Raw genomic sequence first — 288358 nt, 5'->3', positions numbered from 1 at the left:
TCCTTGGCCTGGTGCTTATGGTTTGCGACAGCTGCTGGTGTGCACTCACAGTAGTGCCTCCAGCATCTCATGCAGGCAACTAGTCTGGGTGAGATCGGAAAATGGAAGATTCCAAGAAATTTCCAGGGCCCCTCCTTTCACTCCTGGGCCCCTTTTTTGACCCTGGACCCAGGTCCAAATTACCCCCATACCCCTCCCATGGGCCCTGCCATAGATGCTTCAGCAACGGATGCTAAAGGTGGAGATGTTGATTCTGAAGTTATCTGGTCCTGAACTGTATCTTATGTCAGTTGAAATATGCTTATGTAAGTACTGTCATTGTAATTCCCTTCCCTATAAACAGAGAGCATAAACTTATTCTTGAATATTTTTTAATGAGTCACAAACACTTTCTTTGACTATGGAGAATATCTTAAAAAAAATAAGCACAAAAAGTGATGGCAGCACTCAAAACAAGAGCAGTAGAAATGAATTTCAAGAAGGCAAAGAAAGAAATGGAATTTGTTAAGAATTGTCCCTGGAGACCGAATGTGTTTCAGTGAGCGCCTTCTTTTGAGGCACTGCAATAAACACTCGTTATAAATAACCATTAAGCAAACTAGCTTTGGTGCAGAGATGAATTAAATTGTTATAAAATGCATGCTGGGTTGTACCTTAAGTTTAGAGACAACTCTCTGCTTATTATGATGCTAAGGACATGGTGTATTTGTAGAAGCTGTCAATGGGGAATAAGGTAATGACTAAGAGACACCTGCCCACATTATACACAATAGTTCTGTATGAAACAGTGACGAAGAAACTAGGCTATCACAAGTTTTGTGCAAGATGGGTGCCCAAAAACATTCACAAAGAGCAGCAAATGGGGTCTGCAGTGACCTTCTTTGGCAAGGGTGTTTGAAAGCTTGTACCATGCTATGACAAGCGTCTTTGTTTGAGTGGTGATTACATTGAGAAGAAGTGTTGTATAGTATATAACTTCTGTGCACAATAGAATTGTTTTCCTTCATTCTTGTTTTTTTGGTTTAACAGCCTCCCAGAGGCTACTTTCTGAATAACCCTGGTAGTGTCAAGGGAACAATAGCAGAGTGAAGTGGTTCAGGAGATGTTTGAAGAGACAGTGTGATTAGCAAGGTCATTAGTTTCACTCGCTTCTATTCCATCTTATTGATTGTTGGCAAAATGAATAAGTTCATATTTTCATAGTTGCTGATATGGAACTTGAGATGGACATGGAAGAAATTCTCTCAGCTTTGAGTTGCAACATTGGTATAGTCATGCAAATTAGTTCAGAGCTGACCACCCTTTTTACTGAGAAAAGGAATTCACAAAGTTACTGTACAAATCCCAAACCCACAAGAAGGTTCAGCAGTGCTCGGAAGAAATGGCAGGATTGTTACTTTAGGAGTTATGGGTTGTGAGGGTTTTTTCTTCCCAATTGACTGTGGGTATAGCATAAGCAACACCTCCCTTATGCCTTTAAGACTGAAGACAAAATTCACAGTCATTCGTAGTTCTGCAGTATAAAAATAGTGTAGACTTGTCTACCATCAGGAAAAAAACAGTGCAATTCTCGTTCACAGCACTTTGCCATTGAATCGCTACTGACAGTGTCCTCCAATCATGGGGACATGACAATGTTGCTGGTTGTGCTGGCAGCCTGCCAATGTTCTTGTTGCCAATTCCTCTCAGGTAGTGACCTGCCTAGGTTATGGAAGCATGTTGTACTGACTTTATTACAGTGTGCCCTTTTATTGAGGGTATGTTTAGTGCATGTTTTGGGTCTAATTAAAATGCTAAAATATGGTTCCAGGAGATTATTGTCCTTCCTTCAAAGAAGACACGAAGCACAAGAGGACTTATGTGACAAAAGTAGCTGTATAAATCACACATGTTCCTTCAAAGGAGACACGAAGCACAAGAGGACTTCTGTGACAAAAGTAGCTGTATAAATCACACATGTGGGGTTCATATTCAGAACATTATCCAAAATCATTTATGTACACTGCCTGCTGCTCTATAGCAGCGTTATGCTGGGGTCCTGTTGGAAGGACTAGTCTGGCTATATATACAAATTGTTTGACTAATCCTTCTGTTTAACCAGTTTGTGTTATTCCATCATTCATAAAACATGCGCTTGCCTACAGGTTTCCAAAACAGGGAGAAAAAAGAAGCTCCGTAGGGTCTTTTCACAGTCTTGTGAAAGAAGAATAATGGCAGGTGGAGCTGTTTTTATATTACAAAGCTTGAATAAGTACACTTAGATCAACTGTATAATAGGATTTAAAATCACTGGTATGTCTTTAAGACAGAACAGACAATTTTCATGAAATTTGGTATAGAGGTGGTTCTCCAAACATTTGAATTAAAAAAAAAAAAACACAACTGTATAAAGTGACTAAGGGCACAACCCAGGAATGGACTTTGGCCAGCACAAGTTCCTTGTACCAGCCAAACAGTGTTATGAAAGTGCCGTAAAGCACTTTTGCGCCACCATCTGAGGAGGAAGATTGGCCCAAGCCCTGTTGGGTCGGTGGAAAGGTAAACCTGCACTGGTTGAGCCAGGCCAGTGCCGATGTGTGGAGGGCAGGACAGAGGTGTTTAAGGGTGGGGGGAGGATGGGCGGTGGGCAAGCCCATTGGCAGGCAACGGGTGAGCAGGGATTGGGGCCAGGATCTGGCACTTGTGCTGGATCCTAACCTTGGTCCCAGGCAGTCTGGAGCAGCTCTAGGCTGCTCGGATCTGCTGCACTTCTTTGGTGGCATAGATCCAAGTAGCCCCATTGGAGCTGCTGCAGCTTTACCCAGGGTAAGGGAAAGGACTTCTCTTTATTCTTGGCTGAGACACAACAGGTCCCACTCCTGCTCTGGATATAGGGCAGGCCAGCGGGTTTCCCTATTCCAGCGCATGTTAAGATTAGGCTGCCCAGGAAGGGGATAAGAGTTAGAAATGCTGGAAACACTTGTTTTTCAGAAGTTCCTTGGAGTTAACCAAACAAAACATGAATGATGTGTCCCTCCAATATATAATGTCGCATATCTAATTAGCAGAATAGTATTTGTGGTGGGAAGTGCAGCTGGTAAAATGTCAAAAATTTAAACTTGAATGATCAATTCCATTTAATGCGGAAGCTATTTTTCTCTTGAAAATAATGGGAAAACTTTAGTAAAACACTCATGTGACTGTCGGTTCTATTGCTCCCCATTTCCCCCATACATATTCTCTGTGGTGCCACCTAAAAGAGAGCAAAATCAAAATCTCAGTCTTGTCCTTATGCTGATGAATAATTAGACAGTGCATAAAGGAGAAATAATGTGGGACAATGACTACCAGCACAACCCTAACAATCTTTATCAGAGGTTACTCTATCATTCCTGATAATCAGAATCCTGTAAATGTATCCTTATGGAGCCCATGGATGTTTAAAGCCTAATTAAATGGCCGGCTACTGCAGCCTAATACTCACCTTGTAGAGCGGAATGAATTTAGCACCTGTTCCATACATTGCTCAGGTAATATGGTTGCAAGGTTGTCAATGAAATCACTTCTGTGTAACAGAGCTTCCCTACTTCTGCTATAATGCATGTAAGCAGACCACTTTGTTGATTGCCCCCATCATTTGAAAAGTCATCAAGCCTCCTTCCTGCAAGTCACTGATGTGATATGGAGACTTTCAATGAGACTGAGACGATCTACAAGGTGAACCCTAAACGCCATATGCTATGACAGCCACATGGAGCCCCTATATCTGGAAACAACTTCCAGAAATGTATACTTCCTACGTAACATATGAAGCAGACATTACATGACAGTTATGGGGAGGTGCTTTCCTTTACCCCACAATATGCCCAACCTACTGCTGTTACTGGTGATCCAGGGAATCACAAAATAAAAATAAAGGCTTGTTACTTCCCTTTCTCTTATTTATTTTGTGGAGTATCCTTGTTTCACTTTTTTTGCTTACTAAAGATTCAACAGAGAACAGAAAAAAGTATACTTCCATTTTATGGTCATGTGGGGGTTTGTGACAATCTTGGATGAAATTATGCATGGATTCCAAAGTCAGATCAGCCTGTTATGTCAAGGACAAGCTGTTGTTTTTACCTCATTTTTAATCACATGAAATAGTAAGAACTTCTCATGCTGTTCATACTGAATAGGGTGAGATTACATCTTGCACACCCACACTCAAACAGATGGGTTGCACAGTGTTTGATGTCGTCAGTTTTTGATTTGTCAATATTAATAATATCTCTGAGGAGGGGAGTGATTGTATTATGCATCATCTTTTCCCACCTCCCACATTCTTTTATAAAAAGAACTCATGCAACTGTTCCTTTATCAAACCAATAACCACATGAATGCACAAAACAAATGGGTTTCAGAACACTTCTGCATTTTTCAGGTTAAATAAAACCCCAACTGATACATTCTCTTGTGATACTAATTCCGTACTTCAGTCTGGAGATCTGTAGAAAACATGAAATCATTCTCAATGTGGCTCCAATAAGTGAAACTTCATGCGTTACAGAGTTCATGATTACAGAACATTTAAATATCTCACATTTCCAATTTTCAAGTACTTACAGTTATTTTCTTTTGGAAAAGGATACCTAACTCATTGATGTGAAACAAAGTTAGGGAATGCAGTTGTAGAACAAGTTCCTAATTTTTTAAAAAACTGAAACATAACCCATGCTTTTTCTGGAAAATTTATTGTAATTTTTAACTATCTTTGAATTTTTTGATTACTTTGTATTCACATTGCCTATCCCTCACACACATTAATTTATCTTTGGTCAGTTTTTTTTAAAAAAGATTTTGAAACATTACCAAAACTGACAAACATGTTGTCCAGATTCAGCAGTGTAATAGTAAACGAAAACCATCATTGCTATCTATTGTGATTCTATCATATTACCTGCAAGCCACTGAAAAAGCTATTACCCTTGCACCTTCGAAATAAGTACACCAGACAAAGGCTTGGGATAAAGGATCACTTTTATTAATCAAAACCATAAAATCTGCAGCAGGGGGAACGAACTAAACCACCCCCACGTGTGGGCAACTAAGTTGGGGGAAGCAATGCTAACCATCTGCCTCCCCCGGGCTACACAGGCATCACATCGTGGCTCCAAGTCATCCTCGGTCCTGGCCCGAGAGACCACCAACCCCAAAGGGTTGAGGCAGTAGAAGAGCAGAGACCCCACAGGCCATGCCCACTGGTGATCTCTGCTTGCTCCAGCCAGCCTCAGCAACCCGGACAACTATCGTCCGAGTGGTCCTGGCTCACCCCCTGACCTTGCTGACCTCCTGATTCCCTACATCCCTATCTACGCTGCCTGCACAAACCTGCCAAAGTGACCAAAGGCAAGTAGTACAGACAATAAACCCAACACCCACACCATGGCAGTCTGGGGTAGGTGAAAAAATCACCAGCCACAGCCAATTAGGCTGGCGACAAAAAATTCCTACCCGGCCCCTCAAAGAGCAACCAGCTACTCTCAGACTATCCTTGGGCAGGTGGGCGGGCAGGGCTCAGGAAAACCAGCAGACTGGAGTCAGAAGGTGAGGAGCCTTCTGGGTGCACAGCCTGCCCTGCCCCCACAGATAATGCAGCCAATAGGCTGCCCCCATTTTCCCGCCTCTGCCTGGAGTGCATGGAGTGCAGGGCAAAGGGGGGGGGGCGACACGTTATGGTGCCTCACCCTCATTCTCTGTCATACCTCATTCAGTGCTGTAGTAGTTGCTGGGAGCCTTGGGAGAAAGCCCTGGACGGAGCTCCCCAACATCCTATGTCCACACCTTGATGGTGCATTGAGCACTATCACTACTGCCAGTACTGAAAGGTCTACTTGGCCAGGTGGGCCCTCGGGTAGGCACAGGCCTTCAGCCAGTGTCCAACCTGGTCAAAATCTGATGCTGCTCCTGGGCTTATCATCACATAGGTTGGAGCAGAAATGATCATAGCTGGCCCAATTACATTATTTTAGTTCAATTTTCATAGCTACATTGTTTAAATCATGCAGCTACTTTGCGTCTTTCAAAATTAATAACAGCCCCTCTTTGTTTTGTGTGTGTGTGTGTGTGTGTGTTTGTTTGTTTGTTTCTGCACCTGTCTCTTTCAAGCAGAAGCAAAACATTCTCAACACACTCCTTTTTAGTTTTCAACAAACTCAAACTCATCCAAGTATCTCTGCCACATGCAGTTTTTGTAGAATCTGCAGTTGGATGTGGCTGTCTTTAAAGTGAAAGTGGTCAAGAGAGGGGGGACCTAATCATTCCCCGAGTGTTTTTATGTCCTTTGTTATGGACTGCTTTAATTAAATGTTTGGAAGACAATCTTGAGACTCTGATCGCATCTTTTAATGAAATAAATAGCAGGGCTGGTAAACTTGCCTTTTAACAATGTGAAGGAAGGAAGGAAGCCAATAGGAGCTATTTCAGGAGGAATCTGTGCACTGGTAATAAGGAAGGACTAGAGAGGTTTTGGAGAGGTTTAGGAAGAGGGAATACTACATAAGAGAAAAGTTGCTGTTTGCACCATCGCAGGCTGATTCATGTCAGGGGGGTACTAATGCTGCAAACATTCAGTTCATTTGAAACTGAAAATGTTCATTACAAAGTGAAACAATTGTTTTTAATGGAACTAGTTTTCAAATAAGTGTACTTGAGATCATAGCCTATTGTGGTTTAAATGCAGTTTAAATGTAAACCAATTAAAATGGCATATGAATTCTGCCCTCCATGACTTCAAATGAAATTAGGATACAAAAATACAAGTAGGAGAGGCAGTATCTCTGCTAAGGTATTGAATACACACTTGGATAATTTTTAGAAAAGTCAAAATGGCCATTGGGGGAAACACATTAGATCAGCCAGAAGATATACAAAGAACCCAAGGAAATAAACCAGAAGGACACTGATCCTTTGCTTGGGGAACAACAGAAGCAGGGAAAAAAGCCCCCAACCAGCTGAAAAGATATCCATGTGGACATCTCTGTAGCTGAGAGGGAGACCAGAAATGGCTTTGGAGGAAGCTGGATGAGATTGATAAAATAGCAAAGAAATGATGAAGGAAACAACCAGGCTGTGTGTTAAAGGAAGCTGTATGCAAGATCATGAAGAAGATTAATGAGATTAGCTTGTAGCAGCAAGGGACTTGATAAGCAAAAGTTGCACAGGAACCTGGAAAAGACAGATACAAGCCTTGAGCGTAAGAAAAATGGCAGTGACCTAAAGTATAACCTGGGGGACAGAAGGAAGATGGGAAATGCATTAGTTGTGAAACAGAACTACTGGTAGAAAAAGAGCATTAATGAGAACATTCAGAGGGCATGAAGAGCTATGAGATTATGGCCGATGCAGGGGTTTGATGAAATGTGTTGAGCAACCGAGGACCAGCATTTTCCAGTGAATGAAAGAAACATGACGGTAGCAAGCTACACTAAGTTCAAATCCTAACTTCATTGGGCTTTGGGAAGGCCCACTCCTATTGTGACCTCAAGGAAGTCACTATGGTACCATTTAGATTTATAGTAGCATTGTGAGGTCCATTTTTCCAGGGCTTCATTCCAAGCAGTGGCATTGCTAGAAGGTGCAGGGTGTGTGGACCACACTGGGTGGCGTATTCAAGGTGAGTGAGACACCCCTACTAGCCAAAATTGTGAAATCTTGGTATTTTCAAATAATACCATCATTTTATATATCATTTGATGCAGAATTCCATGCAGAATGCAATGAAATAAACTGTATTTAAATATATTCTATCAAAAGATTTGGACAAATAACCAGAAAAGGAAAACACAAGTGCCTTATATAACAAGCCTTATGTAACTCAAAACTGACCAATGAGACTGATCTTTCCAGGAGTCAGTGAGGTTTTATTTTGTCACAGCAGGGAACCAATAAGGTGTTAGTAAAAGTCAGCTCTCATTTCCGTGTATCAGAACTAATACTAGTACTCTTATTCAGTTGTGTGAGTGCCATCACATTGACCACTGGTTTTTTGTTGGTTACCAATTTGTTGGGTGACTTGTACTGATATACAGGGTGACCCCCAAAAAACAGAACCCATAAAAATTTTATTAAATCCTACAAAGGTCCAGTAAATTTCAAAATGTCTTTTCCTTGGTTGACCAAGCCATATTGGGGAAGATTATTGTTCCAATATTTCATGCACAAAGTCGACTTGTATACCCTGAAAGAAAAAAGAAGAAAAATTAAAATTAATAGTTTTATTCAAAGATTTGTGGGTTCTGTTTTTTTTTAGTCACCCTGTATATATAAAGTTAATGGGGGTTACACCAACCCTAGTGATACCACTGCATTTAGGTTGTGCACGATATTGTAAGGGAGAGCACCAGGATGAGGTGGGAGGGCACCAGGATGAGGTTTCTTGTTATCTGGTGTGCTCCCTGGGGCATTTGGTGGGCCGCTGTGAGATACAGGAAGCTGGACTAGATGGGCCTATGGCCTGATCCAGTGGGGCTGTCCTTATGTTCTTATGTAATTTCTTCTGTATGGTTTGGTATGGGAGGAAGTCCATCATGGGGGTGACTCAATGAGCTCTTGCACTGGTGACACAAATGCTAGTGATGCCTCTCAATCCAATACACTGCTATAAAGCAGGGGTGCCCAAACTCTGGCCCTGGGGCTCTCAAGGACTCCCATTCCAGCCCTCAGGGAGTCCCCAGTCTCCAATGAGTCTCTGGCCCTCCAGAGACTTCTGGAGCCCGAGCTGGCCTGATGCAACTGCTGTCAGCGTGATGCCCAACTGTTTGACCTATTGCGTGAGCTGTGGTATGAGGGCTTCCTCCACTGTTTGCTGTTTCACATCTGTCATGCAGCAGCAGCAGCAACAGCAGCAAAGGAAAGGCTGGCCTTGCTTTGTGCAAGGTCTTTTATAGGCCTTGAGCTATTGCAAGACGTTCATTCATTCATATAAGTTCCAATCTCTAATATATTCATTTGTGAATTTATCTAATATATTCATTTATGTAAATATATTATTTTACATTTCAAATTTGAAATGTAAATTAATTTTTTTCCCCCTGGCCCACGATACAATGTCAGAGAGATTATGTGGCCCTCCTGCCAAAAAGTTTGGACACCCTGCTATGAAGCAAAATGCCCAGCTCTATAAAGTGGTGTCATCGGTGGGGAGGGAGAGGGCAGGGAGAGTTTTAGGGCAGATTGGGGGAGGGCAAGGCGTGGAGATGGGAAGGGAAGGGATGGCTCTTAGGAGCACCACATCCTATCCCCTCTTTCCCAGGCTGCCCTGACCCTTTGCGTGGTGTAGGTCTGAAGAGATACATAGGCAATCAGAAAGCCTACTTGGGGGGGGGGAGTAAAAATTAATTAAAACTATTAGATTGTAAATTATTTTTACTTTCAATCCCCTGGCTGTTCAATCCACTCCACAATTGGATACTGCACGGATGCTGTCATAGACATCAATGGCCAGGGATAGGATTGGGCATAACTCTAACATTTAGAAAATAGAGGTCATACTGTAGTCCAATTAAAAGTGTCCAAGCTTGAAGACCACGGTCCAACATAATATCTTTCGCCCAATGTTTTGTCCTCATCTGTGGAGATAATTTTCAAAGTTTCCATGATCCAAAGATCACCACCATTCCATTCCCCCTCCCTGGAAGAAAGAAGAATTCTGTCCTACTAATTGCAAGGCATATATTTTCAATCAGTGCCTAAGCATTAGGTTAGTATCATACTCTTGACCATTTACATAGCTATGGTTAATACTATCTCTGAAAATTGCAAAGTTAAGGATGTATTTCACACTTCCATTGAAATCAATAAGAGAAATGCTTGAATTTACCAGATTGTGCCTTGCATAAAAACTGGAATATTGTCAAATAGCCCATCAAACTACAAAGCTCAAGAAAACGAAGCTTGCATGTTTGTGTATGTGCCCATATGCACATGCAAATATCTGGATTGGAGTACTTGTGTTGTGTTGTATAATCTGTGTCTTCTCTGGCAAGTAGTGATGAATACTTAAACTGCAATCCTATGCCTAGTTAGTGGGAAGTAAGATTCACTGAATTCAGTCGTATTTATTTGCAAGTAAACATGCCTAGGTTTGGGCTGCCATGCTATAATCCACAAACTTTTACACAGGAGGTCTTACTTCAATTGATGTGACTTGGAAAAACTGGAAAGTTAGAATGGGAAAATCAGTTTTATCCTGCAGTCAGAAAGAAACTGAAAACCAGAACATTCATTCGAGATTGGGGGAGCTTTAAAGTATATTCCATTTTGCCCTGTTTCAATACACCAAATGAAATGCATCTCAAAAAATTAGTATTTTCATCACTCGGTTTTAATCTCGCAGCTCACAGTATTACTGAGCATGTTGGCAGGCAGTAATCTCAAGTCTTCAAGAAAGAAGGGTCAGGCTGTCAGTTTGATGAAAGGTGCCCTCAAGCCAGAATAAATGTCTGTCAAAGAATATCAGATGCCATGAACCTTTCTACACCCACTCCAGATCCTGCAGGGAAGGGGACAAAATCTGAATGTTCCCCAGAGATGTGCAATATTGCCCTCCTAGCTCCCACAATTATCCCTTGAAACTTTGGCAACCAAGACAGTTAAAGGCAGCTTGGTTGCTCCAATCCATGCTGCGGGTTGGATGTGTTATATACTGGAGCTGATAAAAACACACATGCAAACTGGGACTGACATCAACTTGTACAAGACAGAATAATCTCCAGTTGAGGCTCCAGACCTAGATTTTGTTGTTTGAATTTACTATTATCTGGCCTACAATACAGTGTTACTCAAACTAGGTGGCTCGCGAGCAAATTTTAGGTGGGTCCCCATTCATTTCAATATTTTATTTTTAATACATTAGACTTGATGCCGCCATGGTATGCGACAGCATTTGGGGAAATATTTCAGCTCTTACTTTTAACAAGCTACTATGTATATGGTTTCACCAATATAGTAAAAGAGACTTATGCCTAGCTAAGTGTGGGTAGGATTGCAGCCTAGGATTACTAAAATTTTTCCTGCTTGATGATGCCGCTTCCAGTCATGACATCACTTCCGGTGGGTCCTGACAGATTCTCATTCTAAAAAGTGGGTCCCAGTGCTAATAGTTTGAGAACCAGTATTCCCATTCTATTGCTATCTACATATATCACCTGCTTAAGCAATAACCAGTCCCCTTTTCCTCCAGGACTTTCTACCTCCAGATTAATATGCTAAGTACTTCAGTCTAGGCTTCAATGCTTACTTGAAACTTAAGCACTTAAGATTCTATTCAAAGCAGCAGGGGGAAAAAAAAACAGAAAACCAAAGTTGACTGACAAAGTAAAAGATGAATTGAAGGTGTTGCACCTGCCTGAAAGTCAACAGAAGCTGAATTTGGTGTTTTAACTTGTGTGGAGCCCATTTCACCCCTCAAAATGTAAGTCTTGTCATCCTTCCCAGTTCAAAATTTCTCTGCTGGGTGGCCAACTTCAGCATTCTCCAGAATACAAAATGGTAAATGGTAATGTTGGTTGGCTTGACTTTGAAAGTAAGACTCCTTACAGATTCTCTTACAAAGCCATAGTACTGAAAGCACATAAATAAATGGATTGTTCTTTACTGAAGAGAAAGGTTCATCCTTGATGAGCAGGAGTAAGGTGGACAGAGACCCAAAATCCGGGAATGACTGAATTATCTTCAATTTACTACTGACTGTAGATGGCAGTGTGCTACAGTGTTAACTTTCAGGCTATTGTACATAGCCCAGTATTTCCATATATGGAGGGTCTTATTGTCAAGAAAGACACATGCTAAGCATGGGTGTGATGGGAGAGAGAAGTTTCAATTTAAAAAGTTCATCTCAAGGGAGAAAATACCTAGAGATGCTACGTTTTGGTTAAAGACTGTGAATTTCTTAACATGGAATGTTTTGAACCTTTCCCAAGTATAATGACTTGCATTAATTATTCTCTTTTAATGTGCAACTCATAGAATGGTACTACATGTCAAACTTATAGTTGACCCATCAGACAATACTGGGATACTTCCTTTTTTTAACTTATTCGGAAGTTTATATAAGCTGGGCAACTCACTCCTAACAGGGCTGCCCATGCTGCGGTATAGTGGCATCAAAACAGGTGTCATTGTATCCCACAGGGGCAGGGAGGCAGATAGAGTTCTCCTTGAGGTAAAGAACATAAGAACAGCTCAAAGGAACATTAGTTCCCGGGTCGAGACCCAGCAGCCGCTATGGGTCTACTGCATCTGCACCAACCCAATCGCTGATACAGAACCAAGTAGCCCCTATAGGCCTTCCCTGCCCTCCCTGCCCTGCCCTCCCTAGAATGCCCCCACGCCACTCAGCAGCAGACTTACTGCTGATGTCTCCCAGGTCCCTTCAACCAATGCAGAGGTCCAGTGCCTGCCCGTGCTGGCACCTCCCTCCTTCTGGCTGCTGCAAAGTACCCTACAGTATTTTGGTGATGGCTGTCTCCAGGGCAGCATGAACAAGACTGGCCCTGGCCCTGACTTGTATCAGACTGTTATTTTTCTATTCGATGTAAGGTTAGTCCTTAATTAAAAAAAAAAAAAAGACAATCAGTACATTACTATATTCACTGATCATTGTATACCTTTTTTATAGCTATCTGTTCCATTAACAAAAAAACATTAGCAACAGAAACAAACGAAAAAATAATAGCAGAAAGACTGAATTTGAAAGGTTCCTACAGAAGGTATGAGTGGGAACATATGAATGAGCAACACAACAGTCTGGGCACTCTTTCCATGCAAAGCATGGAAAATAAATAAATGAACTTAAAATAAATTGGCATCTCTGGCACTGTAGCTTTGCCTCCATTTGCAATGTGTAGAGGAACAGGAGACCTGAAAAAAGTTATATAAAATGAGTAATTTATTTGATGAATGCCTCATTATCACTTCATTTCTTCCTTCCCTGTGAGTCATCTAAGTAACACATTGCATGTGCTGTCATTCAGGTGCTCTTGAAAATGTTTGCCCACGGAGATCCTGTCACAGCAGAAGGGGACTCTAATAACGAGATGTGTCTAAAATTGAAGGCCTTGAAGCACTGCATATGTTCATCTGCTTGCATTTTACTTGCATACCAATGTGGAATAGTAATACACCATGAGCAACACAACAAGGTTTCTTTGTTTTTCATAGCTTTGGACAAGCACAATCAAGTTGGTTTTCTCTGGATCAGTTGTGCAATTGTTATACCAAGGCTTGGTCACATAGGTTGTCTGTCTTGCATAATACCACCTTGGTTTTTGTAAGTACAATTTTCTTTTGTTGTAGACAAAAATGAGGTGATGAAAACTGGCAGTCAGCAAGGCTTCAGGTGGAATGGTAAGGGAACTCTTGTGCCCACAGTCAGGGCAGGCCCAAGACCTCCTGAAGCTTGAGACAGCATGTCAAATGCCGCCCAACCTTACCAGATGATATGACAGCCTCTGTCCTCCCCTTCTCTAATGTTCTAGCATGGCACTATTCTCCCCTTCACATTTCCTCTTCCTCTCTGTTCCCCTCTTCTTTCTACAATCCAGGAAGTAAGAGAAGAAGCAGCAGCAGAGGCAGGTATATAGACAAACATGGTTACTTCACACCACCGAGCTGCATGAGGTGACTACTTCACTGGGCCTCATGGATGTGAGTGAGTGTATTTATGAAGCTGTGGCTCCCTGGACCTGGACCTCCATACACATCACTGGTTTGGCTGCCTGACCATGGGAGGGTTGCAAACATGCCATAAAGCAGATCTGTGCTTCCATTCAAGTCGCAGAGGCTGGTGCAAGGACATGCGCTGGCCTCCCCGCACCACCAATGGCACAGGGATGGGTTAGCGCGGGGATTGGAGGGCGTGGGGAGGGCAGGGAGGAGGCACCTCAGGCAATAGGAGGGCAAGCAGGGAGCAGGAGGTGGAGCCATAATCTGGCACCTATTCCACCTCCTAACCCCAGGCAGCCTGGGGCACCTCCGGGCTGCTTGAATTTGTGCCACCTCTATAGGTGGAGCAGATTTGAGTAGCCCCCGTTGGGGCTGCTGCTATATTACCCGGCGTAAGAGAAATGATTTCAGTCAACCCAAGACTTCTGCTGGATACAGTGCAGGCCTGCCAGCCTGCTTGTTCCTGCACAATAGGATTGCGCTGCCCCAAGTACAGAAAGTTTTGACAGCAATCAGAATTATGTAATCTGGAGTACAGAACAGATAGAGTAGGGATATAAGTAAATGGGATATACTGCTTCATACTTGCTATACTTTACCTTTAGGTAGTTTATGTGTATATATTGTCTGTTATTAATTTGGAAATTAAAAAAAAATCACAATATGCATTCAATTTATGGCTACTGCTCCTGATGTGAACAGTGCATATTCCTGATGTGATATGGTGCATGCTGAAGCCTACTTCCATGTGTGGATCTCCTGTTCAAGATTAGGAGTTTGCATAAATGTGATGTATGCATAAGTATGGATTGTGAGTCATATTTCATTGATTCATCCCAGTCCCATAGATGTTAGTGACATTCTATACAAATAAATATTCAGACTATCATGGCCTTAAATAAACAGAATTGGCATGAAGGATGAGAATAATCTTCCCTTTCTTCTCTATGGGTTGCCATAAAAGATTCTAAAGGATGTCAAATCATATTCCTTACATGGGTAGTAGAGATAAGCTCATGAGGGACTTCATTACTGCTGGTGTGGTATTTTTCTAATTACACATCATTAATCAAAATTATGTGATTTGGGTCACTGAAATCAGGTTAACCATATGGCAAGCACAGCGAAGGCTTGGTAGCATACAGGTTTGCTGAGGATTAGAAATCTATTAGTGAACAGATTTGGAATTCCATTGAAGAAAGTAATGAACTGCATTCGAGAGGAGGGAAAGTAATCTAGGATAATCAGAGGAAATAGAGTCTGCTTGACAGTATGTTGAAAAGGTTCAAGAGGTGAAGGAGCAGAAATCATGTATATATAGAAGAGGCAAAGGTTTGTCATTTGCAGGAGGTCTGGAAATCTTCAAGCAATGATTATGCCACAACGTATGGAATATCATATTTGATTGTGAATCCAGGCATCTGTCTCTACCCTCTGTTGAGGGGCTCAGCATTCTGTTAAAATGACATAAATTAAAAAAAATAAGCATCCTTTTCCTAGAACAAAATGGAATTTTTATATCAATATTAAACCCATAAAAATAAGAGCTAGATTCAAATGCTCTAAAATTAGAATAAAGAGAAGGCTGCCATAAATACTCAAATATTGGAGGTGACTTGACAGAGTCATATACTCTGTTCTCCACATATTAATTACTCTGGCCAGTTTTCCTGACTTACTGGAAGGCAGCACCAATATTCTTGATGAAAATGAGGGAAAGTGATTGCTGGAACAAGGAAGAGGTTTTAGTTCCAGTTTACAGATGGTTTCGTTTCTTGTCTCTTTTTTTATTTCCCTGTATTACTTTTGGATTGCCCTGAACTGCACATGGAAGTTGATACGGTCCTTTACTATCGTATCAATTATTGTGTTTTAGGATGGGTTGTACTGGTACAACCCAAGTGGGTTGCACGTGTGCTAACAGAAGGTACTTCTGTCTGCACCAGGGGAGGGGATACAATTTTGTCAGATCCCCTTTTCTCTCAGCAGTTCCCCAATCCATGTGTCATGTTGTTCCAGATGACCTCCTAAAGCTGGAACTAGCTAACCCAATAGCCTATTCCACATGGGTTTGCTTTTCAAACCCTTTTCTCCTCACCTTTGCAACCGGAGATCAATGAGTAGTTCTGCTGAAACCACTAGTAGAGTGGTCCTGTTGGCATCCAAAGCAACAGGTTTTTAGCATATACAACAGTGCTTTTCGTTCACGCATGTGGACCAATGGCTACACCATAGACAATGAGAAATGGCCCTCAGAAAGCCAATATCTGGTTGCTGTTAATATACAGTAACTGCTGTCATCCTGTACTGACGATTTGGCAGTTTTCATAGAACCGCAACAAAGCAAAACAAAGAACTCTTCAGAGCCTGTAGTTGAGCTTTTGGCCTGATTTTCCTGCATTAAAGCAGATTAGCCTGCTGCACACCACTCTAAACAAAATGAATGCAATGAAATCAATTTTATTTATTTACTTTGTAGTGCTGTGACAAAGAATAATATGGGGACTATAGCAAGGAACAAGAGAACAGAAAGGCAAGGCGTAAAAAGGGGAATAATGGATTTTCTGTGGAAGGGATGTGATATAGGAAAAATTACAGTAGCTTTGAGCAACATAAAAAGAATTTTCTTTGAAACAGACACTCCAATAGAGTCAACTTTTGTGGGATCTCTGCTTAGAGATCCTTGGAGAGGCCCTTTATTTGCAAATCCAGGCTTCTTTTTGCATGTGCAGAACTGGTCACTACTATATAAATGATAAAGCCTTTTCAAGATCCCCAAATACATATTACAATGCAACAGAGTTATGGGAAAGCCTAGAGAAACCCATTTTTTCCAGACCTCATTTCAAATACCCTTTCAGGAATGCTGGGCTCAGGTTTGTTTGAACTTTAATTCACATTCAGGATTTGGGCAAAAATAGGTTTAAATAAATTTAAGATACAGGCATGCCCCCATATCCGTGGGGGTTCCATTCCGGAACACCCCACCCCTGCGGATACCTGAAACTGTGGGTGCAAGGGGATGCCTACCCCCACCCTCTGAAAGCAAGGGGACCTCCACTCTCCTCGCCTCTGGAAGGTTCTCTAAGCCCAGCGGAGGCCGTGGACATCTGTCTGCAGCCTCTGCCAGGCTCTGGCTGAGCTTTACAATAGAAAAAAAAAAATCACTGCAGTTTTTTTTGTAAAACTGAAAGATGTTTTTAATGCCTTATAAGGCATTAAAGGAAATATAAGGTCCAGGAAAGCCCTCAGGGAGCAGAGCTCCTCTCACCTCAAGAAGGGGCGTGCACATGGGGTGCGCAGGGGGGCCTCAGACCCAATCCATGGGTCAGTAAATCTGCAGATATGGGATCTGCAGATACAGGGGCTCCCCTGTGCTGTAGATGTACACATTAAAAGATTTATGAAGCACTCTGTACCTGTGTGTTCTATACCAAACTGGAGGAGAACTTTTGCAGCCACATCTGCCTTATATTTGTGGTGAACATTTTGAGCTGTTGATTCATATTTCTGAGTCAGCAAAACACAGTGACACGTTACTGAGAGGCACCCATATAACTAGTTCTTTTGTTTACCTATGTTGATAATATTGCAATCATCATTATGACGCATAACAGGAAACTACAGCAAATGTCCCTAAAATATGCTTCACCAATTAATTTTTTGCAATTTACCGTAGCCTAAAGTATTTCTAAGACCTTTAAGCCTTACCAATTTCCACTTCCTATTTCTTCACCTAAAATCTCTTTATCCCCTATTGCAGCTGTTCCCAAACTCAGGAAGAGTTTGGGGAATTTATAAGTGCTTGCAGGGTAGGGGAAGGGTGGTGACATTGCAATCCTAGGCTTGAATACTCAGAAGTAAGTCCCACTGTGTTCAGTGGAGCTTACTCCCAGGTAAGTATGTCTAGGAATCACAGCTTTAAAGTCTTAAATAACAATACCAATGCCTTATGTATACAAAATACTCTTTCAGTTTTATATGCTATCTTTTAAAGGCTGCTGGTTAACAGAAGCATTTGTCCTGTTTGGGTTCATTCACCAATCCCATTGCCCTTATTGGATTTTATGACTTTGTTCCTGTGAGCCCCATCAAATCTGTATTGATTTTAGGTGGCCTTCTCTTTATACATCCATCTCTCATTCATTTTAGCTAGTTGCTATCTTAAACAGATTGTTGGTGGGAACAATCTGTTCCCATCTCTAGAGTAACTTGCATTTCTCAAGGAGATAGCCTTCTTAATCTCCTTAATTTGAGCTACAAAGGGCAAGACTGATTAACCTTTCTGCAAAACTCTAATTCGCAAAGTCCAGAATCATTTTGGTTACCCTTTATTACATTCATCTAATCTTCTAGGTCTCCTTCACTGTATACATCATGGACAACAGTGTGTGGTGTTGTTCAGAACACAGCAACAAACTCACTAGCGCAGCCCCAAAGAAGAGAAGAAATATACTAAGAACACATGATTAATACAGGCACTTCTAGAAAAATCTATCCTATTGAAATACATTTGATTCCCCCCCCCAACATTTTTTAACTCTGAAGTGATTGGGGGGGTTAATTCCCCTCCCCCCCAGAGGGAAGTCACTTGTCAAAAAATCTGGGTGCAAAGTGGAGATAAGGTCTGAACTCCCAAACTCCAAGCCACATTTGCTGCTGCACAGTGGCATGGCTGGGGGGGGGGGGTGCAAAGCACTAGGTTTTGCAGGGAGCCTCACAGCAGCATGCAAGGGGCCTCTCCCCCTCCTCTTCAAAACCATTCCAGGTGGGGTGGGGAGCAAAATGGAGACATGTGCTGTTGTGAGGCTCCCTGCAAACTTAGTGCTTTGCACCCCCTCTAGCTATGTCCCTGCAGCTGCATCATTTCACTCATTTTACAAAAGTCAAACCAATTACTCACTCACTTGTATCACCCATATTACTCTAGAATCAATTTCATTTCCATTAATTGAGCCAGGCCCTTCCCCCTCCCCTGTACATTTACCCAGAACTCTTCTAAAACTATCGCTTTGAAATTCTCAGAGCACTAAATTACCTTCTGGCTTGCAGAGGGAAAACTGTTGGAGTTTGTCTTGCCTCCTGTCCAGCCAAGGCCCCACTCCCAATTCTTCCTTTTCCTTGCTTTCCACTAAAAACACTCCAAAGATGTACCGTACTGTACATATATGGAAGGTTTTCACACAAAGGAAAGCTGCAGTCTGGTCCAAGCAACCCGCTTGCAGCCCATGAACTACTCCCTCCTCAACCGTGACTCCTACTCCTACCTTGTTGCAGTGCAGGCACCTGTATGAAGCTCTGCTCTTTTCTATAGGAGCAGACACAGGAGAATTATGCAAACCCTTTTTGAATCAGTTATATCCTAGCTCAAGAGCCTACCTTCAAAATAATGTAGTTTTTTAAATTAAAAAATTATAAAGCACTGATCACACACACACACGCAAGTTAAAGTGTTTCTGTCTTTCTAGAAAGGTTAGGTGTCATTGGGCACCATAACCAGAATGGGAAGCTATAACATTAAGCAATTGTGTAGTGCATATTTAGCATGCAAAGCAATTAGAATGTATTCTCTTGGTGGAATCCTTCAACCACACTTTAAAGTAAGCAAATATTATTATCTTCCTATTGCAGCTGAGAGGGAGTGACTTGGCTAGGGCTACAAAGTGAATTTATGGTGGGGGATGAGATTCAAACCAGGGAACTCCTAATTTACACCTCAGTCTTGTAAAGCATCAGCTTATGTATGTCTACTCAGAAGTAAGTTCCATCTTGTTTAATGGGGTTTTTACTCCCAGGAAAGTGCACATAGGATTGCAGCTTTAGAACTAGTTACACTGTCTCTGCCATGCCCTACCACCACACACCTCCTATAAATATCATAACTGAGTCGGGCTTGCACATATATACTTTCGTCACTCCATATACTTCACACACCTGTCCTTGCATCATAAGAATAGGGATTCCTCAGCAAGGTCAGAGTATTAACTGATCCTATACAGATCCACAAATTCATTGTGATGATTTTTTTCCTTTGCTCCCTTTAGCCCAGTTCAGTGAATCGACTGGGATCCTTTGGAATGCTGTAATCCTCCAATTCATGCTTCTGAATTAAACTGTTAGCAGCCTACCCCATGAGCCTCTTGTTTCCATTAGCGACAGAGGACACACAGCCTTTATACTCTGAACAAGAGCAATAAATGTCTATTTATTTAGCCTATAATAAATTTACTCTTTAATAGAGATATCTATTGATCATATATTTACTTTACAGAGTATCACTGCATATTTAAAACTGACATACTAGAGCACTTCACAGTACTGTGTTCATTGAGTCCCTTCCTTTAATAAGTCAAATCATCATTATATATCACTGGGGTGCTGGGTTTTAATTCATTTAACATTTTAATCTTTCATCAGTTTTTCATTTAAGAGGATTTCACTGCATATACTGGATTTGTATAAATCTGTGTGCAGTAAATTTATTCTTTTAACAGTTTTATTCTTTCATCAGAAATTCATTTAAATAGATTCCACTATATATCATATCTGCTTTCAGTGTGGCTTTAGGTCAGGACATAATTGATGCAAAAGTAATGAGGTATTAAGAGAGATGGGAAATATCTGAAATTGGAAAGAGTTCAAAATGTGTGCCATTGTGGGGGCATGACATTCCTCAAATATGCAAGGAGAGGGGAACTAATGAACCATTTTGTTCCAAAACTTTGAACAGTAGATCATTTTCTATTCTTACGGGAAAGCCCAAATTTACTCCGATTATATTTTTTCTCCTCCTCTTTAACGCAAAAATTAAAGAAGCCATCAATATAATATTACAACTCCATCTAAATATTCTCTGTGTGCCACAGTTCAATGAAACAGATATAGAACATTAACATTTAATGTTAGCATTTTACCCTTATATTTCAGTTTACTGCTACCTTCTTTGCAAAAATAATCAGTTTTAGTATCCATGGTTATTTGTTTCAGCCTTGGGTCCTGGTACAAGGCCTGTTCTTCCCCATTGTTGTTGTAGAATGAGCCTGAGGTTACCAATAAAAACAGCAGCAAAACCAAAATGTCAGAGGAGGGGAGAACAGAGGACCTAGGAATCAGTGACATGCAGTGAGCTCCAAGCCAGGGGGAGCAACACAGACTCACTCCCCTCCCCCTTTAAGCTCAGTCTCTGAAACTCCCCCCCCCCCCCAAAAAAAAATAAAGCTCAGTACCTGGAGCGTACACACACACTCTCTCTTCCCCCACCCCCCCATAAATTTTTCTTAAAAACTCACCTTTTCCCACTTGGATCTGGAGAGAGCTCAGCTCAAGGCTCCTGAAGCAACAAAAAAATAGCCACTCCCAGTGCTTTGGAGAGCCAGCCCACTAAAAAGACTCTCTGCTTTTTTATTTTTTTTTAAACAAAAGAGAAGTAACTCTTCCAGCTGCCTCCCCAGAGCTTGCTGATGCAGGTCACCTGCTATATTTTGATTGGCTAGCTAGCCGTCACTTAGACATTCTGCAGTGGAAGTAATTAAGATCAGGAATAAAGGCTAAAGGGTCCCCCACTGCACCCAAAACACCTAACATCATCCCCTTGCAGTAGCATGTACTGCAGGTGATGCAACATGCCTTGTCATTGGCCCCTCCCACTCACCATTAGAGCCATTGCAGGCAGCAACAGCAAGGAGATGCAGTTTGGTTTGGTGAGCACTGTGCATTGCTGTTGTTGATGATGGCTCAGATGGCTAGTGGGAGGGGCCACTTACATGGTGCATTGCAGCATCTGTAGTACTTAACATTTTGCCCCCCTCTAGCTGTGCTACTGATCTCCTGCAGCTGATACTTAGGAAGAAAAACAAGTAAGCTAGTGCCAATGACACGCTAGACATAACATGAAATTTATGTTATACCCGAGAGGGGTATGTGTGGTCCTCACAAATACCACTTTGATATATCTGAGGCTGGGTGAAAAGGAATTGTTCAAAGGCTACCTGGTGAATTTTGTTGCTGGCAATATGTTGTTTTCATGCAGAATCTTCAGGTTACCCCAAGCATCTCCTGCTAAAGGATTTTAAGCAGGGGAACGATGGAAAACCTCTGCCTGAGATCCTTGGCAACTTGGTCAATCACAAAAGACATTTCTGGGCTAGTAAGATCAATGATCAATGGTTGGACAAAGCACTGAAAAAGGATGTTTAATATGTACATATGAAAGCTTTTAGGTAGGTTTATTTGCCTTGCATGGAAAGTTCAAGGTGAACACAGCTTTTAAACTATAGATGGTATTTACAAGAACCTACCAATAACTAAAAGCTGATCTTTACTGCTTACTGTTACATTCTTGGCCAAATAAGCTCTTGTAAAATTTCTACTAGAGACTTAAAACAGAATCTCACCTCCCCCCTCCCCCCCCCACACACACATAGACCAAATAACACCACTATTAAGTAAAGACTTCCACAGAGCAGTACATCTTTCCTTGTCCGAAATGATAGTCCCAAGAAACACAGAGGACAGTCCCAAGCTGCTCTTGCTTGACTATACAAACTTCAATGAAGGATGGAAAAGGAAGTACAATAGTTTCCTAGGTGAGCATGACCAAGTCATATTTCACACCATTCAACTGTGGAATAGAGGAAAGCAAGTCAGTTAAAACTGCTGATCAAAGGTTTATATGGGGGAATGCAAACATTGGTGAGTGATGGAACAGTAATAGTTTTGAGTGGGTGGAAAATATAGCTTCTTTTACAGGGATCTCAGTGAAACAATGAGGGAATTTATTTGAAGAAATATTAGCAAGGACTAACATGGATTAGCTACAGTTATGCCATGTGCTTGGCAGGTTGTTCAATGGAGAGCACTGAACACTAACCACACCCATGAAATTCAAATGGTCTTTAAGATGATGAGCACTGTACAGTATTTTACTTTCAATAGACAGCACTATAGAAAGAAAGGGTGCAGAGGAGGTTGAATTTCTAGCAATGTGAAGACTGTGGAGATGTTAGTCCTGGAAAGGTCTGATGTTATCCATGGTCCGGTCACTAGGCCACTGATCAGTTGTGCCACCCACTGCCATAATACACACACACCCTTTTACCAGTGCTGCCACTGCTGATATTTCTTTAAACGGCCATGTGGGGTGTTGTCAACACCTCTCTCTCTCTCTCTCTCTCTCTCTCTCTCTCTCTCACACACACACACACACACCTACCAATACACTTGCAGTCACAAAAAATCTTGGTTCCAGGTTTGCCCATCCTTAGTTTAAACTAAATTTGGGGGGTGGATTTAGGACATGAGAAACCATAATGCAGTGAATGCCTGTTTGGGAGGCCACTAACTGGCTAGCAAAGTGAGCAACCTCAAAGTGCCTCTGATTAGGATCACAGTAACCATGAGAAAGAGTTTTCAGATGAATATAGGTTTTGTTGTAAGACAAGGAAATGCAGGGAAAATGGGTTGTTGCATAGAGTTCTGTAGTGCTTGTGGGTTAAGTAATACTGGTAAGAAGCTCTGTTTGGACAAGTATGGGTTAAAATGTAGAATGAAGAGAGGAGGGCAGGTGTCAAACTGACTGCTAGGCAGTTTCCTCCATTTGAGACCCAGAAAGGGAGAAAAAGGTTAAATCAGTGGGAGGTTCCAAACAGGCACTGGAGGATTTTAGAAAGTGGGAGTTGTTACAAAGGTTAGAGGGGGAAATCTATTATTCATCTGCTGAGAGGTTCTTGAGGGTCAAAAGGTATGCCAGGCTGCACCCACGCTCAGGTCATTGGTGGGAGAAGGATCCTGACAAGGAGACTAAAAAGACTGTCCAGGTGGCCTGGCCATTTGGCACTTAGGCTTAATTCATTGTTCAGGAAGACTTTAGCTTGCAATTGAGATTATGCCAAAGTGGGGAGTCCAAATTTGCAAGACCTTAGAGCAGTGGTTCTCACACATTTAGCACCAGGACCCACTTTTTAGAATGAAAATCTGTCAGGACTCACCGGAAGTGATATTATGTCCAGAAGTGACATCATCAAGCAGGGACATTTTTAACAATCCTAGGCTGCAGTCCTACCCACACTTACCCAGGAGTATCTCCTATTGAATATGATTGTTAAAAACATATACATAGTAACCTGTTCAAAGTACAGATCTGTAACATTTCCTCAAATGCAGTCACATACCATGGTAGCATCAAGTCTAATGCTTAAAAATAAAATACTGAAATGAATGTAGACCCACCTGAAATTGGCTTGCGATCCACCCAGTGTGTCCCAACCCACAGTTTGAGAAACACTGCCATATGTAATTACAGACCAGGTGTAAATGAGCACAGAAAGAAACAGACTTGAACTAGCTTTCAGACCAGCCAAAATAACAAAAAGGAGCTCTAGAGCTAATAGTTCTATCTGTGAAAGACCACAGGGCATGAAGAAATCATTGACCCATATGAGCCAGCAATATGGCTGGCCACTAAGAGAGAGAGGAGTTTCCCACCTTTGATCTGAGAAAAGCTGCACAAGTACTGGGGGAAGCATTAAAACTGCCCTCACAAATGTATTTTGGACAATCTCCAGTTCTTTATCCTCATTGTAACCCCATAATTCTGCACCATAAAGCATTTGTCCTTGTACTTGAGCTTTAATGAGGAGGACAGAAGTGACATGAAGTTTTCAATCTGGGATCTCATACAACTGTTTATAACAGAGTGAAAGCACTGCATTTGATTTAGTGGGGAGAAGTAAGTTCAAGGTTAGGTCCCACTGAACACCACTTCAAAGTACGTAAGACCTGACTTGAGTCACTGAGCCACAGCAGCAATGCTGTGAAAATTTAAAATTGTGTGTGTGTATTGCTTATATGTATGTATGTGTCTGTGTGTGTATATTATATATTCTAGCATGATACCTATGCTTTGCTATGGTATTTAACTACTTTTAATCCATTTTTAATCCATTGAACTTTCCTTTGATTACAATAAACAAATGAACAATGAAATTTAGCAGAACTACCCCATGTCAGACAACATCTGTAATTATTGAGATTCTATTGAATGACATGACCAACATCACATTCATGTTCAAGCTGAACATTATAATACCTCTGGATATATTTTTTGAGTGCAATCCTGACTGGCAGGCAATGCTTTCTGTGAGGGAAGCAAGACTGTGCCACACAACTTTCGAGCTAGAAAGGCTTGTTCAAAACTTGGGGTAGCAGAACTTTGCATTGAGCCAGAAATATAGTTCATTTTACTGTTCAGAGTAAACACTAAAATGACTGTTATTTTTTTTGTTATTTTACTGTTACTACCCCTTGCCATAGCAAGGGTTAAGTTAAAAGGGCCAGCCTGGCCTCAGTTGCCATGTAGGTCACAGTCCTCTCTCAGGCAGTAGCACAGAGGAAAAAGCCAGCCAGGCCTAAGTAATAGGAGGGGTTCTATAATTCTCCCCCAAATTTAGATTCGCCCTTTTAGGGGTTGATTATGTTATGTTTTGTTTTTAAGTTTTGAGTTATGTTTTTAAGCATTTGTATGGGTAACCTTTGTAAGCAAAAATCAAGTCAATACCTCATCAGGCCTAAGAGATATTGAGGAATCCATGAAACACATTTTACCCCTTTTCACCCCCTGAAGTGTCAAATTTCTAAAAATTACTTCTTAGTGGGCCCTTATGTCATGGAAGGAATATACTTCCCAAATTTTGATGGGTATGGTTAGGGGAACCAGAGCAAGGCATATTCGTATGGAAGTAAAAACTTTAATTAGGTCTGATCTCACCTAGGGGAACAAGCCTAAGAAGAAGGCTTCTGTCTTCATGGCAGAAGACCTCGGGCAGATACGGCTGCCCGAACGGCCCCTCCTAACCGAGGAGTTAAGTCAGATAGAGGTTAAAAGAGAAGATGTTTCAGACCTCATTGATAAATTAAAGATCAATAAGTCACCGGGTCCTGATGGCATCCACCCAAGAGTTATTAAGGAATTGAAGAATGAAGTTGCAGATCTCTTGACTAAGGTATGCAACTTGTCCCTCAAAACGGCCACAGTGCCAGAAGATTGGAGGATAGCAAATGTCACGCCTATCTTTAAAAAGGGAAAGAAGGGGGACCCGGGAAACTATAGGCCAGTCAGCCTAACATCCATACCATCCATCCACCATCCAACATCCACCATAAGATGGTGGAATGCCTCATCAAAGATAGGATCTCAAAACACATAGATGAACAGGCCTTGCTGAGGGAGAGTCAGCATGGCTTCTGTAAGGGTAAGTCTTGCCTCACAAACCTTATAGAATTCTTTGAAAAGGTCAACAGGCATGTGGATGTGGGAGAACCTGTGGACATTATCTATCTGGACTTTCAGAAGGCGTTCGACACAGTCCCTCACCAAAGGCTATTGAAAAAACTCCACAGTCAGGGAATTAGAGGACAGGTCCTCTCATGGATTGAGAACTGGTTGGAGGCCAGGAAGCAGAGAGTGGGTGTCAATGGGCAATTTTCACAATGGAGAAAGGTGAAAAGCAGTGTGCCCCAAGGATCTGTCCTGGGACCAGTGCTTTTCAACCTCTTCATAAATGACCTGGAGACAGGGTTGAGCAGTGAGGTGGCTAAGTTTGCAGATGACACCAAACTTTTCCGAGTGGTAAAGACCAGAAGTGATTGTGAGGAGCTCCAGAAAGATCTCTCCAGACTGGCAGAATGGGCAGCAAAATGGCAGATGCGCTTCAATGTCAGTAAGTGTAAAGTCATGCACATTGGGGCAAAAAATCAAAACTTTAGATATAGGATGATGGGTTCTGAGCTGTCTGTGACAGATCAGGAGAGAGATCTTGGGGTGGTGGTGGACAGGTCGATGAAAGTGTCGACCCAATGTGCGGTGGCAGTGAAGAAGGCCAATTCTATGCTTGGGATCATTAGGAAGGGTATTGAGAACAAAACGGCTAGTATTATAATGCCGTTGTACAAATCTATGGTAAGGCCACACCTGGAGTATTGTGTCCAGTTCTGGTCGCCACATCTCAAAAAAGACATAGTGGAAATGGAAAAGGTGCAAAAGAGAGCGACTAAGATGATTACAGGGCTGGGGCACTTTCCTTATGAGGAAAGGCTACGGCGTTTGGGCCTCTTCAGCCTAGAAAAGAGACGCCTGAGGGGGGACATGATTGAGACATACAAAATTATGCAGGAGATGGACAGAGTGGATTGGGAGATGCTCTTTACACTCTCACATAATACCAGAACCAGGGGACATCCACTAAAATTGAGTGTTGGGCAGGTTAGGACAGACAAAAGAAATATTTCTTTACTCAGCGTGTGGTCGGTCTGTGGAACTCCTTGCAACAGGATGTGGTGCTGGCGTCTAGCCTAGACGCCTTTAAAAGGGAATTGGACAAGTTTCTGGAGGAAAAATCCAGAAAAAGCCAAGCTGGACTAGATGGGCCTATGGCCTGATCCAGTGGGGCTGTTCTTATGTTCTAAGAAATAAAGGTATTTTCTTCAATTCTTCAAAGGTATTTCTACAATCAGCTAACATCACTTATAATAGGAAATTTGGTAGCCCCACAGGCTTATAATACAGTGAACATGAATCAGTTAATTCCAGTCTTTCCCATTTTTTGAAAATAATGATTGAAAAAATAACTAGTACAGAAGGATGCAAACATGTGGAGAACCTTGTGTTCACTTGAGAAGACAGTGCCTGTCAAAGTCACCTTGATTGCTTCTCGGAACAGGATTATTTCCCAATGTATATATAATAGGAATTTGCTTTAGTTTGTTTAGAAGAGGGCTGTGTGTGTCTGTACGCACATGCATGCTGACTGTACATGATTATGTTTTGATAAATGCTGTTTTCTTTTACCCCATGGTTCCCCTTTTGAATAGATGTTTTGTAAAATTTCTGTAATATTAAGGTGTCACTTTCAATAAATGGTTCCCATTGGAACTGTAAAACATAAGCAGCTATAATCTTCCCTATCGATCTATCTCCCCTACCTCTCTTAGAATAGGTCTGTGTACTCTTAAGAACCTCCTTTCCCATTTTGATCACAGAGTTGAACAGCTGAACCTACTGGGCAGGGGTGAAAAAGCAGTAAATGAAATAGCACAGTGTAAAGCACACAAGCCAGGAAACTACTATTTCCTCTTCAGCTGTCCTCTTTGTTAGCGGAGCCGTGATTTGGATTATTTCTTCTTGCTCATCCCACTTCCCCCTAAGTGTGCCATGACAGTCAAGATCCTTCAGTGTGCTTAGGTCCAGAGCAAGTGTAGTGGCAATGTATGTGCCAGCACATCTTAGGATCAGACTGAAAGTGTGATTAAAACAAACTGAAGGGGGAGAGGCAACCATGTTAAAGTTGAGCAAAAGTGCCAGTTCTGCACAGGTGATGGAACATTTAAGGTACAATTAAAAGATTGCCTCCAGCCGTCTTTGTCAGCATCAGTCCTATCACTGAAGTACAACTAATGAATGATTAACACTGAGTTTGCAAGGCAGGTTTTCTGAAAACAAAGTGATTAGTTTGGCTTACCACTGTATTCCAATCAATGTTTATGACACTCCATTTTCTCCAACCCTCCATCTATCTCTTCAATGCAACAGTTTTATTTGCTAGGCTTCCTTCGGCATTTTACCTTTTTGCAATATATTAAAAATATAGCGTGGAGTTAAATTATCTAGACTTTGAAAATATAAAATTATGCCTGCAACAGTGCTCTGGAATGCAGTAATTCACTGTGCTGGCTCTAAAGCACAGATGGGAGAGTGTAGAAAGAAGATTATGCGGCTTTTCATATCCTAAACACTATCAGGGATAACAGAGAAAACTGTGTCATCCATTACTGCCTGGGGAGTTGTCAAGTGTTAACAATTTATTTTGCTTATACATTATAAAAGATAAAAAGCATTTTTTCCCATGTAAATAATAGACTGTAACTAAAATTAGAAATAATTTCTTGTCTTGTAAGAAGTTGGCTCATACAACTCAAGCCAAACATCACCCGTTTATTCCTTTCTGAAACTGTAACTTCTAATGTATCTGCTGGTCTCAAGATTTTTGAATGAAATAGGCATTTTGGGGTCAAGTTCCTTTAAAAGATAATTTATGTTTCAAAACCTTGATTTATCTAAGTGTTTATGCCAGTTTTACAGCATAAAAAATAATGAACACATCATTTCCCGTCAACCTGACTTTCAGCTATAATGTGCTCAGTGAGAGTTAAGGTTGTATCAGGTCACACACTGCTGAACAATTCAAAAATACTTCAAAGCACAGAAATGACCAGCTAAGGTAAAAGTCACCTTCACTCCTTGCACTCTTCATTTTGCCTTTAGTGCTGTCACTTAAACACTTCAACACATCCAGCCTGGGCCGCAACCCAGTCATGTCAACGTATTTGAATTCAAGTTGATATAGACCTACTCAAGTATATTGGCCAGAAAGCTCAATTCTATCCAGATGTTGTAACTATGACTGCGTTAGTGGCACTTCCCATTGCACAACTATGACATGTTATGTATAGCAACTACAGTAAGTTCATTTTGTTCTCTGTTTTGTTACTTGCTGAACAGGTATCATTTTCATAAGAACTTAAACTATCAGAAGGACGCTGCTGGATCAGAGCAAAGGTCCACCTAGTCAGTGCCCTGTTTCTCACAATGGATAATCAAATGCCTCTTGGAACCCACAACTGGAAGATGAAGGCAATAACCCTTGTTGATTTCCTGCAACTGGTATTCAGGGTCACACTGCCTCTGAACCCAGAAGTAGCATATCTCTATCATGAGTAGTAGCCATCAACACGCTTGTTCTCCATGAATTTGTGTAGCCTCCTTTTAAAGCTCTCTGAGCTAGAGACATCATCATCCCTTGTGGCAATAAATTTCATAAATACATTCAGTACTATGTGAAATATTTTCTTTGTCCTGAGTGTGCTGTCAATCTGTTTAACTGGATGACTCCAAGCTCTTGAGCAGGTGTGTCAAATATCAGGCCTCTGAGCTGGATGCAGCCCCCAGAAGCAATTTATCTGCTCCAACTTTATAATTGGGCTCTCCCCTATCTTTAACTTATGAACAAGATTTACACATTTTCTCTTCTCTCATTTGCAGCTAATGAGTTTATGTATGAGAACAAAGCGCTTATTTCTGGCCATCTTCTGCTTAATGATGTAACTTCCTGTTTAATGATGTCACTTCTGGCCTTCAGCAGGCACCATGAATGCTACTCAGTCCACTATATGAAACACATTTGACACCCCTGCTCTAGTGTTATGGGAAAGGGAGAAAAAATTCTCTCTATCCACTTTCTCCACTTATAAAGTCGTGATAGCTTACATCAAGTCAGAAGCTATGGTTCAGTGGTGGATTACATACTTTGCAAGCCAAATGTCTCAGGTTCAATCCCTGACAGCTCCAGGGAACATCTAGAGCAGGAGTGTCAAACATAAGGCCCGGGGGCCGGATGTGGCCCGCAGAAGCTTTTTATCTGGCCCTCGGGCTCTCAGCTGCTGAACAATGCTGAGGTGACACTGCTTGAAAGGGTGGCCCACATGATAATTGGGCTCTCCCATATCTTGCAGTATGATCAAGATTTGTGTATTTTCTCTCCTGTCATTAGCAGCTAATGAGGTCCTACACAAGAACAGAGTGTTTATTTCTGTTTTTGACCTGTTTAATGACATCATTTCCTGTGTAATGACATCACCTCCGGCCCTCAGCAGGCATCATAAATGCTTTTCGGCCCTCTGTATGACGTGAGTTTGACACCCCTGATCTAGGGAGATAGTCGGTGTGGGTATGTGATGATGGTATCAAGCAAGGTAGAGAAAATTGTCTAATGTGGTATAGGGCAACTACCTATGTTCGTTTGATAGAGCCATAAGACCTATAGGAGATCTTTCCTAGACGGGGATGCTAAGGAGACTTGCCTGTAAGCCATCAGTCTATGGCCCTGCTCTCCTTCCTCCAACTGTACTAGTCTGCCTGGCGTTGTTGTGTTGACACTATCCTATTCAGGGCCAGCACCTCCCAAAGAATAACAGTCCAGTTCTAACTAACTTTCAAGCACCGATACAGCTGTGCCAGCAGGGCATGTGCTGTATTCTGGGAGGGGGACAGCAGTCATGGAGGCCTGCTCAAGGCCTCCTCAACATTTGTTCCTTTACCTTGGGGCTACACGGAGGCTGCATTGGTTCTGGAAAGTTGGTTAGGATTGGGCTGTAAGGCTACTACTTCTGGTGCTGCATCAATAAATGAATGACGCAATTGGCAGTACAAGCAATCAGACAAATAAAACTATGCTACTTTGTCACTTCAGCTTTAAGCTGGATTTTGGAATAGGCCACTCAGCCAGGTCAAGTGCTAGCTCAGTCAGCCAGGTCAAGTGCTAGCTGAGTGCAAGGCCACTCAGCCAGGTCAAGAAAATATATAATTTTTCTTATTGTCAGTTGTTCTATTACTACACGTACACACATAGTTCTTTCTATGCCAAAAACTTACATTAATCTTCCAGGTCCTCCAAATTAACATCAAAACTTCTCATTTTAGTGCAACCACTGGACATGCTTGTTTGAGTGAAGTGTAGAAGCCCTCTAAGCACTAAGTAAGTACTTAGCTAATATGGTATAAGGTAATATGTATACATTTCAGTACATAACCTTCCTGATTGAGGTATGAAAGCTATTCGTGGACATCTTTGTCCATCCAAGCCAGTATTTTCTTTGGTGTATTTTAACGACATAGATTTGGGGCCTCATCTTGATTCAATACAGATGGAGAAAATATTGGCAGTTACTTGGTTATCCAGGATAAAAATGTCATATTATCCCAGTGAACCCAGCTTTGAAGGCTTATGGTAAAATAAGAGGAGAGAGAGTTGGTTACCCTTTGATGCAAAAGTCTTTGATCTAAAGTGTCTCAGCTGTCTGCAGCTTTTTTAGATCTCTGTAAGCTGCCCCATTTCTTCCTCAAGAGCTGCTTTCTCCCTGAGTTTAGGTTGGAGCATTGAGGTACAAGATACCATGGGAATGAACAGAGCACATTTTAAATTCACAAATAGACTTAACCGCTCTTAATTCAGTCTGGATGGTGGCCAAGAAATGCATTTTCCTTGACTTCTGGAGTGCACCTGTGCTACCTAGAGTCCAACAAGGCACTGATTTCATAATGCTCCCCTTCCTTTGCTAAAGTTGCTGTAGTGTAAAGGTTCCTAAATGTTTAACTAAGTGAACCCATCCATGAACCTTTGACTTAGAGGCAATTCACACAGCCATTTTTCTCAAAGTCATTTCCCTCCCCCTTCATTGTCATCTGTCAAAAAAAGAGACAAATTCAGTGTTAAGAATGAATGAAAATAAAACAGCAAATAAATTCTTGGTGCAGCTACAATTGGAACACAGCATACAATTCTGGTTGTTCAATCTCAAAATTCAACCAGAAAGAGACAGAAAAAGGCAACTAAAATGTTTCAGTTTGTGGAACCTCTTTCTTACAAAAAGGTGAAACACACAGGACTTTTGACTTTAGGAAAAAAAATTTACTGAAGGGCTTATGATAAAAGTGTACAAAATTATGAACATTTTGGAATTCTAGAATTTGAGACGACCCAGTGGCAGTGACAGTCAGCAGATTCAGAGTATAATGAAATGAATTCATCACAAAAATTTATGGTGGTCTTTTTAAAATATTAGATAAAATAATGGTCTGTAGGTAAACATGCAATCATAGGTATTTTTAAAATTACTGCAGCTAATCACCAAGTAGATCAGGCAGGTCATATTTTAAATTTAAAACAAGTCAGTCTGTTCTTTCAGGAGATCCACTGCTGTAAAATTAAAAAAAACCCACCTCTGGTTACATCTGTTCTTTCTCCCACTGAGGCTATGGCTGTCTAGATTATGGTCAGGAAAGAGAGGTCTATCAATAATCATTAGCCACAGTGAACAGGAAGCTGCATGTCAAGAGAAAGTATATCTTTAAGTACCAGATACTGGGAACAATCACCAATATACCTTGCTTATGAGTGCCCAGGATTATCTCACTGGCTGCTGGTGAGATGAGAATTCTGGGTGAATAAATTCTTACTGTGATATTGAGAGGCAACTCCCAGTATTATATGTACAGTTAATATTTCAGATGAACAGTATGTGTCAACATTACATGCCAGCTTGTGTTTCCAAGTAGGCTTTATAACTTATTGTGACTATAATAACTCAGGACTTGTAAACACAAGATGAACATTTGCAACATCAAGGACGAAGAAGATGCATATTCAGGTGCTCCAATTATGGGGAAAATCTGTCTGTGTTTCACAGGGCCCATCCGTTGATGCCTCCCCCAATTTGAACCAAGTCATTAGGCCTTGGTAGCCTTTTAGAACACTCGTTGGGAGGAATGGGATGGGTGCCTGGATGGGTGACTGCCTGGTACATCGTGTACATTACCTTGAATTCCATGATGGAAGTGCAGTGAAACAGAAATAACAAGATAACTGAGGAGAACCATCAGCAAAGGTAAGGAGACATGCTCCCTCCCCACTCCATGGGAATTCAAGAACTGATCAATTGAACTGAAGAAGAATCCTTTCTCCAACAGCAAATTTTTGCAAACCAACTCAGCAGAAGACAACTTGCTGGATAATTTCCCCACATCTTCATTTTGACTTTATGAGTCATGAGTAAACACATGACTACAGTTTCCATGCAGTTTTTTTTTTTAATACTGATAACTAACTTATAAAAGTAATTTCATAGTAATGTGGGGAGTGACACACCAGGAAAATGTGGATGCTGCAGGTCTTCCAGGCCTATATGCAAGAGCACACCCAGAAAGCCCTAACCTAGTTAGGAAACAAGAGGTCAGCCTTCTTGAAAAGTGGATTGGAAAACCTCCAAACACCTTTCAAATTTCTGTTTTTAAACACTTTTCCAAGACCCGGCTAAGCACTGGATTAAAAAGACAGGTGCTGGTCGTCTAAGCTGTCGGGGGTTGAGCATGTATGCCTGTGTTTTTCCTTTTTAAAAAAAAATTAACCGATCCTTTTGAAGATTGCATTCAAACAGTAAAATGCCATTACAAGTAACAAAGGAGGTTGAGTCCGTGAGGGAGGAGAATCTTCCACCACAAATGTTTGCAAAATGGACTGCCTCTTTGAGGTCTGCCAGTCCATTACAGAGCAGCAATGCATGAACTATGTGATTAAGAGAATACTAAGTAGTAAGTACAGAAATCAATTCTGTTTAGTGAGGATGCAAATCCCCTTGAGGCTTTAAAATGTTTTTTAAGGTCTGACGAGGTGGGGAGTTGACATGTCTTCTATAAATGCACAGAATTACTGAGCACAGGGGATTTATTTAACCAGGAAACTTGCATTATTGAGATTAGACATCTCGTTTTCAAGGTGCTCCTGGAAGATAATGACTGCTATACCCATAATTCACTGTAGACATCAGTTTTGTCAGGTAATATATAAATAGGCCTGAAGATGGAACTTAGCAGTTTCCACTCTATATTGCAAAACAAAAATTATGGGCCAAGTTTCCTAGCTATCAGCAAACCTACACCAGCAGAGAATTTGATCCAGGGACTTTACTAATGAAAAATGCTTTCTGCTGTCCCATAAAATATATTCAATAAGTGTCATTTTTGCTGAAATGATAATAAGTAAGATTGTTTGAAAGAAGAAATGCACACCTCTGAATTTTTATAGCCCTTCCAGTCATAGAACAGAGATTTTTTTTAACTCACTAATTAATTGTAGTCTTTATTTAAGAGTTGGTTGTCAATTGTCCTTGGATTGGAATTTGCTTCATGTGCTATACTTTGTGCATAGCATATGGTCTCAGTCCAGCCTGATCCTCTGCTGGTGTAACGGCTCTCTTCCTGAGCTCCTGCCTGACCCAGTCTGCTGGGTCTGCTTCCCTCAACATCTCCTCCTCCCTTTAGTACTCCCTAAAGAACCCTGATTCTCAGCCCAATAGCTTTAGCGCTAGTGAAACGAGTGTTCCGTCATCGCTAACTGCTACAAAAGTACTGTAAAGTGCTTTCCAGCAGTATGCTCAGTAGTGTGCTGCTAGGATGCAGGTGGGAAGGACTGTGTCTTCCTACCCCTTTGTTAGCTCGCCCATTGCCTTCCAGAGCAGGTAAGTAATCAGGAGAAGCAAGAAAGATGGGAGGGATGGGGAAGAAACTGGGTGTAGGCATAACAGGGGCAAGGAGGTTGTGGGAGGGGGTGGATCCAGTGGCAATGTCAGGCACCAGATCCTTTCTCTTTCCTGCAACCTCCCTACACCCAGTTATGGACCTACCATAAGGTCTGATGGAGCAAAAGCCCTAGGCACGAGGCGCTAAAGCCTCGCGGAACTTTCTGGACTCAGGTCCAGATGAAACATGCAAAAATCCATATGGTGATGGGCAAGCAAGCCTCCACAGCTCCAATAGAACCATAGGTCCAATGGTTTGCTGGCACAAACCTGAGAAGAGTAAGGAAGAAGGAAGGGGATAGGAACAGGGATAGAAACATGGTACACACCAATGCAGCCAGAATCAACCCCTTCCCTCCCCAATTCTGCCTCCCATCTGCCCTGTTCCTTCCCTTCCCCACCCCATTCTTCCCACCACCCATACTGGCTTATCTGCGATGCTGCTCGTAGCCAGCTATGGCAGCAGGCCTTCAACATTATCACCATATGTGGCAGCAGTTCCTGAATTGGCAGGACACCATGCACACCACTATATGGCCTTTTATGACAGTGGAATCTCTGTTCTACCATCATAAAAGCTAGATAGAATTGGGTAGAAAGTTCTGGTTCAGACATCAATTGTAGGCAATACTACAATAACAGGTGAGGAGCTGCATGAGTCCCTCCCACCCATCACATAACTTCCTCTGAGCATCAGGACTTTTATGTAAACATTTGGTCACATGGAGATTGCATTTGTGTGTTCTTTTTTCCCTTTGAACAAAGGGGGTAGAAATACCACAAAAAGACCCTCTTGCAAATATTTGAATATAGGGTCTCCTCCCTTAATTAGTTAGCAGCAGTAGAAATTAGCCACCAGAGCAGCTCTGTCAGTCGAGAAGTAAGTTGTCTGAATGCCATGTGAAATGTTTTAAGAAAAAGTTATTAAAATGTTCCTTTTGCCATGTTCAATTAGTTACTGAGTAGGAGAAGAAGAAATTTTAAAAGCTGTATAAATGGAAATGGATTCTTTTTATTAAACAAAGAAGAAATCAATAGCATTTAAGAGTCAGAGTTTCAGCAAGTGTTTTTATGGGCCCATTCCAAATAGTTTAGCAGCATGTAGCTCAGAACCGATGGTTGTATGCCTGTCTTCCAGAACAGAATGTTCCAAGCCCTCTGAACCCATGTTGTCAGGGCCAACTCAGCTCAAATGGTTTAAAAATAGGGGTATTCAGAAGTGCAAGTTATATTAAGGGCCCAATCCTATCCAACTTTCCAGCACCAATGCAACTACAATGCAAACCAGATGTAAGGGAACAAATGTTCTCTTACCTTAAGGAGGCTTCTGTAACTGCCCCCTACTGCAGGATGCAGCACATGCCCCATTGTCATGGCTGCATCAGTGCTGGGAAGTTGGATAGGATTGGGTTCTAATGTAACATCCAAGACAGACACTTGGATCTCACACTTCATGAAAATTCATGAAACCATGAAATTCACAAAGCCTTCTTGTTGGGTGGGTGAGAAGGAGAAGAAGGCAGAGGTGGAGCTGAGAGATCCCGTTCTGATCAGTCATGAAAGCGAGCAACTGTTTTGCCAGATTCCCAGGCCAAGCTCTGCCTGGAGAATTATGCCCACTTTCAGCTAATTAGTTCCCCTTCTTTCCTCAGAAATGACCCTAGTTCTACCCTGCAACACTGCTGGACCCCACCACCAGGGTAGCTTGCCTGTTCCACCTGCAGAAGTCTTCCTTCCTCCCCTCTCCTGCCAGCAGCTCCTCCCACCACTACAGCAGCACCTTGGTCCTTTGCAGGTCTTGGGCATGGTAGCCAAACACCAATCTCAGTGCCTCCAGCAGTCTGTTTGAGCAGTCTCCAAAGGCCATTCACCCATCATCAGTTCCATTGGCAATTAATCCAGTAGCCTCCTTCTACTGCTCACACCCAACTGTCCCTTCATCAGGTGCTTTTATACCTGAGGGCCCTGTTGCCTTCAAGTAGCTGTAGCTGTGCAGCACACTCTCTGCTGAATGCCCAGGCCTTACCCTTAAAGGGGCCACTGCCGACACCACATCCTACCTCCTTGACAGATCTTCCACGATTCCAATACAGCAACCAGAACAGGATTGCCCTGCATCACCATCTGGCAGCTCTGCTGCTACAATAGTTCACAGAAAGCAGGAAAGGTTGGGCTGATACTGCCCTGAACCTCTTTCTGCTCACTCTCAGCAAGTAAGAAGAGGATCAGAGAGTCAAATGCAGTGGCTGGATGGGCAGCAGGCTAACGGGCAGACAGGGGGTGCACTGAAGTTCAGATCAGTTCACTGCTCCACCAACCTGCCACTCAAAGCAGTAGCTTTGTTAGCATCATGGGTAAGTTGGCCCTTCTATTACCATGTGTGAACTGCCTTTTCCCCAGCCTATAACTTAAGAGACCTCAAATAATTTTTTAATGATACTCAAAAACTAGAAACTCATCATTCCTTTGTATGTTTGTTTTCTTAATCGTTAAGTCCCACTGTGTTGCATTGTTCCATGAACAATGTCCCTTTCAGATTGAATCCTAATATTCAAGTAGCTCCCTTATTGCAAATCTTACCTTGACCTTGCTAGAGAGCTGAGATCTTGCAAGATATTTGGGTTTGATACAGCACCTCATCTCTTGTAGAACTTCTCCCCCTCTCTCTTACCTTACCTCCCAAAAATCTACTGTCTGGAAACTTTGATGGAATAGTATGTAACACTTTAGTTTTACTGATTGACCAGAACAAAAACAAACCACAAAGGTAATAAAACTGGTAGCCTCTTGTCTAACTTGGCACAGCTGGTAGGTCTTCAGAAGTGCAAAAAGTCTGGTAAAATAGTTAGATAATTTCAATATTCTGTTTTGAAGTAGCACAACAAATATGAGTAGCTTTTTCTGTGCATTCAACATTCAACATACCACCAATGCTTTAGTGTCAATTTTGGTTAACTCCTTTTGGGGACATATGTTCTTTTGATGTCCCTGCAAGTTATGATTGCAAATTTTGAAGCAGCCCTCGTCACTCCCATGTATAAAAGTTGACCAACAGCAATGAGCATCTGAGACTGAATGCTTAGCTCCATGCCATGAAGAGCTTTATCATATTATTTCTGCACAGCAAGCTTCTATATTATAGGGACAGGAGCAGGGTAGGTTCCAGTGTTTCTGGTCACTTCTGTAGCCCTACTTTTGCTCTGGTGCCAAAACCACTTCAAGACACTCGCATGTGACTTCTTGTTGAAAGCTGACGATGTGTCTCAGCAATCTGGTTGCTTAACTGAATTTCAAATCTGTGCAGCTCATCATTTACACATGCTCACACTTTCTTTTTCATTGACAAGCTTTCATGGTTGTGACCTGTTTTTGGTACAGAGGTACAGCTTACAAGGCCTCAAAAAAGGGGGGGCTAGATTCGTCCTTTGAAGCTTTGCCAAAGTGAGTGAGCATTACTTCCCATGTTGGCTCTAGGCCATATCAAATGTCGGCAGTTCTTCTTCCCAGTCACCAGGCTTTGCAGCTGGATGCCACTATCTTCCAGTGTTTTGTTGCAGTACATTGCAACCTTACATCTCAACCCTGGGCAGCTGCCACAGGACCCACTGTGGACACCTGAAAGCACTTCTGAGCCCATCCCTTGCATCTGCATAATCTTCATATGGTGGTGGCAGAATAACTCTTTTGGGTCCCTTGTCACTTGGAGAGACAGTTTGCCAAAGGTCTCCTAAAAACTAGAGGTGGTCTTGTTATCATAAACTTCAGAGTCTCTAGAAGAATGTTCCCTCTTTTGGACTGGAAATACTACCTAACACATTTCTTTTACAAATTGTGTTTGTCAACAGATCTGCCATTTTTCCTCACAGTTCCTTTTGCCCTTAAACTGTATGACAGGTAGAAATTCAACAGGAATTGCCACATGAATACACAGCACTATAGCATTGTTGGATGTTTTCTTACCCGAAATGCTGAAATGTCATTCTTACCTTGGAGTAGCAAAAATGCATCCAATAAAAACCTAAGCTGAATCCTATTTTGCCCGCTTTTGGTCTGATTATGGTTTGGTTCTGTTGGTAAACGTTGTTCATTAATTTAAAGAACCGCTTGTGCTAGCCTAGGCAATCCGGTCTCATTTGATAATGGGCTGGGAATCCAGTGGATTATTGCAGGGATTTTATCTTGCCCTAATCTCTAGGGAGAAATGTACAAACAGCTGGGAAGGACAAGAAGGAGCTGCATTCTCTAGCTGGAATTCCTTGAAACAAGATAATTTATCATAAATGTGGTAGAATTCATCTTGGCTGCAAAATGAATCTTTTCTGTTTTTCACTGGTAAGTCTTTCCTTGGTCTACCTGATTGCATTAGTGAGTTTGTAAACTTAAGCTTTAGTCAGGTGACAGAGATTAACAGCGTTAGAGAAAGAAAACTGAGCATACAGTATGAAACTATCTATCTAGGCCAGTAGAGAAGGAGAAAATGTCTTTAAAATGGCAAACAGAGCAGATCATTTTTTAAAAACCTAACGTAAAGCTAAGAAAAATAGGGACTTGTCTTAGTATGGTAAACCTGAAACTGTTATTTTTATTTCGTTGGTGCCATTTTTAATTCATGAAGATAAAACATGTTGCTGGCATTCCAGGCACAATCTGAAATTTGCTTCTTGCAGGTTGTCTCGGAAATGTTGAGACTGATGCCGTTTCATCACACAAACTAATGAACACTTTCTCTAGAAGCTGTTTTCTGTTGTAATTCTGCTTTGTCAGGGTTAAGAGCACCAAGCATGCTCAGATCTCATGCTGGGTTTGCTGGCCATGGAAAGACACTTTCCTTTTCAAAGACTGACAGTGATTGGTATAAAATTGTGACACAAATGGAGAGTTCTGTGTTATTGGATGTCAATTACATGTATTTGTAACTGACTCTGATATTTCCCATACATTTAGTGCCAGTAACACTGTGTATTTAAAGAAAGTATACTTTTTACAATGCTTACGAAATCCATACTGTGTACACTAGTTTAAAATGCATCTCTTGTTTCAAAGATACTCTTTCACCCTTTCTGTGCTGTATTGCTTCAAGTATATGCAATTATTACATAATGGCGAGATCTAACTTTAATAATTTTAAAGGTAATCTTGCTGACCTCTTTATGAACAATGTGATTTTTTGCAAAAAAAGCAGTGAGATGGTTGCTCTAGTTCAATACAAATAGGTATTGTTTGTTTGTTTTAAAATTAACTCATTGTTCAAACCCTCCCCCCCCCCCCCAAGTATCTGGCAGTAGAAAACACTGCAGGGAAAAAAATTACAAGTGTATTAAACAAACGAAGAGCACAGAAAAATTAATAGAAAGAGGTCAGATCTTTCTATTGGCATACTTCAAGGTGTGGTGGAAGAGAACAACCATTAGTATTCACTGACTTCCAAATAACTTCCTAATAACTAGCAATAGACTAGACATAATGTTCTTTCCTTGGCAGGGAATATAATAGAAGCAGTATTTTTGAAAACTTAGCAATGTACCCATCAGTGATAGTAGCAATTTGTGGAATATTTTAGGACTGCAGTTGGAATATTGAAGAAGTTTGACTTTAGATTATTAGTTAGTTTTATATAACTAAAACTTTTGCATTTATTTAGGTAATTGCTGTTGGACTATTGAGCGGTGGGTGTATCAGCTAAGAATAAGAAAGTGGAAAAATAGTGACAAGAAGTCACTATTTCTCTTCTGCATTTCTCTGCAGAAGTGCCATATATATTCATTGGTCAAATTATGGGAGAAGAGAAATGGGGGGGGGGGGGGTTCCTCAATTAAATCAATGAACCCTGCTCCCTGACTCTTCCAATTTGCTTGCTCACATACCCAGTTGCCTTCTAAAACTAGCTAAGAGTCTTACCAAAAGATAAGGCCCCACCACCTGAAATTGGACAACAGTACAATATTAGCATTGGCTCAGGGCATTTTGTCCATTTAGACTGCAGACCATACAATGCAGTCTGAGAGCTGCATGACCCAGGTCCCTGTGTACTCTTCTTTACTTAGCCTTTTTTCAAAACAGAACTGCTTAATTGGTTCAAACCTCTTTGATTAGCAACCAAAACGAAAGTGTTCCTACTAATTATTTTTAAATCAAGTAAAGCAGCACGATGAATTAAATAAGCAAGAATGAGCAAATGAGTTACTTACAAGACTTTCAGATCGGAGTCTGTCTCTTCATTATAATTATAGGCCAGAATTATGATGATTGCTTATAACGTTTCTTAGGGGGAAAGATAGATAAACACAGGGAAGAGGGACTTTCACATTAATGTGGAAAGTCTGGCTTTCCAAGTTCAGATTCAATTTTATTATTAAGACCACAGCCCTATAGGTACTTACCTGAGTACCCATTGGTACTTACCTGTAAGTACCATTGATCTCAATTTCTTTCAAAGGGTGAAATTCAGCCAATTGTTAAAAGTCTCATTAAAAGCTACATTCTCCCGCTAAAATCAATGGAATTCAGAAATATATAGCTTTGGTGGATCTTGCTCAAAATGTTTGGTAACTAAATCCTCCACTGATACAGATACTATTTTTAGGAACTGGATCAGATTTGCACATGATCCAGTTAGAAATAGGGATAGGCATCACCACTGGTGTGGTGGACACTTGGCAAAATTACGGGACACTTCATGCAGTGGGACTGCTTTAGAGGAAACATAAATAGAATTTAGCTGTTAGTAGCACACTGGTGGTTTGGCAATACTTTAGCATCTAACAGCCCAATCTTCCACATGTTTACCCAGAGGCAAATCTCATTTTACTCAATGGAGCTTAATCCTGGGTAAGTGTGTTTTGGATGCCAAGGGCTTCCCTTTCCAGCCTGGAGGACTTGCTGTACATTTGATGAAGATGCTGTAAAATTTACCCTATGCATGCCCGATCTCGTCTGATCTCAGAAGCTAAGCAGAGTCCGGCCTGGTTAGTACTTGGATGGGAGACCGCCTGGGAATACCAGGTGCTGTAGGCTTATACCATAGTCTTTCGAGACTGAAGGTTGCCAACCATGGGAGGACCAAAGAAGGAAGATTCTGAGAAGCCTGAAGGAAGGAGATACTGCGAAGAGGGAGAGAGAGAATTGTTGGAGATTATGAGAGAGGAGAAATCTCTCTCTTCAACGCAGTGATTTTGCCGACATGGTCTGGGTAGACCTGTTGCACTGGCTAGAGTTTTCCCCGGGGCAAGGGAATGAATGTCCCCTTACCTTGAGAAGACCTTCAACATGCAAAATGACCCCCCCCCCGCACTGGCATAGGGGAATTTGTGCTGGATTGGTCTACCCAGTCTCCAGTGATATCCCAGCTTGGGACTGTACAACTGGTCTAAAGTATCCACTTCTGTATTAATCTGCGCATGGCCAATCTGTGGGAATTCATCTTCCCCTTTGTGTACAGTCTTGCCTTGAACTTTGGAAAAACTTTGGAAAACTGTTTTGTATTATTTCCTTTGCTTCCTCTGTTTTGCTTTCCCTCTCTATTAAATTGATCCTAGTTATTGTTTTCCCCTTTAGTTAACCTGCCTACTAGTTGTGGTTTCCCAGTAGCCCTTTTAGGCAGCATGGGACGTGTAGGCTGGAGGCATCACAAATTGATTTGGGCCCAGATATAATTTTCTCCACTTCAGAACATCCACTAGATTCCTTGAGGTTCAGGGATCCGGATGTTCAAGATGACGTGATGGTGTCAACATGGCATCACTTCAACACCAATTGCTTCTGCAATCCCCCAATTTTGAGCCAATCAGATGCAAAGATGGGTGAGAGGTCCCTTCTAGAATGTGGAGCTCTGCTTGCTGCTCCATGCCTCATCACTGACAAAGCTGCAATTGCCAAAACCTTGGGCACTGATGGTACCACACTTGGGCCATGTCATGCCACCCCACCCTCCCAGAGAGCCCCACCTGGGGCTGTCCGCGCTTGCTTTACTGGCCTCATAATGCCTCTGGAGCTGGACATCATCTTTGCACTGGTGGCACTGCAACCGACATTGACAATTACCCACACTTGATACTACAGGTTGAATACCCCTTGTCCAAAATGCTTGGGACCAGAAGTGCTTCAGATTTCAGGTATTTTGGAATATTTGCATATGTAAGTATATACACCGGTGGATTAGAGGTGTTGAAGCCAGAACCAGGACCAGCCTTAGGAGCTGCGGGGCCCAGCTGGAAATACTTTTACGAGCCCCCCTCTAATTTTGCAGGGCCCCCTCTACTAATTTGTTTAGCTCTTAGCTTGAATGGAGCCAGACCATGAAAAAAAAATCTGTTATTTCTGTGCAGATGGATAGGACTCCTGTGCCTTTAGTGGTACAGTGCGCGCCCAGCCTGCAGCGCACCGTGACTTTCATTCATCACTGCCCCATCTGCAGCAGCTCACTTTGGAGTAAGGTGGCAGAGAGGATGATGCTGGGGCGGAGGGCGGAGGGCGGAGAAAGAGCAAGGTGTACATACTATCTCCTGCATGGCACCAATTTCAGGCCAACTGGAAGCAGCGGTGGGTGGGAGCTTCTTCCAAAGTGACCCAATTTCAGGCCAATTGGGAGCAGCAGGGGGCGGCAGAAGGTCAGCATGGGGCCCCCACCATGCGCGGAGCCCAATTGGGTGAAATTGCCCCAATTGTCTAAAAGCCAGCCCTGGCTGGAACAGCCAGCAGGTGGAGTGCTGGGTCTTTTTGTGAAGGTGCAAGTTACAGAGTCTAGTCATGCCACAAGGAGCAGAAGCCCCTACAGGGGTGGCACCTGTTTTCCCAGGCTTTTGCCAGTATCAGGTGAAGTCCAAGCTCAGGATTGTCTGGGTCAGGATGGGAAATGTAGAAACTGTTGCTGTTTGGCACTGGCAGGTTGAGATCCATCAGGAGGCAGGTAGGTGTGGTTTCGTTTCTAGAACTTCCTCCTCTCACTAAGTGAGCTGGAGCCCCTTTAGCTACTTACCAGGGCATCAGACTTTTGGAAAATGCAGCCTTTTATCTTTTTTTCACTGCCTGAGGATGTGGAGAGTTCTGCAAAGGCAGATCCACTTCAGTACTCAGGACCAGGGAAGCATTTCTTGGTGCATTATGTTGGCACTTAAAACGTTTCAGATTTAGAACATCCTGGTCCCACAGTCTCTTCCCCCACAAGCAGAGAGGAATAGGAGGATTCGAAAGCATAATGGAAGCGTTTCATTTTGATAATAGGCACTTGAAATAAGGAGTCTAACAATCTAACTAGGTGTAATTTTTTTGTATTGGCAACCTTCAGTCTCGAAAGACTATGGTATCGCGCTCTGAAAGGTGGTTCTGGCACAGCGTCTAGTGTGGCTGAAAAGGCCAATCCGGGAGTGACAATCCCTTCCACACCGGGAGCAAGTGCAGTCTGTCCCTGGTCTGTCTCCCTGGCTATGGGCCTTCCTTCTTTGCCTCTTAGCCTCAGACTGTTGGCCAAGTGTCTCTTCAAACTGGGAAAGGCCATGCTGCACAGCCTGCCTCCAAGCGGGCCGCTCAGAGGCCAGGGTTTCCCACCTGTTGAGGTCCACTCCTAAGGCCTTCAGATCCCTCTTGCAGATGTCCTTGTATCGCAGCTGTGGTCTACCTGTAGGGCGCTTTCCTTGCACAAGTTCTCCATAGAGGACATCCTTTGGGATCCAGCCATCATCCATTCTCACGACATGACCGAGCCAACGCAGGCATCTCTGTTTCAGCAGTAAATACATGCTAGGGATTCCAGCACGTTCCAGGACTGTGTTGTTTGGAATTTTGTCCTGCCAGGTGATGCCGAGGATGCGTCGGAGGCAGCGCATGTGGAAAGCGCTCAGTTTCCTCTCCTGTTGTGAGCGAAGAGTCCATGACTCGCTGCAGTACAGAAGTGTACTCAGGACGCAAGCTCTGTAGACCTGGATCTTGGTATGTTCCGTCAGCTTCTTGTTGGACCAGACTCTCTTTGTGAGTCTGGAAAACGTGGTAGCTGCTTTACCGATGTGCTTGTTTAGCTCGGTATCGGTACTAGGTGTAATACCGGTACGTTTACCTTCCTAGTTTATGAGTGTTCTTTTGGTAAATGATGTGTGGGAGAAAGTGGAAAGGGATGAAACAGAGTTAAAGGGGCTTGGGGAACTTTAATACTGGCATCCCCCAGTATCCACAGATCCGGTATCTGCAGATCCGCATATCTGCGGTTCCCTGCATCCCCGCATGCCCATTACATTTGTTTATCTTCATTATAGTTGTGTGACCAAACAAACAGGCAGACAGCCTCTTGCAATTACTGTATGTCCCTTACTTTAATGGACAGGCAAGCAGGCAGGTTAGGAGAGTGAATGTTAACTTCCTGCTTCCGATTAATGTTCGCTCTCTGTGCTATCATCCGCCTGCTTGCTTGTCTGTTAAAGCAAGGGACATACCGTAATTGCAAGAGGCTGCCTGCCTGCTTGTTTCTTTAAAGAAAGAGATATTTCACATGACTGTAATGAAGACAAACAGGGAAAGGGGTGCAGGGGGCCACGGAGATAGGGTTCCCCCTTTTCCACAGTTTCCTGTATGCACAGGGGAGCAAGAAGGTATCCTCTGTGGCTACTGGAGGATGCCTGTACTTTGCCACATTGCAGTTTTAGTCCCCATTGTGACTCCCATGTGTGCTACTCTTATTTGGAAAATAGCCCTGCCGTGTTTTGCTCAGTTTTGTGTCTTTTCCATACTGTTTCCTTTACAAAGAAGTCGATTCTCATTATCCGCTAGGTTTAGGATTCAGTAAAAACTACTGGATACTGAATTAGCGGATGCTGAATCATTGAGCCTATGGAGAAAATAGGGTTTGGTTCCAGGGAACTCTTTTCACTATACACTCTATGGACTTTAAGAACCTGAATTTTAATTTGAAGTATTGTAATTTGAAGGATGCGTGAGGGCTTATCTACATCTCCAACATCTAATGCTTCCTCCTCCATGCTGGATATTCCCTGATGCATTGAAGATTGTGGTGATGGCGATTTCTCTGTGCTGGCTATCCCTTGACTTGTTGAAGGTTGCTGCCCAACAGTGAGGCCTCAGAGATCAGGTTGCTTCTCCTATCCTCCTTTTCCACCTATCTCTTGGCTCCTTCTCTGGGCTTGTCCCAGCCCCAAAGCAGCCCTCAGATAGCTTTCCAAAGACTTCTCATCATCAGCCTCTCATCATCACCAAGGTTGTGAAAGTTCAGCTGGAGTCCCCCAAAATGGTGCCCAAGATAGTGGGGCAAGTCTGGAAGTTGACACAGATGTGTCCATCCATTCTCCACGGGCCCATACCAATGCCAGTTTGATGCAGCATCAGCATAGTATTAGTGGATAATGAGAACAGAGTCGCAGATAACGAGAGGTAGGTGGCAATTCTGTCCCTCGCAGATAAGCAAATTTGCAGATAGTGTATTCACAGATAATTCCGATGGCATGTGAATTAACGCACCACCTTGCCCTGCCCCAGCACGAGGAACAGGAGGAGACAGCCCTGCAGCTTATTGGCTGGGGGCTAATTGGGCCACGTGTATGCTGCACAGAGGAGCCTGCCCAGTCGGAACCAGGCAGCAATCCCCACCAGCCCACCCTTTGGCAGTCTGAGGCTACCTGGTCGCCAACTGGGGCAAGGTAGAAGTTTTTTGCCATCAGCCTAATTGGCACACTGGTTGGTGGTTTTTTTGCCTACCCCAGACTGTGGAGTTAGGGGCAGAGTTGGGTTTTGAATAGGACTTGTTGGTCACTTTAGGCAGGTGTCATGTGGGTGTTGGGTAGGTAAGGTCATCTTGGTGTACACCACAGGGTGGCAAGGGCCGGGTGAACTCCACGCTTGCTCATGCTGGCAATCCCAGCTGGGTGAGGCACGCTGGATGAACCTCAGCCTGGTGGCAAAGGCGCATCGCAGGTTCACTCGGATAGCCTGAGCTAGCCTGCCACCCTGGCCGTTCAGGGTGACAATGAAAGGCGTGGCAGGCTTGTACTGACGCAGCCCAGAGTCAGGTGTGGTCGCCCAAATTGCTATAGGGGGAAGTAGGCAGGCAGCTCTGTTTTCCCCATGTAGAACCCGCATGACTTAGTTGTTAGGCCCTGTTGCACCATATACCCTTGCCTGTGTCTTTATTGGGGGGTGCTGGGTAAAGAGAACTGATTTTATGGAAGTGAAATCTGCATGTTTAGGGCCACATCTAGTTTGGCTATAAGAAGAACTGGAAAGTCCCTTTAAGTCATTGGAAATGGAATGTTGGGATGATGCAACATAGAGAGATGACTTGCAAATGTTAGGGAACAAAAACTAGTGAACTGAGACGGACTCTGTGATCAGTGTATCCATGATATGGGCAACAGAGCTCAGGATTGAATCGAGACACCTTTCATCACTCCTCTATTCACTATTTCAGTAGGAAGAGAACAAATGTTGATTCATGGAGTGAGGTCAAAAGTTATTTATATATGCCCTGTCTTCATATGTGGCATCAGAAGGAGATGGAGTGGGCAAGTGCTCCCTTTCACAAATCTCTCCCTCCCCCCCCCCCCAGCACCAATATATATGAAGAGCAGATCCCCATGGGCTCACTTCCTTTTATGTTTGGGATTGTAGCATTAATATCACATATGCTGTCATTTTTCTTCCAAAAAAAGCCGAACGCATGAGACAAAGTTCACACATTCCCAAAATATGCTTTGCCCCATCCCTGTCCCCTCCCAAACAAACAACTTAGTAAACAAACAACTTAGAAAAAACTTCCTAAATATAACTAAGGTTGCATATTCGTGGTTATTTAGGCTGTAAACCTATATATGCTCTCATGGGGGTCAGTCCTACTGAACACAATGAAACTTACTTCTGAGTAAGTAAGGATAGGCTGTAAATAATGTAGGATTGCATTGTTGATTTAGATTATGTACCTTTAATATTCATGTGTACAGTAGTAACACTTTTAATCCGTATCTGTAATTGTGAGCATAGAATTATGGGTCATAGTTTTTCCTGATGAAATAACATAGTTTTAGTAGGTATTACAACCTACTTTTCCTGCTCTTCTTTCCTATATTAGGGACTTAACAGGTAACCATGTTTACTGGTACTGAGCATACTTAGCATTTATATTGCACATTGTGCATATTCAAAGTATCAGTTATCCTTACAACTATTCTGTTAATTAGGTTTTAACCCTTATTGCAGGTGGAATGGGGGAAGAGAGAGTGGCTCGTATAAAGACCAAAATATGCATTGTAACAGAAAAGATAGGGACCGTCATCATCACTTCTCAGTTCTCAATCTGCCTATTCCATCAAGCTGGTGGCTGTATGTTGCTTGCGTAACTGATTTGCATGCTAATGATCTTAAAGAAAGGCCCAACCAACAGCATGAGAAATCAGCTCAGAGACTCCTGGAGAATCTTACAGCTGTACAAGACACAGATCAAATTTAGCAGGTTTTCCATATTTCATGAAAGTGAGGGAAGGGGAAGAAGCAAAAACAAATTTCACTTCTTCACGCCATTCTTTCAGTGTCAGGAAAGAATTCCTGAGATACTTTCGAAATATCTTCTCTGATACACATGGACTCCAGCTGTGGCAAAGAGTGTGACGTGATACCCACATAGCCCTTAGTAACAGGGCAAAAAGGCATATTTTTGGTTGTCTTTCATTAGCAAGGAACAGCAACAGTGGCATTCTGGGGGGGGGGGCAAAATGCTAAGTTTTCCAGGTGCTTGAACACTGGTGTAAAGTGACCCCTTGCCTGCAGAGCCATTTGGAGCAGGGAGAGTGAAGCAGAGGAGATGCCTCCCCACTCCGCTCTGCATTACTCTCGTTCCTCGGTATAGCTCTGCAAGTGAAAGGGAGGGGCCGCTTTACACTGGCACCTGGAAAACTTAGCATTTTGTCCCCCCCCCCCCTTCCAGGAACGCCATTGGTCAGCAACTGTTCCTATTTGTCTTACCACAGTGGCCTTCCCAGTGATTGCCCTGGGATTGCCTTACCACAGTGGCCTTCCCCTGATGCCTCTATTGTGTGCCTTTTTAAAACAGTTAAAGTCCATTTGGGACAGAGAATCATTTTTACTTTCACTTTGCTACATTAGTAACTTTTGAGCACTGCTGTTGCTGCTGAAAGCTTATACAAATATTTAAAATGAGTAAATAAGAATGCTGCACCGGAAGCATGTCCCCTGGGTGTTCCAGCCAGAAGAATAACCAGACTGTCTTTTCCCTTTTGAACCAATGGTCAGAAAAGAAAGTCTTTTCTCCTGCCCTACAATTTTATTTTAAAGTTGTATGTCTTAGAACCCAATCCTGTCCTCTCTCCCTCTCCCTGTGCTGGTACAGTCACGTCACTGGTACAGCCATGGCCACATCCTTACTACCAGATCCTTCTCCTCCTGAAGCTCCCCACTCCTGTTCCTACCCTCTCCTTGTCCAGTTTCATCCCCTTCCCATCCCCTCTGCTCCCAGTTTTACCCACTTCTGCCTCTGCCTTACCTATTCCAGTGGCCACGGTGGGGTCTGGCAATGGACAGGGAGTGCTGCCACCATTTGTGGCAGTGCTCCCAAAATGCCCACTGACAGTGCTCTGTGCTCTGTTGGTGACCATTTTGTAACAGCAGAACTCTCTTCCAGTGTTACAAAGCACTACGGTTGGCAGCGCAGACCTACATAGAATTGGGCTGTTAGATGACTAGGCAGCTTTTGTGGGGGGTTCTGCTCAAGAGCCACCCAAAATCATTAAGCTTCAACCCAGGTTCTATTCAGTTATCAGGATTTTTGAGTTCATTAACTGGCAGGCCCTTGATCTGCAAAGCTACTCTTCAGGGATGTTCTGGAAATATTATAATCAACGTTTCAAGCTTAAAGTTCTGAAAAATATGGAAGTTCAAATATCATATGCTAATAGGCTAGAGGCTGCCCATTAGTTTGCAAATTAGTTACAAAAACAGCATGCAACCATGCTGCAGTATTGTGGAGATGTCAAATTTATTATAGATCTGGGGATATATAATCCTCAAGGGATGCAGGAATGTTAACCTCCCAAACTGTTACAGAACACCTTTCTGGCTTCTTTAAACCCGAGAGAATGAAATCGCCTTTCCACCGACAGATACCCAATCTGTTCGCATTAGCTTGAAGCTGAAAAGAAGATTTAGCCCAAATAAGATCCCATGCATTTCTCCATCTCTCTTCCATATGTTAGTCTGTTAGCTCTTAATTTTGCTTGCAAACCTCAATATTAAATACAGTATGGCTGCTTAATCATCTTAGTTACTTTCAGAGACATTGAGCCACTTTCGCACGTTATTAATATCTGGTTCACTAAATCCAAAGAGGTGAGAGCATGGAATATCCTTCTTTGTATTTGCTAATCGATTTGAATCAAAACATTGCTACTGCAAACGCAATTCTGCTTCCATGAAATGTAACCTATAATGTAGGAAACAAAATAGTATGCAATGTCTGAAGTTCTTGTTGGCAACCTTCAGTCTCGAAAGACTATGGTATCGCGCTCTGAAAGGTGGTTCTGGAACAGCGTCTAGTGTGGCTGAAAAGGCCAATTCGGGAGTGACAATCCCTTCCACACCGGGAGCAAGTGCAGTCTGTCCCTGGTCTGTCTCCCTGGCTATGGGCCTTCCTTCTTTGCCTCTTAGCCTCAGACTGTTGGCCAAGTGTCTCTTCAAACTGGGAAAGGCCATGCTGCACAGCCTGCCTCCAAGCGGGCCGCTCAGAGGCCAGGGTTTCCCACCTGTTGAGATCCACTCCTAAGGCCTTCAGATCCCTCTTGCAGATGTCCTTGTATCGCAGCTGTGGTCTACCTGTAGGGCGCTTTCCTTGCTCAAGTTCTCCATAGAGGACATCCTTTGGGATCCAGCCATCATCCATTCTCACGACATGACCGAGCCAACGCAGGCGTCTCTGTTTCAGCAGTGCATACATGCTAGGGATTCCAGCACGTTCCTGGACTGTGTTGTTTGGAACTTTGTCCTTCCAGGTGATGCCGAGAATGCATTGGAGGCAGCGCATGTGGAAAGCGTTCAGTTTCCTCTCCTGTTGTGAGCGAAGATACATTTAAATTGCATAAAGCTTCAGGGTGGAGGGGAAAAAAGAGTTTAAGAGCCCAATCCTGTGGCTGCCCAAAACTGGTGGGACAGAGTCCAGCTATCATAAAGTGCTTTTCGACTGCCATTTCTGAGCTACTGCAGCAAAGTATCAGCAGGTTGGAGGCCTGCTTCATGGCCAATGGCCTGCACTGGAGCAGATAAACCACTGCAGGGGCAGTTCATTGACAGGTAGAGGGAGTAATGGAGTGTGTTCTGTGAGGAACTGAGACCATGACAGTGGAGCGGAGGGTAGATCTGGTGGTAGTCATGCACACCGGATCTTATCCCCCATTTTTTCTGCCCACACTGCTAGCATATATCTGATGAGTCCCATAGGTAATCGAGCAGCATACCCGGAAGGGGGGGAGGTTAATGGAAAACATTTATTTATTTATTTATTTATTTATTTATTTTTACTTACTTACTTACTTACTTACTTACTTACTTTCTTCACGCTTTCCAATCGCCCTTCCACACCATAATTGGAAGTTCAGCCTCTGTTGGTGTAGCTGCATACTATAATATTGTAGGGGGGGAGTGGGACCTATAAATAAAATGTAACTACCACTAACAATTCTAGAAGTATTTCACAACTAGGCTGGAAATTGGTTTAACCGTTTAAAGCTCCTTAGAAAAAACAAACATATTTTTGGTGGTCGGGTATTGTCATAGTTATTAGACCTGCTTGGACCTTAAGTTGACATTTGCTTTCAGATTATAAAATGAACAATATTTTGTAGAAATCTGTCAAAACTCACTTGCTGGGCCTTGATGTGATTGGCCCCTTATTTATGTTTGTGGAGTCCTATGTCTCCACCTCACAATATCTGGACTCAGTGAGATGTTCCAAGCTGTGTAAAAGAGTCACATTGTGTTAAAGAGTCAACCCATGCCAGCATAACTAATCTCAGAACCTCCCCCCCCCCCCGCCCCACACATTGTTGGACTGGGGAATATGCAGAACTTGAGCTCCTCCCACATGTTCAAGGGCTTCTCACACACACCGTTGCTGAGTGGACAAGTGTCCCTGCTAATGTCAATGGACGACACTCTCCCAAGGTCACCACTCAGCAAATGTGCTTAAACACAGTGTTGATTGACATTTCCTCCACCATCTGTCTATAAGACTGGCGAGTCCACGCTTAGGGAACTTAGCCACTGTAGGGATAAAATATAATGTCAGAAAGAGGTGGATGCCAGGTCCAGGGAGGCAACCAACAGGAGGAACCCCTATAACAGCAGCATTAAAGGGTATTCCCTTTCTCCAGCTGATGGTCCTGACAATTCAACACGTCAGTGTTTCTCAAACCATGGGTCGGGACCCATCAGGTGGGTCACAAGTCAATTTCAGGTGGATTTCCATTCATTTCAATATTTTATTTTTAATATATTAGACTTGATGCTACCATGGTATGTGGCTGCATTTGGGGAAATGTTACAGACCAAGTTACTATGTATGTTCTTTAACAATGACAATAAATGGGATTTACTCCTGGGTAAGTGTGGGTAGGATTGCAGCCTAGAATCGTTAAGTTTTCCTGCTTGATGATGTCACTTCCGGTCATGACATCACTTCCAGTGGGTCCTGACAGATTCTCATTCTAAAAAGTGGGTCCCAGTGCTAAATGTGTGAGAACCACTGCAACATGTGATCTCAACCAAAGCAGAGTTTCATGGTTTGTGGGCTCTCATTAAGATTGGAACATCCGAATTTGCCTTTTGGCAGTAAGATTCTGTTTCATGTGATCACACAAAAAAGAATTCAGAGGCACAATATCACTATGGCTCAGAGCCCAAATGAAATGCAACTCCATATGTATGGTTCACAAATCCCATTATCCTAAGCCAATCTCATGATTTTAAAGGGTTGTCCTATTATTCTGAACACTTGAGATTAACACCATGGCCCATTTTAGAAGGTTCAGAAGCTCGGCTGATGTGATAAGTGCCTTTTCAATTCCTAAAGCTGATAGTAAAGAAATTTCTTCTGCTTCCTATTGGAGCAAGGAGTAATGTAGAGCCAGCCAACTTAGATGGCTCAGTAAAAACAGAATTGGAAAATAGAGAGAAAGGAAGAAAAAGAATGATGGATGAGAGAGAGAGAGTGTGTCAATAGGATGGATGCTAATGAGCTACATTCCACAAACTGGTGGGTCACTCACTTGCCCAAGAAAGCTGGTATTGGTAGAGTGCTGAAGAGGCGAAGGGCAAGCTGTAGAAGGGGCTGAACGGGGCAGCGCAGAGATGGCCAATGACATCAGCAAAGCCCAGATGACCCAGCTGGGTGGAGGCACCTTGTTCAGGAAAATCATCTGCAAAGAGATCCCGGCTAAGGCTAAGATCATCTTTGAATATGAGAAGACGGGCAAGCAGAGGGGGGGCTGGATTGGGCTGTGCAGAAGGGCAATGAATGACACCAGGTGACGCGGGGGGGGGGGTGATGAGCTAAAACTGCGGCATTAGGAGTTACCATGTCACGCCATACACTGTTGGACGCGGAATTCTCAGCAGGATGCAATGCAACAAACGGAATTGAAATTGCTCCTTTCATTCAAAAGTTATAGCCAAAAAACCGGAAGGAAAAAATGCATGGAGCCCTATGGAAAGTGAAAGTGACCCGTATCACGTGTTTACTTGTGAGTAGGCGTACTTGCCATAGTCCGTTGGAAAGGGCAGACTGAGGGGAAACCAATGACACCAGAATGGTCCCAATCCAATGAATGCAGTCTCCAAAAAACACCCGAAAGTTTTCCCCCTCCCAGCTGTGAGTCTATTGAGCACGAAATGAAGCCACATGGCCACGTTTACTCGCGAGTAGGCGAACCTGCCTTAGTCCAACAGAAAGGGCAGACAGAGAGGACTCCAAGGACCTCAGAATGGTCCTGATCCAATGAATGCAGCCCCCAAAAACACCAGAGGAGGAGGTTCCCTCCCCCCCAGCTGCGAGTCTATGCAGCCCTATGGAAAGCAAACTCAGCCACATGGTCACATTTACTCGTGAGTAGGCAGACATGCCTTGGCTGGTGGTCAGGTCAGGCAAAGGGGAATGTGAGGACACCAGAATGGTCCCAATCCGATGGAGCTGGAGCGCAACAAATGCTCCAGAAGGCAGCCTCCCCCCCCCACTAAAAAGGACAAAAAAAGTGGTTTGAACTGGTAAGGGGCATGTTTTCCATTTTGCACTTGTGAAGCCAGGTAGGTCTTTATCTTGATATGCTTGAAATAGAACTTTAAACTGGGCACTGGGGAGGGCTGGAAATCTCACTGATTCTTTTTGGGGGGTTGTTATTGCAGGCAGGCTACAGAGTAAGCTCCATTGACCAGAGTATGTCTATGGGACTTACTTCTGAGTAGACACGCATAGGATTGGGCTCACAGGCTGCAATCCTACCCACACTTTCCTGAGAGTAAGCCCCATTGACCACTATGGAACTTACTTCAGAGTAGATTCACTTGGTGGAACAGAACTGGCTCCCCCTTATTTAATTATTTCTTTTATTTTAATTTAATTATTTATAATTATTTATTTTAATTTGCTTGATGATGTCACTTCTGGCCATGACATCACTTCCAATGGGTCCTGGACAGATTGTCATTCTAAAAAGTGGGTCCCAGTGCTAAAAGTTTGAGAACTGCTGCAAAAAGATGTTAGTAAGTTGACAGGGTGTGTGTGTGTGTGTGAGAGAGAGAGAGAGAGAGAGATAGAGAGAGACTCTACAAGTTTTCAAAATCACTAAAATAGGAATTTGGAGGAATAATCCCATCATGTTATATGTCGGTCAGTGCGTAGTTTCTTGCAGAATGCAATGAAACAAACCACATTGAAATATCTGTGTTCTAACAAAAGGTACAGCCAAAAAGCCAGTGGGAGCGGTCGATGGTGCATCACCACGCCCACCACCTGGGGCATTGCCCCACCCACTGCATAGAGTGACACACAGGCCTCCCGCAGTGGGTGACACGAATCCTAGTGACTCCACTGTTCATCAGCAATCTGCCAGGTTTCTTTGGAAAGCCCCAAATAGGCAATAGCACTCCTGTGTTTCTTGCTCTGTACCTTCTGACACTCCGAGATATACCCTTGAATTTTGAGACTCTATTTAGCTATCATGGTAATCACTAAAAGCAATGCTAAGGTGGAGTGACACGTTCAAGATTCTCAACATAAAAAGTGGCACTTGGAATGCTGTGGATTGGCTACCCATGGGCTGATGTGTTGGGGATTTGATGTAGCTGATCGTATCACCTTTAACTTCATAACCCTCACCTTCTTTCCTCCCCTTCCCAGTCCTGGGGATATGTAAGTGCATACATGAGTTAATAACTATGTAAAATTAAAAACTAGATTAATCTTTCAAGATGTCTGACCTTTCAGTGTAAGATTCCTTACACTAAACATGTAGATAGGAAATTCTGCAATGACTTCAGAAATGCAATGACTTCCAACATGACTTCTAAAGTGCTGTTTTGTGTGATATGCTTTCTGAACCAGGTGACAGTTGTCATTTACCCCTGCACCAACTGAATAAGAGCTATAATGCTTCTGTATTTCAGGAGGGTTCCATGGACAGCTTATATGAACCAGTTAAAGAAAATTCAGACCCACAGGAATCTATTTGCATGACCAGCAGAGCTAACACCCCAGTAAGTGCCTCTGTGAAATATGAACCTCCAGAAAGATCTCAATCCTTGGTAAGCTGCATTAAATCACTAATATCAATCTACCTATTTTTTTAAATGTTTAGAATGTTTTTGAACAGACTTGGTATTCTTGTTCAGGCTTAAAGTTTGAGATGTAGCAGATATGAACTATGAGTCTCAACTCTTTCAAAGCTTTACGCCTCTGAAATAGAAAAAATGAAATGTTAATCCTCCTATACTAGTACCTTCTATACTAGTCAACAGTCTCTGAGTTAAAATGCTGGCCAAGACAGAGAACCTTCATTGCTTCTTTCTCTCTTGTCAAGTGTAAACATTCCAGCCAAACATATTCGAGTTTGTTACTCTTGTTACCCTCGTTACCCTCGTATGTTACCCTTTGGACATACAAATTTCTCTCAAATATATAAGTTTGAGAGATGCTGCGATTTCACGGTTTGAAGCTGAAATTCCACTCTTGCAGTTATTAAGTAGCTCAGCAGTTCCCATATGCCTTACCTTCATGACCCACCTTGTCATTCGTGGTGGGTTGCAGGCCCACCACAAATAAGGAGCTGCAGGGCAAGATCTGTAGGGCAGAAGTTGCTTTCAGGTTGCACCGGTGCATGAGTTGCATAATTGACTGTGTCACATCACTTTTCTCAAACTGTGTGTTGTGACCTGGTTGTGGGTCATGACCCAGTTTTTGGACCAGGAAGCTGCAATGCAGTCTGGGGTGCAACACAGAGATGTGGCCAATTAAGAGGGCTGTACACCATATTACCTTGCAGCTTCCTGGTTGCCACAGGCCTGCAACCCACTAAAAATTGGTTTGTGACCCACCAGTGTGACCCACCATCTGAGAAATGCTGAAGTAGCCTGTATACATTAGGGGCTGCTTAGAGATCTCTGTTTCAAATTGGAGACCTGTTCTCGAATCAGAAGAACAAGACAGAAGTAGTGGCAACACTTAGCACAGCTGAGTGCATTGAAGTAATGTTGTGACCTAGAAAATTAAAGCTGTCATAAGGGACAATTGTACCAGTTTATTTTTAATTAAACATGTGCATCAAATGTTTCCGGCTGCAGATTTCCCTTGCCAAGTTCAGGGTGGGGTAATAGGCTGAAAAAAATATAACTTTTAAGTAGATAAATTGAACAAAAAAGATACACATCAGGAAAAAATGTGTAATGAAAAATTTCAAGTGCCTGTGTTACTTAGGGTCCAATCCTATCCCCCCCCCCCCGGCCCAGACTATATAGTGCTGCTCACAGAGCAAGTTGTATGCTGTGGGGAGAACCAGATGGCCTGGAAGTGGTAAATAAAAATCTTTTTTACTTACCCCTCCATAAGCCACCTGGTCTCCAATGGGTCTCCACAGACCTATGCCACTTCTTAGTGTGGGTCTGGACCAGGAAGGGGGCATAAGATCTCAGCACACATGGCTGCTGCCAAGACTCTTCCCCTCCTGCCCCTGGCCGACTCCCCACCCCTATCCACTCATACTCTTCTCCCAAACTGCCTCTGCTACCAACTGAGGGCCCAATCCTATACAATTTTCCAGCACCTGTGCAGCCACAATGCAGCCCCAAGGTAAGGGAACAAATGTTCCCATACCTCAAGGAGGCCTCTGTGACTGATGCCCCACCACAAGATGCAGTGCATGCCCCATTGGCACAGTTGCACCGGCTTTAGAAAATTGGATAGGATTGGGCCCTTAGGGAGATGGACGATGTTCAGCAGGCCACTGTCATTCGTACTAGCTTCCAGTCATTTTTCTTAGTGGCATTTGCCTGAATGGCTGAGAAGCTTCTCTGTCATTGGTTCACAAGATCCATCAGTGTAAGCCCTGGATAGGATTGGGCCGTTAGTCTAATTCACTTTCCTGTGTTGCTTTGAAAATGGAACTGCTGAAGCCCTCTCAATCTGCTCCCCAAAAAACATAACTACGTACAAGCCATCTGTGCAATATTTAGCAGCAATATTATTTTAAAGAAAATAATATGCGAAATTGTATGAATCAACAGATGTTATTTTCAGAGTATGCTATTACAGTGAGCCTGTTTCCGTTATCTCTTAAAAATCAGGTCACCGTGTTAATGTATGTTACTAAAATTAAAACTGCAGCATAAGGGATAGCCAAATAGTCACAAAGGGCAGCCAGGCAAGATAGACTGCTTACACCAGATTTAGCTCTGCTACTGTTTTCTGAATGACCATTTATTAGCCACTGTTTGCATTACTGCAAGAAGGGATCAGTGCTTCAATTTTCTCTGAAATAAAGCACCAAGGCTACTGGTTCTCAAGCAATTATTTTTCCAGTAGTATCATGTCACATAATCCAGTGACTATGGAAGAAGTAAGAAGTCATCACAAGGTGGGATCAAAGAAAATTGGCTATGGTGTTCTATTATTAACAGTATTTATATACCGCTTTTCAACTAAAAGTTCACAAAGCGGTTTACAGAGAAAAATCAAATAACTAATGGCTCCCTGTCCCAAAAGGGCTCACAATCCAAAAAGATGCAAAAAGAACACCAGCAGACAGCCGTCTTCTTCCTTCTTCCAGTGGCCACCATTCAGTTGCTGCCTTGCCACATCAGTCCCATTGAGTCTGTCTTGGCAATGTGATAGTGCCACAGAAGTTTAATACTACCCTATACATATACATATACATACATATACACCCATATACACCCTATACCAGTGGTTCTCACACATTTTGCACCGGGACCCACTTTTTAAAATGAGAATCTGTCAGGACCCACCGGAAATGAAGTCATGACCAGAAGTGACATCATCAAGCAGGACCATTTTTAACTATCCTACCCACACTTACCCAGGAGTAAGTCCCATTTACTATCATTGTTAAAATAATATACATAGTAGCTTGTTAAAAGTACAGACGTGTAACATTTCCCCAAATGCAGTCACATACCATGGTAGCATTATCTAATATATTAAAAATAAAATATTGAAATGAATGGGGACCCACCTGAAATTGGCTCACAACCCACCTAGTGGGTCCTGACCCACAGTTTAAGAAACACTGCCCTATACGGAGACAAGAACTGTTTGGTTTCAATACTATCACTTGGAGCCTTCTTCTTGCATTCATAGAATAGTCAATATATAATGACCACCAAGTGTCTAATTTATGACAACAGTGATAAATGATTTTTGTCTGGACTCATATGTTTAGAAATATTTATTTATTTCAATATTTATTGAAATATGTATTCAATATTTGTATTGACTCAATAGAATCAAGGCGGTTTGCATAGGCAGGCTGAGCATACATCATTTAATTTTTTTAATTAAAACATTTTTAATTTAAAAGCATACATTTTTACATAAGAGCATACATAAAAGCATACATTTTTAAATGAGATTTTTACAAGTATTATTCCATGAGACAATTTATTAGAACCTCAATTTTTCCAGGTATTTCCCTTCATAGATCAGTCGTAATCCTAGCTTCTAGATCTTGCACTTCCCAAGCACTCACAGGAAGCTGTAACCAACCTTCAGCCTGGTGTATCAAAGTTGTTATCTGGGCATGTTTTTTGAGGGGGGGGGGGTTGGCTGACTCCACCACACTCCGTTCCTCTACACAGGCACGCCAATGGCTCTCCCATTCAAGCACCCATCATGCTTCACTTTTTCATGCCAGGCGACAGCTCAACCTCCAGACCACACTTCCTGCCCTCTGGAGGCATTTTATCATAATACCTAGTGTGTGGGATCTCTGTAGTTACCTGGTGGTGAGGATGATGCAGTCTGCACACCCTGTTGGAGACACTTTCCTCTGTTGCTACTACTTTTGAACTCTGACACTGAATGCCCAATGGGACAAATTAAACCACACAGAGCCCCTGCCATGTTGTTGGAAGTCTTACCGTCATGGCATTCTCTCTCATCTGCTTCCTGATGGCACATTGGGCACACCCACTTTCACCAGTACTGTGAGAGCAGGGGTTGGTTCAACTAGATTGGCCCTTTTGTAAGCATGGGCCTGATTCCATCTTGAATCCACAAATAAAGAAGAACCACTTTTTTTTTACTTTGAGAGGCCCACATGAATAGAAAGAAGTAATCCCACTATAGCCTCATAATTTGGTCTTTTTATTGATCTGTATCTTTTCAACATCTTGCTCCTGAAAGATCAAAAACTCATTTGGTTTGATATTTTTTCTGCAGTAATTGTCTTTGCTTTAATAATGGCTTTACCAGTTCTTTTTAAAAAAAAAATATGTGAGGTAAAATATTTTTATTTTCATTATTTCAACATGAGATTGGGTGACAGCTGCTTGTCGCAGAATAATAATTTTAGTCTGCCAGCCTGCTATTGAATGGTTTAAAACAAAAAAACTAGGGCACATAAGAGAGGCAGGTGGGGATTTCCACTTGATGGACAACAGAAAATTTTAATCTGCAGAAACTCCAATACTGTTTTCTCCCATAGCAAAGATCAAATAGAACGCCCAGAGCAGACAGCAAATGGAATTCACTACAAAGATCCTCTTGCAATAGTAAACAAAATAATTTGTCACTTCACCTCTCACTCACTGATGCTGCATATTTCATATTGGTGAACAAAATGCTGCACTTACTGTTTATGTCCCACTAATTAAAATCCTCCCTCTACAAAAAAGAAAGCTTAGGGTGCAATCCTAACCCCTTACATCTGTGCTTTCCAGCACTGGCATAGCGGTGCCAATGGGACGTGTGCTGCATCCTGCAGTTGGGTGTCACTCACGGAGGCCTCCTCAAAGTAAGGGAATGTTTGTTCCTTTACCTCAGAGCTGCATTGCCCTTATGTCAGTGCTGGAAAGCACTGACATAAGGGGTTAGGATTGTGTCCTAAATCAGTTAAACTGCTTGGCATCAACAGGTTTTAACGAGAGACATAAATAACTCATTGACTCTCTGAATTTTTGTTTTAGGGAATGTTTAGTACAGTAGTTAACTGAAAATAACAGCTCTCTGCTGTGTCACTCTGTTCACTGCAGAATCAATACAGTTATTTATAAAATAGTTTCTAGAAATGGAAAACGAGATTAGTGGTGACGCTTCAGCAATGAGGCCTGTGGAAAAATGCCGCTTTGGCCAAAGCGCAATGTGTAATCTCCTATCTGCTATTTCTAGGGTGAGAATTATTAGACCTATGCAGCTCTAAGCTTATTAACTGGGCCTACTTGAACTCTCATTTTGAATTCTGTCATTTGCCACCTAAACATTATCACCTCATGCTTTCAAGGCAGCCGCACTTCATTCTCCAAAACAACAGGGATGCTGTCATTGGAAGAAATTTTGTTAGAGTTCCATTCACAAACAGGAATAAATTTTAAAATGTATGACCAACTGGGGACAAGATTCCAAGAAATCGATAACCTCAGACATCTGAAAATGTATTTGGAAGCCCGTGATCAGTGGCGTAGCTAATGATTGTGTAACCCGATGCCAAGCTCAAAATGTTGCCCCAGAAGCAATGTCACAACCGGAAGTGACATCACACCCGGGCTTTTTAAAAAGTAAAAATTGGGAGGAACCCACCTCCTCCCCCAAGCAGCTCACCACCCACTTGCTCTGTTGCCTCTTCCCAGTAAGTGGCATAGCTAAGGCATCTATCTACTACCTGGGGTCAAAGAAGATTTTGTAGCCCTCCCTGCATGACAAAATCAAATTTAATAAAGTAAATAAATACAAAGTTATTGGCTCCATGCTGTATCATAACAACATCTCACTTTCACTCAGAACAGTCAGTCTCATAGGTTGGTTTGGAGTTAAGCAAATCCACTTTTTGTTCCATAAGGCAGTTGTGTTTTCATTTTCTGATTAATTGGCCAGATTTTTACAATTTTGGTCACATTTTGGTCACCAGTGTCAAGCTTAGCTTGTTTCCCCCCTAAAGCTTGTTGCCCGGTGCAACTGCTACCCCCTGCACCCTCTTGGCTATGCCACTGCCCGTGATACATTCTCATTGTGTAGCAACTTTTTCTAGACAATTTCTTTAGGTCTATAAAGAGTATTGGCAACCTTCAGTCTCGAAAGACTATGGTATCGCGCTCTGAAAGGTGGTTCTGGCACAGCGTCTAGTGTGGCTGAAAAGGCCAATCCGGGAGTGACAATCCCTTCCACACTGGGAGCAAGTGCAGTCTGTCCCTGGTCTGTCTCCCTGGCTATGGGCCTTCCTTCTTTGCCTCTTAGAGGTATTATGTTATACCTACTGCTTTCCATAATATTTGAATTATTTGAGGTAGAGGTGTGTTTGTGTGTGTGTGTGGGGGGGGGGGGGTTAATAGCATCTGCAAACCCTGTTTTTGATTTCTTGATTTCCACCAATTCTGACCAAATTATCCCCCATCCTATGGGCTACTTTTGGCTGTGGAATTCCTGGTATGCTGCTGTGGCAATGTGGTGTTGTAAAAGGCATGCTGCTGGTGCTTTGAGGCCACTGGTGCAAATGGCTGGAGGCCCACATGTGTGGCAATAACTGCCAGTTGCTTCACCAGGGCAGGTAAGTTAGCAGTGGGGTTGTTTTAGGGGTAGGAAGGGGTGGATCCCAGTGGCAGCAGTGCATGCTGGGATACTACCCTACCTTCCTGATGCAACATCTCTCCTTAGACTTACATCAGCAAAATAGCTGGTGTGGGCCTGAGGAGACCCACTGGCAACCGGGCATGTTATGTTACAAATATCTTTGTATGTTACAAATATCTTTACCTCTCCCAAGCCATTTGGTATCCCTCCCACCATAGCATGCAGCATGCACTCCATTGGTGGTGCTGCATGCTTTGTACTGGCAAGGGATAGGACTGGGCTGTGAAAGACATAACACCAGAGGTAGAAACTAGAGGCTCAGGGCCCCATTCTGAGCTCCAGTGCCGTAAATGTGCTGTAAAACACGTTTATAGCACCAAAAGAGCAAGGAGCACCAGTGCTGGACCTGTGCCAGTTGGCACTGGGCCCAGCACTGGAGGTGATATCTGGGAAGTGCCCACATTAAGGCACACCACTGGGTAACAATACAAGGTTTCTGGGCAAGAGGGAAGGCATTCTGGGCAGGGGAGGGCGGGGCAGGGGGAGGGAAGGGACTGAGGCAGGAGGGGGTGGGACTGGTGAAGCCCTTTTTGGAACTGAAAAGGCTGGCATGGAGCCTAGCAAGATAGCCAGCACAGACTGGAGGAGACCCGCTGCAAGGCCTGCACCTTATCTGGGGAAAGGGGACAAATGTCCCCGTCCCCTGAGAAGACTCTGGCAGCTACCACAGTGCCCATGGGATGCAGCAGTAGCCATTTTGGCACTGCTGCTCTTCTGGGTACTGGGTAGTTTAGGATTGGGCTCCCTGTCCCCTTGTTATTTGAGTAGTACCATAAAGTAATTTGGTGCCACTTCTAGCTAGAATAGACCATGCCTGGCTAGATTGTTTCAGTATAAGACAGTTTAATATGTTCCTTCATATGCAACTTCTGCCAGTAAAATGTTTCGAGGATGTGAAAAACCAAAAGCTGACCTGCTTTAAAAGGCACAGTAGCTCTATATTTTAGCCTACTTAAACCATTTCTGTCCAAGATTGCATATATGCAGTAGGGGCCAAATGTGTACACCTGAGGGCCAGGCAAAATAAAGTAGCACCTATTTGGCAAAACCTGCCTCCTATTTAGCTCAATGTAAGCATATTCTCTACCAGGAGATAACCCACCAAACTTAGGGCACAATCCTAACCCCTTCTGTCAGTGTTTCCAGCACTGACATAAGGGCAATGCAGCTCCGAGGTAAGGGAACAAACACTCCCTTACTTTGAGGAGGCCTCTGTGAGTGACACCCAACTGCAGAATGCAGCACACGTCCCATTGGCACCGCTATGCCAGTGCTGGAAAGCACTAACATAAGGGGTTAGGATTGCTTCCTTAATGTCTTAAACATGTGCTGAATGCCCTTTTTAAAATAACTACAACCTATTGGGGACTGATCCTCACTCTTTTCTATTCATTCCCCCACATTCAACCTATGTGTTCTTGCTTCAGCTGTATGGACTAGAAACTTGCTTTTTAAAATGAAATCTATGCTTCTCTGGTGCCAGAGTACATGTGAGATATCACGTTCTATTATTACATGCTTATACAGAGAAGATGTAGGATCAACAAGCCTTGTTCATAATTTTCTTTTTATGTAGAATATGAGACTCCTGAGACTTTTGATAAGTAAGTTATTCTTTTTCATCTACCCATGTGACTGAAGAGCCTGCTTAAGACATTTTTGCCCAACATTGCATATATGCAACAGGGACCGAATGTATATACCTGTGGGCTGGGCAAAAATGGGTTAAATGTGTTACCAAATATTGCTAGTTACCCACATGTAGTCTGTTAATTTATAGCAAAAAAGAGAAGCCCTTTTTATTCCACTCATTCATTCATTCCATTGAGCCGGATGCTATCTCTTCTGGAGCCAGCTGATGCACCCCCTTGTTTCTTTGGACTTGTGCCAGCTAGCAGAGGTCTGAGACCCACTGGTGTTTGAGAATATAATGGAGAATATATGTTTCTTTCCCCCTTCCAAGCCTCCTGATCACCTGCCCCCCCCCCCCCCAGTATGCAATACAGATTGTTTTGGTGCGGCTGCATGCTATGGTGGGGAAAAGCATAGGATTGAGCTATTATTTTGGGACAGAGAAGATAATGGAACTTATTCACAATGTGCAATTTCACCTTGGGGTACAATTTTTTTTATGCATATGTAATTGTCACAATTTCACCCCAGTTATCATGAACATGAAGGAAGCTCATCAGATGTGACTGTTACTACACAGCAGTAATAGCAGTAATAGACGTGAAACCTTCCAGATGTCTTGCTGCTGTGCAGCTGCTAACATAACTACTCTAGAGCAGTGTTTCTCAACGTTTGCCCTCTGCCAGTGACATAGCTAAGGGGGTGCAGGGGGTAGCAGTTTCACCAGCCATCAGCCTTTAGGGGGGCAACAAGTAGAGCTTGACACTAGTGACCAAAATTGTGAAAATCCTGGTATGTATGAATAATATCATCATGTTATATATCATTGGAAAGGTAATTTTATGCTGAATGCAATGAAATAAACTGCATTGGAATATCTTTATTCTATCAAAAATTATGGCCAATTAACCAGAAAATGAAAAAACAACCTTCGGATGGTGGTGGACAGGTCGATGAAAGTGTCGACCCAATGTGCGGCAGCAGTGAAGAAGGCCAATTCTATGCTTGGGATCATTAGAAAAGGTATCGAGAACAAAACGGCTAATATTATAATGCCATTGTACAAATCGATGGTAAGGCCACACCTGGAATATTGTGTCCAGTTCTGGTCGCCGCATCTCAAAAAAGACATAGTGGAAATGGAAAAGGTGCAAAAGAGAGTGACTAAGATGATTACTGGGCTGGGGCACTTTCCTTATGAGAAAAGGCTACGGCGTTTGGGCCTCTTCAGCTTAGAAAAGAGGTGCCTGAGGGGGGACATGACTGAGACATACAAAATTATGCAGGGGAAGGATAAAGTGGATTGAGAGATGCTCTTTACACTCTCACATAACACCAGAACCAGGGGACATCCACTAAAATTCAGTGTTGGGAGGGTTAGGACAGACAAAAGAAAATATTTCTTTACTCAGCATGTGGTCAGTCTGTGGAACTCCTTGCCGCAGGATGTGGTGACGGCATCTGGCCTGGATGCCTTTAAAAGGGGATTGGATAAGTTTATGGAGGAAAAATCCATTATGGGGTACAAGCCATGATGTGTATGTGCAACCTCCTGATTTTAGAAATGGGTTATGTCAGAAGGCCAGATGCAAGGGAGGGCACCAGGATGAGGTCTCTTGTTATCTGGTGTGCTCTCTGGGGCATTTGGTGGGCCGCTGTGAGATACAGGAAGCTGGACTAGATGGGCCTGTGGCCTGATCCAATGGGGCTGTTCTTATGTTCTTAACTGTCTTATGGAACAAAAAGTGGATTTGCTTAACTCCAAATTGACCAATGAGACTGATTGTTCTGAATGCCAATGAGATGTTATTATGATACAACATGGAATTAATATTTTTTTATTTATTTACTTAATTAAATTTGATTTTATCATGCAGGGACTCTACAAAATCTTCTTCTAAGGCAGATAGATGCCTAGCTACACCATGGACTGGGGGGAGGCAGCGGAGCAAGTGGGTGATGAGCTGCTGGGAGGGGAGGTGGTTTCCTCCAAATTTTCACTTTTTAAAAAGCCCATGCATGATGTCACTTCCAGCTGTGACATCACTTCTGGGGCAACATTTTGAGCTTGACACTGGGCTACACGATCATTAGCTACGCCACTGCCCTCTGCTGTACCACTTTGCATGGTCTGCCTTTTGGAAGTTCCACCAGAAGTAACTGGCGATGGTGTCTTTGCCAGATACTTCCAGATTGGGAGGCCAGATGCAACATGTCAAACACCAGTAAGAGGCTCAGGATGGACAGGAGGGCTTTTTGAGTGTATGAAAAGCTCGTGCTGGAGCTTTGCTCACCTAGCCAAGCCTCCTATTGCTGCTTGTTGCATTGTGTTGCTGGCCTTGCTGCCAGGCAGCAGGGGTCTGGGGGTCACACATGTACTAACAGACACTACACACGTACTACCAGTGGTACGAGTACCACTGGTTGAGAAACACTGTTTTAGAGGTTCCTTTCTAAGCTTGTGATGTTTAATCTTAGGAAGCAGCAGAAAACCAGGATCCATGCCCAAACTGGGCAGCCCAATCCTAAACTGCATAACCAGTCTGCATGGCCTGTGCTGCATGGCCTGTATACGTCTAAAATAAGTTTTAGCATTCCATCCAGGCTGACGATTAATTGTACAAGCATTAATGAGTGGCAGATTGTTATCTATTCCGGAGATTGGAGCCATAGCTCAATGACAGAGCACATGTTTGTCATGCCAGTGCTGAGTCCCTTGCATCTCTAGGCTGGACTGGGAAAGATCCCTGCCTGAAAGCATGGAGAACCGCTACCAGTCATATATTCAGATCTGTAATATGGAGTGACACTGTTTGGATTTCCCACCTCTGGTTCCAATACCTTGGTAAGTTCTTGCCTTGGAATAGAATAATGCATCTTTGAGTATTGTGCTGGTATTCAACAATTATATAAACGAATAACATAAGTAGCTTTTGAATTAATAAATACACTTTCATTATATTAAAAATAATAAAAAAAAATTCAACTTTGTGGTAAAAAACATTTTGAAATAAAAGCATTTTCTTCTTTTTCTCCCATAGGAATTTTCTGATATTGAAGACACATTAGTGAAAAAAAGGAAGTAAGCACATATTGTTTATGTTATGTTCCATGTATTCTTGTCAGTTTAATCTGGCTATTTTAACCTTGGTCATTTTATTGTATGGGTAATTGTTCCTTAACATGGCAATGATCATGCATTCTAACCAAATAATCTTGCAATTCATCACTATAGTTTTGTCACCATTTTTGTTTTGTTTTCTAAAGCCTTCTCTCACAATAATAAAAGCAGCAGCATCAAAATTCAGCAGCAGTTCATTGTCATTAATCTGAGCTGGGGTTTCACCATATGCGTTTTTTTGTTTTTTTTTTCTGAAAGCCTAAACGGTAACCTGCTTCAGAGCATGCTTGTACCATTGACCTGATAATCTTTGGGTTAGGGTTTTTCCCCTTTTATCCCAATAAAAAATTACTTTCCAAAATGATTTGGATTAACTACCAGTCAATACTGTATTTTATCTACTGTCCCTATGACAGCAGCCTGTGGACTCAAAAGTGTGTGAGCCAATGTTATGATTTGTGCTAACGACCAGTAAGTACTAATTTTTGCTGAGAAGAGCTGGAACAGCAGAATGTGCAATGTTATTCAGCATGTGATTAGTGGTATTTTTTAAAATCATCTTTCCCTTGAAATCTCATCTTTAACTCTTACCAAACAGAATGGTCAACCAAAAGCAGCGTCCCTGTGACAGACACGTACATCCCCAAGTCATCTGATCAGTGGCGTAGCTAAGGGGGTGCAGGGAATAGCAGTTTCACCAGGCATCAAGCTTTAGGGGGGCAACAAGCTGAGCTTGACACTAGTGACCAAAATTGTAAAAATCTTGGTATGTATGAATAATACCATCATGTTATATATCATTGGAAAGGTAATTTTATGCTGAATGCAATGAAATAAACTGCATTGGAATATCTGTATTCTATCAAAAGTTATGGTCAGTTAACCATAAAATGAAAACACAACTGCCTTATGGAACAAAAAGTGGATTTTTAAAAACTCAAAACTGACCTATGAAACTGATTCTGAGAGGCAATGACATGTTAGTATGTTATTGAAATGTTGCAATGACATGTTATCATGATACAGCATGAAACCAATAAGGTGTTAATATGAGTCAACTCTCATTTCCATGTATCATAATACTGTTACCCCAGTAACTGGGTAAAAAGGCACTTTTTATGGTGCCCCTCTGATATTTAGCAAGGGGAGAATAGCCATTCCTCTTTACCCTAGCACAGTGTCTCTGACCGATAAGGGGCATACTTTTTATTTTTTGCTTAATTAAATTTGATTTTGTCGGGGGGGGGGGGGGGCTACAAATCTTCTTTGACCCCAAGTAGTAGATAGGTGGTTTAGCTATGCCACTGACTGAGGGGAGGCAGCAAAGCAAGTGCGTGGCGAGCTGCTGGGGGGAGGAGGTGGGTTCCTCCCAATTTTCACTTTTTTAAAAGCCTGAGCATGATGTCACTTCCTGTTGTGACATCACTTCTGGGGCAATATTTTGAGCTTGGCACAGGGCTACACGATCATTAGCTATGCCACTGCATCTGATTTCCTGGGTTGTTGTGCTCTAAATAGTGATTCAATTATTTTAGGATACCACTACTGTCAGTAGATAACATATTCTCAAGCTTCAGATTCCAGGCTGAGGAAGAAATAGAACTAGGGTCCTTTTTTGAATTGCAGTTGGCTCATACAAATACTAATTGAGATACAATTATCCAACTTAAAACATTCTGTTCAATTATATGATGCTTAAACATGATTAGTAAACATCTGAAAAATGCCCAATGTTCATGAAAGTGTGCATATACTATACATATAAGTAGTTCTCATGTTGTGGAATGCCTGCTCCCATACTCATATAGAACAGCAGCACAACATAGGCTTAGGTGCAGGTCTTCTCATGCAAAGATTAGATAGAGTTTCTGGGTTGCATCCCATGTTGTATGATGAGTGACAGAGGATACAATCCTCTGTACCTTCAATAGTTGTACAGATGATGGAATTTTAGTAGATCCAGCTTTTCTCAATGATTTTGAAAGGTGGCTTGAGTCCTTTTCTCTTTTGCACCTGATTACTTTACAAAACCTTGTCATGTCTCTGAACTCTGTAGCCAGAGGACAACTGAACCATCCACACCATTTCATTGCTAGCCTGTGTGACCCAAGGGTATGGCACAAAGTGCTTTAATGGGATGGAGAGAAGGTTGCTCTACCTTTGGTTGCTCTATATCTTTGAAGGACCATTTAAGGGTCATCCATATTTCCACAATTAGGGCTATTTTCAGGAACAAATTATATACAAGGGATGTGTTTACAATGCTACATTTGCCTCACATAGGACAGTGCTGTAGCTTTTGTGCTCCTATCTCTACCACAAGATAATATTTTTACCAGAGCACCTTTGGCTGGGCTTAGTCTGCCCAGCTCTTGGATGTGATTTTTCAATAGTCCACATTCTTGAACTTGTATGCAGAGTAGTTTTCTTAGATGACCATTACATTACATACAATGCATTACATACATTACAATGCATTTGCATTACATACATACATACATACATACATACATACATACATACATTATAAAGCATTACATACCATTGCATTACATACTATGCAAAATATAATTTATGAATGTTGTGCATCCTGAATAAGTTAGATTCTCCCTAACTCTGTGGTAACTGCTTGCTAATGAATAATAGATGGAAGAAAATAAGGATTGGTTTGAGAATAATTTATTTATCCAAAGCAGAGTCATCCTTATGATAAATGACACTGAGTCCTAGGGCCAATTTATTATTGCATAAGCTTTCTGAGGGTGCAACCTATTTTATCACAAAGGTGCATTGTGGGTATACTACACAAACATTGTTTTAGAGACAGCATACTAAAATTCTTTCTCAATCATTGGGAGCATTAGGTTGTGAGCATTAGGAAATAGTTTGAAAACTCTTAATTGATAATTTACTCTTTGACTTTTCCTAGGTCCTTCCAGAAGTCTATGTCAGAGAATGAAGCATTGGGTTAGTAAATCACATTGTGTTCTATGTTGCTGTCATCATATTTCTTACCAGGCAAATAAAAGATCTCTCCATGTCCCGAATACTTTTTAGGGAAACCAACAAATCCTAAAGAATAAGGAACAAAGTTGAATAATACACCAGAGCTCTGTTCCTGTAAAATCTTCATGCATTCTGTAAAGTTTGTTTGCATAGTTGGAAGTTTCGCAATGTTTTGTGGACTGAAATATTAAAAAAAGAAAGAGTTTTGTGTGGATGCATACCTTAAAAAAAAGCCATCAAGGAGAACATCCCTGATGTAATAGAATTAATATCCTATTTCTTTTCAGTTGTTGAGATAGCTATTTTCCACTTTCTAGTCCATGACTACAGCAATTTTCTTTTGTGGATTTCTGGAGTTGCTGATCAAAGATCATTATTTTGTTGTTCAATTGTGATAGTAAAAATGTGTTGTTTTGACAGCCAGTGTTTTAAAACAAATCATTTTCTGTATATTCGGAGTTATATAACTGATTTATTAAGAATTTTAAAAATATACTTTCTTTGCTGAATATGGAAATAAACAAAAACAGAGCCATCTATCACAAAGAGCCTATCGACCTCTCAGTGTGTTTTGCAGTTCAGCAGGATTTGGATCCATTCATATTCTATCTTGCTACATGACAATAAATAGACAGCATTTATGGCAGAAATGCTTTCTGGAGGCAAAATTATGTTTTTCGTTGCAAAAATCTGCATGTTTCATGACACCAAATTGTTTAAAAATCCATGCATATAGAGAAGTCATGTCATATCAAAATTATTGTCCTTTATTTTTTTACAAATTGAGTTTTTTTAAAAAAAGGAATTACACTAGTATCTACAACCGCAATCATAAAAGACATTGCACAAGAAACCAAAATATTTGATACTGTTCAGTGATCCTAACTACAATGTTGAAATCAGTGTAGACCAGTGGTTCTCAAACTTTTAGCACTGGGACCCACTTTTTAGAATGAGAATCTGTCAGGACCCACCAGAAGTGATGTCATGACTGGAAGTGACATCATCAAGCAGAAAAATTTTTAACAATCCTAGGCTGACATCCTACCCACACGTACCCAGGAGTAAGTCCTATTTACTATCATTGTTAAAAGCATATATTTATAGCAGCCTGTTCAAAGTACAGATCAGTAACATTTTCCCCAATGCAGTCACATACCATGGTAGCATCAAGTCTAATATATTAAAAATAAAATATTGAAATAAATAAACCTGAAATTGGCTCGCGACCCACCTAGTGGGTCCTGACTCACAGTTTGAGAAACACTGGTGTAAACAATCAAAGAGATACAACTTTATTTCTGAAATTGTGATTTCAAACACACTCATATACAAACCCTAAAGGTGGTGATGTTTACATTAATGAATTTGTGTTGCATATATATTTCAAACTAATGGAGTGTTAGTCTTACTAGACTTCCCTATATATGTTAGGCCAGTTCAACTGCCCACGTTAACATTTGGAGGATGAAGGTTGTTTGGATCCCAGCATGCAATCCAACCCATGTTTCCCATTTAGTTTTCAATTTCTGGCTTTGCAAAGCTAGCATACATGGAAAGCCTGCCTGTGGCGGTGGCTAAACTTTTGCTCCCTATTTTCTGGTCCTAGCAAATGAGCCATTCGACTAATCAAAAGTAGAACGCACAATTCTGCATGCCGTCATTCAACCTCCATTCCTGAATGTGCCCATTAAAAAAATATTCAACATACGCTGATCTGTTTCTTTTATAAAAGGTTTTTGGATTAAAATACACTTTAAACAAAGTACGAGAACCAAATTGAAAGTCAAATATTATTGATGCCATAAGATGGCCCTGATCAAAACCTGTATTCATGTAATACTGGTGGACAAGCCTGCTCATCCATGAGACCAATTGAAGTGGTTGCCTCAGGTGTCAGATTGGTAGAGGACCACCACCTTTGTCCACCTACTTGCCCCCACTTCTTCTCCATCTTCTTCCACTTCCTGGATTGGAAAAAGAAGAGAGGGACAGAGAGGAAATGTGGAGGGGATATTGTTCTGACCTAGATCATTGGAGAGTGGGAGGAGCAGAGGATGGCACATCATTAGATAAGGAGGTCATTCATTAGGTATCAGGAGGACTTGAGTCGGTCCTGCTGGTGGTGATCCCTGGATGTCTGCACGATGGTTATGAAGATGGTCATATGTGTATCAAATGCACATCTGAGCCAAACAATATACATGCATGTACCAGTGACTTCAACTGGTATGTGTTCCTCCACTGGCCAATCCATCTACATTGTTGAGGGAGATATTATGGTACCAACTTAGGCCATGTTGTCTGTATGGCAGGATTTGTATTTTTCCCAGATTTCTGAGATGGTTATTTTATTGTGTTAAAATGCCAAGTAGATGATATGAATTGCTGTTACCCTGACATAGCCAAAAGCTCATGCAGTGAGGTCTCTTGTATTGAATTAAGGTCTCCCTGTCCCAGTAAAACATGGACCTAAGAATCACAGTGCAAACCTTGCTCAGGGTTACAGGTTTACATATACATTTGCACCTTGCCTTTCTTCTACCATGGAACTTAACATAGTATACATGAAGTCCCCAGACCTACTGAGCTTTAGCAAGGTCACTGTCACTGTCTCATTTGTCTTCAGACCAGGCCCAGGGATCCATGATGGTGAGGTGTCAAAAGTCTTTTCCATTTTGGAAGCTTTTCAAGGAGACTGACCATGGTATTGGCTGATTTGCATCTCCATGTTAATTATAGCGAATTTTCAACTCCTTTACTAATATGATCTGAATTCAGGGAACTGCTTTCTTTGCTTCATTTTTTAGATAGGAAAAATGTGAATGGCACACTCGGGCAGCTTCCCAAGAAGCAAGAGAATGATTTGTACCTCGGAAGGCACTGTCAGTCTGAAGGTAATTGCAAAATGCATTTCAGCTGATTTTGCATTTTCTACAAAATATTTTAAAGGGCACAGAGGAAAACAGTGAAATAATTTGTCAAGGCCTTTGGTAGGGAGGGTTGACTCTTCCCCAAGGGAAAGTTATGCACTTTAAATAAAGAGGAAATCTGAAGTAAGGAACTGCATAGCTTGTATTAAAGGTAGCTGTAGCTGTACAGAGCTATCTGTAGAGCTATCTGCTATAGCTGATAGAGTGGTACAAAGCCCACATAAGTCTGTTTCTTGCTTTTGGGAAGCATGGGAGTAGGTGACTATGGCTACAGTGTGATCACCCCTATGCAGAGAGCTCTGTGGAACACCGAAGTAATAGAGTTCCTTAAAGAAAATTCCTGCATTGAAAAATGAGCCTTGTGAACATTTTTGGTTCAGCACAAGTCCCACTGATACTTCTAGATAACTGCTTTCGATCACAGTCTTGGCTGTAGAGCATAGTGAAGAAATTGCATAGCAACTGAGCATTTATCAGTAACTGAAGTCAGGCCACTTTCTGTTTCCTGGGAGTAATAACTCATACAACATCTGTGCATAGTGGAACTTAGTTTTAGCACTGACTTTCTGCCCATAATGTGCTGGTTGTGTGGTGATTTGGAGGTAGCTGCTATGCACAGCATCATGTTCTTATTGTACCCCTTCTCTGGAGCTGCACTGTTGTTTGTTCTCCAGTTTAGTAAGCTAGAGACAAAAAGAATACCAAGGCAACAGAGAGAAGAGAAGGACTTCATGTGTACAATAGTCTGTGCATTTTAGGTTAGCATGTTGCCCATTTGCCATTAAAGTTAGCCTTAGGCTTTACCCAGACCAAGGAATTGATTCATATTTTATATGGCATTGTGGGTACACTAGTATCTGACCAATCTTTTGTGCAGTAAACACATGATGTATAAAGGGAGACATATAGCAGATAAGCCAGGTAGAAGCAACCCATTGGCTGGAGAGGTATTACATTTTCACTACAGTGGCTGGTGTGCCAGTAGTGCCACTGAAAGTGTGATTTGGCCCTTGAGGTTATCCTATGTTGGGGGCAGGGAGGAGCCTCGCAATTGCCTTTTAAGTCTTACAAAGATATGGACATTGGAAAGAACACATTGCCCATATTCCGCCAGAACTGAGGCAGGACAGCACACAAAAATGGGGAAATGTAAATGTGACTTAGAATACAGTCCCATGCTTGTCTGAAGTAAGTCCCATTTTCTTCAATGGAGCTTACTTAGGAACGGGTGCATAGGTTAGCAGCCTGATACTGTCCATTTCTGAGAGTATCAAAACATGCTGTCTGTTTGGCTCAGAGACTTTGTTAGAGTGATGACCTTTCCCTACCTACAGCCTGGAATGTATTGCTGCTTTTATAACTCTCTCTCTGGCTTTCAGGGATCCTTCATTTCCAGCTTTACTAAAGAGGCTGATAGAAATCATGAGCTATGTGGACAGTGTGGAGTACCATTAGCAGCAACTATTCCTTATGAGCCTCTTTCAGAGTTCTCAGTTTCAGAATTTCCGTTTAGTCCAGCATGTTGACACTGGGTCAAGGCAGTCTTAGCAAAAAACCTATTTGCTTTTCACTTTCTGTAAAACTGAAGTACGGTGTTTCCTTTATTCCTCTTCTTTTTTTTTTTTTACCTCCCCCTTTCTAAAGACCATTGGTGGGAGGATGAAGTGTTTGACCCCACAGAACACTAGAACCTGAAGAATCAAAACACTAAACCACAGCTTAGCTTTAAGCACCTTAAATGCATAGAGTTCAAATAGGCTCTTCATGCGCTTAACTTAGTTTTCAGTATTTGCTTAACTATTTCACTGCCATAGCCATTTGTGAAAGTCTCCTGTTAGTTTTGGCTCCGTTTTTAAAACTGACCTGCATGTTCCTCAGTTGCCAGTTGTGCCAAAAGGTTAGCATTGTGGCTACTTTCGCTTCTGCAAGGTTGTCTTTGATTTTTTTTTTTTTGTCTTGCTAAACTCCTTGCTCTGTCACAGTAGGAAAATCCACCTACAGATACAGGGATAAAGCAGCAGAAGAAACAGGGACAACCTTGCAGCAGCTTTAGTTATCACGGAATGAAAGTACTGTGTACTTGGAGCTAGATCTCATGGAAGAAGCCTTTGCACTGTCTTCTCCTAAGCAGATACTGACCCCTTCCACAGGATTTGTAGAGCCACCTAGAGGTGAAAACAATGTTCTCCAGAATATAAGATCTAAGAAAAATCAACTTAGGTCTTTGAAAATGTTGGCAGCATACTTTCTGTCAGCCAATGTGTTCATGAACTGGAAAATGTTGGTCCAGTACTTAAATTATGAGGTAAAAGTTAGTGGGGCCCTTAATACAGTGGTGGTCCTGGGGACGGTTAGGGGAGCAAAAGTCCCAGGGTGCCAGACCTGTGAGAGTGGCATCGCCTTACCCACCATGACACTGCCAACTCCACCCGCCCTCTGAAGCCTTCCAAGGTCCAGACAGGCTGTGTCCACGGGCACTCCAAAAGCTTTCTGAGGCCTCCAGAGGTCTGTTAAACAGTACCTGTGGTTTCCGGAAAACTGGAAGTACTGTTTAATGGCCCTCCAGAGACCTCAGTATGCTTTTGGAGCATCTGTGAATGTTGCGCATGGCTCCATACCACTGATAAGTCACCTCTGGAGGGGTCAGCATGTTGCAGTCCAGTGCCCCAGGGCAGCACAGGGGCCAGGTCCACAACTGCCTTCATGTATTTCAAAACTTCCACTTCTTAACTCCTCCATCTTTAGTTAAATCTCCATAGGCTGCAGTCTTTCATGGAAGTAAGCGCTGTTTAACTCAGTGGGAGTGGCACAGAAGATTTTAGAAGAGAAAGCCATTACTTTGCTTTGGAAACCTTGATTTCAAACATAAAACCCCCACAGCGTGATTAGAAGTCAAGGCTGGCTGAAGTTACTGGGCTGCCAGAGGCAGCTCATAACTCTGTGGCCCCCTGCCGGCTTTGCTGGCCCCCTTATCTGGCTCCTTCTTCTGCACGGACTTGAATCAAAGCAGGAACTGTGAAGCAAGCTGGGATCCCTCACAGACTGCTCTGCATTTCCTCCTTTGCTTAAACACACACACAGAAAAAAGTCTGATCTTGCTCTCTTTCCCACTGGGCTCTTTTAAAGCATCCAGTGGAAGAAGGTGAGAGGGAGCCATATTGCTGTTCTGTGAGGATCAGAGCTCAGTGACTCATGACCTCACTTCCTTGTCCATGCAAGCTCTTCACACAAAGTTGACAATGCAAGTCATGGTCAGAGCCCACTCTGCATTTCCCTGCAGACCACACAGATGAAGGGACCAGTAAGAAGACTGGCTCCATCTGCATCAACAGAGTGGGGAGGGGATGGTGGGAATTTGTTTGACAACCTCCTCCACTCAGACCCCAGTCCTTTCTGATGGGAATGGACTCATTGGCATAATGGATGGACCTACCAACTTTGAAGTATTTCAGAAAGTGCTTCCCATGTGGAAAACCAAGGAATGTGTGTGTATCTGTGTGGCCAAAGGCAAAAGGCATCAATTTCTGACCCTCTTGGTATCTGATATATTCTAGAGTTGTCGTCATCCCCCTCCCCACAAATGTTTTAAATGTTTGCAGCATACTGAAGGGGGAGTGCATATTTTTAAATTCGACAAGTTTGACAGAAGATGCCCTGAGGGAGCGGGAAATAAGACATCAAGCAAAATTAAAGAAAACAATCTCTTATTCCCCCATGGCAATAACAAGTCATTTCAAAGATTCATGTAGTGGTGAAAATTGATTATAAGAAGGTTTACGGTATATTCCTATTGATAATTTATCACTATTGATCAAATGTTGCATCTAACAGAGATAATCTCTCGTGGATAGAATTATGTGCAGTTAAGTTCTCAGCAGGAAAAGAATATTTGAGTACATATAGTATAGCTCAAATCATTTTGCTTTTAAAAAGCATGAAGATTTCTCCTAATAGCCAAATGTCTCTTTCCCCCAGAATTGAATGAAGATGTTCTCATTGGTGAGAGGTTCCATTTACTAAAAGAAACCAGGATAGAGGAAACAGTGTGCCAGGTAAGTTTGCAACAGTAGTGGAGGGTGGAGCAATTGGGACACTTGGCCGAAGCTGATTCTAGTGGAAAACAGGATTCACAAGTCTCCTGTCTGAATTGGATTTTTATTATTGGCATGCTGGGAGATTTAGTGAGAGCAGGAGGTTACTAACAATCCTATCCGATCCCCACCACCACCACTTACAGCAGCGGGACACTGTCCTGCTGTCATAAACAGGCCTCCAACCATACATGGAGTGCACCACTGCCAGTCATTTTTGAGTCGCCTCTGCTGCAAAGCTGTAGCAGCCTTGGCAGCCCACAACCGCAGTCAGCAACCAGTGCAGGCAAACCAGCATGGGGGCAGTTCATGGACAGGGAGGAGGAGTAATGGGGCATGTTGGGGTAGGAACCATGGGACAGGAAAGAGGGGGAGAGGATCTGGTGACAGACACATACCAGATCTTATCCCCTCTTTTTAAAACTTCCCTGCCCCTTTTCTGTCCCGGACATACACCACCAAAATGGCTGGATAGGATTGGACCTTTAATGGAACAGCAGCCACCAACATGGTGTTTACTCCGTTTTTTAATCTGACATTGTAGTGCATTAACCAGCACACAAAACAGAAAAATCAATTTTATCTGAGCAATAAAAACTTGTATTTTCTACATGATTCTTTCATGGGCATAACCTTGGGCTTTGTTGAACATACAGAGCTCAGCAGTCCTCTGCTGGTTTTAGTACTGTATTGAAATACATTCCTGTTAGAAATTTCTAAAACCGAATTTTAGCATGTGTTTGCGTGAATCAAAATAGGCTGTAATGTTCAGAAATCTACTTCATTAATTTCTTAGTAGCTCTGCATGCCAGAATCATGTCAGAATGCAGGTTTTATTGATGACTCAAACTTATTCCACTCAAATTAGAAATAGAATGCCTCACTCTTGATATTTGTTTGCTATCCAAGTGGTTCAATAAAAGCACACTTTTCCTTTCAAAACTTCTCTGATATTTCCTGGGCATCTGAAGAATCATCCACAGCCATCACTTTTGTGGCTAAGGCCACTTTACATTCAGGGGTGCTATACAGTCACAATTGGTAAAAGATGAGTAGGGATAAGCGCTCTTCACAGGAAAAGTGCAAAGAGCTGGACATTGCCTAGGCCATTTGGGGCAGACCGTTTTTCCAATTTACAGTTTGAGGGAGTGCTTCAAGCTGGAATTCCCAAACTGATTTTTTTTTTTTTCTGTTCCACTTCAGAAGTTCAGACTCTGGACCAGCAATTTTCAGCCTTTTTCATCTCATGACACACTGACAAGGTGCAAAAATTGTCAGTTTTTTGACAATTGACAAGACACACTGTGCTGCTGGCAGGGGACTCACATCCCCCAACGGCCCTACTACTAAATGACCCTCACCAAACTCTCGTGGCACACCTGCAGACAATTCACGGCACACCAGCAACTGTTACCCTGCACATGCCTGATCTTGTCTGATCTCAGAAGCTAAGCAGGGTCAGGCCTGGTTAGTACTTGGATGGGAGACCGCTTGGGAATACTGGGTGCTGTAGGCTTATACCATAGTCTTTCGAGACTGAAGGTTGCCAACCATTAGTGTGCCGTGGCACAGTGGTTGAAAATAGCTGCTCTAGACTTTACATATCCTGCAAGGGAAGGAGAATACCCTCACACATTTTTCAGGCCGTTTTGCTCGTATCCTCTGATTACTACTTCTCCATTCATTTCAGTCAGGCTTTTTAATAGTACAGAAAATCCAGAATATGTCCTCATACTTGTCCCATACTGGCTCAGCAAGTATTCTGAACTCCTCTTGGAAAGAGTCAGGTACCCTGTGCTTTGGGAAGTTCTGCATAAGTGTTATAGGTCTCTTGTGTATGCAAACTCAATTCTCTAATAGAAGAAGGCTCATCAAAGGAACGGAAAACATTGGCCAACATAAACATTGGCACAGCAGTCACCCAAATCACGGTGGCCGTGTATGTAGCCCCCACATGAGATGCCATTTCATGATCCTGGTCAGTTTACAAGCTCACTGATGGTCCCATGCGCATGCTCATGAGAGGGCTGCCAAGCATCAAAACCAGACATAGGTCCCTACTACTTATATTTTACTGCTTGATCAAAGGATAAAAGCGCCTGATAGCAAGGTTATCAGTTTGTTTTTTGATCCTTCACTCTTTTGTGAAAGAATGAACTAGGGTGGGACTAGGGTATGTTCCTAGGAAGGTGGTTCAGGAATTGTACTGAGGTGATTGGCAGAAAACCTGAGTTCTATGAATTTGTCACAATTATATTAGATGTGATTTTGTATCTAAGAGAGCTGAAAATCAAAGTATAATTATTCTACTTCTTATTGTTTTTCCTGCTGTTCCTGCTTTTTATGTAACCCATATGGATTTCATGCCTTGCAGTCTTTCAAATATAAAAATCCAGGCTGCCATTAAATTAGCCTGCTGGAATTTTATCTGACACAGACCTATACTAAGTGCTTCGATCAATCTGGCAAGCTGCAGTTTGGTGTATGTGTCCAGAATGTTTCTCAATTTTTATAAACATATACTGTGTCTCCAGGCACTCTTCTTCTGAAGACTACATTAATTAACCCACTAGTACGAGCAATTAAGGAGGCCTGACCCTTGGGTCTTTGCATAATAATATAAAAGTAATTAATGATTCATCAGTGGCAGGATGCTGAGGAACAAGGAGACATGGTACGAAGAGGTGTGGCTAATGATGCTGAGAAATCAGCGGCTAGATTCAGAGAGGGGTTCCTTTGCCTCATCAGTATAGTTTCTTGACAAATCAGATGTTAAACTATTACTGTTTCGCTGAAGACTATTCACTTAAGAATAAATGTCTTTGTCTTAAGCTGCCAAACACTCTTCATTATTTTTGCTGCAAAAAATCTAACATAGCTTCTCTTCTGGAAGTGGTTACCATGGAAAACACTCACAATTAGGAAATTTAAGTGAAGCACTGGCATTCCTGGAGGGGGGCAATACACTAATTTTTTTCAGGTGCTTGGCCACTGGTGTAAAGTGACACCTCCTTCTCACCTCAGAGCCAGTCACGGCTACAAAATCTTTTGCTTTCGAAGCCTTGACTGGCTCTGATGGTGAGGAAGAGGGCAGCTTTATACCAGCAGCCAGGCACCTGAAGAAACTTAAGTGTTTTGTCCTCTCCTCCAGTAACGCCAGTTAAGATATTCTTGAGGATTAAGCCTTATCCAAACTGCAGTGGTGCTGCAAACATTTAACGTATTTATAACAGCACAAATTTGTAATGGGCTGTGTGTGTTTGTGTGTGTGTGACTTGTTTTTATAATCAAACATTTAAAATATAACATTGAATTTAAAATGTAAGAAAAGAGCAACTTGATTATCAGGAGATAGAACTGAAAAGAATTCTAATGTGGAAAAGGATGCAGAATTTAGACAAATGCATTACAGTTGTGAAAAGGAGAGGGAAAGTGACTTACAAACATCTGCATGGACATGGAATGTTCTGGAAAAGATGTTCTAAAGGGATATTCACTTCCGGTTTCCATGCAGTCACCCAGCACACCATCATCCAATTAAATGGGAGGTAGGTTTGATCAGAACCCATGCATACCCTATGCAATTAAGCACCAGTGCAATGAGACTGTGTGCCCATAGGCACCAATTCATGTGTCTTTTAAACAACTGCAGAACTAAGGATGGCTCAAAATAAATTTTTAAAAATCTGATAACAAATGAACTAATTTGTATTACTGGATGCAATTATTTTAGATGCATTTTCTATACCTCAGTTAATTTTGTGATGTATGACACACTTCCTCTTGTCTGCTTTTCTTCCCATTTTTCAAACTAACATGCCTGTTGTATTTTGCTTTTTCCTTTGTGGTCAAGGTAATGACCTTTGAACAATGGATTCCGCCACAGAATCATGCTCCAAATGCATCGAGTGATACGGTGAGATACTGCCCCTTATGGTATTTTCCTTTCCTTTGAAGTCTTACACAGTTGCAGGGTCAGTGTGTTTGGACAAATTTTTTGGAGCTCAATTTTTGTTCATAACATGATTAGAATAAATCTTTGCAGGTCTACAAATTCAAATCCACGAAGTGCTTTTCTAGTCATTGCTCAGTTTGCTTCAACTGGATTTGGGGCTGCTAAGGCGTTTGACAATCAGGCTGCTCCTCATTTTTCCTTTTCTGGAATACCTTAGTTGAACCTCAATATCTGTGGGGGATCCTTTCCCAGACTCCCTGCAGACACTTATACCTGCAGATAATGAAATCTACAGGTTGGCCCTCCCTGTAACTCCCAGATGTGACCAGAAGAGAGTTCCGGTTGCATCCTGGAGGCCTTCTGAGGCCTGAGGAGGCTGCGCAAGTTCTCTGAAAGGCACTTTTGGTTTTGACCAAAACCGGAAGTGCCTCTCAGAGGCCTTCCAGAGGCCCTCTGCTGTGCAGGAAGGCCTTGCACAGCCTCCCCAAGACTGCTGGTTGTATCTCTCTCTATATATATTTTGTACAGTAGGCCCCAGAACCCCAGGCAAACTGTACAGTATTTTGTACAGTTCCTGGAACACCCATGGATGCCAAAAATCACAGATACCCGAATCCACAGGCCTGGGCACTCACCAGACCGCCAGACATGACCAGAAGCACTTTCTGTTCATTTACAAAGATATTCTGAGGCCCAGAGAGGCTGCAAGTGGCCTCTTTGGGATTCAAAACACCTCTCAGATGTGTCAGAAGGGCACCAAGTTTTTGTAAAAATCAAAAGTGCCCTTCTGACACCTCTGGGGGACTTTCTGAGGCCTGGAGAGGCCACATGCAGCCTCACTGAGCCTCAGTGTTCCTGACACACACACCCCTATCATTTATTCCATCAGGGGTCTTTTGAAATGCATGTTGTTTACTGATCTCCTATTTTATAGATGAAGGTCAACTTCATCTATAAAGATTTGTGTGTGTGTGTGTGTGTGTGTGTGTGTGTGTGTGTGTGTGAAAATTGCATTATAAAGTATCCTAAAGTTTAATACTTAAACATGTAGTCTTATCATACCTGCATTAAACATTTCTGTCCAACACAAAAGGAAAGGAAAGGAAAGGAGTCATGACTCTGACAAAAAGGAACACTATTTATTGCAGTCATCAAAGATACTCCCAGCAGGCTTCTTGAGCGCTAAATTCAATATAGAAGTAACAGAAAAGAAAAAAAATGAGCAAGGCCTCATGTTGTGTGAAGTTTTGGTCTATCATCCTTTTCCAGTGTCTGAGCTGTGTGGGTGCCTTTACTCCAAGTCTGCTGCCACCACCACCTCCTTCCAGCCTGCCACAGATGCAACCCACACTGATCCTTCTTACCTTGCTCCTGGTGCACTTTCTTCAAACATGGAACCGCAGGTCCTCTGGTTTGATTTGCAGGGACCACGTGAATGAAGGAGCTCCTTCCTTTGTGGTGTCCCATTAAATCAGTGGTATTCAACTGGGGCGTCATGACGCCCCAGCCTGAGGGTCCTGGCCTCTGCCCCCTTAAGGGGCGGGGGCAGCCAGGAGACAGGGGGAAGGCAGTGGCGCGATCCGCAGGATTGTGCTGCTCAGGTGGGCTGCAGGGGCTTGGGTGCACTTGCCCAAGCCTCCTGCAGCCTCCTGGGGGTGTGGGGAGCCCTGCGCAACCTTTGGCAGGGCTTCCCAGGTCAGGAAAAGTGAAAGCGGAGCGATCGCGCCCCACTCAGCAAAACCGGAAGTGGAGCACGATCGCTCCGCTTTCCCTTCTGACGGAGCTGCAGGGACTGGGGTGCACCCTCCAGTCCCTGCAGCAACCGTCCCTGTGTGTGGGGAGCCCTGCAGGAGCGCCTGCAGGGTGCCCTAGGTCAGGGAAAGGGAGAGTGGGAGATCGCGCTCCGCTTCCACTTTTGTGAAGGCAGAGCAGATCACTCCACTCTCCCTTTCCCTGACCTGGGGCGCCCTGCAGGTGCTCGCGCAGGGCTCCCCGCACACAGGGATGGTTGCTGCAGGGACTGGAAGGTGCACCCCAGTCCCTGCAGTTCTGTCAGAAGGGAAAGCAGAGCGATCGTGCTCCGCTTCCGGTTTTGCGGAGTGGGGCGCAATCGCTCTGCTTTCACTTTTCCTGACCTGAGGTGCCCTGCAGGCGTTCGTGCAGGGCTCCCTGCACACAGGGACAGCTGCTGCAGGGACTGGTGAGTGCATCACAGTCCCTGCAGCCCCCTGAGCAACGCAATCCTGGGGATCGCGTCGCTGCCTTCCCCCTGCCCCACAAAGACTTACTGCGGGTTTCAAACTCCCGAAGAGTTTGAAAACTGCAGCTTTCAATGAATCTGGAAGTCCTGCAGTCCTACAACTGAAGCAACCACATGTGAAGTGTGGTAAGTGGCTGCTTTTTTTTCAAATTGTGTAGAGGCAGCAGACCCGGGGTGGCATCAGGACATTCTGGGTCATGCCATCCCTGCTTTCATTAATACAATTTGCATGCTGATTTCTCTCTGTAGAAGAAACTACTGTGGTTTATCATTTTGGTCACATTACTTTAGCTAACATAAAACTCTTTCCCTCACCACAGGAGTTGCTTTTAAAAGAAAGAGGATTACCCTCCATCCATTAGTAAAATTGTTTCAGTAGATTAGATACTGTTTTACTTGATATGCCCCTCCCAATTAATATCCACAGTCCGACCTTTGTGCCCATAAATTCATGAGTGTGGTACTCCTGATTAATAATTACAGTTGCACAATTTGGCTGCTAAACATTATCTAACTGGATTACGAGCATTTTACAATCACTTGATGCATATTTTGTAAACAGACCTCACAAGTGTTGAATAAAGAGAAACTCTATGCTCATACATCTGAAGTCATGCACCTGTATGCACTGGATCTTCATGTGGGATATGAAATGGAAAGCTGTGAAGTGCACAAGGGATATGGTTCAGTACTAACAGCCTATTGTGAGTGCAAGGTGGCTTTGTGTACAACACACTGATGCAACACTAGATAACACCTCAAGTACCACTGGTGGTATGTCAGTTGAAAAATGCTGAGTGTGTTAAGATGATAGTGAGTGACAATAGCACAATACTCTGGGCCCTGTACCCCCAGCCCCCTTTAGCTACGCCACTGCAGTAGCTCTTCAAACCTCCACCCCCCATACCATAAGTAAGTATAAGGCTTGGAAGAGGGTGACAATGACTACAGAAATGCAAACTGGATTTGGCTTATTCATGTGTGCAAACACACACTGTCCATCTTTGCCACTGGTTTTGTTGATATGGTTCCCATTTTTCCCAGGCATGGTGATCAATATCTGCAGCAGGGTGGAAAGCAGGCAGACTCTGGAACCCATTTTAGATGGCTCCTTCGGCATAGGGCTTCTCAGCAGCAGCTCTGCTGGTGTCTGCATCTCTTTCAGGGCACACCACAGCTCCTCATGAACGACTGACTCACTTGGAGCAATAGAGCCAGGGAGAACAACATTTAGGCACTCTGTCAAGGCAGCAAGCACCTAGCAGCTGTTTCTTCAGGGCAATGGTGCAAGGGCTTCTGCAAACATGTTTAGCACAGTATATCTCTGCACCGGTTGATGTGCTAGGGTGCACTAGCTAACCTCCAATCAAATTAAATTCCACGAAATCCTATAGACAGTTTTCATCTTCCAGGCAGCATTCCGATGAAAAATTCTTAGATATGTAAAATCATTCTTTTCTTTCAGGAGGTCATGCTTGGTTCAACACAATCTGTAATGTTTTATTACATTTCAGGATCCTATTATTTGGTAATCTCTTCTCCAATTACAGTTTCCCTATTCTACAGCTCTGTCCATTCCTCATGATTTGTGTGCTGTGAAAGCAATGGTTTTGGTTGCAGAACCATTTGTTTTGCAAGTCCCCCATTTGCTTACTCAAACATTTGGAATATTGCAGATTTCCTCTAGTCCTTTCTGCTGGGATGAGACTCCTATGGCTGAGAGGAAAGGCTCCTCTCTTATGGCTGAGAGAAGACACTTTACTGCTGAGATGAGAGTCCTATGTAGACTCTCCTGTTCCCATGCTCCATGCACAAGAGAGTCATTTTGTCCTGTCTGCAAGTCTAAATATGTAGTTTGGCAATACACAGGATTCCCTGTCATTGTGCTCAGCAGATATTAATTTGCAATGAGGATACTTGGCTGCTAGAGGGCTCCCAAATGGTTTCAGGCAACGCAGTTAGCATTGTTGCTTTTCTCTGTAATGGGCACATAAGTTTATGATTCCTGGGCAGGCACTGGCCAATCTGAGAGAGGCTAGTTGGGATCATGCTTGGATAGTATGCAGAAGCTGCCTTAAGACCCCTTTCCATGACACCAGAGCAAGGAAAGACGCAGTATAATACTCTGTCTCCAGTACTTCAGGTCCGGTGAAAGGACAAGACACATGCAAATTCTGAAGCTATTCTGACATGCATTCCAAACAGATATTGTAGTCCCACTTTCTAGATCCTTCTTGTGGCTCTCAGTCCCAGCAGAGGTTTCTGAACAAATTGGAGGGAGACTCACAGAATCTATTTCTTTCATTATGGCTGGTGGGAATGCATCTTTGCCATCCAGATCTCTGATGGCTCCTGGTTCCATCACTCTTGTGGTGTTCTGCTGCAGCCCCACCACCACCCCCATCACATTTTGCTGTTTGACTCTATCCCTGCTGCATCAAACTATAAAGAGTCTGTCTTTCTGATTTTCCTGGCAGTCCACTTACTGCTTTCCCTCAGATCCTGAGATTCCCCATTGGGAGTATCTGTTTTCTCTTGGGGGCAATTCCTTTTGAAGTGCCCTCCCTGAGGCTTGTCAAATTTCCTTTGGGAAATCTTAAACCTGCTATTCTGCTGGGGACATTTAATCTGTCCTCATGTTTTCTGTGCTGGGCTGTGTGATTAATAAGCTCTTTTCCTAAAATGCATCCTGTCTTTAACTAGTAACAGAAATTCTGGTCCTTGCCATTAATTGGACTACTTTTCCCTGGATCTCTCCTCCCTGTAGTCCTTACTGTAGTCTACGCCACAAACTACACTGTGGCATACCAGCATTTCCAGAGAGATCTTGGGGGAATCATGTCTCACTAGCAAAAGTCCAGCAACTGATGGCAGCTGAGGCTCTAGACTCCAGAACCATGCTCCTACCTGGGGGTGGTTGAATTGAGCCCAGGAGGGACCAGTATCGGCAGGAGCAGCAGTGCACTCTGTATCCTGTCCCCTTCTCGGGCAGGAGGTCTGGTCTGGGCAGGAGGTCTGGTCTAGAGCAGGGGTGTCCAAAGTTTTTGGCAGGAGGGCCACATTGTCTCTCTGACACTGTGTCGGGGGCTGGGGGGGAAAAGAATCAATTTACATTTAAAATTTGAATAAGTTTACATAAGTTTACATAAATGAATATATTAAAGATGGACTTATACGAATGAATGAAGGTCTTGCAATAACTCAAGGCCTATAAAAGGCCTTGCACAAAATAAGGCTGGCCTTTCCTTTGCTGCCGCTACTGCATCACAGACATGAAACAGCAAGCAGTGGAGGGAGCTCTCATCCCACAGCTCACGCGAGAGGTCAAACAGTCGCCCTCAAGCTGAGAGCAGTTGCGTCGGGCCAGTGTGGGCTCCAAGAAAGCTCCAGAGGGCCAGAGGCTTATTGGAGACTGGGGGCTCCCTGAGGGCCGCATTGAGAGGCCTCAAGGGCCGCAAGTGGCCCCAGGGCCGGGGTTTGGGCACCCCTGGTCTAGAGGGTAGAGCCTCCGTTTGCCTGAAGATAGCATCCGAAGGTTGCCAGTTCGAGGCCACCAGCACCGTGAATGGCGAGACCTTGAAGCAGCTGACAAGCCAAGCCGAGTTATTCCACCTGTTCTTTGGCCGCCCTCAAGTGAGATATGACAGAGCTGCTTGTCAGCCTGTGTGGGAGGAAACTGGAGGCCAGAATGTGATACCAGATCATAAAAGATCCATCTGAAATGTTATGGTTCTTGAAGACAGAACCTTCTTCAATTGTAAAAATCCCTACAGGGACTTAGAACAGCCTGCCCAGGTAAACCGCCTTGAATAAAGTCTGAGGAGAAATCTGACGACCAAGAAAGGCGGTATATAAATACCTGTATTATTATTATTATTATTATTATTATTATTATTATTATTATTATTATTATTATTATTATTGGCCAGATTCACCAACACAGATCCACTTGGACTTGCACCAGTGATTTAGCAGGCAGAGGTTCAAGCAGACCCATTGCAACGGCTGGAGCTTTGGACAAATGCCCCATAATTCAAGGAGACCTCCACACTGTACAATTCCTATGTGGCATACAGTGTAAGCTGCCCCAGGCTTGCTGCATTGGCACGATGGAATTTCAATAGGATTGGACTGTTTGACACATTTCACTCTCTTATTCTGATGCAAATAGAGATGCTGCTCAGAGCATACTATGCCAAAAATCTTTGCTGATACCATTAATTTTTGTGGGCAAAGCCCAGCCATCCCTTGTCTAATCTTTATTATCTTTCAAAACAAAATGTTCAGGTTTGAAACTGATGTTCCACGCCAGTTGCAACCTGAAAAGTCAGAGTAGCCAATTCATTTCATAGCACTACATCACTCTGGAGATTGGAAGACCAGGAGTACACACATAGGAAGAACAAAGACTCATGGGATTCCAGCATTTTCCACAAGGGTATTTTTCAGGTTACCTACTGAAACTAAGATTTCAGTCCTGCTGCTGTTCGATCAGGGAGCAAATGGATTCTATTATTTTTGTAGTGCTTTTGATAATGTTTCAGAGCTGCAGTGAAATTTACGAAGGAATGAAGCTACACACTTTGCTTCTCAAAGTAAATGACAGAGGAACATGTATTTTAAATGTGTTTTCAGCATTTGTTTCTTTGGTACTCTAGGTTGCAGAATCAGATGAAAATAAACCTGAAACAATGGGAACGCTAAAACGGCTGCAGAAATTAGTTCGAACCAAGAAAGCGAGTGTCCACAGTTTGGATGACATCAAGCATGTTTTGATACCTCTCAGTAAGTAAAGGAGCATAGTTTGAATTGAAGAATGCATGCCATCTTCATCAGTTTTGTCATAGGTACAGATAGTCACAGCACACCCCTATGCATGAGCACTCAGAAGTAAGTCCCATTATGTTCACTGAGCTTACTCTCAGGAAAGTATGTATAGGATTGCAACCAGGCAGCCCAATCCTGAGCTGCCCAGCACATGGGGCTACCACGGCATCAAAATGGCTACTGCAGGATCCTGAGTGCATTGGGCTACCGTCAGCTCCTCGAGGGAAGGGAACTTTTCCCCTTCCCCTGGCTAAGGGAAATAGTGCTGCAGTGGTGCTACTCAATTCTGCAGTGGCTCTCTAGCCTGCACAGAATCAAGGAGTCCCATGTTGGGCCACACAGCCTGACACAGGACTCCAGATCTGGCGGAACTGAACTCTGCTGGTCCCACCCCCCTCCCACTCTCTTCCCACCACGTCTTCCCCTCATCCTCCCCCCACCCCTGAAAGCCTACTGTCCGCCTCTCCCCACCTCTCTTACCTCTCTGCACGCCCGATGCTTCACGTGGAGCACCGGGTGGCAGACTGTGGGCTCAGCACTGGAGCTGGCCTAGTGTGGGCTTGTGCTGGGCTAGCTCCAGCTCTGGGCCCATGGTAAGACTTGCAAACGTGCCTTATGGCATGTTTGCAACAGTGCACACTGGTGGCGAGCCGGCACACCAAGTTCAGGATTGAGCCCCTAATTACTTAGGACAGAGGTAAATTGCACCAGAAAAGGTGAATTTTGGGATGCAGTCCTACACATGCTTTCCTGGAAGTAAGCTGTATTGAATACAGTGGGATTTACTTCTGAGTAGACATGCCTAGGGTTGCACTGTTAATTTATTTAAATGTAAATAAGTTGTGCACAAACTACTAAAGTTTTACAACTCTACCAAAATAAAGACACAGGACTAATGTCTTCCAACAAAGCTTAAAACATATGTAAAATTTTGTTGCATGTTAGAGAACTTGATGGTGGAATAGAACAGAATGTTTGCTGTCTCAGGATCTATCCAAATTTCCCTGTCCTTTATGTCTTGAGTGACAAATACAAACACTGTGAAACATTTTTTAACTTTTTAAAGATCCACCACCACAAGATGCCTGTCTCTCTGAAGAGGAGGATGAAACTCTGACATCGTGCATGAAACTAACCAAATCGCAGGACAAGAAAGTACTGAAAGAGAATACAAGACGAAAAGAGGACACTGAGACTAGAACAGACCTTCTTTCTGCTTCCTTGGGCAGATCTTATACTTCCAGACTGAGCAACCTGGGAAATATTTCGATTCGTTCAGAAACTGAATTTCAGCTCTGGAGTGACTGGAAACCCTTTCCTGACAATCAGCTGTGCCCCTGTGATTTCTTGATCACGAGAATAGAGGAATGGGAAAAGTGTAGCTGTTGTTCTCACCAGCCCCGCCTAACTTGCTCTCTCACAGACGTGGATGTCCCATGTTCATGGGTAAGTTGCTTTTTGTCCAGTTAAACAGCTTATTGGTAGAAATTTGTTGTGGTTATAGTTTGCAACTATTCCAGTTCAGCTATGACATGGCCAAGGCATCCAAAGAATGGTTGGCAACCTTCACTCTCGAAAGACTATGGTATAAGCCTACAGCACCCGGTATTCCCAGGCGATCTCCCATCCAAGTACTAACCAGGCCTGACCCTGCTTAGCTTCCGAAGACTCTGAAAGATAATAAATAGTACAGTGTATCCCAGTTGTCTGCACCAATTCCTAGACATTGTCAGGGTAGATGATATGAGTCAATATTCCTATATAGATGCAGCAAACTGATACTCACCCATAGTAAACACATAATGTGGATGTTCCTTTAGTAGCTTGAGGTTTGGATTCATATGTCTTGCATCTGCCACATAGCACCAGTTGTGGTCAAGAGCTCCTCCCACTTTCCAGTGATCTAGCTCAGTACTCTGCTTTCCTCCTTGGTTTGTTGTCTTCTCTGTCCCCCTCTTCCTTTTCCAGTCCAGGAAGTGGAAGAAGAAAGAAGCGTGGACATAAGCAGGTGATGAGGACCTCCCCACCAACCTGCTGCCTGAAGCGACTTATGAATAGCCCAGCCTTGATCCACAATCTCAAACCAACAAACCTGGGGAACAGGAAAATGTTTTAGATTTGGATTGGGTATCACAACCATATATGTTTACAAGAAATAATCATGAGAATTTATGCTGCAGTCCCAAACTCACTTACTAGGGAGAAAGCACAGTTGAACACAGTCTGAGTAAACTTGCATGAGACTTATGGTGTTAGTGACCCAAATAGAAAAGATGTTCACCAAACAATGGTTGCATGTTTGGGTGCTCTGTTTACATAGTTGATCACAATTAATAAAAATCTCACAGAAAATAAGGGGTTCATATGAAGAAACTTTTGGACATGTATGTCTGAAGCAATACATGGCTTTGGGCACTTAGGAACCGATCCAGACACGTGTGCGCTGGCTCATCACTGGTGCACACTTGCAAATGTGCCATAAGGCACATTTGCGAGCCCTGGGTTGGGCACAGCGAGCCCTGAGCTGGGCTAGCTCCGCCACTGGGCCCGCGTTCTGCCACCAGGCAGTTGCCCGGACTGCCTGGTGGTGGAGAGGTGAGGGAGGGTGTAGGGGGAGGCGGAGAGGTAGCGTTCCAAGTAGAGGGAGGTGGGGGAAGATGGGCAGAGGGCAGGGAGGAGCCATGGCGGGGAGGGAGGGGCAGGAGTGGGAGGACTGGTGGAGGTCGGTTCCACCAGATCCTGAACCCTGTGTGAGACTGCATGGTCCAAGATGGGATTCTCTGATTCTGTGGCATCTCCAGAGGGCAGCCAGCAACAATTCATCAATCGTTCTCTCTCCAGGAACTTAGAACAACTTTGATCCAAGGCAAGCTGCCTTCCCTTCCCCTGAGCATGTGAAAGAATGCTAAATGGCAGTGATTATCACCTTCTCCATTCTCCCCCCCCCACCCCATGCTGCGGTTCCTGGTGAAGGGAGGGATTGCTGCCTCGGAGTGAAACCTTTCAAAGCCTGGAGAGAGACTTATTGCCTGCATAATAAAGGTCAGCAAGGCTGTTTTTAAATCACTGAGCAAAGGGACATTGTTTTTTAATGGATTTGCTTTAATGTGATTTTTACCATCCACATGAGTTCTGGGAATGGAACCCTTGCAAGTACCAAGACTCAACCTGTACTCTTTGAAACTTGGCCATCCATGTTCATGTTCTTACTGTCTCTGTTCAATCAGCCTGCCCGAACTTACTCTTCCATACCCTCTTCATTTATTTGCTGCCAATTCACTTCCCATTTTGGCACTATAACATTTTAGAAATAATTCCCATCTGTCTCTAAATCCAGACCTTATCCAAAGAAGGACATCAGAAATCCTTCTTTTAGGCTTACTCTGCACATTTCATGTCACTGACTGCTGATACAATGACAATGACCAATATGGACGATCCAGACTGGACATAGTAGTTGAGTTGGAAGGAACAGCTGCCATTGTCCATTGGCAATGTACAAATGAAGAACAGGAAAATATATATAAAGGTATTAAAATGTGGGAGTTACATACATCTTGTTCTGCCTCTCTTTCCATGTACAGTGGTCACTAACCAACTTTCCAGCAGTGAGGTGAGGGCAGTGCAGCCCTTAAGTAAGGGAACAAATATCCCCCTTACCTTGAGGAGGCCTCCATGACTGCCACCCAACTGCAGGATGCAGCACATGCCCCATTGGCACAGCTGTGCCAGTACTGGAAAATTGGTTAGGATTTGGGCCTGTGTTGCTTCACTTGTTTAACAAATGTTAAAATATTCAGTTCAGGGCAGGATAATGGAAGTTTTGACGAGGAGAGGTGGCACACTCCCTTTCCTCCACCACATTAATAGAATCCTCTGTCATGTGCGCACTTCATATGGTTGCCCAATGTGTGAATTTTTTTTTAACAGATTGTGCAAATTTGGCATTTGCCAGGCTGGTTTATCTGAAATGGGGACCTGGCACAGAGGGACCATTGTTTCTTTTTCATGTAGTTAATGGAAAGGAACAGAAGTGAATAGCTGGGCAAACTACTCATACACTCAAACCATGATTATGTTTATGATAGGCTGCTTATTATCTCTCAAGCCTCCATATGCTGCCCTAGATACTGCACTGCTTAACACTTAGTTTTTACAATGTTTAATTGCAATAACAACATTTCACTGACAACTTCCAAAATAATGAGTTTCATCTTCTATCAATTGCCAAACAATGATGATTTTACTTCCTATTTATTTTTCTGCTAAGCTACAACCAGAAAAGAAATAAAAAAACCTATTCATCTTTGTATTTGTAGAATTAATTGTGGGATCTGTATATTGTTTTTCTAGATACTTACGCTTCCCCCCCCCTAAATGTTCATATATAAATATATAAATGTTCCCGCTGGTCCTTGGTGTGACCTCCTTGGATTGGGGCCTTTTGCTAATGGGGTCTGGAGGAGGCAGCTGTTGACCTCTGGCCAAAGCGGACCAGATTAGGACCAAGAGTTAGCAAGCCTGGCAGGTCCGGAATGGCATCAGGAGGCCACAGGTAGGGTCGGGGAAAGGGGTTGTGAGAAACTGAAGTCCTCCTCTTGAGCTGGGCTCTTCCCTTCATTGGTTACTCAGTGGGTCTCCCTAGGCCACTATCCCTCAAGAATGAAGCCTCCATCACTGGCCTCCTGCCCCTATATGTGTTGACACTGGTTGGTTGCCCTGCAACCCTCTGCCATCCCCATGGCTCCCAAATGTGCCGCCCACCTCAGGCCCTCTCTTTCCACATCTCAACCCCTCCTGCCACCTGCCCAGGAGAGGTTCCTATCTGGTGCAGCCCACCTGGCAGGCCTTATACTGCCAGGAGAGGCAGGGCCATTGCCAGTGCTGTCAGCAGTGTACTGACCTGCCAAGCCTCAGTGCACCTGCCAACTGCCGTGTTGGTGGGGTAGCACCCCAGCAGGCCTTGTACATGGCCAGTTAGCTGTGCCAAGCCTGTCATAGCTCAGCAGCGGTCTCTGCAGCAGGCTGGGCTGCCCACTTAGACATGAAAGCCCTGTACCATTTGCTGACATGGGGGCAAGGCTCATCACCTGCCCCAGGTAAGTCCCAGCCTGGACAATAAACTTATCCTGTAAGCTGTATATGTATATAAACAGCTAACTGTATGATTGAAAACATTTAATAGCAGTTGCAACTGTTTCAAATAAAAACTAGCTTGAGGTTACAAAAACAGTCCAGCCTAAGAGAACAGAACTAGGAGGGAAAGGACCTAGGAAGGGCCAATTCCCAACCCATTAAGAGCCCCATTAGGCTAATCCAAGCAGTCCATTCAGGAGCCTGCAGAGTAGGTCACGCCCATCAGCAGCCATTTGCCTTCCTGAGCTTTTGTAAACTCACCTGGGAAGGCCAGCCCCCTTTCAATCAGGAAGGAAGGAGGGGGGAGGAGCCAGCCAGGAGTATAAAGCTAGGCGGGCCATCGCGTGAGGCTCTCTGCAGACGCGTGTGGCCTCTGGGAACCAAGTGCCAGGTAAGGCACAAGAGTTTAGCATCTGGGCGAGTTCAGCAGCAGGGCGAGGAGGCCAGGGCCCCATACACTGCCCTTCCTCTTCCCTAGAGAAAAGGGCTGCTATCCAGTGTACGGTTTTTAAAAGGACCCCTAAATAAAACAACAACAACAACAACAAAAAAGCTATGCAGTCAGACAGCCAGCAGCAGGGTGGGGGCTATCCAGTGTTCTGCATCAAGTGCCACATGTATGATTATATGCCTCTGGGGCATAAGTCATGGGTGTGTCCTCGGTGCAAGGAGCTCCAGGCTCTCAGGGAACGCGTCCGCTCCCTTGAAGCCTTGGTGGCCGACCTGGAGAAGCACAGGCAGACAGAGGAGGACCGTGGGGAGACTTCCGGGGACGATCAGGCTTCGTCCCAACCTCAGGCGTGCAGCTCCACGGCTGCCCGGGTGGGAAGTCTCGGGACTAGAGGACGTCATCCTGGAGAGGAGGGAAACAATCCCCTAGGGGGGATCCCTTCTCCAGGAGATGGGCCCGTATCCGAGCGCACTCGGGATACTCCTCGGCGGGAGGGGGGTCGGGGGCTTCTTGTAGTGGGGGATTCGATTATTAGAAACATAGAGAGGGGGGTTTGCGACGGATGTGAGGACCGCATGGTGACTTGCCTGCCTGGTGCGAAGGTTGCGGACATCACTTCTCGTCTAGACAGGCTGGTAGACAGTGCTGGGGGAGAGGTAGCGGCTGTGGTGCATGTCGGCACCAACGACGTGGGCAAGTGTAGCTGGGAGGTCCTGGAGGCCAAATTTAGGCTTTTAGGCAGGAAGCTGAAAGCCAGGACCTCAAAGGTAGCATTCTCTGAAGTGCTACCTGTTCCACGCGCAGGGCCAGCTAGGCAGGCGGAGATCAGGGGTCTCAATGCGTGGATGAGACGGTGGTGTAGGGAGGAGGGGTTTAGATTCGTTAGGCACTGGGGAACGTTTTGGGACAAGCGGGGCCTGTACAAGAGGGACGGGCTCCATTTGAACCAGAATGGAACCAGACTGCTGGCGCATAACATTAAAAAGGTGGCAGAGCAGCTTTTAAACTGATCCCTGGGGGAAGGCCGACAGGAGCCGAGGGGCATCCGGTTCGGGACTCCTCATCCCTATGGGATGAGGATGGGGAGGTTAGAGAACAACAAGACAAAGGCAGGGTAGGAGAAGAAATTGGGAAAGGTAGGGAGATGGGATGTGATAGACAGTTTGGCACAATGAGAGGATGCGGGGACAAAGGAGCGAATAAGCAGCCCGTCCTGGGGCATTCCGTGTATAAATGCTTTTATGCGAATGCCCGAAGTCTACGAGCAAAGGTGGGAGAACTGGAATGTCTGGTGACAAGGGAAAATATTGACATAGTGGGCATAACGGAAACCTGGTGGAATGCGGAGAATCAGTGGGATACCGCAATCCCGGGCTATAAACTCTACAGGAGGGACAGGCAGGGGCGTGTTGGAGGTGGGGTGGCCCTTTATGTTAAGGAAGGGATAGAATCCAGCAAAGTAGAGATTGAAGGTGGGTTCGACTCCACCGTAGAATCTCTGTGGGTTAAATTACCAGGCTTGAGCAGCGATGTAATACTGGGGGTGTGCTATCGTCCTCCAGACCAGAAATCTGATGGGGACCTTGAAATGAGGAAACAGATCAGGGAGGTGACAAGGAAGGACAGGGTTGTAATCATGGGGGACTTCAATTATCCTCATATTGACTGGGTCAATTTGTGTTCTGGTCACGATAAGGAAACCGGATTTCTTGACGTGCTAAATGACTGTGGCTTAGATCAGCTAGTCACGGAGCCCACCAGAGGACAGGTGACTCTGGATTTAATTTTGTGCGGTACGCAGGACCTGGTTAGGGATGTAAACGTTACTGAGCCATTGGGGAACAGTGATCATGCTGCGATCCGTTTTGACGTGCACGTTGGGGGAAGAATACCAGGCAAATCTCTAACAAAAACCCTTGACTTCCGACGGGCGGACTTCCCTCAAATGAGAAGGCTGGTTAGAAGGAGGTTGAAAGGGAGGGTAAAAAGAGTCCAGTCTCTCCAGAGTGCATGGAGGCTGCTTAAAACAACAGTAATAGAGGCCCAGCAGAGGTGTATACCGCAAAGAAAGAAGGGTTCCACTAAATCCAGGAGGGTGCCCGCATGGCTAACCAGCCAAGTTAGAGAGGCTGTGAAGGGCAAGGAAGCTTCCTTCCGTAAATGGAAGTCTTGCCCTAATGAAGAGAATAAAAAGGAACATAAACTGTGGCAAAAGAAATGTAAGAAGGTGATAGGGGAGGCCAAGCGAGACTATGAGGAACGCATGGCCAGCAACATTAAGGGGAATAATAAAAGCTTCTTCAAATATGTTAGAAGCAGGAAACCCGCCAGAGAAGCGGTTGGCCCTCTGGATGGTGAGGGAGGGAAAGGGGAGATAAAAGGAGACTTAGAGATGGCAGAGAAATTAAATGAGTTCTTTGCATCTGTCTTCACGGCAGAAGACCTCGGGCAGATACCGCTGCCCGAACGGCCCCTCCTAACCGAGGAGTTAAGTCAGATAGAGGTTAAAAGAGAAGATGTTTTAGACCTCATTGATAAATTAAAGATCAATAAGTCACCGGGCCCTGATGGCATACACCCAAGGGTTATTAAGGAATTGAAGAATGAAGTTGCAGATCTCTTGACTAAGGTATGCAACTTGTCCCTCAAAACGGCCATGGTGCCAGAAGATTGGAGGATAGCAAATGTCACGCCTATTTTTAAAAAGGGAAAGAGGGGGGACCCGGGAAACTATAGGCCGGTCAGCCTAACATCCATACCGGGTAAGATGGTGGAATGCCTCATCAAAGATAGGATCTCAAAACACATAGACGGACAGGCCTTGCTGAGGGAGAGTCAGCATGGCTTCTGTAAGGGTAAGTCTTGCCTCACAAACCTTATAGAATTCTTTGAAAAGGTCAACAGGCATGTGGATGCGGGAGAACCTGTGGACATTATATATCTGGACTTTCAGAAGGCGTTTGACACGGTCCCTCACCAAAGGCTACTGAAAAAACTCCACAGTCAGGGAATTAGAGGACAGGTCCTCTCCTGGATTGAGAACTGGTTGGAGGCCAGGAAGCAGAGAGTGGGTGTCAATGGGCAATTTTCACAATGGAGAGAGGTGAAAAGCGGTGTGCCCCAAGGATCTGTCCTGGGACCGGTGCTTTTCAACCTCTTCATAAATGACCTGGAGACAGGATTGAGCAGTGAAGTGGCTAAGTTTGCAGATGACACCAAACTTTTCCGAGTGGTAAAGACCAGAAGTGCTTGTGAGGAGCTCCAGAAGGATCTCTCCAGACTGGCAGAATGGGCAGCAAAATGGCAGATGCGCTTCAATGTCAGTAAGTGTAAAGTCATGCACATTGGGGCAAAAAATCAAAACTTTAGATATAGGCTGATGGGTTCTGAGCTGTCTGTGACAGATCAGGAGAGAGATCTTGGGGTGGTGGTGGACAGGTCGATGAAAGTGTCGACCCAATGTGCGGCGGCAGTGAAGAAGGCCAATTCTATGCTTGGGATCATTAGGAAGGGTATTGAGAACAAAACGGTTAGTATTATAATGCCGTTGTACAAATCTATGGTAAGGCCACACCTGGAGTATTGTGTCCAGTTCTGGTCGCCGCATCTCAAAAAAGACATAGTGGAAATGGAAAAGGTGCAAAAGAGAGCAACTAAGATGATTACGGGGCTGGGGCACCTTCCTTATGAGGAAAGGCTACGGCGTTTGGGCCTCTTCAGCCTAGAAAAGAGACGCTTGAGGGGGGACATGATTGAGACATACAAAATTATGCAGGGGATGGACAGAGTGGATAGGGAGATGCTCTTTACACTCTCACATAATACCAGAACCAGGGGACATCCACTAAAATTGAGTGTTGGGCGGGTTAGGACAGACAAAAGAAAATATTTCTTTACTCAGCGCGTGGTCGGTCTGTGGAACTCCTTGCCACAGGATGTGGTGCTGGCGTCTAGCCTAGACACCTTTAAAAGGGGATTGGATGAGTTTCTGGAGGAAAAATCCATTATGGGGTACAAGCCATGATGTGTATGCGCAACCTCCTGATTTTAGGAATGGGTTAAGTCAGAATGCCAGATGTAGGGGAGAGCACCAGGATGAGGTCTCTTGTTATCTGGTGTGCTCCCTGGGGCATTTGGTGGGCCGCTGTGAGATACAGGAAGCTGGACTAGATGGGCCTATGGCCTGATCCAGTGGGGCTGTTCTTATGTTCTTATGTTCTTATCTCAAGTGCAGTTGCTGATTATCCTTGTTTCTGTTTAGTGCTGTTGTGCAGGAGTGTCAATTTACATCCAGAGAACTAGGCAACTTGTAGTGTGGAAAAATATTAGAATACATAAAATTGCTAGAAACAATTAGAAGGGGAAAAAAAATCATTGTGCAAAAACACATACCTGAAAAGGTGTGTGAGGAAAAGAATGAATTATTTCTTTCCCAGGTTTCAAAGTGAAGCTGGGCTTCCACAGCCAACACTTCAATCAGCAGTTTTAATGTTGTGACAGTTCAGCAATTTTACGCTCAGACATGAAGAACCAAATTCAGCTTGAGCTGTTTACTGGTAGAAGATGGCTTTGGTGTAGCAGAGTTTCCTGACAGCGGACAGTGTTTTTCGCATTAAACAGAATATATGTTTCCTGATCTTGATTTTAATCAGAGATAGGGAGACAACTGACATTAGATTTACAGCTTGAAAAGTCATCTGCTGCATATTGCTTCTTCATGGGACAGCTTTTCACAACAAAGAAGTCTACAAAACTGTAATTTGCATGGCTTCAGAATAGATGTTGCCATATATCAGAATATCAGATATCTGATATCAGATATCAGAATAGATCCCATGCTTAAGAGCTACAGTTCTCTCCCTGTCTAATCCCATAAGACTCAGCTTTGTAAAGCAATTTCTCACCATTTGATCTATATCCACGTCTCATAGCTGAACAGCAGAGCACATGCTTTGTTTGGATTCAGTCCCAATATCTCCAAGGTAGAGGCTAGACAAGGCCTCTCCCTCAGGCGTCTGACAGCCACTGACAGTCAGCACAGACAGAACTAGGCTAGGCAGACCAATTGTCTGGTTCAGTATAAGGCAGATTCGTATGATTAAAGCACTGTGTTTTCTATGGTCCACGCTACACAGGGATTGATCTAACCATCTCCAGCTATGGGCTGGTGAATAGAATTGCTTTGCTCATGGCGATCACCCTTCATTTTATAATCTGAGATACATTCTGCTTCCTGCTTTCTGCCTCATTTGCATATGTATATGTATTATGCAATGGTGACTTGTCACTTGATGACTCCCGAGTCCTGACTGGTTTTGTGCACTGAAAGCACAAGTTCTCATATGGATGTAGTGAAAGCTTGTGCTTTTCAAGAATGCAGCCGTGTGCAGCGACAGTAGCGTGAAACAAGAACTTTAACAGAAAAATACATCAAAAAGGAGATATTTCCTTCCTATTGCTAGGCGTAGGGTTGTTTTCATATTCATGATAAATGTGCCACTCATTCCAATACTGCTAGTCCATGACTAGTGGTAAGCAGCACAGGAGCTGCCACTCTTCGTTCATGCAGGTGACGGGCAGCCCAATCCTGCATTGCCTAGAGCATGGGGCTGCCTCAGCATCCAACACACAACAGGGCAGCACGTGGTGGCTCCTTGGGAGAAGGGGACTTTCATCAAGTAAGGGAAGTAGCCCTGCAATAAGGCTACTTGATTCTTCGGTGGCTGTGGAGCCGGTGCAGAATTCGAGAGTCCCATGTTGGACCCCATGGTCCAACATGGGGCTCAGGATCTGGTGGAGCAGAAGTCAGCCAATCCTGCCTCTTCCCGCCCCACTCCCTCCCCACCACACCTCCTCCCCACCCTCTTCCTGCCCTCCACCTGCTTCCCCCCACCCCAGAATGCCTCCCCTCAGCCTCCTCCCACAACCCCACTTACCTCTCAACCACCCAGCAGTCCGGGCGACCGCTGGGCGGTGGAATGTGGGCCCAGCACCAGAGCTGGCCCAGCGCAGGCTCACGCTGGGCTAGGTCTGGCACTGGGCCCATAGTAAGGGCTTGCAAATGTGCCTTATGGCATGTTTGCGAAAGTGCACACTGTTGGTAAGCCAGGTCTCACAGTTCTGGATCAGGCCCTAAGGCACCACTTGCCAGAAAGCGTCATATCTGGAAGCCCTATTAAAAGTCACTTTGGTAATTGGCTGTAGCATAGTAACCTCCAATTCACTAAGACATAGCATATGCAGACCTGTGAGTGCACTGACATCAAAGTCATCATGATGTTAAACACATCACTGAGTTTTTTTCCCTTAGGGCGCAATCCTAACTCCTTATGTCAGTGCTTTCCAGTGCTTTCCAATGGGACGTGTGCTACATCCTGCAGTTGGGTGTCACTCACAGAGGCCTCCTCAAAGTAAGGGAATGTTTGTTCCCTGACCTCAGAGCTGCACTGCCCTTATGTCAGTGCTGGAAAGCACTGACATAAGGGGTTAGGATTGCACCCTTAATTGATAAGCCTTGGTGTGCTATGCAAAATGGAAGCGAAGGCAATGTGGAAGACAACCACATTTAGTTGCAGTTTGGGGTGTATGTGCATGTGCATGCACATATACACACTAAAGCCAGCTGAAGCTATAGGAATGCCTGAGGCATCACATAGCTCTAAGTCCCCATCAGCCCCCCTTACATGGTTTCTTCTTCTTTACAAACTCTTGATTCAAAGCAAGAATTGTGAAGATACCAAGATCGCTCCCAGTGCACTCTCCTCTTTTGTTTAAAGAGCCTGCACAGAGGAAAGAGTGATCTTGCCCAATGGAGGAAGGTAAGGGAGCCAGATTGCTGCACTCTGAGGAACAGAGTGACCGCACTCTTTCCTACACATGCCCAGAATTTCCTGCTTTGATTAAAGAGCTATGCAGAGGAAGGGGCCAATAAGGAGGGCAGTTATGTCCACAGTGGAGGAATGGAGGGATGGGCATCCATTTGTCACCCCTGTACGTGGACCCCAATCTACCACCTGATGCGAATGAACTCATTTGCATCATCGATGGACCGACCTTGGGAACACACCATGATAGGAGTGAAAAATCTGCACATAACATGCAAACTTTGATGTAAACAGTCTGTAACATTTGACAATCAAAGAACTAATCTGAAGTATGCTGGTCATTTACAATTTATTCCTAAAATGTGTTTAAAAGAAAATATTTATTCCGCATGCTTCCTTTGCTCCTACCCCACCTGATGATTATTGTTACAAAATCCATCCTTCACATTAAAGACGATTTGAGAATTAAAAACATAAAAATCACAGACCACGTCTGCTTTCAAGGCATTAAAATTCACTCAAGATTTCTACTTAACTAAATTATGCACTTGTAATGTTACCAGTGGCGTCGCTAGGAGGGTAGGCGTCGCTAGGACCAGTGGCGTTGCGGGGGGGCGAGCCGCACCGGGTGACGCTCCCTGGGGGGTGATGCGCTGCAATCGCGCCGTTAGGAGCTACCGCGTCATGCCATACACCGTTGGATGCGGAATGGCCAGCGGAACACAATGCAAAAACCCCGTTGAGATAGCTCCTTTTGTTCAAAAGTTATGGCCAAAAAACCGGAAGGAAAAAATGCATGGAGCCCTATGGAAAGTGAAAGTGAGCCGTATCATGCATTTACTCGTGAGTAGGTGTACGTGCCATAGTCCGTTGGAAAGGGCAGGTTGAGAGGACTCCAAGGACACCAGAATGGTCCCAATTCAATAAATGCAGCCCCCCAAAAACACCCGAAAAGGAGGTCCCTATTCAGCCCTATGGAAAGCAAGCAAAACCACATGGCTGCATTTACTTGTGAGTAGGCGACCTTGCCTTGCTCCGTCGAAAAGGGCAGGCTGAGAGGACTCCAACTCAGAATGGTCCTAATCCAATGAATGCAGGCCCCAAAAACACCTGAGGAGGAGGTCCCTCCCCCCAGCTGCGAGTGTATGGAGCCCTATGGGAAGTGAAGCAGCCTCACGGTTGCGTTTACTCGCGAGTAGGCAGACATGCCTTGGCTAGTGGTCAGGCCAGGCAAAAGGGAATCTGAGGACACCAGAATGTTCCCAATCCGATGGGACTGGAGCGCAACAAAAGTCCCAGAAGGCAGCCTCTCCCCCCCCCCCCATTAGAAAGGACCAACAAAGAGGCTTGAACTGGTAAGCGGAAAGTTTTCTATTTTGCACTTGCAGTTTCCCTCACAGCCCAATCCTACCCACACTTTCCCGGGAGTAAGCCCAACTGTCTCTAATGGGACTTACTTCTGAGTAGACATGCATAGAATTGGGCTCTGAGGCTGGACTCCTTTTCCCACTTTCCTGGGAGTAAGCCCCATTGACTCTCATGGGACTTACTTCTGAATAGACAGGCTCTCAGACTTGTAAAGCCAGGTGGGTCTTTGTATTGATGTGCTTGAAATAGAAGGACTTTAAACTGGGCACTGGGGAGGGCTGGAAATCTCACTGATTCTTTGGGGGGTGTTATTGCAGGCAGACTACAGAGAAAATTCACTTGGTGGAACAGGGCTGGCTCCCCCTTATTTAATTATTTCTTTCATTTTAATTTAACTATTTATAATTATTTATTTTAATTTGCTTGATTATGTCACTTCTGGCCATGACATAACTTCCAATGGGTCCTAGACAGATTGTTGTTCTAAAAAGTGGGTCCAGGTGCTAAAAGTATGAGAACTGCTGCAATAAGGTGTTAGTAAGTTGACTTGGGTGTGTGTGTGTGTGTGTGTGTGTGTGTGTGTGAGAGAGAGAGAGAGAGAGAGAGAGAGAGAGAGAGACCCTACTTGTTTTCAAAATCACTAAAATCAGAATTTGGAGGAAAAATACCATCATGTTATATATCAATCAATGCATAATTTCATGCAGAATGCAATGAAACAAACCACATTGAAAGATCTGTGTTCTATCAAAAGGTACAGCCAAAAAACCAGTGGGGGCGGGGCGATGGTACATCACCATGCCCACCACCTGGAGTGTTGTGCCACCCACTGCATGGAGTGACGCGCAGGCCTCTCGCACCAAGTGACGCAAATCCTAGTGACGCCACTGAATGTTAACAGTGTCAGTCTTTTGCTCTGTTTGGTATTTTCGACAACTAGTGCAGAGGTCACACTTTCAAGGACAAGAAGATAATCAGGTCAGCCTTCAAGCTGCTATAATTTTTCTGATGCATGAAGAGAGGAAATAGATATGGGTGGGTACTATATCTCTTGAAATTGTCTCTTTCTTCATGTTTAACAATAAATATTCTAGTGAAAAGAAGCTCATATATTACCCTACATATGAATTCTCTTTTTATTAATCATGCAGATTTTAACAGTGGGCAGAAAAGGAATTAGTGTTTGAATTATCAAGGTGGTTTGATTTGTAAAGGTTTATATACTGCCTTAAAGGTAAGAGAAATGGACAAGAGTGTAACAGATACAGTTATAATTGGATGTACTTGAGTCCTTAATGATTATAAAACTCAGGATATGCATTTCCAAATTATATGAACAATGTATTACAGTACTAGACAAATTGTGTTCTTGTTGTATTTATTGTCCAATCACCTCATTATCAGTTTGGTCAGGTCTCTACATTGGCATTTCAGCAACCATTATCAGATGTATGAGGATGAGATATTTTTACCCTTCAGAATATTTCATTCCTGACCTCATTTCAAGAGAACAGGATGGATTATCAGCTCTGATTTAAACACGTCAGACTACTCGCAAACTCATGAAAAAACTTGGTTCAAAAGTGAAGCCTGAACACGTCTTTTCCATAAGTCTGGCTAAGAACTAAATGTGACATAATCGCTTTTATTAGGGTCCAATGCACAGGGAACATCTCCTGCAGATACTCTGTTGAAATTAATAGGATTATATTTTGACACCAGCCTAACTCAAGTTAAGTAGAGCAGGACATGTTCCTGCTGGGCTATACTGTGACCATAGACACCGTTTTTATCATCTACCTTTAGAAGGTCTAGAAGAAAATAGTTACAAGACAACCTTAAACAGTCAACCTTAAACAGAGTCTTTATAATCTGTTAGCTGCTAGTCAACCCACTTTGCTCAACCCATCTTGACATAATATTGCCTCCATGGATTTGCATAAATATATGCAGTGATGAGAATTACAAAATTAAATGGTAACTCATTTGAAGGGCAATCCATAAACCTCAATCTTCCTTCCTCTGGAATATTTATTGCTAACTTCAGAAACACTGAGGCCATTCCAGAAGATCTACTGCTTATCCTTTAATACTCATTCATGAATCATAGAGGAAAAGTAAACAAAAATATGTGTATAATAAAGAAAAGATTATCCTTGAAACAGTAGGAATGTGTTCACTTTCCCCCAAGTTTGAATTAATTTTTACCATATAAATAACATTCCTAAGAATTGCGTGTGTTTGTGTGTAAACTTATAAGTTTCTTATATAACTCTTTAGAGAGTTCAGATCCAAATCATTACCCTGTAAATTTGTTAAATGGCAGACAAAATGACTATCCCATGTGGGGGGGAGGGGTAGTTAGGAGTTCTTCTCTGGGTAAGGGGATTGTTACCTGAGGGTAAGCTTCCATGACATGGAGGGAGGGTCTATTCGGACCAGCCCTAGCTAAATAGCTGGTGCAGGTTTGTGTGGACACATGCAGTGGGATCGGGTCCAGTGTTAGGCTTTTGGCAACTGCCTTGCCTGCCAAACCCACCCCCTTCCCAGACTGAGTCTGCCATCCCTCCCCCATTATGGCCCTACACTTTGACACTCTAGAGTAGTGATTTTCAACCACAAATGTGTGCCGCTAATGGTCCTTAGGGATGCCATTGGAGTTTGGGGGATGGTCATATATTAGTAGGGTTATTGGGGGACATGAACCCCCCATTAGCAGTGTGATGTGCTTTGTCAGTTGTCCAAAAATTGAGGGTGTGCTTTGACAATTTTAGCACATTGCCATTGTACTGTGAGATGAAAAAGGTTGAAAATTGCACTTCTACTGTCATGCTTTAACTCTACATTTCTTAGCTCTATATGCAAGTTATACATAGACTTCAGAAAATCTAGCATCAGTGCAGGAATCTAGATTTGAAAGGTGCACTTTTTGGCTGCAGCAAATCTCAGAGCCTTTGGAGAGCATGAGTTCTTGGCCCAGGTAGGCCCATTCGTGCCTGCCTGCATTGTTGATCAGGATCAGATCCCACCCTACAACTTCTAATTGACAAGGTCTCCCATTGCAGCAATGGGAGCTTTTTTCCTTATCAAATAGCAGCTATAGGAGGGCAAAACCTTGATTGGTACCACAGTCAGGAGAAAGGGTTAAAGCCCACTTCCACAATTACAGTCTGTATCAGGACGCCCCTACAGGTGCTGCTTCAGCTTCTTTCCTTGTTAGAACATTCATAGCTGATATGGGGGGGGGATACATAACCTCATGGAATCCTGTTCTCTTAAGTAATAGATGGGAAGTACTGTGGATGCAATCTATCAGTCAATGCTCTTGTATAGGGCCTCCATTCATAAGGACTCTTTTGCAGGAGAGTCTCTATATTTGTTCTTCAGGGTAGCATAATTTGTTAGGTTACTCTATAACTCAGCTCAGTAGAAGTTCTACAATATAAATTGACATAATCTCATCGAAATCAAATGAGCTAAACTAGCTTAAAACAAATGCTGTGGTTTTGCTGTGTTGCAGATTAGGATCTAATATATCATTCTGTTTCTGGGCAAACTGACAACCCATGGAAATATTTAAGTAAGAGGCGTCATCAAGTCAGTGGTGGCACAATCAGATTTTTTTAAAAATTTGAACTGGTATTAGAGTCATGGAAATCAAAGGACCATGGGCCTGGTCTCTCATATACTTTTGAGAACTTACTTGAAGGAAGTAAGCCCCCCAGCCCTTCCCCCGTAACTGACATGACAAATCTTGTATTACTTGGTTGGCTGATAACATTAGAAGACAGGACAGGAAGTTCCTGTAATGATGCTGCTTGGAGGCTATAAACACATGAGTTATAGAATGGGTTTGAAGAGTGTGAGGATCTCTGATTTGTCACTCTTCCACACAATTTTGAAGCACAGTACACCGTCTTTTAAAGGAAAAAAATGTCCTAAGCTTTCCATGTAAGCTTTCCTGAATTTTTGAGTTCTGTGGCACCTTAAAAGCTACTTAGAGCTCAATCCTAATCCCCCACTGATGAAACCATGCCAAAAACGGGTGCACTGTATATAGTAGAAGGGGGCAGATCAGGAGGATTCAGCAGGGAAAGATAAATCCCCTTACCCTGTGTAAGCTTCCCAACCTGCAATGGGTCTCCTCAGAACTATGTTAACCATTTTGCTAGCTAAAGTCCAAGGAAAGGGGACAGGGAAGCAGCAAAAATGGAGAGTACAATTCAGTGTGCACCATCACTGCTAGATCCACTCCCTCACACCTCTTTCCCGCACCTGTCACCCCTTTCCATGCCCAGTTTATCCCTTTCCTCTCCCTGCTCCACCCTACCGTGCTCTTCCTGCCTCCTGGGATGGCTTACCTGTTCCTCCAGGTGGCTGGAGCTCCGGTGACATGGGCAAGAAGACTTTGGCCTTCACATCAGCATCTGGGTAGTTCGCTACTTAGCGTGCTGCTGGGAAGTGCTTTCTGGCACTTTTTCAGCAGTGGCCACATTTCAGCAGTGGAACATATGTTGTACTGTCAGACAAAGCGCATAGGATTGGGCTGTAATTTCAGCATAAGCTTTTGTGGACCAAGTCCATTTCAGCAGATTCATGAAGTGAAACCCCGAGTGGGCAAGTATACATATCTATGGCTACAGAAATGTACTGTGTGTGCCAAAACAACACAGTTAATTTGCAAGAGGAAACAAAACAAGGCTGTCTTGCAAAAAGCTCCATGGTGTGATACAGAATTAGGTTGGCGATTGGGTGAAAATGGTTGAAGGCAATTTCTCAAATGCCTCCCGTCCATGTATCCAGATGTAAAAGATTCCATATATGTATCTCAAGTAGAGAAGAGGCTTTTGAGGATAAGAACTGAGGAAATGTTTTCTAAACGAGCCACAATCATGTTCATATTCCATGGTCCAAATGGGGCAGCCCAATCCTATTCAGGCTATCACCCTGAAATGGCTGCCAATGTATCCCACAGGGCCAAGAAGAGCTCTCTTCGGGGTAAGGGAACATTGGTGCCCTTACCCCATGTCAGGCCCAGGCAGCCCCTATCGGTCTACATGAGTGTGCACCAGCTCAATAGCTGGCAAAGATTTGAGTTGGCTGTGTAGGGGTTCCAGGCACGGGAGGGGAGTTAGGATGTATTGGCGGTCTCTGCTGCAGCCCCGCCCCCTCCCAGACCTGAACCCCCCCCAGCCTGCCCTTCCCACCCCAAAACACCCCCTCCCTGCCCCCATTCCATCCTCACCCCGGCTCCCTGCTACCTGTTGGTTCACTTACCTCAGGTAGTGGGTGATGCTGCAGTGCTAGCAGAGATCTGCCAGCAGCACCAGCCTCGGCCTTGCTGCAACATGCTTTATGTCAGGTTTGCAATCCCATACATGCCCACCCTTTTGCCTGGCAGTAACAGGCTTTTAATTGTTGTTCCCTATTTGCCTCCTGGAGCTGGAGAGGCAAGATAGCAGTGTCCAGTTAACTCTGCAGGTGCTGGAACAAAGTGCATGCCATTTCAGTTCAGCCCTCCTGTTTCATGGAGTTCAGACGACTGAGAATCTTCTTTTCATATTGGGTCATTCAATGGTGGGAAACATTAACTTAGTATGAATGACTTCCCTTGCTTGAGGGCAGGTAGAGGAACTTTGCAAAGGGACAGAGTGCAGCCCAGCAGGATACCCATGTTTTTCTCCAGGTCCATTGTTCTACCTGGGCCCATTGTTCTACCTGTCAGCCACATTGTCAATGCACATCAGAGGTAAATTTTTTCTTGTGGACATGCTAGTCACAGAGTTCACAATGGCGGATGGTAATATTGTGCTGTAAGGCACACCTGTGACACTTACTGCTGGCCCAGCTTACCACTGGGCCAGTTTCCCGTCAGCCAGCGCTGGGCAGAGGAGCAACAACCGCTGCCCGGAGCTCCAGGTGAGCACCTGGTGGCAGGCTGGTAAGGACAGGAAGGAGAATGTTCTGGGGTGGGAGGAGGTTGACATGTGTGCCACAGCTTGGTCGCCCCTGACATACACCAAACAGGTCCCTCTCTACACAGAATAAATGGACACAAATTTGACATTAGGAATGGCAACACCCAGAAACCAATTGTGGGTCATTCCCAATTGTGGGAGTGTCCTGAAATATCAGGACATTCTGCTGCTGATATTAAAGTAATATTCTTCACATTGACAAACTTCAAAGGGAGATTAGATGCAGAAAAAGCTGAATTAGAATTTATAACGAGACTTGGCATCATCGCAGGAGGGGGTCTGAATCACACAAAGACTTTCTTATCACATTGCAGAGCTAATTGACTATGTCTTGCTCTGGGGTTTTTTTGCTGATTGTGAATTGTCACTCTGCTTAACTTGCATAATTTTTAAGCTTATTACATGATCAGCCTCATTTCATTTCTTCTTGCAAATTCAGACTGTTGCCGTTAAAAAAAATTCTACACCCATGTATATGTATGCCAGCCGATGTCAAATTTCACTTCATAGGGTGTCATCTATGAATGTGCATGCTGAAATTAATTTCTTGGTCTGTGGGGTGCTACAGAACCATTGTTTTTGCTGCTAACATGGCTACCTAAAGTTGTCCTAAAATGAATACATGTGTGTGGACTGGAGGTTGAAGAAACAGCGTTTGTCAGTGTATATCCAAAGCCTCTCTCTTTTTCATCTCTTCACTTTCTTTTTTCTTCTATGTCATCTTCCTTCCTCTGTCTTGAATATTTCAAGTGAAGCTGAGTGAAGTCACATCCTTAGTAGAATAAGGAAGCTTTATTTAGCTGATGTGAGCTCTGTGTGTCACTCAGTGGTGCATTTTATTTAAGAAAAACCTAGGAACACTGCCCTGTAAATATATTTCCAGTACACCTGAATTTTAAAAATGTTGAAGAGAAAGCCTTCCAATGCTTCAGACAAGGAAAAATCTCAAAAACCAAAGGTAAGAGCATTTAACAATAAGATAGACTTGAGATACTTTAACTTAAAAAAGCCAGAACTGTGATGCTTAAAAAAGTCTCTAGGCTGTTAGCACCAAGATTATAGTCTTGGGCCCATTTACTTAAGTTCATTCCGGACTGTAAGTCTGCTTTCAGGTTCATTTCTGAAGTTCTTTTGGGAGGCAATTTCACACCAACAGCCCCCAACATGAAAATCAGGTGGCAAAGTCACTGTGTGCTGCCTGTATTACACACAGTTTCAAATAAGTGGGACTGCCCTTAAAGATTTTTTTGCTGCTGTTTTAGGTGAAGCAAAGATTTTGTTTAAACAAATCCAAATGGAGGATCAAGTAATTGACTAACCCGGCCTCAGTTTAGGAAAGACGGAAGGGCGCAGACCTATCAATCAGATGAACAACTGTGTGTTGTTCCTAGTATAGTCTTGAGAACTCTTTGTGGTGTTCATGGAAAAGGTGCATGAACTGGAAGTTGGCTTTCACTTACTGCTCACTTTTGCTGCAGTGGGCCATCTCACTCACCACCACCCCTTAGCCACAGCTGCACTCAGAACTGCTAGCAAGGAAGATGAGGCAACAGCTAGAGGTTGCTTTGACTTTGTGGCCTAACAGGAGAGAAAAATATTATGTTGTTGTTTGGAATGGTATGTAAATGGCTTTGGGAGGCTCATCCATCCATCCACCCACCCATCAAACATACACTGAAATTTGAAAGTAGTACTCCGAAATATCTTGGTGGGTATTTCTTTTTCCTCTTTACTGTAAAGTCACATTACTGAAAGGAGGAGAGAGCAAGTTATAAATTAATCTCTGGGGACCACTTCTGACAAAAGTGGAGATTATTTTTATCAATGCAGTTCAGGTACATGATGGTGTGAGGAAACATTCTTGAACTAGTGACACTGTCCTGACCCATGAACGCTGCAATAATTCCATAATTGCAGCAGTCCCTGCTTGTTCTGCAAACCAGTCCTCCTGAACTTCCATTTTTGAAGACAATTTCATTGTAACAGTCGAGGAAGTAGCACTTTGATCAAGAATGAGATTGGTCACTTCTCTTTGCTGAAAGTGTTTCTGTTTTAAATTCTGCTGATTGTGAAGATCTTCATCCTGAACTTGGAGAGAGTCTGTCTTGTTGCAAACCTTTGCTGGTAGTCCCTTTGTCTCTGTTTTAGTATAAACTGTCACTGACCCATCAGAAAAGTGTTTGTCCAGTTCAAACAGTTGTTTGATACATAGTTTGAATGTATATAAATTAAACAATAAAACAAGGGTGGAATATGATTTTAGCCAATATTCTAAGTCAATTAATTTCAGTGCTATGCTTTGAAGATGCCTACTATCTAACCTTTTGAAATCAGTGGCTGGCTTGTTTCTTGGTAAAGTCATGATTCAAAGAAGGGACATTATTTCCATTCCAGAGTAGGGAGAAATCTAGTGTACATGACAACATAACAAAATCATTGTCTTTGCTTCCTCATTTTTCCCCCCTTTCATTTGTTTCTGGCAGAAATTCATTTCTGTATCAGTACAAAGCGATTATTTGCAGAAAGGAAAAAAAAAACAGAAGAAATTTCTACAATTTGATGTTAATTTTTTTTTTTTGTCATTTTACCTCCTGTGGTTTTTGTGACAAACTTTGCAGCACTGAGACAACTCTATGCATTTCTATGCATGCATGAGAATGAATACTAATTAGCACATTTTTAAAGGATTCCTTCCCTACCCTCCACCCCAGGTCATAGCTAAGTAAGTTATGTGTTGATAGATGCATGTTTTTTATAGACTGATATTGTCATCACTATAAGCCAAGGTCATTATTACTGCCGTAATCTGCTGTATTGCTGTGAAGTTCTGCACATGGGAAACTTTAAATTTATGCAAAATGTAACCAGTCCAGATCTCTCCAGAATAGTCTCCTAAGGCTGATGTGAAAAAGTAATAAATAGGCAAGAATGCAGCTGGGTAGCAGATAGGCTGTTAAAATTGTGATGATTTTTTCCCCCCAAACCGAACTACAGGTGGTCCTCGGCAGGTTCAGTACCTGTGGATTTGAATGTCCCCGGGTTCTGAACCTTTGGGTTTGGCCACCTGTTAACCTCTGAATGTGACCAGAACTATGCTTCAGTCCAGAGAGCCTTCTGAGGGCCAGGGAGGCCAGGAAGTGTGTGCACTGTGCATACTGCATCTGCAAGGGGAAGCAGTTACTGAGGTTTGTTGTCTTACTCTGCCTTCTAAGGCCTTTGGAGGGCCAAAAAGCACAACTTGATTTTTGGACGAAAACCAGAAGTCATGCTTTTAGTCCTCCAAAGGCCTTCCAAAGATGACCAGAGCACAGCCCCAGTTGCATTTGGAGGGCAATAGGGTGTCTGATTTGAACATCCATGGGTTTCAGTATCCATGGGCAAGGGGAGTCTGGGAATGGACTCCCCATGGATACTAAGGGCCATCCTGTACTCTTTCTACCATACACTCAAATACAATACATGAAAATTTTCTGGGAATGATTAATTAATCCTCTGGTCCTTCATTTAAAAAGCTGGTGGAGAGGGTTAGAGGATGGATGGATGGATGGATGGATGGATGGATGGATGGATGGATGGATGGATGGATGGATGGATAATTGGTATCAATGCTAATATTTGACTGAGGGAAAAATGAGGGATCAACTGAGCTTGAAAGAGATTCTTGGTAACATAATACATAAAGAATCATTTATCATTATTTTTTAAAAAATATATAACTAAGGGCCAGATCCTAATTTGAGGCACTGCCTCTCATGTACATGTTGCCATGGTAACAGCTGTTGCAAAAGTGCACCTGTGCCAACAGGGTGTGTGCTGCATCTTGCAGTGGGGGCAGTCACTGAGGTTTGTTCTCTTACCTTTGAGCTGCATTGTAGCTGCATCAGTGCTGGAAGGTTGGATGGGATTCGGCCCTAAGACTGTAACCCTATAAACACTAACCTGTGAGTGACTCCCATTGAATTCAGTATTTCTGAGAAGACATGGATATAATTGTACCGTCAATCACTTGCACTTTTAGGGTTGGAGGCCTCTCCTTAGGATGGTTATTTAATAAATCCTATATGGTGACTCTGGAAAGACAACTGGCTCTAGACATTTCAGACGCACAGTAAACACACTTCCACCATCATTCACCATCATGCTGGAAGGAGAGGTCATGATAGTAGTCAACAAACTGAGAAGGTTATATGATGGGCAGCCCAATCCTGAGCTCCCTTGGCATGCAGCTTTGGTGGCACCAAAAACAACTACCACTGCATCCTGCATGCCACGGGTTACCACAGGCAGCACCTTTCGTCCCCTTCTCCTGGGTAAGGGAAGTAGTCCTGCAATGGGTAAAAAGCATTTGTGTAGGGCGCTGAGCCCCACACGAATGGACAGGATCCAATGGAGTAGAGCTCCACAGGACCCAACTCCCTCCTCCCCACTCTCTCCCCCCGGCATGCCTCCCACTTGCCCTTTCTCCGCCCTCCACCTGCCTCCCCCCTCCCTGGAATGCCTCCTTCCCGCCTACCCCCTGCCCCCCTTACTGTGCCACGGCTCGGTGGTCCATGTGACCACAAAGCGACGGAGACCAGGTGCCCACCCCGCGCTAGCCCAGCGCCTGCCAGTGCACGTCCCATTGGCACAGCTATGCAAGCGCGGGAAAGTCGGTTAGGATTTGGACCTAAGGCTGCAATCCTATCCATACTTTCCTGGGAGTAAGTCCCATTAAACTCAATGGAACTTACTTCTAAGTAGATATGGATAGGATTGTGCTGTAACTTTCCTTTCCACAAAGCTAGAACCACAATGTGATGCATTATTTGGTCCCCATTTAGCACATTTCCCCTTTCAATGAACCACAAGTGTGGCTATCTAGTGTTTGCATGTACATCTTTTCTTTTTCTTCAAGCAAATTGTACAGATCTCTTCTTATTTAATATCAGAGGGTACAATCCTAAGCAACTTTCCAGCACTGAGGTAAGGGCAATGCAACTCCAAGGTAAGGGAACAAACATTGCCTTAGCTTGAGGAGGCCTCCATGACTACCCCCCAACTGCAGGATGTAGCACATGCCCCACTGGCAGAGCTATGCCAGTGCTAGAAACTTGGTTAGGATTGCACCCCAAATCAATGTAATTTGATGAGAGTGAACCTATGGTATATTTATAATTGATGGTGCTATAGTAAGTACATTGAGAACTTTAACTCAAAAACATGCTGATATTATGCTAATAAGTGTATCACTTTTTTGTTAGTTGAGGCCACTTGGCATTCATATATAAATGTTTCAAAGGAAAAACAAAAAGAAGGAACAATAAGATAATACGGGTCTTTGATGCAAATGGGGGAAAACCAAACTATAACGAATCCTACATTTGTCATGCTGAATGTTGCAATTTGTTTCCTCTGAGTAAGACAGTTGCCAAACTTACCATGTAGTTGGGAAAGCGCATGGCTATAGTTACAAAGATGATAGCACAATTTCACAATTGATTTCCTTGCGTGTCTTTGTGGCTAGCCAGGCTTTTCTGAAGCAAGCTTGTCTTGTATCACACTTCACATGTCACAGTTGGAACGGTTTCAATATTTATCAAACAAACAGCAAGTTACATTCCTTTTGATCTTGGAATATTTACTTATTTTTAATACAGCAAGTTTTCCGGGTTCCTTACCCTGCCCTTCACTACAAGCTGGCTGAGTATTTTAGGTGAGCACTTTTATATATATAGTTTTGGGACAATAAAAAATGAGAAACTGATTTTTTTTTTTTACTTTGAAAAAGATTGGATTGATGAAGAAACTGAATTTAAATAGGACTTTAAAAAAATTCTCATGAATGAGCATTGCTCACAGGTTTCTCAGTGCATGTAGAGGGGTGGTTCAGATGAGCTCCTCCCTCCTGGCACATGATTAAAGGATTAAAGGAAAATGCTTGAAGTCTGCTGGAAGGGAAAGGAGAGGTCAGGGCATTATCCATTATGAGTGTGCACATCCTTTATCATATGGGAGGGTTCCAAGAGAAGAACTACAGTCTGAGCTGGCCCTTTCTCTCTGCCTGTGGGCTTCTCAGAGGAAGCTGGTAGTTGCTGCAAAAAACTGGTTTTTGGACTAGATCAGTGTTTCTCAGGCAGTGGTACAGATACCACCAGTGGTACTTGAGGTGGTGTCTGGTGGTAGTTGTAGGGCCCCTGGGACACCTGCCATCTGGTAGTTAGACCAGGAACGTGATGCAACAAACAGCGGTAGGCAGCTCGGCTCAATGGGCAGAGCTCCAAAGTATGCTTTTCCATGCTCAAAAAAGCCCACCCATCCACCCTGAGCCTCTTACTGGTGTTCACTGCATCACATCTGGCCTCCCAACACAAAAGTCACTGGGGATGATGTAATCAGCAGTTACGTCCTGTAGTACTTTGAATGGGTGGACCTTGTGAAGTGGTATGGCAAAGGACAAACTTTGAGAAACACTGGACTAGATAGTCCTTTGGTCTGATCCAGCAGGGCTGCTCTTATGTTCTTAAGAGTAGAATTCTACAGATTCTGAGCACAGTCAGTGCAGAAATCAGCCTGGTATGTTTCTTCATATGAGAATAGTTAGAATGGATTATGATTTACTAAGTTGAAGTAACTCAGATTGGACTCTGAGTTAACTTGATCATAATCCTACATTCCCAAAGCATTTCCATTGATTTCTTTTGAGTAAGTTGTTGAGCTGTTCTTCACAATTTAGGAATATCAGTCTTGACAGTTCTGCATACATTTCATATATCCTGTACATGTAGAGCAGGGGTGCTCAAACTTTCAACTTTAGGGATGCTGGACCTTTAACAAGTGTATAGAAGAGAGAATTTCAGCAGGTGCAGCTTGTCATCTGTGGGATGACAAGTTGCACCTGCTGCAATTCTCTCTTCGATACACTTGTTAAAGGTCCAGCATCCCTAAAGTTGAAAGTTTGAGCACCCCTGATGTAGAGGGTTGCAACATTGCAATGCATGAGATTACCCAGTCCGGTTTTGCTGCTCACAAAACTGCTTAAAACGTAGAGCAGGGGTGTCAAACATAAGGCCTGTGGGCCAGATGCAGCCCCTGGAACTGGAAGTTCCTTATCTGGCCCTTATGTTTTCCCAGCATCACCATCAGCTTCCCTCACCTGCTGAGCTGTGCTGAGGTACCACTTCTGAAAGGACAGCCCACATGATAATTGGGCTCTCCTATATCTTTAAAATATGATCAAGATTTGTGTATTTTCTCTTCTGCCATTTGAAGCTAATGAGTTTCTACTTAAGAAGAAAGTGCTGATTCCTAGCCATTATCTGCTTAATGACATCACTTCCAGCCCTCAGCAGGCATCATGAATGCTATTTGGCCCAGTGCATGAAATGGGTTTGACACCCCTGACCTAGATGCTGTGTATTTATCTCATGGCTGGCCACCTGAATGTGTGAATTGACTCAGTTAAAGTGCGCAGTTGCTGAAGTTCTGTGCATAGTGTTATATCTGTGATGACTCATTCACACATGCAGACCATCACCTGTTGTTGAATTTTTCAAACCCGCACACATAAACAAGGCCAAGGTGCATTTCAAACTAGTGATTAGTTCTGTGAATGCATTTAATGGAATCAGTTAGGTAGATATTTCTTAACTTTATCAGTACTGTGCCTTATATTCTGGGGAGTAAAGTGGATTCCAAGACAGGATATATAAAAATTAAATAAAAGGTGCGGTCACAGTGAGCATCCGACATTATTCAAATTGTAATTGTAGGTTTTGAAGGCCATGATCTACAATGTGGAGGTGACACAGTATCAATGAATATTAATTAGAGTTTGTACCCTTGGATTGCTGTAATCTGAGCTTTCTAACATTATTTCAAAGGCATTTCAGACATTCAGTACAAAAATAGAAAATTTTAGATTTTTTTTAAATTAAGGCCATAATTAATCAGCCATCTTAATATCAGAGTAGGTAGTTTTTACAGCCTGTTTGGCACTAGCATTTTCTCCCATTTGCATTTTATTTTAACAGTAATGAGAGATGATGAGCTGATGATAAACTATTTTCTCCCAGCTTCCTACTGTGTAAATGTATGCTTAGAGGCAGATGGCACGTAGGTCTGTCATCAAAGGTCTTTCGTACAACGTTCCAAGAAGACTGTCAAGGTATCTGCAAGTTCTGTAAAACAGACCCAAACAGATAACATCTGGTAGGATTATTTCTGCTGGAAATACCTGTAAGCGTTATCAGATGAGGTCCACATGTATAATGCTGTAGGAACAAGTCTGCATATGCACAGTTATAAAAAGAACTGCAGGTGACATTAAAGATAAGGCTTTCCTGTTTCTAGGTCTTGTAAATAAACTGGGTCACAGCTAACACTGGTTATTTTATCACATACTATTTGTATGTGTGTGGTCTGTTAACCACAGTTCCACAGCCAACAGTGCCCTATGGAGGTGGTTTATGCACAAGATCCTGGAAAGTGTTGTGGTGCTTGGCAGCTCCCATTGATTTCAGTGGGGCCTGAACAGGATTATTTCTCAGTGAACTATGCTTATATATATTTTTTTAATTGATGGTACCATTTACGTATTTCATCTTTGAAATGTTAGGATTTAAATAAGTTAAAAAACAGATGATTTAGAATGTTGTTTTCTATGATAGGTTATTTCTGTTGGAACAAGATGCAATTATTACCTGCATAGTGGGGAAAGTAATTCTATTTTCTTCTGCTAAGGCCCAGTTTTCAGGATTTTTTCTGCCTATGTCTGTAAAGGCTCAAAATGAGAGAGAGAGAGAGAGTGTGTGTGTGTGTGTGTGTGTTTTAACAAATCCAAACTATTGTTATTTCCAAAAGGTGATTTTAAAAAGTTTTAAAACACCGTTTTGATCATCATGTTGCTCTTTCAGAGCTCTTTCCAAGCACAGTCTTTTGGCCCACACAGTGCCCACTGAAGCCACTGTCTCCCTGTTTGGCACATGGCGATGCTGTGATATGGCCCAATCCTTTCCCCGCTGACTCTAGTAAGCCCCGCTGACTCTAATGAGATTTACTTCTGAGTAGACATGCATAGGATTTTGCTGTCAGCAAGCCAGGATGCCTTTAGCCACACAGCTGACTGTAATTCCAAAGGGCAAGCACAAATGCAATGGTAGGAGGATTGAAAGAAAGAGAAGGGAGAGGGAGGAGATGGAGAGGTAGGTGGAAAGCAAGGAGGCAGAATGAGGATGAGAGTAGATCAGGTGGAGAGAAGGGATGGGGGACAGTAAGGAAGAATGGGATGGCTGGGAAAGAGATAGGGGAGGGAGAGGAGAAACAGGACAGGAGGAGAACATTCCCTCCCCTCACTCCTGCTCTTCCTCTGTGTTGTTAAGCAGCCTCCTTCAGTATTATGGAATATTATAGAGCTAAGATAACATGGTGTCATTCCCCCATCCATATAATGTAGGTCCTCCCCTTGAGAAGAGGCAGAGGAGGGGTTATCAAAGGTCACAAATGGGTATCAAAGTATGTGGCACCTGTTGGACATTCACCTGTAAAAAGTTTATACAGCAAGAGGAAAATTATTATTAATGCTTATGTATTGTTTTTCAATGAAACCTAATTTCTCAAAATGATTTACATAGCAAAAAAGGAGATTTACATAGCAAAAAGATGGTTTCCTGTCCCAAAGGGACTCACAAACTTAACAAAGAGACACCAACAACAGCCTTGGGGAGGGACACTATTCTTGGTATAATTAGAGATAGCTGATATCCCCTTGCTAAATTAAAGAGAGACCTCAGTTTGAAAGGTGCTCCTTTGTCCAGTTGCTGGGGGATAGATAATGTGGTTAAAGGTTCTTTTAAAAACAGGAAGTGGTTAAAGTTTCTTTTCGTATGGTGAAAAAAAATCTTTTACTAATCTTCCAGGTTGTGCTTTTTTTTTTTTAAAGAAATAATTCTTATTACAGGTAAATTAAGCTTACAAGTAAATATGTATATACACAAGAGAGTCAGTACAGGTTGAGACTAATTACTCATGTGGGTTCTGTTCCAAGTACTCAGGTGGATGGCAAAAAATGCACTATAACAAATCAATTTAAAAAACAAAGTTTCTTTGCTCAGGTGATTTAAAAACAGCCTTGCTGACCTTTTGACTCTAAGATAAGAGTCATTAAGAAGACAATCCATCAACCAGTCCTCCTCCAAGAGCTTAGAAAGCTTCACTCAGCTCCTCCCTTCACCAATGCAAAGCTATCACCTTTCTTTCACATGCTCAGGGGGAAGGGAGGGGTTGCCTGGAGAGAGAAGGACTGATGAATTGTCAGCCAGCTGCCTTCTCTTTCTCATTAAGGAGGCTATTGTTAAAGGACTGTTCAGTTTTTCAAACTGATTTTAAAGGGGTGCATTTTCCCCTTCTCCAGGGATCAGCGCATTCCTTCTCATTTGCAGGGGCCATTCGTGTTGAATCAAATTCGTGTATAAATAGGCTGGACCTGTATGTACAGATGTGGTTATGGGCATCTAAAAGAATCAACCTAGATTATTTTCAGCTGTAGACTTAGATTTTTCTCCTAACTATAGATTTTTCTCCAACTCTCAAGTCACCATAAGATGACTTGTAATTTTAACATCATTTTATAACATGGCTGTAATTTTAACATCTCAGAATTTTGAGCACTTTCCAATGTATTTCTCACTCCCAATAGTGCAAAAGGCAATCACATGTTTAAAAGATAGCTATAGATAGCCTTCATCAGTCATTCTCCCCTCCCCACCCCACTCCTATTTGCATTTAAGCAAATGCATGAGGGGGAATGGAAGCACACTAGCTCACCACATGTCTGGCCATCAAATGTGTTCAGACTTGTCATGAAGAAAGCCTCTACGGATTTAATGCTTCCCTTAAGGGCAAGTGCTGAATTTATTTATTTTATTGCTTTACAGAATTCATACCCTGCCTTTCTCCCCAAAGGGACCCAAAGTGGCTTACAAAAGGGCAGGTACAGGTACAAACATGGGTACCCATGGTTTACAATGCATTGGGATGTGTGGCTTGTGGATGCAGTCTTGTTTGCTTCCTTCCACATGTTGGTGCCTGAAACAGTGAAAATGCCACTGTCTCTTACCTGACCATGCTTCAGCAGTAATCTCTTAAGCTTCTCCTCCTGGATTTGAAGAAGAGGGGAACAAAATGGAAGAGATTGAGGGGAGGAGAGAAGAATGATTATCTCCACACTCACCTTTCCTCCACATATTCTCTTCAGCTCCATTCCCTGAATCTGAGGATTAGGAGGAAGAGAAGTAGCCCTCCTCCTCCAATCTATCACCTAAGGCAACCACCTCAGCTGACCTCATGGGTGGGATCTCCTTGTATAAGGAATGGAGTCCAATATTTCTGCAGCTTGACCCATTTCTGCGGTGAGAGGGAATTATCATTACACCTGCACAAATGAACAAGCTGTCTAGAAAGTTTAAGAATAATTATTAGCAGATGGATTTTTAGAAGAGTTTGGGCAGTTGGGACTGAGTAAGTGCCTTAGGTAAGATGCTGATTTCTTGGACATAAAACTGGCTTGGTGATCTTTGAGAACCCTTCTAGCTCAATCTTGCTATAGATTTAATATACAGATTCCACTTTTCCTTGAAATAGAAACATCCAGACTATTCCAGGCTGCAGCTAGATATAATGGTAGGAAAGCAAAGATTAGATCTTTCATGCTTTAAAAAACTGAAAATACAGCCATGGATGGTTTGGATTGATGGCATGTTGTTGGAGAAGAAGGGGAGTTAATATTTTCTCTCCCTGCAGTTTCCCAGTTGAAATTACCCTCCAAATATACTGTGGGCCAAAATAGACATGTATTTATTGTATGGCATTGTACTGATTCCACAGGCAAATACAAAGACATTAACATTCAAATTCAGAATACATGTATTTTCCTACTTTTTCCATCCTTCAGGAAAAGCTCTGAATTCTGTCCAAGATCAGTGCTCAGTTCAAGTGTTTTCTGAAGGATTGGGGGGGGGGGGAATTGCCTGACCTCCACACTAAAGTAGCACATAAGGAGTACAGTTCTCCTTATTATGAAAATCTGGATGTCAGGCATGGGAGATCTTTACCTGCTTCCAGTGTTTATACAATACCAAAAGGGATTCTGATATGTTTCCATATAATGGATTCATGGTTTAATTGAAGGTGTGCATCTCACAATCATGCAGAGGCAGCTTTCTTTAGGTTTTGCTGAACCTACACATTCTGCAGTAGCACCAAAAAGTTTCCTTGGTTTGTGGTTTTCTCTCAGCATTGTGATTACTACAGAAGGAAGGAGTCATTTTTGGATAGCCCAAAATTGTCAGTTGAAGAAATGATTTACCTTAAAAAAACTATAGGAAGTAAACCAAAAAGATATCTTGTTGGAATGAGCTTCAGGATCTAGATTTCAGCAGGAAAAATGGATATAAACTCCTAGCATTACACAGCCCACGGAGCAGAAAAAAAATTTCACTTTCTCTGAAAGTATGCTACACTGGAAGCTACCCCTTTTGTACTGGACAGGTTATGTGTTCAGAGTGGCTTACAACTCCGAGAGAAAACAAATTGAAGTACAACCATCAAATAAATAGAAATCAAAGTAAAGACAAACACTATAACTATAACCTCAGATAATCAAAACATCCTTCTTATCAAAGGCCAGCTGAAAAAATGATCATTATCAGATATTCTATTTATGTACTTTCTATTTATTTAGAATTAAAAATGTGGTAGTTTGTATACTGTTTGTACACAGTGGGAGAAAGCGTATGAGTTAAACCTTGCTCTCAACACTTTGCCAGATGGATAGCCTCCATAAGTACCTCTTGGTTGCAATCCTAACCACACTTTCCTGAGATTAAGCCCCATTGAACAAAATAGGACTTACTTCCGAGTAGACCTGATTAGGATTGTGCCCCTTGTATATGAACTGGACCTATGTCAATTTGTGATGTTTTTGGTAATCCAGTCAATATATTTCAACCTTTACTTCATTCTAGTCATGCTACGAGGTTCACGCAGACCAGACCATATGGTACCTTTGTCAGTATTTAATCATTCTTGCTTTTACCTTTCATGACCTCAATAAGCAGGTTCCACTCTTGACTATAAGGCAGACAACTACTCAGCAGACTCTTATCTATAAAGTTCCGCACAATAAGAATGAGCAGGGACTTACTCAACCTTGTATTTATTTTACATTAAAAAATTCCTGTACAGATTTATAGATTCTGCTATGTAAGTGAATTGGAGACAGGATGATCCAATAATATTTGAAATAAATTTTCCCACTTTGTACCTTGAAGGTGGTAACCTCTGTGGAACCATCTGCACAAAGTCCTTTGCTCTACATTTTTCTTCTTAAGTGCCAAGCCTGTTATGACCAAGATGCAACATCAGCAATTGTGTTTGTTAGGCATACAAACTTTCTCCTCCAAAGATCCTAAGAAAAGATTTACTCATTTTTACTCATTCTTTACTCATTTAGGATTACTTACGGCATGTTTTAGCCCACATAAAACTGTCACTGGAGCAAAAAAAAAAGTTTTGTTTCCAAAAAACTGGTGGGTTGGGGCCTGTTGGGGCCTGGGATTGTTTATAAGCTCTGCTGTATTCACAGCGGCACTCAACCTCAGGTGATATAAAGCATGCAAAAAAGAAGTTTCTGTCAGTTTTATTATTTCTAAAAAGGTTCCCCTTGAAGGGGAAGAGTGACCTTGCTCTGCTGAGCCGACATATGCCATTGAATTAATGGCTGAGCTTTGCTTTAGGGAAGCTTGCAGAAACATTACAACTCTCGTGGCTGAGTTTGCTGTGCACATTAATCAGGTAAACCAAAATGATGCATCAAACACTCATTTATAAGTAATAAAATTTCTCCCTCCCCCTCCATGGACTAAAAAAAAATCTTCCTAAGAATTAGTGTACTGTTGGTCATCACTATGGTCAAGGACATTCCTGCATGGATACAGTAAAGCAGAGCTGAGGGGACTGAAACTTTGAAGAAGGTTGGTTGCAATAGGGATAGGTTAGGACCTTCATTTGATGCACACCTTATCTCCTTGAGCATATTTGCTCTAATTCCCGTGACCATAAAATTTTTTGACATAATGATTCATAACAATGTGGTGGTGACGTTGATAACAAATGAGTTTGATAACATTCCCAATGAAGACAAAAGGAAGTTTTATCAGATAACCATTTTCTCCTACTAGTGGCAATTTTTATTATAGTTTTCTACTATGATCTATGTCGAATTATAAGGGTCCAGACCCCTTTGGTCCCTGGACCATTTTGCAACCACCAATAACTGAGTTTGCTGTCCTCAGTTGTGCTGGAAGCCAAACTCATGTTGAACTTATTATTATTATTATTATTATTATTATTATTATTATTATTATTATTATTATTATTATTAATAACAGTATTTATATACCGCTTTTCAACTAAAAGTTCACAAAGCGGTTTACAGAGAAAAATCAAATAACTTCTGCACAAAACAGAGTTTAAACTAGATTTGAGGGGGGGGGGAATGGCTTGCCATGAAAAATTATCTGTTTTAGACATTTCTATCCTACCTTTTCATCATTAAAGTAATGTTGATGGCAGCTTACAACAATGAAAAAAATTAACAATATAAAATCAACTTAGCACAAACATATAGGAAGTCACAGTTAAAAACAGAGAGAGTAAAACTAGCAGAAGACAGATAAAAAGCATGCTAGAATAACTGAGTTTTCACAGAAAATATGGGTGGGCATATCCATGGATCCCATATCCATGGTTTAAGTTATCTGTGAATCAGGACCATGGGGGGCCCCCGTATATGCCCTCCGGAGGGTCCTCTGAGGATCCTCTGAGGTCGCAGACATCCATCCACACCTTCTGTCAGGCTCGCCTGAGCCCTCAAGCTGAAAAAAAAACATTAAAAGCATTAAAAACCTCACTTCTGGTTTCACAGAGAAACTGGAAGTTGCATTTTTTTCAGCTCCAGGGCTCAGTCTGAGCCCAGCAGAGGCCACGAATAGACAACCACAGACTCTACTGGGTTCAGAGGACCCTCTGGAGGAGAAGGGAGCAGAGCTCCCCTCAACTCTGGAGGGTGGGGGGAGCAGGCATTCACCCATATTTGCTGTGGTTTCATGTAACCACAGGGGATTCCAGAATGGAACCCCTGCAAATATGGGGACACATCTATGCAGGTCAGTGGTAGAACACATACTTTTCATGCAGACTATCCCAGGTATAATCTTCAGCATCTCCCAGTAGGACAGAGAAAAATTCTGATCTGAAAACCTGAAGAATTGGTGCCAGTCCGTGTCAACAAAACTGAGCTAGATAAGCCAATGGTCTGGCTTGGGATAAGGCAGTTTCCTATGCTTGTATCCAGCAGGAGCAGGTAGGGCACACAAGACAGCCTGCTCTGCTGAGCTTGAGAGGTTCATATGGGAGAAGGCTGAGCCTTTTAAGGCTTTAAGGATTAGAAATAAGAAGCACACTGGCAACCAGTATGGAGTACAGGTCTATTAACTAGCTTGTATTCAGATATATGCATTCCAAACAAAAACAAAAAAGCTGTTGTATAAATCTACCTGGAGTGTGAATCTTAATATAGTATATGCACTAGTACCCAAATCTGAAATGATCTATAAAAAATCCTGCTGTTTGAATCTTGAATCTTGAATCTTGTGTAGTTTATGAATGGGTTAGCTAAGAAAGTGGTTGGGTATGTATAACTACAATCATAAATTATTAGGAGCATCAGCCTCAAAGGTACTTCTAGGGAAGGTTAAAAGTTTCTGTTCTGTGGTTTGCAAGTTCCTGAAAACCTTACCTCAAAAGTCTTTTAAATAAAGTTCATTGCTTCCATGGAACAATATAGGGAATTTGTGCTCGTTTTCCATTACATGGAACAGGAGAACTTCACTTCTCAATACGAGGGTCGGTATTTTCAGATTCTTTTTGCCTTCCAAAAACATAAGGTTTGAAAAGAAACTTGAATTTTTTCAGTCTTCACTGTAGCCTGAAAAATTTTTGCTTTGGCCACCCAACTCATCTGTATGCTACTCCTTGTACAATATAGCTAGGTTGTAATACCAGGAAAGGGGTTCATTTCTCATGGGCCTGTATTATTAATTAACTGAAAACTGGAAATTAAAATTAACCTAGTTTCTAGAGTTGTGTTCGAAAAACGTGCACCTGGCAATATCCAACAACTGGTGAAAAGAAAACTGTTTAGATTCTGTAAAATTTCCTTAAGAAGGTTCACAGTACCATACTTCTTAGCAGTTCTTAGAACAGTTAATACTATTGTACTTTAAACAGGCTACTATGGATGTATGCTTTTAACAATGATAGTCAATTGGACTTACTCCCAGGTGTGGATAAGATTGCAATCTTTGGAATGTTTGGGAACTTTTTAAAAAAAACATATTACCAACTACTTGGGAGGGTTCTTTTTTATTTTAAATAAATTTTTAAACTTATAATTGCTTATGTTTGCTTACTTACTTGATTCATTTTGTCATATGGGGGATGTTAAAATTTTCCTGCTTGATGATTCACTTCCTGCCATGACATCACTTCCAAGTTAATGACATAACTTCCTGTGGGTTCCAACAGATTACCATTCTAAAAAGTGGGTCTCTGTGCTAAAAAGTTTGAGAACCACTGCTTCAGAGGATGCATAAGACTTGACCATAGGGAATAAATAAAGGTGATAGGTAGACTTAATTATGCCAACTTAGAAAAAATTTCCTTTAATTCAACTCCCTAATCCTTATCCTGATTTGCATTAATCCATGCCCCTCAGCTTGCCTACTGAGCCTGATAGAATCAGGCTGATTATCATCATAGTGCCTGATTATCTAGCAAACACAGATTTAAGTATGAGAGATCTTGTCATGGAAGGATTTTGGACTAAGATACAGTCAATAGAAAACAGGTTCAAAAGAAATCCTTTTGAAAAAGCAATTGTTGAAGATGATCTTTTTTCCTCACATACCTGTCTGTTGAGAAAAATATTTCTCAAGTAGCACAGCTTTGACATGTAATAAGCATGTTGTGCAGGTATCCACATTTTGTCTTACTGTAGGGCTGTATACACCCAGATAGGTTAAAACAAACATCATTTGGGAAGTGACCCTTAGAAGTGCTTTACTTCTTTGCAAAGCTGGATGTACTGTATTCTCTTTCTGTCATCAAGCCGATACATTCTGTCTGTTCTGTTGGACATTTTCTCATACAATTAAAAAATGAAACTTTCAGGTTCCAGCATGTGGCAGCCAGAAAATAGTTTTGCAAGCTATAAAATGGGAAAAGATAGCAATGAAAATGTGCAAGGTCAGGGCAAATCCAATGTTGCTGCCTGTAGCAAAGGACAAGATGGCATCCCCCCAAGCCATGTAGCCAAACTAGAAGCAACAGGAGGTGCTCCTTGTTCCTACAAAGACCTAGATCATCAACATTTCTCCTAGGTGCTCAGGGTTCTTCCCTTCTGTATCCTAATAGCAAACCTTTGAAGTAGATTATGCTGGGGGCTGGTGTCTGCGGAGGTTATGAGTTTCATGGCTGAGTGGGGATTCAGACTTGGACCAAGAAGACCTGGGTTCAGCTTTCTAACATTTACATTCACATTGCCACATCCAGTGGAGCTGACTCCTTCAAGAGTCCTTCAAGCGTGTGCAAGATCAGAAGGAGGCATTCTCAGTGCTTAGTTGTACATTTAAATAAAAGTAAAACTAGCAGTAAAAGTAAATTACTATTCAGAACCGCATACTTATTTTCAACCTCTCTAAGGGCGCAATCCTAACCCCTTCTGTCAGTGCTTTCCAGCACTGACATAAGGGCAATGCAGCTCTGAGGTAAGAGAACAAACATCCCCTTACTTTGAGGAGTGTCACTCCGTGAGTGACACCCAACTGCAAGATGCAGCACACATCCCATTGGCACTGCTATGCCAGTGCTGGAAAGCACTGACATAAGGGGTTTGGATTGCGCCCTAAATTTCATACTTATACTTCAAGCCTATAGTTGCCTACTCAGAGTAAGCCTCACTTAGTTCAAGAGGGTTTACTGCCAGGTAGCCCTGGTTGGGTTTAAAAGAGGATTAGACAACTTCACAGATGTGGAAAGATTGATTGTGCCATTGAGTCAATGTGATTACTCTCCCAGTCTGATCTACCTCACAGGATGTTGTGAAGATAAAAATACCCTTATTTACAACACTGAGAAAATTTTAGCATCAAGATAATAGCACACTATATCTAAAAGCCAATGCAAAACATTCCATTAAAAAAACAAGTTTAAATAAAAATCTGGGGACTTTTTGTGGGGGGGGGGGGAGGATCAAGGATTAGCATTAGCTATGGAGTCAGGAGGCAATAGGGTTTTTTTTAATTCCCTTTTTCTCTTTATATGCCACATGCGCGGCATGTTTACTCAGAAGCTAGTCCCACTAAGCTCAATATGCATACTCACAAGTAAGTGTACATAGGATTGTGGCCTGGTTTGTTTTTTAAGAGTAGGTGAAAGAAAGTAATTCAGTTGCCTGTTCTTGTTCGCCAATCATTATTGTTGTTGCCATCTTGCTATGCTGGACTATGTTCTTGGTCTGCTGGGCGTGGGGGGGGGTGCAGAAGCATTCAGGAAAATTTCTTCTGTTTTGGCTTTGAATGAGTAAGGGGTCTGCCACACAAAAGGTGATCATTGCCTCCTACTACAGGAAAACGGGGCTGATAGCACCCACTTTCCTCCTCCACTGGCTCTTCTTATGGCCTAGCCATCAGCCTCTCCTCCCCTGGTGTTCTTGACTGGCCTTTGAATAAGGCATCGGGCCAGTGTGGGCTCCAACAAATCTCCAGAGGGTCAGAGGCTCATTGGAGACTGGGGGCTCCCTGAGGGCTGCATTGAGAGGCCTTGAGGGCCACAGGTGGCCCCAGGGCCAGGGTTTGGGCACCCCTGCTCTAGAGTTTGGTTTTCTTTTTCAGGACTCTGGCTGGGGGTGTTTATTTAAGATGAGGTGCACACTGGGAAGCTTGTTGCAAACACTATTTATGGACTAAGGCATTTTAATTCCACTGGCACTGGAATGATTAGAGAATAGCAGCAAAGCCTAGTGCTCTCACCCCCACCCCAAATCTTCAAATAAAGTTTTGCAACTGTTTGCTCGTGCAAGAGCTGGACAGCCTCTGGAGATCTCCTGATGCAGGGGTGAGGTCAGAGCAGTAGCAGCATAGACATAACTTGGATGGCAGCATCAACATTACTGCCCACCCCAAAGGTGACTTGAGCACAGATGAGCTATTTTGAGCCACCTGGTCTGACAAGGATCAGGCAGGGCAGAGCCTCTTCGCCCCATCCTGCCAGCACCCTGTTCCACCCACTCCCCACCTCTCCCTGCCCCAAAACTACTGCCCCCAAACCACCAGCCAGCACTGCTGGTGTGCTGGCCGGCCCTCCGAACGGCACTGAGGTTCACTGCCAATAGCCCATCCTCTCCACAGATGTGCTTTACGACACATATGTAACACCCCACAACAGCGGTACACTCATACCACTGGTGCTAAAGAGCACAGGATTGGGCTCTAATCTAATTCCAAGGGAGCACTTATGGTGATTAAACAGTTTGTTGCTATATTAGAAAAAAAGATTTTGCATGGAGGACAAATAAAAGCTGTTAATATAAAATTAGATGGATGAATCTCATACCTATTCTGAAGGCCAGCCCAAGTCCCCCAGCCTTTCTTCCTTTGTTCCAGAGATCCAAGAGACCCTGGGCCATTCGTGCACACAGCAGAAAGCCAATCTTTCCTGCAATGAATATTTATCAAAGGTGCAATCTAATAACTACTGATCTCATACAGCCCCCATTAATTTCAACTGAGCTTCTAGAATACGAGCACTTGTCATATTAAGGCAGGCTCCCTTACAAATGTTAATGAACTAGGCAAATAATTCTTTAGTTAGCATAATCTAACTAAGCACAAGATATGGCTTATGGCCATCTTGGGTCTCACTGTATGCATTACTGTTGTTAATTTTTCCCAATATTAAGTGCTGATTATTACTACTTAGGAATGTGGTACAGGAATTATTCTGAACAGCTCAGCTACAGACTATCCAAAAAAAGCAAATGGAGATTTAGTGACTCTTTAGATGGGGATTAAACATACAAAAGTACGAGTTATGTTGACTATTATGTTGACAATTATGTTGACTCGTAATTGTCAGTTTCTAAACCAGTAGTGTATTTATAGCTTCAGTTCTATGTGTTCAAAAAAGTTTGGTGAAAAAGATTGCCTGTGCAAATAACAGTGACAAACATGCTCATGTGTATAGAGAACTTCCAGCCAGCGAAAAGCAGATCGACTGATCCTGAGAAGGGAACCATTGCTGAGAACATAAGAACATAAGAACTGCCCCACTGGATCAGGCCATAGGCCCATCTAGTTCAGCTTCCTGTATCTCACAGTGGCCCACCAAATGCCCCAGGCAGCACACCAGATAACAAGAGACCTCATCCTGGTGCCCTCCCTTGCATCTGGCATTCTGACATAGCCCATTTCTAAAATCAGGAGGTTGCGCATACACACCATGGCTTGTAACCCGTAATGGATTTTTCCTTCAGAAACTTGTCCAATTCCCTTTTAAAGGCTCCAGGCCAGTTGCCATCACCACATCCTGTGGCAAGGAGTTCCACAGACCAACCACACGCTGAGTAAAGAAATATTTTCTTTTGTCTGTTCTAACTCTCCCAACATTCAATTTTGGTGGATGTCCCCTGGTTCTGGTGTTGTGTGAGAGTGTAAAGAGCATTTCCCTATCCACTCTGTCCATCCCCTGCATAATTTTGTATGTCTCAATCATGTCCTCCCTCAGGCACCTCTTTTCTAGGCTGAAGAGGCCCAAACGCCATAGCCTTTCCTCACAAGGAAGGTGCCCCAGCTCCGTAATCATCTTAGTCGCTCTCTTTTGCACCTTTTCCATTTCCACTATGTCTTTTTTGAGATGCAGCAACCAGAACTGGACACAATACTCCAGGTGTGGCCTTACCATATAGGGGCACTGCTTTGCTCTGCTTGAAAGACCACCTCTTCATTAATGTGCTAGCACACAACATTTTTTATCTGAGGCTCTATTCCACATCCCATTGCCCACTGAGATAGTGTTGACTGGGATGCAAACAGGGCCATTTTGATAGTGGCATCCACTCTTGTTTCATTGAGATTTTTGTTCATATTATGTTGACTGCAATTGTTAAGTTTTTGGTCCTGATTTTTCTTTTTATTTCTGTATTCTTGTTTTGCCTTGGCAGTCTCTTTAACAGGACAAAAAGGGACAAATAAATGTTTTCAGCAACAACAACAAACAACAGCAGCAGCATGGATACATGCTGCTGCCAAGCTCAAGCAGTGAGCACTTTCCAGCATGGGCCTAAGTGTAATGCAGTTCCGAGGTAACAAATATTCCCTTACTTTGAGGAGGACTCCGTGAGTGCCACCCAACTGTAGTGCAGGTTAAACCCAACACCAGTGCAGGTTAGTATTGGGCTGCCCAGCTGCAATCCTAACCACATTTAGCTGGGAGTAAGCAGCCTTGATCAAAACAGGACTTGTATCTGAGTAGACATGCATCTGATTGAGGTCTGATTATATTTATTGAACCTTAGGCTGAGAAGAAAGAGAGAGAGACATTAATGTACAAAGAGTTGTTGAAACTCTCCCCTAGCTCTCCCATAATCTAATGGCTGTTCCTCTAGCAGAACCATGCCAAATTCTGAACTGACCAGCTGCATTTACCCATATGCGGTCATGTCAAAGTTATCTTCCTTTCCGTCTGCTCCTTGTTCCAGTGAATCATTCCATCAGAAAGTTTTCAGGGCTCCAAAGAAATGCTTGGCCCTCTTGAGTTTTTGCTCCTTCTCCTTTCTTAATGGGTGCAAGCAACCCCTCCCCTGTCCTGCCTCACATTTTATGTTCAGGGAGGTTAATTTGCTTAATGTAGCCATTCTGCCAAAAGGAATCACTTAATTTTATGGGATTCTGAATACCAGTGTCAAAATCAATGGCCCATTCTCTTCCAAGAGACTTGCATTTACTTTAAAAGCTTTCCTTAAACTGGAAATAAGGCTGGTGCACTACACCAATGGCTTCACCATGCAGATACGCAGCGAAGCTAATGTGGTGGCTGACACACACACAGGCATAAGAGCAAGAGTCACGTTCCCCCCCTGCAATCCCCCACCCCCTCAATGTGTTTTTCTATACTGTTGTCATGGGGTTGAATGCATTTTGAAAGGTGGCAGCTGTATTGATTACTTAATGGAAAAGAAAAAGTGAGGCCTGAGAATTGCTGAAGTAGCCCTGCTTAATGCTGCTCTCCTGTGAAACAACAAGCCCATTATCTTGAATGGTGGAAATCATCCTGCAGCCCTTATTAATGTTTAATAAGTATGGAGCAACACTGAGGTACTGGGGGGGGGGGGGGACAGCCTATGGCCTCTGCTCAGATAGGATGCAAGATAGTTGCGAGGCTCTGAAGGAAAAACTGATTTCCCTGAGCTCCAGCTGTTTATGAGAACAGCAACCATAAGCATTATTTCCCTTCTGCTCCTCAGTGTCTCACTATCATATCGGCACTTCAGTATACGGGGATTAATAGCAGGCATCCTGAATGCTACACAAAGGCCGGATGTTAAATTTGCATCATGGCATGAGCCCTTTTTCCCCCATTAGCCTGAACTGCTGTGAATTCCAGCCTTCCTCAGCCTGTCCCTTCCTCCCATCTTATCTGCAGTGCTCTGGGGCATATTCAGCAAGAGTGAAAAGTCAGCAAAAGGTGTTAATCCTGCCTGATAGACCCATAATCCTTGAGGTTGTGTGTTATATCACGCTATTGAGCCACCCCTTGTCACTTCTCGGGATATTGCTCATTGAATGACTATAGAAAATCTTTAAATAAAATGTTAACTGTACAGGCTAATCAGTTCTTATTAGCTTTTTTCTTTTAATAAAGAAAAAAGGTTAACAGCTATCCAATAAAAATGCTCTGCTGGAATGCAGTCAATTAAGTAAACCTAATAGTAAAGAAATTGCAGAAGAATTGCAATACTTACACAAGCCAATCCTAAAGTTATTCACTGGAAAGAATATTTAGCTAGAATTATACCAACTCCCAGCACAAAAGTTGGAAAGGTCATTTAAAAAAGCCCAGATCAGCGCAATCTTATCTCACCAGCCACTCTCCCACCATCCATTGCAACTCTGCTGGCACATATCAGTCACAGAGCACACTCCTAACCAGGTCTACTCAGAAGTTAGTCCTATTTTGTTCAATGGGGTTTACTCTCAGGAAAGTGTGGTTAGGATTGCAGCCACAGAAAGGTAAGCCACCAATACAACCATGGGGGCTAAAAATGGAAGGACCAATCCACTTGCAGCAAGGAGCTTATGGCCCCCATGGCATACTACCCTACATACAAGACACACAGGTTTCACAGATCAAATTGTTCTGAATAAAAGATATTTCCTTGAAAAATATATTGAAACACTTTGGGGTGTACTCATTAAAGAAACCTATCAGTCTAGCAGCTTCTTTTTCCAAGGGTTCAGGTCCATCTAGGTCAGGGGTGTCCAAAGTATTTGGCAGGAGGGCCACATAATCTCTCTGACACTGTGTCGGGGGCTGGGGAAAGAAAGAATTAATTTATCTTTAAAATTTGAATAAATTTACATAAGTTTACATAAATGAATATATTAAAGATGAACTTCTATGAATGAATGAAGGTCTTGCAATAGCTCAAGGTCTATAAAAGGCCTTGCACAAAGCAAGGCTAGCCTTTCCTTTGCTGCCACTACTGCATCACAGACATGAAGCAGCAAGCAGTGGAGGAAGCCCTAATCCCGCAGCTCACGCAAAAAGGTCAAACAGTTGCCCTCATGTTGAGAGCAGTTGTGTTGGGCCAGTGCAGGCTCCAGCAAGTTTCTGGAGGGCCACAGGTTCATTGGAGGCTGGGGTCTCCGAGGGCTGCATTGGGAGTCTTCGAGGGCTGCAAGTGGCCCCAGGGCCAGGGTTTGCGCACCCCTGATCTAGGTGAACAGAATAGGAGCCTTTTGTCAGGTAGGAACTGGGGCAAGCAACATGTGAGTCTCAACTGCACTGAGACAAGGGTAATGCTGTCAGCTTACTGCTAAGATACCCAGGATGTGAAGCAGGCAAGCCAGGTTTGAGTCCAAGTAGGAGGAAACAGAAAAAATGTGTGCCTGACCAGCAACACCTATGTCAGACTCAATGTTGGGGAGCAGTCAAATCTCAACCCCATACTGCTCATTATTCCACAGAGCATGTGTAGCAACCCAGGCACAGAAGAAACACATATCATGGGGCATTTGTAATCCCACATATCCACCTATATACGTCAAGAATAGAGACCCTGTACATAGAAGCTTAGCTCTAACAGCATAGGTCCTTTATAGCAGACCTTTTAGTCCATCTATCTCCTTCCCTCTGCTGATTGTCTCATTCTTCATGGCAGCTTTGGCCCAGCTGCTTGTGAGCCCTGAGGACCCTATGCTCTTCTCCATCACCACTGGTCCTCATGTTTCAGAGTAGAGAAGCTGCAGATCTTGAGTGCTGGTAGCACAGAAGTCCTTTCCTGTATTCAAAATCCCATCTGAGGCCACCTAGGCTAAGATACAACTAGATTGGGGGAGGTACATTCAGGGATTAAAAAGTTTATTCTGAGCTAGAAAATGAAATAAACATTCAAAATACATTAAAAAAAATTCAAAAAAACTGGAACTATTAGAATTCGTCTGTAAGCAATTGTGAACTAATGATAATTTTATGCCATTCATAAAACTTTATTGCTCTTGCAACAACCATATTTAGTTTCAGAGGAGTGTGAAAGAAATGGGACCTCACACAGGTCATAAATTTGTGATTTATGAGCGGATCATACTAAGATGAGACACCTTCCAGAGTGAGCATTCTCAAGGGAAGGTATTTTGTAAAGTGCACAGTTAGTGTCAATTGCATGAATATCATTCTTCAAATATCTATTGCTGAACTTCAGTGCAGCTTGTCACCTTGCACAACAGTCAGGAATGCAAACATTTTAATGACAAGGCCATTTTTGAACCTAAAAGCAAAATGTGAAACTACAGTGAAGAAACTTTGCTATACAGTAATTGGTAGAAAATGCGCTGTGTTGCATGGCTATCTAACTTTGACCTATGATTGTTAGTTTAAGAAATCTTCATAAATACAAGGCGTGTTCAGTAAAAAGTGTGCATAATAGAGAATTTTTTTAATGTGGTAAAGATCATTTGCTTGAGCCATGTAGAACTCCCAGCTCTGTTCATGACACTTGATGGCTTGCACTGAACAGTTTGATTAGCGCATGGAGGGAGGTTTCTTTGGAACTGTAGTTTGTATGAACCGATGGCTGGTAACTTTGAACTGTAAAGCTCCGACTGGATCATCTCTAACTGTAGCATGACAAATATTAATGAAGGATCCTTCTAGTATCTGTCCAATGGGACACTGAGAACATTCTGATATATTTGAATCAACTAGCTTAAAAAAAAACTTTTAAAAAAGGAATTCTTAGTATATCTAGAAACATTTGTTTTCTTTCCCTTTTTTTTCAGCGAGCAAGTAGTTTTGGGAACTTTGACCATGTCAGACATCTCTCAACCTCCAAGTCAGATGATTCAGCTGAGGTTTGTATATTACACAATCTAGTTTTTACTTGTCCCTGTAACTTTGTCACAAACAGCCCCAAAGCACATTATGCAAAACACGTTCCAGATAAGTGAGCAAGTGCATATTGATCTGAGTACAATTTGCACAATCAAGCCATACTAATTTTATGTTGAAATAGCCAGACTCACAGCTTCTTAAAACAGAAAACTAAACATCTTTTTTCTAGCTAATACTTTAGCTCTGATTTTAAAATTCTGATTTTTCCCCAACTCTGAGACTGCTGATTGCTAAGCTTAGTAAATGAAATATTCCCTCCAGTTGCTCCAGTGTTACATGATGTAAGTCTGACTGTCAGAATCCCATACTAGCTAGTGCCTGTGACACCACTGGTGATCCATGACCCAGGGCCCAGTCCTAGCCAACTTTCCAGCACCAGTACAATTGCAATGCAGCCTTGAGGTAAGGGAACAAATGTTCCCATACCTTGAGAAGACTTCTGTGACTGCCACTCCACCACAGGATGCAGTGCACGTCCCATTGGCATGGCTGCACCGGCACTAGAAAATTGGATAGGATTGGGCCCACAGTCATGCCTTTGAAAGCTTGCAGTGGCAGGTGCAAACACAACCTGGAACCCTAATGGAACATGCATACTCATATGTCATGACCAAACTGCAGTCTGGGCCAGAAAGCAAGGATTGTCCAGGTGAATTAACAATGCAGTTGCTATGAATTCATTGCTCCTCTGTAGATCCTATATAGCCTTTTCATTACATGCTTTCTTTTAACAAGTTTTTTTCTTTTAAAAAAACAGACATGTGAAATAGATACTGTAAGTGATGGTGGAGAACTGGGACAGAACAAAACTGCAAATAATGGAGGAAGCCTTGGGAAGAAAATGCGGGCCATTTCCATGACTATGAAGAAAAAGATGGGCAAAAAGTACATCAAGGCTCTTTCGGAGGAGATGGTAAACACTAGAATCTTTGGATCTTCTGTTTTTGTTTGTGCTGTTACTTCTGGTTTTTTCTGTCAATTGTTTCATGTTCAACTGTGTGCAATCTAACCTTTGGCTTCAAACAATAGTTGTCGTTGTGTCAGAGCAACACCACAAACATTATGGCAATACAAATCAGTAAGAAGATCCTTCTTTACTGACCTTTTTGAACTCAGATGAATTGCCCCTGCCCACATCCCCAATGTGCCAAGCATCAGTTTCATTTATACAATTCCCTTTTAGAGCAGCATCTCATTACTGCTTACGATGACCTGTTGATTGCAGTGAAGGGACATGATCTTTTCTTTTTGCAGGAGCATTCTTTCAACATTAGATAACATAAAAAGCCATAGCATCAATCTCAAGGCTGGAATCCACCTTAAGCCATTTCTGACCAACGTTACATATACACAACCGGGATCAAGTGTGTACACCTATGGGCTGGGCAAAAATGGATTAAATCTAATGCTTGAGGTTCAAAAATTTCCTCTTGTGTAATTCCATATTAGGGGAGAAAAGGCTCAGATGTTTATATGGTTTGTGTTGAGAAACTGATGTCACGTGTAATGTCTGGGTCATGGGCAGAATGGTTAGGAAGTGAATGAAGTTGGTAGTAAGGGAGTGGATAAGGGGAACTGATCATTTAGATTTAGTGAAGTTGTGTGGGTGACTTTATAGAGATGGAGAGAGCAAACAACATTGCCTCAAAAGACCTGGGAATAGGGAAAAAAACAGCTCTCCTCACATATATAGGCAAGGAAAAACGAACTCAGAATTCTGTTCAAAAATGCTTCCTTAAACGTTACACCAATTCCTAGGTATAGTTGGGATGCTGATTCCAAAAAATGGCATCCGTTTTGCCCTATCATGTCTAGTTTTGGAGACACATCCTAGCCTCTTTAGTGAATGGTTCAAGCAGCTTCCTCATGAGGAAGCTTACACCATGGCTTCCTCATGAGGAAGCTGCTTGAACCATTCACTAATGAGGCTATACTATATCTCCCAAACTAGACATGATAGGGCAAAACGGGTGCCATTTTTGAAATCGGCACCCCAAATTCATATCAAACCACCATAAAGTTTGGGAAAATTTTTTCTTACCCTCAATTTTGTAGGCCTGTGTAATCTGTATTATTATTCACAGCCCAATACAACCTAAATCTGATGGTGCAGCAGCACCAGCAGAGACTATATTGCATCCTGTGGGGGATTTTTGGCTGAGGTTTTCTCGGAGTGAGGGGACATTTTTCCACTTGCCCCTGGGGAAGTCCCAACAGCTGCAATGGGTCAAGTCGGATCTATGCCAGCAATATCTGTGGTGCAAGTCCACAATGAACCATGCAGAACACCGCCAATCCCGCCCTCCTTCCCAGGCCTGATCCTCCCACCCCCTACCCTGTCTCCTCCCCATTCTGCTCTCCTCCACCCCATTCAAACCTCCGCCCTCCCCTTGCCCCCTTCCACCCTGCTCTAGGCTTATCTGTTCCAGCTGGCCTCAGCCACTCTACCAACACACCCAGAAAGGCTCCAGGCATTCTATTGGCATGCTGGTTTCCCATGCTACTACAAAGCACTTTACAGTGCTTTTGTGACAGCCAGCACTGGCAGAACACATGTTCTACTACATTCCACTAGGATCAGGCCATTTAAGCAAAATCATTAATGACCTGAAAAGAGGCTGTGAAAGTGAAGTGTTAGAATTTGATGAAAGTGCTAAAGTAGGCTGTGAAGAATTACAAAAGGATTTAAGAACTCTAGGAGAATGGAAAACAAAGTAACAACTGAATTTTCATTAAAGCAAAGAAATGTACCTTGGAAAAATAACATAATCCTCCTTATACATTGTTATGTATTGAATAAGCTATTACTGCCAAAGAAAGAGTCACTGTGCATGTCAGCTCGGGGCACCAAAGTCTTGAAAAAGCAAATAATGTTGGGAATTATTATTCAAGGGACAGAAAATAATATATCATAATTTTCCTCTATAAGCAAATGGTGCATTCAGACCTCAGATCCTATATGGAGTCTGTTCCTTCTGTTTAAAAAAAAACAACAACTTGAAAACATCCAAGAAAAATCAATAGAGGTTTTCAGGGGTAACATAAGTTTTTCATGCTAAGAAAGCCTAAATTGGTATGCTAAAGAGTTCCCTTCTCCACCTGGCCTTTTCTTCTTAGTTAGTTGCTCTTGAGTTTGTAGTTGTGTGCCATATTTTGTTTTTAATTTTTTTTATTGCACTGTTCTTTGTGACTTTTTACCATTAGTGCACTTTACATTCCATTCCTACTTTTGTATTTTATTGTTTTTAGTCCTTATTGTACATTGCCTTGTATAGTCCATCTATTCAGGATATAAATCATCCAGACAGACAGACACAATTTTTCAGTTTTAAGAAAAAAAATATCATAGACACATGCTGCAGAATGGGGTGGTAGAATGGAACCTAACACTTGCAACTGTGGATATGAGATGCTGTTTCTGAATGTGAAAATTTCTTGCAAGTAGAAAACTAGCATATTGGGGGGGGGGGTAGCTTTTGCCCAGCTTTCTTCCAGTTTTCAACTCATAGGGAGTTTTGTTTTTTAACACAAAGGATCATTCAAAAGCATGATCTCCCACTTGAAGTGGTATCGTTTTAGATACCATCTTGCTATTCTACCATGTTATTCTCTTGCATGTGCTAGACTCAGCCAATGCTATTCATACAACCTACAGATTTCCCTTTCTATAATTTATGGGGAAATCCTGTTTTAGTTCAGTAAGTACTCACAGAAACAGGAACTTATGGACCTGCAGGATAGAGTGGATCAAAAACTAATAATGTATTCTTGTGTCTATGCCAATAAAGGTCTTATGTATATGTATGTATTCTTGTGATTTTGTTGTAACCTTCCAAAGTACACATCACCTGTCCATTAGCATGCATCTCATGCTGATTTGGTATGAGGCAACCCGATTAAGAAGTTGTCTCTCCTGGTTTCCCTTTCTTGAGAAGATATTACTTCACTCTTTAATTTACACAGTGACACACCTCAAGCAGAGGGAGGGCTGTCAAGCTGTAACAATCCTTACCTATTTGAATAGTCATTTACAAGTGTAGTTACTCTAGATCAAATGGTGGGGATTTCATCCTGTGGCAGTGTTGAAAAAACGAACCCAGAATTCTGTTCAAAAATGATGTTTTCTTTTCTTTTGTCTAATAGCCTAATACTATCTATGATAAAGCCAACATTTTTGGAATTTGTTTTAGCTGATGTAAGGCCAAAGATTAATCTTTTAAAAAATCTTCTTCTGGCGATTATGGCTTTTGCATACATGTCTTTGTTCCCTCAAATTCTGAAACTGACATTTGTTCCCCAGAGAATAGTAGATATGAGTGAAGACTTGTTCTGTCTGTGCCTGTTCTGCCAAATTGTGCCTATTCTGCCAAAATAGCTTTGATTTCATTTCATTTAAGGCTGCCTTCTCTTCTGGGTTTTACTCACACATACTCACCCACCCCCACACACACAGCACATAATTGGGACACTAATTATATGAAAAAATGGGACACTAATTTCTGCAAATTCCTTACCACAATATGTGCTAATAGCGCATAATATGTATAATGTGCTCTCTCACTATGGAATTTAAACAGAATTTTTCAAATTCAGGGAAAAGAGATCCATCAGTAGATATTAACTCTGACAAGCCAAATTGAGCTTCCATTTACAGAGACAGTATACTGTTTGAAGCTAGGTGTAAATATCACGGCATGGTGGTTAAATGCTGTGCCTGTGAGCCTTCCATAGCACAATTTTAATTACCTTTTGAAACAGATTACTGGACTGGATAGACAAGTGAAATTTCTGTCCCATTATTTTGTTGAACAGAGTACCAATGTGAACAAATAACAAGGCAGACCTGGCTATTGACTTGGATCAAAATGTTGGAGCGAAATGAACCTTGTTGCCTATATAACGTCCCCTCAAATTCTGCTACTCCTACTATTACCACAAAAGATCTCAGCCTGGTAATATTCTCATTTCCTGGACCAGTGGTATTTGACCCAATTGACGATGGACATAGAGATGAACTAAATTGCCTGACATCTTGTAGCCCTGCTATTCTTCCATAAATGTGCCCACGTTCAATGACAACTATTCTCTTTCCCTTTTTTCTCAAGAATGAGGAAGGAAAAGAAGATTCTTCTTCTAACAGGGACAGTGACCCTGGGGGAGGACCAAACACTGAAAAGGCCTCTCTAAAGCCTAGTGATTCCATGGATAGTCTATATAGTCTAAATAGCGGACAGAGCTCTTCAAGTAAGTACAGAATAATTCTTTGCGGGGAATCTGTCTTAAGTGACTAAAAGCAACCGTATCATAGGGATTACGATGCCTTGAAAACCCCTTCTTCAGCCATATGTCATATGTCAGTACTGCATTTTCCTTTGGTAAAAATTATTATAGAGATCACATTTTCTAGAAAAAATATTTTCATAAGTAGTGAAATAAGATACAATCCTCTTCTCATGTTATTAGATAGTCTAATGGGTAATAATATGTCAACAAACTGTGCTATGTGCTGAAACTAGCGCAACACTGAAAATGACAGAAGGCTAAATTTTTCTCCCCCCCCCAAAAAAAAGTGCAAGAAGTTGAGCATTTTTTCAGTGTATATCAATAAAAAGTGTGTCCTAGAACATGTTCAACCTGATTGTCAATATACATAAAAATAATGGATGATACAGTATTTAACAAGAGACTATGTTCAAATGGCAGGCACTGATAGGGATTTTGCTATCTTATAGTTCACTGAGAAATTCTTATGTAAGCTTTTATATTGTCATTTTGCCTAATAGAATTGATTGATGATGCTAAAGCATCCCATTTTAGTCTTTTGAGCTAAAGCTTAAATCCACTGTAAAACAGAATTGTTCCCTGACATATCAATTCCATTTTCATGTCCTAGGTCTAGGTTAACCATATTTCCAGATTGACATAGTTTCTATTCCTTTAAATGCTCAAATATTGGGCCGTATTCTATAGGTGCTGTTCTTCCTCGTCACTGCAATAGCAGGTCCATAAAAGCGGCTTTACTTGCTCAAGATTAGCACGCTCACCTGCAATAGCTTGGTTGGCTATATATATATATATATATATATATATATATATATATATATATATATATATATTAAATTTATGTATGTATTGCAAACAGGGCTGAACAAATCCCTGAATGTGGCTAAAAAACAGTGCCTTGTCAATTAACTGTGGATATGTTACAGTCTTAAGGCCCAATCCTACCCAACTTTCCGGCACTGATGCAGCTGCAATGTAGCCCCCCAAGGCAAGGGATCAAATGTTCCCTTACCTTGAGGAGGCCTCTGTTACTGGCCCCCTACCACAAAATGCAGCACACATCCCATTGGCAGGGCTGCATCAGCACTGGAAAGTTAGATAGGATTGGGCCCTTAAGGCTGGTACTGCTGTGCTTATGGGGTATGCACTGCTTCCTGTGTTGGGGATGCAGTCACAGAGGCCTCCTAAAGGTATGGGAACAATTGCAACCTTACCCCGGTTCTGCATTGCGGTTGCAATGGTGCTGGAAAGTTGGATAGGATTGGTGCAGTGAGTTATCTAAGCAAGAACTAAGGATGTTTTGTTTTCTAAGAGAGACGAGAAAAAGAACACACATGGCCCTAACATTTCCAGCTATTCCCCAGAAAAATCTCTGATCTCTTTTACAGTTGTTCTAAAACAGGATGAAGCCATGTCTACTCCTGCCCAGGTTCATCTTCACTTTTCATCGTCCACCATCATCAGCCTACTGTGGAGATTCTGTAGGGGTGGGGAGTATAGGATAGGGCAAAGGAGTTCCAATGCACAAGAAGTTACAGCTACATTTCCTTTTTTATGTCCAGTACTATAAAGGCACAGAAAGGATTTCAAGTTGTCACAACCATATTTATTTTCCTCCCATATGTAGTTAAGCAACTTTGTCAAGTGAAACCATTTTCTTGTTCCATTATCTGAAATTCAAGATGCTGCTGCTGCTATCTAAAGCTTATTGTAGCAGAGCTTGCTGAAATGTGCTGATACTGGGTTGTTCATCTCTGACAAAATGACAGCTAGAAATCTTGAGACTAAAACTTTTTCCACCGCAATGTGTGAAGCTGTGGGCCTAGTGCACCTTAGGACATCTATAGTCAACTCTTTTTTCCTGTTGGCTGAATAAAGATGAAACATTTCAACAGATTGTCCTTTAAATAGTCATTGGTTGTTAGTGCAATCTTATTTGAATGAGCTCTGAGGAATTTCCAGGGTCCAATCTTTACAGCACTCAGCTTTGATAATTTTGAATGTGTTTCTGCTGTTTGAGGACATTGAGGACCATATTGTCCATCTGTTAGTACATCATTGCAAATAAGGATTATCCTGTAGCATATGTAATTAATTACACAGGGCATACTCCAGCTTCTCAGTCAGCTAAGTGCTTAACTTTTGCTGAATTGTGCCCACTATTATCTAGATAGACAATCTTAGTATATTTGCCATGGTTGTTTTGTTTAACTGCTTCTCCAGGGGTCATTTGGCCTGGAGCCCTAACCCATGCTGCTCTGCTATGGCTTTCACTTATGCCATAGCTCGAAAATAAAAAATAAAAGCTCCTTACCATATTTTTCCACACAGTTCAATCAAACCCGGAAGTGCAAGACCTCTAGTTTGATTTAAAGGGAAAGGAGTTAACAACATTGTCTGCATTGCTCACATTGTCCCTGTAGGTAAAACTGGAAGTCCTGCATTTCCACCTTTAAGGCAACTGTGCGAGGAGCCAGGTAAGGAGGGGGATGAGCCACTATTTGCATAAGTGAGTGGAAAGCATATCATTGCAGCTAACATCAGTGGTGTGCTGGAGGGAGGTGACAGTGGTAAACCTGGGGTAAAGTGCACCCCCCCTTGACATCTCAAATCTGCTACTGATGCAACCTGCTTCAGCTTGCCTCATGTTTGGATCAGTAGATTGTATCTCAAAAAATTTAATGTGGAGTCATTTGCATTCCCCTCCACCCCCACCATCCATCATAGATTGTATCTAAGGCTAAGCATTCTTCTTACTTTCAGGTGGGGTAACTAGTTGCTCAGATGGAACTAGTAACAGAGACAGCCTGAGGCTTGATGATGAAGTCCCTTATACATTCTGTGGCAGAGCCAAAGTACACACAGACTTCATACCAAGTCCATATGACACAGACTCGCTCAAAATCAAGGTGAGAAAACAGCCTGTAGTTTGTCTCCTACTGTAAAGACCCTTTCTAAAGATGTCAGACACCTCCCCCCCAAGCCACACTAGCAATTCTCTGGCAAATTCATTCACTTGATGCTGTCAAACAATCTGTGGCAGTAAGAATTTGAGTTATGGCTGAGAAAAGTGGTGTGGGAAGGAGTGCTCTGCTTTTCTGCATTAGCAAAGACAAGACAATGTGTAGTGTCCATGTTTCAAGCACTGTGGGGTGTGATTAAGTGCTGCTTCACTGCTGACTGAAAACTGAAGTTATAATTTGAGCCCCATGGGAAAGGTGGATCCACCTAGATTGCTCTCTATTAAAGTGATATAAGGAAAAGCCAAAAAGTCCCCCCCCTTCAAGAACTTAATATGTACAAATGTTCTAGAACTTCTGACAGGAGAACTTACAATGATCATTCCTGATTTTAGTGACATGCACTGGGTAAGTTAATAAACTGTCTTTGCACCTGCTTGATGTTTATCCTTCTTTAGGTTTAGTTTGTGCTCTCTCTTGTTTTGCAACTCACTTAATAAATACATTTATCTGGATCAAGATATCTTTAGTTTGAACAAAAAAAATTATTTTGATGTTTTCAGAGCCATTTAAAAATTACTGTAATAATGATTCAGGGCCAAATCCTCTCCAAATCCTCTCCAACTTTCAAGCACTGATGCAGCCCTGCCAACAAGGAGCCTGCTGCATCCTGCAGTGGGGAGACAGACACAGAGACCTCCTCAAGGTAAGGCAATGCTTGTTCCCTTATGTTGGGGCAGCATTGTGGCTGCATGGGTGCTGGAAATTTGGATAGGATTGCAAATATATATTATTATTCTCCAGGTTAGTACATATCCTGGGGGTTTGCGACACTGAAACACATGAGGCTGCCTTATACTGGGTCAGGTCATTGACCCATCTGTCTTGGAATTGCCCAACACTGATTGGCAGCAGCTCTCCAGGGTTTCAGAAGAAATCCTTCTCTGTCCTCCTGAAGATGCCAGGGATTCAACCCGGGATACCTTCATGCAAAGCATGTGCTCTACCACAGAGCTACTGGCTCTCCCCATAGCATGGCATGGGAAGCAACCATGCCCATTGGCCTGCCATTGCAGTCACTTCAAATCTTACTGGAATGGTGTGCAAAGCAGTAGCATCTAGCTGGCAACCTTCAGTCTCGAGAGACTATGGTATTGCGCTCTGAATGGTGGTTCTGGCACAGCGTCTAGTATGGCTGAAAAGGCCAATTCTGGAGCGCCAATCCCTTCCACACTGGGAGCAAGTGCAGTCTGTCCCTGGTCTGTCTCCTTGACTATGGGCCTTCCTTCTTTGCCTCAGTCTGTTGGCCAAGTGTCTCTTCAAACTGGGAAAGGCCATGCTGCACAGCCTGCCTCCAAGCGGGCCACTCAGAGGCCAGGGTTTTCCACCTGTTGAGGTCCACTCCTAAGGCCTTCAGATCCCTCTTGCAGATGTCCTTGTAAAGCAGCAGCAGTTAATGTATGAAATGAACTATTTTTGTATAGCCTTTTCCATTTCAACTATGTCAGTTTGTACATGTATCTTTGTACAATATTTCCTTAATGTTTGTAAGTAATGGAATTGCCTGTGCAGTACCTTTTGATTAAATGAGACAAATTGGTACTGTGTATCCAAAACAGCCTATATTACTTTTTAGAATGCATCCCTTTTTTTTCCATATCTCTAGAAAGGAGACATTATTGACATTATCAGCAAAACACCAATGGGCATGTGGACAGGACTGCTGAACAATAAGGTGGGACACTTCAAGTTCATTTATGTGGATCTTATTACAGAAGAAGAATCTACACCCAGAAAGATAAAGCCCCGTAGGAGAAGTAAAAGAGCCAAGCCCAATTCTCTTCAGGAACTCTTGGAGAGAATCTACCTCCAGGTCAGTAAAACAAAAACTGTGTTTTCTTTGGTATGCTTCTCTTGCACACCGTTAGTTTATTGTTCTCAAAACCCATACTACTGTGTAGCTAGGAGAAATAGTTTGTCTTTTTCTAGAAAGGTTCTAATCAATCCCTGCTATATTTTGAATAGAAAGATAATTTTGAACTTTCATCCAATCCAGTGGTAGTTCAGCTAAAAACATAGCCAGAAAATTGGTCACATCAGATAAGTACACTTGAGGTGCTTGGGATGAGGGAAATCAATACCCTGTTCCCTATCCCAGACAGCTACAGCAGTGGAGTTGCCAGCACGGGCACTACCCAGGGTGGGTGTCAACCCCTGCACCACGTGACACCCCTTATACACCTGAACGGACGTGCGGAACCCAGAAGTGGTTCAGTGATCATGGGATCGTGTTATCACATCATCACGTGTACTGCTGAAGTGCTTCCAGGACCTCCTTTTGTGGCCATTTGGAGACTGGGGGTGGGAGGGCCCATCTGCCTCCAAACACAGCATGGACCACTGCTCGGCAGGGGCTTAGGTGGCGTGCCCATCATCCTCCAGGGTATGTCTTTAGTTCACACACACACACACACACACACACACACACACACACACACATTATCTAACAGCAAAAACCTTTGCATGTCTACTCAGAAGTAATTCCTATTGTGTTACTCACAGGAGAGTGTTATAGGATTGCAGCCTAACTTGTATATGATAACTCAAAACAATTTGCAATTTGGGAGTTCTCTTTTACACAGCAGTAATTCAGCCAGAGCATGCTTTGAATTAATTTGCCAGTGATCTGCTACCAACTTCCCACTGTTGGTTCAAAAAAAACAACCCTAACATTTGAAAGCAACAAATCCATTTGATGAGTCTGCTAGTTGTGTACTTACTGCTTAGTTAATAAAACCTTTCACTCCGTTTTCTTTATGACTGGGAAATGTGTTGCAGATGATTTAAATGTAGTTCCCCTAGTTATATAAGACTCCAGAACCCACTATTACTCTGTTTAAACCATGGGGTGGGGGGATTGTATTGATAGAAAACAACAGAAACAGTATTTCTATGTTGCTGCACAATTGAAATTGCCATTTTCAAATGCTAATTATTCCTCTTAACCTTGTACCATGAGACACATTAATAAAGTTCTCCTGCATGCACAGACCCCAGAAATGTATACCTATAAATATACAGCAAATAGCCAAGTCAAATGCCCGTGCTAATAACTATATGTTTTATGTTGTGTGCAGAAATGCAACACTGCTTGAAATGGCACACTTATAAATTATATTGTTGACATTATTTTTCCTACAGTAGATAGAAATACTTTCTCTGTAGAATGTTTGACAATTATTTGATTGAAAAAATACACCAAGGGGGCCATAAATCAGGGCAAAGTAGGGAAAAGGGTCTTCTAGGGATTGGGTTTGCCGCAGTGGAGATGTTGACATCATTCATTAAAATTGTGTGTGTATAAATAAAAGGAAGCTAAAAATCTGGGTACATGTCTGAATTTTAAAAATATGTACACAATCTCACCAATGTTCTTCCATTGATTTTAGGGGACAAGAGAAGCAAATGCTTCAAAGTCTAATTGAAAATAGTTAAGGATATGCTTAACTTCCCCAGTGAAGCTAATATAATTTCACAGCTTAACTCTGGCAAAATTATGCCCATAATTTTGGCATATTTATTGGAATTTTTATAATTCATAAATTTTATATTTATAAAATTCATTATAATTTTATAATTTTATAAATTATATATTTTATATTTTATAAATTGTAAATTTTAAATTTATTTATAAATTATAAATTATAAATTTTATATTTATAAATTCATTATCATTTTATAATTTTATAAATTATAAATTATAAATTTATTTATTTATAAATTATAAATTATAAATTTTATATTTATAAAATTCATTATAAATTTTATAAATTTATAAAATATAATTTTATATTTATAAAATTCATTATAATTTTATAATTTTGGCATATTTATTGGAATTTTTATAATTCATAAATACTTTTAGTCAGAAAGGCTTTTGTTTTATTTTAAATGCTTAGCTGTGGTTAGATCATGCCCTATATAAAGGTACTTGGTTTATTACAGTACAATTCTATACCTTACTCCAGAAGTACGTCCCATTAAGTTCAATGTGATTTACTTCCAGGTAAGTGTGTATAGGATTGCAGCCTTATGTCCCAATCTTATGGGTGCAATCTGCTGATGGACCTCGTGAACCATCAGCGTATTGCACGGTCCAGCATCGTCCCAGTCTCACCACCATTTTGTGGATCTCTAGTGATGGTGCAGCAACCAGGAAGCCCTGAGCTGCCAGGGACTATTTGGGGATAAATTGGGGCAGGGATTGGGCTAGGCTAGTTTAGAGGACAGGAGGAGGATATTGGTGGTAGCCAGGTTCGTCAAGATCCTTTCTCCCTTTCCCCACCCTTCTGAGGCTCCTCGGACTTACACCAATTGAATAGCTGGTGTAGATCAGAGAAGTCCCATTGGAAGTCAGGCAGCCTACAAGGAGGTAAGTAACAAAGGTTTTACTTACCTTTCCTGGGCCATCTGGTCACTCCTTTGATAGCATGCAGCATGTGCTCTATCAGAAGTGCTGCATAGTCTGGGCTGGCAGGGGATAACATTTGCCTGTTCATATATTCCCCAGAAGGAAGGAAGCATGCTTTCTCCTCTATTAAGTTCCACTTTTTAATTTCAATTTGCCATCAAAAATCTTTGTTACACAGGATACACTAAATATTTTTCCTAAGGAACACTAATTTGCTTACTAATTGTATATTTGCAATTAAAGGTGGGTTCCCTTTATCTGCAGATTTGGGACCCATGGATTTGACCCACCGCAGGTTCTGAACCCATGGCTGAGGATTCACAGAGTCTCCTGGATGTGACTGGAACCTTGTTCCAGTTGTGTCCAGGGGTCTCAGAAAGTAATCCCAGCTGAAAACCAGAAATGCTCTTTAAACACCACTGGGGGCCTTCCTGAGACCCTTAGAGGCTGCACATGACCTCTACAGACCGCAGAACACCCTCCAGACAAGACCGAAGCACAGCTCCAGGTGCTTTTGGAGATCTGGGTCCCCTGACCCACAGGTTTCATTATCCATGGATTTTGGCATCCGTGGGGGTTCTGGGAACAACCTGTGTTTGGTTACATTATGATAAAATATTCACTAATATGGTGAAATAACATGCATACCATTGGCAAATATTTATAAATAAATCAAATGCCATAAATTCCATATATATCCATATGACCGTGACATGAACATAATAGCATATGAAGTACTTATGATTGAGGGATATCAGAGCCCCAGAACCACCCTGGCTTTTCTCTCTGTGCAATGAGAGAGAAAAAGAAAAGAAAAGAAAAAGAAAACGGAGACAAAAGAAAAAGTACCAATGCAAAACATTTTCAAAGTAGGAATATGTATTTGTTTTCTTCAGGACTATACATCAACCCTCCTGCTAAATGGCTATGAGACACTGGAAGACTTGAAAGATCTAAAAGAGAGCCATCTGATTGAACTTAATATAGAAAACCCAGAAGACAGAACAAGGTTACTTTCTGCTATTGAGAGTCTGCAGGACTACGAAAGTAAGTGCTAGGTTTTTACTCAGTATTAAATTAGCATTTTAGTGAACAAGCCTGTGACTTAAACTATATGCATACAGACAACTCCTAATTTACACAGGGATTAGTTCCTGGAAAATGGCATGTATATCAAAAACGTGTAAATGAAAACTGGCTTTCCCATAGGAAATAATGGGATAGGCATGGGTTAGGGAGTCATCTACTGCCAACTTTGATGAATGGCAATAACAAATAGATGCTACTGGGAGGCAGCAAGGCTGCTGACTGGTTAACTAGCCCGGACCACCAAGTTCAGTGCTGGGATAGCATGCTCAGATGGAATATTGGGTCCGTCCTGTACCCAGCACTGAGTTTGTATTTCTAAGTTTCTCGCCATAGACAGCATGATTGTTGTGGCAATGGAGCTGCAGTCCATGTTCCCAACTGTGACAAAATCTGGTATAATAGGAACCTGCCTGCTCCTGAGTTAAAAATGGTGATGCTGTCTGTGCGAAAGGGGAATGGCAGAGGACAGGGTATGGCATATGAGCATCAAACATATCTATGTACAATAAATGCAATTATGTGGCCCATAGTCTAACAAAGTTCTTGAAAAACATTGTGCCCCTAGTTATATGCATATACAAGAAACATTTGAACATGGAAACAAGAACTGGGTCTCAGTGGCAAATTGGTCCTTCCTATAGTGGCATTCAGGGCCAGCCCCCTCTAATTTTGCAGGGCCCCCTCTATTAATTTTTTTAGCTCTTAGCTTAAATGGAGCCAGACAAAGAAAAAGAAAAATCTGTTACTTCTGTGCAGGTGGTTAGAACTCCTAACATTCCCTGACTCTTGCCTGTTGCCACCCCATCTGCAGCAGCCCACTCTGGTGTGGGACAGTGGAGAGGATGGCACTGAAAGCTGAGAGGGCAGGGAAGGAGCGAGGCGCGCATGCTGCCACCTGCATGGCACCAATTTTGGACAAATTGGAAGCAGTGGTGGGTGGGAACTGCTTTCAAAGTGACCCAATTTGGGGCCAATCAGAGCAGCAGTGGGTGGAAGGGCAGTGCAGGGCCCCCACCATCTGTGGGGCCCAGTTGGGAGAAATTGCCTAAAAGCCGGCCCTGGTGGCATTTCTTTTGTTTTGTTTGTGTTTTCTCCTGATGTGGCTTAGCAATATAGGAGATAACAAAAATTTGTAAATGTACATAATGGGAATAATAGGTCCTTCAGTCCAATAATTATAATAAAAGAATAGGAGTCAACATGATCCTGGGGCTAACTCTTAGAAGAGAAACTAATTCTGCATGACCTTGGCTAAACCACTGTGCTTCAGTCAACCCAAGTGGAAAATTGGGTTGAAAAAGCTGGACATCATTGTTGTAACTAAATATTGCATCTGAAATCAACTTTCCAAGGTCAATATTTTTTTCTTAAATAGGCATGACTCTGTCTACTAGAAATGATTTCCTAATTAAAATTGATTATCTGTAGTGCTTCGAAGTGAGGAGCATAATTACCCAATTATACAAAGGAATCTAGTTACTGACTACAGAAATTACATTGAAATGCCCCAAATACAAGCTCAGCCAGCATCTTGATACAGAATTTTTTTTTCCTTAGGCTGTGTTGTAAAGTTCCAACAGTTTATTTTGGATTTAGAATGGACTTAAACTTGTCTTCCTTAAACAGATTTACAGTATTGCAGCTCTTATGCCAAAGTCTGTAGAGATCAACTTGCATATGGGCCAAAATTGAAATATGCATTTCCTGAGAGATGCACCACAGTTTACCCAGGCACTCCCCAAGAAGGACACGAGACAGAGGCTTGGGATGATTGTAATTTATTGAATGATAAAAATAACCTGCAGTAGGGAAAAATTGAGCTAGTAAAAACCCCAAAGCGTGCTGGCCACTGGCACTAGCTGTTTTCTTCCCCCGAGACCCCATGGACATCACATCCTGACTCCAGGCGTCACTTGTCAGAGACAAGGTTAGCCTATCCCAGCCAACCCCAAGGGGTCAAGGCCGCTGGCCAGCACTGACCCGCACAGGCTAAGGCATGAGCTGGCCCTTGCTTAACCAGCCAGAGGGCTCGCCAGCCAGCCTCACCAACCCGGCAAGTGTCGTCAGAGTGGTCCTGGCTCGCCCCCTGACCTTGCTTACCTCAGCATGCACGCCACCCCCATTCCTGGCGACCCAGCCAGCACATCACCTGCCCCACCAAGGGAAACCTTTAAATAACTACATCTGTAACACTACACCCAAATGCCAGTCCAGGGTAGGCAAAAAAACCAACAACCACGGCCAATCAGGTTACCAGCCAAAAATTCCTACCTGGCCCCCACATGGAGTGACCAGCTACTCTCAGACTGGACATAGGGCGGGCAGGCAGGGCTTGCTGAAAAGGCATGGACTGAAGCTGGGGAGACCTTGCCGGCCCCGGCAACAGCCGTGCCACGCCCCAACTGATCCAGCAGTTAATCAGCTGCCTCAATTTTCCAGCCTCTGTCCTGAGCCCATTGGAGGAGGCTGGGCAAATGGCACTGGGCTTTAAGTGCCACAGTGCAATTCTGTGGAAATGAAGCCATCCCTTCCCTGGCTCTTCCATTCAATTTAAACTGAGGGCAAGGCACTAGCTTTGTTTGTCATTAATGATGTTATTGTGCAAGCAAATCTGATTGGCTCCCTGGCACATTAATGTCATGTGGTCCCTGATCGGCTGGGATCATTGGGGAAAATGAAAGCCCAGTCAAACAAATGGGGTGACAACAGAACAGGAAACTACAGATTCAGCTCCTGGGAACAGCAGCAGAAAGGCAGCTTGCAGTTCAGTTGCAGACCTATCATTAGGTCCAATGGGGCAAAAGCCCCAGGCATGAGACACTAGGGCCCCGCAGAAGCCTCTCTGAGGCTCCCAACGGGGGGTGGGGGAGAAACTGTGCTTGCAGTTTCCCGGAAGCACAGTTTATAGCGTTGGGGAACCTGAGAAATGTTTCCCCAATACGGGTGGAGGTTGCACAAGGCTCTGTGAGCCTCAGGTGAGTAGGGAGGGCAGAGTTTTGTGCAGGGGGGCAGCGATAGTTCGCAGGGGGCACCATTGTGGACCTTTGCCCTGGACATGGGATTGGGGAGGTCTGCTGCTGTTGCAATTAACACTCTGCCTCATCAATTTTTGAGTGAGAAAATCTAGGGCAGCTCTAAAATAAACTGATGGCACTGCACCATGGCAATTGTAGTACTTTATCTGCAGCTACATTTTTGAATGGTCCTTCACATAAGAACTCCCTACACATAGAAAAGTAGTACAACAGGCACAACAGGTACAACAATAGTAAGTCCAGGCACTTAAATGTATGTACACAGTGATTACTCTCAAAGACCTGAAAATTTTAAAACTGCAGATTTCTTTCTGATGAGAGACATATTGTCACATCTTCCACTGTCGCAAGTTACATACCTATGAATTTAGAAAGAGCAAGTTCCAAGGGCAAAACAAGGGCAAAAATGCAGATAATGAATATTTATAACACAGCTCTTGTCAAAGTGTATGCATCATCCTTATATTTCTTTGGTATCCATAGTCTAATCCTACAGACTAAAGTAGTATCTGAATATACATGTCAGAATGATGCATATCATAGACTCTACTAAAGCTATCTTAGACAACTCTGACTGAAAGCCATTTATCTTTTATGAAACTGCTATGCTTTAGGAAAATTACATGACTTGTAGTAGTTGATAAGATAGTCTGTTCCATTGATTCTGCACCATTTAATGGTAGTCTTTAAAAGTCTGTTTTTTGTACCCTGTGCCTTTAACTAAAATGTTGCAGATTAAAGGCTGCCTTTAGTAGTAAAATGCTTCAAATCAAAATGTAAATATTGAGTCAGGAGGTAAAGTTGAAATCAGAGGATAAGAGTGCCTGTCCTAAGGCAGCGTTTCTTAGGGCCAAGTATTAGAGGGGCCAACACTGGTATGAGGGCATGAATGTAAACTTATGCAGGCACTGGGAACAGTTCCCTGCCATTGTTGGTCCAGTGCCCCTCAAAATGGGGGCAGCTGTAACATGCACAAATAGTTATTCCACTTATCTTGGATGGGAAAGGGGCAGGTTGTCCTTGCCTCTTTTGAAAGAGGGTTACTTCATACTTTAATATGTATGTATTTTCTGTATATATACTGTATATACTGTATATATACAGTATACATATTTCTGTATACAGAAAATATACTGTATTTTCTGTCTTGGATATAAATACAAAGCAATAAATGTTAACATTTATTTACATGTTACTTAACATGAGATCATAACCTGATCAAATATAACATCCAGTGCTTAATAAACTATAAATATACCTTTCAAAATAAAAATGAAAGGTGCAAATGGAAGTCAAATGGTATTGCTTAGAGCAGTGTTTCCCAAACTGTGGGTCCGGACCCACTGGGTGGGTAGCGAGCACATTCCAGGTGGGTCCCCATTCATTTTAAGATTTTATTTTTAATATATTAGACTTGATGCTGCCATGATATGTGACTATGTTTGGGGAGATGTTACAGACCTTTTAACAAGCTACTATGCATACTCTTTTAACAGTGCTAGTAAATGGGACTTACTCCTGGGTAAGTGTGGGTAGGATTGCAGCCTAGGATTGATAAAAGTTTTCCTACTTGATAAGAACATAAGAACAGCCCCACTGGATCAGGCCATAGGCCCATCTAGTCCAGCTTCCTGTATCTCACAGCGGCCCACCAAATGCCCCAGGGAGCACACCAGATAACAAGAGACCTGCATCCTGGTGCCTTCCCTTGCATTGGCATTCTGACATAGCCCGTTTCTAAAATCAGGAGGTTGCACATACACATCATGGCTTGTGACCCATAATGGATTTTTCCTCCAGAAACTTGTCCAATCCCCTTTTAAAGGCATCCAGGCCAGATGCCGTCACCACATCCTGCGGCAAGGAGTTCCACAGATCGACCACAAGCTGAGTAAAGAAATATTTTCTTTTGTCTGTCCTAACCCTCCCAACACTCAATTTTAGTGGATGTCCCCTGCTTCTGGTGTTATGTGAGAGTGTAATGAGCATCTCTCTATTGACTTTATCCTTCCCATGCATAATTTTGTATGTCTCAATCATGTTCCCCCTCAGGCACCTCTTTTCTAGGCTGAAGAGGCCCAAACGCCATAGCCTTTCCTCATAAGGAAGGTGCCCCAGCCCAGTAATCATCTTAGTTGCCCTCTTTTGCACCTTTTCCATTTCTACTATGTCCTTTTTGAAATGTGGCAACCAGAACTGGACACAATACTCCAGGTGTGGCTTTACCATCAATTCGTACAATGACATTATAATATTAGCCGTCTGATGATGTCACTTCCAGTCATGACATCACTTCCAGTGGGTCCTGACAAGATTCTCATTCTAAAAAGTGGGTCCTGATGCTAAATGTGTGAGAACCACTAGCTTAGAGAAAACAATTGTGTCCTCTCCCAAAAGAAAGTGGGTGTTATGATAGACTCTCTGGAGCACAGAGAGTAATATAGACTCAGAATCTGTTTTTGGACAGTTCTTCCTGTTGATTCAGGATTCTGACTATGGTGTACCACAAGGGTCAGCAACCTTTTTCGGCATAGGGACCAGACAATGGATCTGTCAATAGTAAGAACACGTGCTTGAACTCCTGATTAGGCTACAGAACTAAGAAAAAAGAGATGGGCATGGTGCAGACACAGACACTCAATGACACTCAAACAAAGCTTCTGTCCTTAGTCAGATTACCCTATAAGCAGAGAGAATTGCAAACTTGAATTCTTTTTTAGGACCATTGTAGGCTGAGTGGATATATCTTTTTGGAACTATAGGCTGGAGGAGTTTGGGTAGCAGACCGGATTTGGTCAGTGAACTATAGGTTGGCTACCCCAGTGTAAAAGCAACCAGTAACTTCATATCTTACAATGGGTTTTAATGATACAGTAGATTTGCAAGCTGCCCCATTCAATTCGTTCATATTGTACCAAGGCAGCTACCTAACCATCAGACTCTTACTCAAAGGGATTTTACAGCACATTGTTTCATTTTTACAGATGAACAAGACCAAGAAACGGACCAAGCGCCACAAACCTTAAGCCCTGACTGCAGCTTTAACAAGTCAGAGTTAAATGACTGTCCAAGAGACTCTGGGTGTTACATCTCACCAGAAAATTCAGATAATAGCAAAGAAGACCTAGACGCAGAGAATCTGTCTGACATGGTACAGGCAATCACAATCGCTGAGTCAAACTGAATCTGTTCACATACCTAGTAGAACGATTACCACTGGATTTTGCAGGTTTGGCCACTGTGCTGAACTTATCTATTAGCAAAGGGTTCCAATCATGGACATCAATGAATGATATAAATCAACTGAACATGCCATTGGATTTCCAACTTATACCCAAAAATCATACAAGCAGATATGTTTCTTGAAACATCCTATGCTTTTATTTGTAATTTATCTAAAGACAAAGTAGTTGCATTTTTGTATATGTTATTTGTACAGTAAATGACTTTTTTATGATTAGCTCATGGTTTAAAGTTCTGAGACAGCTACCCCCCCTAACCATTCCAATCTATATAGTGTACATAATTGTTACTTTTCCACTTTCAAAGTCTATTTATCCAATCAATTTTATCTAATTATCATTTCTATAAAGTATTTCTTCTTTCACCAGAAGCTCCTGTAGCCAGCCAAATCTTTTAATATTTCCCTTTCTGGGGCTAATCTCATTTAATGCAGTACAAAGGTTAACCATCACTTAAACAATTTATTTTGCCATGAAGTAAATTAATATTAAGATATATAGAAATTAGGCTATAATCAGATCAAGTAGTGTATTCCAAACACTTTATGAATGACTTTTTATAAAGGATTTCCTTGTTCCTTTCATTTTGTTTTGTAAACAGCGTGAAAGTAAAACCACTAGAAGCAAGTGATTTTTCTTTCTCTTGATTCTCTTTAACAAATCCTTCTTCAATGTGCTTGCTATGAAAATAGGCATTCAGAAATATCTATTTATTGGTTAACAGTTAATTCAAGGTTTAAAAATTAGTATGTAATAGTATTCATGCCCCAGTAAAATTTGCAAGTCCGCATGTATTTTACAAGGTTTTTTATTACTTTCTTTTTAAAATATTCTCCTTGAAAGCAAGCCAGTTCACTTCATTTTTAATATGGACATTTCTAAGATGGCGACTTATACAAAACATTTTGCAGCAATTATGTAGTGAGCATTGTAGCATCTATTATCGTGTCAGTAACTTACACTGGGCCCAATCCTATCCAACCTTCCAGCTCCGGTGTAGCTACAATGCAGCCCTGTGGTAAGGGAACAAATGTTCTCATACCTTAAGAAGGCCCCAATGACTGCCCCTCCACCACAGGATGCAGTACACACCCCAATGGCACAACTGCACCAGCACTGGAAAATTGGATAGGATTGGGTCCACTGTCAACATGATCAAATACTCAAAAAGCAAATAATGTTAAATAAAAATTAAATATATTCCCCATTGCAAGGTACAAAGCAAAATATTTAACTAAAGACAGCTGAAACTGTGTCATTTTGCATGCACCCACCTGTTGTTCAGTGAATCCAAATTCTTTCTCTCTCAATGATTAATCCACTGCGAACACCCCAAAACAGGGCTGTTCCTATACCTGCTGCCACTGGAATATTTTATTTTGGTCACTCTTTGAATACTTTGGAAATTGCTTTGATACCTTTACACTCTTCTTAGTATTCTTGGGAATATACAGCAAAAGATGGGATAGAAATAAATTAACGTAATTCACATAGTGAAGCACAAGTCATGGTCAGGAATCACAGTGACACCACAGGCCATCAGTGCAATCCTGCATATCAGTGTACAGTGCTACTTTTGATTCACAGGGCATTCATGATCCTAGTACAACCACATGGTAGTGGCACAGCAAGTGTAAAATACCCTTTGGTGAATGAATGATAGTGTGTAAGTGATCAGTACACGAGACAAAGAGATGGGCTCACTGCTTCAGACCTTTTACTGAAGAACCATTCTACAAAATAAATGGGAAATTGAGAAAATACCTGTATGGTTACCATCTTATAGATAGCAAGCCATTTTCCAGGTATGAAGACAGATGAGGTAGTACTGAAAATTCAAATTCACTGATCATGATGATTGTGCAAAGGATTGTTCAGCTTACTTTGTTAAAGGTATGATGGATTTTTTTTTTTGGTACCTATAAAAAGTAAATAGAAATTAAGCAGGCCGTTTGCAATATTTGGGGAAAGCCAAACAGAAATTGAGAAATATCCTTTCTCACAAAGTTCTGATACAGATGAAAAAAGCTAATATAACCAGAAAACCTTCGGTTTACCATTGACATGCACATAATTAATGGTTTTCGTTCCAGCTCATATTAACCTGGCTTTGCTAAGGGTACATCTTACAAAATAGTGTCAAGAAACAAGAGCACTTCAATGAAACAGTATTTTTCTAAAACACATGCAATGTTTTGTCCAGATAATAACACCGACACACTTGGAGCCAATGGGATTAAATTGGTTTAAATCACTGTACTGCTAGTTGAAATGTGCTTCAGAAATTGTGGCCGATTCTCATGTCCACTGTCATTATTTGTTAAGCCCTAGATAGGAATCTAATTATGAGTTCCCTACATGCAAATATAGTCACGGGTATAAAAATATATGTGCCCATATGGAAAAAGAGCCAAGCTGGAAGCCAAGCATGAGTAGCCCCCTCCCTCATATTTGAGCCACTTATGGCTGTAGAGCCAAAAGCTATTATCAAGTGGAGAACTGAAACACAAATGGCTTCCCTACAGTAAGAGGAAACCCATTTCCTTATTTGCAAATTCATGGATGTGCAAGAATTTCATAGTGTGAAAAGAAGCCAACATTCCAAGTATCATTATTAATTATGTTGTTGTTTTTTAAGTAAGTGTCCATGTAAGTTGTTTCATTGCCCACTCAGAAGTTGTTCAACGTCACAAAGGTGATCGCTGATGCCTAAAACCTATGCATACTTTATGTGCTGTTAGCATTTGTGGTAATGGATGTGTTAGCACAGAGCTTCTAAGATGTTTGCTAAGAGGGCCATTAATGGAATTTAAACTTGGAAGATCTTAAGGTGGAAATCAACATAGAGCTCCTCTGACACAGCGGGAAACATAATATTCCAAACAAAAATTAGGGAACTAGTCAATAAATCCAACACTAGGGCCTTCTATTTGAAGCCTGAATGATGCACCTATTTCTTAATAGTGCCATGGCAAGAAACTGTCCTGGCTCCCACAGGAGCATGACGCCATGCTGTCATTATGGAATAACCATGCTGGTTGTGATGTGTGAAGGCATACACCTGTTTTGCTCCCACTGCCGGAAGGGGAGGGGCAAGGGCCACTTGCATGCTGAGGTGAGGCTCCCTGCAAAACTTAGTGCTTTGCACCCCATCTAGCTACGCCACTGGGTGGCACAGTTTAGATAGGCCCCCAAATGGCAAACAGATTGTCAGAGCTACAATCCATGAATCTAAAATTCTACCTGAACAGATTACAGTACCTCATAATTTCAAACAAAAGCCCAGGTAATACTCATCTAATTAAAACCTACTCAACTGAAAATCCTATTTATCAGAAACAAATGTTTGTCCTATCCATACCATCAACAAACTATTCACATGAGCAGCTAGCAATAAACAACAGAAAGCTGCACAATGAATGTCAATTAATGCAATTTGCTTTTCAAATAAACTTGCTCTCTATGTGCATAGAGTAAGTACTGTCCTGTGTATCCATTATATAAAGGTCAATTAACCTCAATTCCAGTTAACGTGCTTGTACTAAAATAAACCCAGCAGAGAAGCTGCTATTCCTTTATTCTCTGCCACTTGGGACACAACAATATAGCAAAAAGGAAAGCATGCCTTTGTCCCTAAAGACCTGATATTTTGACATAGTCACTGAAATAATTATATGAACAAACCATACCCACAGAGGTTGATAAAACAGATTGAAGTTAGATGTGGTTTAAAAAAAAAATTCAGCATCACCTAATGGCACTTCTCTATAGCTGTAAAATAAGATTTTGGGCACAATCCTAACCAGGTATACTCAGAAGTAAGTCCTATTTTGTTCCATGTGTGGCTTACTCTCAGGAAAGTGTGGTTAGGATTGCAGCCTTAATTATCCAGCATATCGCATTATGCATATCAGAAAGGCAGGCACTGACATAATATGGGCCTGAAAGGATAAAAATCGCAGGATATATGAAGGCTGCAAGACATCTGCATTAATCCAAGGCCACACTCACACCTCTCTTGCAGCTGAAATGCTTTGCTAAAGATAGCCTGGATCCTTTAAAGATCGTAAAAGGGGTTTTATCTTTGGCCTCAGAATGTCAGCATTTATGGCAAAAGTCAATCAAGTGCTTACTCCCTCTGCTTAATCAGGAAGAATGCTTGCCATGTAATGGGCAGCTTTGGAAGCCCTCCTGTGGAATTATGCAAGCAGCACTAATTGAAAGGCCCATCAGTCGTTGAGAAACAACTGAAGCAAAAGCAATTGGTTGAAGTCAGGAGTATTGGTTTGGGAAAGTACCCACACCTCCCCAAATACTGTACAGTAAAGGCAGGTATCTGGAAAAAGTATTTGGTTTCAGTGCTGTGTCATCACGAACTTTTGTGCTGAATCTTGCATTTCTCATGGGAACAGCAGTTCCTAAACTTTTTTTTCCTGTAGTAGGCCATGGAGCCATCTGGCAATTTTACCTAAATCTCTTTCAGTGTATGTATTACTGGCAGCCTGGCAACCCACAATTCTTCTACTGATGGGTTCCAAAGTCATCAACCGAGCAGCCACATAACCATTTTAAATAGGCTGCAACCCTATACACTTACTTGGGAACAGGTACCATTGAAAAGATGCATTGGATTGTGCTGTAAGTCTTCTTTTACCACATACCAAGCCTTGAAAGTGTTTTAACATATGAACAGAATGCAGAATCTCTATATCTCAGGATGGCTCTAAAAACATAGTTTGCAAATTCATTTCTGTCTTCCCCACATTTCTATAGATTTTCCATTCTGTTGCATGCAGTTCCCCCGACTCATCTTACACCACTGTTCTGGAGTATGTCACTACCCTCAAGAATGGATTGCCATAATTCTAGGGCAGTTGTATTAATGGGAGTTGCACTGAGTAGAAGGGGACAGGAAAGCCCCACTGCATGAGCTGAATTTCAGTCATACTTCTCTGGATCCAACCTCTTGCAGTCAACCCACTAGGGAGCAACAGTTTTGAAAAGTGTATTTGAAACAGTCACAAGGCTAACTTGACACTATAAAAATCACTGTAAAAAATCAACTTGGGTTGGTTTTGCCATGTAAAAAGTCACGAAACCACCTTTAGAGGGAACCTCCTCAGTTCCCCCCTCCCAAAAAAAGGTTTATTTAAGAGACACAAGTAGATTAGGGTCTAAATAAGAAATAGCACATTTTAAAAAGCACTTAGAAAACAGATTGATCTAAAGCAGTGGTTCCCAAATAGGAGCCAGGTGAGTGCTTGCATGGGTGGAGAGGGGACAGAAAACCAGAAGTAGCTTTATATCAGAGAAGCTGCAGAGGATATCAGAGGGGGCTGTGAGCCTCCAGGACCCTGCAGGAGGCCAGCAGTGCCCCTCAGGTAAGTAAAAAAGCCATTCGGCAGAAGCAGTGCTGCAATCTCTGCAGCACCGTCACTGTCATAGAGCAGGGCCACTCCCCTTATGGGGGAGCACTCTGCTTCTGGTTCCCCTGGTGGGTCATGAACCACCAGTTTGGTAACCACTGATCTAAAGATTAGAAAAATCTGTTTGATTTTTTTTTTAAAGTGCTATGTCTTATATAGACCCTAATCTTCTAGTGTTTCAATAATAAGCTTCTTCTTTTTTTAATCGAGAAGGATAGAGAACTGTAGGATAATGGGAAAGAATATTCTAAAAGAATTACTAATAGGTTCTTAACAGGATATATTTATTTTAATCAGTACATTGTTTTGTGTAACAGTTTATTCTGATGCCAGATTCTATGATTTTGACTATAAATACATGCACATAAATTAAGATATGGTGGTCAGATTTATGGATACAAGACAGAAATCTGATAACAGTGACATCAAGTTCATTAGTTATATGTATACAGCTTTTTTTTCTTATGTCTAGAACTTTGATTGGTATGTCACACCTGTTGATATGCAATACAGGTTTAGATTTGCACTGATGCTCCTTTTTATCTTTACACATTATTTTGTACTGTTTGTTCTTTCTTTTTTATTTCTTTAATAAAAACAAGATTCATTTTCACAGAAGTTTATGAAACTGCTTCACTGGCACTTTGTATTTTTTAAAAGGCTTCCTAGTTGATGATCTGGTAATTTTGAGAAGCATTATTGAATTTGGCAGCCTGCAATTCTTCTTACAAATCGCATATTGAGCTGCAAATAAGTAGGAAAAAAACCTCCATCATCTCCAGAACAATTTAACCACAATTCTTAGCACAAGACAAATATGGGGCTCATAAGAACATAAGAATATAAGAAGAGCCCTGCTGGGCCAGGCCCATGGCTCATCTAGCCCAGCTTCCGTATCTCACAGCAGCTGACCAGATGCCTTGTGTGGGAGCACACACAAGACCACAAGACACTTGCATCTCACCAGTGGTGTCACTAGGGGGGTGCAGGGGGGATGGGCCACACTGGGTGATATGCACAGAGGGGGTGCCGCGCACAGGGCGGTGACACGCACGGGGGTGACGCGCACGGGGGGGGTGACGTGCTAAAATTGTGGTGGTTAGGAGTAACCCCATCATATTATATATCGTTGGATGCAGAATTTCGAGTGGAATGCAATACAAAAAACCAGAGTGAAATATCTTCTTTCTATCAAACGTTATGGCCAAAAAACTGGAGAACACAAAATGCATGGATCCCTTCTGGTGGGTCTTGGACAGACTGTCATTCTAAAAAGTGGGTCCCAGTGCTAAAAGTTTGAGAACTGCTGCAATAAGGTGTTAGTAAGTTGACACCCTTGGGGGGGTGACACCACTAGTGACCAAAATCACTAAAATCATAATTTGGAAGAATAATACCATCATGTTATATATCAATCAATGTGTAATTTCATGCAGAATGTGTTCTATTCTATCAAAAGGTACAGCCAAAAAACCAGTGGGCGCGGAGTGATGGTACATCATCACGCCACCACCTGGGGTGTTGCCCTGCCCACGGTGCTGGCATCCTGCACCGAATGATGGAAACCCTAGTGACGCCTCTGCATCTCACTGCCACCTCCCTTCACCTAGCATTCTAGGATTTACACTCACATTTAGCATTTACACTCACACCCCCCAGCAAGGACACCAGATTGCAATTGGGTTTAACTTGTGCTACTTTATTAAACACAGGGACCAATTTTAATGCTTGAAACCTACTGAATATACTTTCCCTCACTCGCCAGTCTGGTGTAGGTGAAAAAACTGCCATCCAAGGCCAATTCCTACCTGGCCTTCATAATGAGCTCAAACCTAATGAATTCCCTTAAAGATCTAATTAGAATTGCAATAGCTACATGCATTTAAAATTTGAACTATTGTCTTGAGGTCATTTCAAGACAGGCAGCAAACTGCACATCCTACTTTGCATTCAGTACTTGGAAGCTCTGGTCTTGCTAGGAAGTCCAGTTGAATCAATGCACTGACTAAGCTGATGTACGTCCCATTCAGACAAATAGATCTTGTGAACCCGTTTGAAGCTCAGAGCAAGAAGAGTTTTCAGAGTTCAACACCTGGCAGCACACATTACTCTCAGTTCTCTTTGACAAGGAGAGCAATGCAGTTATTATTCACTGCTTTTTTTAAAAGGACCATATCCTGTCTTGACATAGTAAACCACGGACTTTTTCAAAAGGAAACATGATGGGTTGATAACATTCTTTTGAAAAAAATATGACCCTTTTTCATTATGCTACTAATATTCAGTGTCATCTGATTTCTCTCATAGAAAACCTGGGTAGGAATTCTATACAAAAAAATTAAAGGTACCTTTGCATATCAATCCTAAAATGTCACTTGAAAAGGCTTTCATTGCCTTTTGATGATCAAGCTACATCCCAACATTGTGCTTGTTTGGCATTCATAAGGTAACTATCTCTTTGCATGTTGCTTTATTATGTCTTGCAAATACAAGGGAAATCAAGTCTAACCTAGAACAACACTTTCTGGAAGGGAAAACAAAATACCATGCTGTGTTTTTGGAAGTACAGAGTATATCCACAGCGACTTCACACATTTGAGTTGGCATGGTAACATACTTGTATGCAGCTGTACCAAACTCAGTGTTTAGATTGTTATGCTGCAGTAGGTTTATTCTGAGGAGAGAGCATCCTGTCACTTTCCCCACAGGTCCCTCATGTGAACCAGTCAGATGGTGTGCAGTAAACTTCAACCCATAGAAACATGATCTGGGTAAGCTTTTGGTAGTCTCAGGCACCACAGATGTACAAGTGATACAAAAGTAAGCTATTTTGATAGGAATTATGGCAAATGAGAAATTCTACCTGCCTGCCTGCCTTTCAAGTGAGATAAGAGGAAGATGCCAGTGTGGTAACAATGATTCAATCGGAGAGTCCCATGTTGAACTGTGTGACAGTGGCATAGCTACTGCAGGGGGTAGCAGTTGCACTGGGCATCAAGCTTTAGGGGGGGCAACAAGTTGAGCTTGACATTACTGATCAAAATTGTGAAAATGTATGTATGAATAATACCATCATGTTATATATCATTGGAAAGGTAATTTAATGCAGCATGCAATGAAACAAACAGCACTGGAATATCTGTATTCTATCAAAAGTTATGGCCTATTAACCAGAAAATGAAAACACAACTGACTTGTGGAACAAAAAGTGGATTTGCTTAACTCCAAACTGACCTGTGAGGCTGATTGTTCTGAGTGCCAGTGAGATGTTATTATGATTCAGCATGGAACCAAGAACTTTTTATTTATTTACTTAATTAAATTTGATTTTGTCATGCGGTGGGGAGGGAGGGCTACAAAATCTTATTTGACCCCAGGTTGCAGATAGATGCCTTAGCTATGCCACTGACTGGGTGGAGGCACCAGAGCAAGTGGGTGGTGAGCTGCTGTGGGGAGGAGGTGGGTTCCTCCCAATTTTCACTTTTAAAAAAGCCTGGGTGTGATGTCACCTCCAGCTGTGAGGTGGAGCCTGGGTGTGACATCACTTCCAGGGCAACATTTTGAGCTTGGTACCAGGCTACACGATTGTTAGCTACACCACTGCCGTGCAGTCTTACACGGGGCTCAGGAGCCTGTGGAACAGAGCTCCACCTGTCCTGCCCTCTCTCTTGCCTCCACCCCACCCTCTCCCCACCCTCCCCCACCCTGGAACGCCTCCTCCCCACCTCCCCACACACCCTCACTCACCTCTCTGTCAACAAGTGGTCCAGGCGACTACCAAGCAGCAGAATGCGGGTCCAGTACCAGAGCTGGCCCAGCACAGCCTCACACTAGCTCCAGTGATGGGCCCACGGTTAGGGCTAGCAAACATGCCTTACAGCATGTTTGCGACAGTGCGCACCAGCAGTGAGCCCGTGTACAGGGTTCTGGATCGGGCTCCAAGGTGGTTAAAATTTTAAGACAGATAAATCTTCTATGACACCCACCATGCTTATTCCAGTTCCAACACACACACACACACACACACACACACACACACACACACAGAGTTTTATAAGTAGTAATAAAATGTATAGCATTTTAGTATAGTAAAAAAGAATAGTGTATTAGTAGTAATGAGAGCTATATGCTGCCTCCAAATTCAGTGGCAGTATGGGTCAAAATACCAGGCATAGAGGAACAAGGGCAGGAGAAAGGTATGCCCAATTCCTGCTTGTGGGCTTCACAAAGGCATCTTACTGCCCCTGTGAGAAACAGAGTGTCGGTCTAAATGGGCCTTGGACCCAATCCAGCAGGGTTCTTTGTATATTAAGTTCTTGCACACCCACAGTAAAGAGTACTCTAACCTGTTTAGGCTCAAGGGATCAGAGAACTGAAATTGCAGAATGGAAAACCCATTAGATCTTCCACTTGATTGTATTAGCCAAAGTACCAAAATTACATTGCTTACCCAAGAACAGCAAGCAGTCATGTGGCCGAATAAGAAGGATAACTATTTTCTAAATTCAGCTTAAGCAAATGTGGTTAGGTTGGTATTTATAATAGCTTTCAAGGAAGTGAAACAGGTTTAAAAAAAAGAAAAAAAGAACACCAATGCAATCGGCAACAACCTAGGACTGAATTGCTTGATGGGTCCTATGAAAATCTTCTGCATTATGCAAGAAGCAAAGAATCAGAAGTGTCACCCAGGCAGTTCAATGGGGCTTAATGTAGATACTGAACCAGCTGTGCATCAGCTTCAATATGTGAATGTGCATTGCTGGATCAGGGAAGTGAGATTTGCTTGGAACGTTTGCTCAATGTTGCAAATATAATTAGCACAAAGAAGTATCAGTATTTACCTTAGATATGTTTACATTTTCCAAAGCATTAGATGGGACTTAACTGGCAAACAGCAAAGCCAGACAGCTCTGCGGACCACCTGATAGACATCCGAGCGAGGATTGTATGATTAATAACTCTTGTCTTCTATTTTGTTAAGGTTGCAAGAAATATGCCATGTGAGGCTGCCAGTTTGAATGGAGGCAATACCTCCTACAAAGCATCTTGAGCATCATCAGGGTCTTGTGGAACAACATTCTGATTAGCTAAGTGAAAATGAATCACAAGTGTTGGCACACAGCTCTGCTACAGTTTTTATTCAAAGAATGATCAATTGGTTGCAGAGTTGATGAAACATTAACACAGAAAGATCAATCGGAGGCATGATATCCTTATGTGACTCTGAGATCCTCTGCTCAAGGCCTCAGAGGTTCCACCATCCTCATCAGACAGGGATCATAATTACCCAGATATGGTAATTGGGGACATTAATTCAAGCACGCAAGCGAGATCTGCTGTCACAGCAGGAACTCCTTCACTACCAGCTGGCTCCTTCTTCCTCCACTGGCACAGCAGGATCATCAGCCTGCCACTGACACAGCGGCAGGCTCCATTTTCAATCTGTTGTAGCTACACCCTGTTGAAGCAATTCGGTTAATTGCAGGCATCAGCCTTTAGATAAATCTTTTGCATTGCTCGTTATATCCTTGGAAGGATAGCAATCAAGCGGCGTTAGCGGAGCAGTGCGGCATGCAAGGCTCTGGAAAGAGAGCCAGAAGTCCACTCTGGGAAGCAAGAATCTCTCATAAGTGTTCAGGCTGTTAAAAGTGCCTTAATTGCTTCAACAGGCAACTGTATATGATTGCCATAACTCTGCATTATTCATAAACACCTTAGATTCCAAACTATGGCTTCATCTTTTCCATAATATTCTTACTCAGCTTTTTATAATTAGACAAAACTTGGAGTCCAGCCTTAAAAATAAAAAAATACATTATGCATGGCTTTACAAAGTTATAATGCCCCCCACCCCACATTAAATAAATAATGAATTTGGAATCTTTTTTTCATGCCTTCTTGTTGCAAACTTCTGTTTAAAAAAAAACCTGAAGCATAACCACATTGGTGTTGCCTTTAGGTTTTCAAGTTTCCATTTTTGAAATCAAAAATCCCAAAACACATAAATAGGGGGAAAGAATGCTGCACATTAATACCCTCACAAGGGGTAGGGGGAGCACAGACTTGCCAAAGCGGGACAGATGCAGAGCTTTAGAGGGGTTCCACTCACTCACCCACTACCCCTTCTGCAAAACTGTCTCTGCTCTTCTTTGTCACATATGGGCTACGGTTTGGGGGCAAGGGCTGCCGTGTGTTAACCCCATCCAGAACAAGCTGAATACCACTTCGGTCACTTGCACCACAGAAGGAGATGTTGTACCTGCATTCTGGTACCCTAGTTATTCAGGGATCCAGAATGCAGGAAGAAAGTTGCCCAGGATTCAGTGCTTACCTCTGCAGACAATATGGGAAGAGCAGGGGGTGAACCATGGAGCATGTGAACATAGAGGGATATGACTCGTTGGTGCACTCCAGTTTCCCCCTCTATCCAGGTAAATTGTACCCACTTTTAGAACACCTGAAGATGACCTCATACAACAGATTTGAACTAGTGTACCTTTGATTAAACTTAGGGTCCAATTCAACTTTACAGTGCGGATGCAGCTGTAATGCAGCTCCAAGGAGGCCTCTGTGACTGCCCCCTCACTGCAAGATGCCCCACTGACACAGCTGCATCAGTGCCAGAAAGTTAGATAGGATTGAGCCCTACGTGCTACAAATAAACTAAGACGTGGACAGCGAATACATTCATGGAACCATTGGTTTTATTTCTATTCTGCTGTAATACTAATTTCAATGACAATGTCCAACATGTCTTTTTTTACTTTTGAATTATTACTTTTGCATAACAAAATTTATTCTTTAAAAAATGAAGGTGGGCAAACAGTTCCATGTCACAATGGATCTTTAATAGTACCATCACATTAAAAAAAAATGAAGTAATTGTTCTGCTCTATTTGGCACTCTGCCTGTACAGCTTGGGATGGACTTTGACTTTTTATATTTGACTTGGCATCAGCAGGCCTCATTTGGAGAGACGTATGCCATGTGGGACACCACATTTTAGAGGGAAGAGAGAGAGGAAATTGGAAAGAGTTCAGATGAGAGCAATAGAAATGATGGCAGAGTTAGTAAATAAGGCCTCAGAAGAAAGAAGGTTAAGAGGATTGAGCAGAAGGAAGACTGAAGGGAGGGCTTATTCTCTTGAAATATATAAAATACTGTTATGCAAAACCTCTTGGACCAATTATTCTCATTAATTCACAAGCACAAAACAAGCTGTAATGACCTTAAGTTGCAGCAAGGGAGAATTTAATATTAAATGAGGAAAAAGATCTCTCAGAGATAGTGATGAAGCAAACTTCTTTTGAGGATATATAACAGAAAGACTGTACATAACTCAGCGGCATCATGGGAACAGTGTAAGGCTGTTTAATCGAAAATGTTAGAAGTTTGCTTTTAACTTCAAATTGGCTTCCATATACAGCAGAGACTCTCAAACTGGGGCATCACAATGCCCTAGCCTAAGGACCTCTGCCTTTACAGAGGACCTACTCCAGCTCACCACAAAAGTAAGCTGTGTGCAAGGGCAAGTCTGGGTTGCTGTATATGTGATGGGAGGTACAGGAGACTTTCCTTGTTATGCTACAGCTAACTCACACAGAACCACCCATTGCAAAGCTGTAGTTCAACATTCAAGCTGTTCTGCAGGCCCCTGAACTCCATCCACATGCCATGAACAGGAACAGGATTATGCCCCTATATTGGAACACATGGCTCTGTGAGAAGAAAAATAATTCACAGATAAAATGCAAATACCCCTGCATAGCACAGATGGCAGTCCATCTATTTACCACAAGACTATAGTCACTTGAAAAACATTCTGTTCCTTGCTAAAGGACCATTGCTCTAAAGATTACTGTCATTGACCCAGCTCTTCAAAGCATTTTTGAGACGACAGCAGGGCTAAGATTGAGGTTTAGGTTGATAAAAGAACTGATTGGAAAGTTCAGCTTGTAGGAAAAGGTGCCAACATTCCTAGTTCTCTAGAGGCAGGAGTTGGGGGGGAGACACAATTTTCTTTGCAAGCACAAGATTATTAAAGCCAGCTTGGCAGAAAAGTCAGCCCCAAGGAAAGGAGTCAAAGTCTGAGAGAACAGTGACATTTGTAACCATAGCAATAATTCTGCAAACGACTAATAATCAAGAGTCAATAATCAGAAAGATGTTCTCTGAAGTGAAGGCTACTAAATTACTTCAGGGAGGAAATCAATTATCTCCAAGGCAGCTACAGTTCCACAACTCAATATCCAAATTTATGATAGCTGCTGGAGGATCTTGACATTCAAAACCTTTCAGCAAGGAAGTTCCCATGTTTCCTTGGGCAAAGTGATTCTCCTGCATTAGGGGGACACACTGTTGACAATATCGTTTAATAAGGTTGTGGGGTCCTGGCTTGCAGAGGGACCCTTGTATTTGCAAGAGGTATTTCTTGTATTTGCAACAGGGCCCTGGAGGTTCTGTCTCCTAGAGCAACAGCCCAGCCCCTGGGGCCTCAGCAGAGAGTGTGGGAGGAAGGAGGATACATCACCCAGGCCCTTTGGCTCCTAGCCACTCTATAGTTCATAGGCAGGTTAGGTTCTGCTCCCTCTAGCTGCCTGCCCCAGACTGACTTCATCCTTTGCCCAGCTGGGCTTTATGCTCATGACCAGCCCCTCCAGGCCCCGCCCCTTCCTCCATGGGAGCGTTAAAAGGCTGATTGGCCTCTCCCAGCCCCTCCTCTCACTACTTGTGAGAGCCAAAAGGCTGTAATCTGGTGTTCCTCCCCTCTCCTGGCTCTCCACATGCTGCTGGCCTTGGGGCCTGTCTCCTCCTTGCCTTGAGCTTCCCTCTCACCATGCAAGCCTGTTCTCTCCAGGTTTCCCCCAGGTAACCCAGGGGGACCCTGACAAAGGTGTTCCTTCGTCAGAGAGGTTAGAGACAGGAATGTTGTTTTTATGGCTTCTAACAGAATCCACACGTCATTCATCTACATCAGGGGTGGGTGAACTTTCAACTTTAGGGATCCTGGACATTTAACAATTGTGTAGGAGAGAGAATTTCAGCAGGTGTAGCCTGCTGAAATGCCCTCTTCTATACAACTGTTAAAGGGCTAGGATCCCTAAAGTTGAGAGTTTGCCCACCCCTGATACACCGTGGCCAAATTTTGATACTGTTACTCCAGTAAATCAGGTTGATTTATTGGTTTGGGAATCGGACTTGGGCTGCAATCCTAATCACACTTTCCTGGAACTAAGCCCCACTGAAAACAATGGGACTTACTTCTGAGTCAATTAGCATAGGATTGTGCTGTTAGACCTGGAAGATCCAGGTTCAAGTACCCACTCAGCCATGAAGCTTCCTGGGTGAGCGTGGGCCAGTCACTACGTCTCAGCCTCACCTACGTCACAGGGTTGTTGTGAGGACAAAAGGAAGGAAGGAACCACATACACCACCCTGAGCTCTTTGGAGGAAGGGCAGTATAAAAATGTGAAAAATAAATAAAATAAATGTGCACTTTGTTAAAGTGTGTTTGGAAAAAAAGGGGGAGTTCAAAAAATGTTATAGGTAATCCTGAAACTTGTCATAAGAGTGGAGAAACTTTCCAATGTTCTCAAATGTAGAGGGGATGGGGCTGAAGGTCAGTGGCAAAGCACATGCTTTGCCTGCAGAAGCTCTCCAGTTTAATCGCTGGCATCTCCATGTAAGGTGAGGGGAAGACTCTTACCTGAAACCCTTGAGAGAGAGTTCAGACAGTACTGAGCTAGTTGGATCAATGCTCTGATGATGTAACACTGCCTCCAATGTACCATGCAGGCTTCTTTGCAAGTTATGCTGAGTGCATGCCAGGGGTGGGCTAGGATCTCCCTCCCATCTGCACAAGTTTTCATTATAACATTCAAAGACAGCAAATAGGAGGACAAAACCAAGTTGTCCTGTACCTTCTCATAGCATATCCAGAAGAGTGCAATTGCCCCTGTAATACACAAAAGGTAAGAGAATGCAGGCTGTGATCCAAAAAGCAGAGTTATTTGGCATTGAAATGAATTAAGAAGTCAGTCCTTCTTCTGGCTCCTAAAGCTTCTATTCCTGTTGAGGATGTGCTGTCTAAAAGTCAGATCGGGCACTGAAGTCTTCAAAATCTGAATTCTCCACATCTGCCATGTTCTAATCCAAAATTTGATTTTTTAGGTAATCTTCAGCAGCATTATGTTAGTAACAAGTTGTGCTTTTCACATTTGCACACTTCGTTCAAATATTATTTCTTTTGACAGATACCAAATTTAAAAATAGATCCTTGAAATGTAGTACTGCAATTCACTTTGAACTTTTATTTCATCAATGTTTGGTTCCCAAACTGTGGGTTCGTGGCCCACCAGTGGGTCACAGCCCAATTATTGGTGAATCATGAAATTGACAAGGCAGATTAGGTTGTGGATCAAGGGTTCAACAACATATTACCAGGGGGGACCACTGCTATCCAATCACCATTATAGCCACAGAGGCTTGAACGCCTGGTAAAGTGAAACTGTTTTTAGGTGGGTCCCAATGTGAAAAAGTTTGAGAACCATTGATCTATGCTATGGTAGCAAGGGTCAAGCACTAGAACAGATTACCACCACCATGGGGACCCAGAGATGAAGACATTGCTTAGCCACATCTGGGCCTCTATGCAAGTGTCCTCAACATCATGTCAAGCCTTTGTCCTTGGAAAAACTCAGAATCTCCTCTGAGATGATCCAACTGGACACTCAGGGAGAAGAGGTTTGGTCCAGTTCTGTTTATAATGTTGATATTATCAACATAGAGGCAAGAATAGCTATTATTCATCCCTGAATCACCACTAAGGAACCAACCCACTCTCAGAAGTTATGACATGCTGAGGTCTTGAACTTCCAGACCTTGCTTGTATCTCACGTTGTATAGTTGCACTATAGAAACTTTGGAAGCTCCTGCTCGACTGGATTGGTTTGTAAAGTACCAGAAGTCTCTTCTGGCATGTTCCCTAGTATCTTTGTGGAAGAGTTTCTATAGATTAATTATGGTCAGGACTATCAGGGCAGAAACCAATTTTTGACAAGTCACATCAATAATACTGGAAGCATAGCAGAATTGTTGGATGCACCTTCCCTTTGATTAAAATGACACTGCTTCTTAAGTTAGTGTTGGAGAATTATCACAGCTGCATTGTCTACAGCAGAGCTCTTCAAACCCCAGCCCATGGGCCTGATCCAGGATTTGGAGAAAGCCTTCCCCCGTCCTCATGAGTGGAGCTTCCTGTTCTGCCATGGCACCATGGGTTTTTCAAACAGAACAGGTCATAGAGATGCTTTGGCAGTCATGTCTGCCTGGACATCCTATGACACAGCCTTCTGGGAGACTGGGCAACAGATGCAACTGCCAAGGGTGTCCCTGTGACCTGTTCTGTTTGAAAAACACATGGCGCCATGGCAGAATGGTAAGCTCTGTTCGGGACGGGGAGAGCTTTTTTGAGACACAGCGATCTCCAGTTTGGAGACCACTGGTCTACAATAACAGGGTGTGTATGCAAGTAGATATAACAATAAATTATTCCCAAATTATCTAAAGAATTGCCCTTTTTAGACTTAAATTTTGCAAAGAATACTTCAAGAAGTGGCTTACCAATATCATCTACTAAGGGCACAACCCTAACCAACTTTCCAGTATTGACCTAGCTGCAGTGTAGCCCCAAGATAAGGGAACAAACATGCCCTTACCTTGAGGAGGTCTCCTTGGCTGCTTCCCCACTGCAGGATACAGTGCATGTCGGGCCGGAGGAAAATGGCCGCCTAGTAGGTTATCTCTGCCAGCCGCTCCTAGTCGTTTCTACATTTTTTCTTCTCTAGATAGGACCTCTGGTTTACTTCTTGTCCTGGAGGTCTTAGAAATTGTCCCTGACCCGAAAGGCACTGGCAGCTCCTGTTTTGTTTACAACTACGTGTGGATTACAGTGGATTGTTATTCCAAATCTTGAAACGGGGAGACCATGGGGAAAAAGAGGAGACAGAGAAACCGTTCAGAACATGGTAACTCTCCTGGCAAGTCCTCAAAACAGAGACGCCTGGATGAACTCTCCTGGATGCAACATGTGAGTGACCCTAATTTTATCTCCTTTAATAAGTTTGCTGTCCTTGATGTCCAAGACACCGCCGTGGAGTCAGAAGAGGGAGACCAGTGCCCCCCCCTCCCTGCTGGGAGATATCTATGACTCACAGTCACTACATTTTCCCTCTCTACAGGACAAGCTCTCGCTACAGGAAGACAGTGCTACTAGTAATCAGTTTTTAACTGTTTTAGGAGATTATTCCATAACAATGGGGAATATGATCGTATACATCTGCCGGCAGTTCAACTCTATTTTATCAAAGCTGGACTTGCTTCATAAGGATATCCAGAGCCCTCTTCTCTCACGCCCCCATCCTGCACAGTATTTGGACACTCACTTCAGACATCCAAGAAACCCACTCCTGTATGTAGAAGGGGTGAGTTCAGAAGCCCATGTGAACTCGGCCTGTCACTTGCTGAGAAACCAACTGATGTTAGTGATCTGGCACACGCCCCTTAACTGGGGAAAATGGACAAATAAACCACGAGCACTCTACTCACTGTCCAGGCTACTCTGTCTTGACATACACAACTTTGATTTAATTGAATTGATTAGGCTCCCTCGGTGGCACCAAATGCCACAATGTTCTCACATCTTGTTGAAATTCAAGACTCACAGGATTCCTCGCTTGCTTCATGAGAGGAAGTACATTCTTGAAAAATACAGTATCTTCCAAAACCGGGTGTCTGGTGAAATGCAAACTAATCTACTATTCCAGAGAAACCATCTGAAGCCTCCATTATCAGTTTCTTCTGCAGTTCCAAGGCCGGCCAATTTTGGCCAGATGCCCAGCCCTCAGTCAGGTGATAAGTGTAATCAGCTTGCTGAAAACACAGCTGATCCTTGGTCCTCATTACACTTGGATGTTATGTCAACAATCTCTGATCTGAAAGCAGCCACTGACAGCTTTGCTAGTCTACTACTGAAGGTAAAAGCCTCACTTCCAGTGCAACAAGGCAAAGCACCCAAGGTTGCATACAGCTTACCTAATGTCCAACACTCAGAAACTGGGAAAGAAAAGCCTAAAAAGGAAGAGCCCAGCATTTAGCAGCAGCTCCCAGGCTCAATCACCGGTTCCCAAGCTTCCACCCAAGGTACCAGTAAATTTGCCGCCACGGAAGAAGAACTTCAGACCCCAAGAGAACCTGCACAGGTCTCTGAATGGACAGAGTACAACTGGAACTGCTGTATCCTTGGAGCCAATTGCATCAATAGACCAAAATGGCCTTCTTTGCAAAGCATGTGCACCTTTGGACACCATCAGTGTACACACAGAAATAGACTGCCCAATGGAGATCATGCCTGCCACTCCTAGGTGCCCTGTGAGGATTACAAACTCATCCACAGAGGTACAGGATGAGCCTCAGACACAGTGTGTGTCAGGAATCATCTTCTGGGGAATTCTGTGTTCAGCTCAGAGGAGATCTCAGACACTGGTGATATCACTCAGTGTTTGCCTAATGCTTCTTCACTGAGGCTACAATGCCTCCTCAGAATACTAGTCCTCACAGCGGTGATACAAGCTCCCAGTCCATGGACCTACTGCTCCAGCTGGATATAGATGAGGACACACTAACCAGAGAGGCTCTGGAGGCATACAGAGTTCTCCCTCTACAAAAGCAATTACAGATGGTCAAAAAAATTGAGGTGGTTTGGCAGGAATTAACGAACATTATATTGACCCAATGTTCTTCTGCATCTTTGAAGAGCTCATCTCTACGAGACCCTCAAACATAATCTCTAGAAGCAGACCCCCTTCGGAAGTTGCCCATTCAGGCTGAGATCCACCAGGAGCCTCCAGGTGGAGGAAATTTGCCTCCCTCCCCTTCTCAAGAAGAAGATGAGATTGTGGAAGGAGCTATAAATGCCTTCAAGAGCCTTCCAAGGATGGAACAAGTAAACATAATAAAATGCCTGGATAAAGTTAGAGCAGTACTTATTAGTCCTAATGAGGAAGCTCTGACTGGCAGAACAGATCCTTTGGTTCTTCCAGAGCAAGCTTTGGGTCATCAATCTGAATCAGAAACTACTTCATCTGGGGAACATGTTATTAATTCAAGAGATTCTGTGCTATCCACGGAGGCAAACTTAGCCTCATCTAGCTATGTGTCTCATGCCCCCCTGGAAATTGAGAACCTGCCCATGAATGAAGATTGACTGATCAACCCTTCTCTTGACTTGGTCTCTCCCTTTTTGAGAATCCTGTCCTGGAATATTGCAGGATGGAGGAGCAAGGCAAATGACACCAATTTTTTAAGTTATCTTAGAACCTTTGATGTAATTATGTTGCAAGAGATGTGGGTCCAGGGCCAATTGCATCTTAACAGATATAAAGCTTTTTTGCTCCCTGCTATTAAACCTAATTCTAGTGGGCGCCCATCAGCAGGCTTAGCCATACTGGTGGCAGAGCATCTTAAACCCTGCTCCCTAGCCACAACTTCAGGGTGTTGTAAGATGCAAGCTTTAATGATATCCTGTGAAGCTATTGATTTATTATGTATTAATGTTTATATCCCCCCTTTACTTAACAGTTCTCAAAGATCCCAGCTCTGGAGTGACCTCTTGACTGGTATAGATGACCTCAAGAGGGACCATCCTCTAGCTCAGGGGTGTCCAAACATTTTGGCAGGAGGGCCACATCATCTCTCTGACACTGTGTCAGGGGCTGAGAAAATAAAGAATTAATTTACATTTACAATTTGAATATATTTACATAAATGAATATATTAGAGATGGAACTTAAATGAATGAATGAAGGTCTTGCAGTAGCTCAAGGCCTATAAAAGGCCTTACACAAAGCAAGGCCAACCTTTCCTTCACTGCCAGTGCTACATCACAAATGTGAAACAGCAAGTAGTGGAGCAAGCCCTTGTCCCACAGCTCACACGAGAGGTCGAACAGTCATCTTCACCCTGAGAGCAGTTGCGTCGGGCAGCACGGGCTCCAGCAAGTCTCCGGAGGGCCAGAGGCTCATTGCAGACTGGGGGCTTCCCGAGGGCCTGATTGGGAGCCTCTGAGGGCCGTAAGTGGCCCCCGGGCCGGGGTTTGGGCACCCCTGCTCTAGCTGAAGTTGTTTTGCTGTGCGACCTGAATTCCAGGGTTGGAAACTCTAATCAAATCTATTCTAGAGCATGGATGATGGATGAAGAAGATTCTTTCCCCTCATTTTGTACATTAGACAGATGGTCAAAGGATTCTCATTACAATGCTAATGGCTTGGCCCTTGCAAGATTTTCCATTATTTCTAATCTGCTCTGGTTTAATGGGTTAAAGGAGTACCCCAATGCTGGTGAATTTACATACATGTCCCCTCGTGGGTCAAGCATTGTAAACTATGCTCTAGTGTCCATGTCTTTGAAACCACATGTGAAAGAGTTTGGCATCGGGGATCTTACCATTAGTGATCACTAACCCTGGTACTTGATCTACACTCGGGGAGAATGGCAGCACACCCAGGGGTTGAAGTAAACACAGAGAGTAGTGGCAAAATTATTGTGAACAACACCCTTTCTTTAAATTTCCATCAGTTAATTAGGGAGTCATTAATTAATAAATAATTAATTTATTATCAGCCATTTTGAAAGAGCCTGACCCCTTTGCCCAAATCCAGTCATTTGAAAGCCTAATTGATCACATCCTTAGGACCCTGGGTTCCAACCCCAAGCGGAGCACTACACATAGTGTGTCTAATAAAAAGGACCGGTTTGATAAAGAATGCAGAGACCACAAGGCATTGATCAGAGCAACTTATTTGGCCTTCAGAAAGTCTAACGCTCCATGTGAGGCAGTTAAATATTTTTTCTACAAAAAACAATTTAATGCCTTACTGTTAGATAAAAAGCAGAAGTATACCCATGCTCAATGGATCAAGTTGTTGCAGGCGATACAGCAAAAAAATAACAAACAATTTTGGGCCGTGGTATCAGGCTCTCTTAGCTCCCAAATGTATGACCCAGTCATAATCTCTTCTTCTATGTGGATTAAACATTTTTCAGAATTATTTTTTGATAAGAGCAAATCCCTAGATACCCGACCTGACTTTACTTTTTCTGATCTACCTATCTGGCCCCCTGTGATGTCCATGGAGATTATACAGATAATAGATCAATTGAAATCAGGGAAAGCTGCCAGACCAGATCAAATACCACCTGAACTCTTAAAATGTGATCCTGAGTGGTGGGCTCACTTGCTTGCACTCTTCTTCACAACGATCGATAGAACTGGCTTAGTTCCCAAAGATTGGGTCTCAGCAACAATCATCCCAGTTTTTAAAAAGGGTGACCCTAACCTCCCTGCAAATTACTGGCCTATCAGCTTGCTCACAAGTAATAGGCAAAATTTATGTGAAATACCTAAGTAATAAGCTTTTTACCTGGATCAGCTCTAAGGATATCCTAGGTCCTGAGCAATCAGGATTTTGTCAGGGCAAATCAACAATGGATAACTGCTTAATTTTATCTCACCTACTCCATAAACAGATTAAGAAAGCCAAGGCAAGACTCTACGTGGCTTTTCTTGATCTAAGAGCTGTGTTTGATTCCACTGATAGAGATCTTCTTTGGTCTAAATTAGCCAGCATGGGGATTGATAAAAGACTATTGATGTTAATTAATACTCCAACACATCATGTAAAGTCAGATATACCAGGAGTGGTAGCCTCGCACACCCCATTGCTACAAACAAAGGGGTTAAGCAGGGATGAATTCTGACTCCCATGTTATTTAACCTGTTCCTGAATGATTTAGCCCCAGCCTTGAAGACAGTGGATGGTCACTGCCTGATACTTGGGTCCTGTCTAGTGCCGCTATTATTGTATGCGGATGATGCGGCTCTTATTTCTCAAACAAGAATTGGCTTAAAATGTCTACTTAATAAATCTATAGAGTATTTTACATCCAACAAGTTACAGATTAACTACTCTAAATCTAAAATTATGGTGTTTGCCAACAACTGGAAACCATTTAAGTGGTCATTTATGGGCAACAAAATGGAACAGGTAAAGACATTCAGATATTTAGGCATTAATTTCCACTACAAGCATTCATGAGTTTCTCATCGTAATGCAGTCCTAAATGCACCAAAAATCTCATCCCTTGCAGTTTCTCTTTTTTTTTTTTTTTTTTTTTAGCCAAGGTAACAGATATGTCCTGGCTGCTTTGGAGGTATTCAAGGCTAAGGTACTTTCGCAAGTTCTTTATGGCTGTCCAATCTGGCATAAGGCCTTGAATCGTTCAACTGAGAGCATACAGGCCTCCTTCCTGCAGAGAATCTTGGGTTTTCCCAGATGTGTTCCATACTCTGCTTTGTGTCTTGAAGTGGGTTTTATCAGACTCAAAATGTTGGTTTGGTTGAGATCAGTAAAATTTTGGCTTGCAATCCTCTTCAATACTGCCCCATATGGGCTAATATACCAGCTTCTTGCTGATCCAGTACTGCCTGTGGAGGTTGCGGATACACTCACCAAGCTTAAATCGATAGGACTAGACACAGCAAGCCTGGGTATGATTGGTTTAAGTCAGGGGTGCTCAAACTTTCAACTTTAGGGATGATGGACCTTTAACAAGTGTATAGAAGAGAGAATTTCAGCAGGTGCAACTTGTCATCCCACAGATGACAAACTGCACCTGCTGAAATTATCTCTCCTACACAATTTTAAAGGTCCAGGATCCCTAAAGTTGAAAGTTTGAGCACCCCTGGTTTAAGTGAAGCCTACAGGACTATCAAGGAAAGATTGCTCGATATTGAGCGTCAAGAGCTATTCTGTGCAGCTAACACCATTTGCTCCCCTCTCCATCTGCACATCCCAGGCAGTTTTGGGAAGCCAGCTTCTTTCTTTTATCATCTGCAGTGCCCGCAGGCTTGCAGAGCATTCTCCCTTGCGAGATGCAATGCATTTCCATCAGCTCTGCTAGCGGGCACGTTTAGTGGCATTCCCTACTCAGAGAGAAGATGTACCTGTGACAGGAACTGTGTGGAAACATTATATCATATATTTTTTTATTGCCCACTGCATGACACCCTTCGTAAGAACTATCTGACTCCACTGCTGAACAAAATGCAGGGTTGGGAGGATTCATTTAAATTACAAACTTTTCTTTGTATAGAGGAAACTGACTGTCTTGACAAGGTCGCCAACTTTGTTTCTGGGATTCTGGCAGGATGGAATTCTAGGTCTTCAGCTATATTATGGTGAATGGGGGAGGGGGTATTGGATGATTATGATTGTTTTATTTTATTGTTGTGTGTGTGTGTGTGTGTGTGTGTGTGTGTGTTCTGGATGTTTATTGTTCTGTATTTCCATTATCTATGCCAATAAAGGTCTTATGTATGTATGTAAGCAGTGTATGTCACATTGGCACAGCTATGTCAGTGCTAGAAATCTGGTTAGGATTGCGCCCTTTGTCTATCCAAATTATGCAAAAATAAAATCCACAAAACAAAATGCAGCCTCTGACTTATGTTGCATTTCCAATGTGAGCCTTGATGCTTAAAAAAAGAATTTAAAACGTCCCATCTCCAATATATTTTATAGACTCTTTCATGTACTAATCTACTAGATATTGCCTCTTGTTCCCAGGATTACTAAGCTATTATTCCAATGAAAAATTCACTCCCGGGCTGTCCCCTTTCTTTATAATTGCAGTTAATGTGAGGTGCTTATGTACTATATCAATTTAATATCTGATATGGCCTCTGTCAAGATATTACATCCTGCACTTACTGGGTGATGGACTCTAGCCTAATAGGGCTTTTCTGTCTCTAAGTACTCTGATCCAGTGTCCATTTTGCTATTCAGATGGAACAGTGTCTGCTGAGATGGAAAACTAGAAAGCAATACTTAGATGGAATAATTTAAATTTAACTGCAGTTTGAAAGCATTTGTTTTAAATTGCAATAATAACACAGAGAAGGCACATATGGAAAAGCTGATTCATTGGTCGTGAATATATCACCCAGAAATATATCTCCTGGTTCATAGAAACAACGTTATGCTTGAGTATGTCTTTGCTTAATTAGGAATGAACCTACTACGGACAGCAGCACTGGAAAGCTGAGATACATGCCGCACTGAGAATGAATAGCATGATGGTCAATGAACTGGAAGAAACAGTGGGCTCCAAAGAGGATTAGCCAGAGAAAGCAAGAGGAAAGGGGCCTAAATGCATGTTACATGCAAATGGGGTAACAAAGGACACAATAGAAGAACGCTGGAGGATCAGACCAACAGTCCCTCTAGTCCAGTTTCCCACAGCAAACAAAATGCCTCCAGGAAGACCATAAGCCGCCCTTCCCTGTCACTGGTCCCCTGCAATTGGTATTCATATATTAATTGGTATTGGCACATCCTGTCTCTGAACCCGAAGGTATCACACAGCCTTCATGACTAGCAGCCCATGAATTTATCTAATCTCCTTTTAAAGACATCTGAGTTAGTGGTCATCACTACATCTTGTGGTGATAAAGCCTTATGCACCAAGTGAAAAAGTGCTTTCTTTCATCTGTCCTAAATTTCCCCAGTGCTATCTTTCAAACTGAAAAGCCACTTCAGGAGGCTAGAATATAGAGTGAAGAGGTGGCAGAAGAGGAAAATGTTCTTAGTCTTTCCCCACTTGCCATTTCTCTGTCTTAAATTGTCGCCTACTTACCCTATCTAACAGGGGTCCAAAACAATGTCTGCCTAGCAAAGGGTTCTTGGAAGAATATCTTTCCATTTCATTAACACTGTTTCTGCCAGCCATAAAGTTGGAACACATATTGCAGTGGCATAGATGAACTTGTTTAGGAAGCGTCCAAAATGTGTGTTCCAGTCACAGTATCTCAATGAGGGCCAACTACACGTTAAACAGGTAAGCCATAATAAGCTCTCTTGCCTTTTTTCAAATAAAAACTAAATGCAGTTACAGAAGAGTCCCAAATTGGATCAAGACTACTGTACTCGGGGAAACAGAGTTTAACTCATTTCACCTCTGCTGTTTTCTTGATTTAGGGCCCAATCCTACCCAACTTTCCAGCTTCGATGCAGCTGCAATGCAGCCCCGAGGTCAGGAAGCAAACATTACCTTATCTCACGGATGCTTCCATGACTGTCTCGCCACCACAGGATGCAGCGCATGCCCCATTGGCGCAGATGCATCCGTGCTGGAAAGTTGGATGGAATTGGGCCCTTAAACTGACTTCCTGGAAGCTGCTATTCATCATGGCAGAGGGATAAAATGCAGGTAGCCATGTTATGGCATCTTCCCATAATAAGTACATACAGTACGTTCTCTATAACGTATGCTGCTAAGGAATGTATGCTTCCGGCTACTTGCCGGAAGGAAGGAAGGAAATTTCAAGGGGAGAAATTGTGCAAGGGAAAAGGTATTGCCCTCTCCAATACTGCAGGCCCTCTCCTATTGGGATCCCTTCCCTGGCCACTTTTAATTTATGTTAAAGAAAGAAAGCTATAGAGGAGATGGGAGTTGGGCATTTGGTAAAAATCCCTGAATTTCCCCTTTTTTGAACACTTCTAAAACCCCAGAGGCTTTGTGATGTGTCAGCACCTTAAAAACTACTGAGACATCCACTTGCAGCAGCTCATGTCCTTTTTTGACTTCAGCACTATTACAGAAGGGATCACATGGCTCCCAGACAAATCTTAGGTGGATTGCGTGCCTTCTCGCCTGGATTTCCCTCAAAGGATTCTGCCTAACCCTTCTGCTGTGATTAAAATGGGTCACCAAGCCCATTTGGTTAGGTGATGGCATGCCCACTGGTTCTAATGCAACCCATGGGATGACCCTATGACATTTGCAAACTTAAGCATTTTTAGTGCATGAATAGGGATGCTCCAAGTTATTGCCTCTGGTTTGTCATTAATGTTCCACATCTGTGCATTAATGAAGGACTTGCCCAGTTCTCACAGAAGTGCAGGAACTGAACTTTTCTGATCAGGGAAAGAAGTTTTCAAAGGTGATTTGTCTTAGTGTAGCTTCCCATTCTTGGTGGTGGCAGCAGAAACCCATAGAACCACCCAATAGCCCAAAACTAACAAGTGGGAGAAGAAAGGGGGATAGCAGGCTGTTGCAACTGCAAGACATTGCACCCATTTTACCCTCTGTTTTCACTTCCCACATGTACTCTCTTCTTCCACAGGATGGGATGCTGAAAATTAAGGGTGACACCCAAAATGGCTAGGATGTGCTCTGCTTAGCTTAATGCAGGAAGATGGCTAGGGGCCCAATCCTATCCAATTTTCCAGTGCCAGTGCAGCCATGCCAGTGGGGCATTTGGTGGACAGGCATTCACAGATGCCTTCTCAAAGTAGGGGAACATTTGTTCCCCTACTTTTGGGTTGCATTGCAGTTGCACAGGTGCTGAAAAGCGGGATAGGATTGGGCCCTTCATTGGCTAGGCTTGAGAGTGGAGAATACAAAGAGACTGCAAATGGGTTCTGGGATTGTGGTAGGAATATGCCTGCTGGGGACGCTGATGGAAGATGTCAAGGAATGAAAAGTAGCATAGAGTGGGAAGAGACCCACTGAGTGAATGCTAAGTATGAGAAAAGGGCTAGATATGAGGACTTTTCCATTGGGTCCTTGTTAGCACTTCCTTCTCCAAGTAGTTTGTTAGGCCACCTCATCACCATTACTAAAATGATGGAATCTTTATTTAGTGGAATTAAGAATAGAAGGCTATGAATCACTTTTAAAATATGTAATTACCTGGAAAGTGCTCTGTTTTACTTAGGTTTTAAAAGTTCCTTAAACACGGGTATTATTATCTATATTGGTGGTTTAAAGTTTTTGATGTTGGATTTTACTGTTCATGTCTCTGTGTTATATCAGTTCATGCTAGCAAGATAGACATCACCCCCCTTAAAATACCCCAAATGGCACCTGAAAGTGACTAACCCAGGACCTTATTGCATGAGCCACAGTGTATGTGTTTATTGCAGCTGATAGAAAAAAGCAAGCAAATTAACGTTTGAGCCAGCAGTGAGGCCAAATGCAAGTCACAGGCTGTACAGATGTGCATTTATGGGACTGTGACTACTTCCTGTGTAAGCTCTTCCCCCTAGCCTTCCCGGTCTCTCTGCTTTCTGACCCTGTCCAACATGCCAGCGGTTTTTGAAATCAAAAGTTGCCAGTCCTTTTTGGAACTATTAACACATAAAATTGGAAGCTGGAAATAGCAGCTGATAAATGCCATTCTCAGAACTGCAGTAAGAGCAAATCTTTTTGCTAAGAGTCATCTCTGCTTCTCAGTAAGTCACTCTCTCTTACCCTCAGACACATGCTACAGATAAAAGGCATATACCTTGAACCAAGAATTGCGACACAGCGCATAGTAATGGTGGGTTACATAAAAAGGTAAGATGCAGCCCAACGGGCCTATAAACACCAGTCAGCCAGAAGAAACGCAGAGAGCTTGGCTGTGTATTTTTACTGTTTTGTGCAGTAAAGAGTCGCTTCTATTTTTGCTGCAAGATCATTTTCAAGAGAGGTGTACAGGCTCTCTGCAAGGACTGTAGGTTTACAGTATCTGCTTTCAACAAACTTTTTCTCCAGGCTAAACAGATACTTGCTACTCACATGACAGCATACGGGGGAGTGATGCTGAGAAAAGGAGACAAGTTGTGGCTAACATTTTTGCTTGTCTTGTAAGAATAATCTGACTAATGTCGGAATGATTCCATCAGTACTGTCAGAAATAACTCTAAGAACCCTCCAGGTACGTTGAAAACCTTAGCATTGGCTGCAGCTTATGCAAACTGGATGCCAAAATGACTAGAGATTTCTGGAAAGTTACTAAGCAATAACACTAAAGACCTTGACTTATGTTGATGAGTTGGAAGTTTTCACTTTGCTAATTAGAACGAGAACTGCTGGACTTTCTGCACCTTTACAAAATGGTCTTATATGGCATCTAATTACTAGTTTGTACGTGACCATACCCAGAGAATGATAAAAATTGATTGTTCTTTTAACAATTCCAATGGGGAATTATCCCTTATTAATCATTATTTCACTATGCATTGATTAACTATATTGTACTGTAAAATGATGGATGTTCACATCCTAATGACATCTCTCACCTCTGCCTGAAAGTCATGGAGGTTGCGATTGTGATCTGTAGACAAATAATTGTTCTGATGCTTAAACTTAGTCCAGTACGGAGAATAATTATTAGGTGCTCCAATAAATATGGAGTTTAAAGAATATGCAGTGCAATTCTATGAATGTTTATTCAGCTGTAAGTCCCACTGTGCTTACTCCAAGGTAAGCTTACTCCAAGGGGCTTACTCCAAGGTAAGTGTGCATTACAGGACCAGTTTAATTGTGTTAATCTTAACTTTGTCAAGGCACCTATGAAGGCATCTAACTTCCCATACATGAGGACAGAAAAATGTCTGTTGCAACGGCTACCACTTTTAGAGGCTGGATATAGTTTGCTGTTCATAATAGTTCTGTCCTAGCATTAAAAAATAGCTGAGTGCTGTTTTCACAGACATGGGGTATAACCTCAACCTCCTGAAAGCTTGCAAGCACACTCCACAGAAAGTTAGACAGGCCTAATTTTGTCCCTTGCAACCAAAGGTCACAGTTGCTTGAACTACACTGAACTTTGCATTATGCTCACACGATCTGACCTTATGTATACTTGATTGTAAACCATCCCATAGAATGTACAAGGATGGATGTGTTCAGGGTTGCAGCTCTTCTCTCTTTGTGCTGCTTCATGTGCTAATTTGGAATACAACTACCACAGTTGTGGTTTATTTCAACCAAGACCCCCAAACTTCCTTTGTCTGAAACTCTATTGGGGGATTTAGGAATAAGGTTTGCCATGTATGGTTACAAGTGCTGCCTGGCACCAAATCAGATCACTGGACTTTTTAACTCAGCATTGTCTACTGTGACCAGCAACAGCTCTCCAGGGTTTCAGATGCAGGTCTCTCCCAACCCCACCTAGAGACACCAGAGAATGAACTTGAAACCTTCGGTTTGCAAAGCAGGTCTATACCACTGAGCTATGGCCCATTCCTTATCAGCTAAGAATCATAGAATCATAAAGTTGGAAGGTGCTTAATAGGACATCTAGTCCAACCCCACATATTTGGGCACACTAATCCTACAGGTTTGTGCAGCTATGTCAGCAAGGACGTTGCGTTGTTCTGATGTAGCTGCAGTAGCATAGTACATAAAGCAGGAATCTTCAAACTATGGCATGGGGGCCACAGCCAGCCATTTTTCTTAGATGTCCTACATTTTGGGGTGCCTTGTCCTCTTTTGCAGTTATGATATCTGGTCACCCTGAATGGTGACAAGAAGAGGATGAAACTGGGTGGGGTGGCTGTAGGATGGGGTGGATTCAGTGGTGATGGCACACTGCCTCCCTTCCCCTTTCTCTCCTTAGACTTGCTATTGAAACCACTAGCGCAGGTCTGAGGAGACTCATTGTGAGTTGGGAGGCTTACATAGGGGTAAGGAGATTAAGGGCTCAATCCTGAGCTGGGCCAGGAACTGGGGCAGGACTTGTGGAGCTCTGCTCCACTGGATCCTGAACTCCATCTTGGGTTGGAGTCTCTCAACTCTGCGTTGGCAAAATAGCTGCCGCAGACTTGAGAAGCCCCACTGCAGGAGAAGCCCCCATTGCAAGAAGACCTTTGTCGGCTGCTGTGGTATCACAGGATGCAGCAGTAGCCACTTTGCTGCCACTGCACCAGTTAGCTTGCCACCTTTAGAACTGGGCTGTCAAATCCCTTTCCCTGCTGAAACCTCCCGATTCGTGTGCATGTGTTTTTGGTGTAGCTGCACCAGTGGCGGGGGCAGGATTGGTTATGCTTTATTCCTACAGCAAGACTGAAACTGTATTCTAGTTTCCCCTGATAATGGGGAATGATAAATGCATAAATCAGTACTGTTCTCTTTTTAAAAAGGGGGGGGGAGAAGAACCACACACACTACTCTCCCCCGCCTGGTGTAAATTGCATGAATTCAAAACTTAGGCACATAATTCATAAAATATAGTTTTGAGTGCTCAAGCACAAGATTCACTGTCTTGACAGACTATTCGCCCTGCGCATATCTAATGGATAACATGACATTAACATCATGACTGCATTTGTAGGAAGGAAAGAATAGGTTTCATTCTGAACTTCCAGAACAGTTTCACGGGAAGGTTCAGTGAATTTGTTAAACCTGGAGAATTAAACATAATCGGCAGAAAATGATGAGGCTTCTTTATGATTTATGCATTTGCAAAAATTTGGATAAAAATTACCAAAGGTTAATATGCTCTCTATGAAGCTGAAACTGTTCAGAACAGTCTCATATCTGCATAGCTAGCAGTCTTCTGACACCTAGTGGAAAAGAAATGTAATAACTCTCTAAACCATCTACCTATAAAATATGTTCCTTATAGTAGAAGCAGAAAGTAGGACTCCACATTAAGACAAAGTCTGTCAGCTTTTTGATACCCTAGAAGAGCAAAGAACACATTTGTTCACCAAATCTGAGGCCATTTTGCTAGATGCAAATGTATTGGCAACCTTCAGTCTCGAAAGACTATGGTATCGCGCTCTGAAAGGTGGTTCTGGCACAGCGTCTAGTGTGGCTGAAAAGGCCAAACCGGGAGTGACAATCCCTTCCACACCGGGAGCAAGTGCAGTCTGTCCCTGGTCTGTCTCCCTGGCTATGGGCCTTCCTTCTTTGCCTCTTTGCCTCAGACTGCTGGCAAAGTGTCTCTTCAAACTGGGAAAGGCCATGCTGCACAGCCTGCCTCCAAGCGGGCCGCTCAGAGGCCAGGGTTTCCCACTTGTTGAGGTCCATCCCTAAGGCCTTCAGATCCCTCTTGCAGATGTCCTTGTATCGCAGCTGTGGTCTACCTGTAGGGCGCTTTCCTTGCACGAGTTCTCCATAGAGGAGATCCTTTGGGATCCGGCCATCATCCATTCTCACGACATGACAGAGCCAACGCAGGCATCTCTGTTTCAGCAGTGCATACATGCTAGGGATTCCAGCACGTTCCAGGACTGTGTTGTTAGGAACTTTGTCCTGCCAGGTGATGCCAAGAACGCGCCGGAGGCAGCGCATGTGGAAAGCGTTCAGTTTCCTCTCCTGTTGTGAGCGGAGAGTCCATGACTCGCTGCAGTACAGAAGTGTATTCAGGACGCAAGCTCTGTAGACCTGGATCTTGGTATGTTCTGTCAGCTTCTTGTTGGACCAGACTCTCTAGATGCTAGATAAAATGCAAGATGATACATAAAAATAAACTAACACATTTTCCCTTGCAAAAGTCCCAAGAAGGCATTTTTCATAAAGAGAGGTATTTGGAATAAAAATAATCCATTTTTTGTCAACATGTTACAGTTTCAAAGTCTCAATGGATCTCTTAATGCTTCATTTCTTTAAATAACATACCTAGTGAATTGCGTCCTAATAAGTAAGGACGCATCCTCTACTTCTTTAACTGTCATTTAGTTGAAGAAAGCAAGTCCTACTGATTTCAGTGATGCTTACAAGGAAATCTACAGAACTTTGCAGCCTGCTAGGAGTCATTCAGGTGATCACTTGTCTTGGTGGAGCAGTCCAGTTGTAAGTAGCTGGGCTTAATGCATCTAGAGACAAGGGCCAGTGATGATACGGCGGTCAGCAGAGGAGGCCTCTGCCAATCCTGCCCCCTCCCAGATCCAATCTATCTAGTTCCACTCTTCCCCCACCCAGAAATGCCCCCTCCCCGCCTCCCCCACTCCCCTGAATTTTCTTGCACAAGCCTAGCTGCTTCATCTGGTGCTGCTCCTGGATGCAGTGCTAGAGGAGCAGTGTGGGCCTTTGAGCTGACACGGCTGGCTCACAAGTGGTCACAAATGTGCTTTATGGCATGTTTGCCACACTTTGAGCCAGCACAGGGATGGCTGCCCCGGCTCAGGCAGATTTTTGGACTGCACTGTCAGTTGTGTTTTAGGATTTTCATAGCACCTTCAGGACAAAGTAACAGTAACTACTTACATACTGAGTACTTCCTTACTGAGAAGTCACCAAAAACACCAACTGAAAAAATATTCTCTAATGCAAAAGGATTATATGTGGAACCACATAGTTATCATTACTTTGATATTCCATGACATTGACCTAAAATTACTGTTTTCAGGAAGGCTTTTGTCTGTTATATCTGTTATTTATTTGTTTTAAAACATTAGAACCCATCTTTCCCACTTGTAGGTATTCAATGCCATGTAACCATACTTTCATACTTTCATTACATATGCATGGAAGTGGCATATCACATATATTCTCTAAAACATGTATATATATATATATATACACACACACACACTTCTCAGAGTTCTCTCTGCTGCCTGCTCCTATAAACATCAGTAAGCAATTTCAGATGGACGTGACCATCTTTATTTTGTCTTGGGCTACCTTTGCATGTGCATGTTTAAATTTGCTTCCTTTACAGCTTGTGGTCCATGAAGTGAAGCATCCAAAACAGGATACCACATCTATTTCTACTGACATGCTAACAAAAAGGAGCTACTTTTGACGATACAGAAGCATAGTAATAAAATCAAAGATAACTCATAACACTTAGTTTCATCTTAGTTTCCTTAGTTTCATCTTAGCAACATTGGAGAAGTTAAGTGTTTGGGTTGATACCACATTTCGAAAGCCATCTTTCTCCATACTCTTATTATTTGGGCTGTTCTTGATTTCTCATCTGTAAAATACAGATAGTAGTAATGTATTTCCCAAAGTCACTGTGAACTGTAATAAGAAACATAAGCTAGTTGGCATTACAACTGCAGTTCAAGGTATGGTTGCTTGAAAAGTAGCCTCATAAATAGGGTTACCAGACAAAAAGAGGGACAAAGTGCCTATATCTTTAACCATTGTATGGAAGAGGGAATTTTGTCAGCTTTTTAAAACATTCCATGTTGAGCTGCACCTGCCAAAATTCCCTCTTCTATACAATGGTTAAAGGTATAGGCACTTCATCCCCCTTTTTATCTAGTAACTGTACTGGTGTGGGATTTATTTCTGATCAGGCATAAGGCACAATCACTAGAAGAAACCGTTCTGATTTGATAGCTTTCTCATAGACTTCTCCATAGCCCGGTTATGCCCACGGAACAGGTTGATCAAGCCCTACAAAACCCATGTTTATGGGTGTTATGGGTTTATTGGTGTTATGGACTTTGAGCCGAATCCTATCCAAATTTCTAGTGCTGGTGCAGTTGTGCCAGTGGGGTGGGTGCTGCATCCTGTGGTGGAGCAGCAATCACTGGAGCCTTCTAAAGGTATGGGAACATGTGTTCCCTTACCATGGGGCTGCATTGTGGCTACACTGGAGCTGGAAAGTTGGATAGGATTGGGCCCTTTGTGTGCTTGTCAAGGAGAATGTGAAAGCTGCAGTTCTAGATGCAATTACTTGATCAGAGGTTACTAAATAAAATCAGAGGTTACTAAATAAAATCAGATTTACTTTTAGATAAGTGTTACTGCAGTGGTTCTCAAACTTATAGGACACTTTTTAGAATGATAATCTGTCAGGACCCACAAGAAGTGATGTCATGATCAGAAGTGACATCATCAGACAGGAAATTTTTGTAAAATTCTAGGCTGCAATCCTACTCACACTTACCCAGGAGTCAGACCCTTTGACTATGATTGTTCAAACCATAAACATAATAGCCTATTCAAAGTACAGGTCTGTCACATTTCCCCAAATGCAGTCACATGCTGTGGGAGCATGAAGTCTAATACATTAAAAATAAAGTACTGAAGTGAATGGGGACCCACCAGAAATTGGCTCGCGACCCACCTAGTGAGTCCCGACCCATGGATTGAGAAACACTGTAGAAATGAACTATTCAGAGCCACACTTCCCTGAGCTGAAATTCTTAACAATAAGAACTAGCAAGTGTGAAATAGTGTGTTTGTCTGTTCACTACTTTACTGAACACACAAACACACTTTGGAGGGTGGAGGAGTGTTTGATCTGGGGGAGGTTATAAGTCCCAGTAGAAAGCCAAGTTTGCAACCAAGTAGTTCATTGTGCCTCATAAAAACTCTCTTTCCCAGCAGGCAACGCGTGGGAACAACGTCACAAGAGCGTCTCCCCGCCCACCTTCCTGTATACGTCACTAGAAAAAATCTCTCCCTCGTCCTATTAGCCCCTTTCGCTCTTGATTGGGTGACGTGTCCCTGGATTACGCTTACGCACAGAGACGCCTCTGCGTCAGCTGCACTGCCTGATGGGTAGTGTAGTCTTTCGTCCTACAGGGGCCTATTAGAGTCTACGTAGAGAAAGACTACATTTCCCACCAGGCGACTGGGGCGCGAAGGTTTTTTTTCCCCCAATGGAAGAAAATGTAAGGTACAGTCAGCAAACCGGTAAACGGTCGAGGAAGCCGGTCGGTGGCAGACGAGGCAGGGGCCGGAGAGAAGCCAGGCCTTGAGGAGATGGCCGGGGAAATGACGGTGCTGGGTGAGTGAGCGAGCGAGCGAGCGTGCTGTGGCAGCCTCTTCCCAGCTGTGTGAGTTCCTTTGGACTGGGACTCACGGCTGACATGCAGGGCTCACCATCGCAGCAGGCGGAAGGGTGCCTCTGGGCGTGTGCCGAGTGCCCCTGTACTTAAATGGAGCCTCCATGGTCAGAGGCAGCGTGCCACTGAATGTCAGGCGAGGTCTTTCCTGGAAGCAGGAGAAGGGCTTTTGCCTTCATGTGGGCACCCTGGAAACAACTGGCTGGTCACTGTGGCACACACAGGAGACCAGCCCACTCAGTGCATCCAATGGTTCTTAAACCTTTTAGCACCAGGACCCATTTTTTGTCAGGACCCACCCAAAGTGATGTCGTTAACCTGAATGTGATGTCATGGCTGGGAGTGACATCATCAAGCAGGAAAATTTTGAACACCACCCCATGATGAATACAAATCAAATTAAGGGCGCAGTCCTAACCAACGCTCTAGCACCGAGGTAAGAGCAATGCAATTCCAAGGTAAGGGTATGATTGTTCCCTTACCCTTGCTTTATCCTGCAGTTGGGGTGCAGTAATGGAGGTCTCTTCAAGGTAAGGGAATGTTTGTTTCCTTACCTTGAAGAGGCCTCTGTGACTGCCCCCCCTAACTGTGCTCTCCCTCCACATACCCCACTGGCACAACTCTGCCAGTGCTGGAAATTTGGTTAGAAATGTGCCCTGAGTAAATTAAAAGTTCACAATAAGTATACGTTTAAAACTTTATTTAAAATAAAGAACTGTCCTTATTCTGTCAAGCAGTTACTGATCTGTTTTTTAAAAAAAAAATTCACCAAACATCCCAAAGGCTGCAATCCTGTCCACACTTACCCAGGAGGAAACCCCATTGACTATCATTGTTTAAAGCATATACACTGTAGCCTGTTAAAAGTGCAGATCGGTAACATTTCCCCAAATGTAGTCACGTACCATGGTAGCATCAAATGTAATATATTAAAAAATAAAATACACATTGAAATGAATGGGAAGCCACCTGACATTAAGAACATAAGAACAGCCCCACTGGATCAGGCCATGGGCCCATCTAGTCCAGCTTCCTGTATCTCACAGCGGCCCACCAAATGCCCCAGGGAGCACACCAGATAACAAGAGACCTCATCCTGGTGCTTTCCCCTACATCTGGCATTCTGACTTAACCCATTCCTAAAATCAGGAGGTTGCGCATACACATCATGGCTTGTACCCCATAATGGATTTTTCCTCCAGAAACTCGTCCAATCCCCTTTTAAAGGCGTCTAGGCTAGACGGCAGCACCACATCCTGTGGCAAGGAGTTCCACAGACCGACCACGCGCTGAGTAAAGAAATATTTTCTTTTGTCTGTCCTAACCCGCCCAACACTCAATTTTAGTGGATGTCCCCTGGTTCTGGTATTATGTGAGAGTGTAAAGAGCATCTCCCTATCCACTCTGTCCATCCCCTGCATAATTTTGTATGTCTCAATCATGTCCCCCCTCAAGCGTCTCTTTTCTAGGCTGAAGAGGCCCAAACGCCGTAGCCTTTCCTCATAAGGAAGGTGCCCCAGCCCCGTAATCATCTTAGTCGCTCTCTTTTGCACCTTTTCCATTTCCACTATGTCTTTTTTGAGATGCGGCGACCAGAACTGGACACAATACTCCAGGTGTGGCCTTACCATAGATTTGTACAACGGCATTATAATAGTGGGTCCCAACCCACAGTTTGAGAGACACAGTGTTAGGCAGTTCTGATCTAGCAGAAGCTCTACTTTATGTGCAGCGCTTTTAACGCATGTGCAGGATTTTAACATATTGTACTTGGTACTGGGGCTGCAGTGTAGCTTGATGTCGTGTAGCATAGCAGCTCAAATTTTGCCTTTGCCGTGAACTCAGTAGGTGAATTTAGGCAAGCCATTTCCTCTTGGCCTCAGATGCCTCATCTGGAACAGGGGAAGAATAATAATATGCAGTGTGCACCCTATTGGCATGGCTGCACTGGCACTAGAAAACTGGATAGGATTGGGCTCTCAGTGTGCTATGAGATTAAAAAGGTTGAAAATCACTGCTTCATAGTGTCAAATTTATTATGCTATAATTCACTCATATACTGTATAATGTACACAGAAGCAGTTGCTTGACCCAGTTTAATTAAAGAGGCCAAGTGCTCAAAACATTCCCCAATGGCGTCTGTACACCACTGACATTGTTGACTAAGGTATCTGCAGACATCCACCAATGTGTGTGCTGGGATGGTTCACATCTCTTCAATTGCTTCCCTTAAATGTTTGAGTTTTGCAGGTTGTTGTTGTTGTTGTTTTTTACAATGAAGTATGTATGAATTAGAGCTCATTAAAATGTGTGTACATTTTTTTTAGATGCCTTTATATTTCTGTGGGGAGGGAGTATCCCCTGGAAAGCTATGCCTTTAACAGATTGTTTTAGGCATTTTTTGTGGAAGGAACAGAACATGGTGTCAAAACACAATTACTGTATAGGCTGAAGTGCAGTTTAATTATAGTAGTAGTTGGCAACCTTCAGTCTCGAAAGACTATGGTATCGCGCCCTGAATGGTGGTTCTGGCACAGCGTCTAGTGTGGCTGAAAAGGCCGATTCAGGAGTGACAATCCCTTCCACACTGGGAGCAAGTGCAGTCTGTCCCTGGTCTATCTCCCTGGCTATGGGCCTTCCTTCTTTGCCTCTTCTGTTGGCCAAGTGTCTCTTCAAACTGGGAAATCTTGCTTTCACAGAAAGACTGTGTTTGCCAGCAAAGTACTTAGGATAGCAGAATGAGGGGGTGATTGGATTATCTCAAGTTGTCCAGTATTTTTCCTCAAGCTTTTTCCATTGTACATTTTTCCATTATTATGCGATATGTTTAAAAGTCTTGATAGAACCAAGTTTATAACATTCTTGTCATATGTGTGTAATTTAACAATTTTTTTAAAAATTTCATGATAAGTATTGTATCCATCTTTGCACTTTCTTTGAATTGTTGGACAAACCTGCTGCTGAATCAAGTAAATGAAACAATTTCGAGCCAGAAGTTTCACCAAGATAGTTTTGTATCTCTTGCATAAACCTGGTTAATATACTTAAATTACTTCTTCTGCTGGTATAGTGACTTTTGCTGGGATTACCTGATTTTTTCTTTTCTTTTCATGTCTTATTTTAGGTTCTGCCATTCTGACACTTTTGTTAGCTGGCTACCTGGCTCAACAGTATTTGCCTATGCCCACACCAAAAGTAATAGGGGTTGATCTTGGCACCACGTACTGTTCAGTCGGTGTGTTCCTTCCTGGCACAGCGCAGGTGAAAGTGATTCCTGATGAAAATGGGCACAACAGCATCCCCAGCATAGTGTCATTCACTGACACAGACATCTTTGTGGGATATGACGGCCTAGAGCTGGCAGATTCAAATCCACAGAACACTGTCTATGATGCCAAGCGATTTATAGGGAAGATCTTCACACCAGAAGAACTCATGAGTGAAAGCAGTAGGTACCCATTTAAGGTGAGCTGAAAGTCTTGAACAGCCATATCGTTCCCTGGCAGGGAACAAATGGGAAGACCTGAAACCTCTCACTTGTTCTTGGAATAGAAGAAGTTGAATGACTTCTTGCAAGTGCTTGGTATGGGTGACAGGCATGTTCTCACTAAACATTAAATGTTCTCATTAAATGTTTTTAATTTGTGCTACTGGGACTGTTAAACGTGATCACAGAATAGAGGAAGCTGCCTTATCTTGAGTTCAGTGCTGTTTACCTTGACTTGCAGCAGCTCTCAGGGGTTTCAGGTAAAGTCTTTCTCAGCCCTGCTTGAAGATATCAGGGATTGAACTGAAGAAGATGCTGAACCACAGGACTTCATCCTCTTTTTTTCACTGAACCGTTTAGCAGCTAGGTTGTATACCATGGGTGGAATCCAGAGTTATCCTTCCACCAGAGGAGGAGTCCCTTCTACTAGACCAGCAGCAGGCCAGTACTGACCGCTTAGCCCCAGGAAAGCGTTCCCCGGCATGGCCAGCACTTTTTATTTCAGAGCACTGCACGAATGGCTGTCCTGAAATTGGGATGGTGTGATGCTGGTGACATCTGGCCACAGTGCCTGCTGGGTCATTGGAACATAGACACGGTGGGCCAGAGCATTGTATCATCCTGATCTTGGGACAGGCATTCACGCAGTGCTCCAGATCAAAGTGTCCCGGTCACCAGAGGAACGGATTCAGCTGAACGCTGGATCCAGCCCTCAGGCCAGGTTTGCCCAAGCCTGCATTAGACAGTGGGAACACTGGATGTTACCTAGGGTTAATCGATGACTTCAGATAATGGAGGGCTAGTTCAGTCACAGTTATTTCTGTCAAAGTTTTCATTACAAACTCTGGCATGATCATGGAGTTCCCTACACAAAAGACCTTTTTCTTTATTAGAAGATGAACTGTGCTTTGTACTGAAGGGCTTTCCTGTTTTTGGATTTTGTTTTTCAGATTCTTAGCAAGAAGGGTGCTGCTGAATTTTCTGTTTCAACTAATGAAACCTACAGTGTAACACCAGAATATGTTGGTTCTCAGCTTCTTCTTAAATTGAAGAGGATGTCTGAGGACTATCTCGGAATGCCAGTTTCCAAGGCAGTTATTTCAGTTCCAGCAGAGTTTGATGAACGACAACGGAACTATACAATTAAGGCAGCTAACCTTGCAGGTGATGCAACTTTCTCTTGGTATTCTTGCTAAACTGTCAGATTAATCCTGTGCATGCCTACTTAGAAATACAGGTGGGGCCTCAGTATCCTCAGGGGATCCATTTTTGGACCCTCCACAGATACCGAAAATCACGAATAATCAAATTTGAGGGGACCAGAGCTGGGCTGGGGGACCCACGTTGAGCCAGATTTGCATATACACAACCTTCGGATATGGAGGCCCAACCTGTAAGTCTTATTAATTTCAATGAGATTCCCAGATAAGTGTAATTTCAGAGGGACTTACTTCCAGGTAAGTTCCATATAATCCAACCCGTCCTCTGAGGTCACTAGAGGGGGCCTTTTTAACCATACTGCCATTGATAGAAGTGAGGGGGATGGCTTCTGATACCCTGATTGAGGAACTCACTCCCCTTAGAACTAAGAACTGCTCCCACTTTGGGGAACTTCTGTCGAAGCCTTAAGACCTTTTTGTTCAGGATGACTTTCAGTGGCTGATATGGACTGGTGTGTTAAGTAAACGTGATTTTTAATTGTTTATGTAATCTACTGGGGTTTTTTTTTAATGTTTTATTATTGTTATTATTATTATTAATCTTGTAAACTGTCTTGAATTTCCTTTCTGGAAGAAAGGTGGGGTAGACAATCAGTGTGTATATAGGATCACAATCCAAGTTTGTACTCATAATGTCATACTTGGAGCATGTATAACAGGATGACAAAGGCTGCAACCCTGTACCCACTTTTATGGGAGTAAGCTCTACTGAACCCAGTGGGACTTAATTCTGAATAGACACATACAGGATCATGCTCAACGATTGTGCTAATAGCTTTTGCTTATGGAACTTTTAGAAACCATGGATAAAAGAGCACTGATGACATGAAATACTATTGACTAATGCAAATAAAGATCTCCATATCTTCCTCTCCATGAAGACAACATGGAAATTGCATCTCTGTGAAAATGATCTTAGGAAAAGCTGGCAACTTGAAATAATACAAATTGAAATCATAACTTTGTTATAAACTAACATACAGCTTTCCCAAGGAAGCACTGCAAAAATAGACAAGTTGACTAGGGGCCCAATCCTATCCAATTTTCCAGGGCCAGTGCAGCTGTGCCAATGGGGCATGTACTGCATCTTGTGGTGGGGCAGCAGTCACAGAGGCCCCCTTAAGGTATGGCAACATTTGTTCCCTTACCTTGGGGCTGCATAGTAGTTACACTGGTGCTGGAAAATTGGATAGGATTGGGCCCTAGACTGTTAAACCATTTTTAATTTAAATTCCGAAAGAGTCATTGTATTTTATCTAGAAAAATCAATTAGATCATTTTAGTATAATTTGTGGTGAATGTCCCAGACAAATCAAGTGAGATAATTTGAGAATACTAACAAATTGTTTTACATTTGAAGGGCTGGAAATTCTGCGGGTAATTAATGAACCCACTGCTGCAGCAATGGCGTATGGGCTCCACAAGGTTGATGTGTCTAATGTTTTGGTAGTGGATTTGGGTGGAGGAACATTAGATGTTTCGCTGTTGAACAAGCAAGGAGGGATGTTTCTGACACGGGCTATGGCAGGTAATGAGAAACCTTTACTTTTTGATAGTCTGCTGTACTAGTCTATGAACACTGATATATTTCTAGTTCTTATTGAGTCTGTCTGTTTCCTGTAGTTTCTGATGTATACCATATACAGGTCCTACCTGCCTATACATGAATTTAGGATCTACAGTTTTAACTAACTTTGGGTTCTGAACCTGCGGTGGAGGTCAGACCTGAGCATGTCCAGAGATGTTCTCTTGTCACATCAAGGAGCCTTTCAGATGCCATACATGGCCTCTGCAGCCCTCACAAAGGCCTCCAGAGGTGCCAGAAGGGCACTTCCAGTTTTTTTTTTAAACTGGAATTGCTTTTCTGGCACCTCTGGAGGCCTCTGTGGGCTTCAGAACATCTTCAGTTGGCAACCAGAGAACATCGCCAGTTGCACCTGGAGGCCTTAGGGACCAGATCCATGGATTTGTTTATCGGTGGGCTTCAGTATTCGTGCGGAGTCAAAGAATGCATCCCTGGTGCACGTCAAGGTTGGACTGTATTTACAGTTACTTTTTCTGTAAGTTAACTGGAGACCTACATTATGAATCAGCGGTATCTTTTGTAAGATACTTTTTCAATAACTACCACTGATTGGCAATGTAGGAAAAGTAAATTCCATTCAGTAGCAGTTTGTCATAAAATTAGTAGAATTGTTCAGCTTAGCATTTTGTCTACAATGCTATTGAAAGTATGTTACTGGGATAGAAGAATATAGAACATGTTTTAGCTTTCAGTTGTAATCCTAATAAGATTAGCTGAAACTAACAGGTTTGGATCTTCCAAGCATCATACATCACTTGGTTTACCTATGCCTATGGTACACTTAAAGCAGCACCAAAAATGAGCGTACCCTATCCAGTGGGGGGGGGGGAATTGGGAGGCTTTGGATGGGAAAGGGGAGTTACTCCACCTTAATCTTCTGTCAGCTTCCCATTCTGCAGTGGGTCTCTTTGGACCTGTGCCAGGTTTGTAGCTGGTACCGGTCCAATGAGACAAAGGGGGTAGGGAAATAGAGAATAGGATCTGATGCATGCTATCACCTCCACATCCACTTCCTCCTGCAGCCTCTCCGCCCTCATTCTTCCCTAATACCTGCCCAGTTTCACCCCCATCTCTGCCTTACCTTCTCCAGCAGGCATGGTGGAGGTGGAGTGCTGCCACCTCTTCCAGTGGCTCTTAGAAAATGGCCAACAATGGAGCACTGTGTGTGCTGTCAGCAGCCATTTTGCAACAGCAAAAGTGCCTTCCACCGTCTCCACATGCTTCAGCCAGAAGCTCAATCTTGGATAGGACTGGGCTGTTAATAACCAAGACCTGAGCGTGTGAACTGGCTCCATTGCAAAGTTGTATTTGGAATGATAGAGAAGTTCTGTATCTCTGTTGCTCCATTTGTGATGGCCCATTCATTCATGCAAGTCATCGCCTGCTGTTGTGATTACCAAATGATAAACATGCACATGTGAACCAGTCCTATAATATTAGAATAAACTGATTCTACTAAATAACTTGGGGCCAATCCTATCCAATGTTTCAGCTCTGATGCTGCCATGCCATTGCACTGCATCCTCTGGTGCTGTGGCAATCTTGGGGGGATTCCTCAAGATAAGGGAACATCTGTTCCCTTGCCTAGGGGCTGCATTGCAGTTCCATTGGTGCTAAAAAGCTGGATAGGACTGGGCCTTTACATATATAACGGCTTCTTCCATTTGTATGAATCCAGATCCCTTGTCCTAAACATATTTATTTGATTTGAGCATAATTGATTTCAGCAGGACTTACTTTTAAAACATATGTGCATAATAATAACTGGTAATTTTTATAGAGTAAGCCCACAACTGGTAACCCAACAGGTCAAATACACCCAACTAGGTATGGCAGCCCACTAGAGCTGCAGTAAACTTCTGTTCTGTACCTTGGTCCACATAACAGTGAGATTGTTGAGCACATGGGAGGCGTAATGCATATTAAACACAAGAAAGAAATATTTCACTGAGATCTCCGTCCAGTGTTATGTACTATTTAGCTATAAATTCCCTTTTTTCTGTCATTCATATGCAGTGTTGTGAGTTTTCTGATACATATGAGCTTTGTGTCTTAGGTAACAACAAACTTGGAGGGCAGGACTTCAATCAGCGATTGCTGCAGTACCTGTATAATGAGATCCATCAGACATATGGGTCTCTGCCCTCCAGAAAGGAAGAAATACATCGACTCAGACAAGCTGTAGAAGCTGTCAAACTGAACTTGACAATTCACAGTTCTTCCATCATCAAAGTATCTCTTACTATGCCACAGAGGAAGGACCAGCATGAGCATTTGCAGAAGGAGAACAAGATGTACAGCAAGCATGAAAATGTCTTTTCAGAAACAGTCACTCAGATGACAGACAATATGAGGGACAGTTCTTCAGAAACAAAGAGTAGCACTTGGAAAAAAGTTCTCTTTGAATTAGAAATTTCCCAGAAACTCTTTGAGACATTAAATGAGGACCTTTTTGAGAAAATACTTGTGCCCATTGAGCAGGTATTGAAGGATGGACACCTACACAAGACGGAAGTCGATGAGATTGTATTAGTTGGTGGTTCTACCCGAATTCCTAGAATACGCAAAGTTATTACAGAATTCTTTGGGAAGAAACCCAACACCTCTGTTGACCCAGACCTAGCAGTGGTAATAGGGGTGGCTATCCAAGCAGGAATTGTTGGTGGATCTTGGCCTCTTCAAGTTAGTGCTGTAGAGATTCCAAACAGGCATTTACGAAAGACCAATTTCAACTGAGCTTCAGTGTTCTCATCCCATCTTCTTTTTTTTAAAATTCCATATCCAAAGTTTTGTTTCTTCTAAGTTAATTCCACTTGCATGTTGCTGGACCATTCAGGATACATCAGTTCTGTCCTCTTCCATTTTAAGGAATTAGAAACCTGAAATTAATGAGAAGATCCTATTTCTACTTGAGCTGTAAGAAAGCACAAGCTCAGAGTTAAAGAACAGCCAGTGATTCTGAAGCATTTCTGAAGCATGTTCTAAGTTTTATTTTTCTAATGTAATAATCAACAGAACCTCAAGATTTCATTACTTGAAAATGGAATGAAATAATTCCGGAGTAATGATGAAGATAGTGTTGACATTGCATCCTGGCATGTCCCAGGAGTTTTGTATTGACTGAGCTGGCCTGGTGTGCAGCAGTATTAATGCAGATCGCACAGCTGAAGTTCTTCTTAAGTGTCATTTAAAAGCCTTTTTCTCAATGTTGCAATCAAGCTTGAATTTAGATAGTAGCACTTTATTGAGAACTGTTGTGTGGATACTACCAAAAAAAAGGGGGTTAGTGCAGTAGAATACTGCTAGCAAAATTTTTCATTGTATGTGACCATGAACAGCAGTTGCTATAGCAGGGAAGACATCTCTACTGGTCACTGATGAGCATGCATCACTTTACAGTAGCAAAAGGCAGTAGTCCCTGGTGGTTCCCCATATAGTGATTGATGCTAGCAGCTATATGCATTCACATTTTCAAGTGGAAATTGAAGTGATTGTGTGATGGGCAGCGCAGTCCTAACTTGCTCTGGAACATGCAGGCTCGTGGGACTGTGCAGTATCCAGCGCAAATTTTGGGTTAGCTGTTGCTCGGCCTGAGGCAAGGGAAAATAATTTTCCTTAGCCCATGTCGCGCTGCAGCGGCCCCAGTGGGTCTACTCAGATCTGCACCACCTGAAGAGGTGGCGCAAATCCGAGCAGCCTGGAGCTGCCCTGGGCTGCCCGGGATCGGGTGCATGATCCGGCATAGTGCTGGATCCTAACTTTGCCCCCTGCTCCCCTGCCGTCCCCCCTGTCCCTCCCTGAAATGCCTTCTCATTCTCCCCCGAGTCCCCCCCGAGTCCCCCACGCTGGCCTGGAAAGGCCATTATAAACTTACCAGGCCCAGGACTTGCATCGGTGCAGAGAGGATAGTGCACATCCTTGTGCCTGCCTCCCCTATTCACACATCAGCGCAAGCATGCCTTATGGCACATTTGCAACAGTCCTGGGCTGCCACAAGGGACTTGCACCGACCCTTTAGGATTTCACCCTTAATATATGAAGTTGCCCTAATGGTTGATTTTCAGTCTTAATGGGTTAATACTACTGAATTTATTCCATAATGCTGATAACCCTACATGTATCTTAGTAGTTACTGTTCTTGGGAAGTTGCAATTCAGAGAGAAGACTTTTTTAACCATTCCAGGAAAAAAAAAAAATACAACCTTGAAATAGCAAGTTGAGTCTATGCTTTTGTAGAAAGTATTGATAATATGTTGCAGAACTCTTGAGAATTAAGCACTCCTCTCTTACTAATAACAATATTTGTATTTTCTGGGTGCTGGTGTTAGTCAGCAATATTGAAGTAAGCATCTCACTGTTTACTGTTCATTTTGGATTTCAGGTTGATTTTAAGTTTGCAATTAAAGACATGGGGATTAACCTCTGTGATTAATCCCACCTTGTCAAAATTTATGCAAAGTGTTGCACTGTAAATGCAAGTGATACGGAGGGTTTCCAGGTATTTACTTACATGGACAAATCTAATCCAGTGTGAACTAGATAATTCACGATACAACCATCAGCCGTTTTCCTGATCTGGAAAGTATACCACTATGATCAGGAGTGTATTCACAAGCATGTATCTCTTATTATCCAGTTTATACATTTTGTTTGTCCACTTAAGTTGATGAAAAATTGTCCGGAAGTAGAGCAAAGCATATTGTATGAAGTGGCCCAAAGAACATTCCTAAAATCTAGATGTTCTGATGATGATTCAAGAATTTTTATTAGAAATCTAAAGGAAAGCTGACAGATGTGTTCTTATTAACAGAAGACACAGGGTAGGCCTTTTTCAAGCATTTCCAGGACTGATGGTATGGAGAGCAAAATGCCTTATGTCAGAGCTTCCCAAATTGGGGCATTGAGACACCTCAGCAAGGGAAGCCCTGTCTCTGCCCCCTTAAGGGGCAGGTGATGGTGAAGGCAGTGATGTGATAGCACTGCTGCCAGGGACAAGAGGATTTCTTTTTTTTACTTGCCTGTGGCAGTGTCAGCCCTCTGTGTCAGCCCAGTGCAGGGAACTGGTGCCTCTCTCTGCAGAGCTCCCCTCACCTTCAAAGCTACTGTAAATAGTGAGAAAAGCCACTTCTAGGTTTTGTAGCAAAACCAGAAGTGACCTTTTTCACTGTTTACAGCCGTCTGGCACTGCTTGCAGTTTGGAGGCACAGGGAGCTCTGTAGAGGGATCCACAGGTTCCCTGCACCCTTGGGAGGGCCGGCACCACCACAGGTAAGTTTTAAAAAAAAACAACTTGTCCCTAGCAGCTGTGTGATTGTGGTGGTCGCGTTGTTGCCTTCGCCCCTCCCCCACAAACTGGTTCCCAAACTCCCACCAAATACTTGGCTGAGATTCAGAGTACTATGAGATTAGCTCCTTGAGGTCATAAAACTATAGTTTCTTTCAGATAGTAGCCTTCCAACACTCCCCCCCCAATCAACATGGCAAACTGCATTTAAAAATAGGGAAGGTTTTGAATCCTGTGCCTTTGAGAACTAAAAAGTAGCCACACCCTTAGTATTAAAGGGACTTGATGTTTTTAAAGTATATAATAACAAGAAGGGAACCAAATTTACTACTTGATTTCCACACTGATGTTTAAAGGGAGAAATTATAATTGATGTAACTTTTAGAATATATTTCAGGGCAAGAATGTCCCCCTTTACAGTATCAGAAGACAGGTAGTAATGACATTTTTGTCACAAGGGGAGCATGCACCTGCTATCTAGCTTTTGTAATCCTTGCCAACACAAGGCCAACTCTCTGGTAGCAGCCCTTCCGTATATTAATAGGGTTATACCTGTTGCTTGTCTTAGCAAAAAGAACGGGTTTGCATCACAACCTATTGTAAATGTTGATTCATCAATCCATTTTAAGTGTGTCAGAACCTCTTGACTATTTTTATGTGGTGAAACGCTAAATCGTATAAAAGCGTCAAACCTTGATAAAGATTAAGCATAGTGGAAGACATTAAGCTGAAACAGAATTTAGCTTTGGGATATCTCATCTTCACATTTGTTGGGAACAAGGGGGATTCTAGAAGTTTCTTGAGTGGAGAAAAAAATAGTCTCTGAGGTCTCTTTTCTAAATAACTTCAGTAGATGTGTAAATAGCAGCTTGCACTCTGTGAGTGGCAAGAAGACCTGCCTTGATTGCCTCTACCCTCATCCAAATGGCTAGATGATACTGGAGCAAGCTCGCCAGCAGCATCCTTTTGCTGATCCTATGAGCCACTGTGCTGGTGCAGTGACTTGTAGAATAAGGTTATTTGGGTAATTTAGATGGTTGAGATTCATGTGATGATTTAAGAACAGGTGGTGTTGTAACAAAAAAAATGAATTTTGGGCATCAGTTATAATAGCGAGCTTTCTTCCAAACTATGGCATGACCATGTTTTTGAACCTAAGAATTATGCTGCTCTTGCTGAAAGCAATGGCTTATAAGAAGAAAATATCCATCTGGACATTCAAATAACTTTCATGGGACTCTATAGAAACAAAATATATTTTTCAAAAAGTACAAGACTTTCACCTGTTTTAGTATGCCTTCATTTGAACATAGTGGCTTCTGGTTGGCTAAATAACACCTATATTAGCATTTTTTACTGAAGCTCTGATTCTGTCTAGACTGTGGTACAGAAATGAGGGTGGGTTAGCTTGGCTGCAGGTTAATGTGAAGCAGCTTTTCTGTATGGAAAATGGTAACATTGGAGACTGCATTTATAAAATGCTCTTTTTGTATTATCATCGGAATAAAAGAGTTTTGATACCATCTCTGGCATTTACTTTCAGACTGCTATACTAAATGTAAAGAGGTCACCCTCAGAGGGTGAAGGGAAATCTCAGCTGTCCTGTTACTTTGTTACTGAAGGAATGATATGTGAACATGAAGCAGACAGTTGGATAGATCACCCAATTTGTGAATTCTGTTTTCTGAAATATTAAGAGAATCTGCTAGATGCAAAATAGTTGGCTAAGGATGAATGACAAGCTATTTCTAAACAGGAATTTGCTTCTTCCTATATGCAAAAGAGATTAAGGGCCTGATCCTATGCTGGTCCAGTGCCGCTGGCCACCACGCTGCCCCAGCAACTGCTGTCGCAAAAAGTGCCGTAAGGCATTTCTGTGCCAGCAGTAAACCCACTGGGCCAGCACTGGGTATGAGAGTAGGCAGCAGTAAGTTACTTCACTGGCTGGTGGAATGGCCTTTGGGGGTGTGGGGAGGCAAGGGGGAAGGTGGGGGAGAGTAGAACAGGGTGGGGGGGTGGGCCAGACAGAGGATCAGGTGTAGAAGGGGGCATGGAGACAGCAGCAGATTCTGCCACTTTATCCTATGCTCCCTTGAGACTGGAGGCCTCATATAGGCCTCCTTGGTTCTACAGCACCTCTCTGTACCAGACCAGCATAAGATTAGGCTGCCTACTTCACTGTTTAGTGGCCATCTCCTTACAGAAAAATAAGGGAGAAATTTCAACTGCATGTATATCTGCCAGAAGGTCAACTAAACTATATACAAATAGTTACAACATACATTTAAGAATCTATATTCAATGCAAGGAGCTTACCTTAGGAAAGATTTTTTTTTTAAAAAGCCTTAACATAAAAAATGGATACGTGAAATATGTTACAAAGTCCTTGAAATAGCTGGAGAACTGTTGGCAGGGGTTGTGGAAGAATATATTTCACTCTGTAAAGACAATTCAACAACCTGAATTGTACTATTAGAAGTTGAGGTCAGCACTCTAGTTTGTATAAACTGTTCCTTCACCTGCGTGCTATAAGGTAAACTCAGTAATGGCCTGACCACCCTGGTGTGCACCTTCCTTATTCCAACCCTTCTCCCTCCCCCCCCCCAATATGTTAAGTTCTGAGTTTTGAGTAGCTTGTTCTGTATAGTAATGAAAGGTTTGAAGCAGATAAGGAAGATGAACAGCAGAGCCAAAGGAGGGGAAACAGTGGCCTTTTATTCAGGGAAACTGGTCTTGTGGTCCAGTTCACTGCTTCAAATATAAGGTCCTGAGTTGTATTTCACCCTTGTGAAGGTATGCTACACTATGGAAGTCCTTGTGCCATGTCATCATAGCATTTCTTCTCTGTCTTTCATTCCAAAAAAGAAATCGTGAGACTCTTAGAAAGTGAACTACTTTCTTACTCCTTTTTTTGTAAAAACTTCTTTGATAATTTTCTGAAAAGCAATATATACATATACATCACAACAGGAAGTTCAGTGCAAACATTCTAGCAAAATTAAGCTCAACGTAGATAGATACATATATTACACTAAAAGTGGTTATGAGTGACAATGCAGTCAATTACTAAATCCCCCTTAAAACCTCAATTCATTATTATATTTCAGTCAATAAAATGAAATAGCGACATTCTTCTCGGGTATTTCTTGCAGCAGAAATGAAAAATATATAATGACCGGCATGTGCATATTAAAGTTAGCTGTCGGTTTCTTGCTGTATGCCAGCATCTACTACCATTTCATGAAACATGCCCTTCTTTTGCAACAATCTGTGTGGAGTATCAAATTCAGCAATCCTTCCCGCATCAAGAACAAGCACTCTGCAATAAGAAGAAAATAGAATTTTATAGCAAAACATGTTTATTTTTAGCCAAACTGGGAGGAATTGCAAGTAATCAGCTCCTAACATTTTTTTTACAGCTCATTAATTCAAGGTTTCCTATACAAAGTTTCTCATAGTCTGCCTCTAATTCATGACATCAAAGTCATGCATTCAATTTACCTTTTCATCAAGCAGATCTGATATTAAATGCACTAAAAAAAACTGAACATCAAGCTTTATATAGATACATACAGTGGACATGTTCCACTGAATTCAGTGGAAAAAGTCAATAGTCAGACAATGGATATTTAAAGTGCCTTAGGGCCCAATCCTAACCAACCTTCTAGTACCAATGCAGCCTCGAGGTAAGGGAACAAACATTACCTTGAGGAAGCCTTCCATGACTGCCCTCCCATCATAGAAGGTAGCACACACTGCATTAGCATGGCTGCATCAATGTTGGAAAGTTGGAAAGGTTTGGGCCCTTAAAGCACAATGTGTTTTTAGGATAAAGCTAGTTTTGGAAGAAAAAAATGTTCATTTGCACTAAGGAACAGGGGGAAATAACTGCTTTTCATAGCTTAATTGCAGGAGCCAGATGCTTTAAAAAAGCCAGTTCTAACAACTTACCTATCAGAGTCCATTATGGAATGTAGCCGATGGGCAATAGTGAGTACTGTGCAGTTGCGAAATTCTTTCCGGATTGTGGATTGCACTAGATTATCCGTTTCCATGTCAACAGAGGCGGTTGCTTCATCTAAGATTAAGACCTTCGTCTTCCGTAACAGAGCACGAGCAAGGCAGATAAGCTGTCTCTGTCCCACGCTGTTAAAATAAAATGCAATTTTAGCCGTGTTTTCACTGCAACAGCCATAGGGTTCTGTTCAAATACTGCTAGTTGTTGAGACTTCTTATACACGTGTGTGCATGGGAAAGAGAGTGAATACCCTGCATACAGCAGGTTGCCTTGCATGGACAATTCCAATCCTAATCTAGAGATGCACAGCTGGGAGACTCCCAGTGAGGTCATGTTAATAGACTTCTGTAAAACAAAGGAATAGCTTAATGCAGTGTTTCTCAAACTGGTGGGTTGCAACCCACAAGCTTGAGAAGCAATGCCTCTAGCACTTTAAGGGGCAGGGAAGGGGGAAGGCAGCGATGTGATCTACAGTTTCAATGTCACTAACAGGCTCGCAGGGCCTTTTAAAAAGTTATCCTGCCCACAGCAGCCCCATGGAGTCTTCCGTAAGGCTCCCTGCATTTCAAAATAATAAAGAATGTGTCCGCAACCCACTTCTGGTTTTGTGATCACACCTGGAATTGAGTTGCGACTGCCTTTTGAGGTTTATTTTGACTATTATTTTGAGGTGCAGGTTGCTCTGCAGATGGCTCCGCAGGGCTCTCTGCACCACCACCACCACCACCACCACCACAGAAGCCAGGGCAGACAGAGCATGAATTTTAAAAAGCCCCTCTGTTCCCTGAGGTGGTGCAATCCTGGGAATTGCCACCATTTCCTGCCCCCACAAAGACTTACAGTGAAGTCTGTAAAGCCATTCAGTATAAATATTCTTAATATTAATTTGGGAACACCAGAAGTTAATGGTTCAGGCAATAAGCAACAACTGGAAGTCTTCTGTTTACTTCACCCACCCCCCTTTCATGGTTTACCTTAAGTTTTCACCACCCTCTGAAATCTGATGAAGAAGCTTTTTTGGCAGTGACTGTACAAAATTTTTTAAGTCACACAATTCCAATGCCTTCCACAGCTCAAGATCACAATATCTTCCAAGTGGATCCAAGTTTGACTGAAGTGTCCCCGAGAATAAGACTGGGTCCTATAGAATACCAGCAAGACAAAATTCCACACAGCGGCATCATTTAAAAAAGAAAAATGCATTTCTGGAAGAGTTTGAGATTCACACTGCTATTGCAGAGAACATATTTGAAAAGGATAAATACGTCTTAATAATTCTTCCCTATGGTTTGTGGAATTAAAGTTTACTTGCATTAAATGGTAAGGTAGCATATGTTCCAGCCTGGAAAAAGGGGACCAAAGATCCAAAAACAGAATGCATATGAGAGAGAGAGAGAGAAACTTGGCTACAGCTTGTTCTTATGCATGTTTCCCAGAAGCAAGTTCAATTGCATTCAGTCTCAAAGCCTTGTACTTACAAAACGTAAGCTAGCAATCTGATGATATATACATACACAGATATAAGTACCTGTGGAATAATATTAAGATTGCCACGTAGATCGTGCAGACCAAGAGTTGTTATGTCAATGCCATCTATGATGATTTTGCCTCCAGCTCTTTCTATTATTCTAAATAAGCCATTTGTGAGAGTCGATTTACCAGCTCCTGTTCTTCCTACAATTCCAATCTGAAACCAGATCTCTTTTTAAAATATGCACATTCTCTTTAATGGACACATACTTTGAAGTGGTAATACAGGACAACAAAACCTAGTTATCATATGTAAAGAAAATTGTACAATTTCCAAATAAGTAACTAAGCACATTACTTGGAACCAAATAGCTTTAAAAAGAGAGAATTCCAGCCCAGGAGCAAGTTAGTGATCAATGCCAGCCACTGCTTTCTCTGTCTGTAAACTTAGGGCATGATCCATTTTAGCATGGATGCTGTGCTCTTGCATGGAGGGGCCGCCTCAACATGGATCATGTCCCTAGTCCTCTGTCTAGCAGAAACAGACTAGGATTTCAAATCCTGAAGAGTACGATCAATCCAGTGAAGGAACGCATTTCACACAAATCAAAGCCCCGAATACATTCTGATAGGGTTGTTGTGCAAGCAAACTAGCCTATACACTTCAATAGAAAAGGATACCCACTTTGCACAACTGTGATACATGTACTTTTATGTATGTGCCCATATTGCAGTCTCCAACGATTTCAACAATTCAGGCTTTTTGAGCAAAGAAATTCCATGTGCTCCTGTATCAATAGGAAGTCACTCAAATCAAGTAACTACTAGTAATTCAGGGACGGGCACCTTAAGGTACCTGTATCCTGTGAAAAATTATATCTGAATAGCTAAAAGGCAGGCAGACAATAGAAAGTTTAATCAGTGCAGATTACCTTCTCTTCTCTGTGGGTTTGGAACGATACATCCTGCAGAGCCAAGCCAAGATCTGCCCTGTACCGAACTTTGTAACCAACAAACTGTATTACACCTTCATTAGGCCATCCTGCAGGTGGTCGGTTGGAAAGTATCCAGGGGGCCTGAAATGGATAAGTGAAATTGGCTCTCTGCTACAAATTCAGAATTTTAAAATCCCTGCAATTATATGAGGATCCACATTTGACCTAAGGCAATGGATATATAAACCAAATTCAGTGAGAATATTTAAAGCATCAGAAGAGTATTTAAAGACACACAGTCCACAAAATCAAAGATTAGTTCTTCCATGCACATTAGAATGATAGTATTTTGGTATATTTCTGAAGCTGCTTACTCAGCGTTCTGAGCATGAATAGAAGTACTACATAAACATGTAAAGAGTAATCATTATATGTTCATGCAAGCACGACTTAAGTCAGAGGTTGTCAAACTTCTTTATATTACAGGACACCCCCCCCCCCAAATTAATACATATATTTACATGACTCTTTCAACACACTGACACTTAGTAGACTGGCCATCCAGAAGAGGGGTGGAATGTTCTCAGAGTGGTCCACGGGGCATGGAAAAGGAAGTCAGCAAAGGCAAGCAGGTGCTGCCACGGTCACTACTAGGGAAGGCAATTCAGTCATGTAACAATATTGTATTTTAGGTCTGGCAGAGATTTGTGACCCAAACTGCTCACAACTCTCCTGAGGGTCAAGACCCACAATTTGAGAAATCTTGACATAAGCAATTTCAGAATTGCAACCATCAGTTGGGGGGGAGGGAACTACTACATTGTGGCATAAAAGTCAGAAAACATCTGGAAGCAGCTCAAAGGAAATACATATCCATTATGTAACCCATATCCAAATCCATTATGGGTTACAAGCCATGATGTGTATGTGCAACCTCCTGATTTAGAAATGGGCTATGTCAGAATGCCAGATGCAAGGGAGGGCACCAGAATGAGGTCTCTTGTTATCTGGTGTGCTCCCTGGGGCATTTGGTGGGCCGCTGTGAGATACAGGAAGCTGGACTAGATGGGCCTATGGCCTGATCCAGTAGGGCTGTTCTTATGTTCTTATATGAAATGACAAGTTAGTAATGGCTTGAATTGCAACTGCAACTGCAATCATAATAACTCCAGTGCTTTGATGACTTAATAGAAATATTATGCAGGGATGTGCTGCCTCACTCAGTTCAGTGAGGTCCAAGACCTTTTCCCCCTCCATTCTCAGCCAAGCATGCAAAGAAACAGCTCAGCTTGCAGCTGACCAGACACTGAACCTGTTTTAAGGCTTCCGGTTCTTAGTCCTTTTCAAAAAGGAAACAGGGAGCCACATAGCTTATTCAAAAGAGCACTAAATGTATTCTATTTTAAAACACTGACATTTAAAACAGTTCATGTCCTTAGAAAAAGCTTACCTCTTTGTCTATTTTTGTGTATTCACAAATCCTTTCAATGGAGACGCTATTGGTTTCAATTTCACAGGCTTTTCGGACCCAAAAATTCAAACTCTGAGTTATCTGAAATCCAATGAATATTTCTTTCTAGAACAATGTTGTAGTGATTTGGTTTTCTTAAAATATATGCCATTTCAGAAAGTCATGAGTAGCCCAATCCTGACTAGTGCTGGTGCATTGAGGTGGCATGGCCTCCACTGTATCTAGTACTTGGCAGGAAGCACCTGGAGGTCTCCTCAGGGTAAGGGGATATGTTTTCTCTTACACCGAGTAACACCCTTGCCCTATGGGCCTATTCAGATCTGCACCTGTGAAATAGCAGGCACAAGTCGAAGTAGCCTCATGTAAAACGGGCGTGCCCGGGTTAGGATATGGCAGAAACCTGTTCTGCTGATCCCACCCCCTTCCCGGGCCTAATCAGCTCCTATCCCCCTATCCCAAAACACCCCTCCCCCCTCCAATCCACCCTCTCGCCACCCCTCCACCGCCCAGTGTATTTCTTATCTCTGCTGGCAACTGTCCTAGTGGATGTAGTGTTGGTGGGGAGGCCTGTGCCACCCCACTAACACGGCTTGCTCTCCAGGTGCCGCAAATGTGCTTTACAGATATTTGTGACACCAGCACATTTTGTGGTTGTTATTTTGGACTGTGCTCTGAGCTAAGTAAAGATACAAGGCCAAGAGCTCAGTTTCTCCAAAAAGAGCATATCATCAGTTGATGAAAAAGGCTATTTCAAGTTTCTAGACTGGATTAAGTAGGATTCCTGCAGAAAATGTGGTTCACTATAACATCACTGTTCTCACTCACTATTTACTATCATTAGCAAAGAGAGTTCCCAAAAGATATTCTGGCAGGTTACTGCCATTAACAGCTGCATGACAAGCAGCACTTCAATCAGCAAAACACTGCAATGAGCAAAGCTTCATCAGTGGGACTTCCACTGATCCTAAGGGTATGAAGGATATAGGGGTCATGTTGCAGTGATGTCTGCAAATACTGCAACAGCATCAAGTTACTTACATTTAAAGCATAAGAGATTGATAACCCCACTGTAGCAGAGTCAACCTTGTTGCCAGCAAATACTGCAAGCAATGCAGCACAGAAGACCATCAAGTTGCCCAGAAATTCAAGTCTGACAGCCAACCACCTGTTGTACATTTATTCAGGAAAAACAAACCAGAATTAAAATTAGTGACTGATATGTATTCAGATATTTCCCATATATCTTACAGCACAATCCTAGGTATGTCTACGCAGACACAAGTTCCATCATAGTCACTCAGGGCCCAATCTTACCCAATTTTCCAGTGCCGGTGCAGCTGTGCCAATGGGGCATGCACTGCATCTTGTGGTGGGGCAGCAGTCACAGAGGCCCCCTTAACATATGGAAACATTTGTTTTCTTACATTGGGGCTACATTGGGGCTGCACCAGTGCTGGAAAATTGGGTAGGATTGGGCCCTTACTCTCTGATAAGTGTACACAGGACTGCAGTCTTACGGCCAAATTCTATCCAACTTTCCAGCCCTGGTGCAGCCATGCCAATGGGGTGTGCACTGCATCCTGTAGTGGGAGGGTTGTTCTGAAGGCCTCCACAAGTTAAGGGAACATTTGTTTCCTTCCCTTGGGGCTGCACTGCAACTGCACAGGTGCTGGAAAGTTGGATAGGATTGGGACCTAAGTCACTACAGTTGAATACTCCTATGTTTAACATCCCTGAGGACAATCTTCCACTTATAATTATGCATTACACTTCCTATGCATTTTAATCACATCAAAGTCTTAACAACTTTGACGGCTCAAACTCTTGAGTGCTGCAGTACCACTCTAACAAATTCCATTGACTGAACACATGAATGCATACAACTCCACAGTGTTGGATTATAATAAACGAACAAAGTTAAATACTGTGCTTTAAAGTTCACTGACAGAGTTTTAAGCAGGTGCTCAACACTCCCACTGAAACCAAAAGAACATAAATGTGGCAAAGTTTGGAATACTTTGTAAAATCATCTAAGGAAAAAACAGATGCTTCACCCCAGTATGTGTTCAAATATGTGCCAGAATAAGAATGGATTAATGTGTCCCTGAGAATGTGCAAAGTGTAGTTCTTTTTTTTTCACTACTGAGTCCCCACACAAAGTCTTTCACACAGAGTTTCCATACATCATGGTTTAAGGCTGCAGTTTTCAAACTCTCCAGGAGTTTGAAACCCGCAGTAAGTCTTTGCGGGGGTGGGGGAGGCAGCAGGGGCAGGGGGATGGCAGCAGGGGCAGGGGGATGGCAGCAATGCGATCCCCAGGAACGCGTCGCTCAGGGGGCTGCAGGGACTGGGATGCACTCACCAGTCCCTGCAGCAGCCGTCCCTGTGTGCAGGGAGCCCTGTGCGAGCGCCTGCAGGTCAGGGAGAGGGAGAGTGGAGCGATCTGCTCTGCCTCTGCAAAAGCGGAAGCAGAGTGCGATCGCCCCACTCTCCCTTTCCCTGACCTGGGGTGCCCTGCAGGCGCTCGTGCAGGGCTCCCCACACACAGGGACGGCTGCAGCAGGAACTGGAGGGTGCACCCCAGTCCCTGCAGCCCAGTCAGAAGGGAAAGCGGAGCGATCGTGCTCCGCTTCCGGTTTTGCGGAGCAGGGCGCGATCGCTCCGCTTTCACTTTTCCTGACCTGGGGAGCCCTGCCAAAGGTTGCGCAGGGCTCCCTGCACCCCTAGGAGGCTGCAGGAGGCTTGGGCAAGTGTACCCAAGCCCCTGCAGTCCCCCTGAGCGGTGCGATCCTGCAGATCGCGCTGCTGCCTCCCCCCTGTCTCCTGGATGCCCCCACCCCTTAAAGGGGCAGAGGCCAGGACCCACAGGCTGGGGCATTGCGACACCCCAGTTTGAATACCACTGGTTTAAGGGAAAACAATTCCAGATCAGGTGGTATATTTTTAAGAAATATTTTCCAGAAATTCAGCTCTTGGATAAAAGCTCCAATGACGTGTTTATCATGTCTCTTGATAAAGCAATTTATATTCAAAATACAAATTCATTACTAAGTATCTCAAATGTTTATGCCTAATAAAGATTTTGTTGACTGTTACTAAGTATCTTTTAACAAAAGCTGATGGCAGATTAACACAGCTTGAAAATATTCTTTAAATGAAGGAAGCTTCACAGACACAGTACAGGATATCACATACATTATAAAACCCCAATCTTTTCAACCTTATGTTTAATAAAATAGGAATTTCACACACGCAAGTTCCTTCACATCACATCCTAGATGATTAAAACAGCACCTGTTTGAGATGACGTTATTGTAGAAGCAGACCAGATTCTCATTTATCACATCTTTGTTTTGATTAATAAATCTTTCCTGGTGTCCAAATGCTCTGACTGTAGATACACCTAAAAGCGTTTCACTGAAATGTGAAATTATAGGTGTGTGTGAAGCTCCATTCAGCCTTCGAATTTGTCGGGAACTAGAGATATAGTATCGCTAATAAAACCACACAAGGTAAAGAACAGGCAATTTGTTATTATGCAGATTTAGAAATCCTAATGTGAAGTTTCCATATTTCTGAATAAAAAACACCTACATATGGCTATTAGAAAAATTGAGAACACATTTTACATAGATAAAATAAATCACAGTAACTTTAGCTAGGCCCCAATGCCATTGGGCATTCTGATGGTGCTAGGCACTTTCTGGTTGTCACAAAAGACTTGCAGTGATGCACCAGATTATGATTGAACTCACGGAAAATGGTTTAGCAAACCAATTTGCTACACTACAAGTGTAGATCCAGCTAGCTTGAGAAATGTGGCCAGTTATGCACATAGTTATGATACTAACTGGTTCTATGCAAACATTAGATCTCTTGGTACAAAAGCTCAAGATGGTTCAAGACAAAGAATCGATATAGGAATCATGACAAAAGGTTGAAGCAATTCATTTAAGCTATTTCTGCACAACATTGCATATACACAACAGGGATCAAATGTGTACACCTGTGGGCTGGGCAGAAATGGATTAACCATATTACTGGCTTAAAATGGCTTGCTCTGAGGAACACTTGCATAGCACGGGCAATCTCCACACCACAACATGATGCAGGGGATTCATCTAGTGCAGTGGTTCCCAACCTTTAGGAGACCACTGAAGCAAAAAGAGGAATCGTGGACCACATGCGGCTGTGGGTTGTGGCCTCTGTCCTCCCTGGTGGTCTGTTCCCCAAGCACTCTCCTACAGACTATCAGGGAGGACAGAGAATGAACTGCCCACAGCTGACAGGTGGTTGTGGCTGTAGGCTATCTAAACCCTCTTTGGTGGTCTTTGGTGGAGACTGCTTGCTCAGCAAGGCACTGGAAGTGATCAAAAGTGATTTTCTTTCCTGAGACCTCACAGACCACTTCTCAGGGTCTCACAGAACACCTGTGGTCCCCGGACCACAGCCTGGGAACCAGTGATCTAGTGAGATACACAACATATTATACACATAGATTGAAGCGGCCACATGGAAGCTTCAATCAACCTGTACCTGGCAGGCTGTAAATAATTTTGTGTTGGATAAAAAAATCATTTTAGTGCTCAGAACTGGAGAAAAATACAGTTTTAGGACTGCAAGATGGCAGTATATTCTCAGCACAATGAAACAGGCCCTCCATTACCTGTCCAAGAGAAACTCATTCTTTCGTTTTCCTTTAACTTATGAAAGAAAAGCAAGGGTAATGTGTTGTATTGCTTCCTAAAGTGTATTTAACTTACTTGTATAATGAAATATAAGTATCCTAGTGGAATCACCACCAGTATGAAGAGGGGTGATGCAAACACAACTATAAGAATAGTTCCAATAACATCTAGCGTACAGTTCAGCCACGTCCGTAGATAATAATGGAAACGTATATCAACTATAAACATGTCCTACGATAACACAGAGACAAAAACAAAATCATTTGACAAGACAATGTTTGCAGCCATTTTTTACTTAAAAAAAAAGTTTTGCCTGTAGATTCTAATCCCAACAGTCTGGACTAGAGATTTTTAAGGGCTGGAAGTAGTAGTGAAACCTAGTTATGCTTAAAGCTTGTTATCAAATCCTAAAAAGACACCAATAAGGAACAGTTAAACACACATGGGAATAATGTTTCTATGTGCAGATCGCTCCCCAAACACTGCCACGTGCTCCTCTCACGACTTCCAGGGATTGGCTTTGAGCAGGAACAATGACAACAGTGGGACATGTATAGCTGACCTTCTGGCTGCTGCTTCCAACCTTTTGGCCACTGCCTGGCATGGACTTTTTCTATGCCAAAACCTTTACCAGCAATGCAGCCATGGCTGAGGAACATTCTGTAAGAGCTGTGGGCTCATTCTGGGGCAATGAATTATGTGGCCAAGTCTCTCAGCAAAGGGAGCAGGTTTAAACTTTCCTAGCATGCTTTTCTTTGACTGACTGAAAACTGGCACTTAAACGGGTATAACTTACTTAGGAGATGCCCTGTTTGCATAGCCATCCCTACTGAAGGAGAAATGGACTAGTGACCTTACAGTGGAGAGCCATTGATGTTGTGAGGCAAGGAAGTGAGGCATGAGTAAGTTTCCCATGGCCTAAAGATGAGAGATAACAGCTTTCTTCCTTCTTCCCAGAGCTTGAAGAACAAATTTTTCCTCTTTACCTTTGTGAAACGGTTGATGATTTGACCTACAGGGTTTGTTTCAAAATACTGGAGGGGGAGACGCAGCACACTATCCAACATCTGCCAATGCAATGCCCGAGAGGCACAGAGAGATCCTCTGGTTAGCACATAAGCACCATAGCAAACCAAAAGACCTGGATGGAAAAATATCAGGGATTTTAAAGGGTTCCCAATTCAGTCTGACTGCTAATTTTCACACCTGTCTTTCCAATCAAGGCATCAAGTCATTATTAACATTCAACTGAATCATACATTCACTTTACAAACTATGTATAACACACAACCATGTATTTTGCATCATTTTCAGTGGCAGAGAGATCCTACTTACAGACACTGTAAACATGACACAAAATACAAGAGGCATGCTATAGCTTTTAGTGGATTTCTAGGCATATGAACTGCAGTAGGCCCACCCAGATCCCCCACTCTGGGAAAGACACCCAATAGGAGTGAATTGCTCACTCCCTTCCACATTAAGGTGCATCCTTAATACAGATAAACAATATTGAACAAAGCACCGATTCCAAAAATCAGACTTCTTCCCCACTGAGGGTGCACCACTTGTGCCATAATGGGTATGTCCTGATTTTAGAAATGGGCTATGTCAGATTGCCAGATGCAAGGGAGGGCACCAGGATGTAGGTCTCTTGTTGTCTTGTGTGCCCCCTGGGGCATTTGGTGGGCCACTGTGGGGTATAGGAAGCTGGACTGGATGGACCTATGGCCTGATCCAGCGGGGCTGTTCTTATGTTCTTATGCCACTATCTGCAATTCATATCCCTGTTGGACTCCTGAATGTTGAGAGAGCAGCGGAGATGGTGGATTAAAGGCTTGCCAAGATCACAGCTTGGCCTATCACACATCTGTTGGTCTCAGATAGCCATGCAGCATTGGTGGCAAGCCTAAAGAACCACACTGCGCAAGATCTAGAAAAACATATTTTTTTTCTCATTTTCAGATTCACTGCTTGCACATGTGGCAAGGCCAGGTTGCATGAACTGTTTGCTTGATACAAACATGAGTCATAACTTTGCATGTCACCACAAATCTTCCTTGTGTGTCTTAGGGCACAATCCTAACCAGGTCTACTCAGAGGTAAGTCCTATTTTGTTCAGTGGGGTTTACTCTCAGGAAAATGTGGTTAGGACTGCAGCCTTAATTAGTTAAACCACAACCCCTGCCTTGCCAGGATCACATGATCCATTTATCATGTGCATTTTGCAGTCCAGGGAGTACAGTAAATGCCAGCCCTGCAGAATGACTTGGGAATTGATTGAGTAATCTGCAGTTATTATAACTTCAACAATTCTGGTACTCATATAATACAAGCATTCCCCTGTATCCATGGGGGATCCATTCCCCCCATATGGAAACTGTGAATAGTGAAAACCCTATCTCCACACACACACCTTGCACCCATTAACACTGTTCACAGGCTTACCAGCAAAGTGTTTCTACCTTTCACAGGTTGCTAAGCATGCAGGCTTATAGCACGTGCAGGCAGCCTGAATGCTTGAAAAGATTAGATTGAATGCTAACAGGAAACAGGATGTTAACTGCTGCCTGTTAAAGTTTGATCCAATCTCTTCCAGCATTCAGGCAGTCTACAGTCTTCCTGCATGTACTATAAGCTTACATTCTTATAGCAGTAAGCCTCTAAACATTGTTAATCGGCATCCCCCAATCTGCAGAAAACGGGCAGTCCAATTCTAAGCTGCCCGGCGCGTGGGGCCACAGCAGTGCTGAAAATGGCACAGTTACATGCACAGTCTTACCTTGTATGAATCCCAAAAGCCCATAGATGCCAAGCTTGTGGTTCCTTAAGTGCTTCCATTCTGTGAAATCTTTAATTTGTTTGGCTTCTGTTGCCCACATGCTGAGCCACACATTCTGTCCTATGGCTATAACATTTTGACCTAAATATGCAGCTATGGTTAGCCACATCCATAACCAGCCAAATGCTTGTAGGTAGTTCCAAACAACTGACATTTTCATCTGAATATAAGAGATGCAAGTGAGAGTTATTAAAACTACAGCAGACAGCTAGCACTAGTAAATGAAACAGATTAACATTTGTCAATGAAACATTTGTCAATGAAACATTTGTCAAACTGTGGCTCAGAACCCAATAGGTGGGTCATGAGCCAATTTCAGATGGGTCACATAACACCTAGCTCAGCTGCCATTGAAAACACAGAGCTGAAAATACAAGGTACAGAGCTGCTGGGCAAGGGGCATCCCAGTGGGAGAGAGACATGATGCCTTGCCCTGAATAGGTGGGAAGATGGGATGCTGGAAAGGTTGTATGACTGGATGAAGATCCAAGTCAGCATTCTGATATGACTTCCAAACTGGAATGTTTGAATTCTCAGCCCATATAAAATGACAGTACGAGTGTGCTGTGTAATGGGACCTATGGCTGTTTGCACTTTAGGTTTGACGCCTAAATTAATGATGTCACTTCTGGCCATGTCTTCATTTCCAGGTTAATGACATCACTTCCAGTGATTCCTGACAGATTGTCATTCTAAAAAGTGGGATCTGGTGCCCAAAAGATTGAGAACCACTGGATTAAGCTATTTTCACATTAAAATCTGATCTACTACCTTGAATTTCAAAAATTAAGTTTGCATTTTCTCCAAATTGTTAATGTTTTATTGCATGTTTATGTATCTCATTTAGGGTGCAATCCAAGCCCTCAGATGGGCCAGTGCAAGTCCCTTGTGCCAGCCCAATGGTGTCACAAAAGTGCCATAAAGCACTTTTATACCACTGATTGAGGAGGAAGGCTGGCCCAAGCCCTGCAGAGCCAGTGCAAACGGTAAGTCCATGACAGCCAAGTCAGGCCAGTGTGGGGGGTGTGGGGAGAGGGTGGGAGGGAAGTATTCCAGGGTGAGGGGAGGGCAGGCAGCAGGTGGGCCTCTGAGTGGGTGGCGGTTGAGTAGGGCCAGGATCCAGCACTTGTGCAGGATTCTAACCACGGTCCCAGGTGGCCCAGGGCAGCTCCAGGTTGCTTGGATTTACACCACCTCTTGAGGTGGTGCAGATCCAAGTAGCCCCATTGGGCCTGCTGTGGCATTACCCAGGGTAAGGGGAATGCATTCCCCTTGCCCCTAGCTGAGCTGCAACCAGCCCCAATCCTATGGGGCAGGCCAGCATGGGATAGGATTGAGCTGTCCATTATCTTAACCATCCAAAGCATTGTGGAAAGCTGTAAGAAACTCTTTTTGAGGTACTTACTGTGCCAGTAGCAACTTTTTCTTTCTTCATTGACAACACGTCCCTTTGATCAAGAGAACTGCAAAAACATGGCTTATTTTACAGAGACTATCAAAAGAAAAACCACAGAACAAATATAAGCTAAGCAAATAGTTTCCATCAAAACGTTCAGGGACTGTCAAGGCACAAACTATCCCTCCTCTGGCAGCAACTGTTACCCTGCACATGCCCGATCTCGTCTGATCTCAGAAGCTAAGCAGGGTCAGGCCTGGTTAGTACTTGGATGGGAGACCGCCTGGGAATACTGTGTGCTGTAGGCTTATACCATAGTCTTTCAAGACTGAAGGTTGCCAACCAACCATCCCTCCTCTGAACAGGGTATCTGGAACTCAAGTCTCATGCTAATGAGAGTCTACAGGTGATTCCCCTGCTGGTATGGGTGTAACAGTGAGTAATTTTATTCAATATCCACATTATGCTTTGGATAAAAAATGTGCTCTTGCACATAGAGAGACAACTTGGATTCAAATCTAACTCTTTACCAGAGGAATGTATTTTCCTTTTTCACTTGCTCCAGAGGAGCTGTTCACACATCATCTTCTGAAACAGCTTTACTGTACTGTACAGGTGCAATACCTGCCTCTATTGGAATCACTCTCTTTGCATTTGGCATAACAAATCCAATGTCTTATAACAATACTTTTCATAAAACATCAGTGACAGAAGACCTATCAGTGTCAGCAGGAGAGTTAATGAGCTCTTTTCCCTTGGAGTCAATGAGCCCATATGCATGTGATTGCCATACACATTGAAAATATGGATGAATGCACGCTCTGAATGCCCATTTGGGAGATTAAGTGGGAAATAAATGAATGAATGAATGAATGAATGAATGAATGAATAAATAAATAAATAAATGAATGAATGAATGAATGAATGAATGAATGAATGAATGACCGAACTAGATGAAACAACGGTCTGACTCAATACAAGGCACCTTTCTATGTTCCTCCCCGACAGGCGGTCATTCTGGTGCATAATTGGGGTAATCTTGTGACAGGAATTCTAGTTGGTGCTAAGGTGTGTTAAGTCTGACCTTGTGAGAAGATATGCACTTTTTCATTTCATTTTCTTTTATTTACCATAACAAGGTATTCTGCTGCAATGGAATTTGGAGGACTGAGCTATGTGATTTGTCCCATGTGTGCTGTCTTGATTTCCCTGCTTAAGAAATGCAAATTCTTAAGCAACATCCCATACAGCATCAGAAACCTCTCTTGTTTGTTACAGCTTCTGAAATTCTCTTTCCTAATTTCATAACAACCACACACAAACTGTTTCAGGTTGGGTGAGGCCAGAGAGCCTGTGGGGATTATGGACTGGATCCAAAGATTCTTTTTCACTGATAGAAGGATTGTCCTCCAGGGAAAGGCATCTTCCTCTAAAGAACACAGCCTTTACTCGTATGTCAAAAGGAAGGGAGCCTTTTAAGCCAATCTCCTCAATTTGGGGAAAGTAGTCATCACTGGATCTGTAAGGCATAACTGAAGTCCAGAGACCTTGCTGCAGGCAGGATCTGCTGGCCCCACATTTATTGTTACCCCAGAAGCAGGACATATTTGCAGTTGTGCATTCCCCTCTTTTGTGCATCACAGGAGCTGTTACTTTTGAGTACTCACATATCTTTTTGGTCTGAATGTTGTCTCTTCTTCAGTACAGTATCATCTTTCTTTTTATCACCTCCTTTTGGATAAGGTTCTACAGGAAAACAAATGCTAAAAATGGTTACCACTAAGCAATAGTGGTACCACCTGTCCTTGCAATTGTTCACTTTCTGTAATGTCTAAAGGCGATAACATGTCCCCACATACATGTTGCAAATAGAGCGTGATCCTTAATAATCAAATTCAGGAGTACAGGGGGGCACTAAGAAGGTATACACTGGCAATGAAATCCTATGCATGTCTCCTCAGAAGTAAGCCCCTTTAAGTACAATAAGACAAAGCCCAATCCTGAGTTCTTCATGCTGAGGAGACTCCAGCAGCTGCCTGGCACCCACAGGATGTAGTTGCAGCCATTTTGGCATCGTGATCCTCTGGGTGTGGGGCAGCTCAGAATTGGGCTGTTAGACCAAGGTAAAATGTGTAAAGACCCCAGGGCCATAACACTGCTTTTCAACAAAAAGTCATTCACAAAGCGGTTTACATAGCAAAACAAATCCGTAAATGGATTCCTGTCCCCAAAGGGCTCACAGTCTAAAGAGAGATGCAGAAGAAACAATGGCAAAAGTCACAAAAAAAAAGGCATCATGCTGGGATGAAGAGACAGTTGTTCTCCCCTCTACTTTATATTTGTAAGAGGGCACAACTTTAAAAGGCACCTCTTTGCCCAGTTAGCAGGTATGTCTGGGCTATCATGCTGCTGCACCATGCATTCAGTTTACTAAATTCGTGCATAGGACAGAAGTCCTATGAAACAGAACCATGCAAGGTGGTATGCACAAGCTACTTTATTTGCTCACCTTGCACTGGGAGCACCTCTTCATTTTCCTGTTGTCCACCGAAAGTTAGAATAAGTTCAGCAAAGTTTGTGCTTTTGGAAAGCAGCTCTTTATAACTTCCCATTTCAGCAATCCTGCCATCTTCCATCACAACTACAATGTCTGCCTGAGGTAGGAGCGTCAGGTTGTGTGTCACTAAAATACGAGTCTTGAAAGAAAGAGCCACCAAGTGTATATTTTTTACATAAAGTATAGTAGCAAAATTCTTCAGAAAAAATACTAATTCTTACAAGTAACAAGAAAGCCTTGTCCCCACCTTGTTTTTCAATAAGCCTGAAGACCCGATCACCTTCTCAAAAAGATGTTTCCCAACATGTATGTCTACAGCAGATAAGGGATCGTCCAATAAGTAAAGATCAGCACTGTTGTACACAGCTCTAGCTAGATTCACTCTCTGCTTCTGGCCACCACTGATATTCACTCCCTGGGGGGAAAAATTGCCAGCACTAATAAAAAAAAATGAACAGTTCCTTTATTTATTCAGCCAATGTCTACTATTTCTTACTTCAAAATGTTATTTTTGATTGAATAATGAGCCATATTAATCATCAAAGGTAAGCTATGAGCAACATTTTCATTTTGACCATTCATAGTGTGCGGTGGAAAATGCTCCTCTATTCCCTAACAGCATGCTTAATATTTACATTCTAGTCAGTAGTTCTCAGAAGTTCACAGCAGAGAACAGGGTTCCTGGGCACATCTGGAACTCTTGCTTGAGCAAGACCTGGCTGTTTAGTTTTACACATGACAGCCACTGTTCCCTCTAAGCCAGGGGTGTCAAATTCGTTTCATACCAAGGGCAGAACAGCACTCATGGTGCCTGCTGAGGGCCAGAAGTGATGTCATTAGGCAGGAAATGATGTCATTAAACAGGTCATAACCAAAAATAAGCACATTTTCTCACTTAGGAACTCATTAGCTTCAAATGACAGAAGAGAAAATACACAAATCTTGATCATAGTTCAAGATATGGGAGACCCAATTTTCATGTGGGCTGCCCTTTCAGCAGTAACACCTCAGCACTGCTTAGCAGCTGAGAGCCTGAGGGTCGGATAAAAAGCTTCCATGGGCCGCATCCAGCCCCCAGGCCTTATGTTTGACACCTCTGCTCTAAGCTGTGTAGCCACATGACTGTGCAGCTCACATCGGAGCCCTGTGCAAATTCCTTGACAGAGCTCTGGAATTTGGGCAATGCCATCATCATTGAGCACTCCAGAGCTGCCACCACACAGTTCCATTAGGGTTCTGTGCACTGCAATCCCTATAGAAATTTCAGGGAACACTGGGGACAGCTCTTCTTATCTGAAGATATGGGCCTGGAGTTTGGATAGGGATGTACATGTGTCAGTGTGTTATCATCTCATACTTCCTGGTTCATGCCAGTTACTTTGCATCAATTTTCTACAATGTTTTATTACCAGTGGAACATTATCCCAAAGAATTTCACCTGCCTTATTTTTAGATTTTCTTAGACGGTTGCAGTGTACTTGGTCTATTATTTTTATGGTTGTGACTCAACAGTTGAGCTTGAAATTAATTTACACCTACCTTAAATACAAAACTGTCTTACACTGAATCAGATCATTGACCTATCAAATCCAGTATTGTCCAGGTTGACTCTCTAGGCCAGGAGTCCCACAACAGAGGCATAACATGCTGCTCCAGTGCCTGGGGCAGTGATGTTACAATGTCAACATGACACTGGGCACAATCCTAACCAGGTCTACTCCAAAGTAAGTCCTATTTATTCAAAGGGGCTTACTCTCAGGAAATTGTGGTTAGGATTGCAGCCTTAGTGACATAACTTCTGGGTTCTCCCTGGAGGAGGGAGCGCTCACTGCTGTGGCTTGTGTCCCGTCCCCCCATTCCTTCTCCTGTGGACGCTGCCCTTTAAAGAAGAAATGGGAGGGCACGAAGATGCCAGAGCCCCATCCATAAGGAGAGCAGAGCCTGAGGGCAGTCATGCGCCCCCTTGGCATAGCACCTGGGGCAGGTGTCCCTCAGGCTCCGCCCTAGTTACACCTCTGGTCCCAACTTCAAGCATCAGCAGACACAGGGGCAGGAGAAGATGAGACAATGGGATACCAGTGTGGGAGTGGTCATACATGCACTGTGTGCAACTGCCATGCTCTCTGAAGTCATCCCCTTTTCTGCATCTGCCCAACCAAAAAAGAGGGAGAAATTCCACCCTCTATGCCTCCTGCACAATGCAGAGTAGAACAGGCAGGGCCAGGGGGCAGAGAAGTGAGACAGAGCTTTCTAGCCATCTGACCCAAGATCCTTACAATTCTTGAAACTAGAGAAGTCAGGGATCAAACCTGGAATAAATGCAAAGTATGTGCCCTTTCACTGAATTACTCCATCTACTGCAAATGGGTTTCATCACAATAAAAGCTTAGCACTGCAAAGCCAAAGGGGATACACTCCCTGTTCAGCAAAGAACAAAGAGTCATCCCAGGGTTCTAAGCACACAAATGTGAAGACTACTAAGATAGGAAAGCCAAATGCAACCCAATAGCCTTGCCAATAATTTTCGAAGTTAATACCCAGTTGAAACACAGATACCTTGCTCAAGACACAAACATGGGGAAATCTGCACACATGTAATTTTTTCACTCACTCTTTCTCCAATTTCTGTTTGATCCCCGAAGGGTAATTGCTCCAAATCTGGCAATAAAGCACAAGCTTCCAACACTCTTTCGTAACACGGCTTGTTCAGGGCTGAACCAAAAAGGATATTTTCTTGCAAAGTGGAATTCTGTATCCAGGCTTGTTGAGACACATAAGCCACTAATCCCTAAACAAAGACAAAACAGAAATACGCTGCAGTGCAAAAACTCTGAGTGGGATGAGATCGCATTTATTCCTATTTGTTTTTCTGGTAACACTTGTATTCATTTTGGGCTCAACCTAGTCCTACAGTAGTGTAGCCCCTGCATTAAAAAAAAAAAATTCCCCTTAGGGCATAACATAGCTCTATTCTCCCTTCTCAGGCAGTGTATTCATGCACTGTCCTGGTCCATTATAAAGAATGGAACTCACATGCATGCCTTAACTGAGTGGAATCTGCAGGGTTAAGCTGAAATATGGGAGGCATGAACAAACCGCTCATTCCCCCCAGAAACAGTTGCACTGAATGTTTGCAGGGTGAAGCAGGATTATGCCCTGCGGTAATGTGGGTATTGTGGCCAGTAGAAATGGATCAAGCCCATCTTGAGAGAATAAAATGGGAATGTGAAAGGTGGAGCATAGAAAGAAATAACTGAATGGTGTAGAAGCAATACAAACATTGGTTCCGGTAGGTGGAGAAATACAGATGGCTTCAGTAACCGTCTCGACAAATAAACATAAGTTTGAAACAAAAGCAAATCCACTTTACTTTTCTCTGAGCTGTTCCTTCTATTCTTTCCATTTCCCCAAGAATAGCAGAAAGGAGAGAGGACTTTCCAGCTCCAACTTGACCCACAATGGCAACCAGTGAACCTTCTGCAATCTCTAGGTTCAACCTAGAAACATTGAAACAAACAGATACCAATTTTATCTCTTGTCTAAAAACACATCAAACAGAACACGTTAGCCTTTCTTATGAAGGAAAAGCTCTCCTTACTCAAGGTGTAAATGGCATGAGATTGCAAAATGCTCCCCTAATCTTCACAAACAATCGCGTTATCCCTGTACCACCTTTCAGGATCACTCTGTGATCAAAGAAGGGCCCTCCTCAGGTTTTTTTTTTGTCTAAAAAAGCCACCATCAGTTTCTCTCAAACATCACTTCCAACCATCAGCACTCTACTTTACATGCATCCTCCCCAGTAGACTAGCTAGAGGGGGTGCAAAGCACTAAGTTTTGCAGGGAGCCTCACTGCAGCATGCAAGGGGCCCCTTCCCTTCAGAGCCATAACTGGTGGAGGGAGCAAAATGGAGGCATGCACTCCAGAGGGGAGGGGCCCCTCGCATGCTGCAGTGAGGCTCCCTGCAAAGCTCCCTGCTTTGCACCCCCTCTAGCTATGCCACTGGTGCTCCCTCATTTTGCCTAGGTCTGCCTCAGATACAGGTATGCAGTCATTTGAATCAAAATGAAACAAGAACAGCTGTTAGAAGCTGTCATGTGAAACTTGGGAACAGGAACTGTGGGTCACACATTCCTCCAAACATATTATTAGCACTCCCACATAGTGTAGTTTCATTTAAGCTCTAAGCCAGCAGTTTTCAAACTCTCTTGGATAGTTTGCACTGTTGTAAGTCCTGCTTACAGCAGAAAACTGTACATGCAGTTTCTCCCATTATTACTGACCATATAAGGTGAAGTAAGGACATGTAAGTCCTTGTGGGGGCGGAGGAGGCAGCAGGGGCGGGGGGAAGGCAGTGACACAATCTCCAGGATCGTGCCTCTCAGGAGGGCTGCAGGGACTGGGATGCACTCACCAGTCCCTGCAGCAGCCTGTCAGGATTGCCGGGAGCCCTGCTCGAGCATCTGCAGGACTCCCCAGCTTGTAAGAAGCGAAAGTGGAACGATCACGCTCCACTTCAGGTTTTGCAGAAGTGGAGCGCAATCACTCCACTTTCACTTTCTGCAGGCTGGGGAGCCCTGCAGATGCTTACACAGGACTCCCCACACCCCAGGACGGCTGCTGCAGGGACTGCATCCCAGTCCCTGCAGCCCTCCTGAGCGGTGCAATCCTGGGGATTGTGATCGTGTCGCTGCCTCCTCCCTGCCTCTCCCCTGCCCCCACCCCTTAAGGGGAAAGAGGCCAGGGCCTTCAGGCTGGGGTGTCGCAACGCCCCAGTTTCAAAACCACTGCTCTAAATTATTGAACTACAGTTAATGTTTTAACCCAGCATCCACACAGAATCTGGCAGTTCCTTATTCGTATCTGTATGTATATAATACACACATTCATCACATAGTGGATACCTATGGAAAACTACTGCTGGAGATGGGGGGAATTCAGATCTTATAGGTCCTTGAGAAGGATAGGTGTTTAGCACCTCGTTTTCTCTTTCCATCCCCACAAAAAAGGCGAGATAAATGGAGGCTCACTTTTACTTTGCTGCTAACTAGCAGATCTAGAAATAAGGACAGTAGTGTTGACTAAATGGAGTATGAATGGTCCCCTTCCTCTGCAACAGATGGTCATCTGTTTAGGTTTGGGGGCAGAAGAGAGTGCTGGGGCTATGCCCTCCAAAATTCACATATGTGGTGTACTAGAAGACCTCAAGAAATATAACACTATCACTACAAGCTCCTGCCTTGGGACCTGCTAAATGATTTACCCTCTTTAGGGACTTCTTTACTTCCCAATCTGGATTTTTCCATCAGATGAGAGGCCATTTGAGCACTCCACCACACATCCATGAAATTGCTTCCGTGCCTGAAAACTATATCTGCACATTGGACAATAAATATAGTTTGTATGTTTCTTACTTATTTAATGTTGAAGCTCCAGTCTTCTCCCAGCGAAAAGAAGCATTAACAAATCTAACTGCATGATCTTGAAGTCCAGAAAGAAAACAATTGAAGTTAACAGCAGCAGTTCCTTCAGCTTGAGTCCTTAATTGTTAGACATATAAGTAAGGAGTAAAATAAGATACAGTATTTGCTATGCTAAGCTTACTTCCACTGTAGTCTCTGTTGATATTTTGAGAATCAAGGTCTTCAGATGACAAAAAATTCTGTAAACGACCCACTGAAACTTTTGTCTGTAAAAACAGATACATGCCTCACTTAATCAGTTTAAGAACCTAAGGCTGAAACCAGACAGGTTTTTTCTGAAGAAAAACATTTACTACATCAAAATGGTTGTTAGTCAGTAACAAAAAGTCCTAAAGTCATATTCTGGCAATACCTTTACTAGGAGTAACTAAGAAGACACAAAATCTGAAGCCAAGATGTTTAAAAAAACAAAAAGGGGGGTGGGTTTAGAGAAATGATTTACATTATATAAAAAAGATGGGGTTAGGAGGGTTTATGCAGCCTTCTATCCATCAGCCCCCCAGATGCTTGACACAATATCAGGATGTAACTAAGGTTTAGGGCAGGGATATCCAAACCCTGGTCCAGGGGTCATATGCGGCCTGCGGAGAGCCTCTATCTGGCCCGCGGCCAGGCTCTGATCCCCTGAGTGGCCCAGTTGACCACCAAGTTGACCAAACACAACCAGAGCTGTGCTTGTGGGCTGGGGGAATGGGGGTCCATTTAAGTGTGTGCTTTATTTCTTGGGCTGTGTTGGTGCTAGGAGAAATCCTGCACATCTGAGCCCATTCATTCATTCATTCAAGTTCCATCTCTAATGTATTTATTTAAATTTTATATTTAATTTTTTTCCCCCAACCCTCAATACTGTGACAGATATTTGATGTGGCCCTTTGGCTGAAAATTTTAGAGACCCCTGGTTTAGGGGATGAACACAATTCAAAAATGGCTGTACCCCCACTTTTAGAAACTATAAAATCTGTCCACAGCAGTAATTGAGGCACACAGGCTCTTCTGTAAGGCAGACAGCAGAAGTCAGAGAGAAAACACAGAATTTTTTTTATATTTAGCAATGCTAGGGATTGGGGGCCCAATCTATCCAACTTTCCCAAGGTAAGGGAACAAATGTTCCCATACCTTGAGGAGGCCTCTGCGACTGCCTCCCCACCACATGATGCAGTGTACACCCCATTGGCATGGCTGCACCAGCACTGGAAAATTGGATAGGATTGGGCTTAATGTTAGGCGTTCTGCAGAGTCAAGAGCCATTCATTCATTCATTCATTCATTCATTGACATCTTGGCAGAGTCAAGAGAAGGCTCCTAAACATTCCTATGTAGTGGGAGGGTACCTCACTCACAAGAACGCATAATTCCATTCACAGATGGAAGTAAATATTTTCCCTCCCATTTCACAATTCCTCTGCCAGGAAGCTACCTTGTCATCTAATTACTTAGTAGATTCTACTACAGATTCTACCATATTGTCAAAGATGTCTCCTATGAACACTGGTTTTTGTAGGCTCCAGTTGCGTAGTGAGCCAAGCCTGCTGTCCCACAGCCTACTTTCATTACAGCCCTCTATTTTCACCCTGACCTCTGAAGTCAGTAGTACACCACCACTGCATTTCAGAAAACTGTATGAGCAGTTTCTCCCATTATTACTGACCGTATAAGGTAAAGCACCTTGAGCAAACTCTGTCATAGCAGACCACTGGAAAATGGTTCTCCTTGTACTCTCATGATGTGTCACACTCCTTATCTTGAAGTGTTTCAAGGATGCCTCCATTCCAGTTCACTACTCCCACTTGGCAGATGAGTGTCAGTAGAACAGTGCTTGTGTAGAATAGTGCAGAAATAGTGGTATATGTTTTTCCCTCTTAACACTCAAGCAGACCCTATATTTACCTGAGCTATGGCAGAAATCACCATAGGCAAATCGAACAAAGGCAGTCGTAAAATATTAAACAAAGTGATAGAGGTGAAAACTTTAGCGGGCGTTAAAATATTTTCATCATCCAACAGAAAATAGACTCCAAATGTAGCCAAAGAGACCTTTAGAAGAAACAAGAGATAGATTTTGATTTTGGTTTTGTTGGTCACCCAATTCATAGACTTTAACTGTACAGTCTACTCAGTAGTAATAATTAGAAATTTGTGTTGGTTTAGTCCTAACAAAAAGCTACTAAGTTACTAGCATTAGCATTAACATTAACATTAACTAGTGCCTCAGAAGCTCCCCAAAATAAAGCAGAGATCTCAAGTGCCATTTCACTTAATTGAGCTTTCTTACAAGTTTCGGATCTTGGCGTTTGTAGAAAATACATGTTTATAGATAATGCATGGCTTTATACTGTCCTCTCTGCCTCTTATGCTTCTTAAAATGCAGCTGAGGGCACAATCCTAATTTGCACTGGAAACAGGCAGACCTGTGGGCCTGTGCTGCATCCAGCGCAAGTTTGGGGCTGGCTGAGGCTCGGCCCGAAGCAAGAGGAAACTTTTCCCCTTCCCTGTGTTGTGCTGCAACAGCCCCAATGGGTCTACCTTGCACCACCTGACAAGGTGGCACAAATCCAAGCAGCCCGGGACTGCCCTGGGCCGCCTGGGAACAGGACTAGGATCCAGCATAACTGCCAAATCCTGCCCCGGCTGTCACTCCCTGCCTGCCTGCCCACAGTCCCGCCCACCACCCGCCCCATCCTGAAATGCCTCCCTCCTGCCTCCTCCCCGCCCTCCCCACACACCCCCAGACCTCCACACCAGCTGAGCTAGACCGACACAACTCACTGTTTCCCTAGGGCCCACATTGGCTTTGGGACGCTGGTACATGGCACTTTTGCAACACTCCTGGGCCAGCGCAAGGAACTTGTGTTGGCCCAAGTGCCAGTTAGGGCCTGAGTCAAATAGGATTAGGCTACCAGGCTGAAAAGAGACATGGGTATTCAAAGCTACAATATTGCAGGCTTGGTAACACACCAGAATCAGATGCATTACAACCAGCTGCATAATCAACACATGATTTTGTCTCCTAAACTATTTTTTCTGAAAACATATCCCCCTCCCATCACATCTCAAGCATGACTTCTCCTGTGTTGGAACCACCTTCAAAAGTTTACTTCCTTACTGTAGCAATTTAAAAATCAGGTATTGTTAAAACAACCTACAAATCCAAAACAATATTGTTATTAGGACATTTGTCAAACAATTCCCATTTTTGAACATACTAACCTAGGATGATTTATTTTGTTCTGCTTTACTACTTTTACCAGTTTGTGCATGGCACGTGCTAGAACTCCGGATACATACAGAAAATTCTTCACAGTTACAAAGCCATTCTTTATAAACTGGGTTACCCTATGTCAAGTGCAGTATATGATATACAGTTGCCCAACTATATGAAAAAATATGAGATCATTAAAACATACCAGGAAAGGAATACAAGTCAGTGCAAGCATCGAGAATGTTGTCAGGTATCCAGAGAGCCTCAACACATCTATTTCACGTTCCCGAATTTCTGAAACCTTCTTCTGATAGGATGGTTCCCAAGCATATAGCTTTAGAATCTAAACAGGAAGACTTGTGTTTGAAGTTATGCTCACATTTTAAAAACAAACATAAAAGAATGCATGCAGGCGCCAACTAGAGCCTTCTTCTCTGCCACCATGTTGCCGCTGCTATGTGTATTTCATTAGGTAAGGCACAATTCATCTCTACCAGATGTTCTTCCATATTTACATACTCAGTAGCCCCCTACCTCTCCAAGCACCAGACACAGAAGTCAGGGTTATGCCAGAAAGCTGGGGAAGAAGGCTAGCAGATTTTCCTATGTGAGCTGCAGAAGGGCTTCTGCCGGAAGTAGATTTTGGGGATGTGATGGAGCATGCTGACACAGTAGCAGCTTGATTAGTATATATGTGAACTATATAGTAGTCCAATTGTAGTAAATGTTACTTAGATTGCAAGTGGACACACTTACCTGGGAGCAAGTTCCATTGTATTTAATGAGACTTACTTCTGAGTAAATAAGCACAGGATTGTGCTGTTAATCTAGTAAGAACCTTAGTTCTTCTAGCTGTTAATCTAGTGAGAATAATGCATCCTTTGTGCCCAAGCATCTGATTAAACACCTTCTTAATCACCTTCTTAAACATTGCCACATATCCATTAGCTATTATTAGTCTTACCTTTATTCCATGCAAGATTTCATTTAGGAGTTTAATCTGCTGATCAGAACACTTCATTTGACTTTTCTGGTTAAGAGAATAAAGGTTACATTTTTCAACAGCATGGCCAAAACATGTTTCTTAGCTTTCAAATGATAAAATGACAAGAACACAACTCTTGTGAGGTTGTGAGGATAACTACTATGGCTATGATTTTTTTTTAAGTACTAACATATTACAAAGACAAAAGTTTAAGGTGATTCATTTAGTTATTATTTCTTTATTCGCTGCATCTAAATTAGGAAGATACCCTCCTTGTTATACAATGAAACTGAATGGAAGGACATTTAGGACAGAGGAAGGCAGGGCTTCTTCAAACAGCACATAATCTATCCATGGAATTTGCTACTGATGATGTCCATGAGTTTAGATGGCTTTAAAAGAAAATTAGGCAAATTCATTAAGGACACATCTACCAATAAGATGGTGACATGCCATCTCCAGGTTCTGATGCAGTATGCCCCTGAATTCAGTTGCATGGAAACAACAGTCGAAGATGATGCCTTCAAATCCATTGTGGGCTTCCTAAAGAGAACTAGTTGGTCAATGTGAGAAACAGGGTCCTGAACTAAATGGTCTTGGACCTGATCTAGCCAGGCTTATCTTAAGCTCTTAACGCAATAACTGGTCACAGTACATCAACTGAGTTTCTTTACCTTGAGTTGCTTCACCTTGGCCGCAACAAAGGCATTTATAGGTACCACCAAAAGCAGCATAGCAACACCTGCTAACACTGAGGGGCCCAGTTCTTGCCAAAGGAAGATGATGGTCAGCAGGATCTGAAAAGGGGCTGACCATAAAAGGTTGAGGTTGATAGCCATTTCCATGAGCTGCTGGGCATCTGCTGACATCAAGTTAACTATTTCACCAGTTGTATACTTTTGACGTGAAGAACTAGATAGATTTAGGGCCTGCACCAAAGAAGAAGAGGGATACATGAATGAATGAATGAATGAATGAATGAATGAATAAACCTTTATTAGGCATAGATAGAGAAATCATAAAAGCAAACATAATTAGTCCTAATCCCGTTTCTCAAAAACGGAGTTAAGATACTAAGTTACTAATAAAACATTTACAGTTCAACATAAAATATCAACATTTTTGATAAATTACATTAAGAAGGCTTGGAAATCACCAAAAGTAAAAATTTAGAAATTCCCTCTAGCACATCTGGTGAGCAGTCATTTAGGAGACACTTCAGTTTTGCCTCATCCGAAACCCATTCATTTTGCCGAGAAGTGGAGTCATGTAAGTGTAGCGGGATCTAGTGTGCCGAGGACAATAAAAAAGAATGTGTATGATTGGTTCAACATTTCCCAAATTACAAGGGCAGAGGCGTTCTTTATATGGTATTTGCCTATATCTGCCTTCTGTGACCTTGGATGGAAACACATTGAATCTTGCCAAAGAGATTGCACGACGTTCAGAGGGGTTGATCAGAATACTCAGATAAGGAGCCATTTGCCCATACTTTACGGGATAGAGAAATTAAGAGGGGAGCAAATTCTAGAAGCAAGTTCAAAGAGGTTTTGTGCCTCAATGTCTAGCATTCTTTGCTTTACCCTTTGATAAACTCCAGGGAATGGATAGAAACTTAAAAAATCCAATGAAAAACCAATTGATTCGATTTTTGATTTAATTTGGCAATAACATTTAGAAGAACCAGACTCAGATAGCATTCTGGATAGGAGACTGCCTGGTTTCACGTTATAATGTAATTGGAGCCAATAGCGTATGGTTAAAAGCCATGCTCTTGATACTAAGAGCGATTGTCCGGTCTCCAAACATAATGCAGAGTATGGTACAGATTTAGGTAAACCCAGGATAGCCCTCAAAAATTTAGCTTGGATACTCTCAAGGGTGTGATTTATAGAGCTAATCCAGATAGGGGACCCATACAGGAGCTGTGCCGATACCTTGGCATTAAATACCTTGAGAGCAGCTGGTATATAACGATTGCCCTGACTAAAAAAGAATCGATTGGTGCTCTGCAAAGTGACACGGGCCAAGTTGGTAACCAATTTTTGGTGAGTACCCCAGCAAAGATTGTAGTGGAAGTGAATTCCAAGGTATTTAAAGCTTTTGACCTGTTCCAGTTTCTCCCCTCCAATAGACCAAGTACCTGGGCTCCATGATTTTAAAAAGACCATAACTTTGGCTTTCTGAGAGTTCAGTTCAAGTTTGTTACATTTCAGATAGTCAGAAATTCTATTTAAAAGTCGCTTAAGTCCAATAGGTGTACAGGATACTAGCACTGCATCATCTGCATAAAGCAATGCTGGAATATGCATTGAACCTAGTTTGGAAAAATGTCCATCTATCTGAAGCAAAAAGGGGGTAAAATCATGTAGAAAAAGATTTAAAAGAGTGGGTGCTAAAATGCACCCCTGTTTCACTCCCCTTTCGACCTGAATTTTGGGGGTCAATTTCCCCGAAGATGTAAATTTAATTTGGCAGGTGGTGCCTGTATAAGAGTTAGAACTGTATAAGAGTTATTCAGGTGGTTTCTGAATAAGAGTTAGAAGTCTAGGGTCTATACTGAGTTTAACTCGTTTGTCCCATAGCAGCGATCTATTAACGGAGTCAAAGGCTCCTTTAAGATCCAGAAAAGGAACATATAATTTTTGATTTTTTAGCCTTGTGTACTTGTCAATCAGATGAGCTAAAACAGCACAGTGATCAATTGGTGAAGATCCTTTTTGAAATCCTATCTGATCCCACCCTGGAAGGCCCAGATCTTCCATCCAGGATAGCAGCTTGTTTAAAAGATGTTTTGCATAAAGTTTTCCCCCCCACTGATAAAAGGCTTATAGGTCTAAAATTGGAGGGATCACGATGGTTGCCTTTTTTGTAAATAGGCACTATAGTAGCCTATTGGCTACTATTTGGTCCACCACTGTGAATAATGAGGATAGAATAGGGGCCCACCATTCGGGGTCCACTTTCAGGATCTCTGGTAATACCAAATTGGCCCAGGAGCTTTCCCTTGTTTACTTTGAGAGACTAGCTCTATCATTTCTTCAGTGGATACAGGAGGCCATGGGGTGGTTGCTGAAGGATTTAAAGTAAAAGATGCTAAGCCACTTTCACCCTCTTGGCAAGATAAGGTGGAGAAAAAGCGGCACCACTCGTGTGGGGAGATGACCATCTGAGAGCGAGGTGCATTAATATTGCATCATATTTAACAATAGTACTGTGACTGTGATGTGTATATATACAGTATAAGGCAGCTATTTCTTTATACAGATTAATGGAATAAGTTTAGAGTGCCTTCCTACTACTTAGCATTTGTAAAGCACTTTCCAAATTGAAAAGTGCTCCACATCTATTATGTGCTTGTAATTGTTGCCAACAACCCTGTAAAATAAGCAAGTATTATTATCCCCATACAGCAGATGAGGGACAGAGACAAAGACTTGCCATGGTCACCTACTGAGTCCATGGTTGTGGCAAGCATCAAACCAAAGAAGTCCAGAGCTACAGTTCAGTCTCTCAGACATTACATTACACCAGCTCTCAAGAGAAATTTCCTGTTTTTGTTGACAATCTACATTCACCTTCCCCTGTTAGATTTCTGCTCATTAGTGGAACAGTTTAAAGCACCTGTCCACTTTTTTTCTTTTGAGAGTTACACGCATGACACACAAAATTCACCTTCAAATCCAGGAGGGATTCTCTTTCCCCTGCTCCAAAAAGCTAAAAATGTCAGTTCAAACAAATCTTAAAAATAGCAAGGACAAGGTGCTTTGCTTGTTAATTCAAACATATGCACTTCAGACCAAAAACTGAACTCTACAGACAGATTTCTTCCTGCATCAAGACACACTTTCCTAGGAATAAGTCCCATGTATTCAATGGGACTTACTTCTGGATAGACAGACAAAGGTGTGTGCTGTAAATGAAATTATTTGGAAGCTAGCCCCACTGATCTCAGTGGCACTTCCATGCAAAGGACACTGAGATTTACTACCCTGCAACCAAGTACAGGATTGGAAAACTGGAACCACCAACTATGAAGAACCTCAATTATGGACAGAGACTACAGTTAGTGGCAATTTATTTAAAATGCAAACAGTATCTCATTTGAAAACGCCTGCCTTCGGACGCTGGGGAAATTGCATATAATGCAAATGGGCAAGTTAGCTTACCTTTTTGTATACAAGACCAACGACTGCAATCTTGATTTTTACAGCGGTGAGCATGTTGTGACGCTGGTAAAGCTGTTGGATAAGAGTTTGCAGAACCACCACAAGAAGGAGAGCCACTGCATACCCATAGCCATTCCAGGATGTCCCAGAATGGTGCTCACACATAAGTATCATTTTTCTGCAAAGAACAAACAAACAAAATGCCCACAGGAGTCCTTAAAAAGGGTTGGACAAAGATCTCTGGGTGCCTGAAGGGGTATGCAGAACATTGCTGCCACCACCACCAGGAGCATCCTATTCAGCAGCATGTCAGCAGCATGTCCCACTCTTTCAAAAGGAAGAGAGAGATAGAGGAAGAAAGAAGTAGACGAGAGTTGTGGGCTACAGTATCTCACAGCAGGAGGAACACAAGGAGCAGCAGAAGCAAATTGTGTTCCTCCTGCTTTGAGATGCTGTAGCCCAACGCTCTCTTCTCCTTCTTTGTAGTGTGCAGAGAATGTGCAGTAAATACAAAGCACAGGTCATTTCTACAGCAGTAATGTTGTCAAGCAGCCAGCAGAGGTCAGAATCTGTGGACAACATACAAAATTTTGAGACACACACAAGCTCAGTCACTGCAGCTGCCCTTAGCTTAGGATAACTGGGCTTTGGTTTTTCCAGGCCATTGGAAGTAGTCTGCTTCCCCCCCCCCACCCCAGGCAAGCCATTAGCTGTTTACAAGATGTCTAATACTGTGCTAAACTTGCATTAATTTATCTCAGAGTACCAACAATCACTTCAGCACACAGGTACAACACACAAGTATGTTTGCGAAATTTAGTAATACCATTTCAGCAAAGCAACATAAGGAGCCCAAAGCAACTGGCTATTTCTTTTTAAAACTGCATCACGTCACATAAACAAAGCATATTAACAGGCTTACTTCATGATCTGAGGACTCATAAAAGCCAAAACATCAGCAGCAACTTTCAGGATAGCAATCTGGATCAAAACAAGTTTAAATGTTTGCCAAAGTGGTGAAATCAGAGAGGGCTTCTGGGAAACTGGTGTCTTTATCCCACTTTTATAAGCAGCACCCTGTGAATTTGAAAAACATAGGGAATTCGGAAAATATAGAAGTTGGTATGCATTTAACTGAAGATCACTGGTTTAAAACACATCTGGCATATAATGTGGCACGAAGATAGGTTTGTATGTGCACCTGCCATATCAGAATTTGTATATTTGTACTCATGGTGCCAAACATCACCCATGTAGACCAACATCAAAGTGCAACTTCCTAATTATTTCTATGCACAAGCTTATACGTAATACAATTTTAAGCATTCCTTTTTGGTTTTGTTTACTTATATTCTGGACAAGGATTTTCCAGTTCATAATAACATTATGGAAACCAGAGATTATGATTAGTGGGGTATTCCTATTCCACCTACCAGGCTCACCTATCCCATTTCTGGGCCAGATACATGTCCATGTGTAGGCTTAACTAGGACAGTGGTTCTCATACATTTAGCCCCGGGACCCACTTTTTAGAAAGAATCTGTCAAGACCCACCGGAAGTGATGTCATGACTGGAAGCAATATCATCAAGCAGGAAAATTTTTAACAATCATAGGCTGCAATCCTACCCACACTTACCCAGGAGTAAGTCCCATTGACTATCATTGTTAAAAGAATATACATAGTAGCCTGTTAAAAGTACTGGTCTGTAACATTTCCCCAGATGTAGTTACATGCCATGGGAGCATCAAGTATAATCTATTAAAAATTATCTAATTTTTAGATTATCTATTAAAAATAATAATCTTTTATTAATCTAATCTATTAAAAATAAAATATTGGAATGAATGGGAACCCACCTAAAATTGGCTTGCAACCCACCTGGTGGGTCCCAACCCACAGTTTGAGAAACACTGATCTAGGACATTCATACATAAAATCCAAATACATAGGCCTCTATAAGGTTGATTTATGGATTGCATGTGGGATATAGGTGTGCAGTTGTGTATACGAATGACAAACTCAGAATACTCCCTCACTCACATTGTGCAGCCTCAAAGTGCCACGAAGGTCTTCTAAATTTCTTTTTATTTCCCAGTGTGACTGGAAAATTACTATACAGGTGGTGTGTATCTGCGGGGATCTGTTCCCAAACCCCTGCAGATATTAAAAACTGTGGATAATGAAATCTGCAGTTTTCCAGCTCACTGGGACTCCAAACGCAACCAGAGCCTGTAACTGGTGAAACCGGAAGTGGCTATCTGACACTTTGGGGACCTTTCTGAGGCACACGGAGGCCACTTGCGGCCTCCACAGGCCTCATAAAGGCTTCTGGTGGTCCTAGAAGGTAACTTCTGGTTTTCAGGCTTCTGACGCTTTTGGGGGCTGTGTGCAGCCTCTACGGGCCTCAGAAAGTCTTCTGGTGGTTCTAGAAGGGCACTTCCAGTTTTCAGCCTAAGAACATGCCCCATTGGATCAGGCCATAGGCCAATGTAGTCCAGCTTCCTGTATCTCACAGCGGCCCACCAAATGCCCCAGGGAGCACACCAGATAACAAGAGACCTGCATCCTGGTGCCCTCCTTGCATCTGACATAGCCCTTTTCTAAAATCAGGAGGCTGCACATACACATCATGACTTGTAACCCGTAATGGATTTTTCCTCCAGAAATCTGTCCAATCCCCTTTTAAAGGCATCTTGGCCAGATGCCGTCACCACATCCTGTGGCAAGAAGTTCCACAGACCAACCACACGCTGAGTAAAGAAATTATGAGTTAGAACATATGATGGAACAAAACTGCTGGAGAGATTGGTTCTTTGATAAGTTACAACTGGGTAAAGAGGCACCTTATAAAAGCAGTGGCTCTTTTATATTCAGCAAGGAAGAACACACTGTCCCCATTCATTTAACAAACTTTGCTTCCAGCAGCTGCTTGCTGGTGTCTCTCTTTTGCTTTCTTCAGATTGTTGAACGCTGTGGGGCAGGAAACTGTCTTTCTATTCCTTTATGTAAATGTTTTTTTAAAAAATTGAAATACATAAATATTCCTTCTGGATGATTTGATGCTCCTGCTGCTAGGGAGTACTTGTTCATATTTTAAGTCTGTTTGTAGACAGAGAAGGCTATTCCTTCAGGCCAGGGGTGCACAAACCCCAGCCCTGGGGCCACTTGCAGCCTTCAAGGACTCCCAGGCCAGCCCACAGGGAGTCTCCAGTGCAGTGATTTTCAACCTTTTTCATCTCAGGCACACTAAGAAGGTGCTAATATGGTCAGGACACACCATTGGTCTTTTGAGAATTGGTAAGGCGCACTATGCTGCCAGTGGGGTCCTCATATCCCTATTAGCCCTATTAATATATGACCTTCCTCCAAACTCCTGTGACACACCTGCAGACCATTTGCAGCACACCATGGCACAGTGGTTGAAAATGGCTACTCCAATGAGTCTCTGGCCCTCTGGAGACTTGCCAGACCCCACACTGGCCTGACACAACTGCTCTCAGTGTGACGGGCAACAGTTCAACCTCTCACATGAGCTGTGGGACGAGGGTTTCTCCACTGCTTGCTGTTTCACATTTGTGATACAGCAGTGGCAGCAAAGGAAATGTTGGCCTTGTTTTGTGCAAGGCCTTTTATAGATCTTGAGCTATTGCAAGACCGTCATTCATTCATATAAGTTCCATCTCTAATATATTCATTTATGTAAATTTATTCCAAATTGAAATGTAAATTAATCCTTTTTTTCCCCAGCCCCCCCCCCCCCGACAGTGTCAGAGAGGTGATGTGGCCCTGCTGTCAAAAAGTTTGGACACCCCCTGCTTTAGGCTATGGGACTCATGATTCTTCAGAAGTGGTCGCAATTGACATTAAGATGCAGCAGAGAAATTTTAACAAACAGCTTTATGTACCTTCTAGGAGGCACTCATCCTCTTTTCTTGAATGGTAAACCATATATGTATACCAAGTACAAATAAAGCACTTGTGCATTTCCTGGGGATTTGGTCCCATTAAATTCAACAGAAAGCATCCAAGAAACACTGCTGACAACTGTGCGGCATGCCTTAAAATATTTCTCTCTTTTCACTACATAAATCTTGATTAAAAAAGCTACTTAAGCAAGAGTAAAAATTTTGTTGCTGCAGGCAGTATTGCAGCAATTTCATAGTAGTATTTATTTTCAGTTGCAATTTTTTTTTGCTCCAAATGAAATACAGGTAGATTATTCCTTATCCAGACATGTGAAATCTAGACTATTCAGAAATTCAGACATTTTTGTCCAAGACGTTTTCTGTAGTGTGAACTCTAGAAGGTACAGTGCAGGTACAGGCTGCAAGTTCTGTTCTCTGCTCTGTGGTGTGAACCAGTACAGACATTGTTGAAAAATCCAAGGTGAGCAGAAACCCATATGGGTAACAGTAAAAGCAGCAAGAGGAAGCGTTTCTCAATATATTTATGCAATTATTCTGAAATCCAGACAAATCCAAAATCCAAACAACTTCCTTTCCCAAGCATTCTAGATATTCAACCTGTACTTGGGGACAGAGCATTTGCAGAAATATCTTGTACTGCCACAAGTATATATGGGTGCCCCTTCTCTATAAGCAGATCCCATGCAATCATAGCTGATTGCTACAACCATGTGGACAGTGGGGTCGATTGCACTGGTATGTTCCACCTAGATTGGCTGCATGTTCCACCTAGATTCAGCTGCATTGTTTGGATACAGCCAATGCATAGAAAAGTGGTTTCCATGAAGTTTCAGCTCCATGTAAAGGGAATCTGTGTTGCATTTCATACAGGCTATTAAAAGATACCATGTGGCCCTAACACAATCCAATGTGACAAACCTGGAGGAGAAAACAGAAGAAATAAGGCAACCACGGCCATACATAGAAATTCTTCAGAGAGGATGGTTCTGGCCTCAAGAAACAAAACATGGCTTGTAACAGGGAGATTTTAAATCAGAGTTACCTTTATATCCTTAGCTGTCTTTAAAATTTCCTTTCTCCACTGCTTTTCAAAATCCGGACATACAACATATGGTGAATCACTCTTTTTCAGGTCCAACAAGTCATCCTTTTCCAGTGGTTTTTTATATCCTAAAGTTATAACTCTATTTTTTAAAAAGAGAGAGCATTACAAACTAACACAAATAAAATACAATGCTCTCCACGAACACATGGTCATAAAATTAAGAACATTTAAAAGTGCCGAAGATGGGTGCCATACTGAAAATGTGAATTTACATTGTATCTATTAACTAGAAAGTAAAAATCTGGTTCTGTGTTCCACCCAACACTTGCTCTGAAACCAGTACTGTGAGATCAGCAAAGAAAATGGACTTGAGGGAAGAAAATCCCAACTTCTTATATTCTCCTTCCACAATCAAACACACGTACAAAAAAAAGAGTTGGAGACTCACTCCCTCCATCTGTTGTTCAAGCAGTTGTGAACTCAGCAGTTAAAGATAAAGGAGCGTACAGTATAATCTGTATACAAGCTATGTTTCCTTCTTCTACCCACTAATTAAAAGGTCATCTTCTTATCTGAAAAAAATGTGGATAAAATGCAGTGCTGGTATGCAAGGTCAGCAACAGGCTTTATGAATATGAGAAGCCAGCTTACACATAATTATACAATTATTACTGGACTGACTGTTCTGTGTCGATAGAATGGTAACAGACTCACTGGGCTGCATGGTGTTTTTCAGGGCATAAATAACATGTTCTGCAAAGATGAAGGGAAATCAGAAGTGCGGCATTGGTCCTACAGTCCAGAAAAAGCCAGAGATTCTACATTCTAAGTAATAACAACTGAATCTTATGTTTTACTTTATGAAAACAAAAAGCATGCGTGCATTCTAAGGTTGCCTACTTTTGGTCAGATATGTGTATTGCAAGGGAAGGTGTTACAGAATGTATTATGACAACAAATGGAAGACTGGAGACAAGATACAATAAGAAGAAAATCCTAAGGAAAGCTTCTAAAAGAAAAGTGGGAATTCTAAAAGCATAGTTAGGATACAACATTACTATGCGCCCAGACCTACGTAAAAAATGATTGCTAGGAACAAGAGGTGAAAATGAACAATAAAAATGAGCACAGGCATGAATAAGTCTGATGACAAGAGGCACATAAGACTCCAGACTCTTAAAAAGACATGAAAGTCTACTGATCACAAAATCAAAATGTGTGCCTTGAAACTCAATATTTTTTATTCATTCTTTATTCAAATGTTGCAAGAGGAATGCACCCAAATGCAAAATCTCCAACTCCAATTAGACATACACACAATCACCGTTTTGCAATAAGCATGTGAATCACAAGAAACAAATGTGAATAATAGTCATGTGCATTTAGCACATGCTTAGTGCCCTTTCAGATCCTGCAGATGTTCTTCTTTCCTCCTGCACAACAACAGTTTAACAGATTAGAATGAATTATGTTGACTCTGAGTGGGAGAGAAAGGCATTATTCACTGAGGTACTGTAAAATGTTGCCAGTTCTATATGCCAAATATTGACAATCTCAATCTAATTTCAGATTCAAAAACCAGGCAGACAGTATGAATGTTTAATGAAAAAATCATTACAATGTCAACCACCCACAGGTTTTAACAGATATGTTCCTTCTTTATATTCACACTCAGCCTAGACAGACTGAACACTGCAGACGCTAAGCTGCATTTACTGTTTCTGACCTAAGAAGAAAAGGTGCTTTCCTGTCCTTGGCTCATTTCTTGGAAAAATTGTGCATTGATATGTTCATGCATCACCATATTTTCCCCTCTCTACAGTCCTCTAAGCCTGTCAACCACATTTTCAAATAAGTAGATGAAGAAGTGATATGTCAATGCGGTTTGGGAAAACTGTAATGTTCTCCTTATTTACCCCAAAATCAAGACCTAGTACAGGAAGGTGCTTTTGGGGGGAGGATTTGAAAATAATCATAATCCAAGGTTTTAAAATGTTTCTGATTTCCTGCACTTTAGTTAAACAAGGTGGTCCATGCACCTGAAAGTCTACTGCGAATTTAAAGCAACATGCATCCATATTTTTTTTTTACCTGGTGTACCAAGAATAGGTGATCTTGCTGAAGAAGGAAGCATTCTCCTCTGGGCTGCCTTTCTGTAGGAAAACAAACAGAAACAAGAATTCAAGACTAAGGGTCACTCTGCTTCTCCAGCATATAAAAATGAAATGTGAAGAAGGCCAAAACATTGCTATCAGATTCATGTGAACTAAAATTACAAATGATTTTCTAATTTCCAGATTATTATTTAAGTGGTGACATCAGTGTGTGTGGCACTTCACAGAGTGCAGATTTCTAGATCCCACACTGACCCAGGCACCTGTAAAAATACAAAATGCATATGTAAATAGCTGTACTATAAGGACTAAAGAACACTGGACTGTATCCTCAGGAAATGAATCCTGACTGAATAACACTGAAATCAGTGAAAGCAAGTTAGTTATAAGTAAATTATAGTCCCATTAATTTTAATGGGACCCAAGAATCCCAATAACCCATTCTCACAATGGAATCTAATGGTTCCAAACTTTGCTCTGCCAGGTTCTGTGGCAAGACAGACAGAGCCAATGATTCCATAAACAAAGATGACAGACCAGAAGAAAACTAAAGAGTGTTCTATTCCACATTCAGCACCTCAGGGCACAATCCTTTCCAGCACTGGCATAGCGATGCCAATGGGACACGTGCTGCATCCTGCAGTTGGGTGTCACTCATGGAGGCCTCCTCAAAGTAAGGGGATGTTTGTTCCCTTACCTCAGAGCTGCATTGCCCTTATGTCAGTGCTGGAACACACTGACATAAGGGGTTAGGATTGCGCCCTCATTTGCAGAGTATTATCTAACAAGCCAGCAAATGGGCTGCTCATCATGTCTTCTTTGCCCCTTCATGTGAGCTATGAGAGAAACTATGGAGTACATGCAAGGCCCTTGCATCATTGGGGGCACAGTATAAACTTGAAACTGAAGACACCCCCCCACACACACACATACCACCACAATCCCATCCCATACAAACAATCTCATGAGTCATGAAAGAGAAGCTTCTATTTTAATTCTGAAATCTCATTTTCTTCATCAAACCTGGTCCCTTTTCTTCAGCATCAATTGCCAGAGACTGTGTCTCTATAGAGTACTACGCGTAAAATGATTTTCATCTTCATGTTGTTCATCTATGTCCCTAGTTAGTGTATTGGTGAAGCCATACTGTAGGAAGACAAGCCTTACATGTTTTAAAAAATTGAAGGATTGACTAGTATAGTTTAGCTTCTGCAACCTCCTTACACCCCCCCCCCCTTGGACTGGATCCTGGATAGGATCCCCTAGACCTCTAGGTCCCAGTAAAATGTACTGGTTCTTTTCCCACCCCACCCCATGCATGATCTCGGAATGCAATCAAGTACATGTACTTGATTGCATTGTACATGTACTTGAGTCATATAGGTGCCTATCCCAGAAAGCAAAGCATTAAGGAAGAATGCCTTCCAGGTGTGAAGCAATGACTTTCTGGCAATTATGAGATCAAACACATGTCTAATATACAGAGCATCCCCCCCAAAAAGTATGCACACTTAAAGTGTCAAATTTATTATCATTAAGAACATTCAAATTCTGCTTTTCAACAAAAAATAGTTCAGAAAGCATTTTATAAAGCAAAATATGCTATAATTCATATGCATGTACTATAATTCACACATATACTGCATATGGTGTACACAGAGGTGGTTGCTTGATCCAGTTAATTAATTAGTCCAAGTGCTCAAAATGTTCCATATCAACATCTATACATTGCTGACTAAGGGCCCAATCCTATCCAATTTTCCAGCACCAGTGCAGTCACAATGCAGCCCCAAAGTAAAGGAACAAATGTTCCCATACCTTCTCTGTGACTGCTGCCCCACCACAAGATGCAATGCATGCCCCAGTGGCACAGCTACACTGGCACTGGAAAATTAGATTGAACCAATTTTCCAGTGCCCGTGCAGCTGTGCCAATGGGGTGTGTGGTGCATCCTGTGGTGGGGAGGCAGTCACAGAGGCCTCCTCGAAGTAAGGGAACATTTGTTCTCTTATTTCAAGGCTGCATTCCGGCTGCAATGGTGCTGGAAAGTTGGATGGGATTGGGCCCTAAGGCTACAATCCTATCCACACTTTCCTACGAGTAAGCTCCATTTATTATAATAGAACTTACTTTTGAGTAGACAGGCATAGGATTGCGCTCCAAGGGATCTGCAGACATTCACTGACATGAGTGCTGGGATGGTTCTACACATCTCTTCACTTGCTTCCCTTAGAGCAGTGTTATTCAAACTGTGAGGCGCCGCTCTTTTATTTAATATTTCTGGCAACTTCCTGTTTAATGATGTCACTTCCAACCCTCAGGAACATGATGGGAAGTCATGGCCAACAGCCACAGGGGTCAAGGGAGCCACTGGCCAGAAAAGTTTGAGTACCACTGCCTTAGAGTGTTGCAGAAGCCCTTCTGAGCGTGCAAGCGGTGGACCTGCACCCTCACCTGAATGATTGCCTATTCAGATTAACTTTTTATTAGAGAATGTTTCAGTTTCATGAGCAGAAAAACAACTGGATAGCAAATATAAGATCCCAGAACACGGCTACATACAGTGAGAGAGTACTGTCAGTCACAAACACAGAGCATTCAAGTCTGGTATGTAGGTCCTACTACATGGGAACCAAGCCAAGAGGGATATGTACGCCTCACCATCCTGCCTGTGCCTGCACTGGCTTTAAAATAGACCACGAGGACAGTGGTGTAGCCAGGGGGGTGCAAAGCACCATGTTTTGCAGGGAACCTCACTGCAGCATGCAAGGGGCCCCTCCTAAGAACATAAGAAGAGCCCTTCTGGATCAGGCCAAAGTCCCATCTAGTCCAGCTTCCTGTATCTCACAGTGACCCACCAAATGCTTCAGGGAGCACACAAGACAGACACAAACTGCGTCCCGGTGCCCTCCCCTGCATCTGGCAATCAGAGGCAGCCTGCCTCTTAAACCAAGAGCTTGCACATACCTACTATGCCTTGTAACCCGTAATGAACTTTTCCTCCAGAAATTTGTCCAATCCCCTCTTAAAGGCATCCAGGCAAGATGCCATCACTATTTCCTGTGGCAAAGAGTTCCACAGACTAATTACACGCTAGGTAAAGAAATATTTTCTTCTGTCTGTCCTAACTCTCCCAACACTCAACTTTAGTGGATGTCCCCTGGTTCTGATATTATGTGACATCCTCCCCTTCAGAGCCATTCCGGGCAGTGGCTATAAAACGGAAGCTCCCTGCAAAACTTGGTGCTTTGCACCCCCTTTGGCTACACCACTGCATGAGGAGGGTTTACCTACCTCACTGGCTCAGAGCTCGGAACACCTGAGAGTTGTGCTGGATATGAACAAATTTTAAGTCTGTGCATTGGGGGGGGGGGGAGTGTCTGCCCTGTGGAAATTAATTGCCAATAACTGTTGTCATCTCGTGTGAGCTCTCAGTCCAAAGAAAAGCAATCTGAGAAAGCAAAGCGTGCAGAACGTCACCAGGAAGTCACTGGAGATCTTGGGCCATGCATGCCTAAGCTTGTCCAGGAGCAGCCCTGCCAAACACTTCGTCCCGCTCCCAAAGCACATGCTCTGCCCAGATCTCCAGTGAAGCTTCACTCACACTTGCACTTGCACTTTTTCAAGCGCAAAAGCGCACGGCTCTCCTGCACGCAACAAGTCCTGCTTTCTGAATCAGGACCTTGGATGCCTCTTGGCTGGGCATCCAGAAACGATGGCAGCTTCAGCTCATCAGGGATCAGCCCTGGAGCGCCCCTGAGCATATGCAGAGCGCACCCAACAACCAGCAGCAGCTCCAACCCAGCGGGTGCCAACCCCGTGCCGTGTACCTTTGGGCTGCTGAAGGGCCGGAGGCGCTCGTAAGAGCCACCCCTGCTGCTCCCCCACGATGCGCCCAGCATGTCCCCTGCGCTTCTGGATGGCGTAGCTTCTCCGTGCCAAGGACAGCCACAGGCAGCGACCGCCTCAGCTCCTCTGATTGAAAGCTGAGCGCCGCCGGTTCAGAGCCAGGCGGGGCGGGGTTCTGAGCTCGCCAGCGCTGGCGTGCAACGAATGGGAAAGGAGGACTCCAGGGAAAGGGCTGAGTTGCCACCCGGAGCGAGCCCGTCTTCCCTGATCCTAGAAGCCCTCCCATCCCACCCGCCTGGACAAGGAACTGCACTTGGTTGGTCTGGTCTCTCCTTTGCCTCACCTGTGCCAGGCAAGTGAAGCCAAGATCTGCTCTGCTCCCCACGTTTACTGATCCAACAACCAGAAGTGTCCTTCCTTGGTGGCTTGCCTAGGGTTTCATTCAGCAATGGTAACAGCTTGCTTCTTCCTACATGAGCTGATTTTTGTATTGAAGGGCTGGTTTTTAAAGGCAGCATATGACTTTTTAAAACAGGATCTGCCCCAGCACAGTAGACCAGTGGTTCTCACACTTTTAGCACCAGGACCCACTTTTTAGAATGAGAATCGGTCAGGGCTCACCACAAGTGATGCCATGACTGGAAGTGACATCATCAAGTAGGAACATTTTTAACAATTCTAGGCTGCAATCCTACCCACACTTACCCAGGAGTAAGTTCCATTGACCATCATTGTTAAAAGCATCTTCATAGTAGCCTGTTCAAAGTACAGATCTGTAACGTTTCCCGAAATTCGGTCACATACCGTGGCAGCATCAAGTCTAATATATTAAAAATAAAATAGTGAAATGAATGGAGACCCAGCTGAAATTGGCACATGACCCACTTAGTAGGTCCCAACCCACCGTTTGAGAAACACTGCAATAGTCTCAGTGACCCGCCAAGGTCTCAGGCAAATGCTAAGGACTGAACATCAGATTTTCTGTATGGAACAAGATATCTAATCTACTGGGCTAGGATTAGGGGTGGGATTTATTTGTTTGTTAAAAACACAAAATACCACCTTTTGGTGTTACAATACACAAATAAAAACACAAAACACCACATTGTGGTTTTTAAGGTATTTTCCATAAGTCAAAATAGATTACTATTCCAGTTAGAATACTGTGGCTGCACTTGCTGACACTATATCATCTACCTAGTATATTTTTAAAGCAATTATAATTTATTAAAATGCACCCTTGGAATAAAAACACCACAATTTGCTATTTTAGTCAAGAAATTTTGGAAAAAAATATGACCAAAAAAAATCACCCCAGCTATGATACTTCCTTGAGCAGTACCAGGGGAATAAAATCTAACTTTCCTGGATGCTTATCTCCACTAGAACTTCCTTTTGCACAATTGCAGGACATGTTAGAACCCATGCCTGGATAAGTAGGCTTCAGAATCCTCCTCTCCCAAATGCTGATCTTGTTTTTCCTACTTTCCCATGTGAAAGGACCAAGTTACCAGCACCCTTTGTTTATGAGTCACCTACTTTGCCCTGTATTGGAGGGGGTAACAGCAAAAGCCCACTATCATCCATCACAAATTGTCAATTTGTGGGCTGTAGAATATGTGGTTCTGCTTCCTCCTTCCAGATATCATCTGTGAATTGCAGTGTATCAATGAGTGATGCTGATGAGTGAGGCAGCAACAGGGTACTAAAGAATCTTCAAGTTGAAATAATATTCCATATGGGAGGGAGGGAAGGGATAAACCATTAAAGGTAAAAGTTCTTTCCCATGGCTGCAATTATTCTGACAATCATTCTGTAATAAAATCCAATGAAATATGTAAGTAACTGAAAAGAAGTCCTCAATTAGTTTGGCAGGAGTAAAGATTCTTTTTGTAGACAGAGGAAGAGAGGAAAAACCAAGTCTAAGTGAAAGCTATTAGCAACCCACTTTCATCAGTGTTCATTAGGACACATGTCAATAGACACACATATTTTAAGAAGATATACATATCAGGTCTTCTGGTTGCCAGACTGAATTTATTATCAGCCACCTGTTTTACAGCAATCACTGACATCTGCTCAAAAATGTGGATGATTAGCAAGGAACTTGACATATAGCAGGGTGGTACTCCGGACTACTATTATAAAAGTGCCTCCATAAACAAATGAACCAAGATATAGCAAACTTAGACCCATGTCATCAACTCATACATTAGGTAACATTGTCATTTTTTCCCCCAAGAGGCTAGATGCACAAACGTAAAACACATGCTTGTTTCATCTCTAAACAGTCATTTTCAGCACTGAAGGTAGTATCAAAACTTATTCAGTAGGAGATACGATGAATATTTCTTCACATATAAGAAGGAGATTTCACCATAGGTAAACTTTATTATTTTATCTGCATCACACTTGAATACTGGGGAGAACTCGAATTCTCTGTATTTGCTGTGGAAAACATACATAAAGGAAACATACATACAGATGAAATATGTAGCAATGAGAACCTCATAAATCAGAATTCTCAGTAGATACTAGTATCTGTATAGCTCTTAAGTGCATAAATACTTCATGAGTAAGATATTTATTTTCAAAATACAACCAAATTACTTGTGAGAACACTTCATTTCTCTTCTGTTTCAAAATATGCAATTAGCTCAGAGCATTCTCATCACTGTCCCTTAGAAGATGGGTACAGATTATAATTGTCATTCTGATCAGAGCATATTTACTCAGAATTGGATTCTACCAGTTACAATAACTTTATTTCCAGCTGAGGCTATAATCCTGTGCACACTAATTAAATTCAGCAGTAGTTGTTCTCAAATAAACATGCATAAGATCAAGAGTGTTACAAGTGTGCTGCAGACGGCATCTTTACACTAATGCAGAAAGGACTGTATCACATGCTCTTTCAGGACCGTACCAGAAGGTTACAGAAGGATTACATGTCTGAATGCTTCTTCACATGGAAAAAAACACCCTTCACCCTGCTGGGATACAATACATGGGAAACTTTTTATGTGGGGGGAGCATACAAACATGTAACCTTTCTACCTCAGAAATGCCATAGTCTAGGAAAGGCTGTACAACATGCTATTTCTGCTTTTCTGTCTGCAAGAGGTATCTTAAGACAAGAAGTAAATGATCACTACTTAACAGTGTTGACTAATTGCAAGCCAAACTAAAGTGACCTGCTGTTTACTGTGAATAAAGTTAATTAGATGAGATGATAGTGCTATGTGCATACTTTTAATAGGATTACACATTTGTGCAGCATAAATAAATTCAATAAAACAAACTCCAAGAAGTTACTTCCTTTAATGAGAAAAGGGCAGGTTTTTGGTTTTTTGTTTTTTTGTTTTTTTAAATAATACTTGTTTTATAATACTTTCAGGATACTTTACTTCAAATCATGGTAATTCTCCTTCAGAGAGTATAGGTTACTGTAATAATGATATCACATTTCTTGTGACCCTATTTGGTAAAGTGCAAGAAGCTTTTACTCATGATATGATGAAGTCAATTCCATTGTTCATATTTCTGATTTTATCCTGTTCATTTTCTCTTTGTTTTCTTCCTGTCATTTTCTATGCTACTGTCACTATCACTAGTTTCTTGATGTCTTTTCCTTTTAGGTCTGCTTTCATTAACCAGATGCAGCGTGTGGCTCTTTGGTTCTGGGTACATGTAGTCAAAAGTGGTTTGTCCAGGATTTGGATAGGATGATAAGGGGAAACGTGGAAAAGGTGGCGGAGGTGGCGTCATCATCTGATAGCAAGGAAACTGTTGTCCCATTGGATATGGAGTATATTGCTGTGCTAAGAAATATGTCATCTGGAAAACAGAAGACATTATCAGTGTCCTGTTTTAAAGTCTGCTATGTATAGTTGTTGTTGCATTGGTTCCAGAGAACAGAAATTACTGGACAAACTTATGCTGGCATGCAAGCTTTTGAGTGACACTGAATCTTTCATCAGGTAGATCAGCGATTTTCAACCTTTTTAGTCTCACTGAGAAGGCACTGAGATTGTCAAGGAACACCATCGGGTTTTTGTTTTTACAATTGACAAGGCATACCATACTGCTAGCAGGGGACTTGCATACCCCAGTAGCCCTGCTAATATATGACCTTCCCCCAAACTCTTGCAGCACACCTTCAGAACATTCACAGCACATCAATGTGTCATGGCAGAGTGGCTGAAAATCGCTGAGGTAGATTATAAGTAACTGTACAAACTGTACAACTGTACTGTCATTTCAAAACAAAACTTGTTTCCACTTCAAACATATCGACCAGGAGGTGAGAAAAGCTTGTATGTGTGTGTGTCATAAAATACACCCAGACCCAATTATACTTTGTGAACATGCCAGTGCAATCAAGCAATAAATCTTCTGTACTTGGTATCTGAAAAATGCCTCCTCCCTTCTACATCACAAAAGTTCACCAACTGGTAGGCTGATTGTAGAATGGCTCAAGAGGGACAATGTTTCACAGCAGAACTGCCAATACAACATTTGTACCAGAGGGAACCAGTATGATAAACACAGGCAAATTTGGTTCCAGCTTAGAATGACCACTGAGCAGATTCATTCTACCAAGTTCTTAATTTATCCACATAAACTTTCCCACCAGCAGTTACAACTGGCTGGTATGCAATTAAAAAAACTATTTTAAATGTCTCACATCAAAATAGTTGGTCTGGAGCCATCTGAGGGCCCAATCCTATCCTACTTTCCAGCACTGGTGCAGCCACAATGCAGCCTTGAGGTAACAGAACAAATTTTTCCATACCTTGAGGAGGCCTCTGTGATTGCCCCACCACCACAGCATTCAGCACACACCCCATTGGCGCGGCTGCACCAACACTTGAAAATTGGATAGGATTGGGCCCTGAGATGGCTAGGAAACTCTCTGGGAGTTTGAGAACTGCCATGACATATTGTTGAGTTTGAGTCTTTGAGGGGGAGGAGCGAAGGCAGCAACACGATCCCTTCCAACTCTATGATTCTATCACTAGGATCATGTCACTGGGAAGGACAAAGGAGGTTTTTCTGCACTTACCAGTGGTAGCACCGGCCTTCTGGAAGGTATGGGGAGCCCGTGGACGTGTCTGCAGGGCTCCCCAAGCCTTGGAGGGAGTATCTAAAAATAGTGAATGTGACCAACTTCTGGTTTCACAATTGCAAACCATCGCCAGGATCACACTGCTAACTTTGCCATCGCCCCATTCCTTATGGGGGCAGAGGCAGGGCTTCCCTGGCTGCATTTGGCAGTTGTGCCTTTGACTATATAACCAGTGTAATTGTGTACACAACATACTGCTGTAATAGATTTGTGATCATTATTACAAACTTACCATGTTTTGAAAGGCAGAGTATCCCTGAGGTGGACTACCGTTCACCTGAAAAGGACTAACAGGTAATGGAGAAGTACCATAAAGTTCTAAATTCCTGGAAAAGTAAACATGGACATACAGTGAATGAAGTCCTTCAACAACAAATACATACAGATATTATTTGAACTCTTAAATCAGTGTACTGAACATTTGATCAATTCAGATAAGAAAAGTGAAGGTTGCAGTTCTATGCAGACTTATCAGATTTATTTTTTACTTTTCAGCTCAGGTTCCTTCCCTCCCTTTGTCTTCACAATAATCCTGTGAAGTAGGTTAGGCTGAGAGCGATAATGATTGGTCCAAGGTCACCTAAAGAAGCTTCATGGCTGAGCAGAATTTGAACTTTCCAAGATCCAGAATTTGGATCTTTCAGGTCTAAGTCCAACACTAGAAGCACTACACATCCTGGGTTCACACACAATGGGTCTTACTCCAAGTAAACATACAAAAGATAGGGCTTCAGTTCCCACATAACATAGAAGTATGTCTGATTGGGGAAGGGATTATTGCTTGAATTATTTTTACAGGGTGACCCAAAAAAAACAGAACCCATAAAAATTTTATTAAATCCTACAAAGGTCCAGTAAATTTCAAGAAATTTACTGGACTCAAACTTCAATCTGTGTACGATTATTCCCCAAAGTTTCAGTTATCTTGGTCACTTTGCATAAAAGTCATGTTCTTTCCAAAGAAAAATTAAAATTAAAATTAACAGTTTTATTCAAAGATTTGTGGGTTCTGTTTTTTTTGGGGGGGGGGTCACCCTGGTAGGACCTAAACTTGATTGTATTTGGGGCTGAAGTTAGGAACCAATTCAATATACAGGTCCAGCCTATTTATACACGGATTATTTATACACGGATTTGACTCAACAGGAATGGCCCCTGCAAATGAGAAGGAATATGCCGATCCCTGGAGAAGGGGAAAATGTATCCATTTAAAATAAGTTTAAAAAACTGAACAGTCCTTTAACAATAGCCTCCTAATAACAATCCTGGCTGACAATCCATCAGTCCTTCTCTTCCCAGTGCACCCCTCCCTTCCCCTTGAGCAGTTAAAGAAAGGTGATCACTTTGCATTGGTGAAGGGAAGGGCTGAGCAAAGCACTTGGAGGAGGACTGATTGATGGATTGTCTTCTTAATGACTCTTATCTTACATCATAAAGGTCAGCAAAGCTGTTTTTAAATCACCAGAGCAACGAAACTTTGTTTTTTAAATTGATCTGCTGTAGTGCGTTTTTTTTTTGCCATCCATGGTCATCCACCTGAGTGTTTGGAATGGAACCCACTGAATAATTAGTCTCAACCTGTATAACAAAAAACTACTGCATACACAAATCATAGGCAGAAGTTCAATTAGAAACCAATCTAGAACTTAAATAGAAAGTTAAATAGAAAACTTAATAGAAAGTTATCATTACACAAGATACCAATAAACTCAAATGCCTGAGTTTTGAACAATTCACTAGTAGAATAAATGCATGCAGTAGAAAACAGTGAAATTGCTATTTTGAGGGTTCTGAAGGAGACAGTTGCTCTCATTTGAGACAACTTAGAAAAATGGGAAAAGCCACCTTTGCCCAGTACTTCACCTCTCATGGTTGCAGGATCTTCAAGGATTATTAGTTTACTCTCAGAGCTAATGATTAACTGGAGTGTATGCGTAAATTTTAATCTGCAGTAAAGCTTTAGCCAGCTTCATCAATCTAATCCATGCATACTCGGGAATAAATTCCACTAAACGCAGTGGGAGTTGCTCTTGAGTTATCATAATATAACCAGCCAAAAAGATTTCTGAACTCAGTAGTTTTTAAAAGACTTTTAAAAATAGCAAAAGAAAGGGGCATCTACTGTTCAGGACACTTTGTAAAACGCTCAGTGAATATGTACAAACATATGCATATTCAACAAGGCACACCAGAGCAGAATTTAAGTTTACATCTCAAAATGTCTTTAGATTGAAAAATACACTAAGTATCTCTGCTACCTGTATGTCAACGACTGTATATCAGCATTGTTTTCCATATTCTGGCAATGACTGCTTAACTCTGGACAGTGGGAACTTCCTGTAAATTGCATCATAAAAAGCAAATTAAAATTGGTCTCTTTTTTAATCTGTTAAAATTTACATCTTTAAAAGACAGTAATTTTGTCTGCAGGCTCAGGACAAATGACAATATAAAATCATACAATAAACTAACAATACTATGATCAGAACTTTAAATAAGAAAACTAAGAGCAAATGAAAGAGCAAATTTAGGGGAGAGCACCAGGACGAGGTCTCTTGTTATCTGGTGTGCTCCCTGGGGCATTTGGTGGGCCGCTGTGAGATACAGGAAGCTGGACTAGATGGGCCTATGGCCTGATCCAGTGGGGCTGTTCTTATGTTCTTATGTTCTTATGAAAACCAAGAGCAGAGCAATCCAAAAACCAATTCTATTATTTCCTTCTTTTAGTGAGGATAATTGTGTATGTTGTAGTCTACTCCTTTAATGAACAGTAAAAGAAGCACCCATCATAACAAGCTTTGAGAGTGTGATACAGATAGTCATCACTTTATTTGCAGCCAGGTCCTATGAAGCCTTAAAAATACAGGTAATTATGCATAACCACTCTTAAGATAAGCGATGATGTGGGAAAACCAAGCAGATCATAGTATAATGGTGTCAAAGATTGGCAGATATTACTGCAACAGTCAGGCAACTCTCCAAGAAAAAAGACTTACAAAGCATTATATATATTTGGAAAATATTTTGATGGCGACAGGCTCTAATGTGTTATGTTCTAAACAGTGTTTCTCAAACCATGGGTTGGGACCCACCAGGTGGGTCACAAGTCAATTTCAGGTGGATCTCCATGCATTTCAATAGTTTATTTTTAATATATTAGACTTGATGCTACCATGGTATGTGACTGCATTTGGGAAAATGTTACACACCTGAACTTTTAACAGGCTGCTATGTATATGCTTTTAGAGTTGGCATCCTTCAGTCTCAGAAGACTATGGTATCACGCTCTGAATGGTGGTTCTGGAACAGAGTGTCCTCTCCAGTGCGTGAAGCCTGGGTAAAGTAGATATGGAGGATAGACTGTTTCCCATGCAGCAAATCCCCCCTCTCCATGTCACTGAAATGATCCAATGGAAAGGCAGAGGCCAATATGGTTGGTTCCAGTGGCGTCGCAGGAGTTGCCAGAAAGTGACTGTGTTCAGCCATGAACTGCCTCAGGGATGCTTTTAACAGCGATAGTAAATGGGACTTACTCCTAGGTAAGTGTGGGTAGGATTGTAGCCTAGGATTGTTAAAAATTTTCCTGCTTAATGTCACTTCCAGTAATGACATCACTTCCAATGGGTCCTGACAGATACTCATTTTAAAAAGTGAGTCCCAGCGCTAAATGTTTGAGAACCACTGTTCTAAAACATAGAGAAAAAAATCAAGCCTGTAATAATTTCAGACAAAGCTACTATCTAACTTTCTAGAGCAAGCTGTTTTTGATCCATGTTGAAGAAAAGTACCCAATAAATCATGAGCTCGACAGATCCCCTAATGCAGCCATTTTCAACCACTGTGGTGTGCTGTGGAAATTTGGGAGAGGGTCATTCATTAGTAGGCCATCGTGTAGTCTTGTGAATGATAACTGTGTTGCATTAACTTTTGGTTCCACTTCCTGGATACGTATCCTTCTCCTCACAATAAAAGCTTTCTACTATTACACTTCTACAACCTTGCCTATGTAGTCATTTCATGCCATTCCATTGAGTTGTGCCATGAGCTACTGTAACTGGCCCATGCACAGATTTCCCCAAGTGCACATGTTAATGTTCTTACAACACTTCCAGTAATAAATTGTCCTTCTGTATGGAAAGAGGAAATGCTATATTCTCTTGCAAGTCAATATATTAGTACTACTGAATTACTATACTAAAAGTGAAAATTTTTGCTATGTATTTCATATCTGGACCTCTTAAAGGTCCAAATAACAGTCTTTTGTGTTTTCTAAATCTAGACTTGCTAGATTTTTTTTTTACAGCAGCACATGCTACACACAGAAAAGCAGGCACTCTCTTATGTTCTGCTTAGGCTTTTCTACACCACCATTTGGTGGAGGATGGTGGAGGATTCTGCACCATCATTTTTATAGAACTGATGTGTGTCAGTATTCCACATTGGATTTAAGCTGTTGTATAAAAAGAGTTACTCTTCAGGTTCAAGGTGGCTAAACCTACCAAACCGATACTGCACTTTAATTGGTCTTCCATATAAACGAATCCCATTCAGCAAAGCTATAGCATAAGGCACTGACTCTGTGTGTTTAAAGCAGGCAAATCCAAAAGTCTTGGGTTTTCCATCTTTGTCCTTGCATATGGTCACTTTGGTTACCGGTCCAGCCTGCAAAAAACTTAAATATTATTTTCTTAGAAACAATGGGCAGGAAAGAGCTTTTCACTTGTAGTTTCTACAACTTGCTGGACCAATACACAGATGCATACAATGTTGGGTACCAAATATTACACATCTCCAACATCATAAATACGGCATGTTCTCTTGACAATGCTATGACTTTACTTCAATATACAAAGGCAATGCACTCCCATTTCCATGACAGATTTACAGCCTGCATAATTATCTCATGTTTTAACATCTCATTTCTGGCTTATGAGATGGAGTTGCTAGAAATATAGGAAACTAAAAATTAATTCTTTTAGAAGCTTTTTTTCCTTTAAAAAAAAAAAGATAGGCAATTGAAACAACATGGTAAGAAAGATAATAGGATTGTTGGGATTAAACTGTAGATATAACAAACAAATGTAAAATTTGTTTTAAATTTGTTTTAAAGGAGCCTGAAGGTTGCCAACAACAAAGGAGCGTTACGTAAAATTTATAAATGTAAATATGGGAGATCTAACCCCGAGAGACATGACAAATAATAGACTGTGTGTATGTCTTGCTCTGACACTTTTCTAATGCTAGCTTAGTAAGAACAATAATGTATAAAAATTGGGCCACTATGCTTTCCAGAACAGGGTGAAATGTTGGCCTTTGGAAGAGGGTGAATCAACAGAGTTGTTTTTCCATTTTTTTTATAGTAGGTCACCTGGATTTTCATGAGTGCTATTATCTACTCTGACTCATGAACAGCCTTTTATTATCATGGTATTTTATTATGTAGCTGTGATCATTATTTCCATAACCATTTCCGAGTTCTCTAGTGGAAAAAAGTGGATAACACTTCAGTAAGGTTTTATTACTTTTAAAACCTTACTATAACCCTGCAGAATAATAAACCAACAGCACCTAAGGGAGAATGAGGGCCCAATCCTATCCACATTTCCAGGTTCAATGCAGCCACGACGCAATCCCAAAAGTAAAGGTTCAATCCCAAAGTAAAGGAACAAATGTTCCCTTACCCAGAAGGGGCCTCTGCTCCCCCCCCCCCCATCACTAGCACAGGGTATGACAAATCCATGGCACAGCAACATCAGCCCTGGAAAGTTGGATAGAGTTGGGCCCTAAATCAACATTGGAGCAATCAAGTCCACATTTACTTATCTGATGCACCTAGTTTAGGTATGATGCAGTAGAAAGAGAAGTGATGACAACAAGACTTAGCACACAGTGTTGGTGCACTAATAAGTATGAATACTTCATTGCCACTGGGCTATCTTGTATTGTTCACAAAACAACATAATTTAAAACCAGACAGTTTGAAAAGACTTTTGTCAGCCAATTCACTGTGCTGCAAAGGGTAAGTTTGTACTGTATGGCCTTTATCAATTACCTGTTTGTGGTCCCTGTACACTTGGGGGAATAAGAATAACTCAGTTAAGAGTTGCAGATCAGCAGTGATAAGAGATAGTGAATGGAAGGAAAGCAGGCAAGTAGCTTTAAGATAGGGATAAGGCAGAGGTGTCCAAACTGGAAACTGCATACATTTCACCATGGAACTCAAAAGCTTTAAGAATATTCTAGTGAAATAGTAGAACTTTCCCCATCAATCATTTGTGCAATACAACTGAAGATCTCAATACTGTAGTTCCACTTTAAGGAAATATAGCATAAGCATATGCTAAAGTGATGCATAAATTAGACATACAGAAGCAAGAACAGAATGAGAGGAATATGAAGTACATAGGACAGGGGAGAAGTGAGGAATTGTTTCAAGCAATACCACCACCAGAAGAAGGTGAGGGAAGAGCACAATGAAATGCAACCACTGGACTAACAGTGCAATTCTATGCATGTCTCCTCAGAAGTAAGTTCCATTCTGTTCAATAGTGCTTACCCCCAGGTAAGCATTATAGGACTGCAACCTTAAAAAGTAGACTAATAAAAGCCATGAGCCATCCCCATTACTTTTGTATTTACTGCTGAGAGGGTCATAAACTCCATTTAACAAGTGTTTAATATGCAACCTCTCAGGGACATTAATATGCTATAAGAACCACACCTCACTGCAGCGCTTAGAATTGGGAACATAAATGCTCATAGTAGATGTAAGTGGAAGTGGGTTATTTGACATATTGGGTTGGTAGGTTGAGAAGGCAGCAGTTTCTTGTAGATGCATACATTTCATGGAGAAGTTCAACAGCTGCAGCCTTCCACCCCACTGTATAGTCAGAACTGGGAAATTTCACCTGTTGAACTTCTGCCTAGTGAGCAGTTGTCAAAAACCACTGAAGTTCTGCCAGAAAAGGGACCAGCCTATTCCAGGAAATCCAGGTTTTCTTTTCTAGTATACTTTATAGCAGGGGTGCCCAGGTTTTCAACTTAAAGGCTCCAGGACCTTTAACAATTGTGTAGAGCAGTGGTTCTCAAACATTTTACCACCAGGACCCACTTTTTAGAATAAAAATCTGTTGGGACCCACTGGAAGTGATGTCATTAACCTGGAAGTGATGTCATGGCTGGAGGTAACATCATCAAGCAGGAAAATTTTTAACAACCCCGTACCACAAAATCAAATTAAGTAAGTAAAAAGTTTACAACATGTTTAAGTTTAAAGATGTGTTCAGAATAAAGAAGAACCCTCCTAACCCTTACAATCAGTTGCTGATCTGTTTAAAACAAATTCCCTCAAATCCCAAAGGCTGCACCCCCATTACCCAGGAGTAAGCCCCATTGATTATCATTGTTAAAAGCATATACTTAGTAGCCTGTTAAAAGTAGCAGATCTGTAGCATTTCTCCAAACGCAGACACATACCATAGGAGCATTAAGTCTAATATATTAAAAAATAAAATACACACTGAAATGAATGGGGACCCACCTGAAATGGGCTCACCACCCACTTAGTGGGTCCCGACCCACAGTTTGAGAAACACTGGTGTAGAGGAGGGCATATTCAGCAGGTTCAGCTTGACATCTGGGAGAAATGGGAAATTCCCTCTTCTGCCCAATTGTTAAAGGTCCAGGAGCCCCAGTGATGCAAGGCTGGCCAGGCCACCCCTGCAGGGGAGCGAACTTTGCTGTGATGACTTCAGATGGGATAAGGAGAGGGTTGAAGAGTCACCTTGCCACCAGGGATGCTGTCAGCTTCTAACTCCCCCCCCCTTCATTGCAATGCTTCCTCCCCCCAGGCTGGGCTTGGGAGCCACGCCCACCCTCTAACTCGCCCCCTCCCACCGAGCCCCCCTCCAGCATCCCCTGCACCTGCAGAAAGAGCTCGTAGAGAATCTCCTCTTGCACGCGGCTGTCCAGGTTGCCCACGAAAAGGGTCCGGTCCGCCTCGTCTCCCCTCCCCGGGGTTGCCATGACAACGGCCGCCGCCTGGCCCCGGTCAAGGCAGCAGCTCCATCTGGGCTGCAAGAGCGACTTGCAGAGGAGGAGGAGGAGGAGGCGGGGCCGTAAAGCACCTCGGGCAGGAATCTGCAGAAGGGGGTGGTGCTTGACGAGCTCCCACTGGAGATCGCGGACGTCAGCACGCCTTCCGGCCAACGCCACCTTTCACCCTGGCTCCCAGGGGCCGATGGATGCTCAGGCTTCAAAGGCGAGGCGGCAAACTCCCCCTTCCCCTCGCTACAGCAGGGGGTGCTGCGGAGACTGTCAGGGGGTCGCTCTGCGGAGCATCGCAGCACTTCCTTCAACAGGGTGGGTTAGTGGAGTGGCAGCCCAATCCTCTGCAGGTCTACTCAGAAGTAAGTCCCGTTAGAGGCAATAGGGCTTACTCCCAGGAAAGTGTGGATAGGAGTGGGCTGTGAATCTGCAAGGCAAGTGCAGAGAGACGTTGCCAGTTCACCATTGCAAAGGGCTGCAGACCGAAGGGTCCTCACTGGCTCCCTCAGAAGGGGGCTGCCCTTGGAGGAATGGCAAAGGTAGGTGGGTGGGGAGCCACTGCTCCCATCTCTGCAGCCCCTGTCCTTTCTTGATTTCCGTCAATGAAAGGTGTGCGAAGACATCTTGCTGGGGCAGTTCCCATGGAAGGCATTTATAATACAATGCAATAAAAAGCCACAAACACGAAAAGCAGCGAACAAAAACAGCAGCATAAAAATATCTCCGGCAGTGGCGTAGCTAGAGGGGGTGCAAAGCCTGACATTGTGCAGGGCTCCTCCCCTTCCCCTTTGGAGCATACTCCTTTGTTTTGCTCCCACAACCTGGTATGGCTCTGAAGGGTGGAAGGGGCCCTTGCACGCTGCAGTGAAGCTCCCAGCAGAACTTAGTGCTTTGCACCCCCTCTAGCTATGCCACTGGTCTCTAGAAAAGCTTAACAAGGGCGGGGGTGGCAGATCTCTTCTGTCACTGTCAGCCCAATCCTAAATGGATCTACTCAAAAGTAAGTCCCATTATGTTAAATGGGGCTTTCTCCCAGGAAAGTGTGCATAGCCTCAGGGCCCAGTCCTACCCAATTTTACATTACTAGTGCAGCCATGCCAGTGGGGCATGCACTGCATCCTGTAGTGGGGAGAGGAGCATTTATTCCCTTACCTTGGGGCTGCATTACAGCTGCACTGGTGCTGAAAAGTTGGATAGGATAGAAAAGTTGGCCCCTCCGTCTGTATTGCGTCTGTCACTGTGTCTATATTGTTACATCTTTATGGAAGTAATACCAACTTTTACAGACTGTTGCAGCCAGGCACATGATGCTAGAATTTCCCAAGTGTAACTTGCTGGGTGAGTGAAAGCTTTGTGTGCTGTTGCCACTGAACTCATCAAGGTGGAGTAGATCTGGTCTAAACATATGAAGATATGAGGTGATGGACAAGGACATGAAGGGCACTGTTGTCTTCGATGGCTCCACATCAGACCCTTTTGACATCCGAAGCGGAGTGAAGCAGGGCTGTGTTCTTGCACCAACCTTGTTTGGGATTTTCTTCGCTGTCCTGCTGAAGCAGGCCTTTGGAACTGCAACAGAAGGCATCTATCTCCGGACCAGATCAGACGGAAAGCTCTTCAACCTCTCCAGACTGAGAGCAAAATCCAAAGTCCAGCTGAAATGTCTGCGTGACTTCCTCTTTGCCGACGATGCAGCTGTCACTACCCACTCTGCCAAAGATCTCCAGCAGCTCATGGATCGTTTTAGCAAGGCCTGCCAAGATTTTGGACTGACAATCAGTTTGAAGAAAACACAGGTCATGGTTCAGGATGTGGACTCACCTCCCTGCATTACAATCTCTGAGCATGAACTGGAGGTTGTCCATGACTTTGTGTACCTTGGCTCAACGATCTCCGACACTCTTTCTCTCGATACCGAGCTAAACAAGCGCATCGGTAAAGCAGCTACCACGTTTTCCAGACTCACAAAGAGAGTCTGGTCCAACAAGAAGCTGACGGAACATACCAAGATCCAGGTCTACAGAGCTTGCGTCCTGAGTACACTTCTGTACTGCAGCGAGTCATGGACTCTTCGCTCACAACAGGAGAGGAAACTGAGCGCTTTCCACATGCGCTGCCTCCGACGCATCCTCGGCATCACCTGGCAGGACAAAGTTCCAAACAACACAGTCCTGGAACGTGCTGGAATCCCTAGCATGTATTCACTGCTGAAACAGAGACGCCTGCGTTGGCTTGGTCATGTCGTGAGAATGGATGATGGCCGGATCCCAAAGGATCTCCTCTATGGAGAACTCGTGCAAGGAAAGCGCCCTACAGGTAGACCACAGCTGCGATACAAGGACATCTGCAAGAGGGATCTGAAGGCCTTAGGGATGGACCTCAACAAGTGGGAAACCCTGGCCTCTGAGCGGCCCGCTTAGAGGCAGGCTGTGCAGCATGGCCTTTCCCAGTTTGAAGAGACACTTTGCCAACAGTCTGAGGCTAAGAGGCAAAGAAGGAAGGCCCATAGCCAGGGAGACAGACCAGGGACAGACTGCACTTGCTCCCGGTGTGGAAGGGATTGTCACTCCCGGATTGGCCTTTTCAGCCACACTAGACGCTGTGCCAGAACCACCTTTCAGAGCGCGATACCATAGTCTTTCGAGACTGAAGGTTGCCAATACACATATGAGGTGATAGAATCCTGAAGAGGTAAAGTGGGTGACATTGTATGATGATAAAGGGCAAAATAAAAAATTTTAATGCTCCCCTGAAAAACAAATTCCCTTGTAAATCAGGGCCTAGGAGAGGGGGGTAAAGGGGGTAATTTGTACCTGGGCCCAGGGTCTAAAGGGGGGCCCAGAAGCCAAAAGAGGGGGCCCAGAAATTTCCTGGGATCTGACATTTTCCTATCTACTCAGACTTGTTGCCCATACGGGATGCTGGGGACACTACCAATGCCACATGGGTGGGTAGACCTGGGCTCCTAAGACTTTTCCAGCTGTCTCTACGCTCCCCTCACCCTGCTTCTGTCCCTCCCTGCTTCTAATCTGCTCCCCCATCACCACCCTCCCCTGCTCTGTTTCACCCCTCCCCCTTTGCAAAGGGGCCCAAAAGAAACTTTGTACCCCCTGATAAAATTCCTCTCAGAAGCCCTGTTGTAAATACATTACTTGAAACGTAACAAAAAGTGCATTCTTAATCCAAAGAAACCAATATTTAATTTGGTTTGCAGATTTGAAAAGTGCAACTTTATTTTGGTTTGTGATTTCTGAGTTAAGGCTCACATTGGAAAAAAAGGATCTGACTTAATGGGGGTTAGACAGAAATTACAATTTGGAAAAATCATTCCGAGCTTTCAGTTGTTCTACTGTGAAACTAGCTTTAGTGATTTGACAGGTGCATATATAACTTTGTGTCAACTTGAAGCATTCATGCACATTGGCTGCCATCGTGTGGTTCATTTTGATATTACTGCCATCATATGGTGCATCTTCACACTGTAGTGGATTTAATTCTGTTTGGTGCAATTTAACAGAGGTGCCATTCGAAAGCTACTTATATACCAGCAAAGCCAGATTTGGTCACAGCCCTATCCCTTTCCCCACCACAGCCTGCAGCCATGGCAAAACAGGTTGTGCTGAATTCTGTGGTGGGGAGGGGGTGATGAGGAGTCTTGGGAAGGTAAAGGGAAAATATTTTCCTTTACATCTCCATAAGCCCCTCAACTGCCAGTGGGACATGCACCAGATCTTTAGCTGGCACAAGTCTAAGGAGACAAAGGGGATGTGTAGGCTCGCTACAGTGGTGATTGCATCCAGCACAAGTTGCTTGCACCGAGTGCCACCGCTTTCTGCCTCTGACATGCCTCTCAACCTCCCCTTGGCCTGCCTTGATCGTCCCACCTTTCTACCCTGTTCCAACCACCTCACCGTATTTTCAGCATCAGCGGAGCTCCTCTTTGCCACCACCGTATGTGGGGTCCTCCATGGTAACGCTAGTTCTGACAGCAGTAGCACCAAATAGGACTGGGCTGTTAGTCATGTCAATTACTTAAACTGAAATGTGCCTTCATTTAGTTCAGTTTAGTACAAATGAAAACAACTCAACTAAACAGAATAATCCTATCAGAAACAAGAACGGAAGTATATAGATGCTTAACTGGAAGTAAGACCCACTATATTCAGCAGGGCTCACTCTTAGGGTGCTGCATGGGATTGTGGCCTTAAGGCATTTTAGGCTGTAATCTGATACAAGATAACTGGGGTGAATCCTCATTGAACAATGTTGGACTTACTTTTGAGTAAACATGTATGGAATTGTGCTGAATCCCATCATCATCATGGCTTCAGAGATGATCTTATGGGAACAGGGTATTTTTTGGACAAAATTATTTTATAACGCAAAAACATTTTTATCTGAAAAAGTTGCACCTTTTAGAGGAAGTGGACAGTCTACTGCACAACTGAAAATAGTATATTGGTGAAATAGCAGCAGGTGAATAGGAAGATGATATGAAGCTGAATAGCTTTTTAAACTAGCATGTTACCTGTATCTCAGAATGGCGAATACGATCATGTTTTGTCACTGATTGAAGACAAAAAGGCCATATTATTTTATTTCCTGTGCATCCTTATTTGAACTTCTTTTCTTCTCTTGGGAAATATGTTCTGGGCAAAGTGGAAACTGGCCATGGCTATGTAAAATGGGTTTTTAATTTCTAGACTCATGTAATTACACAATGACTATTCAAACTTGTCATCCATAGTCATAATGCAGGTTCATGGGGTGGAGCAGCTGTTCACTCACCATGTGTAGGCTCTGTATAGAACCAGAGGTGTCAGTAAATTACATGGTGGGGTCTTGCAGAGCCTTCTTACTTGTGGTTCTCACCCTTACTTAGTGAAAGGGGTGTGGGCTGTGGCTATGTGTTTTAATTCATAGTTGTCTTATAGTAATGATTCCACTGTTTCCATTATTCCACTGAATAATGATGCTAGATGCCTTTGAGCGGGTCAACCTTGTATGGCAGATGTGTAGCAAAGGTGAAGAAGCCCTTGTTACATTCTCCATTCCCATTTTTCTTAGGAACTTGGGCAGCATTTTCTTGACAAAAATCTCCTATAATCCTCTCATTTTCAGTTTTTCAGAAAGTCAGTTTTCTTCAGAAAGGCAAAACATATTTGATTTTTTTTTTCTTATATACCACAAAAGTGACAAAGTTGCCTATTGGATAAGATCAAATCAAAACAGAGTTCAAGAAACTGGTGGAAAGGAGTTATGATTTGGAATAAACAGTAGCAATAAAGGAACAGAAACTGCCTTACCTATTTAAGTATGTGAGGAAGGAGGAGCCACACATTGCAAAAGGCTGAGTTTCAGTTTACTAAGTAACTTCCGTTTGTACACCACACCTGTTTTATCAGTGACTCTTGTTTGAGCACTAAAGCAAAAGCCGGCATGTTACAAGGAAACACCAACATCCACTCAAATGTGGATTTTAAAAGCTGCTTTTCAACGATCTCCAATGTTGGAATTATGGTTCTTCACCTGTTTTGTGGCATGTTGTGTGACAGCAGGTAAGGTAGCAATTTAATAGTTGATTTTTTTTAACCACAAAGTAGTGTATATTTTGAACACATTGAAATGGATTCATCATGCTGTTTTGAGATAAGCTTAGGAGTGCTAATCTAATGAATGTGAATGCAAAGGTCTGTGCTTTAGTGCAAAGTAAACAAAGATATTTTATCTTCTGAGCTCTGCACAAAGCTATGCAGCTAGATGTATTGATTTTACTTATTTTGCATGGTGGAGAAAGGGGAGCTCTTAAAAATGAGATGTAATGGAGTAACTTAAAAGGACTTAAAAATCTAACAACTTGATCTTGAAGTATGTTTACTCAAAGTATTTACTCAAGCACTGAGTTTAATGGGACTTCTTTAATCCTAAGAAAATATCAGGACCCAAGAGAGGGGATAAAGAGTGTAAATTTGTGCCCAGGACCAGGGTCAAAAAGGGGGCCCAGAAATTTCCTGAAATCTTATATTTTCCTATCTCATCTGGACTTGTTGCCCGCTTGGGATACTGGGTGTGTGGTTGCTGCTGCTACCAAAAGCCATATGTGCTGAGTCAAGGAATGCATACATGACAATCCTTAACACAGAGTCAAATCTGGAAGGAAACGAACAAAGTAAATAAATGTTTATAACAAAGTAAATAAATGTTTGTAGGTTGTACACAGAAAATGAAGAAGAAATAAGCAATAAGCAGAAATAAGGGGAAAATCCATGGACCTGTTTTCTAAATGTGTCCAATTATATGAGAGCTGATATTGTAATAGAGGGTGTAGGAAACTTGGACCTGTGACTTTTTAGTTCCGATTTCGGCTTAGCCATGAAGCTCATTAGATTACCAAAGGGCAAGTCACTAATTCTAAACCTAAGCAACTTATAGCATTGTTTTGATAATCCTGGGTGCCTTTATAGGAAAGGTGGCGTAAAATGTGGTTAAAAAATTGTCTAACTGATCAAGTGTTTGTTTTCTCATTTATTTTTATTTTCAGATACAGGACAAGAATGCCCTACATTTACAGATCTTGCCCTATCCCATGCTCTGATTGGTACAGATCTGAAAGTGCAGCTGCTTTTGTACACAAGGCAAAATCAAAACTGTGCTGAGAATCTCCGTGAACATGATCTAGCAAATTCTACACATCTAAATGTAACCAAGAAAACTATTTTTATTATCCATGGATTCAGACCTACAGGCTCTCCTCCTGTCTGGATTAATGAGATTAAAGATCTTCTGCTTGAAAGGGAAGACTTTAACATCATAATAGTGGACTGGAATCGTGGTGCCACAAATCTCTATTATCCTACTGCAGTTGCCAATGTTAAGGATGTAGCAGAAATCTTAACACGATATATTGCCCAAATGATGGTAAGGAATCTGTGTGTGCATGCGTGTTGTATTATACATACATACATACATACACACATTTAGATATATATATTACTGTATATTACTAATATGGTAAGGCCACACCTGGAGTATTGTGTCCAGTTCTGGTCGCCGCATCTCAAAAAAGACATAGTGGAAATGGAAAAGGTGCAAAAGAGAGCGACTAAGATGATTACGGGGCTGGGGCACCTTCCTTATGAGGAAAGGCTACGGCGTTTGGGCCTCTTCAGCCTAGAAAAGAGACGCCTGAGGGGGGACATGATTGAGACACAAAATTATGCAGGGGATGAACAGAGTGGATAGGGAGATGCTCTTTACACTCTCACATAATACCAGAACCAGGGGACATCCACTAAAATTGAGTGTTGGGCGGGTTAGGACAGACAAAAGAAAATATTTCTTTACTCAGCATGTGGTCGGTCTGTGGAACTCCTTGCCACAGGATGTGGTGCTGGCGTCTAGCCTAGATGCCTTTAAAGGGATTGGACAAGTTTCTGGAGGAAAAATCCATTATGGGGTACAAGCCATGATGTGTATGCGCAACCTCCTGATTGTAGAAATGGGTTAAGTCAGAATGCCAGATGCAAGGGAGGGCACCAGGATGAGGTTTCTTGTTATCTGGTGTGCTCCCTGGGGCATTTGGTGGGCCGCTGTGAGATACAGGAAGCTGGACTAGATGGGCCTATGGCCTGATCCAGTGGGGCTGTTCTTATGTTCTTAATATTAGAAACCACATGAACAGCCCTGTACAGACAGAGTGTCTCAAAAATTGATGCAAATTTTAATGAGCTCTGATTCATACATACTTCATTGTAGAAAACCGGAAACACTCAAAATGTTTAAGGGAAGCAATTGAAGAGATTTGTGGAACCATCCCCAAACACAAGTGGATGTCTGCATAACCCTTAGTCAACAATGTCAGTGGCCAATAGATGCCAGTGGGGAACATTTTGAGCACTTGGTCTAATGAATTAATTAACTGGGTCAAGCAACTGCTTGTGTGTACACTATATGCACTATATGTGTGAATACTATATACTAAATACTATATGTGTGAATAATACATTTTACACTATATAATGTGTGTACGGGGGAGGCTATATCCATAGATCCCGTATCTGCAGTTTCATCTATTCATGGATCAGGTCTGCAGGACCATGCACCCACCACCCTGCACACACTCCTTCCAAAGGTGAGGAGAGTATTCTGGAGGGTATTCTGAACCCAGCAGAGGTTTTGTGCATCTGCCTGCAGCTTCTGCTGGGCTCAGAATGACCATTATGGTGTTTTGTTTTGTTTTTTTAAAGGGTGACTTCTGGTTTTTTTGAAAAACCTCCAGGGGAGGGGGCATTCCCTCAAATCTGCAGATTCAGCTGTCCATGCAGGGTTCTGGAATAGAACCCCCCATGGATACGGTGGCACACCTGTACATTTAGTGTGTATATGTTTTCTTGAGATGCTTGTATTTTGCTTTCTGGTTGTCTTTAGAGTTATGTTTTCATTTAGTTTATTTGAAAAAATGTATAATAAAGCGCTCTTTTAAAAAGTCACATACACAGTGGAGCATTTAGCTTAGCATTCTGTCCCATAGAAGTAGCACCTTAGCTGGTTCTTGTAAAGTGAACAAGAGCATAATGTGAAATGTGACTTTTCATTGTTTATTTGCACTCTGCTTTTGTAAATGGAAAGGAATTTTGTATATGAATGAAAATGTGTGTATCCCATGTAAATTGTTGTATACACTGATTGCATACCTCTAGTTTATATATAAAATTTCCTGTGTACAGTTGCTGGAAAACAATGGGCAGGACATGTAAAAGATACATGTGGATGATCTTCACACATGACTCACTTGTGGTGTTTATGCCTTTTCTACTTAAAATTTCATTCCATATGCAAAAAGCATAATGTGTGAAGTGTCCCTAATGCACACAGATCACATATGAAGTGCCCCCCCCATGATATATCTGCTCATTCTTTGTCTGCTGGTGATGGTAGCCTTTAAATGGCTACCATCTAAGCTAGTGATCTGAACTTAACTGTACACTCATTTTATATCGGTTCACAGTGACAACAAAACAGACTGATTTGTGTATTGTGGCCACATCAGAGGAATAGATCACCACAAAATGGAAGCTGTTGTACAATAAAATGTAGCCACATACACTCATACAGCCCAAACCTATCCATCTTTCCAGCACTGATGCAGTTGCAATGCAGCCGTAAGGTAAGGGAACAAATATTGAGGAGCCCTCCATGACTGGCTCCCCACTGCAGAATGCAGCACATGTCCCATTAGCATGGTTGCATCGGCACTGAAAAGTTGAATGGGATGGGGCCCTTAGGCTTAGTGTTACAGTTTGTAATTATCTCATTTGGAATATAAATTTGTCTAACTTATAATATTTGACTATGTTAACTGGACTGAATTTTCACCAAAGTTTTCCCTGGTTTGGGAAAACTTTTGTGCATGTGCAGTTGACATGCAGCTAACCAAGTGTCCAAAACTGAAACATGGGTGCTTAAGGAGGAACAATAAATCCTAGTTTTACCTTGGATTTGTATGTTAAGATACCTTGGAAATAATGATAGGGTTTGCATTTCTATGATATTTTGTTCATTCATGCTTATTGACAGGCACATGGAGCCTCTCTTGACTCTGTTTATATGATTGGAGTAAGCCTTGGAGCTCATATAGCTGGATTTGTTGGAAAGACATACAGTGGCAAAATTGGCAGAATTACAGGTAAGATTAGAAATTGGATGTTTCACTTTTAAACTGTAGTTCTGTTTCCAGTTATATTTGTATGGCTCAAAGAATAGCATAGACCTTACTTTTGAGAAAACATGCTCAAGATTGCAATGTTATAGTAACTATATTGATTCTAGTACATTTATCATTCTTCAGTTACCCATATCCAAGAATAAATTAGCTGAAGCCACAGCAGTAGCGGATGAAGGGGGAGGACTGGAAGGCCCATGGGCCCAGGCCACAGGGGGATGTTGGTGGGACTGGTAGCATGCGGGGGGGGGGGAGACTGGGGCAATGTGCTTCCCCTCTGCAGTGTATCGGAAGTTTCCCGAGCTTGTAGTAAGGAGCAGACAGAGCTCTGCTCCGCTAACCTCTGGAGGTGGGGGGGGCGTGGGTAGCTGCAGACCCAATTTGTGGTTAACTGAAACCGTGGATATGGGATTCATGGATATGGGGGGCTCCCTGTATTTAGTTTCCAGTTAGGAATAGAATAACAAGAGAGGACTGGGGAATAAGTACAAGTTATTTAATTTTTTGCCTGTTTAAACCATAAAAATGAATTTTTTAAAATTATATGCCTTTATGTTTTATCCTGCTTCCACTCAGTACTACATAGATATACAAAATATTTTTCAAATAAGGCTTTGTTTGTTTTACATGCTAGGTCTTGACCCAGCAGGGCCAATGTTTACTGGAAAGCCGCCCAGTGAGAGACTGGCTCATACTGATGCTCAGTTTGTTGACGTTGTTCATACTGATATTGATGGTAACTATCCAGCTCTGGATTTTAAGAATTTTTTTTGTACAATTCAAGTAGGGATGTCACTTGATTAAAACAACTTTAGTTGATCAATCAAATGAATTTATGATCAGATAAATCTGCATGTATTTGCATGTGACTAAAACAATGGTTTTGAAGTAAAAGTGTCTGTTTTTTGATGCTGCATGTATATGTTATGGGATATGTTTCCTCTTAGAAGTCACATTCCTTTCTCTGTGAGTAGGATGAGGAGGGGATTGTCATTTCCAAAATGGGGTTCTTTCTTGTTGATTTTTTAAAAAGGTTTTACATTGACTAACCTGATTAATCATTTAAAGTTTGCTGCCTTAAGTTAAGGCAGCCATAGTTTTGCTTGAGAAAACATGCCATGTCTTGGCCAGTTTATAAGCAATTAATGGCCTCCATACTATGTTCTGATGTAAGGATTGTCCATTCTTGTTTGTTGTCCCCAACAAACACCGTCCCTGGATTTGGTGGCATAGCAGCTCGACTTCCAGTTTCTACAGTTAGTCACACACTTTGGTTTTCCAGTTACTGTACCACAAACAGTAACTCAGATTTTTCAGATCCTGAAGAATAATGTCCCGTTCTTTTACTCAAGCTTGTTTGTGAATTAAGACTTTCCTGTAATAAATGCCACTAGTGAGATCTACAACAAAACGTCCCCAATCCTAATGTTAATTCACCCCCTCCTGCCCCATGTTCTGCTGTGTTTTTCCAGCTACGTTCTTGGCATTCTGTGGATCCTCGGAGACATGACCATGTGTAATCTGGCTCAGGTTGTTTATGGGAATGGGGGTCTTTTCTTTTTCTTTTACAGACTTACCTACTTCTGTATACCTAGGTAACTTCCAAGTTTGCAGAAATCACTACCTCCTTTTTTTGTTGCTCTGTTTAACATGCAAAGACATAAGCACATAACCACCTTAGGTTCATTATTAGTACATATGGTGATGATGATTTCCTTTTTGGCATCAAATGAACGCCTCCCTTTTAAAAATGTCTCCCTTTTGTAAATATTATGACAAATGTGTAAAAGAAGTAAAAAATAGGCTCTGACATTTTCTGAAGTTCAAGATTTTTGTGATTGTTAAGTATGTAATCATTTATTCTGAAATTTCTTCTATTTTTTTCTTCACTATGTTTTTGTTAGCGCTGGGTTACAGGAAACCTTTAGGAAACATTGACTTCTACCCAAATGGAGGAACTGATCAACCTGGATGTCCACAAACAGTTTTTAGCGGTAAATATCATTTGATTAATTATAAATAGAAAGGGCATTAGGAATGGACCTACTTGGAGCCCCTGGAAATTTCTTAAATGTGGTTAATGACCTTCTGGAATCACTGCTGCTGATTTTAATAGCATTGGAAGGCACTGTGTGTTGATTTCTTTAAAAAGTGCTTCTTGGAAAGATGTAGCAGAGGCTGGATCTGATACTGCTTACATATGTCCTGGATGATGTCATTCCCTCATTTGAATTAAAAGAAAGCAATGCCAGTGCAGGAGGCAGAGCTTTAAGAGACCAACTTTATGAACTACGGATGCTTGAAATCTATAGCCACGAGACAGCAGGACTTTCCTCTCTTGTCTATGCTGTTTAGTTACTGGAAAAATGAAAACTGTTGGATTTTAGAAAGTTTTATTTCTGGTACACTTTAAAATATTTTAAACACAGTGTTTGTGGATTACTATTGGAAGTGAGTGCTTTTCTGATGGAACTGCCCTTACATGTTCTCTGTTGTTACAGAAATTACTTTGTAAGCTGTTTTGGACAAATAGGACTATATAAATGCTAAGTGTTATCATTACTAGAGTATTTTACATTGTATTGCATCTTTACAATCTTATGCCATGGTAATATTATATTACCCCCGAAAAAAGTCATTGTGCGCTCATGGTCACATAAAGTTCTGCTTGCAAAGCTCTAAGAGAATGGTGTTTCTGACTGGAAAAAAAAAATCTGCACTTAATTTTGGGAATTGGGATTCTTAGCTGACTGGTGCCAGGATACGATAGCAGGCCCTAAACAGGCAGTCTAGTTTGAATTTTCTGCTGTTAGCATGAGAGTAGGGTTTCCTGTGGCAAAGATCCCTGCTTTTTCCAAGGTCATTGCTCAGTCTTTTAGCAGCAGAAAACCCCTGCATTAGCTATGATGCAAGTCTGTGAAAGAACTGTATGCAGTTAAATATGAAATTATTCGTAGAAAAAATTTTCAAGTCAGGTTTCTCGGTTAGAGATTGCTTTGGCACTTTTAAGCATTTTCAGTAATAACATTTAGTACTTGCGCCCACAGTGTGTGGGCGTTGTTTGTCAGAATCACTTTCTTGTTGATTTACTACCTTAGAAGAAAAGTCAGTCTTAATCCAATAACCAATGCAATTACATAACTCTTCCGAAAAAAAGGAAAAAAGGAAGGTATGTGCCTTGCTTGTAATTTTGTAGTTTCATTGATGTTGGTGTTTCTCTTAATCAAGACATAACAATTTTATTTATTTATTTATTTATTTATCCTTTTAGGTCCTAAGTTTTTCAAATGTGACCATCAGAGATCTGTTTATTTGTACATGTCCTCCCTGAGACAGAACTGCAGTATAACTGCATACCCTTGTGGCTCACATGCAGATTATAGGAATGGAAAATGTGTGAACTGTGAAGCTTTTCATCCACTTCCATGTCCAGAAGTAGGTAAGAATGATGTGTCATCTTGAAAGTGGAAATAGCATTTTATTGATGGATTTGTTGCTATCAACCTACCATGCATTTACTTGGAGAGGGGTGCAATTACATAGTTTTCTAAATAGACTGTGAATTTTGTATTACAAGGTATGTTCTCAAAAGAAACTTTCTATAGAATACATCTCTCTGCATAATGGTTGTTCATCTCTGAAAAATATTGCAATTTAAACTTGTAGCTGATTTTTCAGAGGTCTAAGGTCAAATCAGAGCTACACTTTAATAAAATTTGACACTTAGCAAGGTAAGATTTTTTTTTTATAGCTTTGCAGATCTGCATGATTGGGCCACAGTTTGCTGAGACAGGCCCATGGTTGTCATGGCAGCCATGAAATCCTGAAGTGGACCTACCTTGAGTGCTTCTGTCCACATTTGTTACTACTCACTCCCACTCTGTTTTATTCCCTTCCCTCCTCTCCTCTCCCATTCCCCTTTGGGAAGGGGCCCAAAAGAAATCCCTGCTAACTGGGTAAGTGGCACTTTTTAAATGGGTGCTCTTCTTTTATTTAGCGGGGCGGAGAGTAACTGACCCTTAGCACCCAGTACTGTCTTTTCTAGTGGCTGTCTGCTGGTGTTCTTTTGCAACTTGAGAGATAAAGACTCCTGCCCAGTTTGCCAGGTTCTGGGCAGGGAATGGTGGAGACACTGAACAGAGCAGAGCTGGCAGACATCAAACAGGGAATGGCCACACAGAGCTACCTGCCAGAGCTTGTAGCATGTCTGTGCTGTGCAGCACAGATAAACACAGCTGACAGCCCAGTGGCACAGATCTGAGTAGCCCCATTCGGGCCACTGCCACGCAACAGGAGGTAAGGGGAAGTGATTCCCCTTGCCCCAGGTTGCACCGCAGCCAACCCAACCCTGTGCTGGATACAGCTCAGGCCAGCCTGCCTGCCTGCCTGCCTGTTCTAGCGCAGGATAGGATTGGTCTGTTATTTTCTAATTAGAGACCTGGTTTTATTTGGGACGCAATCCAAACCTGCGCTGGAGCAAGCAAGCCAGGAGGATTGTGCTGCATCTAACGCAGGTTTGTTGGGTGCAGTGGCTCAGCCAGCGGCAAGGGGAAGCTCTTCCCCTTACCCCTGAGTAAGGGCTGCGCGCCCCAATGGGTTTCCTCGGACCTGCACCACCTCTGGAGGTGGCGCAAGTCTGAGGAGAGCAGAGTGGCTGGAAGCTGCTCCGTTCTCTCCGGGGATGGGGGTTGGGATCCGGCATAACCGCTGGGTCCCAGCCCCGCCCTCGGCTCCCTGAGTGCCCACCCCAGGGCTGCCCATCGCCCCCCTCCTCCCTGCCCCCCACACCTACCTTGCAGCTTGCTACCTTTGACACAAATGATGGTGCAGGAGCTGCCGCGGAGGCTTCTGCCTGCCTCCACATGTCGGCGCATCTAAATGCGCCAACGTGGCTCCCAGCCACGGAGGCGCAAACATGCTTTACGGCACATTTGCGACCCTCCTGTGCTGGCCCAAGTGGCTTGGACCGGCATAACGCACCTTTTGAATTGCGCCCTAAGTGTCTGTAATTGAGCTGGATAATATAAAGAGTGACAGAAAGTGTCCCTTTGGAAATAGGGTAAACTGGATGGCAGAGAGAAGCAGAATTCTGGAAAAAAAATTGTTTTTTTAAGAGCATTGAAATCAACAGCATACATTTAACTTAGACAAAATATTTTTTACAATGAATTCTGCAACTCAGCAAGAAAAGTTATGGTAAAATTAGATGTTTATAAATGCTCATCCCCTTGCCACCACCCCTCTAATTTGAGGAAAGGTGGCACTTGATGGAGAGCCCGCTCAGATGACCTAAGAGGACATGCAGCGATGTACAGGAGATCCCTCAGAAAGCCTGGACCCAGACCATGAAGAGCTTTAAAGGTCAATACCAGAATCTTGAATTGGGATGAAAAATAAATAGCCACTGCAGTTGCTGGAGCAGTGATCTAACAGAGTCAAACCACCTAGCTCCAGTAATGACCTGCGCCGTTGTGTCCGATTGAGTCAAGTATAGCCGTAGCTGGTGCACCAGTTTGAATTTGGAAACAGAACTAGGGAGCTAGAAAGCTGAGATTTTGAGCTGGGAGTTGAGCTGAACTGAAAGCAGCTTTGGACTGCAAGGACCTGCATTTTTGCTCTGATCCAAGGTCACAGGCTTGGCACACCAGCTGAAGCTGGGCAAATGCAGTCCTGGCCACCACTGCCACCTGGTTCTCCAAGGAGAGCTTTGAGTCCAGGAGCACTCCCAAACTGATATGTTTGGGAACTTCCCAGACTACATCTCTGCAGAGAATTGTGGGACATCACCTACACTCTCTAACCACTAGAGAAGGAAGCCAAGGGAGAAGCAACCCAGTCAGTTTTTGAAGTGAATTAAGGGCAGTTGACACAGGTCTCTTCTGCTCTCTGCTCCAACCCATATGCTTGAAAGACTTTTGACTTGCTTGTAATAATTCCTGTGATCCTGGTCAATCAGATAAAGAGAAATTACTAAAACTGATTTTAAGACAAGAAAGGAATGTGTGTTTTTCAGGTGGACTAGCAGGTGCTGCAAGCCTTCATCCAGTTTCCCCATTGACTTGAGTGGAATTTAGCATGCATAACCTGATCTGTTTTTTGAGATTGGATGTCAGCTTGATTTCCCAGAACATTATAAAACATAAACTTATCTTTAGAATTTTTATCTTCCTTTGTTTATTAATTTTTCCAATTTGAATTTGAGGTTATTATGCTGATAAATGGAAGGACCGTTTAATTGAAAAAAACCCTCCTGTGACAAAAGCTTTCTTTGATACCACAGGCAGCGAGCCATTCTGCCGTAAGTGATTAACCATTCTTTTTTACACTTTTTATACGTTTCATTGCGTTGTAACATTATGAACAAACTACTTTGTACTGTCCAGATAACATGGAAGCTTCTTGATTAGACTTTGTTCTTTGTTGCTGTATCATGTATGCTATTCTGCTCAAATGATCAATGTGTCAGGAGAAAAAGAAAGCTAAAGCCAGAAAATTATCTGGGCAGCCTGGTAGAAGATAACAAATGAGTGAGAAGGGGGAGGGAGGAAGAGTTAGGCTTGCATTGGACAATAGGAAGATCAGTTTCAAGAAGAAAAGGGCAATGAAAAACAGCAAGCTATCAGCTATCCTACCATGCAGCATTCCAGAACTGTTGACTGATTTTACTTGGTGAGTGGTAATAGTACCAAAAATGCCCTCACCTAGTACTTCTTCCTCCTGCTCTGGAACAAGAGAGGGAAGCATGGGACTCGCGTTCCTGGCATTCTCAGCCAAGACATCCAGAGTACCTTTGCCAAGAATTGCATAGGACAGGGGTGTCCAGACCTTTTGACAGGAGGGCCACATCATTTCTTTGATACTGTGTTGTTGGAGGCTGGGGAAAAAATAACTTGTATTTAAAATTTGAATAAATTTACATAAATGAATATATTAGATATTGAGCTTATATGAATGAATGAAGGTCTTGTGATAGCTCAAGGCCTATAAAAGACTGTTAGAGATGCATCTGTCTTTTGCAAAGACTCAGACACCAAAGTGAAGCAGCAAAAATTTATTTCGCTCTTGCAAGAATGGGTGCTTCGCCCAGAGGGAGATACACAAAGAGGTCCTTACATGGGTTTTTATTCTTTCTCTCCCTTGCTTCCTATTGGTTAGGTTACATTTCTTTTCTGGCTCATCTACAACACATTCCCTTAATATGTTTCCCCACCCTGTACATACATCCCATGTTCATGTAAAAGAGCTAAAAGGGGTGAGTGAGAAAATATTAATTTGCTATTTAAGCATGCTCATTTAAACTTGAACTTTTGTCCTTCTTCATTTGTGTATGCAATTGTTCCCCTTGCTGAAGCTGGACAGTCTATTTCAAGCTCACCTACAAGTCTAGTTTCAGCTAGAATTTCCTGCTGGCCCCTCTTTGTTCCCCTTTTTCTCTAACAGCTGGCTATAAGTGCATAACAACCTTATGGTGAAAACAACTACAAGTCAAACTTTGGCTATTAACTCCAGCTATCCATATTATATAGATCCTTATTGCAAAAATAACATTCCTTGTTTCCCACAAAGACTTTGCACAAAGCCTTTTCTTTGCTGCCACTGCCACTTTACAGACATGAAACAGCAAGCAGCAGAGGGAGCCCTTGGCCTGTAGCTCATGCGAGACGTCAAACAATCAGCCCTCACACTGAGTTGTGTTGGGTCATCATGGTCTCCAGCAAGTCTCCAAAGGCTCATTGGAGACTGGCCGTTTCTCACGGGCTGGACTGGGGGTCCCTGAGGGCTGCAAATGGGCTGGGGTTTGGACACCCTTGGCCTAGGGTGCCCAAAATATGCATGATGCTGTCATTTAATACCATCCAAACTAATACTATACTATCAAAGAACCCCTATGATCACTTATATTAGATCTATTTTCCACAGGGCAATGTTACAGTGCTATAATACTACAGGCATAATATTATGAGTCAGAGTTTGAATATTGTATTGGCGTGAGTTTTGCTTGGCAAACTCAGTTGGTAGGGATGTAATGATAAGGATTTTGTGATTCTTGATATCCTGGGACGGGTATCCAAAGTTTTTAGCAGGAGGGCCACATCAGTTCTTTGACACTGTGTCAGGGGCCAGGGAAAAAAAATTAATTTACATCTAAAATTTGAATAAATTTACATAAGTTTACATAAATGAATATATTAAAGATGAACTTATATGAATGAATGAAGGTCTTGTGATAGCTCAAGGCCTATAAAAGGCCTTGCACAAAGCAAGGCTGGCCTTTCCTTTGCTGCTGCTACTGCATCACAGACATGAAACAGCAAGCAGTGGAGGAAGCCCTCATCCCAAAGCTCACATGACAGGTCAATCAGTTGCCCTCACGCTGAGAGCATTTGCTTCGGTCTAGAGTGTGCTCCAACAAATCTCCAGAGGGCCAGAGGCTCATTGGAGACTGGGGGCTCCCTGAGGGCTGCATTGAGAGGCCTCAAGGGCCGCAAGTGGCCCCAGGGCCGGGGTTTGGGCACCCCTGTTCTGGGATATCTGACAAGCCTTTGAAACGTGATATTCATCAGTATATCAGTGTCTAGGACAGTGTTTCTCAAGGTTTGTCCTCCACCGTACCATTTCACATGGCCCAACTATTCAAAGTACCACTGGAAGTAACTGGTGATGACATCATCACCAGTCACTTCTGGGTTGGGAGACCAGATGCAATGTGACAAACACTAGTAAGAGGCTCAGGGTGAACCGGAGGGCTTTTTTGAGCATGGAACAATTATGCTTTGTAGCTCTGCCTGCCGAGCTGAGCCTCCTACTGCTGTTTGTTGTGTTGTGTTCCTAGTCTTGCAGCCAGGTCGCAAGTGTCCAGGGGTCCTGCGAGTATCACCAGACACCACCTCAAGTACCACTGGTGATACCCATACCACTGGTTGAGAAACACTGGTCTAGGAAACAATCTGACAGTAGGAGGCATTTCATAGTTTGAATTTGGAAAAAGAGTCAGGGAGGTAGAAAGCTGAGACTTTGAGCTTGGAGTTGAGCTGAACTGAAAGCAGCCTGGGACAGCAAGGGCCTGCATTTTTGCTCTGATCCAAGATCATAGGCTTGGCTGACTGCTACAGAAGACAAATCTCCAGGGTGCTTTCATCCTAAACCTTCTCGCCCTGCTTAGAGAAGTGGAGCACTTATCAATATAGTAAACACCCTATGTATTCTCCCAAGTACAATCTTTGCATTGTAGTAGTTTATCCTTCTGCTTGTCCTCCCCAGTGCATCATTACTTTGTGGATTTTATAACCTGGAACAAAAGTAATAGGAGAGGTTTCATAAAAATCAAAGTAACAGATAATGCAGGAAATACAACAGAATCCAAAATTAATGGGTAAGTTTATTTTTCCTGATCTTTAATTTATACCAGACAGACTTAAGTTATGATCACAAATGCATCAACCTTAGTACTAAGATGCAGTAATGCCCATGAGACTGATTTATAACTGGTCCCCATCACAGAGGAACTCACAATCTTTATGAATAAAAAGAAAAAAGACAACATACCAGGAAACAGCTACTAGAAAAGCTGCCATCTTGGAATGAATAGAGATCGGTTTTCTGGGAGTAAGATAACGTCTACATGGTATATGGCCTACCAACTCAGATGAATCCATCAGCCACGTGCTATGACTTGTTAGGGCCTCAGCATATCTCCTGTTCTTGCTGTTCTTTGTTTCTGACTGCAAAAACAGGTGGATTGTCAACTATCACAATGACGGTGCACTCCTAAGCATTTTTACTGAGAAGTAAGCCCTACTGAGTTGATAGGGACTTACTCCCAGGTAAATTTGTATAGGATTGCAGCCTGAATGGTTGGTGGAGTGCAGGTGACTTACAGAGTCTCATCTTGTGTGGATCTTGAATAGAATGAGCCTCACAGACCAGTCCTCAGGTCTTTTTCATTGTAACTGCACATACAGCATGCAACTGGGAATCTTCAGTGTAACACTGTATCCTCATTTTTGCTTAGCGATGCAGCACTGTTTCAGCAGTACAGACAAGCCAAGATTTTTGCTGGATTTTCCCTGGATTTCAATGATATACCAAGAATTTCCTTGACATTTTCTACAAGGAATCCAGTGGGCCCAAAATACAAACTTAGAGTCCTCCAAATGAGATTAAAATCCATTTCACATTCAAAAAGGTAAGCCGATAATTTTCACTAAGTTTATCAAATCCTGTATTATTTGCCCTATTTGGAGTCTTCTGGGTAGCTCTCTTCATACTGCATAGTACTGAATTTGACCATAAACAAAACCAGTTTTTATTATTTATTATTATTGAAGAGAAAATTAAAAATAAAAACATTACAACAAAAAGAAAGAAGCTCCAGACAAAGAAAAAGAAGAAAGTCTCTCTCTCACTCACACACACAGCAGCGGCTCAGCCAGAGGTAAGGGGAAACTTACCTCTTACCTTACACTTACCTGTGTAAGGGCTGCTGGCCCCAATGGGTCTCCTCCAACTTGCACCACCTCTGGAGGTGGCACAGGTCTGAAGAAAGCAAGCCACTCCGTTCTCCATGGGGATGGGGGTTGGGATCCAGCATAACACAATGAAGCTTTACAGCATGTTTGCAACCCTCTTATGCCAGCCCGAGGGACAAGGGACTTGGGCCAGCATAAGGTGCACTTTGGATTGTGCCCTAAATTGCTCAGTACAGAAGGGCCAGACAACATGCAAGACATTCCAGCAGAGGTGATAAGAAGGGGCTGTTAGAGCCTGGCTGAGAATTTAGGAAAGTATGGTTTAACCACAGCAGCCCATCAAGTCCTTCTGATCAATGACAGTATTGAGAGAATGTCTATTAGATGGTGGTTAGTTGGCATTAGAACAGTGTTTAAAATAGGTAAGATTGGTGAGGTACTACTTGTTAGACCCAAGACTAACTGTGTGTGTGGTGCATGGACAGCTGACTGCACAATTCTAAGTCTTCCTTGAGCTGCTGCAGCCATCCCTGCATTAGGTCATAGTGTTGCAAACATGCAGTAAGATTGGGCCGGTTGGGCCAGTGTGAAGGCCTGCTCCGGCTTGGCAGTGCTGCATCCAATCCCAGCACTGGGACAAGATTGGTAGTGGCAGTGGCGCATGCCTCATCCAAATCCCCTTTCCAGGACAGGCAATCCTACATGGGGCTTCCAGATTTGTGCCAGTGGTATAGCTATATAAGGAGAAATATATCACCTTACCCCAAGGAGACCTTCAGCCACCTCCTGAACTGCAATGAATGCACTGCAGGCTGTGCAGCCTGGCTGTGCCAGCACAGTTTAGGATTGGGCTGTGAATTACAGAAGTATCATGCAGGCAGACTCTGCAAGGGGTCAGAATTGATTAAGGGATCTAGAAAGGGGAAATGCCCTTGGACAGAGCTGTCTTGCGTTGGGGTGGAGTTTTATTTCTGACTGTTGGCTTCAGGTCATTAATTAAGCTAGTAGTGCAGGAACTGCTCTTCTGTTCTGAAGCCCTTTCACTGCAGATCTGCCAAGTGAGGAACCAAAACTCTTTCTGCAAAAGGATTTCATGTGCAAGTATCACAGTAATCTATGTGTGTCCACCTAGGCTGCCCTTATTTTAAATATTACTTGCTTCAGACATAAATGAATTAATTGCACTCTAGCATAGAGCTAAATAAGCATATTTTGTTTGTTTCACTTTAGTATGAAATTAAATTTGAATAACTGCCCACTGGATTGTGGCCATTGTGTCACATGGTTAGAAGTTTATATGATGTACTTCATGTTGCTTATTTTGCTATTATTTTGTGTTATCTATAATTATGTACAAACTTGACATATATGACAATTGAATTATTTCATTGCCTCCAAATAATATGTTGTTATTACACAATCATAGACTGTTAACTGCATAATTGCATCTTGCAGTGTGGTAAAATATGTGGAAAGGAAATGAACACACATATGACTTCCATAGTTATTCATAATTACTGTAATTATACAAACACTCAGTGATATGTTAAAAGCAGCAGTACTTACCCAAGCTCTAAATGTTAATTAAATTGCAACTAAAATAGAAAAGAAATTGCATGGGCATGAGGTAAGTGTTCCAAAAAACTATACTAATTGGTGATATACCAACTGGATAAAGCAGGAAGCTGAAAATACTAGGGAAAAGTTAACAGAGTTGGAGTTTTCTTCCCCAAAATTTGCATGACTGAATGGTCTTGAAGAAGGACCCCCCCATTGTAAGATGGCCCTTCTTTTTCATGTATATGTTTGTGGATACACAGTGTTATTGGGGAATGGAGTGCAAATGAACTTTCTCATGCTTACTGTATAAACATTAAGAGGAAAGCTATATTTGTGTGACTGTTAACCTCAAAAATAGTTGTGTGAATCATCTCTAGGATTTATAGATTCACACTTTTACAACAGTTTCAGGTCGTCTTGACTTCTCCAGGTTCAAATTTGGCCATGTAACTACCCTCCCCTTACTTTTTTCATATCAGCTTGCAGACCTGATTTGCTGCTGGCTAGGTACAACCTTAAAATATATACCAGCTTTCCTCCTAGAAACAATGAAGTCATCACTTAGCCAATGCCACTGAAGGTAAATGAAGCTTATGGACAGTGCTCTCACTCAGAATAGTTTGTTTGCTCTTGGTGACATCATCATGAATCCAAATATAATTAGCTGACCTCTCTACTTGCATTAGACTACTGGTTAAAAATGGCACCAAAGCAGCAGCCTACTGCAAGCAAATGTTGCTAGCAAAGGTACTAGGAGTAGTAAAGCAAGGGGCACGGGAGTATGTGAGGGCTGGTGTGTGACCACCACAAACACCTTAATGTGCCCCTGAAAAAAGGATGAAACAGGCATGTTAGAAAAATATGCCTCTTCTGTTTCAGCTCTGTCTGCTGAAATTCAAGGTTTCCTGACCCCAAGTCATCTTTTGCCTGATTTTTACAAATTAAGCCTATGTGAATCATGACGTATTTAATTTAGTGAACCTATTGGCTGCCCCATGTATAGATATTGACTTCAGGAAGCATTCCCAGTCAGTCTTAAAGGTCTTGGTAGAACACAGGGGTAAAGGCTATCTTTTATATTTGACAATATACGAGTATATTTAAAAAATATAACATGCTGCTTTTGTGTTGTCTTTCTGTTGTCTCTTTCTTTAAATAGGATTCAGCTGTGTAGATATGATTTTGTACTGTGGGAAAACATTGAAACAACCTTCAGACCTATTCCATGTCATGAGAACAATGCATGAAACAAGTCTTTCCTTGTGCACAGAGTTAAAGACAGTGGTGAGAAATCACAGGGCAAAACTCATACCTTTCAAGGAGATAGTTTGAATCGCTTCCTTTGGTCAACTGAATTTGGCTACCCTTTGAATACCATCAGATGGAGTTCTACAGATATTCTTGAAGTGTTAAGAAATACTTATGATGATACCCACAAACTGTTTCTAATTAACAACAAGAGAATCAGTGGTATGAATTACCTTCTTCTGCATAGATCTGGCTGCAATTTTTGTGCAATGGCGCTAACATCACCCAGAAATTAATAACTGCATCTGTATGTATGTATGTATGTATGTATGTATACATACATATTATATATATATATATATATATATATATATATATATATATATATATATATATATATATATAATCACAGTACATAAAATACTTTGTTTTTTCACAATAATTTTCATATTATATAAATGATATACTGTATCATTTCAAGCTGAATTTGAGCTGCCAGAGATTGAAGATACTTGCACATTTCTCCATGTGCAAGCTGGGGAAGTTCTTGTTTATGGAGCGCTTTGTGTGCAGAATAGAGCATGCAGAGAGCTTGCCCAGCCATGAAGTGGCCTGATGTGGTTTGCAGCAGATGGTGAGAAAGCAGCGCATTTGGGGTGCTCTTCATTCTGAGTTGGTGACCATCCCCCTTCAGGCTGCCATGAATGCCAGCCACATTGATCTACTTCCTTACTGAGCTCTGTCACATAATAATAATAATAATACAGGTATTTCTATACTGCCTTTCTTGGTCCTCAGATTTCTCCTTAGACTTTATTCAAGGCAGTTTACATAGGCAGGCTGATTAAATCCCCATAGGGGTTTTTACAATTTGAAAGAAGGTTTCTATCTTTCAAGAAACCACAACATTCAGATGTTTCTTTCTTGATCTGGTCGCACATTCTGGCGCCCATCCTCCCACGCTCAGAGCAGATGGAATAGCTCGGCTCAGCTTGTCAGCTGCTTCAAGGTCGCACGGTGCCGGTGGCCTCGAACTGGCGACCTTCGGATGATATCTTCAGGCAAATGGAGGCTCAACCCTCTAGACCAGGCCTCCTGCCCTCACATGGTTTTCCCAACTTAGGAAGGGGGGGCTGCCAGTTCTTTTTAAAGGCACCACTTGAATGAAGAGTCATCTTCATTTGCGCAATCCCTTTAAATAAATCCAGAAGCCTTGCACTTCCTGTTTTGCAAAAACCATGCAGCATGGTAAGTGACTTTTTTTTTAGCATGCCATGGCACAGGTAGACTGGAGTGGCAGTGCTGGGCAGCATCCCCATGTCATCCCTCATCATGCAGCTCATCTGGAACAGTAATTAAACAAATTGACTAGTTTGTAATATGATGTAAAATACCACAACATTGTTTGTATAAAAATTCTGTTTACTATGAAGCCAAATCCTAAGCATGTTCACTTAGAAGTAAATTCTAATGATATTAATAGTATTTACCATCCCTAATGAGCATGGTTTGGATCTGAGCCTGCCTGCCTGCCTGATTACCAGTTACATCTGGGCATGTGAATATAGTTTTACACATTTAATAAACATTTATTTAAACCCAGCCACAACATCTTGATTTTAAATTAATACCGAAGGTATTTCTCTTGGAAGCAAATGGAAGATAACACATATCTGCAATATATTTTTCATCAGTCACATAGCAGTTATGTCTCATCACTATAATCATTAAGGGCCCAATCCTATTTTTCCAGTGCTAGTGCAGCTGTCCCAATGGGGTGTGCACTGCATCCAGTGATGGTGGGGCAATCACAGAAGCCTCCTCAAGGTATGGGAGCATTTGTTCTCTTACAAATTGCTGCATTGTGGCTGCACCGGTGCTGGAAAGTAGGATAGGATTAGGCCCTCAGATAGCGTAGCTCCATCATGAATTGTGATGAAGTAATTGCTGGCCACATGGGGCCAGTGGTGTGTGGAGATACTGGGCTAGGCCAGCTCGTCAGGAGGGGTGAGGCCAGAGTTAGTGGGGAGCTTTAAGATTTGGGAGGAGCATGCTTTTGGAGAGGATGCAAAAGTGAAAATCATGATAGATAAAAGCAAGGATTGAGAAGAGGAAGCTGGCAGAAGAAGAGGTGAAGGGGAGAGGAAAGATAATCAGGAAGTCAGAGGAGGGACCAAGGGGATTAAAGAAAGAGGTGACAGCTGGACAGGAAATTCACAAATGTCTAATGGACTAATGCTTGCCTGCAAGACAAGGAAGTAAAAAGGTAGGTAAAAAGGAGGTAAAAAAATATATATCACCTTGCCTGCAACTAAAACATTTAACAAACACCAGTGAAATCTCTAGGAGACACAGAAGTTAGTACGTATATTCAAGCAGCCCCTGTGCCAAGTTGAATTGAGGATAGTGTTAAGGACAGGTAACCAGGGAGGTGTGAAAGAAACTGCAGAATGCAGATGGAGAAAAATCAGAAGATGAAGACTGTGATGAAGACTGCCTGACAAGCTTTGAGTACAAACTTGTATTTTTCCTGTGTCATTTTGTACTACCAATGATCAGATGGATAATGTGTTTCTATAAGAGTTGCTGTGCCATCAGGCTTCTTATGGGCATGTGTTGTTGTTTTTTTTTGTAATATTATACAAGTCCTCCCTTCCCCCCCCCCCTTCATTATGTGGTCTGAATTAACAAAGTTTGATTTTATAATCTGTTTTGGAGGCAGGAGCAAGGAATGGATTAGGAAGGTGTTTCCCAGCAGCAGAGACAAAAGGAGGTGCAAGCAGGTTCTGGGGAAGCTACCTGCACCCAGGCTTGCCCAGAGGGATACTGGAATCTGGCAACAGCCCTATTTGTTAATTAAGTTTTTTTTAATTTTGAACTTGAGCTTCATTTTAACAGTAATGGAAGATGTCTGTTCAGCTGAATCAAATGTATCCCAGGAGTAAATGTAGAATCCATAACTAGTTAATTGCAGCAATGACAAAGAGACCTCATTAGCACTTACTTGTTTCAAAGTCCTTAAAATGGTTCCATATGCCAGGGGTCTTGAGATGATTATGGCAGTGTTTATATTTATAACTTATTAAATCAGAAGAAGTAGAACTGGTAAATTTGACAATATTACTGAGCCTAAATTTACGATACCAATATTTTTTCCTAAATGAATCCAAATGACAAACAAATCCATATTTTGTCATAACTAAACAAGGTAAAGACTATCATAGGAACTATGGGAAGAAACTAATCCATTGCTGAGTATTAACCTTGAAAGGGAATTTTGGTGAAGTAGGATATATTATGGTAATTATGTCATAGTCTTATCTGAAAGAGCTTTGCACAGGCCATGCTAAGAGTGCATCAAACTAGTATTTCAGGTTATTTTCTTCTATTTAGGCTGATTTTTTGTAAAGCATGGGCTCCAGTTTTACTTCCTCATACAAAAATGTCCTACAGAAATGTATAATATTTGATAAAAAAATGTTTGTCATACAAAAATGTGTGACAAAAGCCAGACTTGAAGAAAGGAAGAAGAGACCACAGCCACATAGAAACCAGACTGACTTCATGCATACGATACGGTTGCATGTCTACTTGCTTTAATTCAAAGGCTCCTTAAACCTAGACCCAGCAGCAGCATGGTTAGCACCTGCTGGGCACAATATTCTACTACAGGGTCCACCACCAGCTGAACCTTTATTGTCAATACTGTCAGGCAGCCCAATCCTGAGCTGCCTAGCATGCAGGGCTGCAGCAGTGCCAAAAATGGCTGCCTCTGCATCCAGCATACCCCAGGCAGCCACCACTGCATCTTTAGGAGAAGGGGACTTTTGTCCCCGCAATGGGGCTACTCAATTCTACAGCGAACCAAGGGTCAGCATAGAATTAAGAGCTTCCATGTCGGGTGGGCAGCCTGACACGGAGGCTCAGGATCCTGTGGAGCAAAGCTCCACTGGTCCTGCCTCCCTTCTGCCTCACTTCCTCCGGAACGCCTCCTTCCCACCTCCCCCCACACCTCTACCTACTTCTCCACTGCCTGGTGGTCTGTGTCACTGCCCAGCAGTGGAGCTCCGGTGCTGGGAAAAGGTGGTGGGCAGTTGTTGCAGCTTGGTTGGCAAACTTCAGTCTCGAAAGACTATGGTATCGCGCTCTGAATGGTGGTTCTAGCACAGCGTCTAGTGTGGCTGAAAAGGCCGATTCGGGAGTGACAATCCCTTCCACACTGGGAGCAAGTGTAGTGTGTCCCTGGTCTGTCTCCCTGGCTATGGGCCTTCCTTCTTTGGTTCTTTGCCTCAGTCTGTTGGGCAAGTGTCTGTTGAAACCGGGAAAGGCCATGCTGCACAGCCTGCCTCCAAGCAGAATGCTCAGAGGCCAAAGTTTCCCATCTGTTGAGGTTCATTCCTAAGGCTTTCAGATCCCTCTTGCAGATGTCCTTGTAGTGCAGCTGTGGACTACCCGTAGGGCGCCTTCCCTGCACAAGTTCTCCATAGAGGAGATCCTTTCGGATCCAACCATCGCCCATTCTCACATCATGACCAAGCCAACGGAGGCATCTCTGTTCGTTCCAGGACTGTGTTGTTTAGAACTTTGTCCTGCCAGGTGATACCGAGGATGTGTCAGAGGCAGTGCATGTAGAAAGCATTCAGCTTCTTCTCTGTTGTGAGCGAAGAGTCCATGTCTCACTGCAGTACAGAAGTGTACTCAAGACGCAAACTCTGTAGACCTGGATCTTGGCATGTTCTGTAAGCTTCTTGTTGGACCATACTCTCTTTGCGTGTCTGGAAAATGTGGTATCTGCTTTGCTGATGCGTCTGTTTAGCTCGGTATTGAGAGAGAGTGTCGGCGACAGTTGAGCCAAGGTACACAAAGTCATGGACAACCTCCAGCTCATGCACAGAGATTGCAATGCAGGGAGGTGAGTCCACATCCTGAACCATGACCTGTGTTTTCTTCAGGCTGTTTGTTAGTCCAAAGTCTTGGCAGGCCTTGCTAAAACAGTTCATGAGCTGCTGGAGATCTTTGGCAGAGTGGGCGGTGACAGCTACATCGTCGGCAAAGAGGAAGTCATGCAGACATTTCAGCTGAGAGGTTGAAGAGCTTTCCGACTGATCTGGTCCGGAGATAGATGCCTTCTGTTGCAGTTCCAAAGGCCTGCTTCAGCAGGACAGTGAAGAAAATCCCAAACAAGGTCGGCGCGAGAACACAGCCCTGCTTCACTCCGTTTCGGATGTCAAAGGGGTCTGATGTGGAGCCATCAAAGACTACAGTGCCTTTCATGTCCTCGTGCAAAGACATGATGATGCTGAGGAGCCTGGGTGGGCATCCGATCTTGGGGAGAATCGTGAAGAGGCCATGCCTGCTGACCAGGTCAAAAGCCTTTGTGAGATCTATGAAGGCTATAAAGAGTGGCTGTCGTTCTCTGCATTTCTCCTGCAGCTGTCTAAGGGAGAATATCATATCGGTGGTGGACCTGTTGGCTCGGAATCCGCACTGCGATTCTGGGTAGACGCTCTTTGCAAGTACCTGGAGCCTCTTCAGTGCAACTCGGGAAAACAGCTCTCCTACAACTCTAAGGAGAGAGATGCCACGGTAGTTATTGCAGTCACCCCTGTCACCTTTGTTCTTATACAGCGTGATGTTTGCATCCCTCATGTCCTGTGGTACTCCACCTTCTCTCCAGCAGAGGCAGAGGATTTCATGCAGCTCAGTGGCGAAGATCTCTGCAGCAATTTAGGACTTCAGCAGGTATGCTGTCTTTTCCAGGTGCCTTGCCAGAGGTGAGGGAGTCCAGGGCCATGTGAAGTTCTGCTAGGGTTGTTTCACTGTCAAGCTCCTCCAACACAGGCAGGCACTCGATGTTGTTCAGTGCTTCCTTGGTTACTGCATTTTCTCGGTATCTTTTCTCATTTTATCTCTGAAAAAGAGCCATTGTTCATCCTCGGTGATTTCAATGCTAGAATTGGTGCTGATCATAGTTTGTGGCCCACTTGCTTAGGCCAGTTCGGCACTGGGAGGATGAACGAAAATGGCCAACGCCTGCTAGAGCTTTGCTGTCATCACCGTCTCTGCGTCAGCAACACCTTCTTCAACACGAAGCCCCAACATAGAGTCTCTTGGAGACACCCAAGATCAAAGCACTGGCACCAGCACAAGCGCTTGAGGAATCTCTTCCAGGCCCGGCCGATGCAGATGCATCCAACAGATGGGAACATTTCAAAAATGCCATTTACAACACTGCCTTGTCCATACTCGGCAAGAAGACCAACAAGACGGCAGACTGGTTTGAAGCCCACTCTGAGGAGTTGACACCAGTCATTGAGGAAAAGAGGAGAGCTCAAGCAGCATACAAGGCCTGTCCCAGTGAGCGCAACCTGCAGGTCCTCCGAGCTGCTCGCAGCAAAGTCCAGCAGACTCCCAGGAGATGTGCTAATTACTGGCTCCAACTCTGTTCCCAGATACAGATAGCAGCTGACATGGGCAACATCAAGGGGATGTATGACGGTATCAAGCAGGCCATAGGTCCAACACAGAAGAAAACTGCCCCTCTGAAGTCTGCCACAGGCGAGGTCATCCAGGACTGGGCACAGCAGATGGGACTCTGGGTGCAGCACTATTCTGAGCTATATTCCCAAGAAAATGTTGCAGCTTATAGCTGCCGCTTACCCACCACTCCATCACTCTGGAATGGCAGTAGCAGTAATGAAGAGAGGAAAGAAGAGAAGGAATAGCAGCTGCTGGCATGAAAGGAATAGATGCATGATCAGAAGGCCATCTCTCCTGTATTGAGGTGTATTGAGGTACTGAGAGTATCTTGCCCAAGGCCTCCAAATCTGGAGCTGACACTGCTTAACCATTTCCATCAACATTACCATTCAGATCTCCATGCAATACAGGCAATATTTGTACGGATTAATAGGAGTGGCTTAGAATTCAAAGGTCTTCACTGTTTGCACTTCCATACAGATACATGGAGTTCTAACTAGAGATGTCATGAATATTGGGGTGCTTGAAAATGTGAGTGCTTCTGTTTGAATGCTTGCAAGCAGAATAAAGATAAACACAGGCTGGCTCATAAAGGCATGAAGATGAAGTGCCTGCCACCTTCCTGTTCCCCTTCCTACAAAGCAAAGTGATTTTGGGGGGGGGGGTGGTAGGGAAGAAGCAGCAGTGGGCCCTGGTTAGCATCTTTACTGGAACTGGGACTGCCAGAATCCCTGAAGGGAAATGGATGCGATGTGCATAATTTCTACCTGGAAGAGGGTCCTTAAAGAGCCCTCTCCTGGATAGAAATGACAGAAATGGCACTTGATTCCCACCAGGCATTCTTGGACTGATAGCCTAATCCTATTCCCCACCAGCAGTGCGGATGCATCTGCGCCAAACAGGTGCCAAATATGGTGAAAGGGGGTGACAGGACAGTCTGTAGGAGATATGAAAACATTTTGTACTTACCTTGTGGTAGGCTTCCCAATCAATAATGGGTCTTCTCAAACCCAACAATAAAGAAATATTTTGGTGGTGTATGTCCAAGGAGAGAAAAGGGGCAGGAAGGTTTTAAAAAGAGGGGTTAAGATCCGGCATGCATCATTGCCACAAGATCCACTCCCTTCCTTCTCTTCCCAACCCACTGGTTCCTTCCCACCCAGAAATGCTCCCAGTCCTCCCACTCCCCACCCCTCCCTGACCACTGCTCACCCCGCCGCTGACTTACCAGCACCAGGGGCTCCAGTGGGGACATTGTTGCCTGGCTACAGCAGCCAAGCTA

At 42.7% G+C, this 288358-nt stretch overlaps 5 protein-coding genes and 1 pseudogene across 5 annotated transcripts; 4 read left to right on the top strand and 2 right to left on the bottom strand.

The window, feature by feature from the left end:
- Positions 1 to 78391: 78391 nt before the first annotated feature.
- Positions 78392 to 78508, top strand: LOC136646278 (5S ribosomal RNA; annotated as a pseudogene).
- A 54932-nt stretch (positions 78509 to 133440) lies between these two features.
- SAMSN1 (SAM domain, SH3 domain and nuclear localization signals 1) lies at positions 133441 to 153798 on the top strand. Its single transcript, XM_066621744.1, has 7 exons — positions 133441 to 133512; positions 134310 to 134465; positions 138658 to 138796; positions 141599 to 141744; positions 143462 to 143668; positions 147163 to 147313; positions 153375 to 153798. The coding sequence occupies exons 2-7, from the start codon at positions 134394 to 134396 to the stop codon at positions 153572 to 153574; spliced, it is 915 nt and encodes a 304-aa protein (XP_066477841.1). The 5' UTR covers positions 133441 to 133512; positions 134310 to 134393; the 3' UTR covers positions 153575 to 153798.
- Positions 153799 to 188533: 34735 nt separating this feature from the next.
- HSPA13 (heat shock protein family A (Hsp70) member 13) lies at positions 188534 to 201768 on the top strand. The gene is made up of 5 exons (XM_066619291.1): positions 188534 to 188639; positions 191822 to 192162; positions 193135 to 193348; positions 194765 to 194932; positions 197046 to 201768. The coding sequence occupies exons 1-5, from the start codon at positions 188615 to 188617 to the stop codon at positions 197723 to 197725; spliced, it is 1428 nt and encodes a 475-aa protein (XP_066475388.1). The 5' UTR covers positions 188534 to 188614; the 3' UTR covers positions 197726 to 201768.
- Positions 201769 to 202968: 1200 nt separating this feature from the next.
- On the bottom strand, positions 202969 to 244479 carry LOC136643878 (multidrug resistance-associated protein 1-like). The gene is made up of 28 exons (XM_066619292.1): positions 244406 to 244479; positions 240553 to 240614; positions 238459 to 238600; positions 234410 to 234564; positions 233488 to 233665; positions 229993 to 230247; positions 229298 to 229363; positions 228539 to 228676; positions 227022 to 227168; positions 225256 to 225340; positions 225066 to 225132; positions 223021 to 223147; positions 222262 to 222438; positions 219898 to 220065; positions 219603 to 219789; positions 218761 to 218839; positions 217103 to 217160; positions 215638 to 215857; positions 213842 to 213996; positions 212931 to 213086; positions 211462 to 211661; positions 209206 to 209332; positions 208147 to 208248; positions 206694 to 206837; positions 205820 to 205978; positions 205266 to 205432; positions 204225 to 204419; positions 202969 to 203592 (listed from the first exon to the last, which is right to left on the bottom strand). The coding sequence occupies exons 1-28, from the start codon at positions 244475 to 244477 to the stop codon at positions 203469 to 203471; spliced, it is 3912 nt and encodes a 1303-aa protein (XP_066475389.1). The 5' UTR covers positions 244478 to 244479; the 3' UTR covers positions 202969 to 203468.
- A 1962-nt stretch (positions 244480 to 246441) lies between these two features.
- On the bottom strand, positions 246442 to 257702 carry RBM11 (RNA binding motif protein 11). Its single transcript, XM_066620807.1, has 5 exons — positions 257476 to 257702; positions 254052 to 254214; positions 251811 to 251889; positions 249785 to 249878; positions 246442 to 248261 (listed from the first exon to the last, which is right to left on the bottom strand). Exons 1-5 carry the CDS (start codon positions 257575 to 257577, stop codon positions 247983 to 247985), a joined length of 717 nt encoding a protein of 238 aa, XP_066476904.1. The 5' UTR covers positions 257578 to 257702; the 3' UTR covers positions 246442 to 247982.
- Positions 257703 to 263068: 5366 nt separating this feature from the next.
- On the top strand, positions 263069 to 280892 carry LIPI (lipase I). The gene is made up of 10 exons (XM_066620607.1): positions 263069 to 263156; positions 264140 to 264516; positions 267175 to 267283; positions 267954 to 268055; positions 269224 to 269313; positions 270591 to 270758; positions 273522 to 273617; positions 276581 to 276692; positions 277332 to 277505; positions 280508 to 280892. Exons 1-10 carry the CDS (start codon positions 263069 to 263071, stop codon positions 280593 to 280595), a joined length of 1404 nt encoding a protein of 467 aa, XP_066476704.1. The 3' UTR covers positions 280596 to 280892.
- Positions 280893 to 288358: the final 7466 nt, after the last annotated feature.

The sequence above is a fragment of the Tiliqua scincoides genome, chromosome 3 (genome assembly GCF_035046505.1).
Source record: "Tiliqua scincoides isolate rTilSci1 chromosome 3, rTilSci1.hap2, whole genome shotgun sequence".
NCBI classification, from domain to species: domain Eukaryota; kingdom Metazoa; phylum Chordata; class Lepidosauria; order Squamata; family Scincidae; genus Tiliqua; species Tiliqua scincoides.
This window is presented reverse-complemented; position numbering and strand designations above follow the sequence as displayed.

What these genes read in the sequence shown, in the direction of transcription:
- SAMSN1 (XM_066621744.1), top strand. Translation starts at nt 134,394, where the DNA reads ATGCGGGCCATTTCCATGACTATGAAGAAAAAGATGGGCAAAAAGTAC. An exon ending in AGGCTCTTTCGGAGGAGATG is followed by an intron (nt 134,466 to 138,657) that starts GTAAACACTAGA and finishes TTTTTTCTCAAG; the next exon opens with AATGAGGAAGGAAAAGAAGA. An exon ending in TGGAGAGAATCTACCTCCAG is followed by an intron (nt 143,669 to 147,162) that starts GTCAGTAAAACA and finishes TGTTTTCTTCAG; the next exon opens with GACTATACATCAACCCTCCT.
- HSPA13 (XM_066619291.1), top strand. Translation starts at nt 188,615, where the DNA reads ATGGCCGGGGAAATGACGGTGCTGG. An exon ending in CGGGGAAATGACGGTGCTGG is followed by an intron (nt 188,640 to 191,821) that starts GTGAGTGAGCGA and finishes GTCTTATTTTAG; the next exon opens with GTTCTGCCATTCTGACACTT. An exon ending in GCAGTAGGTACCCATTTAAG is followed by an intron (nt 192,163 to 193,134) that starts GTGAGCTGAAAG and finishes TTTGTTTTTCAG; the next exon opens with ATTCTTAGCAAGAAGGGTGC.
- LOC136643878 (XM_066619292.1), bottom strand. Translation starts at nt 244,477, where the DNA reads ATGCTGGGCGCATCGTGGGGGAGCAGCAGGGGTGGCTCTTACGAGCGC. An exon ending in TGACTTGTATTCCTTTCCTG is followed by an intron (nt 227,169 to 228,538) that starts GTATGTTTTAAT and finishes TTTCTTCTAAAG; the next exon opens with GTCTCTTTGGCTACATTTGG. An exon ending in TCCATAATGGACTCTGATAG is followed by an intron (nt 203,593 to 204,224) that starts GTAAGTTGTTAG and finishes TTCTTATTGCAG; the next exon opens with AGTGCTTGTTCTTGATGCGG.
- RBM11 (XM_066620807.1), bottom strand. Translation starts at nt 257,577, where the DNA reads ATGGCAACCCCGGGGAGGGGAGACGAGGCGGACCGGACCCTTTTCGTG. An exon ending in TCTACGAGCTCTTTCTGCAG is followed by an intron (nt 254,215 to 257,475) that starts GTGCAGGGGATG and finishes AGTTTTTTGCAG; the next exon opens with GCTGGACCGGTAACCAAAGT. An exon ending in ATACAGTCGTTGACATACAG is followed by an intron (nt 249,879 to 251,810) that starts GTAGCAGAGATA and finishes TTACTTTTCCAG; the next exon opens with GAATTTAGAACTTTATGGTA.
- LIPI (XM_066620607.1), top strand. Translation starts at nt 263,069, where the DNA reads ATGTGGATTTTAAAAGCTGCTTTTCAACGATCTCCAATGTTGGAATTA. An exon ending in CAAAATTGGCAGAATTACAG is followed by an intron (nt 267,284 to 267,953) that starts GTAAGATTAGAA and finishes TTTACATGCTAG; the next exon opens with GTCTTGACCCAGCAGGGCCA. An exon ending in TGTTCATACTGATATTGATG is followed by an intron (nt 268,056 to 269,223) that starts GTAACTATCCAG and finishes TGTTTTTGTTAG; the next exon opens with CGCTGGGTTACAGGAAACCT.